Here is a 288,358-nt window from a genome sequence, read left to right as displayed (position 1 = left end):
GCATAGTTGCTTTGCGGTCTGGAGCGAACGTTGGCGAGCAAGAGTCACGAGTGAACTTTGGGTTTCCCAGGAAAGGGATTCCTGTGACAGAGTTGTTATCGCTGTGACAGATCAACCTGCGTGTCAGGTTTTGCGGTCAATTCCGAAGAGAATCGTTGGACTCCCGTTACGTCTCGAGTACGGGCCGTCGTCCATTTTGACTCGCGCGCTTTGTGCGTCGAGCGGGGTTTCTTTGCTTCGCTTCAGCCTTTGCGCGTCACTCAAGGTTTTTCTTTGCTTGACTTCAGCCGTTTTCACCGCCTTCAGACGTATCTGTTGTGTGTGTGTGCAACGCGGATTTTGAAGGTAAATCTGAGGTTCGCCGACTGTGAGCCTTGGAACGTCCATACCCGAGGGTGTGATTTCCCAGTCACCTGGAGGGCGTCTTTAGATTTCCCAGTCGCCTGGAGGGTGCCTTTGCACAGCTTTGGCAGCAGGACTGTAACTGCCAAGCCAACGGGAATCTGGTCTCGATTGGACATTAATCTGACGATCGCTGGAGCGAATCAACTTTGGTTTGAAAACGGGAAAGAGACATTGGGAATGTTCTTGTTTCACTCACTTGGAGCACACTGAGTTATATATTACGAAACTGATGGTACCATCATAGGATATATTGATTGTACTTTTGATTACTATTATTGTTGTACTGTTATTCTTCTCTGATCTTAATACAATATTTGTTTGTAAGTAACAATTGGTGTGGCTTCACCATTGATCTTTGACATACAGAATAACACATTTTTCTGCCGTGATTCCTCTCGGGGCTCGGAGGTACACCGTGACCAGGGGGTCGGGGAGGAGCACGTAACACATGTTTGGCAAAAACCAAAGACAGCATTTGACCACAAGAACCTGATAACAACTGTAAAGCATGGTGGTGGAAATATTATGGTTTGGGGCAGCTTTGCTGCATCAGGGCCTGAGCAGCTCAGCATCATAGAATCCACTATGAATTCTTCATTGTACCAGAGGGTGCTTGAGGATAATGTGAGGCCATCTGTCGGAAAGTTGAAGCTCAACCGAAGGCGGACCATGCAACATGACAATGACCCTAAACATACCAGTAAATCCACCAAGGAATGGCTGAAAAGAAAGAAATGGAGGGTTCTGGAATGGCCAAGTCAAAGTCCGGATCTAAATCCCATCGAGATGTTGTGGGGGGATTTGAAACGAGCTGTGCATGCAAGAAACCCCTCAAAGATCGCACAGCTGAAAGAATTCTGCATGGAGCAGTGGGCAAAAATTTCTCCGAGTCGATGTCAGAGACTGGTAGACAGTTATAAGAAATGCCTACTTGAGGTTTTCTACTAAAGGGGGCAATACCACCGATTAGAGCCAAGGGTGTACTTACTTTTTCCACATGCGAAATTTGCATTTATGTATATTTAAATTATACAATTGACTACAAAATGTAAATGTTTCATGATGTTTGATATATTATATCACCTTTATCTACCAATATTGTTGAAATGAAGATCAAATAGTTGTATGTTGAAATATGTGGAAAAAGTCAAAACTTTAAATGTGGTGTGCTTACTTTTTCACGTGACTGTATGTGACAAGGACGAAATGATTAGATTTTGGTGAAGATCCGGATTCGGATCCGGCTACTATAAAATTTTAAGTGATTATTCACCATTGGTAGATAGGGCCAAAAACGATACATAGCAGGATATCTCAAAAAGTTGTCGACGGACATGGACAAAACTTGGTGGACCGTTTGGGTGTCTGACAAGCACAAATAGATTCGATTATGGTGAAGATCTGAATATGGATTCGGATACGAGAATTATTTAATTTTAAGTGATTCTACACCATTGAGAGTTCGGGTGAAAAGAGATATATGACATGATATTTTAAGAAGTTACAGACGAGTTATGATTAAACTAGGTGGAGGAGTTGGTTATGTGACAAGAACAAGTCGATTTTATTTTGGTTCAGGTCCGAATCCAGATCCGGCCTTTTCAGCATGGTGGAGATCTGTGGGATACAAAGCATAAACTTTTCAGCATGGCGGAGGTACGCACTCTACCGAGTGCCGTTCTATTTAAAACAGCTTCCAAGTTAGGTATGGAAATAGTCACTCGTTTAACACGGTTTTTGGTGTAGCACAGGCCTGATGGGCCAAATGGCCTTCTGTGTCAAATTTCCTTGTTGTGGTCTCTTTATGGGCGTCCCCCAAGTCCTGCAGCCGGTGCCCCCAGGCCGACATCGTGTGTCCTCTGCCCCTAAAACCGGACCTGGGTGGGAGGGGGGTGTAGACAGCAATCAGTGATCCCGTATTTACGAAAACGATCAAATAGCATATCTGTATTTGTTACAGACAAACAGAGACAAAGTGACATAAATGCTTAGAGATGGAGGCAGACATGATAACACATGACAAAGAACGCATTTTCGTTTTAACAATATCATTGATTCACACGAGGGGCGTTTGGTAACCACTGTCACATTAGGCGAGACTGTCACATAGTTACCAAACCACTGTCACACAGTTACCAAACGGTAACCACTCTCATATTAGACGAGACTAGTTACCAAGCGGTAAACACTGTCACATAAGGCGAGACTGGTTACCAAACGGTATATTCACAATCACATTAGGCGTGTCTAGTTACCAAACGGAAACCTCTGTCACATTAGGCGAGACTGGTTATGAAACGGTAACCACTCACATTAGGCGAGACTGGTTACCATACGGTAACGACTGCCACATTATATGAGACTAGTTACCAAATGGTAACCACTGTCACATTAGGCGAGACTGGTTACCAAACGGTATAACCACTGCCACATTAGGCGAGACTGGTTACCAAACGGTATAACCACTGCCACATTAGGCGAGACTGGTTACCAAACGTTAACAACTGTCACATTAGGCGAGACTGGTTCACAAACGGTATAATTACTGCCACATTAGGCGAGACTGGTTAGCAAATGGTATAACAACTTTCACATTCGGCGAAACTTGTTACCAAACGGTAACAAATATCACATCAGGCGAGACTGGTTAACAAACGGTATAACCGCCTTCACATTATGCGAGACTGGTTACCAAACGGTAATCACTGTCACATTAGATGAGACGAGTTACCAAACGGTAACCACTATCACATTAGCCGAGACTGGTTACCAAACGGTATAATTACTGTCACATTCGGTGACACTGGTTACCAAACGGTTTAACCACTTTCACATTAGGCGAGACTCGTTACCAAACGGTAAAACCACTGCCACATTAGGCGAGACTAGTTACCAAACGGTAACTTCTGTCACATTACGCGAGACTGGTTACCAAACAGTAACCACTCACATTAGGCGAGACTGGCTACCAAACGGAATAACCACTTTCACATGAGGCGAGACTGGTTACCAAACGGTAACAACTGTCACATTAGGCAAGACTGGTTAACAAACGGTGTAACTACTTTCACATTAGGTGAGACTGGTTACCAAACGGTTTAACCACTTTCACATTAGGCTAGACTGGTTACCAAACGGAATAACCACTGCCACATTAGGCGAGACTAGTTACCAAACGGTAACCTCTGTCACATTAGGCGAGACTGGTTACGAAACGGTAACCACTCACATTAGGTGAGACTGGTTACCAAACGGTATAACCACTTTCACATTAGGCTGACTGGTTACCAAACGGTAACCACTACCTCATTAGGAGAGACTGGTTACCAAACGGTAACAACTGTCACATTAGGCAAGTCTGGTTAAAAAACAGTATAACCACTTTCACATTAGGTAAGACTGGTTACCAAACGGTAACCACGGTCACATTAGATGAGACTAGTTACCAAACGGTAACCACTATCACATTAGGTGAGACTGGTTACCAAACGGTAACCACGGTCACATTAGATGAGACTAGTTACCAAACGGTAACCACTATCACATCAGGTGAGACTGGTTACCAAACGGTATAATTACTGTCACATGAGGCAAGACTGGTTACCAAACGGTATCAACTGTCACATTAGGCGAGACTGGTTAACAAACGGTATAATTACTGCCACATTAGGTGAGACTGGTTAACAAATGGTATAATTACTGCCACATTAGGCGAGACTGGTTACCAAACGGTATAATTACTGCCACATTAGGCGAGACTGGTTACCAAACGGTATAATTACTGCCACATTAGGCGAGACTGGTTACCAAACGGTAACAACTGTCACATTAGGCAAGACTGGTTAACAAACGGTGTAACCACTTTCACATTAGGTGAGACTGGTTACCAAACGGTTTAACCACTTTCACATTAGGCTAGACTGGTTACCAAACGGAATAACCACTGCCACATTCGGCGAGACTAGTTACCAAACGGTAACCTCTGTCACATTAGGCGAGAGTGGTTACGAAACGGTAACCACTCACATTAGGTGAGACTGGTTACCAAACGGTATAACCACTTTCACATTAGGCTGACTGGTTACCAAACGGTAACCACTGCCTCATTAGGCGAGACTGGTTACCAAACGGTAACAACTGTCACATTAGGCAAGACTGGTTAAAAAATGGTATAACCACTTTCACATTCGGTGAGACTGGTTACCAAACGGTAACCACGGTCACATTAGATGAGACTAGTTACCAAACGGTATCCACTATCACATTAGGTGAGATTGGTTACCAAACGGTAACCACGGTCACATTAGATGAGACTAGTTACCAAACGGTAACCACGATCACATCAGGTGAGACTGGTTACCAAACGGTATAATTACTGTCACATTAGGCAAGACTGATTACCAAACGGTATCAACTGTCACATTAGGCGAGACTGGTTAACAAATGGTATAATTACTGCCACATTAGGCGAGACTGGTTACCAAACGGTATAATTACTGCCACATTAGGCGAGACTGGTTACCAAACGGTATAATTACTGCCACATTAGGCGAGACTGGTTACCAAACGGTATAACCACTTTCACATTAAGCGAGACTGGTTACCAAACGGTAACCACTGTCACATTAGATGAGACTAGTTACCAAACGGTAACCACTATCACATTAGGTGAGACTGGTTACCAAACGGTAACAACTGTCACATTAGGCAAGACTGGTTAAAAAATGGTATAACCACTTTCACATTCGGTGAGACTGGTTACCAAACGGTAACCACGGTCACATTAGATGAGACTAGTTACCAAACGGTATCCACTATCACATTAGGTGAGATTGGTTACCAAACGGTAACCACGGTCACATTAGATGAGACTAGTTACCAAACGGTAACCACGATCACATCAGGTGAGACTGGTTACCAAACGGTATAATTACTGTCACATTAGGCAAGACTGGTTACCAAACGGTATCAACTGTCACATTAGGCGAGACTGGTTAACAAATGGTATAATTACTGCCACATTAGGCGAGACTGGTTACCAAACGGTATAATTACTGCCACATTAGGCGAGACTGGTTACCAAACGGTATAATTACTGCCACATTAGGCGAGACTGGTTACCAAACGGTATAACCACTTTCACATTAAGCGAGACTGGTTACCAAACGGTAACCACTGTCACATTAGATGAGACTAGTTACCAAACGGTAACCACTATCACATTAGGTGAGACTGGTTACCAAACGGTAACCACTGCCACATTAGATGACTAGTTACCAAACGGTAACCACTATCACATTAGGTGAGACTGATTACCAAACGGTATAATTACTGTCACATTAGGCGAGACTGGTTACCAAATGGTATAATTACTGTCACATTAGGCGAGACTGGTTACCAAAAGGTATAATTACTGTCACATTAGGCGAGACTGGTTAACAAACGGTATCAACTGCCACATTAGACGAGACTGGTTACCAAACGGTAACGACTGCCACATTAGGTGAGACTGGTTACCAAACGGTATAATTAGTCACATTAGGCGAGACTGGTTACCAAACGGTAACGACTGCCACATTAGGTGAGACTGGTTACCAAACGGTATAATTTGTCACATTAGGCGAGACTGGTTACCAAACGGTAACAACTGCCACATTAGGTGAGACTGTTTTCCAAACGGTATAATTACTGTCACATTAGGCGAGACTGGTTACCAAACGGTAACAACTGTCACATTAGGCGAGACTGGTTACCAAACGGTAACGACTGTCACATTAGGCGAGACTGGTTACCAAACGGTAACGACTGTCACATTAGGCGAGACTGGTTAACAACGGTAACCAGCATCACAAACGCAAAGCTTTCCATTTATATATTTTTATGGAGCCTTTAAAGTCGAGGCTCATGGAGGAGCTAGAACATTCAACGAATCAGGCTGTAACAGAGGAAAAGGAACAGCAGGAGAGGCTGAAACACCAACAGCAGGATTGAGGGACAAAATAGAGGGAAACTTGGAGATATAAGGGATATGGTGAAGAAGGGTATGTGGAGGATGCCTGAGATGGAAAACATGGATAAAGAAGGAAACTCTCAGGAAGGATAAACTGGAAATTTGGAAAGAGGTAAGCCCCTTTTTGTCACACTTCATATTTTCCGTTTGTCTATATGTCCGTTGTCTTCGATGTTATCTTGTATATCTTGAGAATTGAACAGTGTATATATATATATATATATATATATATATATATATATATATATATATATATATGGCAACTGCCACCTGGGCCACCAAACTTGGCTGACATAATGTGAGCCCCATGGGCAGTGTTATGGTGGGAAGAGGAGGGAAGAGGGGGGAAATTGGGGCAAGATCCGGGGAAGAGGGAGATCTTTGTAACGGCTTACCTGATCACAACCAAATTTAGCACACATATTGGGGAGGGGGAGAGGCGGCAATATTGTGTAAAATAGGGGGATATTGTAGCGGTTACCGCTGGATATACATAATCGCCTTGCACCGGCCAGAACACGGCCAGACGCGCCTCTCCCGGGCATGCCCGGACTCACTGTTCCCGGGCACGCCCGAACCTCCCGGGCACGCCCGGTCTCGTCTTTCCCGGGCATGCCCGCTATCGCCTTGTCAGGGCTCGCCCAGAGCGTCCGGGCATGCCCGCTATCGCCTTTCCAGGGCTCGCCCAGAGCGTCCGGGCATGCCCGCTATCGCCTTTCCAGGGCTCGCCCAGAGCGTCCGGGCATGCCCGCTATCGCCTTTCCAGGGCTCGCCCAGAGCGTCCGGGCATGCCCGCTATCGCCTTTCCAGGGCTCGCCCAGAGCGTCCGGGCATGCCCGCTATCGCCTTGTCAGGGCTCGCCCAGAGCGTCCGTGCATGCCCGCTATCGCCTTTCCAGGGCTCGCCCAGAGCGTCCGGGCATGCCCGCTATCGCCTTTCCAGGGCTCGCCCAGAGCGTCCGGGCATGCCCGCTATCGCCTTTCCAGGGCTCGCCCAGAGCGTCCGGGCATGCCCGCTATCGCCTTTCCAGGGCTCGCCCAGAGCGTCCGGGCATGCCCGCTATCGCCTTTCCAGGGCTCGCCCAGAGCGTCCGGGCATGCCCGCTATCGCCTTTCCAGGGCTCGCCCAGAGCGTCCGGGCATGCCCGCTATCGCCTTTCCAGGGCTCGCCCAGAGCGTCCGGGCATGCCCGCTATCGCCTTTCCAGGGCTCGCCCAGAGCGTCCGGGCATGCCCGCTATCGCCTTTCCAGGGCTCGCCCAGAGCGTCCGGGCATGCCCGCTATCGCCTTTCCAGTGCTCGCCCAGAGCGCCCGGGCACGCCCAGCCTCGACTTGCCAGGCCGCAGCCAAACACGCCCGGGCAGGTCCAGACTCGCCTTTCCAAGGCTCGCCCTTGACACCCGGGCATGCCCGGTATAGCTTTTGCCGGGCAAACTTCCCGACATAAATGTGTATATATATTGTTGCCCGAAAAACGGGCTTGTCAGAATACCTGAGCTGTTTTGTTTCAATAAAGCAACTCGGACGAATTCCGTCTTTGGTCGCGTCAATTCTTTCGACTCGCGTTGGAGCGCAGTTCCTTCAATATCATCATTTTGGGGGGTCGTGGGGGTGGGAGAGAGGAAGGTTCTGTATATCAGTGCCGCAGTGGTACCAGACGTGGTTTGCATCATGGGGGATTTATGGTGAAAACGGTTATTGGTTTTTATAGATTTTCCAATTTATGGGGGATTCGGAATGGGGGGCGGGGGGCGGGGTTGGAGGGATTGAATGGTTTGAATCTCTGTATTGGATTGAATGATCGCCAGGAAACTTGGTGGGGTGAGTGTCGGCCCCATGGGGGGTTAATGATGAAAAATGAAGTTATTAACTTTCATAGATTTTGAGATTTAAATGGAGGATTTGGAATACTCGCAACGGTACCTGCCCTACGGGCGGGGCTTCAATTGGGAGGTGCAAATGAAAAGGTAAAATATCAGAAATTGAAGGCCTTTTGTATTTTAAACGATTCGTATTCATATTCATATTCATATTAGTAAGATATACTTCTAAAAATACTGTTTAGATTTTGATGATTTGCGTGTGATATTTAACGGATGTTTATATAAATCGCGCCTCCCAATTGAAGCCCCGCCCTTAGGGCGGGTACCGTCATATATAATGGCGATAAAACATAACTTCGCATCGCAGTGACGGTGAGCACCAATATGGCGGCTGTGAGACCCTGCTATGTATCGTTAGGGTTGGCGGCTGCTAGAATCCAAGGGTATGAGTCCTAGTGAGATACCCGTGCTACGCACGGGTGGGAGGCCAGAAGCAAACAGGCAATGCAGATACGGTGAATGCTAAAGCATGAAACCAATAAATGCCACATTCCTGTAGCACCTTCAGTCGCACGTCAGACATGCCACACGAACTATCAGAAATTGAAGGCTTTTTTTTTCTTTTAAACGATTAATATAAACATCCGTTAAATCTCGATCGGTGCAGCCGTTTGTGCGGCACCTGGGAAAATAACGTCATGCGGGAGCAAGTATCAGCAGGATGTGGCAGTGTGGGAGTCCACGTTTCTGATCCTCCTTCATGCCGAAGTAGCCCACCACTTCTCCAAGCATTCCGCTCTTCAGATCCGCCATGACAGATTTAAACTTGATACTGAAGACGCGTGCAGTTAGTACTCCCGATGTTGTATGTACTCCCGTGTCCTCTAACAACCCGTGTCCTTACAAAAGGTCTTTGTCCGAGGTCACCAAGTTCGATCGGTGCAGCTGTGCAGCGATCGGTGCAGCCGTTTGTGCAGCACCCGGGAAAACAACATCGTCACAATGAGAACAATGAACGTCATGCGAACGCGAATGTCATGCGTGAGTCCAAACCTGAGAATGCTGGAGACTAAAGCTGAAATTGGGAAAACGAAATAGCCTATTTTACTCCTGGGGATCCCAGGTTTATCCGCCCAAAATATCTTTGCGATCGGTTCAGCAGTTTTTACGGTACCTTCAAATGGACAGACAGACAGACGGACGGACAGACAGACGGACATTTGGTGAATTATCGTAAGATGGAGAAGAGTAATCTATTTATAAGTGATTTAATTGATTGTGACCAAACTTTGGGCGCCATGGGGAGTGCCATATGGAGGGAGAGAGGGTGTGGACGTTTTGAGAAGGGGTTAGTGGTGCTTGTTGTCCTTAGAACAGTGGGGGGTGAAGCAGATATCTAGTGCCCAAGGTCCGATCCTGCTTCATCCTGTCTATATGAATAGCTTATCAGGAAAGCATTCGTTTTCATTTTGCACACAACTTAGTTCTGTCATGACGTTGTTATCTTTCGGGCTGGGAGTTAACAGCACAATTGCTGCCTGGTAACCTACATGGTATACAACAACAATATACAAACAACTGCATCAACTCCACACCAACTCAATCCAATAGTTAATGAAATTAATTGAATTGTGAGTGTGAGCAAGAAATTGTGAAGGGAATAGTGGGGCAGGCACAGGGTTAACTTCACCACGTTGTTAACTTTATTTGTTACCTTCATCACCAAAGGTGGATGGCGGTTGCGTTTTCACCTCTGTCTGTGAGCAGGATATCTCAAAAAGTTGTGGACGGATTTGGATAAAACAAGGTGGACAGGTTAGGTGAGCGACAAGAACGAATTGATTCGATTTTGCCTTTGGGTGAAGATCCGGATCAGGATACCGGTATTAGATTTTTCAGTGATTCTCCACCATTGAGAGATCAAATAGGACCAAAAACGATATATAACATTATAGGCCTATGTCGAAAAAAGTTTTGGACGGACACTTTGTGGACAAGTTGTGTGTATGACAAGGAAGAATTGATTCCATTTCACTGAAGATCCGGATCATGGATACGATCATTTTTTTTAATTTCTAAAGCGATTATTCCCAATTGGGAGACAGGACCAAAACATATATATATATATATATATATATATATATTGTTTTTAGTCGAGGCTCATGGAAGAGATAGCACACTGAACGGATCCGGATGTATCAGCCAAAAATAGAACGCAAAACACGTGTGCATGGAGAAGGAAGCTCCCCGAAGGAAAAACTGGAAAATTAGGATGTTGTAGTGGTTACCTTATTCACATGTCGCGGTTACCTTATTCACTTGTCACGGTTAACTTATCCGCATGTGACGGTTACCATTACGATGGGTTTGGACTAACCCACGCACACGGGCTTTTGGTTGTGTTGTCGTGACACACGCGCGGCTGTTGGAGCCACGCCCTCCGAAGAGGGCTCTTGGTTTTATATAAGCCGTTACGACTTCCGTTCGTGAGCAGTTGCTGGAGATTTCTGTACAATAAACAACCTTTTGTACCCAACGAAATGGCCTCTTCTTATCGTCTTCGGCAACCGCTAAAATGTATTTGGGTGGGGTTCGCGAGAGTAGAAAAGATCGTGGTTTTGGATTGGGGACGATCTGAGATAGTGGTGAACAGCTGTTTTGAAGACCTGTAGGAAAGGATGAGATTGAAGAGGATGTGGAAGTTGATTTCACAGGTGGGAAAAAGAGGAACAAATGAGTGGATGTGATCAGTGATTCGGACAAAACAAGGTCGATGATTTGGGGAAGTGACAAGAACAAGCCGATTCGATTTTGGTGAAGATCCGGATGCAGATGTGGGATCAGTGGGATACAAAAGGTAATATATTCAGCCTGGTTTGTATTGTTTTTTTGGTGGGGGCAGGAAGGAATTGTAGGGTGAAGAATAAACAAACAACAACAACAACACATTCACTTTTTAATGAGACTGTGGCGGACACGAAAGCTCACTGGCGTGAGGGCATTATTCCACGCACCAAGTGGGCGGCGGCCACGCCCGAGGGGTAGGCGTGGCCGCGGGATATACACCGGGCGCGCAGCCCGGAGCGCGCCAGTGCTACAGTGAGCTCTTATAATAAAGACTCTTAAACTCACCGCGGTGTCCGCTTCCTTCTTGTTGTGCAAGCAAGCGCGCGTAGCACCGCGCTTCATTTGGTGACCCTCCAACGTTCTGGTCAGCCGTCGCTGACCACCCGAATACGCCATCGCAATGGCAAACAACGCGGTCCAAATGAAACTCCCCGAGTTCTGGGAGACGCAAGCCGAAGTCTGGTTCCTGCAGGCAGAAGCCCAGTTCCGACTTCGAGGCATCACTGTAGACGAGACCAGGTACTGCCACGTGGTCGCTTCCCTCGGGCCCGGCACGGCCGGCCGCATCGTGTCGGTCCTGAGGAACCCACCGGCCGACGGCAGGTACGAGGCGATCAAGCGTCTCCTCCTCGCCACGTTCGGCTTCCCGGTGGACGCATGGGCCGACCGCCTCCTGGACCTCCCCGAGCTCGGTGACACGTGACCGTCGGTCCGCCTGGACCATATGCTGTTGTTGTTGGGTGACGAAACCCCGAACGCTCTTTTCCGGGCGTTATTTCGACGCCAGCTGCCGGCACGAGTTTGCCTCGCCTTGGCCGGTTCTGTGACGACAGAACCCCGGGCTCTCACTGCCGAAGCCGACAGGTTCTTCGCGGCTTTGGACGCGCAGGCGAGTTTTGGTGCGGCCGCCACGCATTCCGAGGCTGACCCTGATGCTGATGCACCACACCTCGGGGATCCCGAGGCTGACGCACGCCCCGTAGTCGCCACCACGCCACGCCCACCACCACCGCAAAAACCGCGGCCTCCGCCTCTGCCGCAAACCTGGTGCCATTTCCACGCCAGGTTTGGCCACAAGGCGAGGAATTGTTGCCCGCCGTGCTCCTTCGGCAAGTCGGGAAACTACAAAGCCGGCGCTCGGTAGCGGCCCTGAGCGTCGGCCATTCCGGCAGCCTTCTTTTTATAACGGACACCTTGTCTGGGCGCCGTTTCCTATGCGATACGGGGGCACAGGTGAGCGTTATCCCTGCCTCTACGTCTGACAAGCACACCGCAGGCCGGGGCCCCGCGTTGCTTGCCGCGAATGGAACACCCATACGCACATTCGGGAAGCGCTGCCTCTCCCTGCGGTTCGGAAGGCAACGCTTCGAGTGGACGTTCGTAACCGCTGGTGTCCCCATGGCACTACTCGGTGCGGATTTCCTCTGTGCACACGGGTTGTTGGTAGATGTGAAGAACCGACGTCTCGTCCAGGCTGAAACGTTCAGCTCGCTTGCTTGCGCATTGAGCAGCTCGTTGAGCGGCTCACTGAGCGGCTCACCGAGCAGCTCACCAAGCGGCTTGCTGAGCGGTTCGGTCCCGGCGAGGTTAGTTTGTACACTTCCGGCAGCGGCCGACTTCACCCGCCTCCTCGCCCGCTTCCCGGCCCTTACGCGGCCCACCTTCTCGGCGGGGGCCGTCAAGCACGGGGTGGAACACCACATCCCCACCGCCGGGCCACCGGTCTACGCCCGGGCACGCCGCCTCGAGCCGACGAAGCTCGCGGTGGCTAAAGCAGAGTTCGCTACGCTGGAGCGGCTCGGCATCGTGCGGTGCTCCGAGAGTGCTTGGGCGTCGCCGCTTCACATCGTGCCCAAGCCCGGCGGGGGATGGCGACCGTGCGGGGACTATCGCCGTCTCAATGACGCCACGACTCCCGACCGTTACCCCGTCCCCCACATCCAGGACTTCTCCGCCCGGTTGGCGGGCATGTCCTTCTTTTCGAAGGTGGACCTCATACGCGGCTACCATCAGGTCCCCGTCAGGCCAGAGGACATCCCGAAGACGGCGGTCATCACACCGTTCGGACTGTTCGAATTTCTTCGGATGCCCTTCGGTTTGAAGAATGCGGCTCAGGCGTTCCAGCGACTCATGGACAGCATCCTGCGCGACTTGGATTTTGTGTACGTATACCTGGATGACATCCTCGTCGCCAGCGCGTCCCGCGAAGAGCACCTTCACCATCTCCGCACGCTCTTCGAACGTCTGGGCCAGCCGGCCTGATCGTGAACCCCACCAAGTGCACCGGCACCGGCACACCCAGGCCCCATTGGCCCCGTTCACGGTGCCGGAACGAAGGTTCGACCGCGTACACGTGGACCTGGTGGGACCTCTGCCCCCCTCGCGGGGTTTCACCCATGTCCTGACGATGGTGGACCGCACCACCCGGTGGCCGGAGGCCGTGCCTTTGGCAGCGAAGACGGCGGCGGACGTCGCACAGGCGTTCATCGCCACCTGGGTCGCCCGGTTCGGCGCCCCCTCGGACATATCGTCCGAGCGCGGCCCCCAGTTCACCTCGGAGCTCTGGGGGGCGGTCGCGTGGGGGTTCAGGGTCCAGCTGCACCGAACCAAGGCCTACCACCCCCAGGCCAATGGCCTGTGCGAACGGTTCCACTGCTCGTTGAAGGCCGCACTCCGGGCCACCCTCCGCGACGGCGGCTGGGTCGACAGGCTCCCCTGGGTCCTGCTGGGCCTCCGGACAGCGCCCAAGGACGACCTGCGCGCATCCACAGCGGAGTTGGTCTTCGGACAACCGCTGCGGGTGCCGGGTGAGTTCCTCCCCGACCCCACGGCACCATGGTCTGCGGTGCAGGAGCGCTCCACGCTGCAGGAGACAGCCCGGAGGTTCGCCCCGGTGCCGACGGCGCACCACGGGCACCCGCCTACCCACGTCGCCCCGGAGCTTCGCACCGCGGAGTATGTCTTCGTCCGGCACGACGCCCACCAGACACCACTGCGGCCCCCGTACGATGGGCCTTTCCGCGTGCTGGAGACCGGGGTGAAACACTTCACCTTGGACATCGGCGGTACTCCCGACCACATCTCGGTGGATCGCCTCAAACCGGCCCACCTCGACGTGGACCACCCACTGCCGGTGGCTCGGCCCCCCGCGTCGGGTCCGCCCCCCTGCGGGCAGACCCCCGGCACCGCCCAGGCCCGCCGGCACGCCACCTCCCAGTCCTGCGCCCATGCCGGGTGCAGCCAGAGGCATCCCAGCTGGCATCCCTGCACCCCGGACGCCGCCGGTCGCCAGAGGGCGCTTTGGCCGGGTCATCCGTTTGCCCCGCAAACTGGCCCTCCAGGTGCGCGGGAATTCTGGGGGGGCGCGTGTGGCGGACACGAAAGCTCACTGGCGTGAGGGCGTCATTCCACGCACCAAGTGGGCGGCGGCCACGCCCGAGGGGTAGGCGTGGCCACGGGATATACACCGGGCGCGCAGCCCGGAGAGCGCCAGTGCTACAGTGAGCTCTTTTAATAAAGACTCTTAAACTCACCGCGTTGTCCGCTTCCTTCTTGTTGTGCAAGCAAGCGCGCGTAGCACCGCGCTTCAAGACCAACAATTAAGCAAAAGCAGCACAGTCAGTACACAAACACAAATGGCTATTGTAAGGAAACAAGAGTTATCGAAATATAAAACAATTTCTACTGGGGATGGGATGTTCCATAATCCATTCCATAAAGAAGATGAATGGGTTTATCTTGGAAGGGGGTATTATAAATCTAAGAGGGATCCAGGTGTGGGTCATCAATTTAGAAATAAAGGAAGTGGGTTGTTTGATACTCCAATGGGAATACAAGAACAACAACAACAGGCATTTAAAGGCCATTTTCTCTGCTAGAGCGGGGGTCAGCCTTGCGGGCCCCATGACAATCTTCTCCATTTTGCCCTATTTTCTACATCTCCCCTTGTTAACCCCCTTGCCCGCATTTCTTCTTCCACCAACTTTAGGATATTCCAATGCGAATATGTTAAACAATTAAAACTACAACAACACTCTCTGACACGACGTCGACTGATATGCCTCCGCCCACATTATTACATCATTATAATACTTGTACCAAGTTTGATTTAAATCCATTCAGCTGTTCTCAAGTTATATTTTTTACCTGACATGACCTCTGACCATTGACCTATTGACCCAAAAAATTAATCAGTTCATGTTTACATCATTATACATACCTGTACCGAGTTTAAATTTAAATCCCTTGAGCTGTTCAAAAGTTATCACATTTTTACATGACATGACCTTTAACCTTTGGCCATTGACCTCGGGACCCCAACATCTAATCAGTTAATCTTTACATCATTATACATACTGTTACGGATTCGTCACTTCCGTTGTGGTGGCTTTCATCCACTTGAGACATTTCTGGTTCCATGTATTATTATTATTGTGGTTTGGGGGAAATAGCAATTATTATTGTCAAAAGGTAAAAGGAATGTTTTAAAATGAAACAGGAACCGGACGGCGATGAAGAGGAAGAAGAGGAGAAAAGAGGGCGGAGCGAGAGGGGTCGGACAAGAAGCATAGCGGCTGCTTGGTCTGGAGCGAACGTTGGCGAGCCAGAGTCACTAGCGAACTTTCGGGTTTCCGGGAAAGGAATTCCTACGACAGAGTTGTCATCGCTGTGCCCGGTCAACCGGCGTATCAGGTTTTGCGATCGATTCAGGAGAGAATCATCACCGTGCGGTTGCGCCACGAGACCAGGCCGTCAGCCATTTTGACTCGTGCAGGACTTGTGCTTCGCTCGCGGTTTCGTTTCTTTTCGACCATTGTCACCGCATTCAGACGTCGATCTGGGGCGTGTGTGTGACGTGGCTTTTTGAAGGTTACTTCGTCCATACCCGAGGGTGTGATCTCTTAGTCGCCTGGAGGGCACCTTTGGATTTCCCAGTCGCCTTGAGGGCGCCTTTGCGCAGTGTCGGCTGTGACTGTACTTGCCATCCGCACGGGATTCTGGTCTCGATTGGACCTCGTTCTGGCGATCACTGGAGCGAATCAACGTTGGCTTGAAGCCGGGAATAAGAGACATTGGGGAATGTTCTTGGTTCACTCACCTGGAGCACAGTGAGTTATATATATTACGAAACTGATGGTACCATCATAGGACATATTGATTGTACTTTTGATTCCTATTATTGTGCACTGTTATTCTTGTGTGATTGTAATACAATATTTGTTTGTGAGTAACCATTGGGGTGGCTTCTACATTGATCTTTGACACACAGAATAACACATATTTCTGCCGTGACTCCTCTCGGGGCTCGGAGGTACACCGTGACCAGGGGGTCGGGGAGGAGCACGTAACAGAAATTGGGGGCTCGTTCAATTGTCTCGGGGGCTCAAAATTGGGATCTTCGTCCAGGATTAAATTCCCTAATAACATTCGTCTGGGATAGAATTCCCTAACATTCCTAAAATTCGTAAATTTGGAATTTTTCTAACATTCCCAAATTTAAAAAAAATGTTTTTTTTGAAATTTCTTGTGTGAAGGTTAACAGGTGCTAACTGATAGTCACCATGGTGTTTGACGCAGAACAGTTTGCGGCGTCCCCTAGTGAGGCACAGTTCCAAGCATTAAAAAAATTGGAACTCTTGATATTGGCCAGACATTTTAACTTGGAGGACCGAGTTAATATGAAAAAAGCAGAGATGCAGACATTGGTGATAGAATCTCTGGTGGGACAGGGCACATGGACAGAGGCAGCCTTGGATTGGTTACCCGAGGAAAAAGAAAATGTGGAGCTCCGGAAAATGGAGATGCAACTGCAGAGCCAGGAAAGGTTAGAAGAGAGGAGAGCTGAGGAAAGAGCAGAGGAAAGGAGAGCTGAAAAGGAAAGAGCAAAACAGGCAAGAGAACTCGAGGAGAGAAGAGCAGAGGAAAGGAGAACTGAAAGGGAACTCGAAGAAAGAAGAGAAAAGGAGAGAGCAGAGGAGAGGAGAACCAAAAGGGAGTTAAAGGAACGTGACATGGAGTGTCAGAGGGAAATTAAACTCAAGGAACTGGAATTAATGAGAGAACGGGGAGAAGTAGCATCCATGCCGACTGGTTCGACAACTAGTCAGAACACTTGGGATGTTGGTAAACATGTGAGGCTGGTTCCACCCTTCAATGAAAAAGAGGTAGCCAAGTTTTTTTTACACTTTGAGAAAGTGGCTCAAATGCTAAAATGGCCTGTGGGGTCCTGGACTATGTTAGCGCAAAGTGTTTTGGTGGGTAAAGCTCACGATATATTTTCGGCTTTACCGAATGACAAATGTACAGATTATGAGGAAGTGAAGAAAGCCATTCTCAAAGCCTATGAATTGGTCCCTGAAGCTTACCGGCAAAAATTCCAGAATGCCAGGAAGAGGGAGAGTGAGACCCATGTGGAGTTTGCCAGAATGAAGGAAACCATGTTTGATCGGTGGTGTGATTCGAAGGGGATTGGGAAAGACTTCGAATTGTTGCGACAATTGATATTGGTGGAGGAATTCAAACAGTGTGTCCACGAGGACATTAAAGTACATCTGGAGGAAACGAAGGTACTGAAGGAACTGCGCTCCAACGCGAGTCGAAAGAATTGACGCGACCAAAGACGGAATTCGTCCGAGTTGCTTTATTGAAACAAAACAGCTCAGGTATTCTGACAAGCCCGTTTATCGGGCAGCAATATATATACACATTTATGTCGGGAAGTTTGCCCGGCAAAAGCTATACTGGGCATGCCCGGGTGTCAAGGGCGAGCCTTGGAAAGGCGAGTCTGGACCTGCCCGGGCGTGTTTGGCTGCGGCCTGGCAAGTCTAGGCTGGGCGTGCCCGGGCGCTCTGGACGAGCCCTGGAAAGGCGATAGCAGGCATGCCCGGACGCTCTGGGCGAGCCCTGGAAAGGCGATAGCGGGCATGCCCGGACGCTCTGGGCGAGCCCTGAAAAGGCGATAGCGGGCATGCCCGGACGCTCTGGGCGAGCCCTGGAAAGGCGAGATCGGGCATGCCCGGGAAAGACGAGACCGGGCGTGCCCGGTAGGTTCGGGCGTGCCCGGGAACAGTGAGTCCGGGCATGCCCGGGAGAGGCGCGTCTGGCCGTGTTCTGGCCGGTGCAAGGCGATTGTGTGCATCCAGCGTTAACCGCTACACACGCCCCTCCAGAATCGACCTGCACCGGCAGGGTCAATTTAAGGGGGGTCCGGATGACCCGGCCGAAGCGACCCCTGGAGGGTCGTGGGGAGGGGTCCGCCGTGGTGGTGGGTGGTCGAGCGGGGGGAACTGTGGACGGGGGGCGGCCTCGCCGCGGAGGAAGGGCCAACCGTGGTGGTCGGTCGACGTCCATGTGCGCCGGTTTGAGGCGGTCCACAGAAATCCTGTCCGGCCGGCCGCCAAAGTCGACGATGAAAGACTTGTCGCCCCGTCGCAGGACCCGGAAGGGCCCGTCGTACGGCGGCCGGAGTGGCCCCCGGTGCGTGTCATGACGCACAAAGATGTACTCCGCTGTGCGAAGCGCCGGGGGGACGTAGGACTGGGGGCCACCGTGGCGGGACGTCGGCACAGGGGCAAATCGTCGGGCGGCCTCCTGGAGGTCCGAGCGCTGGCGAGCGGCGGACCAGGGACTGGTAGCGTCAGGCACGAATTCGCCCGGGACGCGGAGCGGCTGGCCGTAGACGACCTCGGCGGCGGACGCCTGGAGGTCTTCCTTGGGGGCCGTGCGAAGGCCCAAAAGGACCCACGGCAGCCGGTCGGCCCAACCGTCGTCCTGAAGGCCGGCCATGAGTGCGGCCTTCATGGAGCGGTGAAACCGCTCGCACAACCCGTTGGCTTGGGGGTGGTAGACCGTGGTGCGGTGCAGCGTGACCCCCAACGAACGGGCGACCGCGCCCCAAAGCTCAGACGTGAACTGTGGGCCGCGGTCGGACGAGATGTCCGCTGGTGCGCCGAAGCGCGCGACCCAGGTGGCGATGAACGCCTGCGCCACGTCGGCGGTGGTGGTGGAGGTGAGGGGCACGGCCTCCGGCCACCTGGTGGTCCTGTCCACCATGGTGAGCAGGTGGGTGAACCCCCGCGAGGGGGGCAGGGGACCCACCAGGTCCACGTGGACGTGGTCGAAACGCCTTGCAGGCACGGCGAAAGGTGCCAGCGGGGCCTGGGTGTGGCTGTGGACCTTGACCCGCTGGCAGGCCGTGCAGGCGTTGGCCCAGTCGCGGATGTTTCGTCGAAGGCCGTGCCAGACGAAACGCGCCGACACCAGCTTCTGAGAAGCTTTCCGGCCCGGGTGAGAAAGGCCGTGGATGGAGGCGAAGATGCAGCGCTGCCAGGAAACGGGCACGATGGGGCGAGGCTGGCCCTGGGAGACGTCGCAGAGCAGGACGGTGCCCGCGAAGGGAATGTCGGCCAGGCGGAGGCCCGTGTCTGCCGCACGGAGTGCCTGCACCGAGGCGTCGGTGGTCTGGTCGGCCGCCATGAGCGCGAAGTCCACGCCGAGGTGGACCGCGTTCGCGCTGGCCCGAGAAAGACAGTCGGCCACGGCGTTGTCTTTGCCGGCGACGTGCCGGATGTCCGTGGTGAACTCCGACACGGCGGAGAGGTGGCGCTGCTGGCGGGCCGACCACGGCGCCGTGACCTTAGCCATTGTGTAGACCAACGGCTTGTGGTCGACGAAAGCCGTGAACGGGCGGCCCTCCAGGAGGGTTCGGAAATGGCGAACGGCCAGGAATAGCCCGAGCAGCTCGCGGTCGAACGTGCTGTAGTTTAACTCGTTCGGCCGGAGTTGCCGGCTGAAAAAAGCGAGTGGCTGCCAAACCCCGTCCACCCATTGCTCATGGACGGCGCCCACCGCGTAGTTGGAGGCGTCCGTAGTGAGGGCGATGGGAGCGTTGAGCACCGGGTGAGCCAGCAGCGTTGCGTCGGCGAGGGCCCGTTTGGCGCTGGCGAAGGCCGCGTCCATGGCCGCGGACCAAACAATGTCATGCTTGGCCGGCTTGCCCCGGAGGGCCTCGTAAAGGGGCCGCATGAGCTGAGCAGCGCGGGGCAGGAATCGGTGATAAAAATTCACCATGCCGAGGAACTCTTGGAGGGCCTTGATGGAACGGGGACGCGGGAACGTGGTGATGGCCTCGACCTTGGTCGGCAGCGGCACGGCCCCGGTCTTGGTGATGCGGTGGCCCAAAAAGTCAACGGTCGTCGCGCCGAAGTGGCATTTGACCGGGTTGACAATTAAGCCGTGCTCGCTGAGGCGACCGAACAGTGTTCGGAGGTGGAGGAGGTGCTCGGCGCGGGACGTGCTGGCGACGAGGATATCGTCCAGATAGACGAAAAGAAACGGCAGGTCGCGCAGCACGCCATCCATCAAGCGCTGGAACGCCTGGGCCGCGTTCTTGAGGCCAAACGGCATCCGCAAAAATTCGAACAGGCCGAACGGCGTGATGACGGCCGTCTTCGGGACGTCGGCCGCCCGGACAGGTACCTGGTGGTAGCCCTGTATCAGGTCAATTTTCGAAAAGATGACCCGTCCCGCCAAACGGGCGGAAAAGTCCTGAATATGCGGGATTGGGTACCTGTCGGGGGTGGTAGCGTCGTTGAGACGGCGGTAGTCGCCACACGGGCGCCATCCACCCCCCGGCTTTGGCACGATGTGCAGTGGCGAGGCCCACGCGCTATCGGAGCGCCGCACGATGCCGAGGTGCTCCAACGCGTCGAACTCGGCCTTCGCCACGGCGAGCTTGGCCGGGTCGAGGCAGCGGGCCCTGGCGTAGACCGGCGGGCCCGTAGTGGGTATGTGGTGCTCGATCCCGTGCCGCCCCGCGACGGCCGAAAACGTCTGCCGCGTGAGGTCCGGGAATTCCGCGAGCAGGCGAGAGAACTCGTTCGCTGCCGGGAGGGCGCACGCCAGTTCGGTCGGCGCGGAGCTGCTCATCGTGCACGCCAGGGAGCTGAAGGTCTCGGCGTTGACAAGGCGACGACGTTTGACGTTGACCAGCAGCCCGTGCGCGCAGAGGAAGTCGGCGCCCATCAAAGCCATGGGGACGCAGGCGGTCACAAAAGTCCATTGAAAACGCTGGCTGCCGAAGCAGAGGGTGACGATGCGTGGGCCGAAAGTGCGTATGGCCGAGCCATTAGCAGCGACCAAAGAGGGGCCGCAAACGGCGTCCCGCCTGTCCTGCTCGGAGGCGGGTATGACGCTCAGTTGGGCGCCGGTGTCACACAGGAAACGCCGCCCAGGCGCTTTGTCCCGAATAAACAGCAAGTTGCCCGAGTGGCCGGCGCTCATGGCTGGGAATGAACGCCGGCCCGGCCGTTTCCCGACCTGCCGAAAGTGCACGGGGGCCGGCACGTCCGAGCCTTGTGTCCGAACCTGGCATGGTAATAACACCACGCCCGGTCAGGTGGAGGCCCCGGCCATCGTGTCGGAAGCGTGCGGTGCGGCGTGGCGGCCGCCAGTTGCACCGGCAGTTCGGCCTCCAACCGCGCAGGGCGCTCGGGTGTCGTGGGCGTCGCCTCGGACGGCGGCGGGCTCCAGGTAACCGCGCCGATGTGCTGGCCCGCCGAGGAGATCTTATCGGCTTCCCTGGCGAGGGCGCGGGAATCCGTGATCAACGAGCCAGCCAGGGCGAGGCGTACAGGGTGAGGCAGCTGGCGAAGGAACAGCTCGCGGAACAGAAAATCCGGAGAGTGCTCACCGAGCAACGAGAGCATATAGTCCATGCGCTCGGACGGGCGCGTGTCGCCGAGGTCGGGCAGAGCGAGCAGGCGCCGTGCGCGTGCTGCCGGTGAGAGGGCGAAAGCGTCGAGGAGGAGTGTCTTCAGCGCGTCGTATTTGTCAGCAGCCGGCGGGTGCTCGAGGAGGCTCAAGGCGCGGGCCGCGGTGGCGGAACCGAGCGCCGCCACAACATGGTGGAAGCGGGTGTCGTCCGCGGTGATGCCTCGCAGGGCGAACTGAGAGTCCGCCTGAGCGAACCAAACAGCCGCGTGAGCCTCCCAGAAGGTAGGCAGTTTAAGCGTCACTGCCGTATCCATGTCGGTAGGTCACCAATGAAGGAACTGCGCTCCAACGCGAGTCGAAAGAATTGACGCGACCAAAGACGGAATTCGTCCGAGTTGCTTTATTGAAACAAAACAGCTCAGGTATTCTGACAAGCCCGTTTATCGGGCAGCAATATATATACACATTTATGTCGGGAAGTTTGCCCGGCAAAAGCTATACCGGGCATGCCCGGGTGTCAAGGGCGAGCCTTGGAAAGGCGAGTCTGGACCTGCCCGGGCGTGTTTGGCTGCGGCCTGGCAAGTCTAGGCTGGGCGTGCCCGTGCGCTCTGGACGAGCCCTGGAAAGGTGATAGCGGGCATGCCCGGACGCTCTGGGTGAGCCCTGGAAAGGCGATAGCGGGCATGCCCGGACGCTCTGGGCGAGCCCTGAAAAGGCGATAGCGGGCATGCCCGGACGCTCTGGGCGAGCCCTGGAAAGGCGAGATCGGGCATGCCCGGGAAAGACGAGACCGGGCATGCACGGGAGGTTCGGGCGTGCCCGGGAACAGTGAGTCCGGGCATGCCCGGGAGAGGCGCGTCTGGCCGTGTTCTGGCCGGTGCAAGGCGATTGTGTGCATCCAGCGGTAACCGCTACAGTACCAGAGTTGTATGAGGCAGCAACCGTGGCAGATGACTATGCCTTGACACACAGGATGGGGTTCCACAAACCTAACTTCCTGCCTAGAGTTCGCCAGGGGAGTTATGGTACATCCGGTGCGGAGAACGAAGTTTCATGGGGGCGGCCTAGAGTTGATTATGAGGACAGATCTGATACTGCGACTCTTAGGGATCAGACGTCTACAGTTCCAAGACAGACTTATCTTCTGGGGGCTCGAGGCAGACCACGAGTTTTCCCGCCGGGCCTACTTGCGCTTTTTGCAAGAAACCCGGACATTTTATATCCCAATGTTATGCCCTGGAAAGGAAAAATCAGGAGCGGAGTCAGACTAGTACAACTCCGAATGCATTGGCAAATGTGAGAAATCGTCCTTGGAGGACAGTGCCTTGTGAAGGTTCCCATGCCAAAGTTACGGCAGCACAGAATGACCTTGCTCAAGAGGGGTACAAACCTTTTATTTCAGAGGGGTTTGTGTCACTGGATGGAGACTTGACTAACCAGAGACCTGTTAGGATATTGAGGGACACAGGAGCACATCAATCCTAAATGCTGGAAGGTATTTTGCATTGGTCAGAGAAGACGGCAACTGGTGTGAGTGTTCTGTTACAGGGGGTTGGTGGCTGTGTTAAAGCTCCACTTCATGTCATCCATTTAAAGTCTGATTTGGTGTCAGGACCGGTCACCGTAGGTTTACAAGCCACTCTACCTGTAGAGGGGATATCTTTTGTTTTAGGGAATGATTTGGCCGGTGGTCAAGTCTCTGGTAACCCGATGTTTGTTGAAAAGCCTAGCATGGAAAATAACACTGCACAGTTAGAGCAGAAGATGCCGGGTATCTTTCCATCCTGTGCCGCGACTCGTGTTATGGGTAGGAAGCGCTCTGAAGAGAAGAGGAAGGTACTGACGTCACGCTTTGCACCGGCACGTCTTGTCAGTTACCCAAAAACTAAGTGTCAGCACACACAAGTCAGGGATGGAGGCAATGTTGGCAAGCTCTTTGTAGGTGGACTCCACTTCAAAACAAGGGAAGTTGTTCTGGACTCTGTCTTCGGCCAATATGGACCACTCTTGGAAGTGCGGCTGATAAAAGACAGGGAGACGCAAAAGTCAAGAGGGTTTGGCTTTGTCACGTTTGAAAACATAAAGGATGCCAAAGATGCAGAAAAGGATTGGAATGGCAAGGATTTGGATGGTCGGACCTTAATAGTAGAGAAGGCAGGCCATGGGCGTCGAGGGGGCTACAGAGGAGGAAAACGTGGAGGTAGTTTCAGGGGTGGCTATAGCTCCCAAAGAGATGATTATCAGGGTAGTGGCCGAGAAGGAGACCACTATTCACGTGACTACAGCGACCAGCATTCCAACCGTGATTATTATGAAAGTTAGGACGAGTTTGAAGCACTGAATGCTGCGGAGTAGCCGAGCCAAGATTCCTACACGGATTAACCGTGAACTCCACGTTCCTAAAGGCATCCATGTGGTGAATACTTCCAGGCCTCACCACCCAACCACCATGAAACCTGGCTCTCAGCTCGGCCTCTCTAAAAAAGTGCTATATATTTGCTTGACTTTGGATTTTTGATCACAACCCCTTAACCTTCATTCAAAAAATGAAAAATAAAAATCAGAGGTGGATGTGATGGAGTTTGGCTTTGCAGGAGTTCAACTTGGAAATGGAGCTTGTAAAGGGCAGGGACAATGTCGTTGCTGGTGCTTTGTCCAGAGTGAACTAACTTTGGAAATCACTGTAGGCTGTTGGAAGTTTTGTTGCTTTATTTTTGGGAATTATTGATTATCGTTGCTCACGGGAATTGATGATTTGGGTGTGAGTTTACTTTTGTTTGTTGGGAGAGTTTTGCCGACAAAGAAAGTTTTCACTATGTTCAAACTTTCTTCCATGAGGGGGGGGGGAAGTGTTACAGATTCGTCACTTCCGTTGTGGTGGCTTTCATCCACATGAGAGATTTCTGGTTCCATGTATTATTATTATTATTATTATTATTATTATTATTATTATTATTATTGTGGTTTGAGGGAAATAGCAATTATTATTGTCAAAAGGTAAAAGGAATGTTTTAAAATGAAACAGGAACCGGATGGTGATGAAGAGGAACAAGAGGAGAAAAGAGGGCGGAGCGAGAGAAGTTGGACAAGAAGCATAGCGGCTGCTTGGTCTGGAGCGAACGTTGGCGAGCCAGAGGCACTAGCGAACTTTTGGGTTTCCGGGAAAGGAATTCCTACGACAGAGTTGTCATCGCTGTGACCGGTCAACCGGTGTATCAGGTTTTGCGATCGATTCAGGAGAGAATCATCGCTGTGCGGTTGCGCCACGAGACCAGGCCGTCAGCCATTTTGACTCGCGTAGGACTTGTGCTTCGCTCGCGGTTTCGTTTCTTTTCGACCATTGTCACCGCATTCAGACGTCGATCTGGGGTGTGTGTGTGACGTGGCTTTTTGAAGGTTACTTCGTCCATACCCGAGGGTGTGATCTCTCAGTCGCCTGGAGGGCACCTTTGGATTTCCCAGTCGCCTTGAGGGCGCCTTTGTGCAGTGTCGGCTGTGACTGTACTTGCCATCCGCACGGAATTCTGGTCTCGATTGGACCTCGTTCTCGCGACCGCTGGAGCGAATCAACGTTGGCTTGAAGCCGGGAATAAGAGACATTGGGGAATGTTCTTGGTTCACTCACTTGGAGCACAGTGAGTTATATATATTACGAAACTGATGGTACCATCATAGGACATATTGATTGTACTTTTGATTCCTATTATTGTGTACTGTTATTCTCGTGTTATTGTAATACAATATTTGTTTGTGAATAACCATTGGGGTGGCTTCTCCATTGATCTTTGACACACAGAATAACACATTTTTCTGCCGTGACTCCTCTCGGGGCTCGGAGGTACACCGTGACCAGGGGGTCGGGGAGGAGCACGTAACAGAAATTGGGGGCTCGTTCAATTGTCTCGGGGGCTCAAAATTGGGATCTTCGTCCGGGATGAAATTCCCTAATAACATTCGTCCGGGATAGAATTCCCTAACATTCCTAAAATTCGTAAATTTGGAATTTTTCTAACATTCCCAAATTTAAAAAAAATGTTTTTTTGTTTTTTTTGAAATTTCTTGTGTGAAGGTTAACAGGTGCTAACTGATTCCCAATGGTGTTTCCATGGTGTTCCATGGTCCATGGTTGTAACCATGGTGTTTGACGCAGAACAGTTTGCAGCGTCCCCTAGTGAGGCACAGTTCCAAGCGTTAAAAAAATTGGAACTCTTGATATTGGCCAGACATTTTAACTTAGAGGTCCGAGTTAATATGAAAAAAGCAGAGATGCCGACATTGGTGATAGAATCTCTGGTGGGACAGGGCACATGGACAGAGGTAGCCTTGGATTGGTTACCCGAGGAAAAAGAAAATGTGGAGCTCCGGAAAATGGAGATGCAATTGCAGAGCCAGGAAAGGTTAGAAGAGAGGAGAGCTGAGGAAAGAGCAGAGGAAAGGAGAGCAGAAAAGGAAAGAGCAAAACAGGCAAGAGAACTCGAGGAGAGAAGAGCAGAGGAAAGGAGAACTGAAAGGGAACTCGAAGAAAGAAGAGAAAAGGAGAGAGCAGAGGAGAGGAGAACCGAAAGGGAGTTAAAGGAACGTGACATGGAGTGTCAGAGGGAAATTAAACTCAAGGAACTGGAATTAATGAGAGAACGGGGAGGAGTAGCATCCATGCCGACTGGTTCGACAACTAGTCAGAACACTTGGGATGTTGGTAAACATGTGAGGCTGGTTCCACCCTTCAATGAAAAAGAGGTAGCCAAGTTTTTTTTACACTTTGAGAAAGTGGCTCAAATGCTAAAATGGCCTGTGGGGTCCTGGACTATGTTAGCGCAAAGTGTTTTGGTGGGTAAAGCTCACGATATATTTTCGGCTTTACCGATTGACAAATGTACAGATTATGAGGAAGTGAAGAAAGCCATTCTCAAAGCCTATGAATTGGTCCCTGAAGCTTACCGGCAAAAATTCCGGAATGCCAGGAAGAGGGAGAGTGAGACCCATGTGGAGTTTGCCAGAATGAAGGAAACCATGTTTGATCGGTGGTGTGATTCGAAGGGGATTGGGAAAGACTTCGAACTGTTGCGACAATTGATATTTGTGGAGGAATTCAAACAGTGTGTCCACGAGGACATTAAAGTACATCTGGAGGAAAAGAAGGTACCAGAGTTGTATGAGGCAACAACCGTGGCAGATGACTATGCCTTGACACACAGGATGGGGTTCCACAAACCTAACTTCCTGCCTAGAGTTCGCCAGGGGAGTTATGGTACATCCGGTGCGGATAACGAAGTTTCATGGGGGTGGCCTAGAGTTGATTATGAGGACATATCTGATACCGCGACTCTTAGGGACCAGACGTCTACAGTTCCAAGACAGACTTATCTTCTGGGGGCTCGAGGCAGACCACGAGTTTTCCCGCCGGGCCTACTTGCGCTTTTTGCAAGAAACCTGGACATTTTGTATCCCAATGTTATGCCCTAGAAAGGAAAAATCAGGAGCGGAGTCAGACTAGTACAACTCCGAATGCATTGGCAAATGTGAGAAATCGTCCTTGGAGGACAGTGCCTTGTGAAGGTTCCCATGCCAAAGTTACGGCAGCACAGAATGACCTTGCTCAAGAGGGGTACAAACCTTTTATTTCAGAGGGGTTTGTGTCACTGGATGGAGACTTGACTAACCAGAGACTTGGTAGGATATTGAGGGACACAGGAGCACATCAATCTTTAATGCTGGAAGGTATTTTGCATTGGTCAGAGAAGACGGCAACTGGTGTGAGTGTTCTGTTACAGGGGGTTGGTGGCTGTGTTAAAGCTCCACTTCATGTCATCCATTTAAAGTCTGATTTGGTGTCAGGACCGGTCACCATAGGTTTACAAGCCACTCTACCTGTAGAGGGGATATCTTTTGTTATAGGGAATGATTTGGCCGGTGGTCAAGTCTCTGGTAACCCGATGTTTGTTGAAAAGCCTAGCATGGAAAATAACACTGCACAGTTAGAGCAGAAGATTCCGGGTATCTTTCCATCCTGTGCCGCGACTCGTGTTATGGGTAGGAAGCGCTCTGAAGAGAAGAGGAAGGTACTGACGTCACGCTTTGCACCGGCACGTCTTGTCAGTTACCCAAAAACTAAGTGTCAGCACACACAAGTCAGGGATGGAGGCAATGTTGGCAAGCTCTTTGTAGGTGGACTCCACTTCAAAACAAGGGAAGTTGTTCTGGACTCTGTCTTCGGCCAATATGGACCACTCTTGGAAGTGCGGCTGATAAAAGACAGGGAGACGCAAAAGTCAAGAGGGTTTGGCTTTGTCACGTTTGAAAACATAAAGGATGCCAAAGATGCAGAAAAGGAATGGAATGGCAAGGATTTGGATGGTCGGACCTTAATAGTACAGAAGGCAGGCCATGGGCGTCGAGGGGGCTACAGAGGAGGAAAACGTGGAGGTAGTTTCAGGGGTGGCTATAGCTCCCAAAGGGATGATTATCAGGGTAGTGGCCGAGAAGGAGACCACTATTCACGTGACTACAGCGACCAGCAATCCAACCGTGATTATTATGAAAGTTAGGACGAGTTTGAAGCACTGAATGCTGCGGAGCAGCCGAGCCAAGATTCCTACACGGATTAACCGTGAACTCCACGTTCCTAAAGGCATCCATGTAGTGAATACTTCCAGGCCTCACCACCCAACCACCATGAAACCTGGCTCTCAGCTCGGCCTCTCTAAAAAAGTGCGATAGATTTGCTTGACTTTGGATTTTTGATCACAACCCCTTAACCTTCATTCAAAAAATGAAAAATAAAAATCAGAGGTGGATGAGATTGAGTTTGGCTTTGCAGGAGTTCAACTTGGAAATGGAGCATGTAAAGGGCAGGGACAATGTCGTTGCTGGTGCTTTGTCCAGAGTGAACTAACTTTGGAAATCACTGTAGGTTGTTGGAAGCTTTATTTTTGGGAACTATTGATTATCGTTGCTCACGGGAATTGATGATTTGGGTGTGAGTTTACTTTTGTTTGTTGGGAGAGTTTTGCCGACAAAGAAAGTTTTCACTATGTTCAAACTTTCTTTCATGAGGGGGGGAAGTGTTACAGATTCGTCACTTCCGTTGTGGTGGCTTTCATCCACATGAGAGATTTCTGGTTCCATGTATTATTATTATTATTATTATTATTATTATTATTATTATTATTATTGTGGTTTGAGGGAAATAGCAATTATTATTGTCAAAAGGTAAAATGAATGTTTTAAAATGAAACAGGAACCAGATGGTGATGAAGAGGAACAAGAGGAGAAAAGAGGGCGGAGCGAGAGAAGTTGGACAAGAAGCATAGCGGCTGCTTGGTCTGGAGCGAACGTTGGCGAGCCAGAGTCACCAGCGAACTTTTGGGTTTCCGGGAAAGGAATTCCTACGACAGAGTTGTCATCGCTGTGACCGGTCAACCAGCGTATCATGTTTTGCGATCGATTCAGGAGAGAATCATCGCCGTGCGGTTGCGCCACGAGACCGAGCCGTCGGCCATTTTGACTCGCGCAGGACTTGTGCTTTGCTCGCGGTTTCGTTTCTTTACGACCATTGTCACCGCATTCAGACTTCGATCCGGGGCGTGTGTGTGACGTGGCTTTTTGAAGGTTACTTCATCCATACCCGAGGGTGTGATCTCTCAGTCGCCTGTAGGGCGCCTTTGGATTTCCCAGTCGCCTTGAGGGCGCCTTTGTGCAGCGTCGGCTGTGACTGTACTTGCCATCCGCATGGGATTCTGGTCTCGATTGGACGTCGTTCTGGCGATCGCTGGAGCGAATCAACGTTGGCTTGAAGCCGGGAATAAGAGACATTGGGGAATGTTCTTGGTTCACTCACTTGGAGCACAGTGAGTTATATATATTTCGAAACTGATGGTACCATCAATAGGACATATTGATTGTACTTTTGATTCCTATTATTGTGTACTGTTATTCTCGTGTGATTGTAATACAATATTTGTTTGTGAGTAACCATTGGGGTGGCTTCTCCATTGATCTTTGACACACAGAATAACACATTTTTCTGCCGTGACTCCTCTCGGGGCTCGGAGGTACACCGTGACCAGGGGGTCGGGGAGGAGCACGTAACCTTACCTGTACCAAGTTTGAATTAGATAACTCCAGCCGTTCTCAAGTTATGGACCTATTACAGACTTTAACCTTTGACCTCTTGACCCCAAATTCTAATCAGTTAATCTTTAAGTAATTAAACATACCTGTACCAAGTTTTAATTAGATCACTTCAGCTGTTCTCAAGTTATAGACCGATTACAGACTTTGACCTTGGACCTCTTGACCCCAAAATCTAAACAGTTAATTTTGCATCATTATACATACCTGTACCCATACGTAACCCTGGTGTTGGGCTAGTGGCTAGGGTGCCGGCTTAGGATCCTAAGGATCCTGGGTTCGAATCCCGGTCGATCGCTGAATTAACGCCAGGGGGGTTGACCCAGCCTGTCATCCTTCCGAGGTCGGCTAATTGAGTACTAGTTCACTGGTAATTCCCTGCTTGTCGTAAAAAGGCGACAAAAAGGGTTGGCGGCAGGAAGGGCATCCGGCCGCAAAACATTGCTTCAAAAAGGGGACCGAAAAACAACAACAACCACGGTCCCCGAAAAAGGCCAACCCCCGCTTTGCGGGGAAAAATGGCCTCTAAAGGTGTTTTTATTTTTATTTTTTATACATACCTGTACCAAGTTTGAATTAGATCACTTCAGCCGTTCTCAATTTATAGACTATTAAAGACTTTGACCTTTGACCTCTTGACCCCAAATTCTAATCAGTTAATCTTTACGTCATTATACATACCTGTACCAAGTTTGAATTATATACTTTCAGCCGTTCTCAAGTTATAGACCTATTACAGACCTATGCGTTATCCCTGTCGAATTATGATGCCATAATTATGGCACCAATGACGTCATCGTTAACAACACCTATTCCTCATGTGGATTTCTGTACAATGTGCCACGTTTCAATTTTTTCCATGGAGCAGTTTTGGAGATTTCGAGGTGCAACGTTTTTTGTTTTTTCCAAGATGGCGCCTGTACCACGTGACCTATAACGTCATAATCATCATTAAAATATTCTACAGGAGGAGGTGCTCCTATGGTGCAAAATTTCGTGTCAATTGGACCAACACCTGCTAAGAAAATGAATTTTAAAAATGCAGACACGTACGTACACCACACGTACCATGCACCTGATCGCTTAGCCCCACTTTCCGCTTTGCGAGCGCAGGGTAAAAAGAGTGAGAAAGACATGGCAAAGAGATTGAGAAACAACTTGATGGAAGCGATGTAATTATAGATTTTGCTCAAAAGCTTTGGCAGCACTGATGCTCTGTCCGCAGCATATATATTGTTACGGTTTTGAGAACCCTTCACGAGTAAATTTTTGTAAATGTTCCCTTATAAATAATCCCCTGTAAATACTCCCATTGTTGGTGTAAAGGTCAAAGGTCGCACCCTAGTTAGGCCATGTACAACACGTAGGACACCATAAGATCTTCTTTAGTTATTTCATTAGTCTATGTTTCAGGTAAGGATCTGTTTCCAATAGTTTGACTCTGCGTTGTATTAATCAAATAACCTAGGCCCCTTCAATTATCCCCAATCTCTCTCTCTCTCCAAAGTGCCAGTAGCCGTATTGCCATCGTCGCTGCCTTTTGGTTTGCTGGCCCCAAGCCGCCATAAGCCACGTGGCAGAATGGGAGAAAAAGGGAGGAGCGGCCAGGAACATAGGCGTGGCCCCATCAACGCGTCACGAGGGGAGGTAACAATGAACCCTCGTGACCAATCCGGGACGAGGCGTGTTCACCGGTAGGCGGAGCAAAGCGGACGCGGCTTGATACGCGAGGCAAGTAATAAAAGTGCTGCCGCGAACTACTTCAAGTCAGAGAGCAGATGCGGGGGGGATCGGCAGATGTGAGGAGAGAAGTTCGGCAAAAGATCGGCCAACGTGAGAGAACAGCGCAGAGGTGGCGAATATAAGAACATTGCATGGAGGGACGCTTGGGACGATTGGTTTTGACACGAACCGCCGTTGGTTTTGAGAGCGTTCGGCACGCTATACCTACGCGCATTCCAGCCCCTCGCATTTGTAAGGTCCGGTCGCGCGCCAACGACGCCAGCTGCCTGCCATTCTTTGCGGCGGACCCGGAGCCTGGAACCATCTGCCTGGACATTCCCCCCCTATCAGCTACCATTCCGTGTGAGTCTGTCTGTTTGTCCTGGGCGTGTTATATAAGAGTGTAGAAGGTTGCCCTATGTCCTTTTATTTCCTTTCTTCTGCATATTCCCTTCTTTCGTTTCTTCTTTTAGATAGTTAATAAACCATATTTGTTCTTCCTTTACCCTTCTTATTCTTTGGTTCCTCTCATCCGGTCGCTTTAGTCTTTTCCCTATTGAATATCGGTGGCACGATATAGGAACCGCTCAGAATCAGGTTAGTCTTTTTGCTAACGGCTCGAGCCTCGGATTGCTAAACCGCTCGGCAATCTTCCATCTTGTCCGTGGCTCGAGCAGAAGTATCGTCCTGCTTTGCGGAGAGGTTGGCGAAGGTATCTGGGACTCCATTGACCTGTCACCCTGGTCAACCTCAACCCGGCAAAGGAGCACGATATCTTCTAGGACTCGGACGGCCAGTGTAATAGACGAGGGGATTAAACCCCCCTCGGTAAGGGGAGCGCCGTAATCAGAGATCCGCAACAATATGTAAGAGAGAAGAGTGTAAATTGTTCTCTCAGCCATGGAGGTGGATTCCTGAAGCCATTAAGGGATACTGTTGCTGCTTATCTAACATCCGTACTTACCATGGCCGGTACCATGGCCCAATTCCAAATTCCTGCTCTACCCTACAGAGTGCATCGGCAGCACATCTGCACCCTCAGCCAATGATGCGTTGTCATAATGTCACCTTCCAGCCTTGCCCGACATACGAAAGAAGATCTGTTGTTTGATGTCAATCAACTTGACTTTGTGAAAGTATGTCGCTGAAAATGAGTCAAGACCTATCTAAGATAACCGCCTATACTATAAAGAAATTGAGGCTGTGTAATGCTTGTGCAGTCATCCCAATCGATCTTTGTGATACCCTTCGACATTTTCCAGCCTGTCATTGTGATTGAACATTATCCTGCCATGCCAGGGCCTGTTCACACTGAATTGCAACAAGTGAAATATTGGTCGCTTACCATTCTGATCATACCTGCAATAATATTGCGGGCGTACTTGCTGCATACATACAGTACATTATAATATGATCCTTTAACCATAGAAAATAAACACGTTCACATCATGCTGAATAAAATTGCGGAAAAGTTTATAATCATATCGTTTGCATTTTTCTCCATTAATTAGCCCATTCCTGCACAGCTGGAGACTGTTCGGGAATGGGCTCATCTTTATTGATGATGTAACTAATGATGGCAGCAGCAGAATGAATTTGGAAGTGCACAGAAACATTTTGTCTGCCTATGTACAAGAAAATGCATCCAAACTCATTGGGCGGTGCTTCACCATGCAGCAGGCCAATGACCCAAAACACACTACCAACAGCAACCAATGAGCACATCAAGGGAAAAAGTGGAAGGTTTTAGACTGGCCAAGTCAATCTCCTGATTTAAATCCCATGGAGCATACATTTCACTTGCTGAAAGGAGACTAAAGTCAGAAACCCCCCAAAATAAACAACAACTGAAAATGGCTGCAGTAAAGGCTTGGCAATGGATCTCAAAGGAAGATACCAATAATTTGGTGATGTCGATGGGTCACAGCCTCGATCCAGTTATTGTATGTAAGGGATATGTAACCAAATACTACACCTATTATACTACTTTAATTTACTTTAAATTAATCTGTTCCAATACTTATGCTTACCTAAAATAATAATAATAATAATAATAATAAAGGAGTCTGAAAAAGCCCCATCAAGCAGAGTAAACGACCCTCATGGCGCTTTACATGAAAATACATTTCATGTATTTGAAATGAAATACATGAAATGAAATACATGAAAATACATGAAAATACATTTCATTTCAAAATACATTTCAAAATACATGAATATTACATGAAAATAGGGGGACTGAACGTACAAAAGTGCTATTGTTTTGCAATGGTCATCAAAATAAAGACCAATGATTGCACTGTAGACCAAAAAAGAAGCAGGACACACGCACAAGCAAACACACAAATGCACACCCGACACATACATATACATACACACATATAATAATATACATACATACATACAAACATACGGCATCTAAATTTGTAAATTTTAAGTTGGTCCAAAAACCACATTCATCAACACACATACATACATACATACATACATACATACATACATACATACATACACATATAGTCATTATACAAGGGTCAGTCAATAAGTAACCTTAAAATGGCGATATAAATTTCAGAATGTAATGTGTGTAGTTGTAGACGACATACAGTCACGTGAAAAAGTAAGTACACCCCATGTAAAGTTTTGACTTTTTCAACATATTTCAACATACAGCTATTTGTTCTTCATTTCAACAATATTGATAGATAAAGGTGATATAATATAACAAATATCATGAAACATTTACATTTTGTAGTCCATTGTATATTTTAAATAAACATAAATGCAAATTTCGCATGTGGAAAAAGTAAGTACACCCCTACATGTATAACTACTTCAAATACCTAAAATTAGAATCAGGTGCACCAGCTCAGATGCAAATGATTAGAACATCGTTAGATAGGATCTTGGAGGAACCTGTCTTATTTAAACCTCAGACATTTAGTTTGGTTTGCTCTTTGTTGTTGAAGTGTGCGGCGTCACCATGCCGACATCAAAAGAGCTCTCTGAGGCCTTCAGAAAGAAGGTACAGATGCCTATGAGTCTGGGAAGGGATTTAAAAAGATCTCTAAACAATTTGAAATCAATCATTCGACTGTCTGGAAGATCATCTACAAGTGGAGAAGATTCCAAACAACTGCCAACTTGTTCAGGCCAGGCCGCCCCAGCAAGTTAAGCCCGAGAGCAGACTGCAAGATGCTGAAAGAAGTCTCTAAGAACCCCAGAATGTCATCACGGGACCTACAGGTAGCTCTTGCCACTGTTGATGTCAAAGTGCACGAGTCTACCATTAGAAAGAGGCTGCACAAATTTGATCTCCATGGGAGGTGTGCCAGGAGGAAACCTTTGCTGTCCAGAAAGAACATCAGGGCAAGGCTAAAGTTTGCCAATGAACACCTAGGCAAAGACCAGCACTTCTGGAACAATGTGCTCTGGACAGATGAGTGAAAGGTAGAGCTATTTGGTCACAGTACCAGAAGACATGTTTGGCGAAAACCAAAGACAGCATTTGACCACAAGAACCTGATACCAACTGTAAAGCATGGTGGTGGAAATATTATGGTTTGGGGGCAGCTTTGCTGCATCAGGGCCTGGGCAGCTCACCATCATAGAATCCACTATGAATTCTTCATTGTACCAGAGGGTGCTTGAGGATAATGTGAGGCCATCTGTCGGAAAGTTGAAGCTCAACCGAAGGTGGACCTTGCAACATGACAATGACCCTAAACATACCAGTAAATCTACCAAGGAATGGCTGAAAAGAAAGAAATGGAGGGTTCTGGAATGGCCAAGTCAAAGCCCGGATCTAAATCGCATCAAGATGTTGTGGGGGGCTTTGAAACGAGCTGTGCATGCAAGTGCTATTGTTTTGCAATGGTCATCAAAATAAAGACCAATGATTGCACCAAAGAACCAAAGACCAAATAAAGACCAAAGACCAATGATTGTAGACCAAAAAAGAAGCAGGACACACGCACAAGCAAACACACAAATGCACACCCGACACATACATATACATACACACATACATAATATACATACATACATACATACGGAGTCAAAATTTGTAAATTTTAAGTTGGTCCAAAAACCACATTCATCAACACACATACATCATTCATACATACATACATACACATGTAGTCATTATACAAGGGTCAGTCAATAAGTAACCTTAAAATGGCGATATAAATTTCAGAATGTAATGTGTGTTGTTGTAGACGACATACAGTCACGTGAAAAAGTAAGTACACCCCATGTAAAGTTTTGACTTTTTCACAAGGAGGGTTTACCGTAGGAGGGTTTCACAGAACGTAAAGGAGGGTTTACCGTGGGAGTTGTTGTATACACCTGATCTGGTGTTGATTGCGGAAAGTATGGATGGACTGAAGGAAAAGATGAACAAGTGGAAGGAATGTATGGAGACAAAAGGTCTGAAGGTGAATATAGGAAAGACGAAGGTGATGGCAAGTGGTAAAGCATGTGGTGAGGTGGAAATAACTGGGAAGTGGCCCTGTGCTGTGTGCAGGAAGGGTGTCGAAGTGAACTCCATTTAATGTACAATGTGCGCTGAGTGGGTTCATCAAAAATGTAGTGGCCTGAGAGGGTCATTAACCAGTGTGGCAGCTACATTCAAATGTAAGGTGTGCACAAAGGGAGCTGCAGATGGAGGAAATGTTGAGTTGGATCTTGGAGACGGCGTGAAGCTGGAAGGTGTGAAAACATTTTGCTACCTCGGAGGCATGCTGAATGGAGAAGGTGGATCAGACACGGCAACGGTTGCTAGAGTGAGATGTGCATGGAAGAAGTTTAGGGGAACTGAGTGGCTTGCTGATGAGGAGGGGAGTGTCGTTGAAGCTGAAGGGAAAGGTGTATGCTGCATGTGTGAGAAGTGTTATGATTTATGGGAGCGAGACATGGGTCATGAATGTAGAGCAGCAACGAAGGCTGGAAAGGGTGGAAATGCGAATGGTTCGGTGGATGTGCAGAGTATCGTTGAGAGAGAGGAAGACAAATGATGAATTGCGAAAGATGATGGGAATAGAGCCTGTGATTGCTGCTGTGAAGAGGAACAGGTTGAGATGGTGTGGTCATGTGTTGAGGAAGGATGAAAGTGACTGGTTGAGAAGAGTGATGGAAATGAATGGAGAAGGAAGTAGAGGACGGGGAAGACCGAGAAAGACTTGGCTAAAGATGGTGAAAGAAGAAATGCGGGCAATGGGGTTAACAAGGAGAGATGCAGAAAATAGGGCAAAATGGAGAAGATTGTCATGGGGACCGCAAGGCTAACCCCCGATCTAGCAGGGAAAATGGCCTTAAAATGCATGTTGTTGTTGTTGTGCATGCAAGAAACCCCTCAAACATCACACAGCTGAAAGAATTCTGCATGGAGGAGTGGGCAAAAATTTCTCCCAGTCGATGTCAGAGACTGGTAGACAGTTAGAAGAAACGCCTACTTGAGGTTATTTCTGCCAAGGGGGGCAATACCACCGTTTAGAGCCAAGGTTGAACTTACTTTTTCCACATGCGAAATTTGCATTTATGTTTATTTAAATTTTACTATGGACTACAAAATGTAAATGTTTCATGATATTTGTTATATTATATCACCTTTATCTATCAATATTGTTGAAATGAAGATCAAATAGCTGTATGTTGAAATATGTTGAAAAAATCAAAACTTTACATGGGGTGTACTTACTTTTTCACGTGACTGTATGTTATATCTAAGGGTAAGAGTCATGTTTTGCCTGTTTTAGATCTGGCAACATTGAGGGTATGACGTCAGTAGAGCAATTCTAAGATGGCGGCTCCCTTAGAAGCATGCACAAGGGAGGAGCAAAGTTCTGTCATCCGTTTCTTTGGAAGTGAGGGTGTGAATCCTAGTGGAAATCCATTGCAGAATGACGATGCAATATGGTGATGCATGTTTATTGCTGAAGCAGGTGTATGACTGGGACAGGAAGTTTAAAAGTGGAGTGTCCAGTGTAGCAGACGCTGCTCGCTTGGGCTGGCCTCACACATCCTACACACCAGAAATGGTTGCAGGAGTTGAGCGCGTGCTAAGCACAAACCGTCGTCGCATTACGCTGGATGAAGTGGTCTCCGATTTGAACATTACCCATGGTTCAGCATACCATATCATTCACAACATGCTAGGGTTCCGCAAAGTGTCTGCAAGGTGGGTGCCTAGACAACTCACACCGGAACTGAAAGAATGGTGAGTGGACACATGTGAAGAACTTCTGCGACATTATGAAACAGAAGGCGACGCTTTCTTACAGCACGTAGTGACTGGGGATGAAAACTGGGTCCACTACTTTCAGCGAGAAACGAAGAGGGCAAGCAAAGAGTAGCGCCATTCAACTTCACAGAACCCCAAAAAATTCCGCACACAGCCGTCCGCTGGAAAAGTGATGCTGACGCTCTTCTGGGATAGCCGAGGCCCACTTGTAGAGCATTACATGCCCAGAGGGACCACATTCATCAGTGCATCATACTGCGACCTCCTTAAAAATCATCTGAAACCAGCAATCAGATCAAAACATTGTGGACTACTCACTACCAGTGTTTCGTTACAGCTGCAACAATCGAGGACCTGCATTTTGAGTCTTTTCCTCATCTACCATACTCACCAGACCTCGCCCCTTCGGATTACCACATCTTTGGGCCACTTAAAGAGGCGCTTGGTGGAACCACTTTCTGATCCGACGAAGAGGTCCAAGAAGCGGTGCACGAATGGCTACACAAGCAGCCAAAATATTTTTTCTCTAGAGGAATCCAGGCCTCAGTAAAGCGCTGGAAAAAATGCATTGAACGCAATGGAGATTATGTTGAAAAATAACACAGCTGTTACACACGTACATGCAATAAACAAGTTGTGAAAAATATTTTAAGGTTACTTATTGACTGCCCCTCTTACATACGTTACGGTTTTTGGAGACCCCAGTAAGATACATCCACCACATAAGGGTTCCCTTGTGTAGTTATATCTGCAGCAATCTTGTTTAGTTAAATTACCTCTCCACTTCTATCAGTGGAATGTGAAATGTGTTGTGTTTGTGTGGCAGATTCAACCCCACATTGAAATTCTTCTCTTTCTAAATCCCTTCTCGTCTTATCTCTCTTCTTAACACCCTGGGTTACATAACCATTTGTAAGTATGTACACTACTGGTCAAAAGTTTTAGAACACCTCAATTTTTCCAGTTTTGTATTGAAATTTACGCAGTTTAGTGTCCAGTGAATAACCTGAAATGGTACAAAGGTAAGCAGTAAACTGCTCGAGGTTAAAAAAAAAGTTTAGGTGAGCAAAAACGGGAAAATAATGTAAATTGCACAGTTATATTGTAAAAAAAAAAAAAGGCCTTCTTCAGGGAATAAGTAATGGGTTAACAACTTACAGCTGTTCTGCAGCAATGTAAGTAAATTAAGCCTTGAAAGTTGATGCAAACAATTCCTACAGGTGTCCCAACCTCTGCTGATTACTTGATTACAAACCCCGTCTGTATAAAAGCAGTATTGGAACAGACTGTTATTACACCCTCTGAAGCATTATTTGGACAATATTGCACTGCAGGAAGTAGTATATTGGAAACTGGAGGAAACTCTGACAGGAAGTGGTCTGGCAGACCCAAAGCCACAACAGAATCAGAAGCCAAGTTTCTGAGAGTCAACAGCTTGCGTGATAGGCGGCTCACAGGACAACAGCTTCAAGCACAGCTTAACACTGTTCGAAGTAAGCAAGTCTCAGTTTCAACTGTGAAGAGAAGACATCGAGCTGCAGGTTTGACAGGTCGAGTGGGCCGTAAGAAAGCCATTGCTAAGATGGCAAAATAAGAAAAAGAGGCTTGCCTGGGCCATGAAGCACAGCCAGTGGACTACTGAAGACTGGAAGAAGGTCTTATGGATCGATGAATCAAAATTTGAAATCTTTGGTTCATCATGCAGGGTTTTTGTATGCCATCGAGTAGGCGAAAGGATGGTTCCTCAGTGTGTGACACCAACTGTCAAACATGGAGGAGGAAGCGTGATGGTCTGGGGCTCTTTTGCTGGATCCAGAGTCAGCGACTTGCACAGAATGACTGGCACCCTGAACCAAAAGGGCTACCACAGCATTTTTCAGCGCCATGCAATATCCTCTGGTATACGCCTTGTTGGTCAGGGGTTCATCCTGCAGCAATATAATGACCCTAAACACACCTCCAGGCTATTTCAAAACTGCCTACGAGGAAAAGAAAAAGATGGTAGGCTTCAAATCATGGAATGGCCAGCACAGTCTCAAGACTTAAACCCATCGAGCTGGTTTGGGATGAACTGGACAGAAGGGTGGAAGCAAAGCAACCTACAAGTGCAACACATTTGAGGGAACTTCTGCAACAGTGTTGTGAAGAACTTCCCAAACAATATTTGATTTCCATTGCAGAAAGAATGCCACGAGTGTGTTCGGCGGTTATATCTGCAAAAGCTGGCTACTTTGCTGAGTCAAAATATTAAATTAAATTTTGTTAAACAAAATGATTCTATGATTTCTTTTTTTTATCTCCAATTGTTTATTTGTTTTGTGCTTAATTTCAGAGTACATTGAGACATTAAACTGCGTAAATTTCAATAAAAACTGGAAAATTGAGGTGTTCTAAAACTTTTGACCGGTAGTGTATGTCTGTGTAATGTATGTCTGTATGCATGTATGTATGTATGTATGTATATATGTATGCATGTATGTACAGGTAGTGGACAAAAAAATGGAAACATCTGAGGCATGAGGGACATCAAGTATATTGAAAGGAATGGCTTCCACACAGGTGTGGCCCATGTGTTAGCAAAGAAAATAACATCCCAGCATGCTTCGGGTCATGGATAAAAATGTTGCACAGGCCTATAATTATTGTTGTTGTTATAAATGTTGCCTATAAAATGTTGCCTATAATTATTGCTAGCATGGCTGCAAGAGGAGACCTCAGTGACTTTAAAAGAGGGATGATTGTAGAAGCGTGTTTGGCAGGAGCTTCAGTGGCAAAGACAGCTCAACTTGCTGATGTTTCAATAGCAATGGTGTCTAAGGGGATACCGGTAAGGAACCCCGATGGAAAAACATCATCATCAAAGGGCAACAGTGGTTGGAAGTGCATATTCCAGGATCGTGATATGGATGCATTAATTTGAAGTACAAGGCAAAGCAGGCGAGCAACTGCAGATCAAGTGACGGAAATTTCAACCTAGGGGCGCGTGCAGCCACATTCATCAAAAACTATCTGCCGAGAACTCCACAGAGAGGAATACCATCGTCTGGCTGCAGTGCACAAACTGCTCATCACACTTGGCAATGCACGTTTGTGAGTCCAGTGGTGGAAAGAGCACAAGCAATGGACTACTGAGCAATGGAGAAATGTGATATAGTCAGATGAATCATCCATCACCATTTCCTCGACAAACGGACAAGCGCACATGTGGTGCCAACCAAAAGATCTCCACAATCCTGAGTGCTTGCTTCCAACAGTGAAGAAGTCTGGTGGCTCTGTAATGTTATAGGGCGCATTTTTCTGGCATGGTTTGGGTGCAATCATTCTCTTAGAAGGCAAGGTCAATGCCAAATTGCTACTTCATGGTACTGAGTGATCATCTTCACCCCATGTTGCAGCATTTCTTTCCTGCTGGGAGGGGAATATTCAAGGATGACAATGGCTCTATCGACAGAGCAATGTTCCAGGATGACAATGGCCCCATCCACAGAGCATGTGTTGTCACCCAATGTTTTGATGAGCATTACACTAATGTTAACCATATGTCATGGCTTTCTTAGTCACCAGATCTGAACCCAATCAAGCATTTATGGGATATTCTGAAATGACACCCGAGACAGCACGGCGCACACAGGCCGTACTGGATGCACGTGGTGGCCAACACCCTATTAAGTGACTTTACATTGGTGTTTCCATTTTTTTATCCACTCCCTGTATGTACGATATTATCCACTCCTCTGAGAGGATTTGAGCTAGGAAGCTGAAAATTTCAATGATGAATGTAGGCACCCTGAAATTGTGCATGTGAAAGTTTTGTTTGATTTCATCAAGTAAAAAAAGAAACATTTCTCCCATCTTGGCATTTTCTTCCTTTGGAAGAGGGTGGGTGGAATTGGCATTTCCCCAGCAATATAACAACAATGTATTATATATGCACATAAGCTGTACGCATGTTTTTGCTTCATATATGTAACCCAGGGTGAGCCTGGTGTTGGCTTAACGGTTAGGGATGCCACCTTGGGATACCTAGGATCGTGGGTTGGAATCCCGGTTTTTTTTTTTGTATACAAGATCGAGGCTCGTGAAGGAGCGAACATTTATCACACAGAAAGACAAACCGACAAACCGACACATAACCGACAAACCGACACGTAAAACAAAAAGCATCGGGAGCGGTAGACAAGATGGGGAGAGAGGGGGAAGGACACAAACACAACATTTGAGAGCAGGAACCGAGAGACATGGAGACATGGAGAGATCTGTGGGAGGGAGAGGGCTTTGGGGGGGAGGCATGGGAAAGGGGGTGGGAGAGGCATAAAACATATGGACACTGCCAGGACTACCAGGAAAGAAGTTGGAATTACAAACAAGGTGGATCTGGGGTGAATTAGTGGGGGTAGAAAAGATCAAGGTTTTGGATGGGGGAAGATAAGAGATGGTGGTGAACAGCTGTTTTAAAGACCTGGAGGGAGGAGTGGGATTGAAGGGAGTGTGGGAGTTTGTTCCAGAGGCAGGAGAAAAGAGGAATGAAGGAGTGAAGGTGAGCAGAGAGCCGAGATTTCGGCAGTTTAACCATCAGAGGGTTGCTGGCAGATCTTGTGCGACCTGTAGGAATATTTGGGGGACAGAGCACAGAGAGAGCTGGGGGAGCAAGGCCGGAGAGGAGTCGGTAGAAGACAGAAAGACCACCTACCTGCCTGCGGTGAGTGAGTGAAAGGCCCTCAGAGATAGCTTCATCGCGGGAGATTCCAATGATTCTGAAAGCTTTGGTTTCAACAGCGTGAAGCCGAGCTAGGTGTGAGGCAGGAGCACCAGCCCATAGGGGAGAACAGGTGGATCGCTGAATTAACGCCAGGGGGGTTGACTCAGCCCATCATCCTTCCGAGATTGGCAAATTGAGTACCAGTTCACTGGTAATTCCCTGTGCGTCGCAAGAGGCGACTAACAGTGTTGGCGACAGGAAGGGCATCCGGCCATAAAACATTGCTTCAAAATGGGGACCATGTTGCCCAAAAAAGGCCAATCCCCGCTCTGCGGGGAAAAATGGCCTCTAAACGTCGTTCTTATGTAACCTAGCGTAATTTTATTTTGCCTTTATACCATACAAAGTTTGCCTTTAATTTGCAGCGTTCTGTTGCCCATACACTGTTCAAATAAAGGGATGTGTCAGAAGATCATGCTGCACGCCTGGAACAAGATTGTAGGGTGGGTACTCTGCTATGGTATTAATCGTCATAAAGATAATAATATGACCCCCCCCTGGCGGCTCCTGTAAGGAGCGGGTGCTTCTAGCATATGTAATGAAGATTGTATCTTCGGTTTGTACCTTTATTCTTAATGTAAGCAGCTACTGTAGTGTATATCCCCCACCATGGTTAATAACACAATCCTTCCTTCTGTTTCCGTGGCGTTTTTCCAAGGCCCCTTCTAATAACAAAAGTAATAACAACATTATTGATAATAACTTAACATTAATGTTGTTATAAAACAATATCCCCCCTCCCCAAAGGGTTTTGTGACTTGCGACACCCTTACAGAAGTAAATTTTAATATAGGGAACTTCGAATGTTGAGGTACAGTCTGATCCTTCCAATGACTTGATCGAGCATATTATGGTGTAGTGCATGGTATGATCCTAAGTTAAAACAAGCCTGTGACCCAGTAGCGATGTATGGTGAGGCGAGAGTAGTGAGCAGATCAACACTGTTTTTTTTTTTTCAAGAAATCAAATCACTGCAACCTCTACGTCATAATATTTTCCACCCACCCAGACATACAACCACATACACTATCAATTTGGGACACAATGGGTCAATGCAAAGTCCAATTAACCCGCTCCATTTAAGCAACGACTGCAGACATCAGGAATTGTACAAAGGAGGAGCATCCTCACGAGATCTTGAGATCTCGCAAGATCTTTGTCGGTGACGGCACGGTTTTTCGAAGCTGTCCACGCTCTCACGCTTTCAACAACAACAACAACATGCATTTTACGGCCATTTTCCCTGCTAGAGCGGGGGTTGGCCTTGCGGTCCCCATGACAATCTTCTCCATTTTGCCCTATTTTCTGCATCTCTCCTTGTTAACCCCCTTGCCCGCATTTCTTCTTCCACCATCTTTAGCCAAGTCTTTCTCAGTCTTCCCCGTCCTCTAATTCCTTCTACATTCATTTCCATCACTCTTCTCAACCAGTCACTTTAAACCTTCCTCAACACATGACCAAACCATCTCAACCTGTTTCTCTTCACTACCTCACGCTTTCGAAGTTAAGTAATTGTTCACAATTGTATTTCTGTCGAAACTGTATTTATTTTTCGGTGTGTGTACCTATAGTGTGTCCCTAGGAAGATTGTTGGTGTTAATATTTCATACCTGTATAAAAAATCGTGGGTTATTTCGTGCCGCGTATTATGCGGCCTAGTACTTTGTTTCCTACCTTGAGGCTTTTTTTCTCTCAGTGGTCAATTGTGCTCCATTTACTTTCGTTCTCAGTTTTTCCCAGTATTTTCACCCCATACTTCCTTGTTTAAAATCTCAACAAAAAAAGACATTTCCTTCTTTGTTCTTATTCGTTGTTCGTATTTGTTTATTCATTGTTCTTATTCGTTCATTCATTCTTCAACCACGTGTTTCATCCACATTTCCCCAGATAGTTTTCACTGCTCAATTTAAAAATGTTTAAACTTTCCCCTGAAGTACTGTATTCTGTCGTATATTATAACACCTTTTTCTTCTTCTTCTTTAAAAGGGTGCTTTCGACTTGCTCACCAAATCTATTCATTACAAAAAAAAATGCTATCTCTTACAGTGCCTCTTTCATACATTCCCTAAACTCACCTGCACTCCATCCCCCCTCCAGCGTCCTTAAATGTATCTTTGACTCGAAGGTCACAAGAAACTCATTTTGCAATAAATGTTCGTTTCCATTAATCATACAAAACTTTCAAAATTCCAATCTCACCCCGCCCCTCCAAATCTTCCCCATCACCGATCCCTTTCAAATCTCCCACCTTGCCCCTCCCCTCCAAATCTTCCCCATCACCCATCCCTTTCAAATCTCTCCCCTTGACCCTCCCCTCCAAATCTTCCCCATCACCCATCCCTTTCAAAACTCCACCCTTGCCCCTTCCCTCCTAAACTCCCCCCGCACCCCTCCCCTCCGAGACTACCCCTCGCCCCTCCCCTCCTATGCTCCCCCTCCCCCCTCCCCTCCAAATCTCCCCCATCTCCCATCCCTTTCAAATCCCCCCCTTGCCCCTTCCCTCCTAAACTCCCCCCTAACCCCTACCCTCATAAACTCCCCCCTCACCCCTCCCCTTCAAATCTCCCCACCCTCATTTTTTTTCCATTTCCCCCCTCTCACCCCTCCTCCTCAAAGCGTTCTCTCCACTTCTTCCCCCTTCCAACTCTCACCTCCATCTCCCCCAACCTTCTGCCTCACTCTGCCCCCCTCAAATAACACCTCACTGTGTCTCACTCAATCACCATCAAACCTTTTGTCCGCCCCATCCTTCCCTTTGTCCGAGCTATTCTGAAATCTCTGAAACACTTTCAACAGCTCTCCCTACTTCTTCTTCCTCTTCCACATCTTACCCTACCTACCCCCCCCCCCCCCCCCACCCGTTCTGTATCCGATGCTCCTCCTTCCCCTTCATTAACGGTATGGACCTCAAACATCCGGGGCCTTCACTCAAATTTGAATGATCTCTCCATACAGGTTGCTTCTGACAAACCAGACTTGATCTGCTTAGCAGAAACTTTCCTCCTTCATGATGTCTCTAATTCCTTAATATCTCTCCCGGGTTACTTCCTCCTCCGGTATGATAGACCTGAGCCTCGTCCTGGAGGCGGGGTTGCTATCTTCATCAAAAACTCTCTTTTTCACTCGCCCTGCACTGCCCTCTCTCCACCTCACCCCCAGGAGTACCTCTGGCTACGGCTTCGCCTTCGCTCCCACCTTTTGTTCATATGTGTGTTGTACAGTCCACCAAACAGTGATGACTCCATCTACATCTCGCTGTCTGATAATATGGACCAATCTCTATCTACTCACCCCAACTCTTCCTCATATGTGGTGATTTCAATTGTCACCATGCCAGTTGGCTGGGTGTGGGTACCTCTCTCACCAGCTACGGCTCCCCAGCAAAGGACTTCTGCGACTCACTGGGACTGACACAATCTGTCAATTTCCCGACCCGGATCTCAGGCAACGGAGCATCTTCTCTTCTAGACTTGGTTATGACTAACTTCCCTGCAAATGTCTGCTGCTCTTCTTCTGCTCCAATCGGCTCATCTGATCATGTGCTTGTTAAAGTGGACATCTCTCTGACCATTCTCAGAGAGCCTCCTCAGCGTCGATGAGTATTGCATTTCACTCAGGCCAACTTCAAGCAGCCATCAATCATCTGGACTGGTCTCCCATCTCTACCGCCTCTGACATCAACTCATCCTGGGAATTCTTCCAAAGTAAATTGCTCTCTCTCTCATGCACAGATTTATCCCATCAAGCTTTCAGGTGTCATACCCTTCCTCCAGTCCATGGTACACGGAATCTTGTGGTGAGGCAGTTTCCCAGAAACAACTTGCCTTCGCCTCCTGGAAAGCAAATCCAACGGAGGAAATCTCATTTCCTTTCACAAAGCCCAAAACAAGTGTGTGTCCACCCTCAGGAGAGCCAGGAAACAATATCTCTCCACTCTCAAGACCGAACTCTCAAACCTGTCTCCCTCTTCCAAAGCCTGGTGGCGTCTGGTCAAATCTGTTTCTGGTGTTAGTTTCCCCATCCACCCCCTCGCTTACCTCAAATGGCGACACAGCTGACTCCGCACATGAAAAAGCTGAATGCCTCAACTCTGTGTTTGCCTCTAAATGTTGTGTCCCAAACCCATCCCTCTCTGTACCCACCGTACCCAGTCGTACCCAGCTGTTCCTGGACTCTGTGTCCTTTCCTCCTGACAAGGTGGAAAAGTTTCTGTCAACCCTCGACTCTGATTCTGCAACTGGACCTGACGGCATCAGCCCACGGGTCCTAAAATCCTGCTCTGCCGCTCTATCTCACCCTCTCTCTGTTCTCTTCACCCTCTCTTTTGCTCAAGGTCATCTGCCATCACCTTGTAAATCAGCCAACATCACCGCTTTGCACAAAAAAGGTGCAAAAACAGATCCTAGCAAATACAGACCAATCAGCCTTCTCCCAATTATGAGCAAAGTCATGGAATCCATCATTGCTTCGGATATCAAATCTTTCCTCTTCTCAAATGGCTTGATCTCTGATCATCAATTTGGTTTCAGACCAGGTCACTCTACTCTGGACATGCTGCTTCTGCTGTCTCAACAATGGATGGAGGTCCTCAATGCCAAACAGGAAATTAGAGCTGTCTCCCTTGACATATCACGTGCCTTCCATACGGTCTGGCACCCCACTCTGCTCACCAAACTCTCCCCCTATGTTATCCATTGAAATCTCCATGCTTGGCTTGCGGACTTCCTCTCTAGTCATAGTCAACGTGTGGCCCTGAATGGGGTTCTCTCATCTCCCCTTCCTGTTCAGGCTGGAGTTCCCCAAGGCAGTGTTCTGGGCCCTGTGCTTTTTCTGGTCTTCATCAATGATCTCTCTGACTCTCTTGAAAATCCCCTCTATCTCTTTGCTGATGACTCCACTCTCTGCCGCTCCATTCCTCATCCTCAGATCGGCAGTCTGCAGCCTCCTCACTCTCTGCAGACCTGGACAAAATCACAGACTGGTCAAACAAGTGGAACATGTCTTTCTATCCTGACAAATCTCACACTCTGACTTTGTCTCTCCGAAAAGGCCGACTGGACAACCCTCTCATCCACTTTCTGAATAATCCTCTCCAAGAAGTTCTGTCACTCAAGCTTTTGGGTCTCACTATCTGCCACGATCTTTCCCTGGAAAACCACATTTCAAATCTGGCCTCCAAACCAGTCGCCGACTGGGCATCCTCCGTCGTGCGCAGTCCTTCCTTGGCACACCTGAGCTCCTCACCACATACAAGGCTTTCATCCGCAGCTCAATGGAATACTGTTCTCCCCTCTGGGCCGGTGCTCCTGCCTCACACCTAGCTCGGCTTCACGCTGTTGAAACCAAAGCTTTCAGAATCATTGGAATATCCCGCGATGAAGCTAACTCCGAGGGCCTTTCACTTACTCACTGCAGGCAGGTTGGTGGTCTTTCCGTCTTCTACTGACTCCTCTCCGGCCTTGCTCCCCCAGCTCACTCTGGGCTCTGTCCCCCAAATATTCCTGCAGGTCGCACAAGATCTGCCTGCAACCCTCTTATGGTTAAACTGCCAAAATCAAGACTCTCTGCTCACCTTCACTCCTTCGTTCCTGTTTTCTCCTGCCTCTGAAACAAACTCCCTCACTCTCTTCAATCCCACCCCTCCCTCCAGGTCTTTAAAACAGCTGTTCACCACCATCTCTTATCTTCCCCCATCCAAAACCTTGATCTTTTCAACCCCCACTAATTTCACCCCAGATTCACTTTTTTGAAATACCAACTTCCTTCCTGGAAGTCCTTGCTGTGTCCATGTGTTAATACTTCTCCCACCCCTCCCCCCCTTCCCACGCCTCCTCCCCCCAAGCCCTCCCACAGATCTCCCGATGTCCCTGCTCTCAAATGTTGTGTTTGTGCTTCCCCTTCTCTCCCCATCTTGTCTAACTCTACCCTTATTATATGTTTTGTGTGTTTGTTTGATTTTTTTTGTGTGATAAATGTCAGCTCTTTCACGAGCCTCGATTCTGTATAAAATAAAAAAAATAAAAAAAATCCCTATTCTAACTGAGCATCATCAAAAACTCATTTCTCATTTACCATTAACCACCACCCATCTCCACTGTGGTTTTTAGTAACCAATTTACCAGTTGTCCTCCGTGTTGGTGCTCAAACCAATTTTGGGCCTTGACCACAAATTTTCTTCATCTGCCTCTGCACAGTTTCCTGGCTGGGAGGTGTGGCTCCCTTTTGCAGACTCCTCACGAGCCGCTGGGCCACCTCTGAGTTTATCCGCTATTGTCCGAATTCTGGGATCAAATGCGAAGTTGAGGTCAACCATTTGATTGAGGTCAACCAATCACAATCAACCATTTGATATAGCGTATATTGAACATACATCGACAAGCATTCAACTGAGGATATTGAAACTTTACATGTTACATGACCATTTGATTTAGTGTATATTGAATGTACATCGACAAGCATTTAATGGAAGAAAATCCGAAATTTAAACTTTACCACATGTTACATGACCATTTGATGTAGCACATATTAGGTGGATGACGCCCACCCCCTTCGAACTTACTTGGTGAAATAAACACAGCCTAATGCCCAGCGACGATGTCACTTCATCGCATTAGAAATTAGAATCATTGTAATCGCTTAAGCCTTAATTGTGCTCGGCTGGTGAAAGAGAGCGAAGAAGAAATACAGCACAATTTGCCGTTTTAACGATCTCCAGATTTATACTTCAGCAATCTATTCTGGCGTAAATATCAGGTTTGGTGGTCATGAAAACCCTGGAGAACCAGAGTAAAAGCTACTTTGTAAAGCCTTATGAATGTACTTTATAGCAGAATTTTCAAAGTATCATTTGTACACATTTACCTCAGAGGTGTAGATGGATGCAATTACAAATCCACCGCCTCAAAAAAGTGACGCTCTCCTTTGATAAAAGCGACGCCATCGGTCACGTGGTCTGGCAGCCATATTGGAGCAAAGAAAAAAAAACACTCAAAAACAGAAGAGTTGGCTCGTACGCAGTCCTGCTCAAGACTGCCCGGGGTAAGTATTCTATGAATACCATGTGGTTGTTTTAATCGGTCAGGCATTCGCTTTTGTAGTCCATTTACCTGTCGTTGTCGCTTTAGACTATATTTTGTACCAAATTCAATTTACATGTTTAATGCGAGTGTAGGATGCACCCCCCCTATCTTTGAATTGAATTTGAATTGTATTGAGCGGTCAATATGGAAGGAAATGGTGAGTCAAGCAATGAGAAACATCCGACTTTTGCGGGTTAATAATGCTTGCAGATGGGACAGCATTTTATGTCATTTGCTGCCATAAGGGATGTATATATATATATATATAACTGTAAGAAATAGTAGAAACTCCAAAGTACGAGCAGGGCGTCTCATTTGTATTGAATAAATAATCGTTAGATTAAATAAGACGCGGACGTAGCTTCAGGACGTCGATCTTTAATTGTCGACAAGCTTTCGACCAACAAAGGTCTTCTTCTGAGTCTACAAAAACAGCAGACATGTATATCAGTCAAGTATGTATGGTGATATGTGTGTGAGATGTGTGATGTGTGTAGAAAATGCATACAGAAGGAAGAGCCACGCCAAAGTTCACTCACCAGCCCCAAGTTCAACGGAAGTGACCGTTTGCGTTACAGTTAGGGTGCACGTGCATATACAAATATAGAGATATACATACATAAACACACAAGCATATATTCATATCCCATTTATATTCATATAATATATTTATATATTTATATAAATGACATATAAAGGTAGAATGAATGAATGAATGAATGCTGAATGAATGAATGAATGAATGAATGGGTTACGGTTAACAATTTGATTGGGTTGATGTTGGAACATGCTTTAGTCATCAAAATTTATGCCATGAGGGACTTTTGTCCGAAGTTTGTGTATCCAAAAGGACTCACGTTTCAGAATCGTGGTGTGTGATCGATTTGTGATTGATTCAATGGCAGAGATCTGAATGTCATTTATAGAGTGATCCGGTTGATTAAAGTGTATCGTGTAAGGTAGAGATTTGCCCTGACTGGTGTGGAAGTTATTGATTTCTGACCGGGTGTTATTAAATCGTGTGTAGAGTGTATTCTCAGTTTTTCCAACATATTGTTTGGCGCACTTTTGGCAAGTGATTAGGTATATGACCCATGTAGATTTGCAGTTCATATAGGAGGTGATGGGGAATTTTTGTCCAGTGCTAGAACTACAGAATTTGTTTCCTTCTAGTAAATGCTTGTGAATAATGCATTTGTTTGCTGTGCATTTATAGAAGCCAGGGATCCTAGTTTCTTTGTTGTGGGGCTGTGGGTGCTTTGCTTTTACCAAGAGGTCCCTGAGTGTCCGACCACGTCGAAATGATGTTAGTGGAGGTTGAGCAAATGTGGTGCCGAGTGTTTCTGATTGATGGAGGAGAGGAAGGGCCTTATTCAGAATACTTGGCAATTGGGATGAGGTAGCAGAGTAGGTGGTTACCAGTGGGACACGGTTAGTTGCAGGTTTGGGTTTGTAAGTCAGAAGGTCTGCTCTCGGTATGTGTTTTGCTCGGGTTATTGCTTCTTTCACAGAGTGAGGGTCATAGTTTCTTGCAATGAAGTGTGTTTCTAATTGGCAGAGAGAAGTTTTTTCTGCCATTTTTGTTGAGCAAATGCATCTTACTCTGAGTGCTTGACTGTATGGTATGCTTGCAATTGTATGTTTAGGATGAGATGAAGAAGGGAGAAGGTAAGAGTGAGTGTCTGTTGGTTTGGTGTATAGTTCTGTTTCGAGTCTGTTATTTTGAAGCGTGAGTGATGTGTCTAGAAAGTGAACTTCGGACTGTGAGCTGTCGAATGTGAACTTGATGGTCGGATGAATCAAATTTAATTCATTTTGGAATTGGGTGAGACTACGGGGGGATTTTGACCAGATGAACTGGATGTCATCAATATAACGTACCCAGGATTTTTCCAAGATTCCGTGATGAGGTTGTGCATTGATCTTGGCCTCTATCATTCCCATGAAGATGTTAGCGTACGATGGTGCAACAGGGGTACCCATAGCGGTACCTTGAGTTTGAATGTAATGTCGTCCGTTGAATTGGAAATTATTCAGTTTGAGTGTCAGTTCTAATAGGCGCATAAGGTCTTGAGTAGGTGGCATTGGGACTTGTCGTGTATCGAGGGCTTTGCGGCATGCAGACAGGCCTTCTGAATGTGGAATATTAGTGTAGAGGGATGTAACATCTGCTGTGACTAAAATGCTTTGGGAGTTGAAAGGTGAGTATATTCTGTTCAATCCTTGGATGTGGGTCAGAAAACTGGTTGTGTCCTTGAGGTATGAGGAGAGCTTCAACACGAGAGGACGTAAATGACAGTCAACAAATTTTGATATGAGAACAGTTGGACATGTGCAGCCAGATACGATTGGTCTACCTGGATTGTTTACCTTGTGTATTTTAGGAAGAAAATAAAGGTTAGGGCAATGAGGATCTTTCGGAACCAAGCGAGATTTGATGGTTTTATCCACCCGAATAGAATCTACTACCTTTTTAACCTCTTCAAGATGTAAAAGGGTAGGGTCGGATGGGAGCTCTTTGTAAGTATCACTATGTAGTTGACGATTACCTTCTGCAACGTAATCGGTAGTCGACATAATGACAATGCCAGTACCTTTATCTGCTGGCTTTATGACTATCTTTTCATTGTTTTGGAGATTGTGAAGTGCTCGTCGCTCTGCCTTTGTAAGATTGTCCTTATGTCTGGAACAATTATATTTTTGTGCCACCTTTTCAATTTCATTGCTCACTTGTTCCATATAGACATGTAGATATGGATTGTCAACACGTGGTGTCCAGGTGCTTTTTGGTTTAGGTAAAGTGAGTTGTGGTGTATTAGTATCGGTGTATGTGATTGTATGCGTGGTTGTTGGTGTTGTTTGTTGTGGCGTTGATGGTGCTGGGTGTACTTTAGCAAAGTGTGCCTTTAATGTCATTCGCCTACAGAAATCTTTTAAATCTTCTTTCAATTGTAATTGGTCTATTTGTGGAGCGATTGGGCAAAATTTTAAACCCTTAGAGAGCAGGTTTATTTCCGCCTCACTGAGGGAATGATTGGAAAGATTGATGATCCCGAGTTTAGGTAGATCTACAAGTTTGGTTGCAGTAGAAGTTCTATTGTTGTTGGTTTGACTATTTTCAACCTCAGCTGTGTTCATTTCCATGGAGGAACGGTTCTGCATGTAATGATGTCTGCGGTTTGTGTATTGTTTTTTACGATAATGTCGATTTTTGTGTTTATGCTTAAGTTGGTCAGAAGTGGTTTGAGAAGTGGTTGGAAGTGGTTGGAGTGGTTGGGGTGGTTGAAGATGGAGTGGTTGAATTGGTGGAGAAGTGGTTGGAAGTGGTTGTAGTGGTTGGTCAGAAGTGGTTGGAGAAAAGTCACAGCAGATGTTACATCCCTCTGCACTAATATTCCACATTCAGAAGGCCTGTCTGCATGCCGCAAAGCCCTCGATACACGACAAGTCCCAATGCCACCTACTCAAGACCTTATGCGCCTATTAGAACTGACACTCAAACTGAATAATTTCCAATTCAACGGACGACATTACATTCAAACTCAAGGTACCGCTATGGGTACCCCTGTTGCACCATCGTACGCTAACATCTTCATGGGAATGATAGAGGACAAGATCAATGCACAACCTCATCACGGAATCTTGGAAAAATCCTGGGTACGTTATATTGATGACATCCAGTTCATCTGGTCAAAATCCCCCCGTAGTCTCACCCAATTCCAAAATGAATTAAATTTGATTCATCCGACCATCAAGTTCACATTCGACAGCTCACAGTCCGAAGTTCACTTTCTAGACACATCACTCACGCTTCAAAATAACAGACTCGAAACAGAACTATAAACCAAACCAACAGACACTCACTCTTACCTTCTCCCTTCTTCATCTCATCCTAAACATACAATTGCAAGCATACCATACAGTCAAGCACTCAGAGTAAGACGCATTTGCTCAACAAAAATGGCAGAAGAAACTTCTCTCTGCCAATTAGAAACACACTTCATTGCAAGAAACTATGACCCTCACTCTGTGCAAGAAGCAATAACCCGAGCAAAACACATACCGAGAGCAGACCTTCTGACTTACAAACCCAAACCTGCAACTAACCGTGTCCCACTGGTAACCACCTACTCTGCTACCTCATCCCAATTGCCAAGTATTCTGAATTAGGCCCTTCCTCTCCTCCATCAATCAGAAACACTCGGCAGCACATTTCCTCAACCTCCACTAACATCATTTCGACGTGGTCGGACACTCAGGGACCTCTTGGTAAAAGCAAAGCACCCACAGCCCCACAACAAAGAAACTAGGATCCCTGGCTTCTATAAATGCACAGCAAACAAATGCATTATTCACAAGCATTTACTAGAAGGAAACAAATTCTGTAGTTCTAGCACTGGACTAAAATTCCCCATCACCTCCTATATGAACTGCAAATCTACATGGGTCATATACCTAATCACTTGCCAAAAGTGCGCCAAACAATTTGTTGGAAAAACTGAGAATACACTCTACACACGATTTAATAACACCCGGTCAGAAATCAATAACTTCCACACCAGTCAGGGCAAATCTCTACCTTACACGATACACTTTAATCAACCGGATCACTCTATAAATGACATTCAAATCTCTGCCATTGAATCAATCACAAATCGATCACACACCACGATTCTGAAACGTGAGTCCTTTTGGATACACAAACTTCGGACAAAAGTCCCTCATGGCATAAATTTTGATGACTAAAGCATGTTCCAACATCAACCCAATCAAATTGTTAACCGTAACCCATTCATTCATTCATTCATTCATTCAGCATTCATTCATTCATTCATTCTACCTTTATATGTCATTTATATAAATATATAAATATATTATATGAATATAAATGGGATATGAATATATGCTTGTGTGTTTATGTATGTATATCTCTATATTTGTATATGCACGTGCACCCTAACTGTAACGCAAACGGTCACTTCCGTTGAACTTGGGGCTGGTGAGTGAACTTTGGCGTGGCTCTTCCTTCTGTATGCATTTTCTACACACATCACACATCTCACACACATATCACCATACATACTTGACTGATATACATGCCTGCTGTTTTTGTAGACTCAGAAGAAGACCTTTGTTGGTCGAAAGCTTGTCGACAATTAAAGATCGACGTCCTGAAGCTACGTCCGCGTCTTATTTAATCTAACGATTATATATATATATATATATATATATATATATATATATATATATATATATATATATATATATATATATATATATATATATATACATACAGTATATGTACTTTGAATAGTTGTTGATTTGTCACCAATCAAATGCAAGGAGATTACGGATGTATTTTTTTTTTTTCCCGCAGCATCGAGAGAAACTGCCTCAAACATGCGACCGGCATATTAACCTTGTCACGTGAAAATCTATCAAAAACTTCAATGAGATATTTTGTGGAAGCGGTATTTTTTACTGTAATCGGCAATAAAATTAGTATATAGATAGGATAATCAAGTACCGGTACGCAAAAGGTGGCATTTTGGCCAGCGCCAAAATAGTCAGGTTCACTATGTTTTTTCGTTCAAATTTTTTGGAGATTAGCAAAACTATACATTTTTGGAATATTCAGAGAATTGGAATATTCTTTATTCAATATTGGAATATTGGAATATTCTTATTAGAATTTAAATTGGAATTGAAAAATTTGGAATATTCAGGAATTCAGGGTTTTCAATTACCATTGTTTGTTGCTTTTCTATAATCCTGAGCACTATTTTGAGGCCTTTATTGGATTCCTTGACCCAGAAAACATAGGATTAGCATATTTCATTAAGTTTCTAGGTTGACTAGAAGCCGAGATAGTGCAAAATATGTACGTATTTTATGGCGGCCATTTTGAAAATCCAAACTCTGTGTCTGTGCAAATGCCAACATTGATTTTCTGATTCTCCATATAGTAGACCAGCTATTTATGAAAAAGTGCTCGAAAAAAACTTTGGATGGCATTTTCTGTTAAAAGCAGGCATCCATGCTGGATCACTTGGTTGGGGTGTATGGAAAATTATGTGGGTGGATGTCACCCTGGATTTTGACCTTGAAGGTCATTTTCAAGGTCAAATGGACCTAAAACATGCAAAAATGGGTATATCGTTAGCCTATTTTTCATAGCAGTTTCTGTTGCACTTAGAAATTTATAACCTTATTAGATCAATTGCCCGTATGATGTAGAAGGATATGTGAGTCGATTCCACCCTCAATGTTGACCTTGAAGGTACTTTTCAAGGTCAAATCGACCAAAAAGTGCTAAAAATGGGTATTTTCGAGCCTATATTTTATATTACAATAACTTTCTGTTGAATGTAGAAACAGGCATCTGCATTGCATCAATTGCCTGTAGGTTGGGAACAAATAAGTGGTTGGATGCAACCCTGGTTTTTGACCTTCAAGGTCAATTTCTAGGTCAATTGACCCCCTAAAATAGAAAAAAAATGGATATTTTCTCGCCTGTTTTGACAGCATTTTCTGTTGTGTGTAGTAACAGGCATCCATGTTGAATGCTTGGGGTGTGTGGAAAGCTTGTGAAAAAGTGGTGTTCTTTGTCAGACCTGAAGATAAACACAGTGATATCATTATAAATAAATAATTATAAATAAATAATCGTGAATTTATACTTTAATTGTACAAAGGTATCACATAATTTTGTATGAAAAAATGTGAAAGAAAATATTGTCTCAAAATGTTTGTCAAATGTGTTGTGTAAAGTAATTAATATTTGCTTTGCTTCCTTTTTTCAGCATCCTGCCTTTGCAGTTGAGCCCTGGTTGACGCGATGGAGCCAGTGGCCATACTCAAGCGGAAAAGTGGACAGAGAGTCACAGAATCTGCATCATGCTTTTTCTGTGAGAACACTACGCCAGTTGCTGACCTTCGCACAGGGTCATCTCAAGGGAAAAAGAGAGCTAAAGTGGTTGCAGCGGAGCGGAGAAAACTGTGTGATAGAAGCAACGTGGACAACATAGAAAGACTCGAGGCACTATCTGAATCAGACTTTGAAGGATTAGAAGTCAAGTGGCACAAGACATGCTACAGTGTATTTACATCGGACTCCAAGCTCTCCAGACTGAGAAAACAACGTCTGCCATCTAGTACCAGTACTGATGTTCAGGCAGGCCCTTCCACCAGTACTGCATTACAACCAACATGACGCAGCTCCTTACCTGCTGTTGACTGGAAGAAATGCATCTTTTGCCAGCAGCAAAGCAAGGTACCACTTCACAGAGTGACCACGCTGGGGAAGCCAACAGAAATAACTGAATATGCCAAATCGGATCTGGTAATGAGGACACGACTGGCAGGGGTTAGTGACTTGATTGCAGCCGAGGGATGCTACCATCTACCTTGCTGGGTTGCTTTTGAGCGAAGATGCAAAAGGCAGAAAGCAACATCAACATCACAAAGAGCAGACAGAGACTGGTGCATGGGCAGGCTATGTATGGACTTAACCAGAGGATTGTCCCAGGGTCATGTATACGACATGGGGAAAGTATGGGTCCGGTATGAGAGCATCTGCAGGGAAGAGGGTGCACAGGTGCCTCTGAGGTACAAGAGACGATCAACGTTCTATGAAGAAGTCCAACAGTCAGTCGGATCGAAAGCCAGCTACGTCCGACCTCTCTCTCAAGGGCACTTGCTGATGTATCCTGGTGAGCAATCAGATGTCATCATTTCGAAACATCTCACAAAGTCATCTCAACATTCCATGTTCTTATCTGATTCGGAGTCTACAGGAGATGAAGGAGAATACAGCGAAAGAATAGGCTTCCAAGAGAACAACATCTTCCAAGACATGGTGCACGTTGCGCTCCAAATAAAGCAAGACCTTCTTGACACCCCAGGACATCCCAGCATGTGGCGAGGAATTGATGAGGAGCATGTGGCACAGGTGATCCCAGATAGCCTCTACTTGTTCCTCCGGCTCCTGTTTGGAGGCACTGATGTCGTGAATGAGGGTCTGGTGGATGATGGCGACATCAGGCGGAAAGCTTGTAGCATAGCTCAGGACATTGTGTATGCAGTGTCCAACAGTCGGAAACTGACACCAAAGCACATTGGGCTGGGGATGGCTCTTCACCAAGCTACACGATCTGAGGCTCTGCTAGATCTTTTCCATGCCGCCAACCATACCATTGGCATCGACACGGTCAGACGAATTGACACCTCCACAGCAGAGGGTATTCTCGACAAGTTTGCCATGAATGGCAATGTCTACATCCCAGATAACATTGCCATGGGGAGGATGGTCCACTATTCCTGTGACAACATTGACGTCCTTGAAGCCACACTGGATGGAAAGAATACCTTTCACTGTACACAGATGATGGTGTGGCAGAGAGGACCAGCACCATCAGATGACAGTCCAACAGAAAGGGGGATCGTGAGGTCCAGGGCAATCAAATCTGATGCTCTGAAAGCATTTCAAGCTATTGATCAGGCTCGACTACCATCTGGCCAGAGACCCTCACCTTCCTTCAGTGAAGCTAACAAGATAGACATAGATGGCTGGTTCGACAATGACAAAGAAAGGCCGGAGGCAAGGTTGAAAGACTTTGCGTGGGTGGTCTCCCGCTTTCATGATGAGGTTCATGCAGTTCCAGCATGGAGGGCCTTCAATGAGGCAACCAGTCTCACTGACCCACCCACAACTACAGCGGGTATGCTGCCAATTCTTCAGACCCAAGCTGATGACAATGATACCATGACCACTGTCATCAATCGGTTTGCCAGCATTTCAGATCACCTTGGCCTGAAGCATACAATCATCACTGCAGATCAACCATTGTACAGCCGGGGCAAGGAGCTGGTATGGGCCAACCCAGAGTTTGAAAACGTCATTATCGTGATGGGGGGCCTACACATTTGCTTCAACTTCCTGAAGGCCATTGGGCAACATATGGAGAATGCTGGTCTCGATGATTTGTGGACTGAATCCGGCGTGTATGCCACAAACACCACTGAGACCATGATGGAGGGAAAAGCATACTACCGTGCTGTCTGGGGTCACAGGCTGACCTATGAAGCACTTTGGCATATCCTGTGGCCACAGTTTGAGATGTGGTTGGTAGAAAATGGTCACGCCGATGATGCTAAATTCAAGGAACTGGCCCAGCTGGTGTCTCAGAAGTTCAGACAGAAAGACGGTAACCGGGACGATCTGAACACGGCCGTGTACAAGCTATCACAAGTTCTAGGAGGTACCAACATCCAAGACCTCCTGGAAGAATTTTCTGCGCAATATGCAGAGAACCCAAGCTACAGATTCTGGTTGACGTACATGAAGATGGTGGAGGTCTTGTTAGACTTCATCCGAGCTGAAAGGGATGGCAACTGGAACCTGCACCTGGAGGCATTCGCTGGAATGCTACGGTGGCTCACAATATATGACCACACCAACTATGCACATCATAGGATATCAAGCACATCAAATCATGCTCAAAGACACTTGTGTATTCACCTATTAGTATAGTTAGTGAGAAAATGCCTATTTTAAGCATTATTCTTTGTTCAATTTGACCTTGAAAATGACCTGCAAGGTCAAAATCCAGGGTGACATCCACCCTCATATTTTTGGCCATCCCACAGGCAATTGATTTAGTATGGATGCTTGCTTGGACATGCAACAGAAAATGCTGTAAAAAAATAACAGAGAAAATACCTGTTTTTACCCTTTTTTGGTACATTTGACCTTGAAAATGACCTTCAAGGTCAAGCATCCACCCACATTTTTTTCCACATCTCCCAAGCAATTGATCCAGCATGGATGCCTGCTTTTAACAGGAAATGCCACCCAAAGATTTTTTGTGTGACTTGGCTGGTCCACTAATAGTAATACTCTGATGATTCCAAAAATGTATAGGTTTGCTAATCTCCCAAAATTTTGAACGAAATTATATTTGTTAACATAGTGAACCTGACTAAAAGCAGTAGAGTTGGCAACTGATATATCGTGTTTTGCCCGATCTCTCAAAGGTGACAAAGTAATTAAAAATTAAACTAATTAAATCTTCACCAAAATCTAATCAATTCGTCCAAGATGTCACACACCTAACCTTTACCGTAGGCAAACTTCGTTCGAATTCGTTAATTTCGTTCGAATTCGTTCCTTACCTTTTTGAGATATTCTGCTCACAGGCAAACAAACAAACAGTAGTAATAAAGCGCGGCGTTACGCGCGCTGCTTGTGAGCAAGGAGGAAGCGGACAAGCGGTAACATATAAACGTCTTTATTGTAAGACTACACTGTAACACTGAACTCCTCCGGGCTGGTCGCCCGGTGTATATCATGAGGCCACGCCTACCCCTCGGGCGTGGCCACCGCCCACTTGGTGCGTGGAATGATGTCACCACGCCAGTGGGCTTTTGTGTCCGCCACACGCGCCCCCCCAGAATTCCCGCGCACCTGGAGGGCCAGTTTGTGGGGCAGTCGAATGACCCGGCCGAAGCGCCCCCTGGCGATCGGCGGCGTCCGGGGTGCAGGGATACCAGGTGGGATGCCCCTGGCTGCCCCTGGGATGGGTGCAGGACCGGGGGGCGCCGTGGCGGCGGGGCTGGGCGGTGCCGGGGGTCTGCCCGCAGGAGGGCGGCCCCGACGTGGGGGTCGGGCCACTGGCGGTGGATGGTCCACATCGAGGTGGGCCGGCTTGAGGCGGTCTACCGAAACGCGGTCAGGAGTACCGCCGATGTCCAGGGTGAAGTGCTTCGCCCCGGTCTCCAGCACGCGGAAAGGCCCGTCGTACGGGGGCCGCAGTGGTGTCCGATGGGCATCGTGGCGGATGAAGACGTACTCCGCCGTGCGAAGCTCCGGGGCGACGTGCGTCGGTGGGTGCCCGTGGCATGCCGTTGGCACCGGGGCGAACCTCTGGGCGGTCTCTTGCAGAGCGGAGCGCTGCTGTGCCGCGGACCATGGTGCCGTGGAGTCGGGGAGGAACTCGCCCGGCACCCGCAGCGGTTGCCCGAAGACCAACTCCGCCGCGGATGCGCGCAGGTCCTCCTTGGGCGCCGTCCGGAGGCCCAGCAGGACCCAGGGGAGCCTGTCGACCCAGCCGCTGTCGCGGAGGGTGGCCCGGAGCGCGGCCTTCAATGAGCGGTGAAATCGCTCACACAGGCCGTTAGCCTGGGGGTGGTAGGCCGTGGTTCGGTGCAGCCGGACCCCGAGCCCCTGCGCAACCGCCCCCCAGAGCTCCGAGGTGAACTGGGGGCCGCGGTCGGATGAGATGTCTGAGGGGGCGCCGAACCGGGCGACCCAGGTGGCGATGAAAGCCTGCGCGACATCGGCCGCCGTTGTCGACGCCAAGGGCACGGCCTCCGGCCACCGGGTGGTGCGGTCCACCATGGTGAGGACGTGGGTGAAACCCCGCGAGGGGGGCAGAGGTCCCACCAGGTCCACGTGGACGTGGTCAAACCGGCGTTCCGGCACCGTGAACGGGGCCAACGGGGCCTGGGTGTGCCGGTGCACCTTGGCGCGCTGGCACGCGAGGCATGTCCTGGCCCAGCCGCGGACGGCCTTCCGGAGGCCATGCCAGACGAACTTGTCGGCGATCAGCCTTTGGGAGGCCCTCGCGCCCGGGTGGGACAGGCCGTGGATGGCGTCAAACACCTGGCGCTGCCAGCCCGCAGGCACAATGGGGCGAGGACGCCCGAGGGAGACGTCGCACAAGAGGGCCGCGCCCGCGCCGTCGAACGGCACCTCGGTGACGCGGAGGCCCGTGACGGCGGTCCGCAAGGCCTGGACGTCGGGGTCAGCGGCCTGGTCCGCTGCCATCCGGGCATAGTCGATGCCGAGGTGGACTGCGTGGGCGACGGCCCGGGAAAGGCAATCCGCAACCGGGTTGTCCTTCCCCGCGACGTGCTGGATGTCCGTCGTGTACTCGGATACGGCCGAGAGGTGACGCTGCTGCCGGGCCGACCACGGCTTGGTGACCTTGCCCATCGCGAAGATCAGCGGCTTGTGGTCGACGAAGGCAGTGAACGCCCGGCCCTCGAGCAGATGGCAGAAGTGCCTGACCGCCAAGTGAAGTCCGAGCAACTCGCGGTCGAAGGTACTGTAACGGCGTTCGGGCGGGCGAAGCTGCCGGCTAAAGAACGCCAGCGGTTGCCAAGCTCCACGCACCCATTGCTCGTGCACCGCGCCCACCGCGTAGTCCGAGGCATCGGTGGTGAGGGCGATCGGTGCATCGGGCGCCGGGTGCGCGAGCATGGTGGCGTTAGCCAAGGCGAGCTTCGCGCCCGTGAACGCCGTGTCCATCTGCTCGGTCCAGGTAACGTCGCCTTTGCCCGGCTTACCTCGGAGAGCTTCGTGCAGGGGGCGCAGGAGCTGGGCGATACGGGGCAGGAACCGATGGTAAAAGTTCACCATGCCCAGGAACTCCTGCAGCCCTCTGATCGTGCGGGGGCGCGGAAACCCCTTCACCGCCTCCACCTTGGCCGGCAGGGGGACGGCTCCGTGCCTGGTGACACGGTGCCCCAGAAAATCGATTGTGGCGGCGCCGAACCGGCACTTTGCGGGGTTCACAATCAGGCCATGCTGGCCCAGGCGTTCGAAGAGCGTGCGGAGGTGGCGTAGGTGCTCTTCGCGGGACGCGCTGGCGACGAGGATATCGTCCAGGTAGACGTAGACAAAATCCAAGTCGCGCAGGACGCTGTCCATCAGTCGCTGGAACGCCTGAGCCGCATTCTTCAGACCGAAGGGCATGCGCAGGAACTCGAAGAGTCCGAATGGCGTGATGACCGCCGTCTTCGGGACGTCCTCCGGCCTGACGGGGACCTGATGGTAGCCGCGTATGAGGTCCACCTTCGAGAAGAAGGACCTGCCCGCCAAACGGGCGGAAAAGTCCTGAATGTGGGGGACGGGGTAGCGGTCGGGAGTCGTGGCGTCATTGAGACGGCGATAGTCCCCGCACGGTCGCCATCCCCCGCCGGGCTTCGGCACGATGTGCAGCGGCAACGCCCAAGCGCTCTCTGAGCGCCGAACGATGCCGAGTCGCTCCAGGGTAGCGAACTCCGCTTTTGCCACCGCCAGCTTCGTCGGCTCGAGGCGGCGTGCCCGGGCGTAGACCGGTGGCCCGACGGTGGGGATGTGATGGGCCACCCCGTGCTTGACGGCCCCCGCCGAGAAGGTGGGCCGCGTGAGGGCCGGGAAGCCGGCGAGGAGGCGGGTGAATGCGTCCGCTGCCGGAAGCGTACAGACCAACGTGGCCGGAACCGAATCGTTCGGCAAGCCGCTTGGCAAGCCGCTCGTTGAGCTGGGCAACGCACATGCGAGCGAGCTGAACGTCTCGGCCTGGACAAGCCGTCTGCGCTTGACGTCGACCAGGAGCCCATTAGCGCACAGGAAGTCCGCGCCAAGCAGTGCCATGGGCACGTCGGCGGTGACGAACGTCCATCGGAAAACCTGCCCTCCAAACCGCAGAGAGAGGCAGCGTTTTCCGTACGTACGGATGGGCGTCCCGTTCGCGGCAAGCAGCGCGGGGCCACCACCCGCGGCGTGCTTGTCTGACGTGCCGGCGGGAATGACACTCTCCTGTGCTCCCGTGTCGCACAGGTAACGGCGCCCGGAGAAGGTGTCCGTTATGAACAGCAGGCTGCTCGAACGGCCGGCGCTCATCGCCACAATTGAGCGCCGGCCCGGGCGTTTCCCGACCCGTTGAAGGAGCACGGCGGATGACACCGCCGAGCTTCGTGGCCGAACTTGGCGTGGAACCAGCACCAGGTGGTGGAGCTGGAGGAGCGCGGCTGGCTCCGCCAGGCCGGTGGAGTCGACGGGTTTCCCCGCGGTGACGGTTTTCGCCGCGGAGGTGGGCGGGGCGTGGCGGCGTTCACGAGGTGCGTATCAGCATGCTGCTGAACCACAGCGTGCTGTAGAAGATGATGCTGTGGAACATCAGCGTGCTGTAGAAGATGATGCTGTGGAACATCAGCGTGCTGTAGAAGATGATGCTGTGGAACATCAGCGTGCTGTAGAAGATGATGCTGTGGAACATCAGCGTCGAAGGCCGTGACGGCCACGCCAACGCTCGCCCGCGTGTCCGAAGCGGCGAAGTACTTGTCCGCCTCGGCCGCCAATGCTCGGGGTTCCGTTAGCCCGGTCCCGGCCAACGCGAGGCGAACCTGCGCTGGAAGTTGGCGACGGAAAAGCGCCCGGAATAGCGAACCGGGGGCTTCGTCGCCCAACAGTGACAGCATATGGTCCATTCGGACCGACGGGCGCGTCTCACCGAGCTCGGGGAGATCCAGGAGGCGATCGGCCCGTGCGTCGTCCGTGAGGCCGAACGTGGCTAGGAGTAGCCGCTTGAGTGCCTCGTACTTGTGGCCGTCCGGTGGGTGGCGAAGGACGGACACAACTCGAGCGGCCGTGCCGGGCCCGAGGGAGGCGACGACATGGCAGTAGCGCAGGTCGTCGTTGGTGAGGCGCCGAAGCTGAAATTGGGCTTCGGCTTGAACGAACCAGACTTCGGCCTGGGCCTCCCAAAATTCGGGAAGTTTAATCGCCATTGCCTTGTCGTTGTGTTCGGAAGGATCGCTACGGCAGATCCAACGTCGAGGGTCACCAGTAAAGCGCGGCGTTACGCGCGCTGCTTGTGAGCAAGGAGGAAGGAGGAAGCGGACAAGCGGTAACATATAAACGTCTTTATTGTAAGACTACACTGTAACACTGAACTCCTCCGGGCTGGTCGCCCGGTGTTTATCATGAGGCCACGCCTACCCCTCGGGCGTGGCCACCGCCCACTTGGTGCGTGGAATGATGTCACCACGCCAGTGGGCTTTTGTGTCCGCCACAGTAAAATCATAACGTCCGTCCACCTTCGGTGATGGAGGTAACTAAGTGACATACAGAATACAGTATATACTATATAGGCAGCAGTGCTATTCGAGGTGTATTAATATTCAGCGTTAGCTCAACAAATACTTTCTCCATCTTAACTCTTTGCATACTCATACAACTATAATAAAATAGCACTTAAAAAGTAAAAATTGTTATTTATCATCCATATTTGAGCACGTCTTTGAAATACCATTAAAAGTTAATCATAGGACAAAATTAAGAACTTTCAATGATAGCTCACAAGTCACAATCCTCACATAGCTTCCTGTTTCCGGTTGTTGGTGCCAGACTATTTTTTATCTATCGTGCGGCTTGTTGTGCGATCGTCTTCATTCAGGAGTTTCGGAAATCAAATGGCCGGAATGGCGAACACCGAACAGGTCTGCTTGTTGTTTACCTTAGCAAACCACTCTGTACTTTCAATGTGAAACACGAACCTTTCCCGCTCTCGATACATCGATCTCCGAAACTTTGTATTATGACTTATGTCTTATGAAAAAGAAGTGATTGTACGATTGTGTTAAAAAGAAGGAAGGGTACAACGAGCTTTTAAAATGTCGGCGTAGCGATAATGTACACATGATGTAACATAGTGCCACGCCTGTTTACATCGCGGAAGCAAATACTGTATGTGCGATGTAAAGCGGTCATTTCGCTTGTACAGTAAACGTAAAGGTATGTCCAATCACAAGGGGAGGCCGAATGGTTATGTCAAATCACCAGGGATGGCTTAATGTACATGTGAAATCACCAGGGTTGGCTTAATGTACATGTCAAATCACAAGGGATGGCTTAATGTACATGTGAAATCACAAGGGTTGGCTGAATGTACATGTGAAATCACCAGGGATGGCTTAATGTACATGTCAAATCACAAGGGTTGGCTTAATGTACATGTCAAATCACCAGGGATGGCTTAATGTACATGTCAAATCACCAGGGATGGCTTAATGTACATGTCAAATCACCAGGGATGGCTTAATGTACATGTCAAATCACAAGGGTTGGCTTAATGTACATGTCAAATCACCAGGGATGGCTTAATGTACATGTCAAATCACCAGGGATGGCTTAATGTACATGTCAAATCACAAGGGTTGGCTTAATGTACATGTCAAATCACCAGGGATGGCTTAATGTACATGTCAAATCACAAGGGTTGGCTTAATGTATATGTCAAATCACCAGGGATGGCTTAATGTACATGTGAAATCACAAGGGTTGGCTTAATGTACATGTCAAATCACAAGGGTTGGCTTAATGTACATGTCAAATCACAAGGGTTGGCTTAATGTACATGTCAAATCACAAGGGTTGGCTTAATGTACATGTCAAATCACAAGGGATGGCTTAATGTACATGTCAAATCACAAGGGTTGGCTTAATGTACATGTCAAATCACAAGAGATGGCTTAATGTACATGTCAAATCACAAGGGATGGCTTAATGTCTATGTCAAATCACAAGGGTTGGCTTAATGTATATGTTAAATCACAAGGGATGGCTTAATGTACATGTCAAATCACAAGAGATGGCTTAATGTACATGTCAAATCACCAGGGTTGGCTTAATGTACATGTCAAATCACCAGGGTTGGCTTAATGTATATGTCAAATCACAAGGGATGGCTTAATGTATATGTCAAATCACAAGGGATGGCTTAATGTATATGTCAAATCACCAGGGTTGGCTTAATGTACATGTCAAATCACAAGGGTTGGCTTAATGTATATGTCAAATCACAAGGGTTGGCCTAATGTATATGTCAAATCACAAGGGTTGGCTTAATGTATATGTCAAATCACCAGGGTTGGCTTAATGTATATGTCAAATCACAAGGGTTGGCTTAATGTATATGTCAAATCACCAGGGTTGGCTTAATGTATATGTCAAATCACCAGGGTTGGCTTAATGTACATGTCAAATCACCAGGGTTGGCTTAATGTATATGTCAAATCACCAGGGTTGGCTTAATGTACATGTCAAATCACAAGGGTTGGCTTAATGTACATGTCAAATCACAAGGGTTGGCTTAATGTATATGTCAAATCACCAGGGTTGGCTTAATGTATATGTCAAATCACCAGGGTTGGCTTAATGTACATTTCAAATCACCAGGGTTGGCTTAATGTACATGTCAAATCACAAGGGTTGGCTTAATGTATATGTCAAATCACCAGGGTTGGCTTAATGTACATGTCAAATCACAAGGGTTGGCTTAATGTACATGTCAAATCACAAGGGTTGGCTTTATGTATATGTCAAATCACCAGGGTTGGCTTAATGTACATGTCAAATCACAAGGGTTGGCTTAATGTACATGTCAAATCACAAGGGTTGGCTTAATGTATATGTCAAATCACCAGGGTTGGCTTAATGTATATGTCAAATCACCAGGGTTGGCTTAATGTACATGTCAAATCACAAGGGTTGGCTTAATGTACATGTCAAATCACAAGGGTTGGCTTAATGTATATGTCAAATCACCAGGGTTGGCTTAATGTATATGTCAAATCACCAGGGTTGGCTTAATGTACATGTCAAATCACCAGGGTTGGCTTAATGTACATGTCAAATCACAAGGGTTGGCTTCATGTAGATGTCAAATCACCAGGGTTGGCTTAATGTACATGTCAAATCACAAGGGTTGGCTTAATGTACATGTCAAATCACAAGGGTTGGCTTAATGTCTGTGTCAAATCACAAGGGATGGCTTAATGTACATGTCAAATCACAACAGGTGGCCTAATGAGCCATACACGTGTGTACACTAAAGTGGTGGAAGTATTGCCCTAATGTCCCTCTTTGTATCATGCACACGTTCTCCTTCACCTAAAAATCCAATCTGATCGCAACCTCCTCTTCTTTTTCTCTCCCCACTTCAACACCAGTGTCCTTTCCCCTTAGTTTACCCCCTTATAACTCTCCATCATTGTTCTCCATTTATTTCCCCACTTGAGCAAAATACCTGGGTTTTGAAATGAAAGGCCAATCATTCTGTGGAGCTATCTTACCAGGTGTTAATTATTTCAGACCAAATCAAATATTCATTGTTTTAAATTATCTCGGGGTCATATTCTATCCCATTTATTTGACAACTACTGATATTTATTACCTCTGTCATCAAAGGTAGATGGAGATTATGTTTTCAGCCCTGTCTGTCTATTTACTTGTCTCTGAGCAGGGTATCTCAAAAGGTTGTGGACGGATTGGGACAAAACTTGGTGGACGGGTTGGGCGTGTGACGAGGATGAATCTATTCTATTTTGATGAAGATTTAGATCCGGATCTGTATCCGAGAATTTGAAAGCGATTCATCACCATCTCACCTGGTGTTGGCTTAACGGTTAAGGTGGCTGGCTTGAGATCTCAGGGTCCTGAGTGCAAACCACTGCCATGGCGTTGAATTAACACCAGGTGGGTTGACTCAGCCTGTCATCCTTCCGAGGTGGGCAAAATGAGTACCAGCTTACTGAGATGAATGAGCCATTCGAGTTTCCTGCATCGGAGTGGCGACCCGTCCAGGATTATATCCAAGAGCCGAGGAAACTGCTCCGGCTGCCCTATGCATCTGAAGATGCACAAGGAGTGGTCTTCTTCTTCCTCCTTCTTCTTCTTCTTCCTCACCATTGAGAGATAGGGCCAAAATGATATGTAGCACAATATCTCAAAGTTCTGATCGGATTGGGATGAAACTCGGTGGATTAATTGGTTAGGTGATGAGAACAGACCAATTAGATTGTCGTTCAGGTCCGGATCCAGATCCGGCCTATCAATGCCTGGGATACAAAATGTAAACTATTCAGCCTGGTGGAGGTATATGCTCTACCGAGTGACATTCTAGTTTATGAATGGAAATGTTCCAATGCTAAATTGTAATTGGGTTTCCTCTGCATGCAATGCAGAGAGAAACCTATTGTTTCTGTTCAGATTATTTTTCATGTTGTTATTTTACTATCCGCCTCATATGATCTCAGTTCCCATACTGGTTTTGAGGTAAATGCTGATCTTTGCAACTTCCATCCACAGGAGATGTGAATTCATCATACCACCACCTTTTTCTTTTCTTCTTTGTGCCACTCCCAAACTGGGGAAAACCATTCTGATTATCATGCAAGTGTTGTTGCTGATTCTTCTTTGTCAGTTATTGTAGAGGCTGCTGTGTTTACCTTAGAAGTGGCTTGTTTTTGTTTGATTCATTTATTGTTGTCTCCCGTGGTATTGCAGGTGACGCCGCTTTGTGCTGATGTGGCACCCTTTATCCCCAGCCAAAGGGATGTGGAGGGGTCTCACTTGGGGGTTGTAACTTCTCATTCAATAAGTCCAACGCCGTTGCCCCGATACCTTACGACGTGTTTTCCATTTGTTCAAGAAGGAGAGAGGTGGGAACAAATAGTTAGTTACTTTCACAATGTTGTTTTAAGCATGCTGCATTTAATAAAAGTTATGCTGCCTATGCTTTGGTTGTTGATCCACAATACGGCAGATTGCAGTTATTATCCCCACACTTTGTGGATGAAATTTTTTTTTTTTTTACATCGGAATATTGTAACAGTGTCTGTTTGTCTGTCTGTCATGCTATCTCTTAAACGGTTGTGCAGAAATTCACCAAATTTGGTAGTTGTAATCACGACATGGCATGGATGTGCGAGAGCAGTATCGTTTTTGGCTCCGCCCCTGGAGCGGTGTCAATAGGTCAAATGCCAAAAAACGCAATTACGGGCGCATTTTAAAACTTTTTAAAATGAAACTTTCTATATGCACAATCAACATTGGAGAAGCATGAAATATGTAACGTTTTTTTGGATTTGATCCCCGGTTTATGCCCCACGGTGTTGGGGTGCCGGGACTTGAAGTCACAGGGCTCAAACTGGGGAAGAAAATTTTAACTTAAAATTTGATATTGAGTCATCCCTGGTAGAACTTTGTGTCAACTTTCGAATTTGCTTTAGGTGGGAAGCATGGGGATTTTTGATCGCATGCCATTGACTTTGCTCCAGTTTGAATGATTAAAAATCAATGGTTTGGCCTGTTTGATGTTGTTACCTGTGTACATGGCTCACAATGCTGAGATATCACTGGCTATAATCCCATTTACGATGCTGATTTCTCAATTGCTTCCTAATATCCTTGTAATTCGTATACAAGTACCGTACACCCATGTCTTAAAGTCCTTGTCCTATATGCGCCATTTATAAAAGCTCCTTAAGCTTTGGATCCCTGTTAAAAACAAAGGTTACCCAGCATTGTTCTTTGTCTTGAAATATGAAAACAGCAAATGTATGGTGAGGAAATTTAATGTTTTCTCATATAATTATTTATTTGACAGAGTATGGTGATCTAGTATTTTTGGTTCACGAGTTATCAAACAGAGTGACCACTATATTCGTCATGGGTGTCTGTCTGTCTGTCTGTCTGTCCGCAGCATAACTACCCGATGATATCATGTGATCTTGATGAAACTTGTGTGGGAGGTTGATATCATGATCTAGTTGTGTCCTGCCTAGAGTGGGCGTATTGCGCCCATTGTGGGCGGAGCGCCGCCCGAAAAAGATGTCTTTTTAGGGGGTAATCGAGTTCAAGCCACATCTTCTCCGAGGGGTTTGGTGGAATCTGACAGGGGTTTCGGTATTTGGTTAGGCCAATGTCATGCGTCTAGCCCCACGGAGCTCGATTTTTCATTTTCGCCCCAAGGTCAAGGTCACAAGGTCACGAAATTTAGAAAAGTCGATTTTTGATGGTTTTATTACATTGTTCGCTTCCTGATAGGGTGAAATGTCGTACATGATCTTATATTATCACATACATCATGAAATACAAGTTTTCCAACAAATTTCAGAATCTTTGACCGTTGAAGGTCACAAAGGTCAAATTTTCAAAGTTGTCGGAATCAAACTGAATTTTCGGTATTGTGTAGGTAACTAACCTCATAACTGATTAGACATTATTTTCTATCTCATTTCAAGGTCAGTAACCTTCGTTTTGACATTTCCGGTCCGGTCTGTTTCGGTTATAGTCCGTCCTTTGTCATTGAATACCGCTCGCTCGTGAACCATCGTCGTCTCCTGACTTGTGATCATTTCATTTAAATATTTGTGACAGAAATTCTACAATGGTCTGAGATAGAGCCACCTGTTTATTATGCATGCACAAATGTGTGAATCTTGTCATGCCCATTTCCTCATACCATGCATATGTACAGTGCACTCTGCCATAAACACTGAACACGTGAGAGGTATTGATGTAATTATCTCTGCTACTGAAGGAAGGCAGATGTTATGTTTTCACCCACGTTTGTCTGTCTGTGAGCAGGATATCTCAAAAAGTTGTGGATGGATTCGGACGAAACTTGGTGGACAGTTTGGGTGTATGACAGGGACAAATTTATTAAATTTTGGTTCAGATCCGGATACAGATATGGCCTACCAGTGGGATACAAAATGTAAACTGTTCAGTTTGGCAGTGTTTGGTGCTATACCACGTGCCATTTTAGCTAATCTAATCGGTGTGTTTTTTTTGGATGATCCACACATTGATGTCTCAAAGACTCTTTCGACTTTGCTCAGAATCTAAAAATCTCCTCTGAATACCGAAGCGTGCATGAGTTGCCCGCGCTGAAAGATTATTGCATGAGGCAATTGTGTTATATGCAAACTTGTATTCTTGTGTTCCGGATATCCCTCGTGCCAAAAAGGCATTTGGAATGAACGGTGGAATCCTTCAACATCCCTTCAACAATTACAATATAAACTAGAATGGCACATGGTAGAACACATATCTCTGCCAGCCTGAACGGTTTACATGTTTATCCACTGATAGGCCGGTTCTGCATCCAGACCTGAACCAAAATCTAATCGCTTGTTCTTGTTGCCTAACCAATTATTCCACCTAATTTTTTTCATAATCTGTCCACAACTTTTTGAAATATCGTGCTATATACCGTGTCTGGCCCTATCACTCAATGGTGAAGAATCCCTGAAGAAAATTAAAATTCATGTATCTGGATCCGGATTTGAATCTTCACCAAAATTGAATTGACTCTTTCTTCTCACACCCCCAACCTGTCCACCAAGTTTTGTCCGAATCCATCCATAACCTTTTGAGATATTGTATTATGTATTGTTTTTAGCTCTGTCACTCAATGGTGAACAATCGCTTAAAAATTCTCGGAATCCGGATCAGGATCTTCACCAAAATCTAATCGTTTTGTCTTTGTCCCACACTCAAACTGTCCACCAAATCCGTCCACAACATTTTGAGATATCCTGTTCACAGGCACACAGATTGACAGGGCGTGAAAACATAACCACCTCCCACCTTTGGTGGCAGAGGTAATTTTACTTTAAAAAAAAAAAAAAAATTTGGCTGAGAGTACCGACATATACATAACTGCGCATGTTGCATATGTGTAGCTATCAGTTGCCTATACACTGCCCAAAGAAAGGTATGTGTCAGAAGAATGTGTTTGTATGTTTTTTTTTTTTTTTTTTTTTTTTTTTTTTTTGTATACTGAATCGAGGTTCGTGAAAGAGCTAACATTTATTTCACAAATAAATCAACCAGACAGACAAAATATACAAAAAGAGGGAGCGGAAGACAAGATGGGGAGAGAAGGGGAAGCACACAACCACAACATTTGAGAGCAGGGAGAAGTGTGGGAGGGAGAGGGCTTGGGGGCAGGAGGCGTGGGAAGGGGGGGGGGGGGGTGGGAGAAGTATAAAACACAAGGCGACCGAAATTAGCGGGGGTAGAAAAGATCAAGGTTTTGGATGGGGGAGGATAAGAGATGGTGGTGAACAGCTGTTTTAAAGACCTGGAGGGTGGAGTGGGATTGAAGAGAGTGAGGGAGTTTGTTCCAGAGGCGGGAGAAAAGAGGAATGAAGGAGTGAAGGTGAGCAGAAAGTCTTGATTTTGGCAGTTTAACCATAAGAGGGTTGCAGGCAGATCTTGTGCGACCTGTAGGAATATTTGGGGGACAGAGCCCAGAGAGGGCTTGGGGGGCAAGGCCGGAGAGGAGTCGGTAGAAGACGGAAAGACCACCAACCTGCCTGCGGTGAGTGAGTGAAAGGCCCTTCGAGTTAGCTTCATCGCGGGAGATTCCAATGATTCTGAACGCTTTGGTTTCAACCGCGTGAAGACGGGCTAGGTGTGAGGCAGGAGCACCAGACCAGAGGGGAGAGCAGTATTCCATAGAGCTGCGGATGAAAGCCTTGTATGTGGTGAGGAGCTCAGGTGTGCCAAGGAAGGACTTCGCACGACGGAGGATGCCCAGTCGGCGACTGGCTTTGGAGGCCAGATTTGAAATGTGGTTTTCCCAGGAAAGATCATGGCAAATAGTGAGACCCAAAAGCTTGAGTGACAGAACTTCTTGGAGAGGATTATTCAGAAAGTGGATGGGAGGGTTTTCCAGTCGGTCTTTTCAGAGAGACATCGTAAGAGTGTGAGATTTATCAGGATTGAAAGACATGTTCCATTTGTTTGCCCAGTCTGTGATTTTGTCCAGGTCTGCAGAGAGTGAGGAGGCTGCAGACTGCCGATCTGAGGGATGAGGAATGGAGCGACAGAGAGTAGAGTCGTCAGCAAAGAGATAGAGAGGATTTTCAAGAGAGTCAGAGAGATCATTGATGAAGACCAGAAAAAGCACAGGGCGCAGAACACTACCTTGGGGAACTCCAGCCTGAACAAGTAGAGGAGATGAGAGAAACCCATTCAGGGCCACACGTTGACTACGACCAGAGAGGAAGTCCGCCAGCCATGCGTGGAGATTTCCATGGATACCAAAGGAGGAGAGTTTGGTGAGCAGAGCAGGGTGCCAGACCGTATCGAAGGCACGTGAAATGTCAAGGAAGGCGGCTCTAATTTCCTGTTTGGCGTTGAGGACCTCCATCCATTGTTGAGAAAGCAGAAGCAGCAGGTCCAGAGTAGAGTGACCAGGTCTGAAACCAAATTGATGATCAGAGATCAAGCCATTGGAGAAGAGGAAAGATTTCATATCTGAAGCAATGATGGATTCCATGACTTTGCTGATAATTGGGAGAAGGCTGATTGGTCTGTAGTTGCTGGGATCTGTTTTTGCACCTTTTTTGTGCAAAGCGGTGATGTTGGCTGATTTCCAAGCAGACGGCAGATGACCTTGAGCAAAAGAGAGGGTGAAGAGAACAGAAAGAGGGAGTGAAAGAGCGGAAGTACATGATTTTAGGACCCGTGGGCTGATGCCGTCAGGACCAGTTGCAGAATCAGAGTCGAGCGTTGACAGAAACTTTTCCACCTTGTCAGGAGGAAAGGACACAGAGTCCAGGAGCAGCTGGGTACGACTGGGTACGGTAGGTACAGAGAGGGATGGGTTTGGGACACAAGATTTAGAGGCAAACACAGAGTTGAGGCATTCAGCTTTTTCACGTGCGGAGTCAGCCGTTAAGCCGTTTGAGGTGAGGGAGGGGATGGAGGGGGAACAAACACCAGAAACAGATTTGACCAGACGCCACCAGGATTTGGAAGAGGGAGACAGATAAGAGAGTTCGGTCTTGAGAACGGTGAGATATTGTTTCCTGGCTCTCCTGAGGGTGGACACACACTTGTTTCGGGCTTTGTGAAAGGAAATGAGATTTCCTTCCGTTGGATTTGCTTTCCAGGAGACGAAAGCAAGTTGTTTCAGGGCAACAGCCTCACCACAGGAATTCCGTGTACCATGGACGGGAGGAAGGGTATGACAACTGAAGACGAGATGGGATAAATCTGTGCATGAGAGAGAGCAATTTACTTTGAAAGAATTCCCAGGATGAGTTGATGTCAGAGGCGGTAGAGATGGGAGACCAGTCCAGATGATTGATGGCTGCTTGAAGACCGTGCCAGTTGGCCTGAGTGAAATGCCAGACTTGTCGACGCTGAGGAGGCTCTCTGAGAATGGTCAGAGAGATGTCCACTTTGACAAGCACATGATCAGATGAGCCGATTGGAGCAGAAGAAGAGCAGCAGACATTTTCAGTGAAGTTTGTCATAACCAAATCCAGAAGAGAAGATGCTCCGTTGACTGAGTTCCGGGTCGGGAAATTGACAGATTGTGTCAGTCCCAGTGAGTCGCAGAAGTCCTTTGCTGAAGAGCCATGGCTGGTGAGAGAGGTACCCACACCCAGCCAACTGGCATGGTGACAATTGAAATCACCACATATGAGGAAGAGAGAGTTGGGATGGGTAGATAGAAGTTGGTCCATATTATCAGACAGCGAGATGTAGATGGAGTCATTGCTGTTTGGTGGACGGTACAACACACATATGAACAAAAGGTGGGAGTGAAGGGGAAGCCGTAGCCAAAGGTATTCCTGGGGGTGAGGTGGAGAGAGGGCAGTGGAGGGCGAGTGAGGAAGAGAGTTTTTTATAAAGATAGCAACCCCACCTCCAGGACGAGGCTCAGGTCTATCATACCGGAGGAGGGAGTAACCTGGGAGAGATACCAAGGCATCAGAGACATCATGAAGGAGGAAAGTTTCTGTTAAGCAGATCACATCTGGTTTGTCAGAAGCAACCTGTATGGAGAGATCAGTCAAGTTTGAGCGAAGGCCCCAGATGTTTGAGGTCCATACCGTTAATGAAGAGGAAGGGGGAGCATCGGGTCCAGAACAGGGGGGGGGGGGAGGGGTAGGGTAAGATGTGGAAGAGGAGGAAGAGGAAGGGAGAGCTGTTGAAGGTGTGTCAGAGATTTCAGAGATTTCAGAATAGCTTGGAGAAAGGGAAGAATGGGGTGGACAAAAGGTTTGATGGAGATTGGGTGAGGCACAGTGAGGTGTTATTTGAGGAGGGGGAAGAGCGAGGCAGAAGGTTGGGGGAGATGAAGGTGAAAGTTGGAAGGGGGAAGAAGCAGGGAGGATGCTTTGAGGAGGAGGGGTGAGAGGGGAGTCTAGGAGGGGAGGGGTGTGGGGGGAGTTTAGGAGGGAGGGGAGGGAAGGGGCAAGGGGGGAGATTTGAAAGGGATGGGTGATGGGGAGGATTTGGAGGGGAGGGGTGAGATTGGATTTTGAAAAGTGTACGATTCATGGGAAACGAACATTTTTTGCAAAATGAGTTTGAGACCTTCGAGTCAAAAATACGTTTGAGGACACTGAAGGAGGGGTGGAGTTCTGGATAGTTTAGGGAATGTAGAAAGGAGGAACTGTAAGAGATGGTATTATATATATTTTTTGGAATGAATAGATTTGGTGAGCAAGACGAAAGCATCCTTTTGTAGGAAAAGAAGAAAAGGGTGTTATAATATATGAGAGAAAATAGTTGTTCAGGGGAGAGATTATACATTTCTAACCACGTGATCGCGAACGAAGAACGAACGAACAAAAAAGAACAACAAATAAACGAATAAGACCTGGGAAGGAAAAAAATTTTTGGGGTTTTTTTTTTTTTGAGTAGAGATGTTAAACAAGGAGGTATGGGGTGAACGACTGGGACGAAACAGAGAACGAAAATAAATGCAGCGCATTCAACGAATCGCTGAGAGAAAAACAAAACCACAAGGTCGGAGACGGTACGGTAGCCAAGCCTACGAGTACTAACTAGGCCTCAGAATACTCGATACGCATTAACTGACGATTGTGTATACATGTACGAAAAATTAGCACCGAAAATTTTCCAAACGATACGCTATAGGTACATACACCGAAAGATAGATACAGTCTCGACAAAAACACAATTGAGAAGGATCACTTAGCTTCGAAAGCGTGAGCGCATGGAACAGCTTCGAAAAGACGTGACCTCGCCGTGATCTCGCGAGATCTTCCGCTTGAAACAAGATCACCCATAGGGCAGGTACTCTATAACCACCTTTAGAGGCCATTTTTCCCCGCAAGCGGGGGTTGGCCTTTTTCGGGCACCGTGGGTGTTGTTGTTTTTTTGGTCCCCTTTTTGAAGCAATGTTTTACGGCCGGATGCCCTTCCTGACGCCAACCCTTTTTGCCGCCTTTAACGACAAACAGGGAATTACCAGTGAACTGGTACTCAATTAGCCGACCTCGGAAGGATGACAGGTTGAGTCAACCCCCCTGGCGTTAATTCAGCAATCGACCGGGATTCGAACCCAGGATCCTAGGATCCTAAGCCGGCACCCTAGCCGCTAGCCCAACACCAGGGTTTCCCCAATCCTCATTCTTTCCCTAACCCTCATTCTTTCCCTCACCCTCCATCTTGCCCTATCCCTTATCCTTTCCCTAACCCTCAACCTTTCCCTCACCCTCAATCTTTCCCTATCCCTTATCCTTTCCCTAATCCTCATTCTTTCCCTAATCCTCCTTCTTTCCCTAACCTTCAATCTTTCCCTACCCCTCATCCTTTCCCTATCCCTTATCCTTTCCCTAACCCTCATCCTTTCCCTAACCCTCATCCTTTCCCTAACCCTCATCCTTCATTTGGGATGTACTCTGCTGTACTCTGCTAGTATATAAAACTGAACCCCTAAAACGGAACCCGTTTCAATGAAAATTGTCCTTTCAAATACTGTTTTTGACTGATGTAATCTGTGGCCAAAATCTTTAAAAAAATAGGAGCAATGCCCGTGGGCTCACCTGGTAGCACCAGTGAACCACTCGTAGGCGTGGTGACCCACAAAATATGTAAATTAGCTAATGATTTGAACAAACGTGTGAAAGCACCATGCAGGATGGTTCCTACTATGTTACATCTAAATCTGATTAATACTTTTTGGGAAGTCAAAAGTTTGGATCCTGGAATTGTAATGACCTTTGACCTACTTAATATGCAATTTTTTTGATGGGATTTGCAAGGCATCAGGAGGCCTTGGTACTCAAGTTCTGCAGAGTTTGGTGAAACTCGGACGATTCGTTTTTGCATCACGATTGATGAAAGTTATGGTCTTCTTTCATCAGAATCATGTTTGTAGTTTCGGAGAAGAAAGCAAATGCCTATTTTGGGGGCAAACCCCCGTAGTCTGACACAGTCCCTGTTTTTTTTTTTTGATTTTTTTTAAATGTCGTGAACAAACTTCAGTACATGCTAATATCTCACCTGAACGATGTTCCAGGAGAGCAATAAATTGATGAACATCTCATTTAGTATACCATACTGCTTAGCCTGCTTTCAAAGTAGCACTGAGTTGAGGCAAGAAATACACCTGTGGTGGGATGGGGTTGGGGTTACCTTCCCAGCATAGTTCAGATATGAATCTGCACGCAGCAGATTGCAATACAAAGACTCAGGCCAATGAGCCAACGAAGAACCTTCGTAAACAGACAGGATATTTTAAAATGAGATTTGTGCAGCGGAGAATCTATTTAGTTTTCCCCTCCTGAAATGATATTTTTGCTTTTCTGTCAATATGAAAGTGAAGCCACTGATTATTTGCCTTTGCTTGCTATTTGCACAATCTATTTTATGATTATATCTTGTGGAAAGCGGAAGGGAGTTGGTGGGGAGGATTGATTAATAATAACAAAACATGAATTTTATTCTTCTGCCATTTGAACTCTGTTTGTCCTTATTCTTGAATACAAAAATATTTACTGAAAAAGAAGCTTTGAATTCCCCTTTAATCTTGTCTTTTGTGTCTCCACCCCACCATATTTATTTTCTCTTGTCTTACCTCCCCTGTCCCCATCCAAATCATGCATTTTTTTTTTTCATAATCTATATTTACCTCAAACTGCCCATTTCCTTTTCAACTCACGATCGTAATTTAAATAAAAAAAACTATCTTCTATACATCTTCCTCACATTTCCCTCTTTATATTTATTTATCATTTTAACACCCCACCATAACATGTTTCCCCACTTGTATACGACCACCACAACCTTGAATATTTTACCACCTTGCCACATGTTCCAATATACGCTACTTACTTTTTTGCTCCATTACTTCGGGGCTTTCTAACTCTTCTTTTTGAATAATCTTTGAACTTTTAATAAACCTCAGGCCACACTTTCCTTCTGAACAACACACTTATATTCCACCAACATCGGCGTTGGCATTTCCTCCTCAACATTTGCCTCCTGCTGCTCATTCTCATCCATTTCCATTGCTTTCCTCCCCTCAATCATTGTACCCTTTTTTTGCCCCATCCTTACCTTCTTCCATCCCCATAGCTCCTCTATTTCACTATCCCTGCTTGACATTCCCTGAAGCTCAGTTTCTACCTCTGGGATTTGCCCCTACACCTCCAGTTTCCGTCGCTCCTCTTGCCCCTCTTCTTCCCTCCATATCCCCTTTCGCTGTATCCCGTGTTGCTACCCAGCCCCAACTCTCTCAAACGTTGAGAGATGCCGACTTGGGACTCGGGAGAGTGGGAGATTGTGTTGGTAGTGATGGAGATGGATGGAGAGGGGGCGATGCTATGATGAGAGGTCCTGGGAGAATGGCTGAAATGCTACACCCTCCGACCCGAACTGGGATGCCAAGTGGCAGGGTTCAACAGATGGATGCATCCATGCAAACAGGTGAGTGGGATCATGAATGAGTTAATTGTTTCCCCATTGTCAAGGTTGGTGCTTTACCTTGGCATCAAGATTGCATTTAATTTCCAATGTTGGGTAGCAAAGATCTTAAATAGGAGTAGGCGGTCAGTGAAGGGCACATTTATCGATTGCTTTAGAAAAGATTTGTGCTAAAATTGACTTCTGCGAGTAATATTTTTTTATGAATGACCAGTTGACCATACAAGCATCGAATTTTTTTTGTGTTTCTGTGCTAAAAACAAATATTTGTTTTGCCTTGCATACATCAGAAAAGGGATGCATTACATCTGATGAAAGACTTGACATCATGCACATCTTTTTTTAAAGTTTGCTTTTGCTTTCCACGTAGTTGTTGACTTGTTTTTGTTCATTAAACATTGTTTTTTATTGAAGTCTGGTTTTATGGAAATTCCATTGAGGAGTTCAATATTCTGGGACACGCGTATAAGCCAAGGAAAAATACAAATGAGTATCAGAGCAGTGTCCAATAGACTTATAATTTCATGTCGATGTAAGCAAGCAAAAACCTGAACAAAGGTGTGAATGAGAATTGAATGGTTGAAGCTTATTACTTGGTTTACTTGGTTTCTCTGTCCAACCTACATTTCGATTATGTTTAAACTGGCATGTTGGCATTTGTATAAATTGCTGTCATGCTCTTAAAACATTTTCTTTTTTACACACCCTGCATGCTCGTTTTTCATTTCAGACATTCCTGATGCGTGCGGGTGGCAGATGGATTTGAAACAGGTGCTTTGTGCTTTTTAATTTTTTTCAGGCATCGATTCTTATCATCTTTGTACTTTTTGCACTGTCCACTATGATCGAGTAGATTTTCAAAATGCATTCAAAGTATTGACCACAAAGTTTTGAACTGGCTGCTTCTGGTTGTCGTAGTAAAAATTAACATGTGGGAATTAACAACAGAATCAAATCATATATGAAACAAATGTTTATTGCATATAAATGAGAACATATTTTTGTTTTGCTAAAATTAGGCTTTTTACCCCTGCCACCAAAGGTGGCTGGAGGTTATGTTTTCACCCCTGTCTGTCTGTCTGTCTGTTTGTCTCTCCGTTTGTGAACAAGATATCTCAAAAAGTTGTGACGAATTTGGACGAAATTTGGCAGAGATGTAGCATATGTGACAAGGACGAAATTATGAGATTTTGGTGAAGATCCGGATTCGGATCTGGCTACTAGAATTTTTAAAGTTATTCTTCACTATTGGGAGATGGGGCCAAAAACGACACATAGCAGGATATCTCAAAAAGTTATGGACGAAACTTGGTGGACTGGTTGGGTGTCTGACAAGGACTATTCGATTCGATTTTGGTGAAGATCTGAATATGGATTCGGATAGGAAAATTATTTAATTTTCTCAGTGATTCTTCACCATTGGGAGATGGGGCCAAAAAAAAAGTTGTGGACTTATGATTTCGATCAAATGTGATTCTGTATTGTGATTTTTATGATCTACTCTGGGATACAAAACGTAGACTGTTCACCTGGCGGAGGTATGCTCTCTACTGAGTGCCGTTCTAGTTTACGATTTGCATTTAAAGTATTTAGAGCGATAAAGTTATTAGAGCATGGAATTAAGGTATTGGAAAAAGCATTGGAGAAGAGGATAAGGAAGAAAGTGAAGATCGACGAAATGCAGTTTGGATTTATGCCAGGAAGAGGAATGACAGATGCTCTTTTTATTGTAAGGCAGTTGCAGGAGAAGTACATGGAGAAGAGGAAGTTGTTTCTTGGGTTTATTGATCTGGAGAAAGCATTTGATAGGGTTCCACACGAAGTCGTGATATGGGCATTGAGGAAGTTAGAAGTGGAGGAATGGTTGATCAGAGTAGTGATGGCAATGTACGAGAGAGCGCGCACAGCTGTAAGGACGAAGGACAGGAACAGTGGCGAGTTTGAGGTGAAGGTGGGAGTGCATCAGGGGTCGGTACCAAGTCCACTACAATTTGTAGCTGTGATGGAGGTGCTGGCTTGGAACATAAAGGAGGGTTTACCGTGGGAGTTGTTGTATGCAGATGATCTGGTATTGATTGGGGAGAGTATGGATGGACTGAAGGAGAAGATGAACAAGTAGAAGGAATGTATGGAGGCAAAAGGTCTGAAGGTGAATATTGGAATGACAAAGGTGATGACAAGTGGTAAAGCATGTGGTGAGGTGGAAAGAACTGGGAAGTGGCCATGTGCTGTGTGCAGGAAGGGTGTCGGAGTGAACTCCATTCAATGTACAATGTGTGCTGAGTGGGTTCATAAAAAATGTCATGGTCTGAGAGGGTCATTAACCATTGTGGCAGCTACATTCAAGTGTAAGGTGTGAACAGAGGGAGCTGCAGATGGAGGAAATGTTGAGTTGGATCTTGGAGACAGAGTGAAGCTGGAAGGTGTGAAAACATTTTTCTACCTAGGAGACGTGCCGAATGGAGAAGGTGGATCAGACTCAGCAACGGTTGCTAGAGTGAGATGTGCATGGAAGAAGTTTCAGGAACTGAGTGGCGTGCTGACGAGAAGGGGAGTGTCATTAAAGCTGAAGGGAAAGGTGTATGCTGCATGTGTGAGAAGTGTTATGATTTATGGGAGCGAGACATGGGTAATGAACGTAGAGCAGCAACGAAGGCTGGAAAGGGTGGAAATGCGAATGGTTGGGTGGATGTGTGGGGTATTGTTGAGAGAGAGGAAGACAAATGATGAATTGCGAAAGATGATGGGAATGGATGGATGATGTGAAGAGAAACAGGTTGCGATGGTTTGGCCATGTGTTGAGGAAGGATGAAAGTGACTGGTTGAGAAGAGTGATGGAAATGAATGTAAAAGGAAGTAGAGGATGGGGAAGACCGAGATAGACTTGGATAAAGGTGGTGGTAGAAGAAATGCGGGCAAGGGGGTTAACAAGGGGAGATGTAGAAAATAGGGCAAAATGGAGAAGATTGTCATGGGGCCCGCAAGGTTAACCCCCGCTCTAGCAGGGAAAATGGCCTTAAAATGCCTGTTGTTGTTTGTTGTGTTTAAAGTAAAATGGCAAACGAGAGAGGACGGTAATCAAGAGCAGGAGAAAACTCGATCCCTTTGCCATTTTACTTAAACTATTAAACATGTACATAAAACACACCATATAAAATATAAACAGGAGAAGAAAAGAAGATGGAGAAAAATATTTGGCAAAAAATGTAGGCTATGTTATGGAGAATAATTAATCTGTGAAATGTGCATTCGTTTTGGAAAAGATTGTTTGTTACATTAATGGCCCAACTTGGAGTGCTCTCGCGAGATCACGGCGAGGTCACGTCTTTTCGAAGCTGTTCCATGCGCTCACGCTTTCGAAGCTAAGTGATCTTTCACATTTGTGTTTTTGGCGTATCTTTATCTTTCTTTCGGTGTATGTACCTATTGGGGTGACTTTAATAGGTTTCTCGGTGTTGGTTTTTCATACCTGTGTACAGAATCGTCGGTTTTTTTCGTATCGTGTATTCTGAGGCCTAGTGTAGTGCTAGTAGTAGTAGGCTACCGTGTCCTCAGACCTTGGCTTGAGGCTTTTGTTTTTTGTCTCAGCGGTTCTTCGATCGCGCTGCAACTACTGTCGGTCTCTGTTTTTCACGGTCTTTTCACCCATACTCCCTTGTTTTAAAATCTCAAAAAAACAACCAAAAATTTTTTTTCCTTCCCTGTTCTTATCCGCTTGTACGTTCTTATTTGTTCTTTCGCTCTTCGTTCTTTTGCTCTTTCGTTCTTCGTTATTTGTTCTTTCGTTCTTCGACCACGTTGTTCGAGATCACGTGATTAAGTTGTTAATACATGTTTCATCTGTCCCCTGAAGAACTTTATTATAATGTCATATTCTATAACACTTTTTTCTACTTCTTCTATAAAAGGATGCTTTCGACTTGCTCACCAATTCTATTCATTCAAAAAAAAAATTCCATCTCTTACAGTGCATCTTTCATTCATTCCCTAAACTCTCCAGAACTCCACCCATCCTTCAGCGTCCTCAAACGTATTTTTGACTCGAATGTCTCAAGAAACTCATTTTGCAATAAATGTTCGTTTCCCATAAATCGTACACTTTTCAAAATCCAATCTCACCCCTCCCCTCCAAATCTTCCCCATCACCCATCTCTGTCAAATCTTCCCCCTTGTCCCTCCCCCCCAAATCTTCCCAAACACCCATCCCTTTCAAATCTCCCCCCCCTGCCCCTTCCCTCCTCAACTCCCCCCACACCCCTCCCCTCCGAGACTCTCCCTCACTCCTCCCCTCCTAGACTCCCCTCTCACCCCTCCTCCTCAAAGCGTCCTCCCCGCTTCTTCCCCCTTCCAACTTTCACCTTCATCTTCCTCAACCTTCTGCCTCACTCTTCCCCCTCCTCAAATAACACCTCACTGCGCCTCACCCAAACACCATCAAACCTTTTGTCCGCCCCATTCTTCCCTTTCTCCCAGCTATTCTGTAATCTCTGACACACCTGCAACAGCTCTCCCTACCTCTTCCTCCTCTTCCACATCCTGCCCTACCGCTCCCCCCCCCCCCCCCCCTGTTCTGTATCCGATGCTCCCCCTTCCTCTTCCTTAACAGTATGGACCTCAAACATCCGGGGCCTTCGCTCAAACTTAACTGATCTCTCCATACAGGTTGCTTCTGACAAACCAGACGTGATCTGCTTAACAGAAACCTTCCTCCTTCATGATGTCTCTGATTCCTTGGTATCTCTCCCAGGTTACTCCCTCCTCCGGTATGATAGACCTGAGCCTCGTTCTGGAGGTGGGGTTGCTATCTTTATAAAAAACTCTCTTCCTCACTCGCCCTGCACTGCCCTCTCTCCACCTCACCCCCAGAAATACCTTTGGCTACGGCTTCCCCTTCGCTCCCACCTTTTGTTCATATGCGTGTTGTACCGTCCACCAAACAGTGATGACTCCATCGACATCTCGCTGTCTGATAATATGGACCAACTTCTATCTACCCATCCCAACTCTCTCTTCCTCATATGTGGTGATTTCAACTGTCACCATGCCAGTTGGCTGGGGGTGGGTACCGCTCTCACCAGCCATGGCTCTTCAGCAAAGGACTTCTGTGACTCACTGGGACTGACACAATCTGTCAATTTCCCAACCCGGATCTCAGTCAACGGAGAATCTTCTCTTCTGGACTTGGTTATGACTAACTTCCCTGAAAATGTCTGCTGCTCTTCTTCTGCTCCAATCGGCTCTTCTGATCATGTGCTTGTTAAAGTGGACATCTCTCTGACCATTTTCAGAGAGCCTCCTCAGCGTCGGCGAGTCTGGCATTTCACTCAGGCCAACTGGCACGGTCTTCAAGCAGCCATCAATCATCTGGACTGGTCTCCCATCTCTACTGCCTCTGACATCAACTCATCCTGGGAATTCTTCCAAAGTAAATTGCTCTCTCTCATGCACAGTTTTATCCCTTCTCGTCTTCAGTTGTCATACCCTTCCTCCCGTCCATGGTACACGGAATCTTGTGGTGAGGCTATTGCCCAGAAACAACTTGCTTTCGTCTCCTGGAAAGCAAATCCAACGGAAGGAAATCTCATTTCCTTTCAAAAAGCCCGAAACAAGTGTGTGTCCACCCTCAGGAGAGCCAGGAAACAATATCTCTCCGTCCTCAGGACCAAACTCTCTTATCTGTCTCCCTCTTCCAAATCCTGGTGGCGTCTGGTAAAATCTGTTTCTGGTGTTTGTTCCCCCTCCATCCCCTCCCTCACCTTAAATGGCCACACGGCTGACTCCGCACGTGAAAAAGCCGAATGCCTCAACTCTGTGTTTGCCTCTAAATCTTGTGTCCCAAACCCATCCCTCTCTGTACCCACCGTACCCAGTCGTACCCAGCTGCTCCTGGACTCTGTGTCCTTTCCTCCTGACAAGGTGGAAAAGTGTCTGTCAACCCTCGACTCTGATTCTGCAACTGGACCTGACGGCATCAGCCCACGGGTCCTAAAATCATGTTCTTCCGCTCTTTCACTCCCTCTTTCTGTTCTCTTCACCCTCTCTTTTGCTCAAGGTCATCTTCCGTCTGCTTGGAAATCTGCCAACATCACCGCTTTGCACAAAAAAGGTGCAAAAACAGATCCCAGCAACTACAGACCAATCAGCCTTCTCCCAATTATCAGCAAGGTCATGGAATCCATCATTGCTTCAGATATGAAATCTTTCCTCTTCTCCAATGGCTTGATCTCTGATCATCAATTTGGTTTCAGACCTGGACACTCCACTCTGGACATGCTGCTTCTTCTTTCTCAACAATGGATGGAGGTCCTCAATGCCAAACAGGAAATTAGAGCAGTCTCCCTTGACATATCACGTGCCTTCGATACAGTCTGGCACCCCGCTCTGCTCACCAAACTCTCCTCTTTTGGTATCCATGGAAATCTCCACGCATGGCTGGCGGACTTCCTCTCCAGTCGTAGTCAACGTGTGGCCCTGAATGGGTTTCTCTCATCTCCTCTTCCTGTTCAGGCTGGAGTTCCCCAAGGCAGTGTTCTGGGCCCTGTGTTTTTTCTGGTCTTCATCAATGATCTCTCTGACTCTCTTGAAAATCCTCTCTATCTCTTTGCCGACGACTCTACTCTCTGTCGCTCCATTCTTCATCCCTCAGATCGGCAGTCTGCAGCCTCCTCACTTTCTGCAGACCTTGACAAAATCACAGACTGGGCAAACAAGTGGAACATGTCTTTCAATCCTGACAAATCTCACACTCTTACGATGTCTCTCCAAAAAGACCGACTGGACAACCCTCCCATCCACTTTCTGAATAATCCTCTCCAAGAAGTTCTGTCACTCAAGCTTTTGGGTCTCACTATCTGCCGTGATCTTTCCTGGAAAACCACATTTCAAATCTGGCCTCCAAAGCCAGTCGCCGACTGGGCATCCTCCGTCGTGTGAAGTCCTTCCTTGGCACACCTGAGCTCCTCACCACATACAAGGCTTTCATCCGCAGCTCAATGGAATACTGCTCTCCCCTCTGGGCTGGTGCTCCTGCCTCACACCTAGCTCGCCTTCGCGCTGTTGAAACCAAAGCATTCAGAATCATTGGAATCTCCCGCGATGAAGCTAACTCCAAGGGCCTCTCACTCACTCACCGCAGGCAGGTTGGTGGTCTTTCCGTCTTCTACCGACTCCTCTCTGGCCTTGCCCCCCCAGCTCTCTCTGGGCTCTGTCCCGCAAATATTCCTACAGGTCGCACAAGATCTGCCTGCAACCCTCTTTTGGTTAAACTGCCAAAATCAAGACTCTCTGCTCACCTTCACTCCTTCATTCCTCTTTTCTCCCACCTCTGGAACAAACTCCCTCACTCTCTTCAATCCCACTCCACCCTCCAAGTCTTTAAAACAGCTGTTCACCACCATCTCTTATCTTCCCCCATCCAAAACCTTGATCTTTTCTACCCCCGCTAATTTCACCCCAATTCCCCTTTTTGAAATACCAACTTCTGTCCTGGAAGTCCTAGGTGTCCTTGTGCTTTATACTTCTCCTTCCCCCCCCCCCCCCCCCGTTCCCATGCCTCCTCCCCCCGGGCCCTCTCCCTTCCGCACATCTCCCTGCTCTCGGATGTTGTGTTTGTGTGCTTCCCCTTTTCTCCCCATCTTGTCTTCCGCTCCCTCTTTTTGTGTATTTTGTTTGTCTGGTCGATTTGTTTGTGAAGTAAATGTTAGCTCTTTCACGAGCCTCGATTCAGTCTACAAAAAAAAATAAAAATAAAAAAAAATAAAAATTTGTTGATGTGATAAAAAGTTAAACAAAAACATGAAAGGTAAACAAAAACAAATCAAACTATTAAACATGTACATAAAACACACCATATAAAATATAAACAGGAGAAGAAAAGAAGATGGAGAAAAATATTTGGCAAAAAATGTAGGCTATGTTATGGAGAATAATTAATCTGTGAAATGTGCATTCGTTTTGGAAAAGATTGTTTGTTACATTAATGGCCCAACTTGGGGACTCGTGCCATCCCTAAAAGTTTGAAGATGATACCAAATCAATGGGACGTTTCAGGACAATTCCGACATGTGACGTGTGCTGTACACATGTAAACAAAATGGTTGATTTTAATGTATTGATAAAACATGTAGTTGAAGAGCCAAACCATGGATGTACAAAAGGTAGCTAGGATCTACAATGTCGAGCAGAGTGGATTTAATGGTAAAAGTGGGTTGGGTGCTAATGTCCAAATAAAAATATGTAATGGATCTTTCAAAAAAATGGGAAAGTTCCAAAATAAGAAAATGAGTACAGTATTTTATTAAATATTAATTTACCACCCTGCAAAATGAGTTTTGCTGTTCCATGATCCTTGATTCTGTAGAAAAAGATGAGAATATAATCAATAGTGCTGTCTAGATCTAGATCTTGATGTGTGTGCATTTCCTCCCCCAGACTGGCCGGGGATATCCTCTGTCTGCTGCTGCCCCACCACGTCCTCTTTCCTTTCTCTCTCCCACTACAGGTATGACTTTAAGAGGAAAATGATTCAGGATGCATGCGTGTGCTGGTGAAGCTTCGATCTTGTCAATAAAAGCTGGCGTACTGGTGTCAGGCAGTGTTTGGTGCCTGCTGGTGTCATGCGGTGTTCGGTGCGTGCTGGTGTCATGCGGTGCTTGGTGCGTACTGGTGTCAGGCAGTGTTTGGTGCCTGCTGGTGTCATGCGGTGTTTGGTGCATGCTGGTGTCATGCGGTGCTTGGTGCGTGCTGGTGTCATGCGGTGTTTGGTGCGTGCTGGTGTCAGGCGGTGTTTGGTGCGTGCTGGTGTCAGGCGGTGTTTGGTGCGTGCTGGTGTCAGGCGGTGTTTGGTGCGTGCTGGTGTCAGGCGGTGTTTGGTGCGTGCTGGTGTCAGGCGGTGTTTGGTGCGTGCTGGTGTCAGGCGGTGTTTGGTGCGTGCTGGTGTCAGGCGGTGTTTGGTGCGTGCTGGTGTCAGGCGGTGTTTGGTGCGTGCTGTCAGGCGGTGTTTGGTGCGTGCTGGTGTCAGGCGGTGTTTGGTGCGTGCTGGTGTCAGGCGGTGTTTGGTGCGTGCTGGTGTCAGGCGGTGTTTGGTGCGTGCTGGTGTCAGGCGGTGTTTGGTGCGTGCTGGAGTCAGGCGGTGTTTGGTGCATGCTGGTGTCAGGCGGTGTTTGGTGCGTGCTGGTGTCAGGCGGTGTTTGGTGCGTGCTCGTGTCAGGCGGTGTTTGGTGCGTGCTGCTGTCGGACGGTGTTTGGTGCATGCTGCTGTCGGGCGTTGTTTGGTGCGTGCTGCTGTCGGGCGGTGTTTGGTGCGTGCTGCTGTCGGGCGGTGTTTGGTGCGTGCTGCTGTCGGGCGGTGTTTGGTGCGTGCTGCTGTCGGGCGGTGTTTGGTGCGTGCTGCTGTCGGGCGGTGTTTGGTGCGTGCTGCTGTCGGGCGGTGTTTGTAATTATTTTTAACTTTGTGCCTGATCGCTGGTGATATTTATTCTTGATGGATTTTATGCCTCTGCCGATGAAGTCGCCGGAGGCATTATGTTTTCAGGTTGTCCGTCCGGCTGTCTGTCCATCCGTCCATAATAGGTTTTCGTTACCGCGATAACTTGAGAACGGCTAAAGTGTTCTAATTCAAACTTGGTGTAGTTATGTATAATGATGTAAAGAGTAACTGATTAGAATTTGGGGCCAAGAGGTCAAAGGTCAAAGTCCTAATAGGTCTATAACATGAGAACATCTGAAGTGATCTAATTCAAACTTGGTACAGGTATGTATAATGATGTAAAGGTTAACTGATTAGAATTTGGGGCCAAGAGGTCAAAGTCTGTTATCGGTCTATAACTTGAGAAATTTTGTGGCTGAAGTGATTTAATTACCCTCGCCAGAGGAGAGGGTATTGCTTTTGAGTCCGTTTGTTATTTGGCAAAAAAAAGTATGTTGATAAAAAAGTATGTTGAAAAAGTGTTTTTTTGCAAGTATGTTGATCACTCCGGTTTGTGTGTTTGTCTGTCCGCCCACTTTACTTGCCGACAGGTCACAATTTTAAACCGATCTTCACGAAACTTCACCAAATGGTGGAGTTCGTGGTCCGACAAAATCCTATATGTATTTGAGGTCAAAAGGTCAACATAGGCCAAAGGTCAACCACTTTTTTCAAATTTTAAAAATCCTCAATTTTCATCCGATTGACTTGAAATTTGAATCGAATTTACATGTCGGCAAACTGAATTCAACCACCAACTATTTTTGAGATCAGCATTGGCCAAAAGGTCAACATAGGCCAAAGGTCAACAACAATATCAAATTTCTAAAATCCTCAATTTTCATCCGATTGACTTGAAATTTGAAGAGGATTTACATATCGGCTAACTGAATTCAACCACCAACTATTTTTGAGATCAGCATAGGCCAAAAGGTCAACATTGGCCAAAAGGTAAACAACAATTTAAATTTTTCTAAAATCCTCAATTTTCATCCGATTGACTTGAAATTTGAATGGGATTTTCATATCAGCAAACTGAATTCAACCACCAACTATTTTTGAGATCAACACAGGCCAAAAGGTCAACATAGGCCAAAGCTCAACCACTTTTTTCTTATTTCTAAAATCCTCAATTTTCACCCGATTGACTTGAAATTTTAATAGGATTTACACATCGGCTAACTGAATTAAACCACTAACTATTTTGAGATCAGCGTAGGCCAAAAGGTCAACAGAGGCCAAAGGTCAACCACTTTTTTCACATTTCTAAAATCCTCAATTTTCATCCGATTGATTTGAAATTTGAATAGGATTTTCATGTCGGCCAAGTGAATTCAACCACCAACTATTTTTGAGGTCAAAAGGATGCTCTGCTGAGTGCCATTCTACTTTGTCCTGTTTTGCCAAGTGTCGCTCTATGAGTGATTTTTCATTTGTTTGTCTGTTTGTCTGTCTGTCTGTTTGTTTGTCCACACAGAATAAATATGATTTTCTCTGCAACCGTTGGTCTGATTGATAGGAAATTTTCACCATCGGTGCAACTCCACCTGTATAATTTTTTAATGATAATTATGACGTTATTGTTTACGTGGTTCGGCCGCCATCTCGGAAAAATTGAAAAACTTTGCACCTCGATCTCGGAAAGCGCTGAATAGAAATAAATTGAGACATTGCTCAATGGAAAGAACTCTCCATGGGGAATAACATATGTTAATGATGATGTCATCGGTGCCTCCATTTTGACATAATTCGACAAGTACAAAACTTCATCCGATCAAGATGAAATTTCTTGAGCGCCATGTCGGCATAAACTGGTGGAGAAAAAAAAAAAGTGATGACGTCATCGGTCACGTGGTTCGGCCGCCATATTTGTTTTAACGCAAAAGCCTTAAAAACCACTGAAAATACATCCTGGCGAGGGTTTGCAATCTCTGATTGCTCTTTTTCTTGTTCAAACTTTGTACAGGTATGTATAATGATGTAAAGATTAATTTATTCGTTTTTGGGGGCAAAGGTCAAAGTCCTAATAGGTCTATAACTTGAGAACATCTGAAGTGATCTAATTCAAACTTGGTACACATATGTTTAATGATGTAAAGATTAAGTGATTAGATTTTGGGGTTCCGAGGTCAAAGATCAGAGGTCATGTCAGGTAAAATCGTGTAACTTGTGAACAGCTGAAGGGATTTAAATTAAAACTTGTGCAGGTATGTATAATGATGTAACCATGAACTGATTAAATTTTGGGGTCAACCGTCGAAGGTCATAGGTTGTCAGGTAAAAATGTGATAACTTTAGAAAAGCTGAATATATTTGAAGCAAACTTGGTACAAGTATAATAATGTGGGTGGGGGGGAGGGGGGTGGAGGCATATCGGTCGACGTTGTGACTTCGAAGAGTGTCGTTCTAGTTATTGTTTTGTTTGCTTGTTTTGTTTTGCATCTATTTTTATTGTATTCTGTTTCTATATTGCAAGTGAGTAATATAATTTCTATCAAAACAAAGTTCGTCATATGTATTTTTTCATTGTGTCTATCTGAAAAATAGAAAAGAAAGGATGATGATTTCAGACTAAAATAATGTTTTGGGAATGTGTGAAGGAAACGAAGGGGCATATATGGATCAGACTTGAAATGAGACATGGTGTTGCTTACTATTCTGTCACCGACAGCACTGCAACATCTATCTCCTACTTTGAGATATATTGACAGCACTGCAATTTTTAACCAAATCAAGATAAAATTTGAAATTATTTCAATCAAAATTAAAACGTGATTCATGAACACTTTATAGTGAATCATGTCCATTTGCATCAGATATGCGATATTTTTTTAAACGGTGATATTCTTGGATCTGGTTTTAGACCATATTTAATACGGGGCATTTTGGTGGATTTATGCATTATAACATCGTCTTTCTTTCTTGCGTATGACAAATTACAGCTCACAGATCAAACTTGGACAGCCAAGTCACAGCACTGTCTTTTGCATTGCCCTAAATCCTTCATCAAATTCCCAAAGGTGACACATCACAATGTGATGAATAGTTTGATATGGGTGACACAGTCACATGCTGGGCTGTCTTTGAAATCCCATTTGTGGAGGTGGTGTGATGTCCTTGCATGGTGAGTCTGGGTCCTGTTGAGTGCAGACCACTGTTTTGGGGGGAGGTCAAAACCTGGAGGCTCTTATGTCGGATCACTCACTAGTTGTTTGTTAACAATGTTATTGTCTGTCCAGAGATTGCCTACTTGACTTTTGTGTTAAACTCCACATCACTCAAAACATTTACAGAGCCCCAGAAAGGTTTATGCGACTTGAGTCGCATATTTGCTAGATTCTGCAGGTCTTCATGGATTGGAAGCTATCTATGGGTTGGCTTTGATGCAGTCGAACCTCTCAGTATTCTTGCCTTCCAATGCATATTGGACCTCCGCTTCCGGTCTTGCCGGCGAGGTTTTCGTTTTTTCGAAGCTGTCCACGCTCTCCACACTATCGAATTTAAGTAAATGTCGAAGTTAAGTAATTGTTTCCATTTGTATTTTCGTCAAAACTATTTATTTTATGGTGTGTGCACGTATAGTGTGTCCCCAGGAAGATTCTCAGTGTTAATCTTTCATACCTGTATGATATATCGTTGGTTAATTTGTGTCGTGTCTTTTGAGGCCTTGTGCCGTGTCCGACCTTGAGGTTTTGTTTTTCTCTCAGCGGTCCATCTATTGTGCTCCAACTAATTTCGTTCTCTGTTTTTCCCAGTCTTTTCACCCCATACGTCCTTGTTTAAAATCTCAACTCAAAAACAAAAAAAACAAAAAAACATTTCCTTCTCTGTTCTTATTTGTTGTTCTTATTCGTTTATTCGTTGTTCTTATTCGTTCGTTCTTCGACCACGTGTTTCACCCACATTTCCCCAGATAGTGTTCACTGTTAAACTTAAAAATGTTTAAACTTTCCCCTGAAGTACTGTATTCTGTCATGTATAATAACACCTTTTTCTTCTTCTTCTTTAAAAGGTTGCTTTCGACTTGCTCACCAAATCTATTCATTCCAAAAAAAAAATTCCATCTCTTACAGTGCCTCTTTCATACATACCCTAAACTCTCCTGCTCTCCACCCCCCCCTCCAGCGTCCTCAAACGTATTTTTGACTCGGTCACACAAAACTCATTTTGCAAGAAATGTTCGTTTCCCATTAATCGTACACTTTCCAAAATCCAATCTCACCCCTCCCCTCCAAAACTTCCCCATCACCCCTCCCCTCCAAATCTACCCCCTTGCCCCTCCCCTCCAAATCTTCCCCATCACCCATCCCTTTCAAATCTCCCCCCTTGCCCCTTCCCTCCTAAACTCCCCCCACACCCCTCCCCTCCAAGACTCTCCCTCGCTCCTCCCCTCCTAGACTCCCCTCCCACCCCTCCTCCTCAAAGCATCCTCCCCGCTTCTTCCCCCTTCCAACTTTCATTTAATCTCCCCCAACCTTCTGCCTCGCTCTTCCCCCTCCTCAAATAACACCTCACTGTGCCTCACCCAATCACCATCAAACCTTTTGTCCACCCCATTCTTCCCTTTCTCCAAGCTATTCTGAAATCTCTGACACACCTTCAACAGCTCTCCCTACCTCTTCCTCCTCTTCCACATGTTACCCTACCCCTCCCCCCCCCCCGTTCTGTATCCGATGCTCCCCCTTCCTCTTCATTAACGGTATGGACCTCAAACATCCGGGGCCTTCGCTCAAACTTGACTGATCTCTCCATACAGGTTGCTTCTAACAAACCAGACGTGATCTGCTTAACAGAAACTTTCCTCCTTCATGATGTCTCTGATTCCTTGGTATCTCTCCCAGGTTACTCCCTCCTCCGGTATGATAGACCTGAGCCTCGTCCTGGATGTGGGGTTGCTATCTTTATAAAAAACTCTCCCTCACTCGCCCTGCACTGCCCTCTCTCCACCTCACCCCCAGGAATACCTTTGGCTACGGCTTCCCCTTCGCTCCCACCTTTTGTTCATATGTGTGTTGTACCGTCCACCAAACAGTGATGACTCCATCGACATCTCGCTGTCTGATAATATGGACCAACTTCTATCTACCCATCCCAACTCTCTCTTCCTCATATGTGGTGATTTCAATTGTCACCATGCCAGTTGGCTGGGTGTGGGTACCTCTCTCACCAGCCATGGCTCTTCAGCAAAGGACTTCTGCGACTCACTGGGACTGACACAATCTGTCAATTTCCTGACCCGGATCTCAGTCTCTTCTCTTCTGGACTTGGTTATGACTAACTTCCCTGAAAATGTCTGCTGCTCTTCTTCTGCTCCAATCGGCTCATCTGATCATGTGCTTGTCAAAGTGGACATCACTCTGACCATTCTCAGAGAGCCTCCTCAGCGTCGACGAGTCTGGCATTTCACTCAGGCCAACTGGCACGGTCTTCAAGCAGCCATCAATCATCTGGACTGGACTCCCATCTCTACCGCCTCTGACATCAACTCATCCTGGGAATTCTTCCAAAGTAAATTGCTCTCTCTCATGCACAGATTTATCCCATCTCGTCTTCATTTGTCATACCCTTCCTCCCGTCCATGGTACACAGAATCTTGTGGTGAGGCTGTTGCCCAGAAACAACTTGCTTTCGTCTCCTGGAAAGCAAATCCAACGGAAGGAAATCTCATTTCTTTTCACAAAGCCCGAAACAAGTGTGTGTCCACCCTCAGGAGAGCCAGGAAACAATATCTCTCCATTCTCAAGACCGAACTCTCTTATCTGTCTCCCTCTTCCAAACCCTGGTGGCATCTGGTCAAACTGTTTCTGGTGTTTGTTTCCCCTCCATCCCCTCCCTCACCTCAAATGGCTACACGGCTGACTCCGCACGTGAAAAAGCTGAATGCCTCAACTCTGTGTTTGCCTCTAAATCTTGTGTCCCAAACCCATCCCTCTCTGTACCCACCATACCCAGTCGTACCCAGCTGCTCCTGGACTCTGTGTCCTTTCCTCCTGACAAGGTGGAAAAGTTTCTGTTAACCCTCGACTCTGATTCTGCAACTGGACCTGACGGCATCAGCCCACAGGTCCTAAAATCCTGTTCTTCCGCTCTTTCACTCCCTCTCTCTGTTCTCTTCACCCTCTCTTTTGCTCAAGGTCATCTGCCATCTGCTTGGAAATCAGCCAACATCACCGCTTTGCACAAAAAAGGTGCAAAAACAGATCCTAGCAACTACAGACCAATCAGCCTTCTCCCAATTATCAGCAAAGTCATGGAATCCATCATTGCTTCAGATATGAAATCTTTCCTCTTCTCCAATGGCTTGATCTCTGATCATCAATTTGGTTTCAGACCTGGTTACTCTACTCTGGACATGCTGCTTCTGCTTTCTCAACAATGGATGGAGGTCCTCAATGCCAAACAGGAAATTAGAGCTGTCTCCCTTGACATATCACGTGCCTTCGATACGGTCTGGCACCCCACTCTGCTCACCAAACTCTCCTCCTTTGGTATCCATGGAAATCTCCACGCATGGCTGGTGGACTACCTCTCTAGTCGTAGTCAACGTGTGGCCCTGAATGGGTTTCTCTCATCTCCTCTTCCTGTTCAGGCTGGAGTTCCCCAAGGCAGTGTTCTGGGCCCTGTGCTTTTTCTGGTCTTCATCAATGATCTCTCTGACTCTCTTGAAAATCCTCTCTCTCTCTTTGCTGGTGACTCTACTCTCTGTCGCTCCATTCCTCATCCCTCAGATTGGCAGTCTGCAGCCTCCTCAATCTCTGCAGACCTGGACAAAATCACAGACTGGGCAAACAAGTGGAACATGTCTTTCAATCCTGACAAATCTCACACTCTTACGATGTCTCTCCGAAAAGACCGACTGGACAACCCTCCCATCCACTTTCTGAATAATCCTCTCCAAGAAGTTCTGTCACTGAAGCTTTTGGGTCTCACTATCTGCCATGATCTTTCCTGGAAAACCACATTTCAAATCTGGCCTCCAAAGCCAGTCGCCGACTGGGCATCCTCCGTCGTGCGAAGTCCTTCCTTGGCACACCCGAGCTCCTCACCACATACAAGGCTTTCATCCGCAGCTCAATGGAATATTGCTCTCCCCTCTGGGCTGGTGCTCCTGCCTCACACCTAGCTCGTCTTCACGCTGTTGAAACCAAAGCGTTCAGAATCATTGGAATCTCCTGCGATGAAGCTAACTCCAAGGGCCTTTCACTCACTCACCGCAGGCAGGTTGGTGGTCTTTCCGTCTTCTACCGACTCCTCACTGGCCTTGCCCCCCCAGCTCTCTCTGGGCTCTGTCCCCCAAATATTCCTGCAGGTCGCACAAGATCTGCCTGCAACCCTCTTATGGTTAAACTGCCAAAAGCAAGACTCTCTGCTCACCTTCACTCCTTCATTCCTCTTTTCTCCCACCTCTGGAACAAACTACCTCACTCTCTTCAATCCCACTCCACCCTCCAGGTCTTTAAAACAGCTGTTCACCACCATCTCTTATCTTCCCCCATCCAAAACCTTGATCTTTTCTACCCCTGCTAATTTCACCCCAAATCCACGTTTTTGAAATACCAACTTCTGTCCTGGAAGTCCTTGGTGTCCTTGGTGTCCTTGTGTTTTATACTTCTCCCACCCCCCCCCCCCTTCCCACGCCTCCTCCCCCCAAGCCCTCTCCCTCCCACACATCTCCCTGCTCTCAAATGTTGTGTTTGTGTGCTTCCCCTTCTCTCCCCATCTTGTCTTCCGCTCCCTCTTTTGATATATTTTGTTTGTCTGGTTGATTTGTTTGTAAAATAAATGTTAGCTCTTTCCGCCTCGATTCAGTATACAAAAACAAAATAAAAATCATCGGATGGGATGGGATGGGATGTCAGACAGGACTGGGAACCACTGCATGGGTGTTAATTTCAGTGTACCGCTAATTGTCCAAGTCAGACGTTTTTCAGACAAATTCAGCACATAGAACATAGTGAAGTGAAGGAAAATTGAGGTCGCAAATGTGGGGTAATTCTCACTTTTTTGGCTCGCCTGGAACGAAGTTCAGCGGAGCTTATGCGATGGCGCGTCGTCAGTCAGTCAGTCAGTCAGTCAGTCAGTCAGTCAGTCAGTCCATCCGTCCGTAAACACTTGAATCTTCTTCTCCGAAACCACTGATGGGATTGTGACCAAATTTGGCACAAATTATATTTGTTGTGTTGTGTCTAAAGTTTGTTCACGGCATAAAAAAAATCAGGGTCTAAGGGGGTCTACTGGGGGTCAAAGTGGATCCAGGTTTGACCCCCCAAAATAGATATTTGCTTTCTTCTCTGAAACTACACACACAATTTCAATGAAACTTGACCACTTGACCACCTTAATCAGCAGTGTTGTACCAAAGTTTGTTCACAGCATTCAAAACGAGAACAATACGACTGTTGCCAATATGCCTCCGCATCGTCCCACAACGGATAGATGCCATCACTCAGCATATGTATGGGTAGGGGATCACGTTTGTGAAGTTTCGTGTTGATCGGATAAGGTTCGTTTTTCTATACAAGATGGCTGCCAAACCACGTGACCTATGCCAATCATTTTCGAACTATATGCAATAGTGCTGTTAGATGATATTTGTAAAATTTTGCATCGATAGTACGTAGTCCAGTTGCCAGGACATGAAACCTGGAAATTGTCAGTACTATCAGGTTTTTTGGTGGATTAGTAATGGTTAAGGGGTATATATGACAGAACCACCTATTGCCACTGTAGCAACTTTGGGGAATTTCCGTTATTTGCATAAATCCAAGATGGCCACCACCAAACCTTGGTTCAAATAGAAAATCAGCAATAACTTTTGATAGAATCAAGCTAGAAGAATGATTTTGGTACCTACACATAGGTTTTCACACCTGGCGGATGCAATGAAAGTGTCAAAAAAGTTTTTTGATGTTGCTAGACAACCATAATCCAAGATGGCCACTGTTTTGATGTGGCTAAATAGCTAATCGGCCATAACTTTTGATAGAATCATGCTAGAAGGTTGATTTTGGTATCTACCCATAGGTTTTTCCATATGGCAGAGGCAATGGAAGGCTCAAATTATGGTTTTCATGTTGCTAGGCCCTTGCTAGTCAACTCAAATCCAAAATGGTCGCAATTGACACTTGGTAGGAATCAGATTTAGAAACACGAAAACAATATGACAACCAAAATGTTTATTACATTTTTTAATAATAACTTTGTTGGGTCCACGAACACACATTAATTACAATAAAATAATTCACAACATCTCAATAAACCGTTTTAAACACACAACCTTGCACTCCCACTATCAACTACACTTATACATCAATCATCTTTGTACATATCAGGGTACATTTGTATCTAACAATGAGCTAATATGTAGCACACTGCACGTTTTTCTAAAACTTGCACATCATGTCATCTTGAGTATATATGTCTAGTACTCGAGAGGATCAAGGCCAGGATCCACTATCCCTATATCGTTGTCATCATTGGTGTCATCCTCTTCTTCACCATTCATCGTGGCATCTTCCTCGTGTTTCGTCATTGGGTTATGGCACTCATCTATTGAACCCTCACAATGACAGTAGGTTCTGCAGGACAGGCCTGCCCCGAAGCAGCTGCAGTTCGCTTGTGCGCAAGCATTTCCTTTGGCTTTGCACTGACAGCTTATGACTTTCATTAACTCAGGAGGTGCTGGTGGTCACTTGGCGATTACTGGAGACAGTATGCTGTTGAGAATCTCCCAACCGAAGTTAGTTATACAGAGCGATTCTTTATACACTGCTTTCCATAGTATCCTTTGATGGTGCGATCTGAGCATATGAAGGCGCAAGTTTTCATCTGTGGGAGGGAGGGATTTCACTAGGGGTGGCTTACCCTTCTTCTTTGTGTCGATGGCATGTCGGGCGGCATTCATGCTGGTGCATTTTGGCTGACCATATAGTACAGCGAAAAACTCTTGACCCGTTTTCAGCAGGTCTTCATGTGTAGCCGTCTCCTCTCCGATGCCAGAGTAGAGCCCTGGAAGGTCTCCTTGGAGTTTGCTGAGGGCGGTGATCTTTCCCTTGTTGAAGGGATACGACACTGTGTCACACCCTGTCACCGCATGCATTCCAAGGAGCTGGAGGCTCTTATCTCCGAGAGCAGTTGAAATTTGGTTGATGTGCAACACACTCCCCTCCCACTTCTCCATCTGCACCAAAGCAGTGATCCCCAGCTTCCAAACCCAGAATATCAGAATGATGAAAACGTCTGTGTCATCACTGATTATGGGAATCACCATTTTCCCTTCATGAACAGACTGAAGCATGTAGCTGACCATCAACACATCTGCCTCATCATGGCTGAACGGTCCTTCCTCCTCTCCAACCATCAGAACATCCACGCCCAGTGTGTATGTGCAAAGTAGACGTGAGAGAAGTCTTTTGTTAGCCTTGCTATTAAGGATGACTTCTCGCTTAGGAAGAGAAGACGTGAGTGTGAGGTTGTAAGTACCAGCACCAGCACCACCAGCACGGCGTGACCTTTCATGATCCTTCGTCGACATATTGCCATAGCGGTCAAAGATCACTTTCGTTGGGATTCCACTGTAGGGCTGCAGTCTGGTCCCCATGCTTGTAGCTACTGTAGATACTGTACCACCACAGGGCCAGACGATGTGGTACAGGAGCTGTCCTGCATCAACAATCACTTCTTCTGGGGGACTTGGCTCGGTCGACAGGATCACAAGTTTTTTCACAAGGTTGGCCTTATTCCCTTTGCGGAGAAGACCAAAGTCATCAAAAATCATAATTTGAACGTAATCATAATCATAATTCGTAATCGTAATCATAATTTGAGCCTTCCATTGCCTCTGCCATATGGGAAAACCTATGGGTCGATACCAAAATCAACTTTCTAGCATGATTCTATCAAAAGTTATGGCCGATTAGCTATTTCGCCAAATCAAAACGGTGGCCATCTTGGATTAGGTTTGTCTAGCAACATCAAAAACTTTTTTTGACACTTTCATTGCAACTGCCTTGTGTGAAAACCTATGTGTAGGTACCAAAATCATCATTCTAGCTTGATTCTATCAAAAGTTATTGCTGATTTTCTATTTGAACCAAGGTAGAAAATTAGCCATCTTGGATTTATGCAAATTACGTTAGTTTCCCAAAGTTGCTACAGCGGCAAGAGGTGATTCTGTCATATATACCCCCCAACCTTTACAAATCCACCAAAAAAACTTATAGTACCAACAATTTCCGGGTTCACATAGGATTTATCATAGGTGGCAACTGGACGATAGAGTGGGTGGTTTCAGAGATACAATTATTTAATATTTTCCTTCAAATCCAATATGGCTGCCAGACCATGTGACCTATGATGCCTAAATTTAATATTTCAATACAAATGGGTCAGAGATCATGTGCATGGAATTTCAGATTTTTAGGATAAGGAATTTGATTCAAACATTTTTGGCTGGTATACCACTTCACCGATGATGCCATAATTATGATGCTTTTGTTCCCCATTGGGAGTACTTGAGAATGTGCCAAGTTTCAAATTTTTCCATTCAGCGGTTTCCGATAAATAATTTTTTAATTATTTGCTTTTAATCCAAGATGGCTGCCATACCACGTGACCCATGACGTCACAATTATCATAAAAAACATTCTGCATGGGTGTCACTCCTACCCTGAAAGTTTCGTCTCAATCGGACATATGGCTGCTGAGAAAAACGAGGTTTAGCCCGTACGGACGGACAACCGGAAAACATAATGCCTCCGGCGACTTTGTTGGTGGAGGCATAAAAATCGGGCCGCGAGGGGCCTACTGGGGGTTCACCCCAAAATAGGTATTTGCTCTTTTCTCTAAAACTACATACACAATTTCAATGAAACTTCACCACAACCTCCATCACCTGTGATGTACGGTCAATGTTTGTTCAAGGCATTATAAAAATTGGGGTCTGAGGAGGGGGGTGGGAGGGGGGATAGGGGTTGCCCCCCCAAAATAGGTTTTTTGTTTGTTTGTTTAAAGTCTTATGATTATGTTGGTATGATTGTACATGCTGCCCTGTCTTCTAGAAACCATTTAAATTGGTTTAAAATACCTTTAGTCAGTGTAGTATACTGTTTATTGTCCCCCGTCGCACCGCGGAGCGAAAGGGGGACTATGGTTTTCCCCTCCATCCGTGTGTGCGTGCGGGCTTGCGTGCGTGCGTGTGTGCGTACGTGTGTGTGTTTATGCGTGCGTGCGTAAGCGAAGGACCGCATTCAAATTTGGTGTGTGGGTGCAAGCCACGTCAAAATCCAAGATGGCCACCGCCATGTATGTCTGATGCCATGTATGTCTGAACCTTGTGAGCGGAATATCTTGAAAAATAAGCGAAGTACCAACTTCTAATCTGGTGTGTGGGTGTATCTAGGCATAAGGGAGAACCCTATTGAAAATTGGGTCGCCACGTCAAAATCCAAGATGGCCACCACCATATATATGTCAACCTTGTGAGCGAAATATCTTGAAAAATAAACGAACTACTAACTTCTAATCTGGTGTGTCGGTGTATCTACGCATAAGGAAGAACACTATTGAAAATTGGGTCGCCACGTCAAAATCCAAGATGGCCGCCGCCATGTATGTCTGTATGTCGCCATGTAATCTGGTGTGTGGGTGTATCTAGGCATAAGGAAGAACCCTATTGAAAATTGGGTCGCCACGTCAAAATCCAAGATGGCCGCCGCCATGTATGTCTGAACCTTGTGAGCGGAATATCTTGAAAAATAAGCGAAGTACCAACTTCTAATCTGGCGTGTGGGTGTATCTAGGCATAAGGAAGAACCCTATTGAAAATTGGGTCGCCACGTCAAAATCCAAGATGGCCGCCTCCATGTATGTCTGAACCTTGTGAGCGAAATATCATATCATAGCATGTTTTCTGCGTCTTCCACTTTGTCAACTCGCATCACTTCCCCGACGGGGACCTAGGCATAACGCTTGTTCTACCAGGTGAGCGCCAGGGGTATTGCCCCTATGTTTATGTTGTATTTACTTACATATCCTCTTTGTCCCCACTGGGAGATAAGGCTGCTGCAAGCTTTCCCAATTTATCTCTGTCCTGAGCTACATGCTGCGCCTCACACCATGATGGACCCATATCCTCCAGATCAGCTACCATAGCCCTACACCAAGTTGTTTTTTGGCCTGCCTGGTTTCATTCTTCCTGGCGGTGTACATCCCAAAGCAACATTGGGGATTCAGTCCGGTGACATCCTTAGCACGTGGACAAGCCATTGGAGGCGGCGACACTTAATTTCAAGGGTAATACTGTGGCAACCAGTTTTTTTCATGCAAGTCTTTGTTGGATATCTTATTAGGCCAGAAGATGCGGCAGATTTTCCTAAGGCATCCATTGTGGAAAGACTCTACCTTGCTCATATCTGACTTGATTAACAGAGGTGACATTGCTATTACAAAGTCTTATCTTTGTCTTCAGGCTGAATTGTTTTGACTTCCAGATAGAGTGGAGTTGTGCGAATGTATTTCAAGCTTTGCGAAGTCTTGTCTTGATGTCTTTCTTGGCTCCGTTGTCTTTGCTGATTGGACTGCCTAGATAATTAAACTCATCTACAGTCTCTAGGGCTTCTCAGTTTGCAGTAATGGATGCAGGAGGTATGGTATCGATGTTCATCACCTTGCTCTTGGTGGTATTAATAGTATGACCTCTTCTTCTGGTGAAGCTAGCTAGCCTGTCAGTTTTTTCTTGCAAATGCGTGTTCCTTGATAACAAAATAGCTAAATCATCAGCAAAGTCCAGATCTTCAAGTTGGGTGGAAACGGTCCACTTGATGCCTCAAGGTCTATCTGATGTGGCGTTCCTCGTAATCCAGTCGACAGTAATCAGAAAGAGGATAGGTGATGTAATACAACCTGATGTTGTATTTATGGTCGGGTAACTATGAGCCCTTGTTTTGCAACCGTTTTGGGTTGTTACCTTCGCAAAAGCGGAAGGTTATGTTTTGATCGCTGTGTATTTATTTGTATGTCTGTGTGTGTGTGTGTATGTTATTCGCATAACTCAAAAAGTATTCAACCGAATTGCATGAAATTTGGTGGGATGATTGGTTATTATACGGGACACATTTGATTAGATTTTGGGAGCAATCGGGTCAAAGGTCAAGGTCAAGGTCACGAAAAGGTCAAAATCGTATTTTTTGTCATAACTCGGTCAATTCTTATCCGATTTGCATGAAATCAGCACCAAACTGTTCACTGTTCTGTTCCCTACACTCCCATGCCAAGTACAGAACAGTAGCTGCGGCGAAGGTATGCGCTCTACCGAGTGCCCGTTCTAGTTGTACCTGTTATTTCTGAAGCAAACAATGAGTTACAAGTCAATCAAGTCAATTCAGTGTCAGTAAGGAGAGCTGTGATATTGATCTTGAAAATCAGCTCTCTGTTTGGAAGACTATTGTACAAGAAATATTGGTGGGTTTAAATAGAGTGGTGTCACTTTATACATTGGTGGGACATACCCATTAACTGTTATGCAAAGCTTCTGCCGATTGGCAGATTTTCTAGTTTTCCCGTAAATTATGAATACTGTATTTCGAAGTGACAATTATCCAATTTCGTTGAATAAAAATGAATTCTTGTATTTGACAATATTGTTTATTAGCCCCTGTTGGACTTGATCTGAAACACGGGCTTTGGATTGGGGTGCGTCCGTGCGTCCGCAACCATATCTCGGAGATGTATTGACTGATTTTGTTCATACTTTGAAAAAAGACAATACACGATGGTATACATATTCACATCATTTTTTTTTCGCAATGAGATCAAATATGGCCGACTGGCGGCCATTTTAGTTGTAAAAAAACCCCGATATTGAACACATCGTCAACCATTTCTCGGACATACATTTACCGATCTTGTTCATACTTGGCACACAGATAATGAATGATGGCTTACATATTCACGTCATGTTTTTTTTTAGAGATCAGATCGAAGATGGTTGACTGGTAGCCATTTGTTACTTATATGTGTCCCCAGCCATTTCTTGAACTTGCATGATCCAATTTTGTTCAAACTTGGAACAAGCTCAGCACATGACTGCACATACGTGCACGTCACTTTATTTTGCGATCTGATCAAATATGGCCGACTGGTAGACTGACGTCCATGTTGGTAGTAAAAAAACAAGTCCAATAGCGGCATAGCCGGGCTTGTAAAATATTATAAACCACAAACACACATGATTAGCTTTTCAAATAGTCGCTAATGCTGTTTATAACATTAAACAAATACATTTGGAGGAATCCCGATATCCGTGAGGGAACTTTTACTTACAGAACTGAGCGAAGATCTATTGTAACCTATGTGCCCCACAAGGGTTGGAGGTGTGCTCACTTGCCAAGCCAGCCGTTCCTTAACGGATTTGAATGGAGTGCTTGCTCGAATGCTTAAACCACTTGGCGATCTCTTTTTTTTTTCTTCTTCTTTTTTTGTATACAAGATCGAGGCTCGTGAAAGAGCGAACATTAATCACACAGAAAGACAAACCGACACATAAAACATATACTAAGCGGAGCGGTAGACAAGATGGGGAGAGAGGGGGAAGGACACAAACACAACATTTTAGAGCAGGGACATCGAGAGATCTGTGGCAGGGAGAGGGCTTTAGGGGGGAGAGGTATAAAACATATGGACACTGCAAGGACTTCCAGGAAAGAAGTTGGAATTTCAAAAAAAGTGGATCTGGGGTGAATTAGCGGGGGTAGAAAAGATCAAGGTTTTGGATGGGGGAAGATAAGAGATGGTGGTGAACAGCTGTTTTAAAGACCTGGAGGGAGGAGTGGGATTGAAGGGATTGTGGGAGTTTGTTCCAGAGGCGGGAGAAAAGAGGAATGAAAGAGTGAAAGTGAGCAGAGAGCCCAGATTTCGGCAGTTTAACCATAAGAGGGTTGCTGGCAGATCTTGTGCGACCTGTAGGAATATTTGTGGGACAGAGCACAGATAGAGCTGGGGGAGCAAGGCCGGAGAGGAGTCGGTAGAAGACAGAAAGACCACCTACCTGCCTGTGGTGAGTGAGTGAAAGGCCCTCGGAGATAGCTTCATCGCGGGAGATTCCAATGATTCTGAAAGCTTTGGTTTCAACAGCGTGAAGCCGAGCTAGGTGTGAGGCAGGAGCACCGGCCCATAGGGGAGAACAGCATTCCATTGAGCTGCGGATGAAAGCCTTGTATGTGGTGAGGAGCTCAGGTGTGCCAAGGAAGGACTTCGCACGACGGAGGATGCCCAGTCGGCGACGGGCTTTGGAGGCCAGCTTGGAAATGTGGTTTTCCCAGGAAAGATCCTCGCAGATAGTGAGCCCCAAAAGCTTGAGCGACAGAACTTCTTGGAGAGGATTGTTGAGAAAGTAGATGGGAGGTTTCACTTGTTTGACCAGTCTGTGATTTTGTCCAGGTCTTCAGAGAGTGAGGAGCCTGCAGAGTGCCGATCTGAGGGAAGAGGAATGGAGCGGCAGAGAGTGGAGTCATCAGCAAAGAGATAGAGAGGATTTTCCACAGAGTCAGAGAGATCATTGATAAAGACCAGAAAAAGCACAGGGCCCAGAACACTGCCTTGGGGAACTCCAGCCTGAACAGGAAGGGGAGATGAGAGAAATCCATTGAGGGCCACACGTTGACTACGACCAGAGAGGAAGTCCGCTAGCCATGCATGGAGATTTACATGGATACCATAGGAGGAGAGATTGGTGAGCAGAGCTGGGTGCCAGACCATATCAAAGGCACGTGTTATGTCAAGAGAGACAGCTCTGATTTCCTGTTTGGCATTGAGGACCTCCATCCATTGTTGAGACAGCAGAAGCAGCATGTCCAGAGTAGAATGACCTGGTCTGAATCCAAATTGATGATCCGAGATCAAGCCATTGGAGAAGAGGAAGGATTTGATATCCGAAGCAATGATGGATTCCATGACTTTGCTGATAATTGAGAGCAGGCTGATTGGTCTGTCGTTGCAAGGATCTGTTTTAGCGCCTTTTTTGTGTAAAGCGGTAATGTTTGCTGATTTCCAAGATGTTGGCAGATGACCTTGAGCAAAAGAGCGGGTGAAAAGAACAGAGAGAGGGTGAGATCGAGCGGCAGAGCAGGATTTTAGTACTCGTGGGCTGATGCCGTCTGGTCCAGTTGCAGAATCAGAGTCGAGGTTTGACAAAAACATCGCCACCTTGTCAGGAGAGAAGGACACGGAGTCCAGGAGCAGTTGGGTTCGACTCGATAAGGTGGGAACAGAGAGAGATGGGTTTGGGACACAAGATTTTGAGGCAAACACAGAGTTCAGGCATTCGGCTTTGTCACGTGCAGTGTCAACTGTGTAGCCATTTGATGTAAGGGTGGGGATGGAGGGGGAACAAACACCAGAAACGGATTTGACCAGACGCCAACAGGATTTGGAGGAAGGAGACAGGTTTGAGAGTTCATTCTTGAGTGTGGAGAGATAGTGCTTCCTGGCACTCCTGAGGGCAGACACACTTGTTCTGAGCTTGGTGGAAGGAACTGAGATTGCCTTCAGTTGGATTAGCCTTCCCAAGAGGCAAAGGCAAGTTGTTTCAGGGCAACTGCCTCACCGCAAGATTCAGTGTACCATGGACAGGAGGAAGGGTAAGACAACTGAAGACGAGATGGGATAAATCTGTGCATGAGAGAGAACAGTTTGCTTTGGAAGAATTCCCAGGAAGAATTGATGTCAGAGGCAGTAGAGACGGGAGACCAGTCCAGATGATTGATGGCTGCTTGAAGACCGTGCCAGTCAGCCTGAGTGAAATTCCAGACTCGTCGATGCCGAGGAGGCTCTCTGAGAATGGCCAGAGAGATGTCCACTTTAACAAGCACATGATCAGAAGAACCGATTGGAGCAGAAGAAGAGCAGCAGACATTAGCAGGGAAGTTTGTCATAACCAAGTCTAGAAGAGAAGATACTCCATTGGCTGAGATCCGGGTCGGGAAATTGACAGATTGTGTCAATCCCAGTGAGTCACAGAAGTCCTTTGCTGAGGTGTCATGACTGGTGACAGAGGAACCCACACCCAACCAGCTGGCATGATGACAGTTGAAGTCACCACATATGAGGAAGAGAGAGTTGGGATGTGTGGATAGAAGTTGGTCCATGTTGTCAGACAGTGAAATTTAAATGGAGTCATCACTGTTTGGAGGACGATACAGAACACATATGAACAAAAGGTGGGAGCGGAGAGGAAGCGGTAGCCAGAGTTACTCCTTGGGGTGAGGTGGAGAGAGGGCAGTGCAAGGAGAGTGAGGAAGAGAGTTTTTGATAAAGATAGCAACCCCACCACCAGGACGAGGCTCAGGTCTATCATACCGGAGGAGCGAGTAACCAGGAAGAGATATTAAGGAATCAGAGACATCTTGAAGGAGGAAAGTTTCTGTTAAGCAGATCAAGTCTGGATTGTCAGAAGCAACCTGTATGGAGAGATCAGTCAGGTTTGAGCGAAGGCCCCGGATGTTTGAGGTCCATACCGTTAATGAAGAGAGAGGGTTGGGCATCGGGTGCAGGACAGGGGAGGGGCGGGGTAGGATAAGATGAAGGATGAGAGGGGGAGGTAGGGAGAGCAGTTGATAGTGTGTCAGAGATTACAGAAGAGTTACAAGGAAGGGAAGGATAAGGAGGACGAAAGGTTTGATAGTGATGGGATGAGGCACAGTGAGGGGTTGTTTGAGGGGGGGGGGGGGGGGTGCAGAGGAAAGTAGAAGGTTGGGGGCGGTGGAGGTATGAGATAGAAGGGAGACGAACAGGGGAGGAGGCGGCTTTGAGGAGGTGGTTGGAGGAGGGAGAATTGGAGAGGAATGGTATGGGAGGAGATTTGAAGGGGAGGGGTTGGGGGGGAGTTTTGAAGGGGAGGGGTTGGGGGGTAGTTTTGAAGGGGAGGGGTGAGGGGGGAGTTTATGAGGGGAGGGGCAAGGGGGGAGTTTAGGAGTGGAGGGGCAAGGGGGGGATTTGGAGGGGAGGGGCAAGGGGGGAGTTTAGAAAGTGGATTATTAATGAAAGATGAACATTGATAACAAATTGGGTTTATTGTGATTTTCAAGTTAGCGATCCGATTAAGAATGATGGGGGAGGGATGGAATGAATGTGAATTTAGAATATGTCGTGAGCGAGAAGTATAAGAGATTGAATTTTTTTTTTTTGAAGCAGAATGAGTTGGAGAGGAAATTGAAAAAAGCCTTTTAAATAGGAAGAAAAACAGTGTGTTGTAATATACCACTGAATAAAACACTGCAGGGGAAAGTTTTAACATATTTTAATAATATTTAAACAGAACCATGAAGAACAATCTTATATTCACAAAATACCAACGGGGAGAGGGCCAAGAGGGACAACCACGAGTCACGTGAACATGGCAAAAGGTGTAAGGCAAGGAGATAATGGGGTCGGGTGAGACAGCGCACATGGACAGAAGCACCCGAAACAGCACACGTGGAGAAAAGGAAATAAATGTTTTTTTGTTTTTTTTTGGTTTTGTTTTTTTGGTGGGGGGGGGGGGGGGGGGGACTTAAAACGTTAGGCAACTTAAGTTAACAACCACCGACGGGGTTAGCCTCAGGGTACAAGCACAACGGCGCACACGCGGAGCAAACAGAACATGATTAATTAATTACGAGTTACAGGAAATTCAAACCAAAACTAACTATAAACAAACAATAACGCATAGACGATAAAATAACGAGTTTAAATTTGACAAACACACGAATGGAAAAATAACTTCACTTTGGATGCCCGGAGAGAACCAAGCCTCAAGGTAGGAAGCTTCAACAACTAGGCTGCGCGGCACGAAATACTCGACTATTTTATACAGGTATGAAAGATTAACATCGAGAATATCCGAGGGGCACACTATAGGTACACACACGTAAGATAAATACAGTTTCGACAAAAATACAATTGTGAACAATTTCTTAACTTCGAGCATGCGTGAAGATCGTGGACAGCTTCGAAAATCCGTGACCGCCCCGACCCCTATCACCCCGACCCCTATTCTCCACAAGAACCTTGGTAAATGAACACACCCAATGTTCTTGAGACCCGACCATAGATCGACTGTAATATATGTACCCCAAAGAGGAATGACCTTTCGTGCCGCTCTCAAAGTGAGCGGGTGTTTACGGGTGTAGTGAGCGGCCGTAATGCCATAATATACGTAATGACGTATCATGATGGCTGGACACAAAACTGCTTCTACTTTAATATATACAGTCACGTGAAAAAGTAAGTACATCCCATGTAAAGTTTTGACTTTTTCAACATATTTCAACATACAGGTTGCTTCGCTCAAACTTGACTGACCTCTCCATACAGGTTGCTTCTGACAAACCAGATGTGATCTGCTTAACAGAAACTTTCCTCCTTCATGATGTCACTGATGCCTTGGTATCTCTCCCAGGTGACTCCCTCCTCCGGTATGATAGACCTGAGCCTCGTCCTGGAGGTGGGGTTGCTATCTTTATAAAAAACTCTCTTCCTCACTCGCCCTCCACTGCCCTCTCTCCACCTCACCCCCAGGAATACCTTTGGCTACGGCTTCCCCTTCGCTCCCACCTTTTGTTCATATGTGTGTTGTACCGTCCACCAATCAGCGATGACTCCATCTACATCTCACTGTCTGATAATATGGACCAACTTCTATCTACCCATCCCAACTCTCTCTTCCTCATATGTGGTGATTTCAATTGTCACCATGCCAGTTGGCTGGGTGTGGGTACCTCTCTCAACAGCCATGGCTCTTCAGCAAAGGACTTCTGCGACTCACTGGGACTGACACAATCTGTCAATTTCCCGACCCGGATCTCAGTCAACGGAGCATCTTCTCTTCTGGATTTGGTTATGACAAACTTCCCTGAAAATGTCTGCTGCTCTTCTTCTGCTCCAATCGGCTCATCTGATCATGTGCTTGTCAAAGTGGACATCTCTCTGACCATTCTCAGAGAGCCTCCTCAGCGTCGACGAGTCTGGCATTTCACTCAGGCCAACTGGCACGGTCTTCAAGCAGCCATCAATCATCTGGACTGGTCTCCCATCTCTACCGCCTCTGACATCAACTCATCCTGGGAATTCTTTCAAAGTACATTGCTCTCTCTCATGCACAGATTTATACCATCTCGTCTTCAGTTGTCATACCCTTCCTCCCGTCCATGGTACACGGAATCTTGTGGTGAGGCTGTTGCCCTGAAACAACTTGCTTTCGTCTCCTGGAAAGCAAATCCAACGGAAGGAAATCTCATTTCCTTTCACAAAGCCCGAAACAACTGTGTGTCCACCCTCAGGAGAGCCAGGAAACAATATCTCACCATTCTCAAGACCGAACTCTCTTATCTGTCTCCCTCTTCCAAATCCTGGTGGCGTCTCGTCAAATCTGTTTCTGGTGTTTGTTCCCCCTCCATCCCCTCCCTCACCTCAAACGGCTTAACGGCTGACTCCGCACGTGAAAAAGCTGAATGCCTCAACTCTGTGTTTGCCTCTAAATCTTGTGTCCCAAACCCATCCCTCTCTGTACCCACCGTACCCAGTCGTACCCAGCTGCTCCTGGACTCTGTGTCCTTTCCTCCTGACAAGGTGGAAAAGTTTCTATCAACCCTCGACTCTGATTCTGCAACTGGTCCTGACGGCATCAGCCCACGGGTCCTAAAATCATGTTCTTCTGCTCTTTCACTCCCTCTTTCTGTTCTCTTCACCCTCTCTTTTGCTCAAGGTCATCTGCCATCTGCTTGGAAATCAGCCAACATCACCGCTTTGCACAAAAAAGGTGCAAAAACAGATCCCAGCAACTACAGACCAATCAGCCTTCTCCCAATTATCAGCAAAGTCATGGAATCCATCATTGCTTCAGATATGAAATCTTTCCTCTTCTCCAATGGCTTGATCTCTGATCATCAATTTGGTTTCAGACCTGGTCACTCTACTCTGGACATGCTGCTTCTGCTTTCTCAACAATGGATGGAGGTCCTCAACGCCAAACAGGAAATTAGAGCTGTCTCCCTTGACATTTCACGTGCCTTCGATACGGTCTGGCACCCTGCTCTGCTCTCCAAACTCTCCTCCTTTGGTATCCATGGAAATCTCCACGCATGGCTGGCGGACTTCCTCTCTGGTCGTAGTCAACGTGTGGCCCTGAATGGGTTTCTCTCATCTCCTCTTCCTGTTCAGGCTGGAGTTCCCCAAGGTAGTGTTCTGGGCCCTGTGCTTTTTCTGGTCTTCATCAATGATCTCTCTGACTCTCTTGAAAATCCTCTCTATCTCTTTGCTGACGACTCTACTCTCTGTCGCTCCATTCCTCATCCCTCAGATCGGCAGTCTGCAGCCTCCTCACTCTCTGCAGACCTGGACAAAATCACAGACTGGTCAAACAAGTGGAACATGTCTTTCAATCCTGACAAATCTCACACTCTTACAATGTCTCTCCGAAAGGACCGACTGGACAACCCTCCCATCTACTTTCTCAACAATCCTCTCCAAGAAGTTCTGTCGCTCAAGCTTTTGGGTCTCACTATCTGCCATGATCTTTCTTGGGAAAACCACATTTCCAAGCTGGCCTCCAAAGCCAGTCGCCGACTGGGCATCCTCCATCGTGCGAAGTCCTTCTTTGGCACACCTGAGCTCCTCACCACATACAAGGCTTTCATCCGCAGCTCAATGGAATACTGTTCCCCCCTCTGGGCTGGTGCTCCTGCCTCACACCTTGCTCGGCTTCACGCTGTTGAGGCCAAAGCTTTCAGAATCATTGGAATCTCCTGCGATGTAGTCAACGCCGAGGGCCTTTCACTCGCTCACCGCAGGCAGGTTGGTGGTCTTTCTGTCTTCTACCGACTCCTCTCCGGCCTTGCTCCCCCAGCTCTCTCTGTGCTCTGTCCCCCCAATATTCCTTCAGGTCGCACAAGATCTGCCTGCAACCCTCTTCTGGTTAAACTGCCAAAGTCTAGGCTCTCTGCTCACCTTCACTCTTTCATTCCCCTTTTCTCCCGCCTCTGGAACAAACTCCCCCACTCCCTTCAATCCCACTCCTCTCTCCAGGTCTTTAAAACAGCTGTTCACCACCATCTCTTATCTTCCCCCATCGAAAACCTTGATCTTTTCTACCCCCGGTAATTCACCCCAGAGTCCTTGCAGTGTTCATATGTTTTAATCCTCTCCCACCTCCCCCCAAGTCCTCCCGATGTCCCTGCTCTCAAATGTTGTGTTTGTGTCCTTCCCCCCCTCTTTTGTGTCCTTCCCCCTCTCTCCCCATCTTGTCTACCGCTCCCCTTGTTTTTTGTGTTTTGTGTGTCGGTTTGTCTTTTTGTGTGATTAATGTTAGCTCTTTCACGAGCCTCGATTTTGTATACAAAAAAAAAAAAAAAAATAAAAAAAAAATACAGCTATTTGATCTTCATTTCAACAATATTGATAGATAAAGGTGATATAATATAACAAATATCATTAAACATTTACATTTTGTAGTCCATAGTAAAATTTAAATAAACATAAATGCAAATTTCACCTGTGGAAAAAGTAAGTGCACCCCTACATTTATCACTACTTCAAATACCTAAAATTAGAATCAGGTGCACGAGCTCAGGTGCAAATGATTAGAACATCGTTAGAGAGGATCTTGGAAGAACCTGTCTCATTTAAACCTCAGACATTTAGTTTGGTTTGCTCTTTGTTGTTGAAGTGTGCGGTGCCACCATACCTATATCAAAAGAGCTCTCTGAGGCCTTCAGAAAGAACGTTCTAGATGCCTACGAGTCTGGGAAGGGATTTAAAAAGATCTCCAAACAATTTGAAATCAATCTTTTGACTGTCCGGAAGATCATCTACAAGTGGAGAAGATTCCAAACAACTGCCAACTTGTTCAGGCCAGGCCGCCCCAGCAAGTTCAGCCCGAGAGCAGACCGCAAGATGCTGAAAGAAGTCTCTAAGAACCCCAGAATGTCATCACGGGACCTACAGGTAGCTCTTGCCACTGTTGATGTCAAAGTGCACGAGTCTACCATTAGAAAGAGGCTGCACAAATTTGATCTACATGGGAGGTGTGCCAGGAGGAAACCTTTGCTGTCCAGAAAGAACATCAGGGCAAGACTAAAGTTTGCCAATGCACACCGAGGCAAAGACCAGCACTTCTGGAACAATGTGCTCTGGACAGATGAGTCAAAGGTAGAGCTATTTGGCCACAGTACCAGAAGACATGTTTGGCGAAAACCAAAGACAGAATTTGACCACAAGAACCTGATACCAACTCTAAAGCATGGTGGTGGAAATATTATGGTTTGGGGCAGCTTTGCTGCATCAGGGCCTGGGCAGCTCACCGTCATATAATCCACTATGATTTCTTCATTGTACCAGAGGGTGCTTGAGGATAATGTGAGGCCATCTGTCGGAAAGTTGAAGCTCAACCGAAGCTGGACCTTGCAACATGACAATGACCCTAAACATACCAGTAAATCCACCAATGAATGGCTGAAAAGAAAGAAATGGAGGGTTCTGGAATGGCCAAGTCAAAGCCCGGTGTTGGGATCTAAATCGCCTCGAAGTGTTGTGGGGGGATTTGAAACGAGCTGTGCAGTGTGCATGCAAGAAACCCCTCAAACTTCGCACAGCTGAAATAATTCTGCATGGAGGAGTGGGCAAAAATTTCTCCCAGTCGATGTCAGAGACTGGTAGACAGTTATAAGAAACGCATACTTGAGGTTGTTTCTGCCAAAGGGGGAAAACCACCTATTCAAGCCAAGGGTGTACTTACTTTTTCCACATGCGAAATTTGCATTTATGTTTATTTAAATTATACAATGGACTATAAAATGTAAATGTTTCATGATATTTGTTATATTATATCACCTTTATCTATCAATATTGTTGAAATGAACATCAAAAAGCTGTATGTTGAAATATGTTGAAAAAGTCAAAACTTTACATGGGGTGTGCTTACTTTTTCACGCGACTGGATGTGACAAGGACGAAATGATTAGATTTTGTTGAAGATCTGGATTCGGATCCGGCTACTATAAATAAATAAATAAATAAATATATATATATATATATATATATATATATATATATATATATATATATATATATATATATATATATATATATATATATATATATATATACAGTATATATATATATATATATTGTAACGGTTTTGAGAAGTGTAACGGTTTTTTGAGAAGTGTAACAATTTTGGAGGAAGTGTAACGAATGTAAAAAGTATGGTTTTGTTATGTGTAACATCCTCGTAATGTAAATAATGGTCGCAGCCGTCCTCCTAGTTAATTCCATGAAACTTACACGCAGGCCACGATATATCTTTTTAAATAGTGTATTTCCTTATTCTATGTCGGCTAAATATGTGTTTCCCACTAGATTGACTTTGCATTGTATCAAACAATATAAGCGTAGGCCCTTCCAATTTCCCCAAATCATCTCCGCTCTCCAAAGTTCCTTTCAAAAGGGTGCGAGTTGTGTTCAATCCCGCAAGCCGCCATTGCCCATGTGCTAATCTCGGAGAAGAAAGGCGTGTCTCCACCTCGTCATAGAGGGGAGGAGTGAGCCAGAGGGTCGCATGGCCAATCAGCACCGCGGTGAGCGACCCGGTAGGCGTGCCCTCGCAGCCGGCGGCTTGATTCCGCCCCGAGTTATAAAAGCGACTGTAAGGGACTGCTTCACGAGATGACCTGGGAGATGAGCGAAGAGGCGACACCAAGAGGAGCGGTGAGATGCGAAACGCTCCAAGCCAAAGAGGAGAGGTACTCGGAAAGGAAACCAGCTTTGGAGAGACGCGCTGAAAGGAGGGAGACGGCTCCACCAGAAGGAGAGGAGCAGGTGTGCCCGAGCCAGCGCGTGACGTCTACAGCATCGGCAGCGGATACGCGACGAAGGGTTTTCCTGCCAAAAACCGCGAGGAATTGAGAGCTGCTGCCTCCGACCCTGCCTCCCCCTCCAGCAATCCACCTCAAGCCCTACCTGCCTGCAATATCCCCCGTGTAAGTGTGAACGTCGTCTGTCCTACTCGTTGTCTTGGGATTAAGTAAATTGAATAGAATAAGCTAACGATGCACTGTGTGACTGCTTTTTCCATCCATTGCTTGTAAATAATTTTGGTCGCTCTTCCTTTTTGCTTGTGTGTGTATAATAAATCTGTTCTTCCTCCGTACTCTGTCGTCTTCTCTTTTCCTTCTCTTTCGGTCGCTTTAGAGCAGGGGCGGGCAACCTTTTCAGAGTGAGGGCCAGATGAGACTTTTGGAAGGAGATCGCGGGCCGGAGTGAAAAACGAAATCTCAGAATTACTATATTTTGTTTACATGAATAGATTGTACAAAAATTGCATTGAACACTCTACAAATCAATGAGACTGCTGGTGCTGCTTGCCATGAAGAAGTATTTCCATGTCTGGCTCGATGGTTGAGGTAGACAACAGAAGAATGTCATTGAGGTGGCGGTCCGAGAGTTGGGAGCGAAGGTGAGACTTCGTGTACTTCATTTTCGAGAAGAGCTGTTCACAGCAGTAGGTGCTGCCGAACATGGCCACAATGCGTTGGACATGGGCAATGTATTTTTGAAAATTGTTAGAAGGGAGAACGGTGTCGCGGAAGAAGGACAATGGAGAAGAGGTGCGGAACTTCGCCTTCATTTCATCGTTGCACTGCAGCTCCACCAACTCCATCTGTAAGGAGGCAGGGGCGTCTTCCACGGGGAAGTCAAAGGGAGCAGTGAAAAGCTTGAAGTCCGCAGCCAGCACCCTGACTCCTGCAAAACGGGAAGCAAATTCCTCACGTAGAGAGTTGACGACACTAACGCAAGTGCCCAGGTCCACATCGTCAGGGGCACATGCAGCAAGGCGAGGAAAATGCACAAACTGACCAGAAGCCAATTGAGCCTCCCACAAGCGCAGTTTAACCTCGAAGGCAGTGATGTGCGCGTACATGTCTGTCACGAGAATGTCTTTGCCTTGCAGCTTTATGTTGAGGGTGTTCAGGTGCGCCGTGATGTCCGTGAGCAGGGCCAGGCGAGCTAGCCACCGCGGATCAGAGAATTGATCAGCGTGGGGAAGGTTCTTCTGACGTAGAAAGGTGGCAATCTCCTGCTGTAGGTCGCACACCCGAGACAGCATGGCCCCACGACTCAGCCAGCGTACCTCACAGAAGTAGAGCAGGTCGTTGTAGTGCACGTTCACCTCATCCATCAGTGCCTGGAACTGACGATGGTTAAGGCTGCGGGAGAGGATGGAGTTGACGACCTTCACCACGACAGACATGACACCAACGAGGTTGGCAGACTTAGCGCACAGGGACTCTTGGTGGATGATGCAGTGCATCTTGTTAATGGGCTGAGTGTATCCGGCGGCTGCACAGTGACGCACTAGCAGCGAAGCGGCGCCCTTCTTCTCACCAACCATCGCCGGGGCACCGTCGGTCGTCACACACACAAGACGGGAGAGGTCCAGGGAGTGCTGATCAACACACAGAAGCACGGCGTCGCAGATGTCTTTCCCAGTGGTGGTGTCGCGCAGCGGGACAAGCTGGAGGAATTCCTCACACACTTGAAAGTCAGCGGTGACGCCACGGATGAAAACGGACAGCTGGGCCGTGTCCTTTGTGTCGGTGCTCTCATCCAGAGCGAGGGAAAAGGCGACAAAATTTGAGCTGCGTGTTTTGAGTGAGTCGTGCACGTTTTCCGACATATCCTCGATGCGGCGACGAACGGTGCGGGACGAAAGGCTCACGTTCTCAAAGGAGGAACGCTGCTCTGGACAGACGGAGTCCACTACAGCGAGGAGGCATTCCTTGATGAAGTCCCCATCCGCGAATGGCTTCATTCGGCGAGCAAGGATGCGGGAGACTTCATAACTGGCGCGCGTCACCTTTTCGGCCTCAGTATTCTGCTTGCGGAAGAGTGAAGTTTGTTTCTCCAAGTTGCCTGATAGTCTAACCATGGCGTCCTTCCTTTCGGTGGCAGACACCGACGCGAAGTTTGACGAGCGGTGCTCTGTCTCCCAGTGGCGGCGCACGTTGTACTCTTTTAGGACAGCCAAAGTCTTCAAGCATATGAGGCACTGGGCCTGTCCAAAGCGCTCGATGAAGAAGTACTTCTCCCACTCAGGGTTGAAGATCCGACGCTCGAGGTCCACTTTCCTCTTCTTAACACGCTGGGTCGCAGACATGATGAGCTGAAAAGGAAGAAAATTAGGTATATCAGCAATGAATAAATGATGTAACAGCAAGCAATCTGGGGCACAAAAAATCTCGGAAAACGAATTGTACAGATGAATGTATTTATTTTGCGCGCACGTGGCCAACGCTGAATATGACACAGTTTCACCGTAAAACTGAAATACAGGAAATGAATCAGTCTGCATACTTTTTTTTTTAAAGAGTTCGTTTTCCTTTTAAACAAAAGTTCGTCAATTTCGTTTTCCTTTTAAACAAAAGTTCGTCAATTTCTTTTTTCTTTTACAAACAGAAAGTTCGTTATATATATTTTTTCTTTACAAATAGAAAGTTCGTTATATTTTTATTTTTACAAATAAAAAGGGAGAATAAAATTATTTAAACGCAGCAAATGAAAGATAATAACATGTTCTAACAAACAAAACAAAGCAAATTGAAAGAAAGTGAAAATTGAAATAGGTTTAGAGAACTCTGCGTCGCTTACCTCTTTGTTGCAAGTTATTTGTCCCAGACACCAACGTTTGTCGCAAGCTGACTGAATCGGAAGGACGTCCGTATCACATGCCGGCTGATTTGAAAAGACCGCCTATCAGCAAGCAGGCGGTGTCTAGGCAAGACAGTTCCCCGTGCGCATGTCTTCCGGAAGAGGACGGTGCTGAAGACAAAATGTCCCTTTCTTGAATTCAGACCGGCTAAATATAAACTCTTACATTTACAAATGATATGAGTTTTACTGGGAGGTCCGCGGGCCGGATTGCAATAATAAAGCCTAGCAGGGTGGCGGGCCGGACGCTAAGCCTTCGCGGGCCACATCCGGCCCGCGGGCCGGGGGTTGCCCGCCCCTGCTTTAGAGGTTTCCCGATTGAATATCTGCGGTGCGATCTGGTCAACGTCGGGTGGAATCGGGTTCTAATCGGGGAGTAACTGTTCGGACGCGGTAATACCAACCGCTCGGTAAAATAACATCTAAAGCCGCGTCTGTAACAATTGGTTGTCAGGAGTTGGATTCGGACCTGGGACTAAATTTGTTAGGCCCAAATTTTGGACACCAATTGTGTTAGTACTGTAACAATTGGTGTCGAGGAGTGAGATCGGACCCGAAGCGCGCTTAACGCGCTCACAATTACAAGCTGCCGAAATTTATTTTGTTTTATAAAACCCGAATTTTGAGATCGCGCCATGGACAATCAAGGCGATCGGATGTCGGTGGGGGAGATAGACGGGTTAGGGGTAACCCAGGACTTAGGGGAAGAAAGGGAGGAGGAGAGCAATGAGGAGGTGGTTGAGGGGGTATCAGGCGCACAAAATGGCGTCCTCGCGCACGTGGGTGTAGCGGCACCAAATTTTGCCGCGCCCGCGACCGCAGCAGCGCCGCTGGTGGATTCGAACCTTTTTATGTTGCAAATGGGGGCCCTTATGGAGAGGCTAGAAGCAAAAATGGGGGTAATGGGGAACCGGATGGATGCTCAGGGTGAGCGATTGGAGGGCCAAATGGGGGTAATGGGAAACCAAATGGGGGTAATGAGGGACGAAGCGAGGAGTACCGGTGAGGGGTTAGACAACGGGATAAAAGAGGTGAAAAATGGGTTAATGGGGTTAGAAAATAGGATGGAGGACAAATTGCGGGAAATAGGGGAACAATCTGCCAGGGAAATCAAACGAATGGGAGAGCAGATAGAGGAGGTAAAAATCGGGGTAGAAACCAAATTGGATGCTCAGAGGGATGAATTGGGACAGATGAGGGTGGCATCTACAAAAGAGATGAAGGAGATACGACGAGGGGTAAGTGAGGAGGTTTCGGGGCTACGCGAGGAGGTAAAGCGAGGTGAGAAGCGTATGGAGAAAGAGGTGAGAAATAATACGGCAAAGTTACAAGGGGGAATAGAAGATCTGACGGAGGAGGTGGAACAGCTGACGGAGGGACAAAAAGAACTAGTGGAGCAGGTTCAAAAGAACACTGCAGTACTCGGAGGGTTGAAGGCGACACAAAAAGAAATTAAAAACGAATTAATAGCGACACAGAAGCAATGTCAGATGGTACGTGAGGAACTGACAATGAGGGTGGACGAGGTGACAGAGATAATGGAGACAAAGGACCGGCAGGTGAGGATGCACATAGAGACGGTCACGGTAGCCTTAGAGGACGAACTTGAGGAGACGCACCGGGAAATAAAAGAGGTGAAGCAAAAATTAGAGGAAGTGGAAGAAGAGGTGAGTGAAATTAAGAAGAGACGGAGGGAAACTAAGAGGGAGATAAAGGAGGAAGTCATGGAATATGTGCAAGGTCGGTGCTCAACTCATAATGTGATGCTCACTAACCACATAAAGAGTTTGCAGGTGGCAAAGGAGGTGCGGAGACGAGGTACGGAGGTGAGTGGCAATGTATATGATGTGAGGAAAGCTTCAGTCGGCTTGGGGATTGGTTTGGATCCGGGTGTTCGTGAGAGGCCGTTGGTGAAGTGTGCGACAGGTCTGGTGTGCGAAAAAAGAGGTGTGCGAGAATGTCCGACCATGGGGTGTGTGAGGAAAAAGTGCACGCCAAGGAGTGAGTGTGCTGTCGAGAGTGAGTCGGTCGTAGCGCGTGTGCGAGGGGGTACATGGAAGCGCGGTGTGGTGAGTGTTACGGAGGAAGTAACGGAAAAGTGTGCGCAAGAGTGTGCGCGAGAAAGGTGTGTAACGGACGGGTGCATGAGGAAAGAGTGTGCTGTCGAGAGTAAGGGTGAGTGCGCGACCGAGAGTGGAGGTGAGAGTTGTGAGAGTGAAACGGAGCGTGAGTTGGTTATGACAGGTGAGCGAGGATGTACACCTGGAATGGAAGGATGCACACCTGGAATGGTAGAGCGTGTGTGGGAATGCACACTTGAGTTGGTCGTGAGGCACGTGGTTGGGTGTGCGGGTGAGAGCACCCCTGTGATGGTCACAGAGGAGGTGACCGAGGAAGGGGCGCGAAGAGGTGTGTTGGTGAGGTGTGCGAGCGACGAATGTGTGCCAAGGTGTTCGGTGGTCAGGTGTGTGACCAAGGCTGGGAGTGGAACGAGTGTACCTGGGTGTGTAAGAGAAGGTACGACGAGGAGCATGGAAACAGCTGGAGGTATGAGCAAGAAAGGGGTAGCGTATGCATGTAAGCATGCAGGTGAAGCATCGACGGTAACCGGGTTCGAGGTTAGAACGACTTATAGCCGAATCGGGCCCTCGGTGCGCGTCGGGCAGCTTCGCGTGCCGCGAGGACCAGCGGGGATCCGAACCACGGCGGTTTCGAAAGAACCGCCGTACGCGATCCACGCTGTGCCTCGCTTGGAACGGCCGCGTCCGGCTCCACTAGGCGGAGCGGGCAGCCCGATAGGAAGGGTCGCCATGGCGACCACTTTCTATTGAGACGTGCCGGCAGGTCGAGATCGGGACATTGGATGGCTCCACGCCGAGGTGGTGCGTGGGATCTCGGCCCGGGTAAGCCCCCGTCCCAGCCCCGAATGCGGGACGTATCCAGCCGCTGGCACAAAACGACCCGCGTTCATTGCTCGGCTGTACGAAGCCGGGCTGCAGACGTGAATTGGCACACCGAGAGGATGTAATAAGTAGACGGGTGAGGAGGATAGTGTTTTGGCCCCGAAATTAGAAAAAGGCAAAATTTGATGATTGGCAGTAATGATTGGCAGATGATGGGTAGAATTGGCAGTAAATGGAAAATTTTTGAATTGGTTGGAATTTGGATGAGCCAAATTTGTAGTGGGAGATGCCCGATGTGGTGGGATGGCAACTCTGTCATCCCTCACAGTGGGGGCAAATGCGCTATAGATTATGGGGTGTATGGCAGTGAAAACTAGCCCGGGTGGGTTAGGATATATCGTGTAGGGATCTAGCGAAGATGACATTAGGTAACGTTAAGTTTAGATAGTGACTGATACCTGTAGTGGGGACGCAGGTAGTTTAGTGTGGATGATAATGACGTGGGAGCGCAATAGTTTAAAGGGACGATGCGACTGGGAAGCGCAAGTTTCAGAGGGGAGTAGTTAGCTGAGATGATGCCGTGTGTTTGAAGATTGAACAGGTGTGATTGAACAGGTGTGATTGCACAGGTGTGCAACTGAACAGGTGTGTGGAGCAGTGTATGAGGGAGTAGTGGTGATTGCGTGTTGTGTTGACCAAATGGTCCAGGAAGAAAGGAGGGTGCAGGTGGCACCAGGTGTGAGGGCACAGGTGTGCAACAACAGGTGTATGTGGCTGTGTGGAATAAATGGTAGTGTGGAATATCTGGAGTATTGGAATGAATGGTCGTGGAGTGAGAATGGTGGAAATTGTGGAGTGGAGTGGATGGTGCGAAGGTGTGAATGGGGGAAGAGTGGACCCCCATCACGGATACCCGGGGCGGGTAGTGTAAGTGTTAGGTAGAGGGTACAGGTAAATTGTGGTTGGATATTGGCATCTGTGGTGCGGGTGAAAGAATGGTCTTTGGATGGGTGCATTAGTGTTGTGGAAATGGCTGGGCGTGTAGCCTGTTAGTGTGTGTAGTTGGTTGGGCGCTCCACCACTGTGAGGATGTCGGCCAGGTGAGGCCGCAGGTGGGCTCTGGGAGCCGGTAGTAGTTGTTGTGGATGGGGCCCGAGGATCCGGAGGACGGACCCGGGTAGCCCAGTGCCAGAGGGCACCAAGGGGTGACAGAGCCAGGAGAGGGCCTTCCCCAGTTAGTTAGGTTAGGGTGAGGAGCTAGGTAAGCTCGGGTGGCAACTGCAGTGGTGGAGGTGTGCAGGTGGGTAGACCTGCTGGGAGAGCTACACGTCGCAGCCCAGAAATTGTGCGAGGGCACCGGGAGATGAATCGGGGGGGGTGAGACCCCAAATTGAGAAGCACCACAGTTTGGTCAATGGGAATTGGTTATTAGAACCCATAGTGTAAGTTGGCCAATGGATTGGCAGGGAGAGACCCCGGGTAGTGTAAAGTGTGTTAAAATCATTTAGAGGATAGTTAGGATGAAGGATCTCCTCACACCATCTGCATCCACTCACCTGAGGTGACAGGTACTCCGCACCATGCCATGTTTTGATTATTTTTATGATGCAAATGTTTGGATTGTGAGACGCATCATGACGTGGGTGTGACATTGTGCGTAATTCCATCTCTCCCTCCTTATGAGGATTGATGATGAATTGGTGATGGCAAATTTTGAAGTCGAGGGATTGTGGAGACGAATTTGGTATAGGGGAAATATGGGGAAGACGTGACAGTAGTGACGAATTGGTAATGTGCAGATTTTGTACATATGGGGTAAGGGCAAGGGTAGTGTAGGTGACAGGGGGGTGACGTACGGTAGGGACGAGCTTTCTCACTTCGCCCTCCGTACGCATTTCGCCTTGCATTGCCTTATTGATGTGTACCCTTGTGACCTTACCCCTCGCTCAATTGTCTCTTTTGTCTCCCACATGACCTGTGCGCCATTGGGTGCCGAGGGGAGCGTGCGTGAGGTGGCCATTGTGCGCACGAGATTCTCAGAACCAGCATGCATTGCGTTGATGTACCACTTTATGGACCGCTGTTCTGCGGCCAAGTACCACTTGATGGACCCCAGGTTCTGGGGCAGGGCACCTCTGTTGGAGACCGGCCATAGTGGCCAGGGAATCTTGCTTGCGGACCTCGGTAAGGTGGCACCTATGCCAAACAGGTGGACCACCCTTAGTTGGCCCCTGAGGCCCTAAATAAAAAACGAACACAAGTTGTGCTTTTTTATATTTCCAAGTAGGCCGCATGAAGCCAGAAGACGTCGGGAAGAACATCGGCCCAGCAGAGAAAGAGAAGACCACCACCAGTTGTTTTGTTGTGTTTATTATGAACCATGGTGACTGCGCACCGAGTGGTGCTTTTGGTGCTTTGTGGTGCTTTTGGTGCTTTTGGGTGCTTTGGTGGTATTGGTACTGGTGCATCGATGCAATGCGTGCTGTCTCCTCCCTCCCAACAGGAATTTCTTTTTCTTGTTCCCTAAAAAAAAACAAAAAAAAAACACAGGTCCTCGGTTGCGTTGTAAATAAGAAATAACGTCATTGTAAATAATGCTCCCCACCGTAAATGTATAGTTTGAGAATAATTCCGTAATTCGGTTAGCTGTGGGCTTGAGTCTGTTAGACAGGGTGCAATGCAATAGGGGGACATACCTATTTGTGTTTTAAAATTGTCACACTCAGGGTCAGGTTAATTGTAGAGGGAATTACACCTACGTGTCACACTAAGTTAAAGTTTAGTAGGCCCGAGCACGGGCCTGAAGAAAGGAGGGTGCAGTGTAACGGTTTTGAGAAGTGTAACGGTTTTTTGAGAAGTGTAACAATTTTGGAGGAAGTGTAACGAATGTAAAAAGTATGGTTTTGTTATGTGTAACATCCTCGTAATGTAAATAATGGTCGCAGCCGTCCTCCTAGTTAATTCCATTAAACTTACACGCAGGCCACGATATATCTTTTTAAATAGTGTATTTCCTTATTCTATGTAGGCTAAATATGTGTTTCCCACTAGATTGACTTTGCATTGTATCAAACAAAATAAGCGTAGGCCCTTCCAATTTCCCCAAATCATCTCCGCTCTCCAAAGTTCCTTTCAAAAGGGTGCGAGTTGTGTTCAATCCCGCAAGCCGCCATTGCCCATGTGCTAATCTCGGAGAAGAAAGGCGTGTCTCCACCTCGTCATAGAGGGGAGGAGTGAGCCAGAGGGTCGCATGGCCAATCAGCACCGCGGTGAGCGACCCGGTAGGCGTGCCCTCGCAGCCGGCGGCTTGATTCCGCCCCGAGTTATAAAAGCGACTGTAAGGGACTGCTTCACGAGATGACCTGGGAGATGAGCGAAGAGGCGACACCAAGAGGAGCGGTGAGATGCGAAACGCTCCAAGCCAAAGAGGAGAGGTACTCGGAAAGGAAACCAGCTTTGGAGAGACGCGCTGAAAGGAGGGAGACGGCTCCACCAGAAGGAGAGGAGCAGGTGTGCCCGAGCCAGCGCGTGACGTCTACAGCATCGGCAGCGGATACGCGACGAAGGGTTTTCCTGCCAAAAACCGCGAGGAATTGAGAGCTGCTGCCTCCGACCCTGCCTCCCCCTCCAGCAATCCACCTCAAGCCCTACCTGCCTGCAATATCCCCCGTGTAAGTGTGAACGTCGTCTGTCCTACTCGTTGTCTTGGGATTAAGTAAATTGAATAGAATAAGCTAACGATGCACTGTGTGACTGCTTTTTCCATCCATTGCTTGTAAATAATTTTGGTCGCTCTTCCTTTTTGCTTGTGTGTGTATAATAAATCTGTTCTTCCTCCGTACTCTGTCGTCTTCTCTTTTCCTTCTCTTTCGGTCGCTTTAGAGGTTTCCCGATTGAATATCTGCGGTGCGATCTGGTCAACGTCGGGTGGAATCGGGTTCTAATTGGGGAGTAACTGTTCGGACGCGGTAATACCAACCGCTCGGTAAAATAACATCTAAAGCCGCGTCTGTAACAATATATATATATATATATATATATATATATATATATATATATATATAGCAGTAAAGTATGTTTGTTTGTTTGTCCTCTTATAACTCGAGAACTACTCATCGCAGAGAAAAACCAAAGGCATATTCGGAATCAGTACGTCTCAGAGCAACTACAGCACACCTTAAATTTTAAAAAACATCGGGTTTTAAAATTAGCGTATTAGCGCAGAAGCGCTGGCAGAAGAGGGAGGGAATCGAAGGGAGGGAGCGCAGCGTTCCCTCTAGCGCTTCGCAGCGCCAGCGCTTCTGTTAGCGTAATTAGCGTATTTCGGAACGTTAATTTTTTCAACTTCATTATTCGGAATCAGTACGTCCCAGAGAAACTTCGTAATGTTCTTCACTTCACTTCGGGCTTCACTTCACTTCACTTCGGGCTCACTCTCGTGGGTTGTGCCCATTGTTTGCAGCGGCGGTGGTGGCGGTTTGCCGCCGTGATCTTGATTAGCGGCGGCGGTCGTTTGCCGCTGCATTTGCCGCTTTGCCTCCTCAACCTTGGCCTCGTGCTCGTCTCTTCGCTCCTGTCTGCCATCTGCATGGTCCCGGCTCTGCTCCTGGCTTCACCTGCTCGGCTCCTTCGCTGTTTCCTCGGGCCCACTCCCGTGGGTTGTGACGATTGTTTCGCCTCCTCACCCTTGGCCTCGTGCTCGTCCCTTCGCTCCTGCTGGCATGGCTCTGCGGTACTCCGCCGCAAGGCTTCTCCTGCTTAAAACCCGCTCCACCCCATCATGCATCTCTGCAATCAAATCGAATGGACTCCTGCGTCGACCCAGGTACATTCACCGTGGCTCCGGTCGTAAGTTTGTTTATTTACAATCAGGTCACTCCATCCCCATCCTCTGGTCGGCTCAGCGCACTCCCACTCATCGTCCCAACACACCTGGTCACAACAACGCACAAAATCGCACCTCCTGTCTGCGAACCCTGGCCAAATCACCTGGATTCATACCCGCCATACAAAACAACATCAAGCTCACCCTGTTCAATACCCGGTCCCTCGACAACAAATGCCTCATCCTGAACGACTACATCCTGGAAAATAAACTGGACTTTCTCTGTCTCACTGAGACCTGGCAACAACCACTGGACTACTACACGCTCAACCTCACCACACCCAATGGATATTCTTACATCAATAAACCACGCTCGGAGGGCCGAGGTGGTGGAATTGCCGTTATTCACCGACAAGACATCAAGACCAACCTCATCTCCATATCATCTGCTCCATCATTTGAACACCTGGCTTTTAAACTCTCTGGTCACACACAGTCAGTCATGGCTGTTGTCTACCGCCCTCCCAAACCACACCCATCATTCCTGTCTGACTTCTCCTACTTTCTGACCCAGCTATGTTCCCTCTCCCCCTCAATCCTCCTCCTTGCTGATTTCAATATCCACATGGACTCCACTGACTCCACGCTAACCACTGACTTCACTGATTTACTCACCTGCTTTAACCTCACTCAACATGTCAACTTTCCTACCCATAACCGTGGTCACATTTTGGACCTTGTCTGCTCTACTGGACTAATTTTGCACCATCTCTCTGGCTCCGACCTCACTCTCTCTGACCACCTAGCCATCACTCTGACCATCAACATCCCCACCCCAGCACCAAGGCATTATCGCACTATCAACTTCCGTAAGCTAAACGCTCTTTCACCTACCTCATTCTCATCGACCCTCTCTGAAAAAATGTCCACTTCTCCCTTCGTTGACCTCCACACCCCTTCTGACCTCACTGACTACTACAACCACACGCTCTCCTCCTGCCTTGACCAACTTGCGCCTATAAAAACCAAAACAGTTTCTTTCACCCATTCTGCTCCCTGGTTTACCCCTGAACTCCGCCTGATGAAAACTCGTGCTCGCCAACTTGAAAGACTCCGCAATAAAACAGGTCTCACAGTTCACTCCCAGGCCTACAAGGACCACATACAACACTATAAAGATGCCCTCTCCCGCGCCCGCTCCGCCTACTACTCTCAAATTATCCACTCTGGCTCCGGAAACCCAAAAGCACTCTTCTCTACAATAAACAAACTCCTCAGCCCCCTGAACACCACCACCCAGTCATTCACAATAGACAACTGCATCTCCTTCCTTTCATTCTTCCAACGCAAAATTGAAAACATCTACAACAGCTTGACCACCGCCGCACCTGCTCCCCCTCAAACCACCTGCCCCCCCTTATCCTGCCATCCCCTGTCTCAATTCTCCCCAGTCTCCCCTACTTGACCTCTCTGAACTCCTCATCGGAATGAAAACTGCCACCTGCACTCTTGACCCCATCCCCTCCAGCTTTGTCAAGGCCTCCCTTCCTGCTCTCTCTCCACTTATCATTGCAACAATAAACTCCTCCCTGTCTACAGGCATCGTCCCACCATCCCTCAAAATTGCTGCTGTTACCCCCATTCTGAAAAAACCTGGACTAAACCCTGACACCCTAAATAACTTCAGACCCATCTCCAACCTACCCTTTCTGTCAAAGGTTTTGGAACGCGCTGTAGCCACTCAACTCAAACATCACCTCTCTGCCAATAACCTGTATGAAACATTCCAATCCGGATTCCGCTCCTACCACAGTACTGAAACTGCTCTCCTCAAAATCACCAACGACCTTCTCCTCTCCTCTGACGCTGGCAACCTCAACATTCTCATCCTCCTCGACCTCAGCGCCGCCTTTGACACCATCGATCACACCATCCTCCTCACCCGACTTGAAACCACCTTTAACATTACCGGCACTGCCCTCTCTTGGATTAAATCATACCTCTCTGACAGACGTCAGTTCATCTCCATCAATAACTGCAAATCCCCCACTGCTCCCCTCCCCCAAAGTGTCCCCCAAGGTTCAGTTCTTGGCCCCCTCCTCTTCATCCTTTACCTGTCCCCCCTCGGTCACTTAATCCTCCGTCATGGTCTCCAATTCCATTGCTTTGCCGATGACATCCAGCTTTTCATCTCCACCAAGTCCATCTCCACCGCCACCCACTCTATCCTGACAAACTGCATCACTGAAATAAAATCCTGGCTTCAAATCAACTTCCTCAAACTTAACTGTGATAAATCTGAAATAATCATCATTGGCCCAAAAACGCTCACCAAGTCCACCCATAACTTTGCCCTCAACATCGACGGTTTCCCAGTATCCACCTCCCCTCACATCCGGAATCTTGGCATCATCTTTGACCAAACCCTCTCCTTCGACAAATACACTAAACAGATCACAAAGACAGCCTTCTTTCACCTGAAAAACATTGCCCGTCTCCGTCCATCCCTCTCCTCCATGGCTGCAGAAACCCTCATCCACGCCTTCATCACTTCCCGTCTGGACTACTGCAATAGCCTCCTTTATGGTTCACCCTCAACAATCACCAATAAACTCCAATACATTCAGAACTCCGCTGCCCGTCGACTCACCCATTCCCGGACCCGTGACCACATCACCCCCGTCCTTTACAAGCTTCACTGGCTCCCCATCTCCCAGAGAATCCAGTACAAAATCCTCCTCTTGACCTACAAAGCCCTCCATAACCTGGCCCCATCCTACCTGGCTGACCTCCTCTCCAGACACACTCCCACCCGCAACCTCCGCTCTGCTGGTACCAACCTCCTGACCCCCCCCCATCCGGACCAAATTTAGATCCTGGGGGGACAGGGCCTGCTCCATCGCTGCTCCCACCCTCTGGAACTCGCTAGCTCACACCATCAGAGACTCCTCACTCACCACATTCAAAACATCACTCAAGACCCACCTGTTCAACACTGCATTCAACATTTAACCCACAGCATCTAACCCCTGACTATCTCCTCTCCTTCTCCCTCCTTTGTGCTTTGAATATTTCCCTATTGATTCTTCTTTTTTGCAATTGTTTTTATGTTTTGCTATGCATTATGTTTTGCACTCTGTCAAAGCTTCTTTGGGCTTCCTGAAAAGCGCTATATAAAATAAATGCATTATTATTATTATTATTATTTTTCAACTTCATCCGATCGACATGGGACCAACGGCATGTGACAGAGAGTGAAACATACATGCTACATTTATTTGACGACAATGAGTTCCGACTTCCGGGTTCGTGCCGCCAACCCTGTTCGTCTCTTGCGGCACAGAGGGAATTACCAGTGAACTGGTACTCAATTTGCCGACCTCGGTAGGATGACAGGCTGAATCAACCCCCCTGGAGTTAAGGGGGAGGAGGAGGGGAGGGGGAAGAGGAGGGGTGGGGAACGGGGGGGAGGGGTGGGGAACGGGGGGGGAGGGGGGAGGGTGGGGAGGGGGAGGGGAAGGGGGAAGGGGGAGGGGCCCTTCTTCCCCCGGGCACCCCCACACCCTCCCCTCCCCTCCTCTTCCCCCTCCCCTCTTCCTCCCCCTCCCCTCCTCCCCCTCCCCTCCTCCTCCCCCGCCCGGCAATGCCGGGTACTTCTGCTAGTATATATATATATATATGTATATATAAGCTCCAGTAACGTTGCAGTCACTACAAAGGGATTAGTGTTACTATTAGATGTACTATAATAATAACGTTACGTTATTATTACGAAAATTATATGATAAAAAAAAAAAAACCGAGGTGAATTCCTTACTTCCCCTGTTGCACTGCTTCAATCCATCAACTTTCCATTCATGACATTGGGATTAAAGTGTTATGGTTATATTTACTAGAATATTATTATTATTATGAAAATGATACTACTGAAACAAGAAACCTGGACTTAATTTGTCCGAAGCGGCAGGAGAGTCATAATGCCTAAGGCCTATACATAAGTATTGTTAGAAGAGACGTAATGCAGATGCTTTTGATATTTGATGGTCATTTTAACAATCGTTTTGTTTGTTTGTCACACTGCATGAAAAACATAAAGGTAGAGCATGGCGATTGTGATATACTAGGGCGTGCCCGTACGTGCGTGCAAAAAAACATGCGTGCAAACAACAACAACAAAAAAAAACTTTGAAACCACGTGGCAGTAACGACCACAGAACCCCCCCCTCTATTTACATGAAATGGTTTGGTCCATTCGCAAAGCCAAAGCGAACGGCTTGCGAGTACGGTAGAACCCCCCCCTCTATTTACATGAAATGGTTTGGTCCATTCGCAAAGCCAAAGCGAACGGCTTGCGAGTACGGGTAAATAAATCGCCATAGCTCGGTAACTACTTCTCCGATTAATATGAAACCTTGAAAAGGCACATCCTCAGGTCCCCAGCAATATATCTGGCAAGTTTCAATTAGATCGGACCCGTGGTTGTCGAGAAACAGCGGTCACAGACAAACACACACACACACACACACACACACACAGACACACAGAGATTACTGGAATTATAGATAGATGACAGGTTTGACGATATGTTTAGCTTGAACGACATATAACTCAAAATGGCGGTGCGTGGAGTCAGCCGCAGCACTGCCGTAATGGCATCAGACGTAATCACATCACCCTGTCATGTGACCAGATTCTCTGCTCTGATTGGTATATGTTTGAGGGGACATACATACACACACACACACACACACACACACACACACACACACACACACACACACATACACACATACATACGTACATACGTACGTACGTACATACATACATACATACATACTGACGGACAAACACTGTTCTAGACGGCTACGCCATAAAAAAATTACCTGATATTGACCATGTCCTCAACCATTTCTCGGATATGCATTTACCGATCTTGTTCAAACATGGCACACAGAAATTGTATGATGGGTTACATATGCTTGCCTTTTTTTTCGAGATCAAATCCAAGATGGCTGACTGGCGGCCTGTTTTGTTACTTGAACGTTGTCCCCCAACCATTTCTCGACATACATGGATCGATTTTGTTCAAACTTGCCAAAAAGGCAATACATGAGTTTTACATATGCAGATTTTTTTTGTAATCTGACCAAAGATTTCTGACTGATGGCCTTTAACATCTTACAGCCAAATTACTAAAGCCATGGGGGCTATGACATTTAATGTCATTTTCTTGTTTCTATCTAAAGGTAGTTTAGTATAAATGCTTATTTAAGGTATTTTTAGTCTTGCTTCGAAAGGGTGTGTGTGTGGTGTGTGTGTGTGTGGTATGTGATGTGTGGTATGTGATGTGTGGTATGTGATGTGTGGTATGTGATGTGTGGTATGTGATGTGTGGTATGTGATGTGTGGTATGTGATGTGTGGTATGTGATGTGTGGTATGTGATGTGTGGTATGTGATGTGTGGTATGTGATGTGTGGTATGTGATGTGTGGTATGTGATGTGTGGTATGTGATGTGTGGTATGTGATGTGTGGTATGTGATGTGTGGTATGTGATGTGTGGTATGTGATGTGTGGTATGTGATGTGTGGTATGTGATGTGTGGTATGTGATGTGTGGTATGTGATGTGTGGTATGTGATGTGTGGTATGTGATGTGTGGTATGTGATGTGTGGTATGTGATGTGTGGTATGTGATGTGTGGTATGTGATGTGTGGTATGTGATGTGTGGTATGTGATATGTAAAATGTGATATGTAAAATAAAAATTATTAATCCCATCCCCTCTTAGACTAACCCCCCCTCCCCACCCCCAATTCTAAACTAGTGCTTCTCTCTTTGGCTAATGCTCCTGTGCCACAAATTTGCATTTTTGTGTGTTTCTGCATTCAACCACTTGTCTGATCTATGCAAAACTTAAAAAATTGGAGTGACTCTCCATAGAGAATATTCTATTGCTAACTGACATCATAGGTCACATGGTATGGCAGCTATATTGAAGTAAAGGGAAAAAATGGACATTTTCTCCGAAACCGCTCAACGGATTTTTTTTTTTGAAACTTGGCATATATCATGAACTCTCTATGGTGTATATAGGGTGTTAACGATAATCATTGGTTCTTTGCAACTGTCAAAATATTCTGTGCATATTCATTTTCTCCAACACAGATGTTTCTCAGATAACTTTGTAATTGTTTTACTTGCTGAAAGTGAAGATCATGCTGGAAAAATGAAGTTGCACTTTCCTTTTATAATCTTGTTTGTCTTTGTCAGATGGAGCAAGGCCTGTTGGAAGAGTAAGACCGGCCATGGCTGCCAGACGAGAGGTATCATTGTCATTTTGTCACATTGCCATCATTATTGTAATCCTTTGTTTCATTCAATGTGTGTGTGTGTGTGTGTGTGTGTGTGTGTGTGTGTGTGTGTGTGTGTGTGTATGTGTGTGTGTGTGTGTGTGTGTGTGTGTGTGTGTGTGTGTTTGTGTGTGTGTGTGTCAGTGTGTGTGTGTGTGTCAGTGTCAGTGTGTGGAAAATAAACACTTTTATGAAATTACTCCAATAACGTACGTTTTGCCGATTAACCTCTCCATTGACGTAAAAACTGGCTTCATCGGCAAACAACATCCCAGATGAGAAGTTTGCGTCATCGTTCAATTTGCTTAATACCCATTCACAAAATTCCATCCGTCCATCCGGGTCATCTTCACTCAGATGCTGCGCCATATGCAATTTGTATGGATGGCATTTGTTTGCTTTCAAAATGCACCTGATACTCGATCTGCTGACACCGCTTTCTGCAGACAACCATCGTGTACTTTTTAGGGGACTCCGTGTAAGCGTTGTTAGTATTCTGCCCGTTGTATCTTCATCTGTGGCTGTACATCTGCGACCACTTTTAAAAACCCGATGTATGGTTACTTTTGGCCCACCCTGTATATATATATACAACAACAACAACAACATGCATTTTAAGGCCATTTTCCCTGCTAGAGCCGGGGTTAGCCTTGCGGTCCCCATGACAATCTTCTCCATTTTGCTCTATTTTATGCATCTCTCCTTGTTAACTCCCTTGCCCGCATTTCTTCTTCCACCATCTTTAGCCAAGTCTTTCTCAGTCTTCCCCATCCTCTACTTCCTTCTACATTCATTTCCATCACTCTTCTCAACCAGTCACTTTCATCCTTCCTCAACACATGACCAAACCATCTCAACCTGTTCCTCTTCACAGCATCAATCACAGGCTCTATTCCCATCATCTTTAGCAATTCATCATTTGTCTTCCTCTCTCTCAACGATACTCCACACATCCACCGAACCATTCGCATTTCCACCCTTCGTTGCTGCTCTACGTTCATTACCCATGTCTCGCTCGCATAAATCATAACACTTCTCACACATGCAGCATACACATTTCCCTTCAGCTTCAACGACACTCCCCTCCTCATCAGCACGCCACTCAGTTCTCGAAACCTCTTCCATGCACATCTCACTCCAGCAACCGTTGCCGAGTCTGATCCATCTTCTCCATTCAGCATGTCTCCGAGGTAGCAAAATGTTTTCACACCTTCCAGCTTCTTCGGTTGAACTTCGGTTGAACTTGGGGCCGATTCAGAAGAAGACCTTGGTTGGTCGAAAGCTTGTCAATAATTAAAGATCGAAGTCCTGAAGCTACGTCCACGTCTGATTTAATCTCCCGATTATTTATTCAATGCAAATGAGACGCCCTGCTCGTATTGTGGAGTTTCTACTATTTCTCACAGTTCTATATATTGTCGCGATCCCGTCTGGGGAATGTATCCCAGCACGGAATACGGACGTAAATGTCCGGGCTTCAAGTAATCCACGGAGTGGACAAAAGAGACGTAATCAACACAATTGTGTTTTAATCGGCCTTCTAGGGGTAAGGCACGATGCTTTATTGGCTCGATCACAAAAACCATGAAAGGTAACAAATGGAATAGGCTGCACAAGCCTGCAGGAACGGTCGGCCACAGACGCTCCCACGAGACGCAGGTAAGATCCTCGCGGCTCCAATCGACGAGCTCCGGGACTCCAAGGATACCAGGATGGAATACCACACAAGGCCGCCAGGAACGGTCGGCCAGGAGCTCCAACACGAAGCAGGCAATATAGGACTCACAGTTCCAATCTACGATCTCCGGGAATCACTCGTTCTCTTCCGGAATCACTCACTCGTACAATCCATAACTATAAACGATCAGCACAACTCGCTGTCGTGAGGCGTAACGAAAGTCCCCTCGCCTCGAGGCCTCGAACCTCCGAGCTGCGTCCGTATCATCAGATGGCGGCCGCGCTCTCTGACCCTCCACCAATCACGTGCCGACTCGCCTCCCAATCGCGTGAGGCTCCAAGGAGGTTACGTCAGTGGTGGGCGGGGCACTCATTTGGGTGAGAACAAAGGTGGTTTCACCGGGGGTTTCTCACAGTCCTCCCCCCCTAAGTAAAAACCCCGTCGAATAGACGGCGTTTTTAAAACCAGTATTTGTAGTAGGTGCAAATCACATGGCAAGATGATGGCGGGAATTGCTAACAGGCAATTAACGCCATTAACAATTACTAACACTTGTTAACAACAATAACGAAACAACGCAACGCAATGGCGCAACACAATAACGCAACAATAACGCACTTATTAACGCAACAGGCAATTAACAGGCGTTAACAGGGTAAACAATGAACCAGTTTTTTTTTTTTTTTTCACACCCAATATTAAACACCATACACCCCATTAACATCTACCCCACAAGAGTTACACTTCACCCAAAGCACAATAGAGAAACAAGGGAGCCAAACTCAAGGTGGGGAAACATTTACAGGAGGGAAACGGACCGAGACCTAGAGCGGCGGGTTCTCCTCCGGTGTCGAGAACGACAGTCATATGCGTAATGACCCTTTTCACCGCACTGGTAACATCGATCTTTCGGGTCGAACGGCCTGCGGACCAAAGGGCGTCTGAAACGAGGCCGCCGCGACATGCCATTCGACATCTCGACGCACACCCGCGATCCGCAAATTAACCTTCCATCAAGGGCTCTGACCGAATCTTCAGCATCTCGTGGATCTTCAAACTCAACAACTGCGAATCCAGGTGGGTTCCGAGCAACCCATACGTTGCGGAGTGGTCCGTAATGCCCGAAGACCCTCCCTAGCTCGGCTCTCGCTGCTCCATTGCCCAGGTTTCCCACATATACCTTAGCATTAGCGTTCCTGCTGAATCGCGACATGGCGGGAGCGGTCCCTGAGGAGCACGGCACCTGAGGTTGGCTTGACGGGAGGCTCGGGTGGACTTCAGCTGACGCAACGTCACCGTCGGAAACTGGAGTCGAGGCGCTAGGCTCCTCGGGCCAGAGTGAAGATATGTCTGACTCCGCCCCTCTCTCCGCCTGTTTACTCTGGGCTCTAGGGACCCCCCCACAGGTCAGAGTCAATGACTCCTCCCTGGCTATGGCATCATTGCCAATCAGCAAGGAGACCCCGGGTATAGGGTAGTAGGGTACTACCACACAGGTCACTGGACCCTTAAAAATGTCACTCCGGACCTCGAGGAGGGCAAGGGGGTACCGGCCAAGAACCCGGTCAATGCCCCGAAGGAGGGTATACTCGCCGGTATAACGCATCTGAGAGGCCGGAACTACCCCCACCCGGAGAACACACCGTGTCGCCCCAGTATCCCGAAGGTATTTGGTCTCAAACTTCAGCATCGAATCGGGGCCACCCACTAAGGCTGTCCCTGAATACTCCTGATGCAGTGGATGAATGGAATTAGCCCCGGTGGCAGTGACCTCGGTCACCGATGCCACCGTCGTGTGCGAGGGCCCGGCGGATGAGTTCCACTGATCTCCCTCCGACTTAACAGGAGGGTTGCCTCGGTAGGCCGGACTGGCGGGATTAGAGAAACAGCGGTTTTCACCGTGCCCCACGCGTTTGCAGAAATCGCACCAGGGCCCTGCCCTGGTCTGCGGCTCGCGAGCGCCCCCAGTGGAGGTCATCGGAGAACCCTTCCCCTCGATCCAGCCGCCGGGCAGACGGGGGGCGGTCTTGATCGCAGACTCCTCCGTCTTACGAAGCGACTGCGTGACTTGCAGCATTTTGCACGCCAAAACATGTTTATCAATAAGGTTGACGCAGTCTGCCAAGGAAACAGTGTCTTTGTCGACAAGAAACAATGCTAAGTCAGGCGGAAGCTGTTGATCGATACGGTAACGCACCAGGAGTTCCGCAACCGCTTGAGGTAACTCCACCTTGCTCCCCTTGAACCATCTCTGCAGCTGTTCCAACAAGGCCCGCGAATGTTCCTCATAGGTTTGACTGGACTCACGAGTCCAGCTGAAAAAATTTCTCCTATAAATACATGCGGACACCGCATAGGCATTCAAAATCTCGGCCTTCAATGCCCTGTATTTGTTTGCGTCCTCGGTTGCCATCCTCGCATATACCTCCCTCGCCTTCTCAGATAGATGGCTCACAAGATGGCCGACCCACAAGCTCTCATCAATGCCACCGGCAGCCAACAACTTCTCCGCCATCTCCAGATACGCTTCTGGCTTCGTGTCTCCCGTCCAGTCCGGCAAACGAACATGAACAGTTTCCGGGACTCTTGCAGCAGACCCCTCTGCCCGCAGTCGTTCAGTCAACATTCGCAACTCATGCTCTCTGACGCGTTCAGCTTCTGCTGCCGCATGCTCTCTCGCTGCTGCCGCACGCTCTCCCTCTGCTGCTGCCGCACGCTCTCTCTCTGCTGCCGCATGCTCTCTCTCTGCTGCTGCACGCTCTCCCTCTGCTGCTGCCGCACGCTCTCTCTCTCTCTCACGCTCTCTCTCTGCTGCCGCATGCTCTCTCTCTGCTGCCGCATGCTCTCTCTCTGCTGCCGCATGCTCTCTCTCTGCTGCCGCAGCACGCTCTGCCTCTGCCCTGTCATTCTCCCTGTTATACATGTCAAGTTGTTGAACCGGAGTCAGCCCGGTCCAGAAGGGCGAACGCATGCATTTAGTCATGATGGAATCGCTTCCTAACATCTCGGGTTGAGTGACCGGGTCAAGGCTGCTTGCGTCGCTCACCTCGCCACCCACGTGACTGTCAACATGATCAGGTTGAACTCTCACTTCCCTGGTCGACATAGCTTGGCTACGAGTTATCATACGACCAGGCACAAAACACAACCTCAACACAACGCTCAAACACAACGCTCTGTTGGGGAAATACGACACAACTACGCAATATCACCCGCACATCAAATTGCCAATGAGAAAAATACCACGTACAAATACTCACGTTTTTTTTCTTTTTTTCGGTTGTTTGGAGGGATCCGAGGCTATTCGCTTATTCTTTGTCGGTTGTTTGGAGGGATCCGAGGCTATTCACTTCTCTGCCCAAGACAGCGTCCTACGGCGAGAAAGTTCCTCCCAGACGGCGTCCGCTGGTGAGAAGGCGATGAACAGATGCCAGAAGATGTCGTCCACTGCAGAATTCCCGTCTCAATCGAATGGCTCTTACTTGAATGATCCTAGGACGAGCAACCCATTTGTCGCGATCCCGTCTGGGGAATGTATCCCAGCACGGAATACGGACGTAAATGTCCGGGCTTCAAGTAATCCACGGAGTGGACAAAAGAGACGTAATCAACACAATTGTGTTTTAATCGGCCTTCTAGGGGTAAGGCACGATGCTTTATTGGCTCGATCACAAAAACCATGAAAGGTAACAAATGGAATAGGCTGCACAAGCCTGCAGGAACGGTCGGCCACAGACGCTCCCACGAGACGCAGGTAAGATCCTCGCGGCTCCAATCGACGAGCTCCGGGACTCCAAGGATACCAGGATGGAATACCACACAAGGCCGCCAGGAACGGTCGGCCAGGAGCTCCAACACGAAGCAGGCAATATAGGACTCACAGTTCCAATCTACGATCTCCGGGAATCACTCGTTCTCCTCCGGAATCACTCACTCGTACAATCCATAACTATAAACGATCAGCACAACTCGCTGTCGTGAGGCGTAACGAAAGTCCCCTCGCCTCGAGGCCTCGAACCTCCGAGCTGCGTCCGTATCATCAGATGGCGGCCGCGCTCTCTGACCCTCCACCAATCACGTGCCGACTCGCCTCCCAATCGCGTGAGGCTCCAAGGAGGTTACGTCAGTGGTGGGCGGGGCACTCATTTGGGTGAGAACAAAGGTGGTTTCACCGGGGGTTTCTCACAATATATATATACAGACTTGGCATTTAATATGGATTTTTTTTTTTTCTTGACTTGGGTTTACTTTCTCAACTCAGTATATCAATCTGGTGAGTTTCTTTTACACTTTGGTGATTTATTTGTTAAAAGAACCATGTCACTGATTGTCTGTCGCAGCAAGAAGTCAACAACAGGATTATATTACAGGTGGCATGGCAAAATGTAAGGACAGATGCATTTGATGATTGGCTTCACAGTCGGGTATACAAGGGTTGTTGCGTTCTGTATTAGTGGAAAAGAACTGCTGCACGTCTCCAAAAGTTATTGCCGCTTCCTCTGGAGATGGTCCGTCAACTCGACAATGCTGTTTGTCATGGAGTGGTGGCTTTACGAAATTACGGCATGAAACAGCGTGCTATTGCTCGGCAGTATGGCATCACTCAAGGTCAGGTGTCAAAGATCCTGAAACGAACTGCTCAGAGGGGTGTCCCTACTCCAATACCGAGGCCAGGACGTCCCCGCAGAACCAGAAGGAGGGATGATCGCCAGCTGCACCGGTTAGTCTGCAATGGCCGTACCAAGTCAGATAATCGGCTTAGGGCTGAGTGGCAGCAACTGACAAATGTGCCTGTATCCAGAAGGCAGGTCAACCAATGACTGGTTCGAGCAGGCTATCGTGCCAGGCATCCCCTGAGAAAGCCACGCCTGACCAGACAACACCGCCAGCGCCGATTGCAGTGGGCCAGAGAGCACCGTCAATGGCAGACAGGACACTGGAATCACGTGATCTTCAGTGACGAGTCTAGATTTCTGGTCTATCGTCAAGATGGCCGCGTCCGAGTGTGCAGACAAGTGCATGAAGCCTACAACAAAGATTGTATAGTGCCAAGAGTCCAAGCTGGAGGTGGTGGGGTGACCGTTTGGGCTGCTTTTCATGCAGGGGGCAAAACTGACCTGGTTGTTCTGAATGGAAACCTGAACCAGTTCAAGTACAGGGCCATTCTGGAAGAAACATTGCTTCCATTTGCTCGTGCAGCCTTTCGAGGAAACTTTGTCTTCCAAGATGACAATGCACGGCCTCGTCGTGCTCGCATGATCCAACACTTTCTTGCTGACTGTGGTGTAGAGCATATGGAGTGGCCTGCCATGTCCCCGGATATGAATCCGATAGAGAACTTGTGGGCATAATTAACGCGTCAAATCGACCACTTGGACCAGCAGCCGACCTCTGTGCGTGAATTGCAGCAGGCTATTGTCACTGCATGGCAAGCGATTCCTGTCCAAACCTTGGCAAATCTCGTGAACAGCATGCCTCAACATGTACCTGCTCTCCTGAATGCTCGTGGGGGTTACATGAAGTACTGAACTGTAATTTTACTGTCCGTAATCCCAGTCGTAATTTAACTTTTGTTTTTGTTAAAAAATTTTTTGGCTAATGTGCAAAATAAAGAGATACTTCTGGAAAACGTACAGAAGTTTAACACAGTACTGTCCACGAATTGAGTTCGATATCAGTTTACATCACTTTCAAGGATCAATTTATTTGTTTCAAAATGTCAAATGTGGTTTTTGTTTCTTTTAAAGGTCACATTAACAAAATCTAGAATAATTTCAACATAATTCCAATGAACTTTTGGTTCTAAGACATCTTGAAAAGTAAGTTCACCCCCACAAAAAAAATATTCCATATTAAATGCCAAGTCTGTGATATATATATATATATATATATATATATATATATATATATATATATATATATATATCTGTGTCGTGTCGTGTTGTGTTGTGTTGTCACTGAACTACTCCCTCAAACTTTTGTGAAATCGTACCAAACTTCTGGTATGCACCTATCTCTCCCGTCGGTATGTCTTAAGGGTATTTTTTTTTTTTGAAAAAATTTCCTATTTTTAAATTTTTGGGGGAACTTTTTTGGGGAAAATATTTTTTTTTTTCAACTTCAGTTTTCAACTTCAATTGTTTATAAGATGTAATATCACGTATATTACAAATACATTTGTGCATTATGATTGTTTGAATTATGATTGGTGTAAACAATGTCAAAACAGCAACTCAGGTACAGTCATTTATCTATATATCTACATGTCTGGGCAGTGTCTGTTGTCACTGAACTACTCCCTGAAACTTTTGTTTCCATGGATGTGAAGTGTTTTTAATAACATGGTGGTGGTTTTGAATCGCATGGTGGTGAGGTATTTTGAATTATGTGGTGGTGAGGTGTTTTTAAATGATGTGGTGGTAAGGTGTTTTTAAATCATGTGGTGGTGAGGTGTTTTTTTAATTACGTGCTGGTGAGGTGTTTTGAATTACTTGGTGGTGAGGTGTTTTTAATTATGTGGTGGTGAGGTGTTTTGAATTAGTTGGTGATGAGGTGTTTTGAATTACTTGGTGGTGAGGTGTTTTGAATTACATGGTGGTAAGGTGTTTTGAATTATTGTGGTGGTGAGGTGTTTTAAATTATGTGGTGGTGAGGTGTTTTGAATTACATGGTGGTTAGGTGTTTTGAATTATGTGGTGGTGAGGTGTTTTGAATCACGTGGTGGTGAAGTGTTTTAAATTATGTGGTGGTGAGGTGTTGTGAATTACGTGGCGGTGGTGTTTTGAATTACGTGGTGGTAAGGTGTTTTAAATTTGGTGGGGGTGAGGTGTTTAAATTTGGTGGGGGTGAGGTGTTTTAAATTTGGTGGGGGTGAGGTGTTTTAAATTTGGTTGGGGTGAGGTGTTTTAAATTTGGTGGGGGTGAGGTGTTTTAAATTACGTGGGGGTGAGGTGTTTTAAATTACTTGGTGGTGAGGTGTTTTAAATTAGGTGGGGGTGAGGTGTTTTAAATTACGTGGAGGTGAGGTGTTTTAAATTAGGTGGGGTGAGGTATTTTAAATTACATGGGGGTGAGGTGTTTTAAATTACGTGGAGGTGAGGTGTTTTAAATTAGGTGGGGTGAGGTATTTTAAATTACATGGGGGTGAGGTGTTTTAAATTACGTGGAGGTGAGGTGTTTTGAATTACGTGGAGGTGAGGTGTTTTGAATTACGTGGAGGTGAGGTGTAATCGTCCCAAACCTCCAGTCTGCACCTACCCCTCCCGTATGTATGTGCTGAGGGGTTCTTTTTTCAATTATATATATTTTTTCAACCTAAATCTTCAACCTAAATTGCTTATAAAAATGTAATATCACAAACACTACAAATAGATTTGTGCAAAACAATTGTTTGTATTTTGATTGGTGTAAATCATGACAACACAGCAACTCAGGTACAGTCATTATCCTCAGCTAAAAGAAGGCCGATCCTCAGTAACGACGCATGGTGAGGCGAGCGGAGCGAGCTGAGCCAATCTAGTTTACATATATATTTATATATATAAATATACATACATACATACATACATACGGCATATGCCTGGATGTACTCTCATTCCCGATTTGTCTTCACTGACTTGTATAACCAACCAACAGAACACTCATGTGGCTCAACGGGCCTCCATTTCCTCTTTTGAGGCTGGTCAGACACCAGGTGACAGGGGTGCTCGAGCAGGACGCAAGGTTCGAGTACATCGCCGCAAAGCTGAAGCTGCAACAGCCGCTGCCCTAAAGGAATACTCGATCCTCATTGCAGAGCACAAGCGTCTCGAGGTGCCACTCACGTATGCCTTGTCACCATTTTGTTTTTCATACAGAGGTTGAAGTTCTTTAAAATTGATCACTTTCCTTTGTTTCACAACATCGTGTCCATTTGATAGTGATTGTTCTCTCTGCATCTGTAAAATGTTAGTGTGCAAACAGTAAAAAAAGGACACCCAAATTTTAAAAGGAAATATTAGGATTCATCTGTCGATTACATAAGAAACTATAGCAGAATTAGGTCCTTTGCCACCATCCTCCCCTCCTCGCCCCCTTTCCCCATATACAATTTTTTTTTTTTTTTTTTTTTGTATACTGTATCGAGGCTCGTGAAAGAGCTAAAATTTATCACAAAAAAAAATAAACCAAACAGACAAACAAAATATATAAAAAGAGGGAGCAGTAGACAAGATGGGGAGAGAAGAGGAAGTACACAAACACAACATTTGAGAGTAGGGACATCGGGAGATGTGTGGGAGGGAGAGGGCTTGGGGGGAGGAGGCGTGGGAAGAGGGAGGGGGGTGGGAGAAGTATAAAACACAAGGACACCAAGGACTTCCAGGAAAAAAGTGGATTTGGGGTGAAATTAGCAGGGGTAGAAAAGATCAAGGTTTTGGATGGGGGAAGATGAGAGATGGTGGTGAACAGCTGTTTTAAAGACCTGGAGGGAGGAGTGGGATTGAAGAGAGTGAGGGAGTTTGTTCCAGAGGTGGGAGAAAAGAGGAATGAAGGAGTGAAGGTGAGCAGAGAGTCTTGATTTTGGCAGTTTAACCATAAGAGGGTTGCAGGCAGATCTTGTGCGACCTGTAGGAATATTTGGGGGACAGAGCCCAGAGAGAGCTGGGGGAGCAAGGCCGGAGAGGAGTCGGTAGAAGACGGAAAGACCACCAACTGCCTGCGGTGAGTAAGTGAAAGGCCCTCGGAGATAGCGTCATCGCGGGAGATTCCAATGTATGTCTATATGGACATATATGTCAATATATGTCTCAATTACGTACCTTTTGAACGTCGGTTGCACCGTGACTACGTCTGTTAATTACACACTATTGAATGTACCCTTTAAAGTTTTATAGCACATTGCCCGCTATGCGGTTATTTATACACGGCTACGCAATCTACTTACCCCTTGCTGATCCTTCTCTTCCGTTCTCCTTTTCTCCACAATTTCCAACCCACCTATCTCTTTCTTCTATCATCTTCCTGTCCAGTCCTTTTTTTTCTTTAACCCCTACCTTTCTTCCTGTGCATGAATATAATAAAAAAGAAAAACAGTGAAGTCGTGAGTGAAGCCTCGGTCCATCCACGTGACAATATATGTCTCAATTACGTACCTTTTGAACGTCGGTTGCACCGTGACTACGTCTATTAATTACACACTATTGAATGTACCCTTTAAAGTTTTATAGCACATTGCCCGCTACGCAGTTATTTTGGATATCTTGTCGGCAATAGCGCAGCCTCAACCTTTGAGTACAGCAAAACTACACTGACTCCATCATTGTGTTTACATTTGTTGAAATATGAGTTAAATGTTGATTTTTGTGTTGTACTTTATTGTGGTAATTGTGCTGATGGGGGAGTATTGGTTCTCGTATCATAGACTGCCTGCAAGCAATAATGTAAAGATTTTGATATGGAGGCGTGACTTTGAGTTATGATGTCGGTCAAGAGGGATTTGGAATAAGGCTCACAGTCGTCAAAGAAACGGCAAATCATATATATATTTTAACTTTTCAAGATCTAATTATGTACAAGAGGTGGTCAGGTGTGTATTGGTTGATATCGCTATATGCGGGTATCAGGAGGAATGGAGTCCTTCCTGGTCTCGGAGCATCCATGTCCATTTCAGTAAGAGGGAGTGGAGGAGGTGGGGGTTCACAATTAAAGGACCAAGCTGTGAAGTTTTGTTCTTCACAAAGTTTTCTTCTGAGGGCTCTTTTCAATATCGTCACTGAGCCCCGGACAGCTTCCAACTGCAGTTCATTTTTATTAATATTCACGGGGATGATTAAAATATATCTGCAAGGTTCTTTCTTCTTCATCCTTCCCGTTGCTCCAGTAATCACTAGTTCAATATCGGCGCTCTTCAGATTACAGGATCTTTTACTTCATTATTGAGGTCTTGGTATTTGGTCATTTGCTTGATTTCTGTGTTGTTGAGGTCAAAATTGCTGGGAACTGAAAACCCCAAATTAACAATCCATTTTTTTTCTTCTTTTTTTTCTTTTATTCCCGAGTACAATATACAGTCGCAGTGCTTTGCTTTCTTTGCCCACGGTCGATGGGATCATCAGGTCATATGTGAGCATTACTTCTTTGTTCTCAATTATCGCTTTTGGTTCACGTTTCCACGAGCTTTCTGGAACTGGAATATCAAAGATTTTGCGGATGTACCAGTGAATTACTCCACAAAACCTGTTGACCTTTGTGGTCACAACTGACATTAGTTTACATATATATATGTATATGTATATGTATATATATATATATATATATATATATATATATATATATATATATATATATATATATATAGATATATATATATATATATATAGATATATATATATATAGATATATAGATATATATATAGATATATATATATATATATATATATATATATATATATATATGTATATATATATATATATATATTGTTGCGAATATGGAATTTGGCCTCCATATCCGCTTGTAAATATTCCCCTATTTTCTCCAATACTCCCCAACTTTCCCCGATCCCCCATTCCCTAGTCCCATTGCATGTAAATAACAATCAGTAGAGCCGACCTTCCCCTTATTCCCCCATTAAATGTCGTGCCCAGGTCCACCGCACCACACGTAGACAACTTTCGGACATCTTCCTAGTTATTCTTATTCTATGTCAGTTAAGGCCTCGTCTCCATTAATTATGACTCTTCGTTGCACCAGAATGTGATTATATGGCATCAGTAGTGAGTTTAGGACCTTTCCCATACCTCCTTCCATCTTCTTCCCCAACAATTACAACAACAACAGAGGAGATGGCGGCGGAGCGGGGGAGGATGCGTCCTCACACCGGCTCGATTAGCGCCATAGACCATGCGCTCCACGGGGTTACCACGAAGGGGCTCCTTGTCAGCTCCTCGTCAAGGGCGGAGCCTGGTAAACCCCCCCGCACGCACCCAATGAGAAGCAACGTGCCGATTCCACGAGGCGGAGCTAACGAGCCGAGGGCGTGTCACTCCCCGCCGGATATACGCGGCCCCGCGCCGGATGTGACGTCAGATGCGCACCCAGCTTGGAGAAGGAAAGCCACCTGCGAGCGCTGAGTCAGATGCGCACCCAGCTTGGAGAAGGAAAGCCACCTGCGAGCGCTGAGTCAGATGCGCCCCCAGCTTGAGCAGACAAGACGCCATCCGAGCGCTGCGACCTCCCCGCATCTCTGGACCGGACCGAGTCGATTCTGACCTTTGAGCCCAGGTGCACCTGGAGCCATCGCTACCCGCCTGTCCTTTTCATCAACCCCCGTGTGAGTCAGCCTTGTCCCGTTTGTCTGTCGTCTGTCCGGGGTTAATATAAGAGTGTGTCTAAGTGCTTGTCTTTCTATGCTGTCCCTCTTGTAGTTGTAATCTAACCTTCCGCCTTAATATAACCTCCTCCGGAGGTCTTGAGAACTGAACCCCTGGTGTCGTATTGTGTTATTGTAATCCAGCCGGGTGTCTTCTTTTTCTTATTGAGCCAGCATCGCGCGACTTCGTCAACGTCGAGTATAGTCGGGTAATTTGTGCGGACACGACGGCCATTCCGCTCGGCCCACTTTAACATCAAAGTCGTGTCTGTAACAATTGGTGTCGAGGAGTGAGATTCGGACCCGGGACTAAATTAGTTAGGCCCAAATTTTGGGAGGGAAAATCGGTTCGGAGCGCGTACTGCGCTCGACAAAATCGAGCCGGAGCGCGGTCCCGTGGTTACTGCGCTCGCCGAAATTATAACGAAAAAAAAAAAAAATTTGGATTTGTTTTACGAAACTCGAATTTTGCAAGTCGCGCTATGGCGGATCAAGACGGCTGGGGTCCGGTAGCGGAGAGTGAAGCAGGGTCGGTCCAGGACCAAAATGAGGGACATGAGGAGAGCGAAACAGCGAGGGTAGCAGGCACGCAAAATGGCGCCTCGCAAGAGCGCGCGGTAGCCGAGCCCGCTGTATCAACGGGCTTTAACATGCAGCCGATTGACATACAGGCCCTCATTGCGCAGCTACAGGCAGCTGTACAGATGAGTATGGGGAGCCAAATTGAGCGATTGGGTGAGCGAATGGAGGGCCAAATGGGGGTAATGGGAAACCAAATGGGGGTAATGAGGGACGAAGCGAGGGGTACCAGTGAGAAGTTAGACAATAATTTTGAGGGGTTAGACAACGGGATAAAAGAAGTGAAAAATGTTTTAACGGGGGTAGAAAACAGAATGGCCGCTCAAGAGAATCAAATGGAAGGGATGCAAAAGGGGTTAGAGGGGGTAGAAAACAGAATGGCCGCTCAAGAGAATCAAATGGAAGGGATGCAAAAGGGGTTAGAGGGGGTAGAAAATAGAATGGCTGCCCAGGAGAATCAGATAGAGGGAGTGAAAAATGGGTTAGAGGGGTTAGAAAACAGTATGGAAGGCAAATTGAGGGACATGAGGGACCAAGCGGAAAGGGAAGTTAAACAAATGGAGCAGCAGATAGAGGGGGTCAGAATGGGGGTAGAAACCAAACTGGATGCTCACAGGGAGGAAATGGAGCAGATGAGGGTGGCATCTGGGCAGGAGATGCAAGTGATGGGAGAGGAGATCAGAAGAGGAGTGAGTGAGGAGGTCGGAGGAGTGCGCGAGGAGGTGAGGCACTGTAAGGAGCGCATGGAGAAAGAGGTGAGAAAGGGGACTGTAAAGTTACAAGGGGGCATAGAGGTCCTGACGCAGGAGGTGGAGCAGCTAACAGAGGGACAAAAAGAACTAACGGACCAGGTAAAGAGGAACACTGCGGTATTAGGAGGTTTAAAAGCGACACAAAACGACATAAAAAACGACTTGATAGCGACGAAGAGGGAATGTCAGATGGTACGTGAGGGACTGACAACGAGGTTGGACGAGGTGATAGAGGTAATGGAGACGAAGGACCGGCAGGTGAGGACGCACCTGGAAACGGTCAAGGTAGCCTTAGAGGATGAGCTTGAGGAGACGTACCGGGGAATAAAAGAGGTGAAGCACAAATTAGAAGAAGTGGAAGAAGGGATGAGCGAAATTAAGAAGCGACGGAGAGGGGATAAGAAAGAGATAAAAGAGGAGATAAAAGAATTGGTCCAAAGTCTGTGTTTGGATCGTGATGATGTGCTCATTAACCGGATGAGGGATTCGCAGGTGATGGAGGAGAAGCGAAGAGGAAGAGGACCCGGTGTAAGTGGTGACCAATATGGTCGTGCGTATGATGCGCCAGGGGATTTAAGAAGCTTGGGGGTCGAGATGGACCCGGGTGTTCGTGAGAGGCCGTGGGTGAAGTGTGCGACAGGTCTGGTGTGCGAAAATGCAGGTGTGCAAGAAAGTCCGACTCTGGGGTGTGTGAGGAAAAAGTGTGTGCCAAGGAGTGAGGGTGTTGGCGAGAATGAGTCGGTCGTAGCGCGTGTGCGAGGGAGCACATGGAAGCGTGCTGTGGTGAGTGTTACAGAGGGTGTGACGGGAGAGTGTGCACGAGGAAGGTGTGTGACGGACAGGTGCATGGGGAAAGAGTGCGCTGTCAAAGGCAAGGAAGAATGCACACCTGTGGTGAGTGTTACAGAGGGTGTAACTGGAGAGTGTGCGCGAGAAAGGTGTGTGACGGACAGGTGCATGGGGAAAGAGTGCGCTGTCAGAAGTAAGGAAGAGTGTCCACCTGTGGTGAGTGTTACAGAGGGTGTAACGGGAGAGTGTGCGCGAGAAAGGTGTGTGACGGACAGGTGCATGAGGAAAGAGTGCGCTGTCAGAAGTAAGGAAGAGTGTCCACCTGTGGTGAGTGTTACAGAGGGTGTAACGGGAGAGTGTGCGCGAGAAAGGTGTGTGACGGACAGGTGCATGGGGAAAGAGTGTGCTGTCAAGAGTAAGGGTGAGTGCGCTGTCAGGAATGGAGGTGAAAGTAGTGAGAGTGACATGGAGCGTGAGTTAGTTGTGACAGGTGAGCGAGGATGTACACCTGGGATGGAAGGATGCACACCTGGAATGGTAGAGCGTGAGTGGGAATGCACGCTGGAGTTGGTGGTGAGGCACGTGGTTGGGTGTGCGAATGAGAGCACACCTGTGATTGTCACAGAGGAGGTGACCGAGGAGGGGGCGCGAAGAGGTGTTTTGGTGAGGTGTGCGACCAACGAATGTGTGCCAAGGTGTTCGGTGGTCAGGTGTGTGACCAAGGCTGTGAGTGGAATGGGTGTACCTGGGTGTGTAAGGAAAGGTACGAGGAGCATGGGCACAGCTGGATGTGTGAGCAAGGAACGGGCTGCGGGGTGTAAGCGTCCAGGTGAAGCATCGACGTTACACGGGTTAGAGGTTAGAGCGACTTTTAGCCGAAGCAGGCCCTCGGTGCGTGCCGGGCCTCGCTTTGAACGGCCGCGTCCAGGCTCCACTAGGCGGAGCTGGCAGCCCGATAGGAAGGGTCGTTATGGCGACCACGTTTTGTTGAGACGTGCCGGCAGGTCGAGATCGGGACATTGGATGGCTCCGCGCCGAGGTGATGCGTGGGATCTCGGCCCGGGTAAGCCCCCGTCCCTGCACCGAGTGCCGGACGCATTCAGCCGCTGGCACAAAACAACCAGCATTCATGGCTTGGCTTTACGAAGCCTGGCTTTGGACAGGAATTGGCGCACCGAGAGGTATTAGTGAGTAGACTGGGTGATGAGGTTAGTGTTTTGGACCCAAAATTAGAGAAAAGCAAAATTTGATGATTGGCAAAGGATTGGCAGAGTGATGATTGGTAATGGTACAGTGATTGGCAGATGATTGGCAAATTTTTAATTTGTTGAAATTTGATGTGCAAAATTGGTAGTGAGCGATGGGCCCGGTGGGTAAGGGGGGGGCATCCCTGCCACCTTTCCCATGTGTGGGGCAAAGGAGCAATAGCTTATGGGGTGTATGGCAGTGAAAACTAGCCCGGGTGGGTTAGGATATTGTGTGTAGGGATCTAGAGAAGATGACCTTAGGTAACGTTAAGATTAGTTAGTGACTGATACCTGTAGTGGGGACGCAGGTAGATTAGTGTGGATGATAATGACGAGGGAGCGCAATAGTTAAAGGGACGACTGGGAAGCGCAAGTTTCAGAAGGGAGTAGTTAGCTGAGATGATGCTGTGTGTGTGAGGATTGAACAGGTGTGATTGCACAGGTGTGCAACTGGACAGGTGTGTGGAGTAGTGTATGAGTAGTGAGTGTTGTGGATCAGCGCGAATGCGCTTGGGGAGAGAAGGGTGCAGGTGGCACCAGGTGTGAGAGCACAGGTGTGCAAGTACAGGTGTGTGGAGAGAGTTGGAGTAAGTGGTACGGAGTGGTGTGCATGGTGCGAAGGTGTGAACGGGGGAAGAGTGGACCCCCATCACGGATACCCGGGGCGGGTAGTGTAAGTGTTAGGTAGAGGGTACAGGTAAATTGTGGTTGGATATTGGCACTTGTGGTGCGGTTGCAGAATGGTGTTGTGAATGGGTGCATTAGTGTTGTGGAAATGGCTGGGCGTGTAGCCTGTTAGTGTGTGTAGTTGGTTGGGCACTCCACCACTGTGAGGATGTCGGCCAGGTGAGGCCGCAGGTGGGCTCTGGGAGCCGGTAGTTGTGAGTGGGTGCCTGAGGATCCCGGGTGTGGATCGGGCAGCCCAGTGCCAGAGAGGGCACCGAGTGGGGAGAGTGCCAGAGGGCCTTCCCCAGGTAGTTAGGTTAGGGCAAGGAGCAGGTAAGCTCGGAGGCAACTGCAGTGGTGGAGGTGTGCAGGTGGGTAGACCCACTGGGAGAGGTACACGCCGCAGCCCAGAAATTGTGCGAGGGCACCGGGAGATGAATCGGGGGAGTGAGACCCCAAATTGAAGCGCACCACAGTCGGGCCAATGGGAATTGGTTTTTAGAACCCATAGTGTAAGGGGGCCAATGGTTTGGCCGGAGAAAGACCCCGGGTAGTGTAAAGTTGTTAAAGTCATTTAGGAAATAGTTAGGATTGAAGAACCTGTCGCACCATACGCAGCCACTTACCTGTGGTGATGATGATGACTCCACACCTGTGTTTTCTTTGTTTTGTTGCAGGAGATGAATCGCTGTGTGGATTTGTGAGACGCATCACGACGTGGATGAGACATTGTAGTGATTCCATCTCTCCCTCCCTAGGAGGGACTGATGATGAGTTGGAGATGGCAAATTTTGATGAGAGTTGAAAATGGCAAATTTGATTGGTTAGGAGGGAGAGAAGACGAATTTGGTATATGGGAGGAACGGGGAAGACAGTAGGGATGTTTGTTGATTTGTAAAGTAGATGTTTATGGGTAGTGTTGTGTTGTGTGGATACAGTAAGGGGTAAGGGAGGGGCCATGTAGGTTACCTGGTGGGGGGGGGGGCGTACGATAGGAACGTACCTGTCTCACCTGGTTCCCATGTGCCCCCAGTGTGCATCACCTTACATTGCGTGCACTTTTGCGCCCTTACCACCTTACTCACTTGTTTCTTCTTTTGTCTCCCACCTCCGAGGATCTGGCTTTGGGGTAGAGAGAGAGGAGAGAGAGGTGCTGGCTGCGCAGTTGTGGGCCTGCACTTTCGCTGTTTGCTGCCGGGATCGATACACCATATGGACCGCAATGTTTGTGGCCACCCACAATGGACCGCAGTTCGTTTGCGGCCAAGCACCACCCGGGGATGGACCTATGGGTCAACGTGGCACCTATGCCATAAAGGTGAACCACTGTTAATTAACACCAAGTGCACCACAAGAAGAGCAAGAGACACCTGCAGGGTTAGGGGTTGTCGAATTTATTTTTATTCCAATGAACAATGGTGACTGCACCGATTGGTGGTGGGGTGGTGCTGTTGATGCTCGGGAAGGGTGCTCTGCACGTTATTAAAGGCCGTCGGCCACAGAGCACTCGTGGGTTGGTGTATCGATGTTGGCAAGCGCGCTCTCTCTCTATGCATAACATCTGCATGTGTCCCTCCAAAAACAGGTCCTGGATCGTAGTGTAAATAGCAGCGTAGTCTTGTAAATAATGCTCCCTACCGGCTGTATGTTTAGTTTGAGAATTCTTTCCGGATTCGGTTATCCTGTGGGTGTGTTTCTGTGAGGAGAAGGGTGCAACGTCGCAGGGGGACATATTTACTCATTTGTGAATATCTGTAAAACTGTCGCACTCAGGGTAGAGTTAATAGTAGAGGGAACTACATTGCGTGCCACACTAAAGTAGGTAAAAATTTATCGGGTCGGGACGCCCCGAGGGTAGAGAAGGGTGCAATGTTGCGAATATGGAATTTGGCCTCCATATCCGCTTGTAAATATTCCCCTATTTTCTCCAATACTCCCCAACTTTCCCCGATCCCCCATTCCCTAGTCCCATTGCATGTAAATAACAATCAGTAGAGCCGACCTTCCCCTTATTCCCCCATTAAATGTCGTGCCCAGGTCCACCGCACCACACGTAGACAACTTTCGGACATCTTCCTAGTTATTCTTATTCTATGTCAGTTAAGGCCTCGTCTCCATTAATTATGACTCTTCGTTGCACCAGAATGTGATTATATGGCATCAGTAGTGAGTTTAGGACCTTTCCCATACCTCCTTCCATCTTCTTCCCCAACAATTACAACAACAACAGAGGAGATGGCGGCGGAGCGGGGGAGGATGCGTCCTCACACCGGCTCGATTAGCGCCATAGACCATGCGCTCCACGGGGTACCACGAAGGGGCTCCTTGTCAGCTCCTCGTCAAGGGCGGAGCCTGGTAAACCCCCCCCGCACGCACCCAATGAGAAGCAACGTGCCGATTCCACGAGGCGGAGCTAACGAGCCGAGGGCGTGTCACTCCCCGCCGGATATACGCGGCCCCGCGCCGGATGTGACGTCAGATGCGCACCCAGCTTGGAGAAGGAAAGCCACCTGCGAGCGCTGAGTCAGATGCGCACCCAGCTTGGAGAAGGAAAGCCACCTGCGAGCGCTGAGTCAGATGCGCCCCCAGCTTGAGCAGACAAGACGCCATCCGAGCGCTGCGACCTCCCCGCATCTCTGGACCGGACCGAGTCGATTCTGACCTTTGAGCCCAGGTGCACCTGGAGCCATCGCTACCCGCCTGTCCTTTTCATCAACCCCCGTGTGAGTCAGCCTTGTCCCGTTTGTCTGTCGTCTGTCCGGGGTTAATATAAGAGTGTGTCTAAGTGCTTGTCTTTCTATGCTGTCCCTCTTGTAGTTGTAATCTAACCTTCCGCCTTAATATAACCTCCTCCGGAGGTCTTGAGAACTGAACCCCTGGTGTCGTATTGTGTTATTGTAATCCAGCCGGGTGTCTTCTTTTTCTTATTGAGCCAGCATCGCGCGACTTCGTCAACGTCGAGTATAGTCGGGTAATTTGTGCGGACACGACGGCCATTCCGCTCGGCCCACTTTAACATCAAAGTCGTGTCTGTAACAATATATATACAGTGGAACCTTGACTTACGAGTGCCCCAACTTACGAGTTTTTCGAGATACGAGCCGTCGCTCGGGCGGTTTATTGCTTTGAGATGCGAGCCGAGATCTGAGTTACGAGCTTTCGCCATCCGGTCACGTGGTTATCTTGCCGTGCAAGTACAGTATCTCTGTCGTATAGCGCTGCATTTTTGTTTTCGCATGTTGGTTATTTTGAGTTTACGCCACCAGGTGGGTTCTGGTCACGTGGTTATCTTGCCGTGCAAGTACAGTATCTCTGTCGTATAGCGCTGCATTTTTGTTTTCGCATGTTGGTTATTTTGAGTTTACGCCACCAGGTGGGTTCTGGTCACGTGGTTATCTTGCCGTGCAAGTACAGTATCTCTGTCGTATAGCGCTGCATTTTTGTTTTCGCATGTTGGTTATTTTGAATTTACGCCACCAGGTGGGTTCTGGTCACGTGGTTATCTTGCCGTGCAAGTACAGTATCTCTGTCGTATAGCGCTGCATTTTTGTTTTCGCATGTTGGTTATTTTGAGTTTACACCACCAGGTGGGTTCTGGTCACGTGGTTATCTTGCCGTGCAAGTACAGTATCTCTGTCGTATAGCGCTGCATTTTTGTTTTTGCATGTTGGTTATTTTGAGTTTACGCCACCAGGTGGGTTCTGGTCACGTGGTTATCTTGCCGTGCAAGTACAGTATCTCTGTCGTATAGTGCTGCATTTTTGTTTTCGCATGTTGGTTATTTTGAGTTTACGCCACCAGGTGGGTTCTGGTCACGTGGTTATCTTGCCGTGCAAGTACAGTATCTCTGTCGTATAGCGCTGCATTTTTGTTTTCGCATGTTGGTTATTTTGAGTTTACGCCACCAGGTGGGTTCTGGTCACGTGGTTATCTTGCCGTGCAAGTACAGTATCTCTGCCGTCAACTTGTTCAGAGTGCCGGCGATAGCTCGCCTTCTCTTTGTGGAAAACACGGTGAGATCCTTAACATCCAACAACTAATGGGACGCAAACAGGGCGCCCAGTTTAGCGGTACACACATTGATGAATCACCCTGCCTGTGATTCACCCATGACAGGTTATAGCTGGGTCGGGATTCAAACCCAGGCTGGACAGTTTAGACTTTAGAGTCAAGTGTGCGTACCTCCAGTCCAGGCCATCCTGCCAACTTGTATGCTGCATACAGGTGAAATATAAAGCGCGAGATATTTTTATATATACTGTATATTTAAAAAAAAATTGGTGTGGTTTTTGGCGGGCTGGAACGGATTAATAGCATTTCAATGCATTTTAATGGGGAAATTTGATTTGAGAAACGAGCAATTTGAGTTACGAGCTCGGTCACAGAACGAATTAAACTCGTAAGTCAAGGTTCCACTGTATATATATATATATATATATATATATATATATATATATATATATATATATATATATATATATATATATATATAAAATTGAAATCTTGCTTGTTTGTATGTAACATTCGATCGGTCCGGGGGCATGGCTTACCCCTTTGAGAGAGTAGTAATATCCACCATTTTATTAACTCGCATAGCTTTGAGGCGTTTTGTAGGCCCGTGGTGTCTTGCTCTCTCTCTCAGTTTTATTTCAAATCAAATTCGATATATCATTTCGTTTTTCACAGTCGCTAACATAGTTTTAGACTCGGTTGAAAAAAAAACGGGAAGAAAATCCGATGAAAGTTTCCGTTTATAGAACGAAATGAATTCTGAAAGGCTTGTATCTTCAAGGCCATTGAGTCTGTTTCACGCCTTTATCTTCAATCTAAGTCGCCATCTAATTTCATTTTTATCGATGGTTTTAGACTCGGTAAAAGAAATAATTGAGAACATTCACGCACACACGGGAAATTGCAGAGATATATTTCAAAAATCGCGCCACGTTGATATACGAAAATACACCGCCTAAAATAACAGGCATACAGTATATATCTTCGTCATTTCATTCAACATTATTACCCGGAAGTAAAATATGTTTCAGGAAATTACCGAGAGATATTTCTTCGATTTGTTTTATTATTTATATGCGCATACACTTTAAATAGGTTTATTTGAAATCTTTAATTTTCACAATGTAATTTATTTGTCATTTGATGATCGGCAAAACCATAGCACAAACACAATACTATTTGCAGGAATAATGTCGTATCAACCCTCCGACGGCGCTACGGACGCGGACAACGAATCACACCTCACGTCTATGGACGCGAATAGCAACATCCGCACGAATCAGTCATCAATGATTTTCATTGACGCGCCTGGAGGCACAGGGAAGACGTTTCTTATTAACCTGATTCTCTCTAAAGTGAGAGCGAGTGGAGAAGTTGCCCCCTGCGGTGGCCTCATCTGGCATGGCTGCTACCCTCATGCCTGGTGGAAGAACAGCGCACTCAAGGTTCCAAATCCCTCTGACACCGAGGGAAGATGGCGTATGCAACATCGATAAAAATTCCACTATCGCAGACCTCTTTCGAAGTACAAAACCCATCGTGTGGGATGAGTGTCCTATGATCAGGAGAGAGAGTTTCGAGGCTGTGGATCGCACGTTGCGTGATGTATGTGACAAAGACGAGCCTTTTGGAGGGATCTTGACGATATGCTGTGGTGATTTCCGTCAACGTGATCGGAGATAAGGGCCGAAATCACGTGTCACAGGTAAGTGATTTAGAACGCTGGAGAGGTGAGCCTTATGGCTTGCTGGCCCAAATAATCTCCCTGATGATGTCCAGCGTTCGCTTTAGTTCTATTCTCATATCTATTCAAACTGACATTGACCCAACGGGTCATGGGTCGTCTAGGGGTAGCATCATCATCATCATTGGCTGAGGGGTCACATCATTGGCTGAGGGGTCACATCATTGGCTGAGGGGTCACATCATTGGCTGCGGGGTGGCATCATTGGCTGCGGGGTGGCATCATTGGCTGAGGGGTCTTCTCCTCACTGCTCATTACTAAAAACTGCTCTTCTATGTGAGGATTGATAAATAAAAGCAATTAGAACCAGTAAATTTAGTTTTATATGGCATTTTGCCTCTCTATTAGAAAGTGTGAGAAAATTATATATCTTCACCATAGGTTGACCTTTGACTCCCACTGTGACCATGGTAACCCCTTAATTATATATTAAATAACATTGACCCAACGGGTCATGGGTCGTCTAGTATATATATATATATATATATATATATATATATATATATCTATCTATCTATGTATATATATATATATATGTATATATATATATATATATATATGTATATATATGTATATATATATATATGTATATATATATATATGTATATATATATATATGTATATATATATATATGTATATATATATATATATATGTATATAAATGTATATATATATATATATATGTATATATATATATATATATATATATATATATATATATATATATATATATATATGTATGTATGTATATATATATATATATGTATATATATATTGTGAGAAACCACCGGTGAAACCACCTGTTCTCACCCAGATTTGGTGCCCCGCCCACCGCGTGACGTGGCCTCCTTGGAGCCTCACGCGATCGGGAGGCGATTCGGCACGTGATTGGTGGAGAGTCCAGAGAGCGCGGTCGCCATCTTATGCAACGGACGCGACTCTCGAAGGCTCCGAGTGGGAAATAGATAAAGGGATTTCCCTTAATCTTCACGACAGCCGCGTTGGGCTGATCGTTTACCGTTCTGTATTTTACGAGTGAGTAACTCCGGAAGAGAACGAGTGATTCCCGGATCTCGTGGATTGGAACCGTGAGTCAGATATTGCCTGCGTCGTGTTGGAGCTGCTGGCCGACCGTTCCTGCAGGCCTTGTGCGGTGTATTCCACTCTGTTACCCTCCGAGTCCCGGAGATCGTCGATTGGAACCGCGAGTGATCTTGCCTGCGTCCTGTTTGGAGCTTCTGGGGCCGACAGTTCCTGCAGGCTTTGTGCAGTGTATTCCATTCTGTTACCATTTATGGTTTTTGTGATCGAGCCAATAAAGCATCGTGCCTTACCCCTAGAAGGCCGATTAAAACACAATTGTGTTTATTGAGTTCTCTCTGTCCACTCCGTGGACTACTTGAAGCCCGGACATTAACGTCCGTATTCCGTGCTGGGAACCATTTCACAGCCGGGATCGCGACAATATATATATATAGATATTTATATACATATATATTTTATATAGATATACATACATTTATATACTTTTATATACATTTATATACTTTACATATATATATATATATAGATATATATATATACATACATATACAGTCACGTGAAAAAGTAAGTACACCCCATGTAAAGTTTTGACTTTTTCAACATATTTCAACATACAGCTATTTGATCTTCATTTCAACAATATTGATAGATAAAGGTGATATAATAAAACAAATATCATGAAACATTTACATTTTGTAGTCCATTGTATAATTTAAATAAAGTTAAATGCAAATTTCGCATGTGGAAAAAGTAAGTACACCCCTACATTTATCACAACTTCAAATACCTAAAATTAGAATCAGGTGCACCAGCTCAGGTGCAAATGATTAGAACATCGTTAGAGAGGATCTTGGAGGAACCTGTCTTATTTAAACCTCAGACATTTAGTTTGGTTTGCTCTTTGTTGTTGAAGTGTGCGGTGCCACCATGCCTATATCAAAAGAGCTCTCTGAGGCCTTCAGAAAGAACGTTATAGATGCCTACGAGTCTGGGAAAGGATTTAAAAATATCTCCAAACAATTTGAAATCAATCATTCGAATGTCTGGAAGATCATCTACAAGTGGAGAAGATTCCAAACAACTGCCAACTTGTTCAGGCCAGGCCGCCCCAGCAAGTTCAGCCCGAGAGCAGACTGCAAGATGCTGAAAGAAGTCTCTAAGAACCCCAGAATGTCATCACGGGACCTACAGGTAGCTCTTGCCACTGTTGATGTCAATGTGCACGAGTCTACCATTACAAAGAGGCTGCACAAATTTGATCTACATCGGAGGTGTGCCAGGAGGAAACCTTTGCTGTCCAGAAAGAACATCAGGGCAAGACTAAAGTTTGCCAATGAACACCCAGGCAAAGACCAGCACTTCTGGCACAATGTGCTCTGGACAGATGAGTCAAAGGTAGAGCTATTTGGCCACAGTACCAGAAGACATGTTTGGCGAAAACCAAAGACAGCATTTGACCACAAGAACCTGATACCAACTCTAAAGCATGGTGGTGGAAATATTATGGTTTGGGGCAGCTTTGCTGCATCAGGGCCTGGGCAGCTCACCATCATAGAATCCACTATGAATACTTCATTGTACCAGAGGGTGCTTGAGGATAATGTGAGGCCATCTGCTGGAAAGTTGAAGCTCAACCGAAGGTGGACCTTGCAACATGACAATGCCCCTAAACATACCAGTAAATCCACCAAGGAATGGCTGAAAACAAAGAAATGGAGGGTTCTGGAATGGCCAAGTCAATGTCCGGATCTAAATCCCATCGAGATGTTGTGGGGGGATTACAAACGAGCTGTGCATGCAAGAAACCCCTCAAACATCGCACAGCTGAAATAATTCTGCATGGAGGAGTGGGCAAAAATTTCGCCCAGTCGATGTCAGAGAGTGGTAGACAGTTTTAAGAAACGCCTACTTGAGGTTGATTCTGCCAAAGGGGGCAATACCACCTATTAGAGCCAAGGGTGTACTTACTTTTTCGACATGCGAAATTTGCATTTATGTTTATTTAAATTATACAATGGACTACAAAATGTAAATGTTTCATGATATTTGTTATATTATATCACCTTTATCTATCAATATTGTTGAAATGAAGATCTTGAAAAAAAAAATAGCTGTATGTTGAAATATGTTGAAAAAGTCAAAACTTTACATGGGGTGTACTTTTTCACGTGACTGTGTGTGTGTGTGTGTGTGTGTGTGTGTGTGTGTGTGTGTGTGTGTGTGTGTGTGTGTGTGTGTGTGTGTGTGTGTGTATGTATATATATATATATATTGTCGCGTAACCGTGATTAACACCACAGAGTACGGATGACCGATTTGCGAGACTTTAACTCCCGAGGCGAACACTCAATGGCGGACTCACGTTCAACACCAACGCGCGAAATGGCGGGACGCAGCGAAGGCTCCGCAGCCTTATCTATTAAAATGAAACACCCAGGAAACTGCGTTCAAATATGTACAGAAAATAATATAAGGATTTATTATTAAAAGTAAAGCCAGTGAAAAATCACGCGCCGGTAATACTAATAACTAAATCGGGACGTCCCCACACGACTGATATCAAACACAAACGAGGGAGATTAATACGAAAATAACAAGTCACGTCGTGTACAGTGTACGCGGATTCGGGCTTATCTGTCTTTGTCGTCCTTGTGGCTGCCGTCCAACACCGCTCCTTTCGGCCCGATCGCACACCTCGCTCCAAGTTCCACGGCCCTCTGCCTCCGCCTCCAAGCGCCACCAGGCCTCGTCGGTCCAACGCAGGGCTGCACGAAGCAACCAAAAACCAAGTGCCAACTGCCAACTGCTGAGTGCCGAGTGCCAACTGCCAACTGCAACGAGCTGTGGTCACGAACTGTAGAAAATGGCACGAACCGTCAACTGCCACGAGCTCTCACTTCTCTCAACTGCCACTCCGGTACCGAACTGGGACGCTCTACTCAACTGTTCAACGAACTGGGACGACTCGAGATCAGATCGCAACTGGCGAAAATGGCGTCCGACCGTCGCATATATCTCTCCCCGATGACGTCACATTCGCGCCCTCCTCAGCCAATCATATGGTCCCAGCTCGCCGGTCACGCCCTCTACGGCATGCGACTCCTAACATCTCCCCCGTTACGCGACCCTGCGGTCCTGGCATAACACGTGCCGGCCCGGTTTGTAGGCCTTGGGAGGTGTACACGGTGGCGGCCAATTGTGGTGGTGTTTTTGGCCTGGTTTCCTGTCAATTTAATACGAAGTCCTTGTCAGGGAAAGGGGATTATTTAATGTTGCGCTAAGGACCTAACTAATGTTTATGTGGTTTGCAGTGCCATAAAGGACAAAGGTTTGATTACTAGGTGATACTCACAGGGGCGTTACCTTTAACCCCTCACTATTTAACACTCGAATCTCCAGGTAGATCCACACTCATACATCTTACCCCGACAACCGCCTAAACATCAAGAACTTATTACATGTAGAGTCCCTGTCACGACAGCCGGATACCTACCTATTCAGATCTACCTAGCTCTAGATGTTGCATTACCAAATTCATAACACAGCCCCCCCCCTGGAACCGTAGCTCCTGCAAGGTTCACCGCAGGGCTACCATTCCAGCCTTAACACTTACTGTCACACACTTAATTAACCTACGAAATAAATCAGGAAGGGCTGTGGGAAGTGAGTCGGACTACCTACCTACACTTCCTTAACATGCTGAACCCCTTAACCATCATGCAAGTATGTACATCTTCTTCGTTGTTCCTGTGGAGGGAGGAAACAACAACACACAACACTAACTTAACCACAAAACTTAACCATCTTTCCAAACTCAAAACTCTAACCTTTGTACATACCCTGGTCTACAGACCGCGTCCCCCGGTGGATGCCACAAGACTCAACCTTACCTGCGGGGCCATCCCCAATGCATCCCACTAAATTTTCACGGGCCCTGTCCAGATGTTACAGGTGAGTGACACGGCTCGGTGGATTTCGCCCACATTCATGCAACACAGACCCCTTAACCACTCATTCTCATTCCATAGGTCATCAAGGCATTTCAAAAATCAACAAAGCACTTATTTCCAATACACCCCCTGCAGGACCATGGCATTGATGTCATTCACGTGTGTGTGCATTCCTCAACTAGGCAGCGGGGAGGTACCGCACAAAAGATGGTGGGGGCGCATCAGGCTGTGGTGCCCGCAGTCCCAAAAACAAGTCAACCGACTTACAAATTCATTGCCCCCCCCCCCCCTTTACCTCTTGGCCCCATGACAGCCCAACAGCCCCTTTCCGCCGTTACCTCGCCGGTGAGGGTCTCCACACACCCCAGGCTCCTTTGCCTCCTGCTTCCGCGCAGCAACACGGGTCACCGGGGGACTTCCTCACCCCGCGGCGCCCAACCAGACCCTCCACCGACGAGCTCCAATTTCCAGTTACCACCGGCTGCCAGGGGTAATTGCCGCAGAGGGGGGCCCGCAGGCATCGCTCCTCAGAGCTTGCTCTGTACCTGCGGACACACACACCTTCCCCACCCACAAGACTCCAAAACACACTTCCTCCCCCACTGCCATTCAATTCTCCACACAACTCAGCACAATTCAGTACAATTCATAGATGTTGTAAAAGGTGTTACAAGGCTTGCCATGGCCTGCCAATGTGAAATCCCATTCACAGTTCGAATCATTGAATCCTTACACATTTCCATTAGCACATTTCCAAAAAGCACAATTATCACCCTTCATTATCTCCAATAATCATCACTCACTCTCCAGGTTCCATTCTCACAACCACATCAAAACACAGAACCACAACACAAAAACATACGCCACCCACAAGACACTGTGGCTCCCATTCCATCCCCTCACCGGCCATGTCATCACTCACACCCGCCTCCCAACTCCAATTTACATGTCCCCAATTTCCCAAAGCAAGTCCTGAAGCCTGGGACAGTACTCCTCAAAGCACTCACCTTAAGTGCAGGTAGTTGCAGGTTGGTCAGGTTCAAGAGTGTCATCCACCACACCTAATTTCCCCCTCACCCTTCCAATCCACTCCGGAGCCTCCCGACCCATGTAGGAGCCCAACCTATCCCCGTGAACTATCTGTGGAAGGGTATGTGGGCCCATCTGAATTTTGAACACCACATCAGTCACCTGCCGAAGCACCACCCCAGGGCCCTTCCAAGGTGAAGTGAGTTTTGGGCACACCCCCTTCCTTCTCCGGGGCCAGTAGAGCCAAACAAGGTCTCCGGGAAGGAAACGAGGTGTGTGAGCCCGAGCGTCATACCGCGTTTTCATCTGCGAAGAAGCCACCCCAATTTGCTTCCTCGCAAACTCATGAGCCTTTTCCATGCTCGCTTTCAAATTGGTTGCATAGCTCTCCACAGTTGGCTCACCCGGTTCCCCTGGTGACGGTCCCATCAACAAATCTGTGGGGACTCGCATCTCCCTACCGAACATCAACAAGGCGGGGGTGCACCGAGTGGTCGCATGCTGGGCGGTCCGGTATGCCATCAATATAAAGGGAAGGTGCTCGTCCCAATCCTGTTGGTTTTCAGATGTAAAGAGGGCCAATTGTGTCAACAGTGTCCGGTTGAACCTCTCTACCATCCCATCCGATTGAGGCTTAAGGGGAGTCGTCCGGGTCTTATGAATTTGGAGGAGCTCGCACACCGACCGCAGGAGAGCAGATTCAAAGTTCCGGCCCTGGTCAGTGTGTAGCTCCCTTGGGACGCCAAATCGGGAGAAGAATCCCTCAACTAGAGCTTGAGCTACCAGCCGGGCTTCCTGGTTGGGCAATGGGTAGGCCTCTGGCCACTTGGTGAAGTAATCCATTGCCACCATAATGTACCGATTCCCTCGGCGGGTGGCTGGCAGGGGCCCCACCACATCTACTGCCACCCGCTCGAGCGGTGCCCCGACATTGTACACCTGGAGCGGGGCCTTGCGCGCCCGTGGGGGTCCCTTCTTACCGCGGCAGAGGTCGCAGGATCTCACCCAATTTTGAATGTCTCTGCCCGAATTCACCCAGTAGAACCTCTGCCGTAATTTGGACAAAGTCTTGGCCACGCCCAAATGTCCCATTGTCCTAGTCCCATGCACGTGCCCCATAACCACTTCCTTCAATTTGTTGGGTACAATTATCAACCAGGAAGCTACATCACCCATTGGTGTCACCCACTTTCTGAACAAATAGCCCTCTTTCAACCCCAACATCTGCCACTGTGCCCAATAGGCCTTTACCTGGGCTCCGTGTGGAGCAATCTCCTCCCAAGAGGGTCTTTTGTCCTCCTCTAGCCAATGAAAAAGGGGCCCCAAAACAGGATCCTCCCTTTGACTCTCTTGCCAATTCACATCGCCCAATTCCTGTGGGGGTTGTGGCAAAGTTCGCCTGGTCACTTTTGCTGCATATAGGCAGGCATCAATTTGGCCCTGCCCAATTAGATCCTTGGCTTCTTGTCTATCACAAAATTTACACTGTGCCTCCCAACAGGGGCGCCGAGAGAGAGCGTCTGCATTGGCATGTGCTTTGCCAGGCCGATGTTGCACAGTGAAATTATACTGCTGCAGCCTCTCAAGCCACCTTGCAATTTGTCCCTCCGGCTCTTTGAACCGAAGGAGCCATTGCAAGGAGGCATGATCCACTCGGATCACAAACTCCCTCCCATAAAGGTAAGGGTGAAAGTGTCCAACTGCAGACAGCAAGGCCAATAGTTCTTTGCGGGTAACGCAATAATTTCGTTCGGGCCTCGAAAGTGCCCGACTGTAATACGCAATAGCCCTCTCGACTCCCTGTTGCATTTGTGACAACACAGCTCCCAATCCCTCCTGGCTCGCATCTGTGTCCAGGATGTAATTGCCATCATCCGTCGGGTATGCCAAAACTGGGGCCTCCACCAGACGTTGTTTTAAGTGACTGAATGCCTCGATGCAGCTCTCTGACCATACAAATTTGGCTCCTTTCTCTGTCAATTTGTGCAAAGGTCTTGCAATTTCCGCGAAATTTGCCACAAATCTCCTGTAGTACGAGCAGAGGCCCAAAAATCCTCGGACCTCCCTTACATTTTTAGGGGCGGGCCACTCTTGTACAGATTTTACCTTTCCTGGGTCAGTGGCCACGCCGCTCTCACTGATCACGTGACCCAGGTAAGTCACTTCCCTCCTGAAAATTTCACACTTGCTCGGATTTAATTTCAACCCGGCACCCCTTAATCTCCCAAATACGTCTGACAAATTTTCGACAGCCTGTTCAAATGTGGGAGCGTGGACCAATACATCATCCAAATAGACGAGGCAAGTCTGCCACGGTAAGCCAATTAAAACACGTTCCATCAGACGCTCAAACGTGGCAGGGGCATTGCACAATCCAAAGGGCATGACGACAAACTGCCAGAGACCCTTTCCTGTGGTGAACGCCGTTTTCTCCCTCGCCTCTTTATCCATTTCCACCTGCCAATAACCGCTCTTTAAATCCAACGTGGAGAACCACGTTGAGCCTGAAACGGCATCGAGGGTGTCATCGATCCTTGGCAGGGGATACGAGTCCTTGAGTGTCACATGATTGAGCTGGCGGTAGTCCACACAGAACCGAGTGGTCCCGTCCTTCTTCTTCACCAGCACAATGGGTGACACCCAAGGACTCACCGAGGGCTCGATAAATCCGGCTCTTTCCATTTTGCTCACCTGTTCCTCTGCCTCCTCCTTCTTAGCGAAAGGGAGCCGCCTCGGCGGTTGGCGAACAGGCCGAGCCTCGCCAGTGCTAATTTTGTGCCTGACGAGACTCGTGCGTCCAACATCCTCGGGGGAGAGAGAAAAAACACCCAAGTTCTTACCAACCAAATTGTGCAACGTCTCTACCTGCTCCGATGTTAGGCCCTCTTCAGAGCGTGTCATCATGTCCCGCACTCCCTCTGACCAATCACATTTCCCCAAATTTTGCCCTCCTTCCGGCTGTACTGGCAAGCATGTGGATCCACCTCCTCCGGTGACCTCTACTACACTACTGCATTTGGCTACGATGGCTCCGCCCCTTATAGTGCGGGGGCTGTCGGACAAGTTGAGCAGCCTGACTGCCAGCATAGGCCCACGGGTGTCTATGAGGGTGCGACCCACCATTAATTCCTCCGTCCCCTGCGAGGGCCACGACTCCACTAGCCCCAGCTGGCCAATGGGTTGAGCACCTGCTGCTAACTCTGCCATCACGACTCTCTCGGACCTGGGAGGCACGGTCACAGTGCGCGGCACCTCCAGCCACGTCCCCTGCACCTCCTCGTCATCCCCCAGTCCCATTAACTGCAGCCTCTCGGTGCCCAACCACATATGACCACGCCCAAGGTCTAATTGGCAGTCATGTTCCACCAGGAAACTCAGTCCCAACAGACACTGATCGCACACCCCCGCCACCCACACAACCACGCTGACCTCCAGGCCACCCAACTCCATCCTCACCACTCCGCGTCCCAATATTGGTGCCGTTGCCCCCGTAGCCAGTTGAAGGCTGTGTCCTTCTACCCTATCAATTTTGTCCCAGCCTCCAACACTCTGGTCTAGCACACCCGGATTGATAATGGTGTCACTGGCTCCAGTGTCCACCACAGCCTCACAAAATTCTCCCTCAATTTTGCATCTAACCCTTAGATTACCCGTGCCAATTTGTCCGCAATTCACTACTTCCACCAAAGGAGGGCGCTTCTCCACACACTTGCCAGCCGAGCATGGCCCCGTATGCTCGGCTCGTTCTAGTTTCCCGCACACTCTACCGCTATTGGCCCAGGCGGAGGTGGTGGTCCTCTGTCTGGCACTTGTGGACCTCCTCTGTCTGGCACCTGCGGACCTACTGGGGGCCCCCTCCTTTCTGGACTGCGAAGCCTGTCAGGAGGTGGGGGCCCATATGGTTGCCGACAATTCCTCTGACTGTGCCCTCTTCTCCCACATCTAAAACAAGTCCCCAAGAACGGACCCCTCTGGTAGCCAGGCGGAGCCCCCCTTTCTCCCGGCCCAGCCCGATAAAAATCAGGCCGTCCCGATGACCAACCTGGACCACCCTGTCGTGACTCGCTCCCTGCAAATTGTCCCCCCATCAAATTTGTCAGCTGGCGGCTGATCCCCCTTAACATTCGCCCGATGTCATCCTCTGGCTTTTCCTGATCCCGCACCTCGGCCCGCCGTACCGTCACAGGTGCCCTCTCCGATGCGCGGTTCGACCTTCTCAAAAAGGTCAGTCTCGCCGCGCATTCCGCTGCCCGGTGCACCGTGGGTGGGTCCTGTAACTCCACCAACGTCCGGACCTCAGGATCAGGGAGAGCCGCCATAAATTTTTCTATCGCCAGCTTGTCCCACGCCTGTGCTGGTAGGTCCCTGTATGCTATCCTCACAGATTGGTATATATCCTGGGCCAGCTCCTGCAACGTCTCATTAGGCTTTTGCCTGCGATGCAGCAGCTGTGCCCTGACCAGGTCGCACCTTGCGCCTGTCCCGTACCTGTTATTCAAGGCCTCACAAATGGCCTTGCTGGTCAATATTCCCTCTGGGACTACGTTTAACACGTCGGCGGCTGACCCCCGCAGTGTCGCCACCAGATTCCCCATGCGCTCCCGCTCTCCCCAACCATTGAGCTGAGACACGCACTCAAATTGTGTCAGGAAAGCCTCGAGGCTCCCTGATCCGTCAAAATGTACGAGGGGGATTGTTTTTCCAGAGACTCTATTCCCCGATTCCTCTCTGTTCAAATCCAGTCCGGGGCCAAAACACCCCCCCAACTGGGTATTCCGTTTCGGAGCCTCTGGTGTCCAAATGTGGCTCGTGGTGAGGGTCTCCTGGGTCACTTTAATCTGGTCCTGAAGATGTTTAACCGACCTACTCACCTCTTCCTTCAGGCTCTCTTGAACCCGACCAACCTCCTGCTTGATGGTATTGTCCCAGATCTCCAGTCGCTCCTGCATAAAATCACTCACCCTTTCATTATCCATTAGTGGCCCCCACAGGCCTTTCTCAATTAACCCTTGCTCCTGCTCTTTTATGCGGGTTTCCAACCCCCTCACCTCCTCGGCCAATTTGCCCCCTTGTCGGTTGAGCAGTCCCCATTCCTCACTCTGCTGTAGCATTCTGGCATCCACCCGGCCCCGATAGCCTTCCAGGTCCCCATTTGCTTTATCAATTCGAGCATTTGTGGCACCAATCTGACCCTCCAACTTTTCCCCCATTTGGACAGCCTGCGTCACGCCCTCCTCTATTTTTGACATTAATTCTTCCCGTTTCAATTCAATTTCCACCCCTATGGCTTTTTCCATCTCCCCCATTTGAGTTTCTACTTTACCCTCAAATTTCCCCAGTCTGTCCGTAATTTGGTTTTGCACTCTCCCTTCTATGCCATCAATTCGTTCCCCCAGCTGCTGTGCCATTTCCCCAATTTTTTCTTCCATACTGTTTTCTAACCCCTCTAACCCATTTTTCACTCCCTCTATCTGATTCTCCTGGGCAGCCATTCTATTTTCTACCCCCATTAACCCATTTTTCACCTCTTTTATCCCGTTGTCTAACCCCTCAAAATTTTTGTCTAACTTCCCAATTTTCTTGTCTAACTTCTCACCGGTACCCCTCGCTTCGTCCCTCATTACCCCCATTTGGTTCTCCAATCGCTCACTATCGGCCCTCTGAGCATTTATTAAATTTACTATGGTCTGGAGATCTATCGGGGCCGTCCCAGCGGCGGGGAAAGTTCCAACGCTATCCTCCTTATCCCCCATTTCCGGCTCACTCCCGACGCTGACGGAGGCCTCGCTGCGTACTTCCATCTCGTCAATTTCCGACATCCGCTTTCCGGAAGATTGTTTCCCGCGCGCGTATTTATTTTAATACCAAAAACACAATTTAAATTTGACGAAGACGCGATATCGCGCTCCGTATGCCCAATTGATTATTAAATTTCTCCGCCTCGCCTATACAAATTTTGCGTTCGAACGTCGGACGCAATGTACGCCCGACCGTGTCGATGTCTCGCCGCGGACAAAAAAAATTTGTCCGACGGGTTCAAATCCTACACTCCTGACACCACTTGTCGCGTAACCGTGATTAACACCACAGAGTACGGATGACCGATTTGCGAGACTTTAACTCCCGAGGCGAACACTCAATGGCGGACTCACGTTCAACACCAACGCGCGAAATGGCGGGACGCAGCGAAGGCTCCGCAGCCTTATCTATTAAAATGAAACACCCAGGAAACTGCGTTCAAATATGTACAGAAAATAATATAAGGATTTATTATTAAAAGTAAAGCCAGTGAAAAATCACGCGCCGGTAATACTAATAACTAAATCGGGACGTCCCCACACGACTGATATCAAACACAAACGAGGGAGATTAATACGAAAATAACAAGTCACGTCGTGTACAGTGTACGCGGATTCGGGCTTATCTGTCTTTGTCGTCCTTGTGGCTGCCGTCCAACACCGCTCCTTTCGGCCCGATCGCACACCTCGCTCCAAGTTCCACGGCCCTCTGCCTCCGCCTCCAAGCGCCACCAGGCCTCGTCGGTCCAACGCAGGGCTGCACGAAGCAACCAAAAACCAAGTGCCAACTGCCAACTGCTGAGTGCCGAGTGCCAACTGCCAACTGCAACGAGCTGTGGTCACGAACTGTAGAAAATGGCACGAACCGTCAACTGCCACGAGCTCTCACTTCTCTCAACTGCCACTCCGGTACCGAACTGGGACGCTCTACTCAACTGTTCAACGAACTGGGACGACTCGAGATCAGATCGCAACTGGCGAAAATGGCGTCCGACCGTCGCATATATCTCTCCCCGATGACGTCACATTCGCGCCCTCCTCAGCCAATCATATGGTCCCAGCTCGCCGGTCACGCCCTCTACGGCATGCGACTCCTAACATCTCCCCCGTTACGCGACCCTGCGGTCCTGGCATAACACGTGCCGGCCCGGTTTGTAGGCCTTGGGAGGTGTACACGGTGGCGGCCAATTGTGGTGGTGTTTTTGGCCTGGTTTCCTGTCAATTTAATACGAAGTCCTTGTCAGGGAAAGGGGATTATTTAATGTTGCGCTAAGGACCTAACTAATGTTTATGTGGTTTGCAGTGCCATAAAGGACAAAGGTTTGATTACTAGGTGATACTCACAGGGGCGTTACCTTTAACCCCTCACTATTTAACACTCGAATCTCCAGGTAGATCCACACTCATACATCTTACCCCGACAACCGCCTAAACATCAAGAACTTATTACATGTAGAGTCCCTGTCACGACAGCCGGATACCTACCTATTCAGATCTACCTAGCTCTAGATGTTGCATTACCAAATTCATAACAATATATATATATATATATATATATATATACACATACATACATACATACATACATACATACATACACACACACTTACATTCTTATAGGAGGTGGCTCTTACTTTCTGTTTCTACCTTGCAGAATCTACACCTCTCCGATTGACTCAGTCCCACCATTTTCTTAAATCCATTCATGTTGTGTCCCTGGTTTTGAGCAATTATAATAACTAGCAATGGTACCCGCCCTACGGGCCGGGCTTCAATTGGGGGGCCCAACTGAAAAGGCGTTTTGGGAAGTTTTTCTCGCATTCCCGTTGTGGAGACATGCATGGTGAACTTTGGTTTAGAGAACCGCATGGCCCATGGATGTTGTTGCGTGTGATTATATCATGTAGTTTTGGGTTGATATGAGGATCAGGAATCTCGGCTGACACAATGCGATCAATGGCCTTGTGCTCACGTGGCTTGTCTTTATCGGCAAGTATCAGCAGGATGTGGCAGTGTGGGAGTCCACGTTTCTGATCCTCCTTCATGCCGAAGTAGCCCACCACTTCTCCAAGCATTCCGCTCTTCAGATCCGCCATGAGAGATTTAAGCTTGATACTGAAGACGTGTGCAGTTAGGTCAGGCCGGTCGCAGGGCTGCTCTTCTGGAAAAAGTGAATTTGTGATCTCTGGCCACTGTGGGTTGCAGGTAACCGTCACAAACAGATCAGGTTTCCCAAGGGATCGGACAATGGCCATAGCATCTTGAAAGGCTTCAGCATACCATCGAGGAGAGCCATAGATTGATGGTGGTAGGATGATCTTTGTTCCAACCTATATCTCTTCTTGGTGATCTATAGCATCCATCAGGCCTTGGTACTTGTTTGCACGGATCGTCTTCTGGTTGTTCCTTGCCCACCGAAGTCTTGACGCTTCAGCCTTGGCATACTGATCGCATGCGTACTGCTGAGTAAGTCATCGACACCTCATGACCTGATTGAAATTTTGATCTCTGATCTGAAGGCGGAACCTTGCGAACTCACTTGGGGATATCGTGCCTCGGCCTTTTGCACGAGGGATGTCGATCTTGAATCCTTCTTCGCCATGGGGGAACAGCAGCACATAGTGAAGAGGATTGTAGCTCCGGTGCAGCTCCGTGATGGTTTGAAGTCTTCCTTCACACTTATAGAGGAAGACGTTCAAATGGTCCACATGCTCGCCAGGTATGATGACGGATACCTCGCTTGCCTGCGGGAGGTTGTAACTTCGAGCATGCTCACCTGAAGGCTGCTTTCTTGCATCCAGAACCATGGTGATGTTGTTGTCTGCTTCCATCAACTCAAGGGCTGATTTCAGAGACTGGATGTAGGAAATGTTCTGACGCAGCCAGTCTTGGAGAGTCTTCAGAATGTCAATATTACCGTTGAGCTGTTCATTAAATCACAGTCGTTTTTCCAGTTCGTCACTGTCATGGAACCATATTTGAGCAAACGTTGGATGTGATTGATCACTTTCTGGCTGGAGTGGTCCAATGCGATGGTAGACTTTACCTTGAAGCTTCACCATAGGGCTGAATCCTGGCATGAAGTGCTGCTTAATTCCGATCGATGCCATGGCCAAGGCATTGTTGAACTGCCGTATCTTCTCAATAAACTCCTTTCAGTCGAACAGAACTTTGACATCTTCAGGGTAGGTCTCAAGCAGATCGATTGCAATTTTGCCCTTCTCACAGCAGAATCCAGGTCGTTCGTCTTTCCAGCAATGGGCCTTGCAGAAGGGGCACTTACGTCCTGTATCATAAATAATTGGCAGCTTGTGATCTTGCTGCTTTGCTGGATAGTCAGCTTCTTTAAAGTGCTGGACATCAAACACTGCTCCAATCCTCCTATTTTGCGTTAGAGCCACTTTAAGCTGGACTTTCCTTGCGCTCTGGTGTGCAGCTGTGTTACGATCTTGTTCACCAGATCTGTATTCCTCGGACTGCCTCCGAGACTGGTGTGCAGCTGTGTCACGTCCTTGTTCACCAGATCTGGATTCCTCGGACTGCCTCCGAGACTGGTGTGCAGCTGTGTTACGTCCTTGTTCCTGCTTCCGATAGTCCTCGTCTAGCCTCGCCTTCTTTCTTGCAACAGCTTCCTTGGACGTTTTCGTTAATGAAGATTTCCGTTTGGGAGGCATTTTACCGGTTTATCTGAAACGGTACCCGCCCAGAAACACGTACCAGAGAAAAGAAATCGTTTGGGCAATGGCCTTTCCAATATTCGATGTGTTCACGGTTTGAATTATGCTGAGGTAATGTGATGGCGTTTATAAACGTAATTTCGTAATGTTTTTCGTTTTTATTTTCGTAATCGTTTTATGAACGTTTAATGTTTAATGAACGTTTAATGAACGTAAGAATAATGTTTAATGGTCATTAAATGAATGTGTAGGAGTTGCGGACAACGAGAGGGCGAGACACTTCGTGGCTTGATCAAAGCTCCTTTATTCCAACAGAACTAAACTCATACCGGAACTCACGCATCTTTTATAACACAAAATCACTCTTAAGGGGGCGTGGCTCTAACAACCGAGCGCACGCCACGCCCATACCATCAATAGCCCCACTGGTCCCATGCCTGTGGATTATGTCTCAATGGGGTAACCCCCACAAGCGCCCCCCCAGAATTCACTCGCATGGCAATGTCAGTTTTCGGGGGGCCTTAACCACCCAGCCGAAACGACCCCTGATGACCCGAACAGGGACTGTTAGCAGCTTGGCTGTAGGCGGGCCAACCGGGGACTTACCTGACGGGGGACGACCCTGCCGTGGGGGTTGAGCCAACCGAGGGGGCTGGTCTCGGTCCAAGTGAGCTGGCTTGAGGCGGTCCACCGAAAGGTGGTCCGGTTTGCCGCCGATGTCGACCACGAAGGACTTGTCCCCGGCCTCCAGAACATGGAAAGGCCCATCGTAAGGCACCAGGTCCACGTTAACCTGGTCAAACCGTCGCTTCGGCACTGTGAATGGCGCCAATGGGGCCTGGGTATGGCGATGCACCTTCGAGCGTTGACACTCAACGCAGGTGTTGGCCCAGTCGCGCACATCCTTCCTGAGCCCGTGCCAAACGAACTTCGCCGCCACCAACTTTTGCGAAGCCTTCCTGCCCGGGTGAGAAAGACCGTGGACGGCATCGAACACCAGCCGTCTCCAGCTGGTGGGTACGACGGGGCGAGGCTGTCCCAAAGATACGTCACACAGTAGCTTTGTGCCCATGTCCTTGAACGGCACGTCAGACAGTCGAAGCCCCGTGACCGCCGCCCGGCAGGCCTGGACATCCGGGTCGGAGATCTGATTGGCCGCCATGCGGGTGTAGTCGATGCCAAGGTAAACCGCGCCAACTATGGACCGGGAGAGACAATCGGCGACCGTATTATCCTTCCCAGCAACATGTTGGATGTCTGTCGTGGATTCGGAAACGAAGGAGAGCTGGCGTTGTTGACGGGCAGACCACGGCTCCGAGACCTTGGCCATGGCAAAAACCAGGGGCTTGTGGTCCACAAATGCCATGAACGGGCAGGCTTCCAACAGGTAACGGAAGTGTCGGACAGCTAGGTAGAGGCCTAGGAGCTCACGATCGAAGGTACTGTACTTTCGTTCGTTATGGCGGAGCTGCCGGCTAAAAAAAGCAAGCGGCTGTCAGGCCCCGTTGACCCACTGCTCGTGCACGGTGCCAACCGCGTAGTCCGAAGCATCTGTGGTAAGAGCAATCGGTGCGTCGGGCGATGGTTGCGCCAGCATGGTTGCGCTGGTAAGGGCCAGTTTAGCATCCGTGAAAGCCTTGGCCATCTCCTTGGTCCAGTCAATGGCGCATTTGGTAGGCTTGCCCTTGAGGGCCTCATAAAGGGGCCGAATCAGCTGGGCCGCATGGGGCATGAAACGATGGTAAAAGATCACCATGCCCAAAAACTCCTGCAGGGCCTTGACGGTGAGGGGGCGCGGAAAACCCTTCACAGCCTCCACTTTAGACGGCAGTGGGACGGCCCCCTCCCTCGTGATGCGGTGGCCGAGAAAGTCAATTGAGGCCACCCCGAACAAGCACTTGGCCGGGTTAATGATAAGGCCGTGCTGACTGAGGCGTTCAAAGAGCGCTCGGAGGTGAAGTATGTGCTCCGTCCTGGAAGCGCTGGCGATGAGAATATCGTCCAGGTAGACGAACAGAAACGGCAAATCCCGCAACACGCTGTCCATCAGGCGCTGGAAAGCCTGGGCCGCGTTCTTGAGCCCAAAAGGCATACGGAGGAATTTGAAAAGCCCGAACGGTGTAATCACCGCGGTCTTAGGAACGTCCTGCGGCCGGACAGGGACCTGGTGGTAACCACGAACGAGGTCCACCTTAGAAAAAAAAACTTTACCAGCCAAGCGGGCAGAAAAATCCTGGATGTGCGGGATTGGGTAGCGGTCAGGGGTAGTGGCGTCATTAAGGCGGCGATAATGCCCGCACGGGCGCCAACCACCACCCGGCTTCGGCACAATGTGGAGAGGCGAGGCCCACAGGCTGTCGGACCATCACACGATGCCAATACGCTCCAACATGTCGAACTCCACCTTTGCGATAGCGAGCTTCCCCGGGTCGAGGCGTTGAGCCCGGGCGTAGACAGGCGGGCCGGTGGTCGGAATGTGATGCTCCACACCGTGCTTGACGGCAACGGCCGAAAAGGTGGGCCGTGTAAGGGCCGGGAACTCGGTGAGGAGGCGGGCGAACTCATCAGAGTTCGAGAGAGTGCACACAAGCCTTGTCGAGGCGGACCCGCTCAGCGAGCATGGAAGAGAACTGAATGTCTCCGCATTAATGAGCCGCCAATTTTTAACATCCACCAATAGGCCGTTGGCACAGAGGAAATCAGCGCCCAGCAAGAGGGTGGACACCCTCGCCGTGACAAAATCCCATATAAACCACTGCCCGCCCAAGCACAGTGCCACGGTCCGTTTGCCAAAAGTCTGAATAGCACTGCCGTTGGCGGCTTCCAGGGCGGGGCTGTGACTCCCGGCCTCCCGGTCCGATGCCGACGCAGGTAGAACGCTCACCTGGGTCCCTGGGTTGCAGAGGAAACGACGTCTGGAGTCGGTGTCCGAAATGAACAATGAACAACGAACTGCCCGAACGGCCGACGCTCATGGCAGTTAACGAGCGCCGGCCATCCCGTTTCCCGACTCGCTGAAGCTGCAGGGTGGCCAGCATACCTTGGCCTTGGGCCCAAACCTTGCGTGGTAAAAGCGCAAGCCTGGGGCCTTCTGCCGCTGGGCCGTAATGGTGGCCGCGACGGTGGCCGCCAGCGGCGTAGGCTCGACTCGGCCGGGATCTCATGCAGCCGCACTCCATTGCTGTCTGGCGGAGAAATACTTGTCTGCTTCCCTGGCCAGGGCGTGGAAATCCTTAACAGACTAGTTGGCCAGGGCTGTCCGTACCTGACCTGGCAGCTGTTGCAGGAACAGTTCTTTGAAGAGGAAACATGGTCGGTGGCTGCCCAGGAGAGACAACATGTGGTCCATCAGCTCCGACGGCTTGGAGTCGCCCAGCCCGGGTAGAGTAAGTAGCTGGCGGGCGTGCTCGGCCTCAGTGAGCTCGAAGGGTACGAGCAGCAGCGCCTTTAGCGTCTCGTACTTGCGGCCCTTCGGAGGATCCTGGAGAAGGCTCACCACTCTGGTCGCAGTGGAGCCGCTGAGCGCAGACACGACATAATAATACTTTGTGTCGTCCGCAGAAATGCTCCGAATGGCGAATTGGGCCTCAGCTTGTGCGAACCAAACGGCAGCTTGTCGTTCCCAAAACTCCGGCAGTTTAATCGAAACTGCGCTTGTCGCCATGTTCGTTTGAAGCTCCGAAAACGTTCGAGAGCAAGATGGGGTCACCAATGTAGGAGTTGTGGACAACGAGAGGGCGAGACACTTCGTGGCTTCATCAAAGCTCCTTTATTCCAACAGAACTAATCTCATACCGGAACGCACGCATCTTTTATGACACAAAATCACTCGTAAGGGGCCGTGGCTCCAACAACCGAGCGCACGCCACGCCCATAACATCAATAGCCCCACTTATCCCGTGCCTGTGGATTATGTCTCAATGGGGTAACCCCCACAAATGAATAAATTAATGAATGTCATGAATGTAATGAATAATGCCATGGCGTCGCGTTGGCCACAGCGAAATATATAAAAATGTTTGCCAAGAACTTCAAAGAGAGAAAAGGACCTTTTAGAGAGAAAAGGAACTTTTATCAGCAATGTCGTCTATCCTGAAGTTATAAGCTGAAGAAGAGATACAAAATCATTCCATTTTTTTTCCTAAAGAAAAGCGTACAGTTGATATCACGATTTGAAACACGATGGAATAATATTTACCGATATGAACAGTGATGTGGTTTTTTAAAATTGAAATTCTAAAAATACTGTTTAGATTTTGATGATTTGCGTGTGATATGATTTAATGGATGTTTATATAAATCGTTTAAATCTGCGTTCTGCAACCTTTTTAGCCCAGGACCCAATAAAAAACCCAGTCTCTCCAAGCACTTCTCTGCACTTCGCCTTGTCGGCAGGATGAGTTGCTCTGCAATACAAGATAAATAAAATAACACATGAACATTTCTTTCACTTTATGATTAATCTTGATTTTGTTCCAAGTTCCAAGGCATTATAAAAATTCAATATGTACGATGTGATTGCCATACGTACTTTTAAAAAAGAGACAAAGTTTAAGAATGGCTGTATTGCAACAAACAATAAAACTTACGAAGTTGTGATATACCAACGTATAACATGGCACGAGTAATAGTAAGCAAGAACCCGACACATCAATATTCTAAAGACGAAATGAAAAACTAAATTGAACTTTTCTTACAGCGCCATGTATTACTTTATGAACCTACAAACCGCCAATGCAGTGAAATACTTTTACGAAAAAAAAAACAACAACTTACCCGCAATAGTGTACGGTTTCTTTTCTTTGGCTATCTTCTCCGCCACCAGGTAGCTGGCTTTGGTCAATCCCTTCGACGGAAAAACAGCCGAACTCATTACTGATTTGCTGTTGTTCATCTCGCGTTCTTTCCGGAGAAAAAACTCCCACGACTTGTTGACATGATCTCGATGTTTCTTCTCGAGGTGCCGTTTCAGCTTTTGGGGCCTGAGGGACTCGTTGGCCAACACATCAAGGCATATCACACACTGTGGTCGATGAACATTGTGCTTATCGATATTCAAGGTGAACCCATAGTTCAGGAACACAGGCTGATACTTTCTAGCCATGGCGAGTGCCTTCCACTCACAGCTCAATCTTTCAAATGAAAAGCAATGGACATTCGCATGTCGGAAACTAAACATATGATCTGACTGACCGGATGCACGCGCGGTACATCGCAGTACATCGGTACAGCGCGGTAGAAGAGGCCACACTATAAAGTTTGTGTCGGCGTTCGTTTGATCTCTGTTCTGTTCAGTCGGGAGAAGTAAATCGTCGATAAAGTTTGTTTTTTTTTCCCGCGATTTCTGAAACGATCGTGCGACCGATTGAAAATCCTTCGTGACCCAAACATTGGGTAGCGACCCATAGGTTGCGGAATGTCAGTTTAAATAATCATTTGTGCCTCCCAATTGAAGCCCCACCCTTAGGGCGGGTACCGTTGCGAGCGGGTGGGCGGGTACACTATCAATGGACTCCCCAACATTCGCTGTGTTCACATTCGCTGTGTTCATGGTTTTAATTACGCTGAGGTAATGTAAAACACGTATGATGCATTATGCCTATTTTACTGCAGGGGTTCCAGGAATACTCACAAAAAATCGTTACGATCGGTGCAGTCGCACATTTATGTGTGAAGAGTGCACGCCGAATCTGTAACACGGGAGCGGCCGCTACACCTGTTTCTCAGTCGCTTTGCGCACGCTGATGTGTTTCTTTCGTTTTTGTTTTTTGTTTTCGGAGTCGCACGTTTATATAGGAAGAGTTTGTCAGGAGTCGATCTACTCTCTCCTGGTACGTAGAATTTCAACAAAAGCCACATGACTGTTAATGTCGGTAAATATTATTCCATCGTGTTTGGAAAAACTGGAAAATTGGGAAAACTGGAAAAATTGGAAAACAGTATAGCCTATTTTATCCAAGGGGTCCCAGGAATACCCACCCAAAATATCATTGCGATAGTTTCAGCCGTTTTTGCGGTACCTTCGAACGGACAGACGGACATTTGGTGAATTATAGTAAGATTCATTTTCCATCCCATTTGAGCCTGACCTCTTTGTATCCCTTCCAATTAGCCTTCTTTGTCTATGCCCAATCTGTACAACTTTTTTATTATTATTATTATTATTATTTTATATATCTTTTTCTTTTGTCGTTCTCCCAGTTATCTCCCAGTATATCCCTGGTGTTGGCTTAGCGGTTAGGGTGCCGGCTTGGGATCCGAGGATCCTGGGTTTGAATCCCAGTTGATCGCTGAATTAACGCTAGGGGGTTGACTCAGCCTGTCATCCTTCCGAGGTCGGCAAATTGAGTACCAGCTTGCTGGGATGAATGATCACGGTGTGTACCCCGATTTAGAATAGGTACACCATATCCTTGCGCATCGTAAGAGCGTGACCAAGGGTTGGCGTCAGGAAGGGCATCCGGCCATAAAAACATTGCCTCAAACAGGGAACCATGATTGTCATGGGGCCCGCAAGGCTAACCCCCGCTGTAGCGGGGAAAATGGCCTTAAAACGATCATTCATTCATTCATTTGTTCTCCCAGTTGTCGGTGTATATCTGTTGACATTTTTTAAATTTTTTTTTTGTTTGGTCTTTTTGGCATCATTGGGGCTGTATTCGTTTTGGTCTCGGTTTCATGCGTAACATCTTCCATTTGCATCTGTCTTTGGAAATATTTTGCAAGGTGGGTTAGGGATACCTTCTCTGGCTTGCTGTCTTCCTGTTTGCATACAAATTGGATTCTGTAGTCTGTTGAATTTTTCACGTATTCAGTGAATCCGACAGTTGTCATTCTGTGCACTTGGTTGAGCTCAATCAGATCGCTGCCTCCTTGTCTTGGCAGGGTGTGTGTGTGTGTGTGTGTGTGTGTGTGTGTGTGTGTGTGTGTGTGTGTGTGTGTGTGTGTGTGTGTGTGTGTGTGTGTGTGTGTGTGTGTGTGTGTGTGTGTGTGTGTTATTTGAGAACATGGACACTAGTGCCATTTAAACCTCAACAAAGCAGGGTCAAGGCCAGACAGGACATTCTCTAACGTCTCAGGTTGTCCATATTTCACTACCTCTCTCTGCTTTTTTCACCCTGTCATTTGCGCTTGGAAATCCACCAAAACATCACTCCATTCCATAACTGGACCAGCACCCTGTAGAGTGCATACCTCCACCAGACTGACCAGTTTACGTTTTGTATCCCATTGATATGTCGGATCTGGATCCGGACCTGAACCAACATTGAGTCGGCTTGTTCTTGTCACCGAACAAAGTCATCCCCCAAGTTTTGTCATAATCTGTCCACAGCTTTTTTAAAATATCGTGCTATATATTGCTTTTGGCTCCATCTCTGAATGATGAAGAATCACTTGAAAAATTATGGTATCTGGATCCGGTTCCGGATCTTCAACCAAAATCTTCAACCGTCTGAATCCGTCCACAACTTCTTGAGACATCCTGTTCACAGACAGACAAATAGACAACGACAAACAGACATGGTAGTCCGGCAGCTAAACTAAATATAGCATAACAATTGTGCATTTTGTGAGGAAAGCACCAAATTTGGCACACAAGTAGACTATCATATTATGAAAAGATCTGGATATTGGGCCATCTCAGATTCAGAGATTTGATTTTTGCAAGATTTGCAGATTTTGCAGATTTGCAAGCTGAGATTGCAACGCCAGGGACGGCCGACTCCTTCCTGCGAGCTGCCCACGTCACCCGCACAAGAAGAGCTCATCAAATCACTGCAGCGGCACTGCACATCCTGCAACACCGTGCGTATGAACGCCACTGTATGACATATGCTGATGATGCAGAAGACCTGCCTGAGTTCGAAGACTGGTGTCACCAGAGAGGAGAAGACATTCCCAACTTTCAGTACTGGGCAACTGTGCTGGAACTAGAGATGTTGGTACTGGTCTACGTGCGTTCTCTGCGGCAGGCTTCATTCATGATGTACCTTGATGCCCTGACGGAACTGGTCCAATGGTTCCATGCCTTAGACCACACACACTATGCCAGGTGGGTCCCTGTTCACCTGAGGGACATGGTTGCTCTCCCAATGAAGCACCCAGATGTAGCCAGAGAATTCAGGGCTGGCAACTTCACTGTACAGAAGACGAAGAAGGTGTTCTCTTCGATCCCAATCGAATCGAAATCTTGCAAAAATCAAATCTCTGAATCTGAGATGGCCCAATATCCAGATCTTTTCATAATATGATAGTCTACTAGTGTGCCAAATTTGGTGCTTTCCTCACAAAATGCACAATTGTTATGCTAAGTTGCCCCACTATGGGTGAAAACATAACCTCCCTCCACCTTTCGTGGTAGTAAATCTGATCCCCATAACTACAGACCTATCAGATTTGGCTATTTCAGCCACACCCATTGCTGACAGCTATATGTTATCAAGCACACAGCCATGCAATCTCCATAGACAAACATTGGCAGTTGAACGGGCCATACTGAAGAGCTCAGTGACTTTCAACGTGGCACTGTCATAGGATGCCACCTTTCCAACAAGTCAGTTTGTCAAATTTCTGCTCTGCTAGAGATGCCCTGGTAAACTGTAAGTTCAGATATTGTGAAGTGGAAACGTCGAGGAGCAACAAAAGCTCAACCACGAAATGGTAGGCCACACAAGCTCACAGAACAGGACCGCCGAGTCGTCTATCCTCTGTTGCAACACTCACTGCCGAGTTCCAAACTGCCTCTGAAAGCAGCGTCAGCACAACAACTGTTCATCGGGAGCTTCGTGAAATGGGTTTCCATGGCTGAGCAGCCGCACACAAGCCTAAGATATTGCGCAATGCCAAGCGTCGGCTGGAGTGGTGTAAAGCTTGCCGCCATTGGACTCTGGAGCAGTGGAAACGCGTTCTCTTTATTGATGAATCACGCTTCACCATCTGGCAGTCCGACAGACGAATCTGAATTTGGCGGATGCCGGGAGAACGCTACCTGCCCAAATGCATAGTGTCAACTGTAAAGTTTGGTGGAGGAGGAATAATGGTCTGGGGCTGTTTTTCATGGTTTGGGCTAGGCCACTTAGTTCCAGTGAAGGGAAATCTTGACGCTACAGCATCCAATGACATTCTAGACGATTGTGTGCTTCCAACTTTGTGGCAACAGTTTGGGGAAGGCCCTTTCCTGTTTAAGCATAACAATTCCCCCGTGCACAAAACGAGGTCCATGGAGACATGGTTTGTCGAGATCGGTGTGGAAGAACTTGACTGGCCTGCACTGAGTCCTGACCGCAACCCCATCGAACACCTTTGGGATGAATTGGAATGCCGACTGCGAGCCAGGCCTAATCGCCCAACATCAGTGCCCGACCTCACTGATGCTCTTGTTGCTGAAAGGAAGCAAATCCCTGCAGCAATGTTCCAACATCTACTGGAAAGCCTTCCCAGAAGAGTGGAGGCTGTTAGAGCAGCAAAGGGGGGTGGGGGGGGGGGGGGGGGGGGGGGGGGGACCAACTCCTTACTAATGCCCATGATTTTGGAATGAGATGTGTCATGTTCGGGTGTCCACATACATTTGGTCATGTAGTGTATGTTTTTCAATCCTGCCAAATCTCACACTCTCACTATCTCCATCTGGCAAATCCTCCTATCTACTTTCTTTACAATTTTCTTGAGGAAGTTCAGTCTTTCAAACTCCTGGTTCTCACTATCAGCCATTATCTTTCTTGGACAAACCACATTTCAAAGTTGGCCTCCAAAGCCAGCTGCCAACTGGGCATCTTCCGTCGTACAAAGTATTCCTTGGCACACCTGGACCTGAGCTCCTATCTACCTACAAAGCCTTCATCCACAGCTTGATGGAGTGCTGCTCTCCCCTCTGGGCTGGCTGCCTTGCCTCGCATGTTGCTCAGCTCGTCACCATGAAATCCAATGTGTTTAAGATTATTGGAATCTCCCATGATGAAACTGAGTCGATGTGTCTATCACTTCACCATCGCAGACAGGTCCATGGTCTTTCTATCTTCCACCACCTCCTTTCTGGTCTTGCACCCTCTGCTATTTCTGTGCTTTGTTTCCCCCTTCCCTTTCAGGTTTCTGCAGGGCTCACACAGTCCACCATCAACTCCTTTTCCACCCCTCCCCCCCCCCCCCCCATGTGGAGCCAACTTCCAGGTCTTCTTCAATATCATTTTTCACTCCAGGTCGGCAAGACAGCTGTTCATCACCATCTCAGATTGCCCCCAATCCAAAACGTTGATATCTTCTACCCTCCTTAACCATTCCCCCACCCTACCCTAATCCCTCCTCCTTCCAAATTTCCAGTTTTCCCTCCTGAGAGTTTTATTCTGTATCCATTTTCTCCACCCCATTCATTCTCTCCTGCCCCCCCATTCCTCCTTTCCTGCCCCCCCATTCCTCCTCTCCTGCACCCCCCATTCCTCCTCTCCTGCACACCCCCATTCCTCCTCTCCTTCACTCCCCATTCCTCCTCTCCTGCCCCCCATTCCTCCCCACACCCATTGATTGTCCAAGTTTCCCTACATCTTGGCCTCTGCTGTTGGTGTTTTCCCCCTGTTTCTACTTTTCCTTTTGCATCTTGTTTTGTGTTTTGCATCCTGTTTTTGTCTGTTATGTCCTGATCAGTTAAGTGTACTCACTAGCTCTTCCACGAGCCTCGATTATGTATAAATAAATAAAATATATATATATATTTGCACCCCAGAAAGGATTTTATGGCTTAATACCATTTAAATTTAAACCCACTTTAGACCTCCAGAACCTTGAGAGCCCATTCGATAGTTTGGACTCCTTAAAGCTCCCTAGACCTTTTTTACCCTCTTTTTCCCCTTTATGTCCATTGATACCTCATACCCTTTAGACCCCATAATACCTTTACATCCTTTGGACTGCTTTGACCCCTTAACGTTTCATATCCTTCAAACACTTTATACATTTATACCCAGTCAGACACTACATACCCGGCTAGACCCCCCTACATACCCGGTTAGACCCCCTACATACCCGGTTAGACCCCCTACATACCCGGCTAGACCCCCTACATACCTGGCTAGACCCCATACATACCCGGCTAGACCCCCTACATACCCGGCTAGACCCCCTACATACTCCGCTAGACCCCATACATACCCTGCTAGACCCCCTACATACCCCACTGGACCCCCCACATACCCCGCTGGACCCCCCACATACCCCGCTGGACCCCCCACATACCCTGCTGGACCCCCCACATACCCCGCTGGACCCCTCACATACCCCGTTGGACCCCCCACATACCCCGCTGGACCCCCCACATACCCCTGTTGGACCCCCCACATACCCTGTTGGACCCCCACCCCCCCACATACCCCATTGGACCCCTCCCCCCCACATACCCCGTTGGACCCCCCCCCCCCCCGCATACCCCGTTGGACCCCTCCCCACATACCCCGTTGGACCCCCCCCCACATACCCCGTTGGACCCCTCCCAACCCCCCACATACCCCGCTGGACCCCCCACATACCCCGCTGGACCCCCCACATACCCCACTGTACCCCCCACATACCCCGCTGGACCCCCCACATACCCCACTGGACCCCCGCACATACCCCGTTGGACCCCCCCACATACCCCGTTGGACCCCCCACATACCCCGTTGGACCCCCCACATACCCCGTTGGACCCCCCACATACCCCGTTGGACCCCCCACATACCCCGTTGGACCCCCCACATACCCAGTTGGACCCCCCCACATACCCAGTTGGACCCCCCCACATACTCAGTTGGACCCCCTCCGTACCCCTTTGATCCCCTTTAGAAACCTTTGACCCCTTTATAAGACAGTGCCACTGTTACCAGTAAGCTGGTACTCATTTTCCCAACCTCGGAAGGATGACGGGCTGAGTCAACCCACGTGGTGTTATTTCAACGGCACGACAGGGGCTGAAAGTCAAGACCCTGAGATCTTAAGCTAGCCACCTTGGCCATTAAGCCAATACCAGGCTTTTAGAAACCTTAAGACCCTTATTTACCCTTTTGCCCCCCTTGACCTCTTAGAATAGGGGTGTCCAAACGATGTCCTGGGGGCCAAATGCAGACAAGCAACCATTTTAAACAGGCCCCCGAATCATTTCAGAGGAATCATTAAATGTGGCCTGCTGCTGGGAAGAATGAGAAATTCTCACCAATTGTGTCAGATAAAAAGCTGTTCGCGTTTTGACCATGACGAGGCAGCATAATGTAATGCCCAACTCTAAAAACAGATCAGCTACACAGCTTGCGCTCCCTGCTTCCGCTTCAAATTTTTTTTTTTATGCTGTGCATTAGCTATCGTCGTTGTAAAAATCTTAAACTTTCAACATAATTGAATCGAGAGCAGTCAACCACAGAGAGTTTCGGGTATTCCTACTGAAATTGATGCATAATATGGGGATGTGATCTACCACTCTGATGTGTGATGGCTCCTTGATGGCTCAGTCATTGCTCTGTTCTCAAGCAGTTCTTCTCCCTCAAATGTGAGATCGACTGATTGTTGAGAGAAAAACGTCTACTTATCGATGAACTACGTGAACCTGCTTGGTTTGCAGACCTGGGCTTTTTAGCTGACATCACCAGACAACTGAATGTGCTGAACACAAACTTGCAAGGGAAAGACACATTCGCGTCACAAATGTACTTGCACATGAAATCATTTGCCATGAAGCTCTGTCTGTTTGAGACAAGTCAGTGAACCCAATGCGGCACACTTCCCCTCTCTTCTCTGTTCTCAAGCCCCTTCTCCATTAACGTGGAGGATGCACCAGAGGACATGCAGTTGGAACTCATCGAGATGCAGTGTGATGAATGGCACGTCCCGCAGTCACGAGCAGCTCCCACTGCCAGAATTCTACAGGAGCTTGGAAAAGTCTCCATTTCCACAGACAAGGCGCCACACAAAAACAATGCTGGGTTTGTTTGGCTACACATATATTTGTGAGCAAACATTTTCTCGAATGACACTAAACAAGAGGCGTTTGAAATAAAATATAACAGACAATCACCTTTGCGATGTCCTGCGAATCACATCAACAAACCTCAAACCCGACATCACAATGATTCTTCAGTTCAAGGCACAACATCACTGTTCTCATTGGAAGTGTCAAAAAAATATATATGAATGATCGTTTTAAGGCCATTTTCCCCGCTGGAGCAGGGGTTAGCCTTGCGGGCCCCATGACAATCATGGTTCCCTGTTTGAGGTAATGTTTTTTTTATGGCCGGATGCCTTTCCTGGCGCCAACCCTTAGTCGCCTCTTACGATGCGCAGGGGTACGGTGTACCTATTCTAAACCGGGGTACACACCGGGAAGTTCTAAATGTAAGATTCTAAATTCTCATTTCAGATTCTGATTTCAGATTTCTAAATTTCAGATTTCAGATTTCAATTCAGATTCTAAATCTCATTGGAAGTGTCACTGGTGAATAAAATTAATAAAATATCTTCAAACTCCCCTTTTTAATAGGCGATAAGACTATTCGCCTCGTTTAAATTGTAAAGTAAATGATGTTGGCTGCTGTTCCCCCCCCCCCCCCCTCCTCTTATTTTATACCGAGATTTAGGTCCATAGAGAGTGGGGAACAGTTAGACAAAACACAAACCTATTACAGTATAATAAGGCGATGGCATGGAGGAAATGCGGTTTGTAGGTCAGTGAATGTCTAAGAGATCGATAATAAGTATCGCATAAACCATGAGGTCTGGGCAGCAGGGATTGATGGCAAGAGTACGACACAGCGGACATGGAGTCTGTTCAACAGATGACTGAAAAGTGGAATGAAGATGAGCACACAGTTTGTATTTGGAGAAGGTAACCATCCAGTTTTCAATTCATGGAGAGAAACTTAAGGTTCCAGATCTGAGCGTGGTGGATGTTTGGCTTCTCCCCACTTTGTGAAAGCTCATCAAAGCTGATGTTCCTGCACCAGATCTGTCCTGTCTTTCTGGTGTCATTTCAGCGTTGTTAAGCCTTCCTTACAGCATAGGGGAATGGTTATTGCTGTTGTTGTGTTTGTCTATACAATTGGCACCCCCAATTTTTAAGCGGTGAAGCCGCTTCAATATTTGGCTGCATCCTTCCTTCCATCCATCAAAAATGAAGAGGAACTTTTCTAACCCACCTTGTTTAATTCTGAAGTGTAATTCTAAAGTGTTCTTAAGGGTTTCGTTCGTTTGAACCGCTTCCTTCGGATACGGGTGCGATTTTTGTAATGGTACTACATAGTTTCTTGCAGGCCTAAGAGTACTAAACCACGATTTAGGGAATAAATTCTTCCTCAACATTTCACATTTCCCAATTGTATCAATTTCTGAGCTGTATCTCGGAGCCGGCAGGGACTTTCGGAATAACATTTTGCATCAATAATGTGAATAGGTAGTACACAGGGTTGACAATTAATTTTACTTTCACATAATTTGAAAGATCATAGGCCCAATTATAGACATTTTAAACATTTTCCACCAAACATATTTTTTCAAGCAAATGAAACATCCTTTCCAAGCAAGGAAGCAGCACATACCGTTTTTAAAGTCCTTAGTATGACTTGAACCAGTTCAAACCGGATGGGTGTTTTTTAGGAGACACCATCTCCTTACTGGATGGTCGTTGGCTCCCCACAGGAGCTCATCTGCTCTTTGCCAGGTGTTGTTTTTTTTGGTCCTGGCAGGGTGTCACAGTCACCATCCCCACTAGCAAATCCAGTGAGGGTGTCGGTTTAGTTTAGTTTAGTTTTAAGGTCATGACCAATTCAAGACATTTTACCATTTTCACCAAAATTTTACTAGGGTTTGTCCAATCAGACCGAAATTACCCTCTCCAGATAGCCTAGTGCAAGGCACATTTATGCTAAGCTTACAAGGCTTTCACTTACAAGGCTTTCATCCGCAGCTCAATGGAATACTGTTCTCCCCTATGGGCTGGTGCTCCTGCCTCACACCTGGCTCGGCTTCACGCTGTTGAATCCAAAGCTTTCAAAATCATTGGAATCTCCCGCGATGAAGCTATCTCTGAGGGCCTTTCACTCACTCACCGCAGGCAGGTAGGTGGTCTTTCTGTCTTCTACCGACTCCTCTCCGGCCTTGCTCCCCCAGCTCTCTCTGTGCTCTGTCCCCCAAATATTCCTACAGGTCGCACAAGATCTGCCAGCAACCCTCTGATGGTTAAACTGCCGAAATCTCGGCTCTCTGCTCACCTTCACTCTTTCATTCCTCTTTTCTCCCGCCTGTGGAACAAACTCCCACACTCCCTTCAATCCCTCTCCGCCCTCCAGGTCTTTAAAACAGCTGTTCACCACCATCTCTTATCTTCCCCCATCCATAACCTTGATCTTTTCTACCCCCACTAATTCACCCCAGATCCACCTTGTTTGAAATTCCAACTTATTTCCTGGAAATCCTGGCAGTGTCCATATGTTTATACCTCTCCCACCCCCCCCCCTTCACATGCCTCCCCCCCTTCACATGCCTCCCCCCCTTCACATGCCTCCCCCCCAAAGCCCTCTCCCTCCCACAGATCTCTCGATGTCTCCATGTCTCTCGGTCCCTGCTCTCAAATGTTGTGTTTGTGTCCTTCCCCCTCTCTCCCCATCTTGTCTACCGCTCCCGATGTTATTTGTTTTATGTGTCTGTTTGTCTTTCTGTGTGATTAATTTTCGCTCTTTCACGAGCCTCGATCTTGTATACAAAAAAAAAAAAAAAAAAAAAAAAAAAAAAAAAAAGCTTGCATCATATGCCTCTGGGTTAACAGTCAAGGTCAAATGGTGGTCTGAAAGGAAAAATTTTTTTTTGCCAACGTGGAATCTCAAAAGACTGCTTGGCTTTCGAAGATGCTCTTACATCATAATAGTGGACCTGCCCTGAACTTGTACACATGATATTTGATTATTGTCCTTGACCTACTTTTTTTTGGATTGTAACTAATGAACAAAAAACACCTTTTTGATCACAACTTGTATAAATTTCCTCCGATTTACATCATGTTTGGTTTTTATGGATAGATTGTAGATGTTGACACATTTTCTTCATTTACGCACTATTCCTAAATGTTAACCCTAAATACCAAGGTCGCCCGCACACAGTAGTGTTATTACTATTGTAATTAGAAGTGGCTTTGGAAAAATGCCAGGATTAGCTCTCTTGACATTATATAGTTTGACATGGTTTTTGGGCAAGACGGAAAACGCCTTTGAGGAGAGGGAGGGGTGGGGGCGGGGGAGGAGGGGGCAAGTTAAGTAGCAACAACCTCCATCATGTGACCCTTAGTTTGGTTGTGACGACTCCTGTCAGATTTGGTTGAGATTGGATAAGTAATGACAGAATGTATTGCAGACAGACAGACAGACAGATACCAAATTGTGTGTTATAGCATGATATTTAAGCAACAGGACTACAATAACTGATCATGCATTTCGATAAACAACAATGATGTGTAACCATGAAAATTATTGTAAGATTTGTAAATTACAGAAAATCAATTGTAATGTCAGTAGTTTTTAAAGAAGCATAGCACTTCTGTTTTGAGACAACAAAAATAGGGTATTTCAGATATTGACGATAATAAATCAGTAGTGAAGAAGCGAGCGGTACTGGGTGCAGAAGTGGAAGGAATAAAAGGCAACGATCGAAAGTGCTTATTTGTTGAACATTGCTGATCATGGTGATTGTTAGATGCCTTGGTTTAACAAAACAGAATACGAGGGTGCATCTAATTCGCCTGGGGAAAATTAAAAGTATTTGGCACAAATTAAGAGGTCAGGTGGCTAATCTTGTGAGCCTGGGAAATGTTCCTTGTTCTATGCTTGTGAGAACACTAATTGCTCCTTTGTTGCTTTGCTCCCATGAATTCTTTTTATCCACAACGATTACGAACTTTTTAAGAGTGGTTGCTTGTGTGTACACTTTCCACTTTAATTTTGGCTTTTGTTGCTCCCTTTTCACTCTGATCCTCATCACTACCTACTATTGCGGCCTATTTTCCTCTTTATCGAACCCCCACAGCTGTCTGTTCCCCCACTCTCCCCACTCCCATCCTGTTGTTTCTTATCATCTCTCTTGTGCCATTGCTGCAAGCAATTCCATTCTTTGCATGCCTAACACTTATGATTATTATGTGATCCAACCAGTACTATATCAATGTTATGCAATGCTTTTGGAAGTAGTTTGTCATCATGTCTGGTCAGAAATAGATTATGATTTACGATGAGCAGTGGAAAGCTTGCACCCATAGAGCTGTCAAGTGAGGGCCCCAGTGAGTTGGGTGCTTGCACCAGGCTTGAATGCTCGCTCCCAAGGGTGCGAGGTCGGTGGATGGAGGCGGTTTATGATGAATTGAAATATCTTGGGAATATGTGTGTGGATAATAACAAGGTAGATGGGTTATTTTTGTTGGTGGTTTGCTCCTAAATCGCTTATGATTTATTTATTTAACTAATGCAAGTGGTTGCATGGTAGTACTGTACAGTTAAACCTTGCTAATCCGGTCTATCTGGTGGGTGGGGGTGTCCAGATTATCAGAAAAAACTGGAAAAAAAGCATTATTTGTGTAATTTGCATTAAATAATAGATTTCACAACTTTTTTGATTGTCAAAACACATATGTTGTTCTGATTCACACTCAAAAAATGCAGTACTAGTCACTCTTCATATTAGATACTTTGTTTAGATATGCTGAACTGCATCACGATCCTTGTTCCAGCCACGCCACTTTCAAGTGTCTATTATTTATTTTTAACTTGTCTGCAACAGTTATAGGCACATGTTTCCTTTTCTCTTCACTCTTTCTTTTCTTTGGACCCAAATTTAAACACCTTATGGCGCTAAAAGTTAGATGAAGGTAAAGCAGACATTTGCTCGAAGCTCCACATCGCTCGGCAGATAAATACCAACTGACGCCACACAGTCATGCCAGGCCAGCAAGCAGCTACAGGGCGGACTAGTCTGGCTTATCTGGGGTCCGGACTAGTGAGGTTTCACAATATCATGTTTTGAGTTGTCTTGATGTGATAGTTTCAGTTCTTGATTGTCAAATTCCTCTGTGATAGTCATTGAGAGAAATGATTTGAGTATCCCAACGCCACAACTGGTTACATTCTTTGTATAACTTTATTGGCCCAATTGTTGTGGACAGAAATTGTATAACTTATTCATGAAAGACAGAAATGGGTGCGATTTGGTCATACAGTCACGTGAAAAAGTAAGTACACCCCATGTAAAGTTTTGACTTTTTCAACATATTTCAAAATACAGCTATTTGATCTTCATTTCAACAATATTGATAGATAAAGGTGATATAATATAACAAATATCATGAAACATTTACATTTTGTAGTCCATTGTATAATTTAAATAAACATAAATGCAAATTTTGCATGTGGAAAAAGTAAGTACACCCCTACCTTTATCACTACTTCAAATACCTAAAATTAGAATCAGGTGCACCAGCTCAGGTGCAAATGATTAGAACATTGTTAGAGAGGATCTTGGAGGAACCTGTCTTATTTCAACCTCAGACATTTAGTTTGGTTTGCTCTTTGTTGTTGAAGTGTGCGGCGTCACCATGCCTAGATCAAAAGAGCTCTCTGAGGCCTTCAGAAAGAAGGTTATAGATGCCTACGAGTCTGGGAAGGGATTTAAAAAGATCTCCAAATAATTTGAAATCGATCATTCGACTGTCCGGAAGATCATCTACAAGTGGAGAAGATTCCAAACAACTGCCAACTTGTTCAGGCCAGGCCGCACCAGCAAGTTCAGCCCGAGAGCAAACCACAAGATGCTGAAAGAAGTCTCTAAGAACCCCAGAATGTCATCACGGGACCTACAGGTAGCTCTTTCCACTGTTGATGTCAAAGTGCACGAGTCTAGCATTAGAAAGAGGCTGCACAAATTTGATCTACATGGGAGGTGTGCCAGGAGGAAACCTTTGCTGTCCAGAAAGAACATCAGGGCAAGAATAAAGTTTGCCAATGAACACCGAGGCAAAGACCAGCACTTCTGGAACAATGTGCTCTGGACAGATGAGTCAAAGGTAGAGCTACTTGGCCACAGTACCAGAAGACATGTTTGGCGAAAACCAAAGACAGCATTTGACCACAAGTGCCTGATACCAACTGTAAAGCATGGTGGTGGAAATATTATGGATTGGGGCAGCTTTGCTGCATCATGGCCTGCGCAGCTCACCATAATATAATCCACGATGAATTCTTCATTGTACCAGAGGGTGCTTGAGGATAATGTGAGGCCATCTGTCAGAAAGTTAAAGCTCAACCAAAGGTGGACCCCTTGCAACATGACAATGATCCTAAACATACCAGTAAAACCACCAAGGAATGGCTGAAAAGAAAGAAATGGAGGGTTCTGGAATGGCCAAGTCAAAGCCTGGATCTAAATCCCATTGAGATGTTGTGGGAGGATTTGATACGAGCCGTGCATGCAAGAAACCCCTCAAACATCGCACAGCTGAAATAATTCTGCATGGAGGAGTGGGCAAAAATTTCTCCCAGTCGATGTCAGAGACTTGTAGACAGTTATAAGAAACGCCTACTTGAGGTTGTTTCTGCCAAAGGGGCAATACCATCTACAGACTTGGCATTTAATATGGAATTTTTTTTTTGTGGGGGTGAACTTACTTTTCAAGATGTCTTAGAACCAAAAGTTCATTGGAATTATGTTGAAATTATTCTAGATTTTGTTAATGTGACCTTTAAAAGAAACAAAAACCACATTTGACATTTCAAAACAAATAAATTGATCCTTGAAAGTGATGTAAACTGATATCGAACCCAATTCACGGACAGTACTGCGTTAAACTTCTGTACGTTTTCCAGAAGTATCTCTTTATTTTGCACATTAGCCAAATTTTTTTTTAACAAAAACAAAAGTTAAATTACGACTGGGATTACGGACAGTAAAATTACAGTTCAGTACTTCGTGTACCCCCACGAGCATTCAGGAGAGCACGTACACGTTGAGGCATGCTGTTCACGAGATTTGCCAAGGTTTGGACAGGAATCGCTTGCCATGCAGTGACAATAGCCTGCTGCAATTCACGCACAGAGGTCGGCTGCTGGTCCAAGTGGTCGATTTGACGTGCTAATTCTGCCCACAAGTTCTCTATCGGATTCATATCCGGGGACATGGCAGGACACTCCATATGCTCTATACCATGGTCAGCAAGAAAGTGTTGGATCATGCGAGCACGACGAGGCCGTGCATTGTCATCTTGGAAGACAAAGTTTCCTCGAAAGGCTGCACGAGCAAATGGAAGCAATCTTTCTTCCAGAATGGCCCTGTACTTGAACTGGTTCAGGTTTCCATTCAGAACAGCCAGGTCAGTTTTGCCCCTTGCATGAAAAGCAGCCAAAACGGTCACCCCACCACCTCCAGCTTGGACCCTTGGCACTATACAATTTCGTTGTGGGCTTCATGCACTTGTCTGCGCACTCTGACGCGGCCATCTTGATGATAGACAAGAAATCTAGACTCGTCACTGAAGGTCACGTGATTCCAGTGTCCTGGCTGCCATTGACGGTGCTCTCTGGCCCACTGCAATCGGTGCTGGCGGTGTTGTCTGGTCTGGCGTGGCTTTCTCAGGGGACGCCTGGCACGATAGCCTGCTTGAACCAGTCGTTGGTTGACTAGCCTTCTGGATACAGGCACATTTGTCAGTTGCTGCCACTCAGCCCTAAGCCGATTAGCTGACTTGGTACGGCCATTGCGGACTAACCGGTGCAGCTGGCGATCATCCCTCCTTCTGGTTATGCGGGGACGTCCTGGCCTCAGTATTGGAGTAGGGACATCCCTCTGTGCATTTCGTTTCAGGATCTTTGACACCTGACCTTGAGTGATGCCATACTGCCGAGCAATAGCATGCTCTTTCATGCCGTAATTTTGTAAAGCCACCACTCCATGACAAACAGCATTGTCGAGTTGACGGACCATCTCCAGAGGAAGCGGCAATAACTTTTGGAGACGTGCAGCAGTTCTTTTCCACTAATACAGAACGCAACAACCCTTGTATACCTGACTGTGAAGCCAATCGTCAAATGCACCTGTCCGTACATTTTGCCACGCCACCTGTGATATAATCCTGTTGTTGACTTCTTGCTGCGACAGACAATCAGTGACATGGTTCTTTTAACAAATAAATCACCAAAGTGTAAAAGAAACTCACCAGATTGATATACTGAGTTAAGAAAGTAAACCCAAGTCAAGTAAAAAAAAAAATTCCATATTAAATGCCAAGTCTGTATTAGAGCCAAGGGTGTACTTACTTTTTCCACAGGCGAAATTTGCATTTATGTTTATTTAAATTATACAATGGACTACAAAATGTAAATGTTTCATGATATTTGTTATATTATATCACCTTTATCTATCAATATTGTTGAAATGAAGATCAAATAGCTGTATGTTGAAATAAGTTGATAAAGTCAAAACTTTACATTGGGTGTACTTACTTTTTCACGTGACTGTACCTGTTGCTGCATGAGCAAAATGGCAGGTAGTTTATAAGGAAGTAACGGCACCTCAGATCCTACTTTGAGTCCTGTATTTTCTATTTTCGTTGGCTTTAGAACTCCTTTTCCCTCAACCTTTTACCCCATTTTCTTTTCAATCTGCATATGTTCAACATTTTGTTTTATTACTCTTTTTCTAGGAGGCTTTGCAACGAGTAGGTATTGGAGAAGTTGTGGCAAGGGCTAACGGACCAACAATCCAGGGAACAGACTTCTCCCAAAACCGTGATGTGGCCCCTGTTTTGGCTGCAATCAAGAAACAGCAAGAAGGCGTTCGGCCTCATATTGGTGGGGATTTCATCTTGCAGTCTACTCCTTTTCTTAGAAACTTTTTTTCTTTCCAATCTCTTACTCATGTCTTTATATGCTTCTTTTTGTTTCACAATGTTGCACTTTTTTTGCCATTCCCTTTCCCCCCCCACCCGCCCTCCCCCGCCTCCACACCTACTCACCCAAAGCAATCAAATTACAAGGGAATACAAAAAACTTTGACACAAGATGAGAACATTTGTCCCATCATGCCTGCTCTTTATTAACATAGTCATTTCGATCTCTCAGTTTATTTACTTATTTTCCATGGAGGTGGACATTGGGGCAGCATTAGGAACACCACAAGGGTGTTTCTCATTAAAAAAAAAATCTGCTTGCTACCGGCCCCGGACACCCCTGTCTTTTGCCCCTGACACTCGACCCACCCCCTGCCTTTTGTTCCGGGCACTCGACCCACTCTCCATCTATATGTCAATCTAGGGCTTAGCCTTGAAAATAACTGGATGAATTTGCTTCATATTTGTTACATGTATGTCATAACATCTGGGCATTGGGTACGTCAAATTATTTTGGAATCGGAGCCAAAAGTTGTGGACGCACGCACGCACGATTCTATTTCCAAATTTTTGCTATTTAAAATTTCCTTATGGGAGAGAATAGTACAGGAATGCACAGTATATTTATTATTGGGAACCTTTATATATTTAGATACATTTTACCATCTACACTACCAACACTGAAATTATAGAATTATTTATTTAGTTATATACACTCTACCATCTGCACTTTAATGGGGGTAGAGGCACTGTTGTCTCGAAGCAGACGAACTCATCCCTCCCAGCCCTTTTTGTTCTGTGAAGAGACTACTTTCTACATTTGTCTTATTTCAATCCAAGGGGCTGGTTGTTCTGCTTTTGTTTTTTTTGGTGTAGCCCCCACCTCGAGTGGCCTAAGGCTTTGTGGCAGGCAATATCCCATTTAAAAAATAAACAAAAAAACACCATTTTGGATTATTTATTTATATACACTATACCCTTTCCCCTATCTTTGAATTTTTTTATTTTATGCATTCTACCATCACCATTACCCACCCTGAATTATTCATTAGTTTGTACACCTTTTACGTTTCTACAAGTTTTAAAAAATATATTAATTTTATCAAATGCAATGTCCACACGTCCCATTTTTCAGGTCTGGTTGGGGGCTGTCCTCTATTAAGATTTGCATCCTTGTTTGTTTCACGAACCCCTTCCCCGTTTTTTATATTCTCCTCTTTTCTTCTACCCTGTCTTTTGGCTTCCTTTACTCCAATTATTTTTTTCCTCTTTCATAACTGTTTTGTTTTATTCTGTCTTCTCATCTCTCTTTTTTCTCATCTTTTCCATGGCCCTTGCTTTTTGCATCTCATTTTTTTGTTTTTCGACATTTCCTCAAGTCCCACACACTCAAACTCACCCATGTCTTCCTTGTGTTTTATTATGCTACATAGCTTTCTTTTACTTGCATTCCTTGGTAGTATGATGCTTCTGCTGTCTGTTTTTGCACACAAACCTAAATTTCTTATTTTTGTTCTCATAGTTCTCATAGAATGAAATTTCTTATTTTTGTTCTCTGGTGTTGGGCTAGCGGCTAGGGTGCCGGCTTAGGATCCTAGGATCCTGGGTTCGAATCCCGGTCAATCGCTGAATTAACGCCAGGGGGGTTGACTCAGCCTGTCATCCTTCCGAGGTCGGCAAATTGAGTACCAGTTCACTGGTAATTCCCTGCTTGTCGTTAAAGGTGGCAAAAAGGGTTGGCGTCAGCAATACCTTTTACCCCATATCAGGAAGGGCATCCGGCCGTAAAACATTGCTTCAAAAAGGGGACCGAAAAACAACAACAACCACAGTTCCCGAAAAAGGCCAACCCCCGCTTGCGGGGAAAAATGGCCTCTAAAGGTGTTTTTTTATTATTATTTTTTATAGCTTTCTTTTACTTGCATTCCTTGGTGGTATGATGCTTCTGCTGTCTGTTTTTGCACGCTAACCTAAATTTCTTATTTTTGTTCTCATAGCTGCAGATGCCATTTTGCATCGTTCTGAGAGAACAACTATGGTGGGGCAGGAGACGAGCAATGACTTTTCGTCCTGTAATGGCATTGTTGAGAAAGATACAAGCCCCCAGCAACAGCAATTTAATGAACAAAAATCTTTGGTAAGGGATCTCGGGTTGCCGAGTCTGCCTCAGAGGTATTGTAACAATGATTTGCTACCTTATGCAAAATAATCATTTGTTCAAATTGCTGATTCTTTTGGGCTGTGCTGCAAAGTATGCAAGATTGGTGGCAATCGTTGTATTCTCAGCTTCTGTTATCTTGCTGATATGTTAAAGTTGAACTGATATGGGAATGTCCCCATGTAATGTACTGTACACAGTATATATTTTGTATAGAGCTAATATACATAATATACATGTTTTATACCTCTCCCACCTCCCCCAAGCCCTCTCCCTCCCACAGATCTCTCGATGTCCCTGCTCTCAAATGTTGTGTCCTTCCCCCTCTCTCCCCATCTTGTCTACCGCTCCCCTTATTATAAGTTTTATGTGTCGGTTTGACTTTTTGTGTGATTAATGTTAGCTCTTTCACGAGCCTCGATCTTGTATACCACGACAACAACAACAACAACAATAACAAAAAAACGCGAGTCCCTAGGCCACTACCTTGAGGTATTCCATCCTCCACCAAGCGATGAGATTAGATAAGAGGAGAGAATGCCATTAATAGCAATTAACTAATTGTGCTCATGGAAAAAGTCTGAATGCCAGGCATTAAAGTAGCCTCGTATGCCAACAGTACCAAGCTTCTATAGCACAGTAGTAGTAGTAGTAGTAGTAGTAGTCGTAGTAGTAGTAGTAGTAGTAGTAGTAGTAGTAGTAGTACAGTGGAACCTTGACTTACGAGTTTAATTCGTTCCGTGACCGAGCTCGTAACTCAAATTGCTCGTATCTCAAATCAAATTTCCCCATTGAAATGCATTGAAATGCTATTAATCCGTTCCAGCCCGCCAAAAACCACACCAATTTTTTTTTAAATATACAGTATATATAAAAATATCTCGCGCTTTATATTTCACCTGTATGCAGCATACAAGTTGGCAGGATGGCCTGGACTGGAGGTACACACACTTGACTCTAAAGTCTAAACTGTCCAGCCTGGGTTTGAATCCCGACCCAGCTATAACCTGTCATGGGTGAATCACAGGCAGGGTGATTCATCAATGTGTGTACCGCTAAACTGGGCGCCCCGTTTGCGTCCCATTAGTTGTTGGATGTTAAGGATCTCACCGTGTTTTCCACAAAGAGAAGGCGAGCTATCACCGGCATTCTGAACAAGTTGTGGCCTGGCATGCTCTTCTCCTCTGCCGTTATATACGTCCTCCTCGACACCTCGCTCATGTTTTTCGACGATTGCGTGTTTTATATCCAAGCACATCATCCTCTTCTTCTTCTCAGCACTGCACTTGCCACTCACTTTCTTAGGCCCCATGGTTAAAACTAAGAAATTTTCCGAAATAACCAAAATGCGAAAAAAAAAATGCAGCGCTGTACGACAGAGATACGTACTGTACGTGCACGGCAAGATAACCACGTGACCAGAACCCACCTGGCGGCGTGAACTCGAAATAACCAAAATGCGGAAAAAAAAATGCAGCGCTATACGACAGAGATACGTACTGTACGTGCACGGCAAGATAACCACGTGACCAGAACCCACCTGGCGGCGTGAACTCGAAATAACCAAAATGCGAAAAAAAAAATGCAGCGCTATACGACAGAGATACGTACTGTACGTGCACGGCAAGATAACCACGTGACCGGGTGGCGAAAGCTCGTAACTCGGATCTCGGCTCGCATCTCAAAGCAATAAACCGCCTGAGCGACGGCTCGTATCTCGAAAAACTCGTAAGTTGGGGCACTCGTAAGTCAAGGTTCCACTGTAGTAGTAAAATGGTTTTATTCAACCGAACGTAAACATTCAAACGCAGAAAACCAGAAATGGCAGCAAAATAGTACATTGTAATGTAATTAAAGTGCGTACTAGTTAACATGCTGAGAAAGGGCATTATAACAAAAGATAGAAGAAAAAAAAATCACAAACTTATTTGATCACTGCAAGTCAAAAAGGCTAAACCATCTACATTATACATGTGACAGTGTAAGCAATTAAAAAAAGAAAGAGCACTTGAACAGCCTGATGTCTATACATACTGCGGAATGTCTAGGAATGCAAACAAATTTAATTGTAAAACAAGAAAGAGCAATCAGATTGCAGACCCTCGCCAGGACGTGTTTCTAGTGGTTTTTAAGGCTTTTATGTTGAAACAAATATGGCGGCCGAACCACGTGACCGATGACGTAATCATTACTTTTTTTTCTCCACCAATTTATCCCTAGAAAATATGACATTGGAGGCTCAAGAAATTTCATCCTGATCGGATGAAGTTTCGTACTTGTCAAATTATGACGTCATAATGGAGGCACCTATGACTTCATCATTAATATATTTTATTCCCCATGGAGAGTTCTTTACAATGAGCCATGTCTCAATTTTTTCTATGCAGCACTTTCGGAGATATAGAGGTGCAAGATTTTTCGGTTTTTCCAAGACGGCACCCGTACCATGTGACATACATATGTGATACACACATATGTGTGTATCATTAAAGTATTCTACAGGAGGAGGTGCACCTATGGTGAAAATTTCCTATCAATCGGACTAACGGTTACAGAGAAAATCATATTTATTCTGTGCGGACAAACAAACAGACAGGCAAAGGGACTTAAATGCATTACTAAAGCAGTAATAACGTGACCATAAGGGAGTATAAACTAAAGCAGGGTAAATACAACAAAAAGCAGGGGAAGGATTAAAGAAAAGGTGTGTCAGAATCAGCAAAATGTTATTTAAAAGATATACATGTAATAATTACTTCCTACTAAAAAAAATTATTAAAAGAGCACGTGGTTAAAAAAAAAAAAGGGAATACAATCTTACTATAATTCACCAAATGTCCGTCCGTCCGTCTGTCTGTCTGTCTGTCCGTTCGAAGGTAGCGCAAAAATGGCTGAACCGATCGCAACGATATTTTGGGTGGGTAATCATATGACCCCCTGGAGTAAAATTTCTGGGACCCCTGGGAGTAAAATAGGCTATTGTAGGAGTTGCGGATGACGAGAGGACGAGGCCATTTATTTGGTGTTCAAAGCTCCTTTATTCCAACAGAACTCTTTTCGCGAACGGAACTCATACAGCTTTTATAACGCCAAAACCCTCTTCGGAGGGCGTGGCTCCAACAACCGCACGCATGCCACGCCCACACCATCAAAAGCCCCACTGGCCCGTGCCCGTGGATTATGTCCCAATAAGGTAACCGCTACATGCGCGCCCCCAGAATGCACTCGCATTCGGGCAATGTCAGTTTTCGGGGGGTCTTAACCACCCGGCTGAAACGACTGATGACCCGAGCAGGGGCTGTGAGTGGCTTGGAGGTGGGCGGGCCAACCGCGGACTTACGCAACGGGGGACGGCCCTGGGGTGTGGTTGAGCCAATCGAGGAGGCTGGTCAAGGCCTCGGGGGAGGCTGCTGAGGTTCCTCACGGGCCTCGGGGAAGGCCGCTGAGGGTCCTCACGGGCCTCGGGGGAGGCTGCTGAGGTTCCTCACGGGCCTCGGGGGAGGCTGCTGAGTAGGATTAGGAGTTGTAGTTGCGCGAGTTGTAGTTTTCTACATGCGAGTTGTAGTTGTAGTTGTAGATGTAGAGTTTTCACGAGTTGTAGTTGTAGTATGTAGGAGTTGCGTGAAGGTGACGAGCAGCAGCGCACGGCTGCAGTGCGCGTGAAGGAGACGAGCAGCAGTGCCGCCAACGTCTCGTACCTGCGTCCCTTCGGAGGATCCTGGAGAAGGCTCACCACTCTGGTCGCAGAGGAGGTGCTCGGCCGCAGTGTGCGCGAAGGTTACGAGCAGCAGTGCTTGGCCTCAGTGCGCATGAAGGTTACGAGCAGCAGTGCTCGGCCTCAGTGTGCGCGAAGGAGACGAGCAGCAGTGTCGCCAACGTCTCGTACCTGCGTCCCTTCGGGGGATCCTGGAGAACGCTCACCACTCTGGTCGCAGAGGAGGTGCTCGGCCGCAGTGCACGCGAAGGTTACGAGCAGCAGTGCTCGGCCGCAGTGCGCGCGAAGGTTACGAGTAGCAGTGCTCGGCCTCAGTGCGTGCGAAGGAGACGAGCAGCAGTGCCGCCAACGTCTCGTACCTGCGTCCTTTCAGAGGATCCTGGAGAAGGCTCACCACTCTGGTCGCAGAGGAGGTGCTCGACCGCAGTGCACGCTAAGGTTACGAGCAGCAGTGCTCGGCCGCAGTGCGCGCGATGGTTACGAGCAGCAGTGCTCGGCCTCAGTGCGCGCGAAGGAGACGAGCAGCAGTGCCGCCAACGTCTCGTACCTGCGTCCCTTCAGAGGATCCTGGAGAAGGCTCACCACTCTGGTCGCAGAGGAGGTGCTCGGCCGCAGTGCGTGTGAAGGTTATGAGCAGCAGTGCTCGGCCGTAGTGTGTGCGAAGGTTACGAGCAGCAGTGCTCGGCCTCAGTGCACGCGAAGGAGACGAGCAGCAGTGCCGCCAACGTTTCGTACTTGCATCCCTTCGGAGGATCCTGGTCGCAGTGGAGGAGCCGAGCGCAGACGCGACCCAACAATACGCCGTGTCGCCCACGGAAATGTTCCGAAGGGCGAACTGGGCCTCAGCCTGCGCGAACCAAACGGCCGCCCGTCGTTCCCAAAACGCCGGCAGTTCGATCGAAACTGCGTTTGCCATGTTCGTTTGAAGCCCCCGAAAACTTTCGGGAGCAGCCGGGGTGACCAATGTAGGAGTTGCGGATGACGAGAGGACGAGGCCATTTCTTTGGTGTTCAAAGCTCCTTTATTCCAACAGAACTCTTTTCGTGAACGGAACTCAAACAGCTTTTATTACGCCAAAACCCTCTTCGGAGGGTGTGGCTCCAACAACCGCGCGCACGCCACGCCCACACCATCAAAACCCCACTGGCCCGTGCCCGTGGATTATGTCCCAATAAGGTAACCGCTACACTATATTGTTTTCCCAATTTTTCCAATTTTTCCAATTTTCCAGTTTTTCCAAACACTAATGAATAATATTTACCGATAGGAACAGTGATGTGGCTTTTATTGAAATTCTACAAATGCTGTTTAGATTTTGATGAGAATTACCAACCTGCAGTGAATCCGGAAGTGGACAGATGAGGCAATGCGCGGGTTTGATAATATCCCAATACAACTGGCATTCAATCGTAATGTTTAATCGTTAAATGTTAATCGTGTTGATCGTTTTGTTAAAGTATCAATTGATGATTGGAATTGAGTGAATACAATTACGATTTTGAATTCGTAATTGTGTTCACCCAACCGTACGGAACTTCACATCATGATTTAAATATTTTTTATGTCACGAATGTTGTTAAAAGTTTATTACTTGCAAAATCGAAGATTTTTCAAGTATATTGGTCGGTTGCGTTTGTGGTTCTGTCTGTCTGTTTGTTACTTGCAAAATCGAAGATTTTTCAAGTATATTGGTCGGTTGCGTTTGTGGTTCTGTCTGTCTGTTTGTTTGTTTGTTTGTTTGTTTGTTTGTTACTTGCAAAATCGAAGATTTTTCAAGTATATTGGTCGGTTGCGTTTGTGGTTCTGTCTGTCTGTTTGTTTGTTTGTTTGTTTGTTACTTGCAAAATCGAAGATTTTTCAAGTATATTGGTCGGTTGCGTTTGTGGTTCTGTCTGTTTGTCTGTTTGTCTGTCTGTTTGTCTGTTTGTTTGTCTGTTTGTCACCGGCCTACAGGTCACAATTCTAAACCGATCGTCATGAAACTTTCCCAAGTTGCATAGGTCGTCCCAATTGAGAAGCCTATTGATTTTGAGGTCAAAGGTCATCTGGAGGTCAAATTTCTAAAATCGCCATTTTAAATCCGTTTGACTTGAAAATTGAATAGCATTTGTATATTGGGTCACTAAATTGGGAAATGAACTATTTTTGAGGTCAAAACGTCAAAGGTCAACTCAAGGTCAAATGATAAAAATCATCAATTTTCATCTAAGAAGCCGTAAATTCTCCACCGATTGACTTGAAAATTGAACAGCATTTGCATATCGAGTCAATAAATTGGGAAACATACTATTTTTGAGGTCAAAGGTCAACTCAAGGTCAAATTTTAAAAATCATCAATTTTCATCTAAAAAGCCGTCAATTCTCAACCGATTGAGTTGAAAATTGAACAGAATTTGCATATAGTCATTAAATTGGGAAACATACTATTTTTGAGGTCAAAAGGTCCAAGGTCAACCTTCCAAAATCATAATTTTTCATCTGAAAAATCGTCACTTTTCTTCCTATTAGCTTAGCTTTGATCTTAGCTTTGATCAAGATTGTCAATTTTAATCATGAAATGGACAATTTGCTGTATCAATGAAAAAAAAATTCTTGGGGTGGGGGTGGGGGGGGGGGGCGGATTTTGCAAGTATCGTGCTCCATATGACGTCTTCTTGTTTGTTTTTGTCACCGGCCTACAGGTCACATTTCTAAACTGATCATCACAAAACTTTAAAAAGTTGTATAGGTCGTCCCAATTGACGAGCCTATTGATTTTGAGTTCAAAGGTCATCTGGAGGTCAAATTTCTAAAATCGCCATTTAAAATCCGATTGACCTAAAAATTGAATAGCATTTGCATATCGAGTCACTAAATTGGGAAACGCACTATTTTTGAGGTCAAAAGGTCAAAGGTCAACTCAAGGTCAATTTTTAAAATACGATTTTCATCTAAAAAGCCGTCAATTCTCAACCGATTGACTTGAAAATTGAACAGCATTTGCACATCGAGTCGTTAAATTGGGAAACATACTAGTTGTGAGTTCAAAAGGTCAAAGGTCAACTCAAGGTCAACCTTCCAAAATCATTTTTCATCTGAAAAATCGTCATTTTTCTTCCTGTTGACTTGAAAATAGAACAGCATTTGTGTATTGCCTCACTGAATTGGGAAACCAACTATTTGAGGTCAAAAGGTCAAAGGTCAACTCAAGGTCAAACTTCTAAAATCATCATTTTTCATCTGAAAAGCCGTCAATTCTCAACCGATTGACTTGACTATTGAACAGCATTTGCATATCGAGTCACTAAATTGGGAAACGTACTATTTTTTGAGTTCAAAAGGTCAAAGGTCAACTCAAGGCCAACCTTCCAAAATCACCATTTTTCATCTGAAAAATAGTCACTTTTCTTCCCGGTGACTTGAAAATAGAACAGCATTTGTGTATTGCCTCACTGAATTGGGAAACCAACCATTTATGAGGTCAAAAGGTCAAAGGTCAACTCAAGGTCAAACTTCTAAAATCATCATTTTTCATCTGAAAAATGGTCACTTTTCATCCTGCTTTGATCTTTGATCAAGATCGTAAATTTTAATCTTCATGAAATGGACAATTTGCTGTATCAATGGGAAACTTATTGGGGGGGGGGGGGGGGGGATTTTGCTAGTATCGTGCTACGCATGACGTCTTCTTGTTTTTTTAAAATATTGATCTTACTATAATTCACCAAATGTCCGTCCATCTGTCTGTCTGTCTGTCTGTCCGTTCGAAGGTACCATAAAAACTGCTGAACCGATTGCAACAATATTTTGGGTGGGTAATCCTGGGATCTCCAGGAGTAAAATAGGCTATTTAGTTTTCCCAATTTCAGCTTTGGTCTCCAGCATTCTCAGGTTTGGACTCCTGCATAACATTCGCGTTCGCATAACGTTCATTGTGACAATGTTTTCATTGTGACGATGTTGTTTTCCCGGTGTCGCACAAACGGCTGCACCGATCGAACTCGGTGACCTCGGACAAAGACCTTTTATAAGGACACGGGTTAAATCCCTGCTTGAGAGAATTCCAACCCCCTCGCTCCCCGCCATCACGGCTGTCTCTCCAACTTACAATCCCACGAGATATGCGGAGAGGATGACCCAAAACCAATATAAACATCATTAAACATCATTCGTATATAAACATCATTAAAAGTAAATAATGACCTCGGCCAAAGTTCAAACGACATTTAATTTCTACATGAGAGAATTCCACATCGCTATTTGGGCGGTGAATACGTTAACGGATCACTGTCTCCATCGACCTTGCCAAGGCCGTAACAGCTATCGGCTCAAAATCCTTTTAACTGTTGATTTGGTAGTTTTTACAATGAAGGAAACATTTCAATGTTGTTAAAAGTTTATTTTGTGATTAATTGGAGTTATGTTGTTTGGAATTAAAAAAGAGATATCGAGTTCAAGTGAATGACGACATGCCATGATGGTTTCTACTTTCTGAACGTGAACTTCGCGGATCGCCATATGCAGATTCGCCACGGTCCCACGATTGATGTTTCTATACGTGAACATACCCGTTTGTTTGCGAATGGGTACGTTTTTCATGGAAGTCCTTCATGAACCTGCTGTCCGTCTGACGTGCGACTGAAGGTGCAACAGGAATGTGGAATTTATTGGTTTCATGCTTTCGCATTCGCCGTATCTGCATTGCCTGTTTGCTTCTGGCCTCCCACCCGTGCATAGCACGGGTATCTCCCTAGTGTTATTTAATTTGTGATTGGAGTTATGCTGTTTGGAATGAAAAAAGAAATATCGAGTTCAAGTGAATGACGGAATGCCGTGATGGTTTCTACTTTCTAAACGTGACATTCGCGGATCGCCATATGCAGATTCGCCATTGACTGGGTATGGAACACACGTACCTGTTTGTTTGCAAACGAGTACGTTTTTCATGGAAGTCCTTCACGAACTTGCTGTCCATGTCTGACGTACGACTGAAGGTGCTACAGGAATGTGGAATTTATTGGTTTCATGTTTTAGCATTCGCTGTTTCCGCATTGTCTGTTTGCTTCTGGCCTCCCACCCGTGCATAGCATGGGTACCTCACGTGTATATAATTAATTACGTATCTTAACAAAGTATGGTATGGCACTGTTTTTGTACACTTGGGTTTTACATTTGATTTGTGAGAGTTGAGGTGAATTTCTCAGAGAAAATTGTGTCCTATCCTGCCTGAGATCTGGAAGCCAATGTCTAAACTCCTCAGATGCTAGCAATTGGCCTGTAAATCCTTGTGGTTGATATTGGGAGTGATGTTTTCTAACTTTTAAGCAGATCAGAGGTGGCAAAATGAGAAGGGGAGGCTGGAAAGCAAAGACAGAGGAGACGCAAGTGTAGCAAAGTATGATTTGAGAACATGGGCGCATATGCTAACTGGCCCCATCACATAATCAGGGTCGAGGCTGGACAGGCTGTTCTCAACCTTTATGGATAAGGAGGACACATCGTTCCGTAGACCTGGGTATGAGCATGCAAGATAGGAACAGAAGGATGGGATTTTGAGGCTAACACTGTGTTGAGACATTCCTCTTTAACTTGAGCAGAGTCTAGGATATCATGACATTTGAGGCATTGGGAGATGATGGAAGGGGAGCATACAATAGAGACTGACTTGGCAAGGTGCCACCACGACTTTGAAGATTGAGACTTTGTGAGTTCAACCTTTAATTGCAGTATAATGCTTTAATATGGTTTGCTTAAGGATAGAAACACACTTATTGCAAGCCTTACAGAGTGACCTACATGTACTTCAAATACTTTCAGACAGGGGGTAAAAGTCCTTCCATGAACAAACTTGTGAAATAGTCGCTACATCTGCGAATCCCCCCCCCCCGCCCACCCCCCACGCGTGACTGGAGCCCGTGTTGGTCGGTCCAAAAAATGACTGGCCCTTTAATCCTGTCGCTGGGAATTTTTATAAACCTTATCCCAATCTTGGTCAGGCGGCAGAAGCTCGTCCCGTATCGCAATGAAATGGGTATTGACCTGGACCTCTCATACCCCTGCTTCCTCACCTCCCGCTCGGTCCTCCGGCCAGTTGGCAGTTAACTTCGCCTGTCGCCAAACTCCGCTTGGAAGCACGTGGTTGCGCATTATCCCTACGTCCCCGTGGTTCAGGCCATGATTCTCAAACCATTCAACTAACTTCTCCCTCGCTCGGTGTGGTTCTGTTAACAGGGGCTTCATGGTTCGTTCCATAGCTGTCAACTTGGTTTCCTTCCATGGTACATGTATAGTATGCGCAGCCCGGATCCCCTCCGCGTTTGGGGGTCTCAGCCCTATTTCACGCATTGGCATAGTTAGTAGGGGAGGGGTCCCTCCATGGGTTTTGCATTTGCCATTCCCATCTGGACCCCCGCTACTGAGGGGTACATAGTGAATGAGCTACGGAACGGGTTGGTGGGGTAGAACGGTGAAAGGGTAGGGATAGGGACAGGGAAATGGGGGTAGGCAAGGGGAGGAGGGGCCCGAACCTCGGCCATCGGAGCTGCAGCCGCCACTGCCGAGGCTACTGATTAGGGCCCTTTCCCTGGTTCCATTACTTGGGCCAGTTCTGCGATCAGTGCTCTGTAGGGATTCACAGCCACTCCCGTCCCCAGCGGGGCCGGTCTCCCTTGTGATTCTGTGGTCTCCACGGGTCTTGCTCCCCGTTTGGGAGGCCCTGCCACAACTACCTGTCGTACTGCCGGCAGCATCGTTTGTACTTCCCCTATGGGTATCCTGTGCATTTTGAAGGCTTCCCCTCAAGCTGGCCTTTGCAGAACGATCCTCTCGACAGAGACATTTGGGGGTAGGCAAGTATTTCTTCTCCTTTCGGCTCAATATTTTGTGTAAATTTTCAATGAACTCGCGCTTATACGTTCCCTCAATCGGGAACACCAATCTGTTATATTTGCTACTCCGCATCCATGCATTCCATAATTATATTGTTGTGGATCTCCCGAAGCCCGTCGACGTACAGAAGGGAGGTTAAGCTCCTTTTCCCCCTCGGGTCTTCGTGTCCACGAGGCCGAATGAATCGCCACTTCCGCAGCGAGCGTGGAAAGGGTATCGGGTTGACGCCGCACGTACCTTTGACCCACGCTGCCACGGAAACGGGGACCGGACCTCACACAAGCCACGCTAATGGAATACGCCCGAGCGGTGTGCGTATCATGTGACTCGTGCCGTTACCTTTTATTGAACCCGATTCGAGCGATTCTATTCGTACGATGCTAAGCCAATCGTGAAAGGACGGGAACGGTCAAATAAGAGGAGGAACATGGTTTATTATTTATGTACAATGATCCGAAGAGACACAGAGCATGCACTTAAGCAGTCTTAACTTAATCCCAGACAAAGGGCCCACTCACCCACGCGGGGAAAAAGAAGGAAGGACATTTCGCGCGCCAAACGCGCCTTGCCGTCGGTCGCTCCGGGACAGCTCGCCCGGCGTGGCCCTCTGGTGGTCACGGCACGTATGCAGGGAAACGCAGGCAGGAGGAGATCGCGCGTCTGTGGCCCGGAACGGGTCGTCTCCACACAGCGCGATTAATACAGCGGCAGAGCGCAGGGCACATGGCACGGGGAATGTTCGTGTACAACGAGACTATTACAAGCAGTTCAAGCAGTTACAAGCACCCCGACTCGTTCAGGAGCTGGGCGATTCTCACACGTTCTTGTCTGCTGCGGTTCTCTCTCCGACTTCTCTGATACCCCGACTGAGGCGGGGAGCCCGGGGCAGGGTTTTATGGCCCCGCCCCAGAGTCTTACTCGAATGTTCCAAGCCCCACCTCTCTTTGCCGTGGTGAGCCACTCCCCTCGAGTTCGGATTGGCGGCTCATGGCTTACCGGCCACTCCCCCTGCAGCTCCTCCCTTCGGCCTTGCCAGACTTGTTCAGGCCAAGCACATGGCATGCTCGCCCAATTGAGGCCTACTCACTGGCCTACTCAACGCAAAACTAACACAGGAAAGGAGACTACCTTACATTTACTAAGAAATAACTATACTACAGCGAGGCTACATGTTGTGGTGTGTCTACCTACGAGGGGGTCATTCTTTATTCTCAAAACCGCAACACTACACCCCTCTCTCACCAGACTCGTCGCGAGTCGACCCCAACAGTGGAACGACCGGTAGAGCCTGGCATGCAAAATTACCATTACTTTGAAATGTGACACATAGGTGTAATTCCCCCTGGCATTTACTCTGACCCATGTGTGCGACATTTTTAGCACTAGATATGTCCCTCCTATTGCATTGAGCAGCTATCTAACAGTTTCACACCCACAACTACCCGAGTAGTTCCGGAATTTTCAAACTAAACACATAGCCGGTGGGAAACATTCTTATATTTACATGCACGTATATTTACAATTCTATGACCCAGGACCTGTACTTTAGAATGAGAAGATTGGAGAGGAGAGAAACACAACACACTCATAAATGGCACTTGCTGCTTGCATCTTGCATCTTTATTCTTGCCTCTTCTGTTGCGGCTAACAAAACCGGCTGGCCCTGACCGGCATACAGGCTATTTGAAGCATCAGGGCCATCTAAACTTACACATCTTCTTCATCCCTAGCACACAATAGTAAATAATGCTTTTTATTATTTGCCAGCATGGCCACTCCCACGTGGTCCAACTGCGTGGCATCAGTGCCACTCAAACAAGTGTTCCGAAGGTGCAAGATGATTTTGCAGCAAGATGCTGCACAGCAGAGGTGCAAGGCCACAAGGCTTGTGGTCCATTAGTGTGACAAGGTGCAGCAAGGTGGTTTTGGCAGCAAAAGCGCTGCACAGGTCGGCTGCACAGATGTAATAAGGGTGCAGCAAAAGGACATGGCAGAAAGGTGCTGCACAGTTCGGCTGCACAGGTGGGACACGGGTGCAGAATGGATGCTGCACAGTTCGGCATCCAAAATGGTCCTGGGGCGGGGAGGAGAGACAAAGCACAACAAGCAAAACAGAAAGGACGCAGTGGTACACAAAAAACAAGGTGACCAGGCACCACCATGCCTGGTGCGATGTGAGGGACGCGGTAGAGCGAGCAGAGCAAACACGTCCCCAAGCCGTCCGTACCCCCCACCGTTGGCTCCACTACCCTAGCCCCCCTTGTATTCACAATCCGTCTCTACATCTTGTCTCCCATATCCCCCTCTATCTCCAAATTCGTCTCCCAACTCCCTCCCAGGAAGGAAGGGATGGAACAAACACAATGTCACTTTTACGTCGTGATGCGTCTTACCACTCAACAGTTTACAGAGCCTCGGTGTGGAGCTCATCCTCCTCGGTGAATGGCTGTGGATGGTGCGAAGGGATTTCTCATCCTAACTACACTACTGACATTTACACTTTTAAACTACCCGGGGTCGACCCTGCCAATCGGCCTCTTTAAACTATGTCGTTCTAAGAACCCGAATTCCCATTGCCCAAAATGTGGTGCCCTCAAAATTTGGGTCTCACCCAACGAATTTTCACACTGTGTCCTCGCACAATTTCGGGGCTGGGTCGTGTGGCTCCACTAGCAGGTCCAACTACCTGCGCACCTCCGCCACTGAAGCCGCCTCCCGAGCTTGCCTGCTCCTGCGACTACCTAACTGGGGAAGGCCCTCCTCTGGCTGCTTACTCCCTTTGTGCCCACCTTGGCATTGGGCAACCCGGGTCCTCTCCTGGGATCCTCGGGCCCAACTCACTCACAAACTACAATTAACCGGCTCCCAGAGCGTATCTGCGGCCTCACCTGGCCGACAAACTACCAGTGGCGGAGTGCCCCAATAACCATACGCACCAATTAAGCCATACGCCCAACCATTCCACAGTCTCAAGCACCCTACAAAGCACTTCTTGCTACTACCCGCACCACAGGTGTCAATATCTATGTAATTTACCTATGCCCTCTACCTTGCTTTACACTACCCACCCGGGCTTTCATGAATGGGTTCCCCTCCTCCCCCATTCAATCCTTCACACCATGCATTCCACACCACTTATCTCGCACACCATTTATCTCGCACACCATTTATCTCGCACACCACTTATTTCTCACACCCCTACTTTCGCACACCATTACACAATTCCATCCACACTACTACATAACTCCGTTTATTCTCAACACAATTCCTCACTCACACAGCATCATCAATCTAACTACTTTCCCCTAACACTCGTGCTTCCCCGTCGTCCCTTTACACTACGCACACCCTTTATTAACATCCACCTAAACTGTCTACGTCCCCTCTATAGTTCAGGTGTCGCTACTTAAATCTTGTGTCCCTACTGTCTGCTAAATCCCTACCAATTATCCTAGCCCTCCCTCGGTTAGCTTCGGTGCCCCATGGAGGCAGCCATTGCTGGCCCCTCCATTGGCCTAACATTGCCATCCCCCTAAACTAATGCTCATGGCCCCCCCCACCCCCCGTGTGAGGAATGGTGACACTACCATTCCCCCACGTGGGGTACACTACTCTCACCAGTCCTCTACACTCTGAGCCTCTCCATGTGGGTGTACGTTGTTACGGCTCGGTCTCGAAGGGCCGAGCGATCCATGCGGGTGGTTGGTCGCCTGTATGTGGTGTCCGTCCAGCATTTATGATCCAAGGGGGGAGGGATTGATGGGCCCAGGTTCAGGGCTCCATCCCTGCGCGGGCCTCGCGGTCCCACGCACGATGACCCAACCAGCCACGGTCAGAGCACAGCACCCGATAAGGTGCATGGCTCCTAAAACTTCTACCTCCCCTTGAACCCGGCCGATTGGCCTTGCCGCCATACGGCACCAACCATACCGTGCGGGGGCCGGAGGCCAGAATCGTGCACGCCGGTCCTCGTGAAACCGACGCCGCACCGATTCCCTCCCTGCAGCACACAACTCACCGGGGGCTCACGTCTGCTACCCATCCCGCTAGGCGCTACCCCGGTCGGTGTCGATGCTTGAGCCGCGTCCTCACACCTCGCAACCCACTCCACACTTGCATACCCAGGCGCACACGCGTCCCCCACACACTCCGTTATGCACTCTTTTTTCACACTCTGGTGTGCACTCTCGCTCACTCCGGTGCACACTCTACCCACACACACTCCGGTGTGCATTCTTCCTCACTCTCCAGTGCACACTCTTCCCGCACACACTCCGGTGTGCACTCTCGCTCACACTCCGGTGCACACTCTCCTTCCACGCACTCGGCCATTGCACACTCCTGTGCACGCTCCTCCGTTACACACTCCATAACACACTCGCGCTCCACGCACGCCCCCTCATACCTCACAATGGGCCTTTCGCAAATCGTGCCACCCTCACTCGTACACCGCACAATGGGCCCATCGCGAACGCCGGGTCTCGCCTCTCTCCCAAGCGCGCCGAACACCCGTTCGCGTCAAACACATTCCCGCCATTTGCGCTACTCACCGCGGGGCCATCCTTCTCCGCCAGCACCTGCAAACCTTTTATTGGGTTAGCAAGCCCGGCCTCACGATGCAAACACAGACTTTGTACATGTTCCATTACCTTCTCCCGTGATTTGCTCCCCGTCTCTCCCGTCTCTTCAGCCCCAATTGTTTCTTCTTTTTCTAGCTCGACGCTCGCCGGCGCCCCTAAAATTTTATTTTCCAATGCGACGATCGTCAGCCCCTCTACATTATGTGTCGCGACTCCCATAGCCCCGGTCAACTTGGCTGTCCTTCGCTCAAGCTCGCTCCCCACGCGTTCTCCGCACCGGGTCACCTCGTCGCGTACCACCGCGACCTTCCCGCTCAACCTGCACCCAATGTCCTCCCTGCCTTTTTCATGTCCTTTTTTGACTCTGCCCTCATCTTCTGTAGATCGCACCTGGATTCCTCCCTCAATTTTTCCATGTTACACCCGAATTCCTTTATTTCTTCCCCCCAATGCATCCATTTTTGCATTCATTTGGGTTAGGTATAATTCAATGTCAAACCCGGCTCGCACAGCGCGCCCGGCTGCCGCCACCACGTGCGAGGTGCCACCATTTCCTTCGCCAGCTGCCGCACCCTCATCAATTTCCTCTTCTTCTACCAACTGTCCCTGTTGGTCCTGGGCCATTAATTCTTCCTCTATTATTACTCCCACTGGCATTTGACCGCTTTGGCCAGCCGTGGTACGAATTTAATTTGGTTTTAAAACTAAATTTCGTGCGCTCGTAATTTTGAGTGAGTGAAGCGCACTCTAGGTCCAATTATCCCACTCCTAGACACCAATTTGTTGCGGATCTCCCGAAGCCCGTCGACGTACAGAGGGGGGGGGGGGGTGTTAAGCCCCTTCTCCCCCTCGGGTCTTCGTGTCCACGAGGCCGAATCGCTACTTCCGCAACGAGCGTGGAAAAGGGTATCGGGTCGACGCCGCACGTACCTTTGATCCATGCTGCCATGGAAATGGGGACCGGACCTCGCACAAGCCACGCTAATCGAATACGCCCGAGCGGTGTGCCTATCACGTGACTCGTGCCGTTACCTTTTATTGAACCCGATTTGAGCGGTTCTATTCGTACGATGCTAAGCCAATCGTGAAAGGACGGGAACGGTCAAATAAGAGGAAGAACACGGTTTATTATTTATGTACAATGATCTGAAGAGACACAGAGCAGGCACTTAAGCAGTCGTAACTTATCCCCAGACAAAGGGCCCACTCACTCACGTGGGGAAAAAGAAGGAAGGACAGTTCACACGCCAAATGCGCCTTGCCGTCGGTCGCTCCGGGACAGCTCGCCCTGCGTGGCCCTCTGGTGGTCACAGCACATATGCAGGGAAACGCAGGCAGGAGGAGATCGCGCGTCTGTGCCCGGGGTCGTCTCCACACAGCGCGATTAATACAGCGGCAGAGCGCAGGGCATAGGGCACGGGGTATGTTTGTGTACAACGAGACTATTACAAGCAGTTCAAGCAGTTACAAGCACCCCGACTCGTTCAGGAGCTGGGCGATTCTCACGCGTTCTTGTCTGCTGCGGTTCTCTCTCCGACTTCTCTAATACCCCGACTGAGGCGGGGGCCCAGGGCAGGGTTTTATGGCCCCGCCCCAGAGTCTTACTCGAATGTTCCAAGCCCCACCTCTCGTCACCGTGGTGAGCCACTCCCCATGAGCTCTGATTGGCGGCTCGTGGCTTACCGGCCACTCCCCCTGCAGCTCCTCCCTTCGGCCTTGCCAGACTTGTTCAGGCCGAGCACATGGCATGCTCGCCCAATTGAGGCCTACTCACTGGCCTACTCAACGCAAAACTAACACAGGAAAGGAGACCACCTTACATTTACTAAGAAATAACTATACTACAGCGAGGCTACATGTTGTGGTGCGTCTACCTACAAGGGGGTCACTCTTTATTCTCAAAACCGCAACAATATATCCCTCGCAGCTTTTTCCCCATGCTTTTTAAACATATTGTTACGGTACGCGGTTAAGGATGTTGTTTGCCGAGCGAAGGCTCCGCGACCGAACAGTTGTTCTCCGACGAAACCCGATTCACCCAAACGTTGGCCGTATCGCGCCACAGATACTCAATGTGGAAAAGACTAATACGACGAATGCAAAGAGGAAGAAGAAGAAGACGTACAGAAGAGTAACGGGGTTTATTATTATTTACACACACATAAGCAAAAAGAGCAGTCATGGGTATTTACAGCGGACATGAAAACGCAGGTGACACAGTGAAAATTACTAGCTTATACAGACATAGTTACTACCCAGGACAGCACGAACAAAACAAACTCACGTACGCAAATGGGGAACTTGCAGGCAGGAATGGCTGGAAAGGATGAGCAGGTGGGATCACAGGGCACAGCGAGCAGGTCCACTCCGGGCGGGAAGCGGGGAGCCGGCAGCTCCTTGTAGTCCGCTTTACAGCGCACGCCGGCAGCTCCTGGTATTCGGCTTTACAGCGCACGCCGGCAGCTCCTGGTATTCAGCTTTACAGCGCACGCCGGCAGGGTCACTCGCTGCCCCGTCAGGGCTTCATGCGGCTGGTTGAAACGGGGCTGGACTCATCTGCCGTATCTCTTTGCAACTCGTTCGTAAAAGTTCCTCTGCTTTCTCTTGGACCCTTTCTTTGTCGTGTCCCTCTCCACGCAGCTCAGCTCGTATTCCCTTCCTCTCACTTCTCTCCAGCGCGGGACTGACACGCCCCCCTCGGTTTCGGTACCACCCTCCCCCCCGTGCTCTGTTTCGTGACCTTGTCTGGTAATCCCACGGGCTTGTCTCCTTATTTGGGCATGGCGCCGACGGCACGCCCCTTGTGGCGAGCCACGGGATTGTTTCCTTATTTGGGCATGGGGCTGAACAGCCCCGCCCTTCGTGGCGCGCCCTGGGCTTGCCTCTCCCGGGCGACCCCGCCCCTCCTGTTCAAACAGAGCACGGAGCACATATTCACTATAGCAGCGAAATGAGAGGGCGTGCACCCCACGCTTGTGAACTGCTTTACCTGCAGATGGAGAGTTTGGCTGGGAAATGGAAGTATTGAAGGGGAGCTATTCTTAATTGATTCGGTGCAATGGAGTATTATTCTAATGGAAGACAAGGCCTTACTCTAAAACACATAATAAGATATAAGCTACTGAACAAGGGTTTTATCGGGTCCTTCAATGTGGTGTTTCATGGAATTAACTACCGAGACGCCCTTTTTACCTTTACACAACTCCGGAGGCAGGAGGGGCCATATCCAACCAATGTTACACAACAATTTACCACTACAATACACACAATCAAAAAAAATGCAATCCTCATATCCGCAACAATATATTCCGCGGCTGGCCCGTCCTCAGGGAGATTCGGGCCACCAGATGTTCCTTGTCCATTACCCATATTGCTGGTTTTATTTCCCTTACTCCGTGACCCGTTAGGTTAAAGGGGGCGCCCTTATCTGCCTCCCCCCCCCCCCACTGACGGGTGCATGGCAATACCTGTAGAGTGTTGCCGTCGTTCAGGTCCTCAAGGCAGAGTACCTTCTCTGGCCTCTCAGCAGGGTGTGTCCTGGGTGTGTATGCGAGTGTACAGACCGTCTTTCAAGCCTGCCTTATTGAACCACTTGCAGCGCGTTCGAGTGTTCAGTCTGTTAACCAAGCCTCCTGAAAACTCTCACAAGTGCTCGGGCCCCAAGCCACTTGAATCTTACCGCCTTATCTTTAACAAATCTCTGCACCCTGTCCGTTCTCTTCACCTTTTATTAGGATCTGCGCCGGAGATCAAGCAAAGACAGAATCCTTCACTCAATGGCGGCAAGTCACTGTTTTACCGAGAAAGTTCTCACCTCTTTATTGGATGCCCAAAAACCTTGCCGCATCTCAGCAACGACGTCCCCTCTCTCCCCTCCGGGGGAGGGGGGTGGGGGGGAGGGGGAGGTGGAAATCCCATCCTCGTCACCATCCTCTTGTCGCAGGTTTCAATCCCCTTCCCCCGGAATAAGCACCTTGTCAAACTCGGACAGTGTACAAGAGGTTTATTTTAGATAAGAATAGATGCATGGAAGATGTTGGCATGGCATATAAGCTAGTAACACTATAAGTCACATCACAGTGACATCATGGTCCTTCACAGCCGGCCCCAACATCTCAGCGAGCCACAAGCCGTAGTCGGCTTAATATACTTTCCTCCAGGACCAAGGAACTCAAAACAACATCCTTTGTTCATCCATTCCCAAAGACACAGACTGCTACCCCAAAGAGAAACTATACAGAGTTGACAGGGCAGGAGAAGCCTCATTCGGAAAGAATGTTTCCCCAAGGCCAAGCATGGGATATTGTGTCAACAGTTTCTCAGTCAGACAACCAGCCGCCAGGGAAACAGGCCAGTGTCTTCAGCCTGGAACACTGCTGCCCCTGTCAGGATAGGGACTTTATGAAATCCCCTACATATGTATGTATGTATGTATGTGTTTGTTTCTATATATATATATATATATATATATATATATATATACTAGACGACCCATGACCCGTTGGGTCAATGTTATTATATATAATTAAGGGGTTACCATGGTTACAGTGGGGGTCAAAGGTCAACCTATGGCGAAGATATATAATTTTCTCACACTTTCTAATAGAGAGGCAAAATGCCGTATAAAACAATTTACTGGTTCTAATTGCTTTTATTTATCAATCCTCACATAGAAGAGCAGTTTTTAGTAATGAGCAGTGAGGAGAAGACCCCTCAGCCAATGATGCCACCCCGCAGCCAATGATGCCACCCCTCAGCCAATGATGTCACCCCTCAGCCAATGATGTCACCCCTCAGCCAATGATGTCACCCCTCAGCCAATGATGTCGACCCTTAGCCAATGATGTCGCCCCTCAGCTAATGATGTCGCCCCTCAGCCAATGATGTCACCCCTCAGCCAATGATGTCGCCCCTCAGCCAATGATGTCGCCCCTCAGCTAATGATGTCGCCCCTCAGCTAATGATGTCGCCCCTCAGCCAATGATGTCGCCCCTCAGCCAATGATGCTACCCCTCAGCCAATGATGTCGCCCCTCAGCCAATGATGCCACCCCTCAGCTAATGATGTCGCCCCTCAGCCAATGATGCCACCCCTCAGCCAATGATGTCGCCCCTCAGCCAATGATGCCGCCCCTCAGCCAATGATGTCGCCCCTCAGCCAATGATGCCGCCCCTCAGCCAATGATGTCGCCCCTCAGCCAATGATGTCGCCCCTCAGCCAATGATGTCGCTCCTCAGCCAATGATGCCACCCCTCAGCCAATGATGCCGCCCCTCAGCCAATGATGCCACCCCTCAGCCAATGATGTCACCCCTCAGCCAATGATGGGACCCCTCAGCCAATGATGCCGCCCCTCAGCCAATGATGCCACCCCTCAGCCAATGATGTCGCCCCTCAGCCAATGATGCCGCCCCTCAGCCAATGATGCCACCCCTCAGCCAATGATGTCACCCCTCAGCCAATGATGTCACCCCTCAGCCAATGATGCCGCCCCTCAGCCAATGATGCCACCCCTCAGCCAATGATGTCGCCCCTCAGCCAATGATGCCGCCCCTCAGCCAATGATGCCACCCCTCAGCCAATGATGTCGCCCCTCAGCCAATGATGCCGCCCCTCAGCCAATGATGCCACCCCTCAGCCAATGATGTCACCCCTCAGCCAATGATGCTACCCCTCAGCCAATGATGCTACCCCTCAGCCAATGATGCTACCCCTCAGCCAATGATGTCACCCCTCAGCCAATGATGCCACCCCATCAGCCAATGATGTCACCCCTCAGCCAATGATGCTACCCCTCAGCCAATGATGCTACCCCTCAGCCAATGATGCTACCCCTCAGCCAATGATGTCACCCCTCAGCCAATGATGCTACCCCTCAGCCAATGATGCTACCCCTCAGCTAATGATGCTACCCCTCAGCCAATGATGCTACCCCTCAGCCAATGATGCTACCCCTCAGCCAATGATGCTACCCCTCAGCCAATGATGCTACCCCTCAGCCAATGATGCTACCCCTCAGCCAATGATGCCACCCCTCAGCCAATGATGCTACCCCTCAGCCAATGATGTGACCCCTCAGCCAATGATGCTACCCCTCAGCCAATGATGCTACCCCTTAGCCAATGATGCTACCCCTCAGCCAATGATGCTACCCCTTAGCCAATGATGCTACCCCTCAGCCAATGATGCTACACCTCAGCCAATGATGTCACCCCTCAGCCAATGATGCAACCCCTCAGCCAATGATGCTACCCCTCAGCCAATGATGCTACCCCTCAGCCAATGATGCTACCCCTCAGCCAATGATGCTACGCCTCAGCCAATTATGCTACCCCTCAACCAATGATGATGATGATGCTACCCCTAGACGACCCATGACCCGTTGGGTCAATGTCAGTTTGAACTTTGAATAGATATGAGAATAGAACTAAAGCGAACGCTGGACATCATCAGGGAGATTATTTGGGCCAGCAAGCCATAAGGCTCACCTCTCCAGCGTTCTAAATCACTTACCTGTGACACGTGATTTCGGCCCTTATCTCCGATCACGTTGACGGAAATCACCACAGCATATCGTCAAGATCCCTCCAAAAGGCTCGTCTTTGTCACATACATCACGCAATGTGCGATCCACAGCCTCGAAACTCTCTCTCCTGATCATAGGACACTCATCCCACACGATGAGTTTTGTACTTCGAAAGAGGTCTGCGATAGTGGAATTTTTATCGATGTTGCATACGCCATCTTCCCTCGGTGTCAGAGGGATTTGGAACCTTGAGTGCGCTGTTCTTTCACCAGGCATGAGGGTAGCAGCGATGCCAGATGAGGCCACCGCAAGGGAAACTTCTCCACTCGCTCTCACTTTAGAGAGAATCAGGTTAATAAGAAACGTCTTCCCTGTGCCTCCAGGCGCGTCAATGAAAATCATTGATGACTGATTCGTGCGGATGTTGCTATTCGCGTCCATAGACGTGAGGTGTGATTCGTTGTCCGCGTCCGTAGCGCCGTCGGAGGGTTGATACGACATTCTTCCTGCAAATAGTATTGTGTTTGTGCTATCGTTTTGCCGATCATCAAATGACAAATAAATTACATTGTGAAAATTAAAGATTTCAAATAAACCTATTTAAAGTGTATGCGCATATAAATAATAAAAAAAATCGAAGAAATATCTCTCGGTAATTTCCTGAAACATATTTTACTTCCTGGTAATAATGTTGAATGAAATGACGAAGATATATACTGTATGCCTGTTATTTTAGGCGGTGTATTTTCGTATATCAACGTGGCGCGATTTTAAAAATATATCTCTGCAATTTCCCGTGTGTGCGTGAATGTTCTCAATTATTTCTTTTACCGAGTCTAAAACCATCGATAAAAATGAAATCAGATGGCGACTTAGATTGAAGATAAAGGCGTGAAACAGACTCAATGGCCTTGAAGATACAAGCCTTTCAGAATTCATTTCGTTCTATAAACGGAAACTTTCATCGGATTTTCTTCCCGTTTTTTTTCAACCGAGTCTAAAACTATGTTAGCGACTGTGAAAAATGAAATGATATATCGAATTTGATTTGAAATAAAACTGAGAGAGAGAGCAAGACACCACGGGCCTACAAAACAGGCCTCAAAGCTATGCGAGTTAATAAAATGGTGGATATTACTACTCTCTCAAAGGGGTAAGCCACGCCCCCGGACCGATCGAATGTTACATACAAACACGCAAGATTTCAATTTTATAATTATATATATATATATATATATATATATATATATATATATATATATATATATACATACACATACACATATACATATACATACAGTGAAACCTTGACTTACGAGTTTAATTCGTTCTGTGACTGAGCTTGTAACTCAATTTGCTCGTTTCTCAAATTAAATTTCCCCATTAAAATGAATTGAAATGCTATTAATCCGTTCCAGCCCGCCAAAAACCACACCAATTTTTTTGGAAATATACAGTATATATAAAAATATCTCGCGCTTTATATTTCACCTGTATGCAGCATACAAGTTGGCAGGATGGCCTGGACTGGAGGTACGCACACTTGACTCTAAACTGTCCAGCCTGGGTTTGAATCCCGACCCAGCTATAACCTGTCATGTCTGTGTTTCACAGGCAGGGTGATTCATTAATGTGTGTACCGCTAAACTGGGCGCCCCGTTTGCGTCCCATTAGTTGTTGGATGTTAAGGATCTCACCGTGTCTTCCACAAAGAGAAGGCGAGCTATCGCCGGCACTCTGAACAAGTTGTGGCCTGGCATGCTCTTCTCCTCTGCTGTTATATACGTCCTCCTCGGCATCTTTTTCCAGAAGAGCCCTGTCTCGTCACAGTTGAAGATTTGCTGGGGGATGTATCCTTCGGCTTCTATCAGTTCGGCAAAAGTTATAATAAAATCTTCAGCTGCCTTCACATCCGAGCTTGCTGCCTCACCATGCCTGACGACGGAGTGAATGCCAGTCCTCTTCTTAAAATTATCAAACCATCCCCGACTGGCTTTGAATGACTCTTCCGATGCCTCGTCCGTTGATGTTCCCGCCGTCTGCTGCACCAAATCCCCGTAAATGTCTCGTGCCTTCTCACAGATGATGCTCTTGGTCACGGTATCTCCTGCGAGCTGCTTCTCCGTCAACCACACAAACAACAACTTCTCCATCTCTTCATGGACAGAGGTCCGGAGCTTTGAAATAATCTTAACGCCCTTGGCTGGCGTTATAGCCTTTATCGACTCCTGCTTCAAAATCGTACATATCGTAGAAGTACTACGATCGTACTGCCTCGCCAAGTCGACAACACGCACACCTCGCTCATGTTTTTCGACGATTACGTGTTTTATATCCAAGCTCGCTCGCTCGTAACTCAGATCTCGGCTCACATCACAAAGCAAAAAATCGACCGAGCGCGACGGCTCGTATCTCGGAAAACTCGTAAGTTGGTGCACTCGTAAGTCAAGGTTTCACTGTATATATATATATATATATATATATATATATATATATATGTATATATATATATATATGTATATGTATATGTATATATATATATATGTATATGTATATGTATATGTATATATATATATATGTATATGTATATGTATATATATATGTATATATATATATATATGTGTATGTATATATATATATATGTATATATATATATATATATATATACATATATATATATATATATATATATATATGTATATATATATATATATATATATATATATTATATATATATATATACAGTGGTACCTCGGCTTACGAGTTTAATCCGTTCCGTGACGGAGCTCGTAAGCCAAATCGCTCGTAAGTCAAAGCAAATTTTCCCATTCAAATGCATTGAAATGCTATTAATCCGTTCCAGCCTCAAAAAAAAAACACCAATTTTTTTTGTTAGGTGCTTTTAAATAACAAAAATGTACTTTATAAATAACAAATAATGTATAAACAAGCACGACCTCGTATATACTGTACATAATACAAGAGAATGTAAAGAAATAAACTGGTTTTATTAAGCAGAGGAGAAGAGCATGCCAGGTGAGGTGTGCGTGTTGTCGACTTGGCGAGGCAGTACGATCGTACTCCTTCTACGATATGTACGATTTTGAAGCAGAAGGAGTCCATAAAGGCTATAACGCCAGCCAAGGGCGTTACGATTATTTCAAAGCTCCGGACCTCTATCCATGAAGATATGGAGAAGTTGTTGTTTGTGTGGTTGAAGGAGAAGCAGCTCGCAGGAGATACCGTGACCGAGAGCATCATGTGTTTGAAAAGATTGAAACTCGGATATCGAGCACGGACCACGAGGTGTTTTTTCTTTTTTCTTAATCTCGGTTTCAGTGAACTTTTGCTCTGTGCTCACGTGTACTGTACCTGTACCTGTAATGGTACGTCAGAGGATGGCACCTGTTGTCATCATATTAAGTGCAAGATGTTCTGCATCGTAAGTTGGTACACCGTGGTCTTTCGGCGGTGTTTAAGCCGGCCGTCTTGGCTTCTGTCACCATTGGCATTGAGTCTTTCGATGTAGGTAGGTCGTTGTGTGCCGGTGCCTTGGCCGAATTCCTTCATTGCTGCATTGTTAGCTCACCTGGTTTTTTATACCACATCTTTGGTTATCGGACCAGCGAATGACGTCATCTCCAAAGTATGGCTTATTCTCACTTGTCTTGGACGATCTTCTACTTCTAGCCTTCCACCGTGCATTTGGTGTCCACTGTACTTACTGTACAGTGCCTGGTAAAATTGATGTAATGGGTTTTTGACCGTCAACGCCATGAACCGTCATGAACCGTCATGAACCGTCATGAACCGTCATGAACCGTCATGAACCGTCATGAACCGTCAACGCCATGAACCGCTAACACTCAAAAGCCCATTTATCGCGCCTTATAAAGCAAAACGCAAACCGAAAGCCATGCCTCTCAAGCGAGGCGTGCTTCCGTGGTCACGTGATCCACAGGTGTAGCTCATTATACCCGCACGCGCGACACGCTTTGGCGGTCACGTGACCAGCCACTCTGGAGGCGGGGATCCCCGCCGATGACGTCACCGGCTGGAGCAAGGAGATTCCTCGCTCATGTATTTCGACGATTGCGTGTTTTATATCCAAGCAGAGATGCTTTCACGGCAAGATAACCACGTGACCGGAACCGGAAGCCACAACCGGAAAATTCAAAAAAATAAATTTTTTGAGCTCGTACATCGGATCTCGGCTCGTATCCCAAAGCAACAAACCGCCCGAGCGACGGCTCGTATCCCGAAAAACTCGTACGTTGGGGCACTCGTAAGCCGAGGTACCACTGTATATATATATATATATATATATATATATAAAATATATATATATATATATTTGTGTATGTATGTATTGTTCATGTCTGGCTTCCTTCTTGTAACTACAGTGCAGTAATTTGTATTTATTTTGAATAGACAGACTAAATTGGATAAACCTGTGCAGTGTGCATTAGAGAAAGTAGGCTTTCGTGAAAGTATTCCCAAGTCTAATTCTTATCAGATGTTGTGGAGATGGCAGCCCAATCCTTGTGAGAGGGCAGATTATAATCCTTGCCAGTTATCCTGTATGATCAACCATATTTTGTGGGGTTGAACATCTTGTATGCAAGAGAGAATTGGCCTTGAGAAAAACATGTTTGGAGGAGTTAATCAAGGTAGAAGAGGTTGGATGGAAAGTTTATCATTACGAGGTACAGTGTACAGTCGGGAGGATGTACGAGTTGCAGAAATTCAGGTTGAAACGTTTAAAGACATCCCCTCAGCTAGTAAAGTGGCAGTTGAAATTACTGCAGGTTAGGAGCAGAATTTTGGGATGGATGTTTAAGTTTATCCATATTAGAGGAAATAGAGTTGTGATCATTGACAATCAGTTGATGGTAGCTGCTGTTGGTGTGGAAAACACAGTGAGAAATGGAGTCGCTCGTATAGACAGCAACTCCACTACCGTCAAATTGGGACGTGGCAAAACGAAAGAGAATAGCTGGAGAGAGTGACACAGGGAGAAATCGGAATCCGAGACATTCTGCGATAGGAGCATTCCATTAGGCATATGTTGACTGCAACATTAACTAAAATGGAAAGATCAGAAAATTAGAACTGAGACTTTGAATATTGGTGAACCACACTGTTTGGGAGGAGATTAGTTGGAAACAAACTCTTTCAAAAACTCTTCCTCACTCTCCCTGCACTGCCCTCTCTCCACCTCACCCCCAGGAGTACCTCTGGCTACGGCCTCCCCTTCGCTCCCACCTTTTGTTCATATGTGTGTTGTACCATCCACCAAACAGTGATGACTCAATCTGCATCTCACTGTCTGATAACATGGACTAACTTCTATATACTCATCCCAACTCTCTCTTCCTCATATGTGGTGATTTCAACTGTCATCATGCCAGCTGGCTGGGTGTGGGTACCTCTCTCACCAGCCATGGCACCTCAGCAAAGGACTTCTGCGACTCACTGGGACTGACACAATCTGTCAATTTCCCGACCCGGATATCAGTCAATGGAGCATCTTCTCTTCTAGACTTGGTTATGACAAACTTCCCTGCAAATGTCTGCTGCTCTTCTTCTGCTCCAATCGGTTCATCTGACCACATGCTTGTGAAAGTGGACATCTCTGTGGCCATTCTCAGAGAGCCTCCTCAGCGCCGACGAGTCTGGCATTTCACTCAGGCCAACTGGCACGGTCTTCAAGCAGCCATCAATCATCTGGACTGGTCTCCCATCTCTACTGCCTCTGACATCAACTCATCCTGGGAATTCTTCCAAAGTAAACTGCTCTCTCTCTCATGCACATATTTATCCCATCGCGTCTTCAGTTGTCATACCCTTCCTCCCATCCATGGTACACGGAATCTTGTGGTGAGGCAGTTGCCCTGAAACAACTTGCCTTCACCTCCTGGAAGGCAAATCCAACGAAAGGCAATCTCATTTCCTTTCACAAAGCTCGGAACAAGTGTGTGTCTACCCTCAGGGGATCCAGGAAACAATATCGCTCCACTCTCAAGAGTGAACTCTCAAACCTGTCTCCCTCTTACAAATCTTGGTGGCGTCTTGCCAAATCTGTTTCTGGTGTTTGTTCCCCCTCCACCCCCACCCCCCTTACCTCAAACGGCTACACAGCTGACTCCGCACGTGAAAAAGCTGAATGCCTCAACTCTGTGTTTGCCTCAAAATCTTGTGTCCCAAACCCGTTTCTTTCTGTACCCACCGTACCCAGTCGTACCCAGCTGCTCCTGGACTCTGTGTCCTTCTCTCCTGACAAGGTGGAGAAGTTTCTGTCAATCCTCCACTCTTATTCTGCAACTGGACCAGACGGCATCCGCCCACAGGTCCTAAAATCCTGCTCTGCCGCTCTTTCACGCCCTCTCTCTGTTCTCTTCACCCTCTCTTTTGCTCAAGGTCATCTGCCATCAGCTTAGAAATCAGCCAACATTACCGCTTTACATACAAAATGTGCAAAAACGGATCATTGCAACTACAGACCAATCAGCCTGCTCCCAATTATCAGCAAAGTCACGGAATCCATCATTGGTTCGGATATAAAATCCTTCATCTTCTCCAATGGCTTGATCTCTGATCATCAATTTGGATTCAGACCAGGTTACTCTACTCTGGATATGCTGCTTATGCTGTCTCAACAATGGATGGAGGTCCTCAATATCACAAAGGGAAATTAGAGCTGTCTCCCATGACATATCACGTGCCTTTGATACGGTCTGGCACCCCGCTCTGCTCACCAAAATCTCCTCCTATGGTATCCATGGAAATCTACACGCATGGCTTGCGGACTTCCTCTCTGGCCATAGTCAACGTGTGGCCCTGAATGGATTTCTCTAATCTCCCCTTCCTGTTCAGACTGGAGTTCCCCAAGGCAGTGTTCTGGGCTCTGTTCTTTTTCTGGTCTTCATCAATGATCTCTCCGACTCTCTGGAAAATCCTCTCTATCTCTTTGCTGATGACTCCACTCTCTGCCGCTCCATACCTCATCCCTCCGATTGGCAGTCTGCAGCCTTCTCACTCTATGCAGACCTGGACAAAATCGCAGACTGGTCAAACAAGTGGAACATGTCTTTCATCCTGACAAATCTCACACTCTTACTATGTCTCTCCGAAAAGACCGACTGGGCAACCCTCTCATCTACTTTCTCAACAATCCTCTCCAAGAAGTTGTCACTCAAGTTCTTGGGTCTCACAATCTGCCATTATCTGGGCAGATTCAGCAGTCGCCGACTCAGCAGTCCGTCGTTCGAAGTTCTTCCTTGGTATACCTGAGCTCCTTACCACGTACACGGCTTTCATCCGCAGTTCAATGGAATACTGCTCTCCCCTCTGGGCTGGTGCTCATGCCTCACATCTAGCTCGGCTTCGCGCTGTTGAAACCAAAGCTTTCAGAATGACTGGAATTTCCTGCGATGAAGCTAAATCTGAGGGTCTTTTACTCACTCACCACAGGAAGGTTGGTGGTCTCTCAGTCTTCTGCCGACTCCTCCCTGGCCCAGCCTCCCCTCCCCCCCCCCCCCCCCAGCCCTGTCTGTGCTCTGTGCCCCAAATACTCCGACAGGTCGCACAAGATCTGGCAGCAACCCTCTGCTGGTGAAACTGCCAAAATCAAGACTCTCTGCTCACCTTCACTCTTTCATTCCTCTTTTATCCCGCCTCTGGAACAAACTCCCTCACTCTCTTCAATGCCACTCCTCCCTCCAGTTCTTTAAAACAGCTGTTCGCAACCATCTCTTGTCTTCCCCCATCCAAAAATCTTGAGCTTTTCTACCCCCGTTAATTCATCCCAGATCCACCTTTCTGAAATACCGACTTCTTTCCTGGAAGTGCTAGCTGTGTCCATGTGGTTTTTACCTCTCCCACCCCCACCCCCCTTCCCACGCCTCCTCCCCCCAAGCCCTCTCCCTCCCACAGATCTCCCGATGTTCCTTCTCTCAAATATTGTACTTGTGTGCTTCCCCCTCTCTCCCCATCTTGTCTCCTGCTCCCTTTATTATGTCTTTTGTGTCCATTTGTTTTTTTTTGTCATTACTGTTAGCTCTTACATGAGCCTCAATCTCATATCCAAAAAAAAGAAAACAGAGTGGTCGAGGTGGCAGGACCCGTGGGAAGAAAAGTTGGAGGATACAGACTGTTAATGGCCCTGAGTTGGCACTCTGCAGACTTGATTTCTTCTGGATCCCAAGTTCTTCCAAATTAATATCGACATTGAAACCAGGTTGAAGGGAATGGTTGTTGAAAGCATGAAGGAAGTCTCATCACAACGGAGAGATGCGGTGCAGGATTTTAAGCTGGCCTGAAAGGGAACAAAAGATGTTGGAAGAAGAAGAAGCTACAAGGTGTTTGGAAAGGACAGTACATTGTTGGTTTTATTTCACAGAGAAGTCACTGTTCCTGAACCAAAGATGCCTTGGCAACCATAGATGATTTCATGTTGTGTGCAGCAAGTGGCTGCTGGTTTGCATCATTGCTGAGGGTTGTGGCTGTGCCGCTGATGCAGTGCCTCCTGTAGGTTAGAGCAGGAATTTGGGATTTGACCAGGATGCTGGTGATAGCTCACCTTTAACGCCCACCAAATAATGCTGGCAGTTGGGCCGCCCACTTTCACGTCCATCTGAGGGACAGCACACACATTGATGGTTTTCCCTGTCTGCAAGACACCAGAATGAGAGTTTATAATTCGGTCGAGATTCAAACAAACCACGAGGCCATCATGGTCTTTTAATAGGCATGGCTCAGATCTGTAGGCCATCTTGCCAGCCCCGTGCTGCATTTAATCAGTCTTATAAAATCAAATACAAAGTCGTAATTGTGATCACTAATGTATTATTCTCCAAAAAATATTTATTGCTCTTATTTGATAATTACATTGTGACATCATGCATATCAAAATATTGTCTTGGTATGTGAACAAACAACTACAAACATGGAGATGAAAGAATATGGACTTTTTTCATTTGAACAAAACTTGTATCTTATCCCGTAATCATCTTGATGCTAAGAAAACCAAACATGTACTTACATTTTCCTATTTAATGATTTTATTTGCGTTTTTCTGTCTTGTGTTTAGATGGAAGACCAACTTGTTGAGAGTGAAGCTCTTAAACAAGAAGACGGCCTAATCCTCCATAACTTGCATCCCTCTTCGTTGCTCTCCCAAGATGGTCAGTATTCGTTTTCATCCATGAAGCATTTATTTCACCGTTTGTTAGAGTTATTTAGTGATTCTAAAAAAAAGGATTTTGCAAACTATCAACCATGTTTTTTAACATCTTCTATTTAAAGCAGTCACTGCTTCCTCACATTTGGGTTCATCTGGACCATTATATAATATTTTTGGTTCCTCATTCATGTGAATGTTTTGATGTAGAAAGATAATTTAATCTGCATATTGGAAATGCGATGTATCTTTGTGGATGTTGTATGGTGTTCACGTCATTACCAAGTTATTTTTGTTTTTGACTTTTCAAAATTTATTTTAGTTCCAGCTTTTTTTCTTATTCTACAGTTCTTAGGCTCATTGAGGAGCTTGTGCATGTATCATATGCTGGACAAGGATAACAGGAGGCTGTGGATAACAGCACAGTAAAAGGGATATGAATCTCGGATCCCAATTCATGATTTTTTTTTTTTTCAGTGTTATATTCCAAGCAGGCAAAATATGTAGCCTTCATCTTAGGTTTTCACCAATGATCATTATTTATTTTTCCTGAAACGAAAAAGGTTTATAATTGAAAAAGCTGGACTTAAAAGTAGAGCTGACGTTTCGGCTGGAATCCACTCGCCTTGGTCACTGTGGATGCTGAAGTGAAGAAGCAGCTTTAAAATCGCCACATGGCATCAACCGTTGGTAGGGTGAATTGGTCTATTGACCAATCCGGGCATTCCGTGACAATTTTAGACGAGGTGGGAGAGATGTTATCGCCTTGTCCCACGTCCGTGACAGTTTAAATCGCAAACCTGTTTTGTTGAGAAGTAAATTGTATTTAAAAAAACACCTGTTTGCCGTTAATGAACTAATGCCGTTAATGTCACCTTGTAAAAGTATTTTTATGTTGGCAGAGTTCCTGGTCTAATGTGAAAACATAGAAGATAAAAACCGGCTGGCACCTAAATATATCTGTCATGTGAAAATTGTAAAGGAGAAATATTAAATCATTTCAATCAACAACAAACAATCATTAAACCATTATTCATTAATGAAGTCGTACGTCATCTGTATGTATGTATGTATGTATGTATGTATGTATATGTATGTATATATATATATATATATATATATATATATATATATATATACATACATACATACATACATACATACATACATACATACATACATACATACATATAAATATATATATATATAATTACATCCCTTTTTCTGACAGTTCATTGATGTTTCTTGTTTTATTCTGGTACTTTTTCAGAGCTATCACCAGCAAGCCAAGCATCCCTTCAAAGTGTTGGCTCGCTTTCCCCACCTTCTCCCCCATCTCCTCCTCTGGGTCACCGTCATCAACCACCACCGTCTCTGCATAGCCAAAGATATAGGGAGTAAGACAACTTGTGGCAATTGTCATAAAGTCAAGCCTTGACACAATAATTACCTCTGCCACCCAAGGTGGGCAGAGGTTATTTTTTACCCCTGTCTGTTTGTCTGTCTGTGAGCAGGATATCCAAAAAAAAATTGACGGATTTGGACAAAACTTGGTGGACAGGTTGTGTGCGCAACAAGGACAAATTGTTTCGATTTTGGTGACGATCCGGATTCGACAATTTGTTTAAATTTTAGGTGATTCTTCACCATTGAGAGATGGGGCCAAAAACGATATATATCATGACATTTCAAAGTTGTGGATGGATTATGCCAAAATTTTGTGGATGAGTTTGGGTAAGTGAAAATAAAAAGCTGATTCGAACTTGATGTGTGACAAAAACGAATAGGCTACATTTGCATCCCGACATTCTTTGGAAAATGTAAATTGTTCAGCTTGGCGGAGGTATGCGCTCTACCTAGTGCCGTTCTTGTTGGTTATTGCTTTTATTATTCTCAGACATAACTGCTCCAAAAACTTTTACAAATTAAGCAACTAAATATTGACAACTCAAAGGTTCGTTTGAATGAAATGAAAATCAAAATGTTGTGCATTCATGCTACATTCCTGGCACATTTTGGGTACATCAAAATCGGATTGAAGGACATTTTCTTGTTTAGTGGAATCTTTGTTGCATTTGGAAAGGAATGGAATTGGGTAAATATATAAGGTAATTTGGGGTGTGAGTGGAATATCGAAGAAATGAGTAAGTGGAGGAGGAGGAGGAGTAGGGAAGGTGGAAGGGTGGATAAAAGTATGAAGGCGTGTTGAAAAGCAATACCTCAGTGATTTATTAAAAATAAAACAAAGCTCGAACCATGCAAACACACTTTACCTCAGTGATTTTTGAAAAAATATAAAACGAAGTCTTTGCTTTGCTTGAAGGCACAAATCGTCATTCGCAATTAAAATAGGAAATCCCATTAAGTCCGACAATCCGACAGTCCAATAATACATTTCATTTGTATAATATCATTAAATAATGCGACATGACGACAAATGCGCCGAAATATAATGGCCGCCGTGCTCCTTCCCAATCGCTGTAACGACGCCGATTAAATAATGCGACATGACGACAAATGCGCCGAAATATAATGGCCGCCGTGCTCCTTCCCAATCGCTGTAACGACGCCGACACGAGTCTGTTATCTGAAACAATATATACTACAAAGGTGATATTTACCTGATAATCAAAAAGGCGCCTCTTGGGAAATTCCCACATAAACGTGGTGTAGTAGAATTTAAACAGACTAAAATGTCCACACCAATAACAATTTTGAAGATTTATTTCTTTGGAGGACATTCACTCAGGATACAACAAGGGTTACAACAAAATACTTTGCCGGCATACATTGAACAGGACTCAACATGAACATTCCAGGAATATCCTGTCGATTCAGCTGATTTCACTCCCTTTATAGTTTATAGTGAATGAGGACAAAGGATGAGACTTGGTCGGGTTGTCTTCAAAGTGGCAGGAAGTAGGGAGGGGGAGATCAGAGGATGGGGAGTTCTTGATAATACTGAGTCAGACATTGTCTTACCAGTTGGTCAACAAGGAACACAATTTAATCACAAAAAGTAGGAGCACCAGAAGATATTTGTTTTGTAAGACAAATCATTCACAGATCCTATCCCCAAGTTGGTATTTACACAGTACTGCAAAGAGAGAGATATGTAGATGTCTTTCCATCATATAGGCAACTCTTGGTGCCGAACAAAGTCGAAGTTATACTTTCAAATCCCTGAACTCGGTTGAAATATATGTTAAAAAAAGAAGAAAAAAAAGAATATATATATATATATATATATATAATATATATATATATATATATATATATATATATATATATATAATATAATATATATATAATATATATATAGTATATATATATATATATATATATATTTTTTTTTTTTTTTCACGTGAAAAAGTATGTACACCCCATGTAAAGTTTTGACTTTTTCAACACATTTCAACATACAGCTATTTGATCTTCATTTCAACAATATTGATAGATAAAGGTGATATAATATAACAAATATCATGAAACATTTACATTTTGTAGTCCATTGTATAATTTAAATAAACATAAATGCAAATTTCGCATGTGGAAAAAGTAAGTGCACCCCTACATTTATCATGACTTCAAATATACTCAGAGGCAAAAGTTATTGTGACATGGAATTTTTTCATTGGTAATCTTGTGAATGAATTTTTGGATTTTAACCAGAGAAAGAGTGTGTTAAAATGGTCGAAGAAACGCAACCAACCAAGCAGTTGTTTTTCGAATTGTACAAAATTTGCAAGATGCATGACATATTCGAGAAAAATGGCCAGCAATGTTCACTTTAAAAGTCCAGACAACCAGACGCTTATCATTTCCACTCAATGCAGTCTTAAGAAGTGCAGAAGTCAGAAAAACATCTCTATTCATCGTTCTGGAACAAGTTCGACATGCCACGCCTCGGGTAAATGGTTCTTAATCAGAACAATGTTAATGTGTTATCCTGGATCCTGGATGTTACCCTGCAAGATCCCCTGATTTGTCACCCATTGAACATGTCTGGGATAAAATGGAGCGACGTTTACGACGTCATCCGAATCCTCCAACAACGCTGCAGGAACTCCGCCAAATCCTTCCTCGGATATGGAATGATCTTCCCCAGGACTTTCATCGACGTGTAGTGGTCTCAATGAGGTGAAGGTGCCAGGCCTGCATCAATGCACAAGGTGGACACACTCGCTACTGACCGTGTGAACTTGCTTGTGAACCCCCTCTTGTGTTGTGGCTCATTTGCATATGCCAGGTGCGCTGTTCTTATGGACTGTTGATCGTTACCATACCTTGAAACATTTGTCTTTCCATGTAATAACATTTCATTCGCGGCAGTAAAAGTTTAACACTGATTCTGTTTGTTGTTTGTGTGTCACAATAACTTTTGCCTTTGAGTATACCTGAAATTAGAATCAGGTGCACCAGCTCAGGTGCAAATGATTAGAACATCGTTAGAGAGGATCTTGGAGGTACATGTCTTATTTAAACCTCAGACATTTAGTTTGGTTTGCTCTTTGTTGTTGAAGTGTGCGGCGTCACCATGCCTAGATCAAAAGAGGTCTCTGAGGCCTTCGGATAGAAGGTTATAGATGCCTACGAGTCTGGGAAGGGATTTAAAAAGATCTCCAAACAATTTGAAATCAATCATTCGACTGTCTGGAAGATCATCTACAAGTGGAGAAGATTCCAAACAACTGCCAACTTGTTCAGGCCAGGCCGCCCCAGCAAGTTCAGCCGGAGAGCAGACCGCAAGATGCTGAAAGAAGTCTCTAAGAACCCCAGAATGTCATCACGGGACCTACAGGTAGCTCTTGCCACTGTTGATGTCAAAGTGCACGAGTCTACCATTAGAAAGAGGCTGCACAAATTAGATCTACATGGGAGGTGTGCCAGGAGGAAACCTTTGCTGTCCAGAAAGAACATCAGGGAAAGACTAAAGTTTTCCAATGAACACCTAGGCAAAGACGAGCACTTCTGGAACAATGTGCTCTGGACAGATGAGCCAAAGGCAGAGCTATTTGGCCACAGTACCAGAAGACATGTTTGGCAAAAACCAAACACAACATTTGATCACAAGAACCTGATACCAACTGTAAAGCATGGTGGTGGAAATATTATGGTTTGGGACAGCTTTGCTGCATCAGGGCCTGGGCAGCTCACCATCATAGAATCCACTATGAATTCTTCATTGTACCAGAGGGTGCTTGAGGATAATGTGAGGCCATCTGTCGGAAAGTTGAAGCTCAACCGAAGGTGGACCTTACAACATGACAATGACCCTAAACATACCAGTAAATCCACCAAGGAATGGCTGAAAAGAAAGAAATGGAGGGTTCTGGGATGGCGAAGTCAAAGCCCGGATCTAAATCCCATCGAAATGTTGTGGGGGGATTTGAAACGAGCTGTGCATGCAAGAAACCCCTCAAACATCGCACAGCTGGAAGAATTCTGCATGGAGGAGTGGGCAAAAATTTATCCCAGTCGATGTCAGAGACTGGTAGACAGTTATAAGAAACGCCTACTTGAGGTTGTTTCTGCCAAAGGGGACAATACCACCTATTAGAGCCAAGGGTGTACTTACTTTTTCCACATGCAAAATTTGCATTTATGTTTATTTAAATTATACAATGGACTACAAAATGTAAATGTTTCATGATAGTTGTTATATTATATCACCTTTATCTATCAATATTGTTGAAATGAAGATCAAATAGCTGTATGTTGAAATATGTTGAAAAAGTCAAAACTTTACATGGGGTAAAGGGGTAAAGTCAAAACTTTACAAACTCATTACAGATTAAAATTTTAAACAAGATTGAACAATAATTTTTTGATTTGATTATACAAGATTTTATCTCTTGCACGAGCCTCGATTCTGTATACCAAAAAAAAAAAACATTTCTTTTAAACCATAATGCAGTATCGTTAAGATTCATCAAATAATTTATTACTGAAACATTTCTATCATTCCATCTAATATTAGTGTTCTTCTCATGAGCAATACATTGAAGATTGGTGCTTGCATGTGGATTTTTGATAAGAAGAGACCAGAAAGGAGATTTGTCATTATAATGCATGTTATTTAGCTATCTTGACAATTAAAAGGATGAGGGACAAATTTATATTTAGAGGCCGGCAATAATTTGCCTACTCTTGAGGATAGACATCTCACGAACACTTGGAAATTCAAAATGGGCTCCCACAGTGGAAATAGGTATTCAATCGGATTTGCAAAGATAAGCAAGAGCACAAAAAAGCGTCTTCCCCGCCAATGCAAATACAACTCAATGGGCTCAAAAGTCATCGCCCAAGTGATCACATTGCCTACCACGTGACATGAAAGACCAATGATGTGTCTCAAATTTCCCAAGGGGCGATCCGTGAATATTGACACGAAATTTCAAATATAATACATGATCGTATGTCATGATTAATGCCAACAGAAGGGACGGCCAGCTTAACGTTCAACTATGTCGACAGAAGGGAGGCCCAGCTTAACGTCCACCAACATAACGTCTTAACTTAACTTAACGTCAACCGATTTTGACCAATTAAAAGTTGTCAGTGGCTGCACAACCCCCAACATTCCATGAAAAGTGCAAATAGAATTCAAATCCGAGTTAAGACAAGCACGTACGGCCAGCCTGCACGAATCGCGCCAAGTGGATTTGAGGGATTTTCGAAGCTCCACACGGTCTCCACGTTTTTCGAAGTTAAGTCTGTTCACAATTGTATTTTGTCGAAACTGTATTTATCTTTCGGTGTGTGAAGTTATTGTGTGCAACTTTGGTTGTTTCTCGGTGTTTATCTTTCATAAATTGATCGTCTGTTTGCCGTGTCGCGAGCAAGGCCTTGTACAGTGTGCACTGTACAACCTTGAGGCTTTGTTTTTCTCTCAGTGGTCCGTCGTTTGTGATCCAATAACTTTCGTTCTCTGTATTCCCAGTCTTTTCACCCATAGCCTACTTCCTTGTGTAAATCTCAACTCAAAAAAAAAAAAAAAAAAAAAAAAAACATTTCCTTCTCTGTTCTCATTCGTTTATTCATTCTTATTCGTTCGTTCGTTCTTCGACCACGTGTTTCTCCCCCATTTCCCCAGATAGTTTTCACTCATTAACCTTCAATGTTTACACTTTCCCCTCAAGTTATGTATTCCGTCATATTTTATAACACCTTTTTCTTCTTCTTCTTTAAAAGGCTGCTTTCGACTTGCTCACCAAATCAATTCATCCCAAAAAAAATATCCATCTCCTATAGTGCCTTTGTTCTACATTCCCTAAACTCTCCTGCACTCCATCCTCCATCCAGCATCCTTAAACGTATTTTTAACTCGAAGGTCACAAGAAACTCATTTTGCAATAAATGTTCGTTTCCCATAAATCGTACACTTTCAAAAATCCAATCTCACCCCTCCCCTCCAAATCTTCCCCATAACCCCTCCCCTCCAAATCTTCCCCATCACCCCTCCCCTCCAAATCTTCCCCATCACCCATCCCTTTCAAATCTCCCCCCTTGCCCCCTCCCTCCTAAACTACTCCCTCACCCCTCCCCGCCAAGACGCCCCCTCGCCCCTCCCCTCCTAGACTCCTGCCTCACCCCTCCCCTCCAAATCTCCCCCATATCCCATCCCTTTCAAATCCCTCCCCTTGTCCCTTCCCTCCCAAACTCCCCCCTCACCCCTCCCCTTCAAATCTCCCCACCCTCATTGCTTCTCAATTTCCCCCCGCTCACTCCCCCTCCTCAAAGCGTCCTCCCCGCTTCTTCCCCCTTCAAACTCTCACCTCCATCTCCCCCAACCTTCTGCCTCGCTCTTCCCCCTCCTCAAATAACACCTCATTGTGGCTCACCCAATCACCATCAAACCTTTTGTCCGCCCCATCCTTCCCTTTCTCCGAGCTATTCTGAAATCTCTGACACACCTTCAACAGCTCTCCCTACCTCTTCCACCGCTTCCACATCTTACCCTACCCCTCCTCCCCCCTGTTCTGTATCTGATGCTCCCCCTTCCTCTTCATTAACGGTATGGACCTCAAACATCCGGGGCCTTCGTTCAAACTTAACTGATCTCTCCATACAGGTTGCTTCTGTCAAACCAGACGTGATCTGCTTAACAGAAACTTTCCTCCTTTATGATGTCTCTGATTCCATAGTATCTCTCCCGGGCTACTCCCTCCTCCGGTATGATAGACCTGAGCCTCGTCCTGGAGGCGGGGTTGCTATCTTTATCAAAAACTCTCTTCCTCACTCGCCCTGCACTGCACTCTCTCCACCTCACCCCCAGGAATACCTCTGGCTACGGCTTCCCCTTCGCTCCCACCTCTTGTTCATATGTGTGTTGTACCGTCCACCAAACAGTGATGACTCCATCTACATCTCGCTGTCTGATGATATGGACCAACTTCTATCTACTCATCCCAACTCTCTCTTCCTCATATGTGGTGATTTCAACTGTCATCATGCCAGTTGGCTGGGTGTGGGTACCTCTCTCACCAGCCATGGCTCCTCAGCAAAGGACTTCTGCGACTCACTGGGACTGACACAATCTGTCAATTTCCCGACCCGGATCTCAGTCAACGGAACATCTTCTCTTCTGGACTTGGTTATGACTAACTTCCCTGAAAATGTCTGCTGCTCTTCTTCTGCTCCGATCGGATCATCTGATCATGTCCTTGTTAAAGTGGACATCTCTCTGACCATCCTCAGGGAGCCTGCTCAGCGTCGACGAGTCTGGCATTTCACTCAGGCCAACTGGCACGGTCTTCAAGCAGCCATCAATCATCTGGACTGGTCTCCCATCTCTACCACCTCTGACATCAACTCATCCTGGGAATTCTTCCAAAGTAAATTGCTCTCTCTCATGCACAGATTTATCCCATCTCGTCTTCAGTTGTCATACCCTTCCTCCCGTCCATGGTACACGGAATCTTGTGGTGAGGCTGTTGCCCAGAAACAACTTGCCTTCGTCTCCTGGAAAGCAAATCCAACGGAAGGAAATCTCATTTCCTTTCACAAAGCCCGAAACAAGTGTGTGTCCACCCTCAGGAGAGCCAGGAAACAATATCTCTCCGTTCTCAAGACCGAACTCTCTTATCTGTCTCCCTCTTCCAAATCCTGGTGGCGTCTGGTCAAATCCGTTTCTGGTGTTTGTTCCCCCTCCATCCCCTCCCTTACCTCAAACGGCTACACAGCTGACTCCGCACGTGAAAAAGCTGAATGCCTCAACTCTGTGTTTGCCTCTAAATCTTGTGTCCCAAACCCATCCCTCTCTGTACCCACCATACCCAGTCGTACCCTGCTGCTCCTGGACTCCGTGTCCTTTCCTCCTGACAAGGTGGAAAAGTTTCTGTCAACCCTCGACTCTGATTCTGCAACTGGACCCGACGGCATCAGCCCACGGGTCCTAAAATCCTGCTCTGCTGCTCTATCTCACCCTCTCTCTGTTCTCTTCACTCTCTCTTTTGCTCAAGGTCAACTGCCATCTGCTTGGAAATCAGCCAACATCACCGCTTTGCACAAAAAAGGTGCAAAAACAGATCCTAGCAACTACAGACCAATCAGCCTTCTCCCAATTATCAGCAAAGTCATGGAATCCATCATTGCTTCTGATATGAAATCTTTCCTCTTCTCCAATGGCTTGATCTCTGATCATCAATTTGGTTTCAGACCAGGTCACTCTACTCTGGACATGCTGCTTCTGCTGTCTCAACAATGGATGGAGGTCCTCAATGCCAAACAGGAAATTAGAGCTGTCTCCCTCGACATATCACGTGCCTTCGACACGGTCTGGCACCCCGCTCTGCTCACCAAACTCTCCTCCTTTGGTATCCATGGAAATCTCCACGCATGGCTGGCGGACTTCCTCTCTAGTCGTCGTCAACGTGTGGCCCTGAATGGGTTTCTCTCATCTCCTCTTCCTGTTCAGGCTGGAGTTCCCCAAGGCAGTGTTCTGGGCCCCGTGCTTTTTCTGGTCTTCATCAATGATCTCTCTGACTCTCTCGAAAATCCTCTCTATCTCTTTGCTGATGACTCCACTCTCTGCCGCTCCATTCCTCTTCCCTCAGATCGGCAGTCTGCTGCCTCCTCACTCTCTGAAGACCTGGACAAAATCACAGACTGGTCAAACAAGTGGAACATGTCTTTCAATCCTGACAAATCTCACACTCTTACTATGTCTCTCCGAAAAGATCGACTGGACAACCCTCCCATCTACTTTCTCAACAATCCTCTCCAAGAAGTTCTGTCGCTGAAGATTTTGGGTCTCACTATCTGCCATGATCTTTCTTGGGAAAACCACATTTCCAAGCTGGCCTCCAAAGCCAGTCGCCGACTGGGCATCCTCCGTCGTGCGAAGTCCTTCCTCGGCACACCTGAGCTCCTCACCACATACAAGGCTTTCATCCGCAGCTCAATGGAATACTGTTCTCCCCTATGGGCCGGTGCTCCTGCCTCACACCTAGCTCGGCTTCACGCTGTTGAAACCAAAGCTTTCAGAATTATTGGAATCTCCCGCGATGAAGCTATCTCTGAGGGCCTTTCACTCACTCACCGCAGGCAGGTAGGTGGTCTTTCTGTCTTCTACCGACTCCTCTCCGGCCTTGCACCCCCAGCTCTCTCTGTGCTCTGTCCCCCAAATATTCCTACAGGTCGCACAAGATCTGCCAGCAACCCTCTGATGGTTAAACTGCCGAAATCTCGGCTCTCCGCTCACCTTCACTCTTTCATTCCTCTTTTCTCCCGCCTCTGGAACAAACTCCCTCACTCCCTTCAATCCCACTCCTCCCTCCAGGTCTTTAAAACAGCTGTTCACCACCATCTCTTATCTTCCCCCATCCAAAACCTTGATCTTTTCTACCCCCGCTAATTCACCCCAGATCCACCTTGTTTGAAATTCCAACTTCTTTCCTGGAAGTCCTGGCAGTGTCCATATGTTTTATACCTCTCCCACTGCCCCCTTCCCACGCCCCCCCCCCCCCCCAAAGCCCTCGCCCTCTCTCAGATCTCTCGATGTCTCCATGTCTCTCGGTCCCTGCTCTCAAATGTTGTGTTTGTGTCCTTCCCCCTCTCTCCCCATCTTGTCTACCGCTCCCTATGTTATATGTTTTATGTGTCGGTTTGTCTTTCTGTGTGATTAATGTTCGCTCTTTCACGAGCCTCGATATTGTATACAAAAAAAAAAAAAAAAAAAAAAAAAAAAAAAAAAAAAAAAAAAAAAAAAAAAAAAAAAAAAAAAAAAAAGTGAAAAATTATATAATTACCCACTCACCACCTGAGTCAAAATTTATCCGATTTGTACCAGGTTTGTGGTGGTCAGGTGTTAACACCCCCGAGCCACTACCAAATCCAAAAACCAAATTCAAATCCGAGCTGAAACGAGCCCGTATGGCCAACCTGCACGTATCGCGCCAAGTGAAAATTAAGGCGCTGCCCTCGGCAAAGGCGTGATTTCTTTATTACCTTATTATTCTAACTTAAAAACTACAAATCCCACAAATTTCCAACTTACCCTATTCTTCTCCTCTTATCTCTCGAAATCACCAAGGGTATGCGAAGCTACGATGCAGGAAACCAATCAGTCACATGGCCTGAGAAGGAAAAGTGTTGCGTTTCTTCTTCCAGCAATAACGACTTCTATCTTCCAGACCGTACAACCAATCATGTTGAAGTTTTAAACATTTCTTATTGCCCCCCTTGATGAGAGCTACATTGCATTAAAGTTTCAAGTCGATCAATGCAGCGGTTCAAGATATAGAAGCTTTTTAAGATTTTCATTCAATTATTTATTATGGCCAGGGTGCCAGCCTGGTGTTGGGCTAGCGGCGAGGGTGCCAGCTTAGGATCCTAGGATCCTGGGTTCGAATCCTGGTCGATCGCTGAATTAACGCCAGGGGGGTTGACTCAGCCTGTCATCCTTCCGAGGTTGGCTAATTGAGTACCAGTTCACTGGTAATTCCCTGCTTGTCGTAAAAGGTGACAAAAAGGGTTGGCAGCAGGAAGGGCATCCAGCTGTAAAACATTGCTTCAAAAAGGGGACCAAAAAACAACAACAACCACGGTCCTCGAAAAAGGCCAACCCCCGCTTTGCGTGGAAAAATGGCCTCTAAAGGTGGGGTTTTTTTTGGTTTTTATTTATTTATTATGGCCAACCCATGTGACTTACCGAAACTTCCCAAGTAACGTTTTAACTTCCCCACATGGGGAACATTTGTGTAAAGTTTCCATTTGATATCTTCAAAAATAAGGGAGGAGATAGGATTTAAAGTTTATGCTTAAAAATGTCATAACTCCTAAATGATGCGACGTAGGACGTCATCATGCAGGAACTTTTTGTTCGTCATGGGCATGTGATTGTGCATTCAAAGTTTGTGCTCGATCCATTGCGGAGTAAAAGGGGTTTTAGTATTACTCATGAAAAACAATATGGTGGCTGAACCATGTGACGTATGATGTCGAAATTTTTTGCATTCTGAATTTTTTTTCACTTAGGTCGTTAAAAATATATATATCATATTCGTGACATCAAGGGGGTCTATTTGTCGAATTCTAACTTCGTAACATTAGCATTTGTAATATCCTAAATAAACACGTGTTTTGGTCCCATTGCAGAGTTCTTTAGAATGAGCCATGACACTATATTTTCCATTGAGCCGTTTCAGAGATATAGAGGGGCAAAGGAGAAGGTGTTTTCCAAGATGGCGCCCATACCATGTGACCTATGACCTCATAATTAGCAGTAAAAAAAATTCCACATGTTTAGCCAATCATTTGGTGAAAAGGTCCTGTCACTCGGACCAGCGGTTACTGAGAACATTGATTTTAAATTTTCGAAAGTGAAAATCTGGCGGAAGAATAAGAAAAATAATAATAATAAAAAGTTTGAGGAAAAACAATAAGTATTCCTCTGCATCTCATGCAGAGTAAACCTAATTATACCAGGTTTGGTCAAACTCCCATCACTGGTTCACAATTTAGCATGGTAACAATTTTTACTTAACATGACCTTTGACCTCCTGACCCCAAAATCGAATCAGTTCATCCTTGCATCATTATAATACCTGTACCAAGTTTGGCTGATACCTTCAGACATTCGTAAGTTATTGTGGTAACAAAATAATTGATATTAAGCATGACCTCTTAACTTTGACCTCTTGACCCCAAAATTTAACCAGTTCATCTTTGCATCATAATATATACTTGTTTCAAGTTTAGTGAAAATCCTATCACTATTTCACAAGTTAGCTCAGTAACAGATTTTTCACTTAACGGAACCTCTGACCTTTGACATCTTGACCCCAACATCTTGTCAATTCATATTTACATCATTCGACATACTTGTACCAGGTTTGACTTTGATCCATTCAGCCGTTAGGTTCTTGTTACAGCGATAACTTATCACGGCCAGACGGAGAGCCGGACGGACAACCGATAACCATAATGCCTCTGATGACTTTGTTGGCGGAGGCGTAAAAAAATAATTTAATAACATTTAATTAACAATTAAATTATTATTTAAACAATTATTTAAATTATTATTATTTAACAATTAAACAACAATTAAAATAAATTAACAAACAAAATTAAAATTAACATTTAATTAATTAATTACCAATTAATTTAATAACAATTTAATCCCGAAAAGGGATTTAATCCATACCAAAATAAAATATATAAAATATTAAGCATTTTATTGTAAAAATCAATCGAACGTGAATGTGGAATCAACCAAAACAAGCCAGGACTGTGTGAGGGAGTGCTGGGTGAATGGACAGAACCATTCCAAAAGCGATGCATATCCAGGCACAGATCCATGATTTTAGGATAGGGGGGAGTGGGCACAAAAATGTAGATTTCATGAAAAAATGTAATTTCGATTTTAGTTTCCCAATTGAACAATCAACAACAAAAGTTGTTGTTGTTGTTGTTGTTGTTGTTGTTGTTGTTGTTGTTGTTGTTGATGATGATGATTGTTCAATTGGGAAATTAAAATGACAATAACAGAAACTACTGCGAAAATACCTCCTGCTTCTTTTTCACCAACGTTTAGTAACTAACATTGATTTTTGGCACAATGTATTAATACACTTTAAAACAAACATAATTAAACCCTTTAAGCATTTTCTTTAATTAGTAGGGTCAATATACGAAAAAAACTCACCTAACCCCCAAAAAATTGATACAAAAGGTTTTTCAATGGATTCTGGTACCATTGGGCATGCTAAATAACATACTAAAAATGTAGTACCATCTGACTTCCGGAAAGGGGTCATTTTCAAGATGGCGTCCAAGATGGCCGCCGGGAGCTTAAAATGGCCATATCTCAATTATTATTCAACCTAGAAAGGTGGTTTTTGTGTATAAACCCAGGTTTTAGGGCCCAAGGAATCCAATTGAATCAATAACATTACCATCAGTTAATTATTTATTGACAAGTCCAAGATGGCATCCCAAGGTGACATCCTGATCCACTAAAATGGCTCTGTCGAATAGTAGTCAACCTGGAGAGATTTTTTCAGTGTGTATACCTAGGTTTAAGGCACCCAGGAAATCATCAAAATTACCGTTCTTAAATAAGCACAAAGTAATCAGGTAATCCAGTAAGCCAGATTTACCAGCCCATTAGGCATTTGTTGTCTTATACAGTTAGTCGCTATTCATCGTCATCCTCCGACTCCTCTGGAAGAAACTTATGTGGATTGTCACATTCTTCAAGTTGGCACGGTCCACAGGCAGTAGTACATGGTAGTCCATATCGTCTACAAGAGCAGTGGAGTGTCTTGCAGGCAGTGGAGCAGTTACAATGAATTGTACATTGTGTACAAGTTGTGTACATTTCTTTTGGAAATGTCTAAAAAATATGGATTTTGTTTATGCATACATGTACCAAATAATATACTTATTCCTTTTGAGATGAAAATAAATTGTTTGTCAGATTTTTTAGTCCCTCCCCCCCCCCCCCCCCCCCCCTTCCCCAATATAAAATAGTCTGTTCTTTGCCATAACCTCTCAAGCTTTGTACAAACCTTTGTCTGTAATGATCACTGAATACTGTGGACTGGAGTCACAGGTGGCAGTGGTGTAGACACATTACACTCTTATCTCCAATCTGAAACACACACTTGGTTCATTAGCTGGTGAGTCGGAGGATGACGATGAATAGCGACTAACTGTATAAGACAACAAATGCCTAATGGGCTGGTAAACCTGGCTTACTGGATTACCTGATTACTTTGTGCTTATTTAAGAACGGTAATTTTGATGATTTCCTGGGTGCCTTAAACCTAGGTATACACACTGAAAATATCTCTCTAGGTTGACTACTATTCGACAGAGCCATTTTAGTGGATCAGGATGTCACCTTGGGATGCCATCTTGGACTTGTCAATAAATAATTAACTGATGGTAATTTTATTGATTCAATTGGATTCCTTGGGCCCTAAAACCTAGGGTTAGACACCAAAACCACCTTTCTAGGTTGATTAATAATTGAGATATGGCCATTTTAAGCTCCCGGCGGCCATCTTGGACGCCATCTTGAAAATGACCCCTTTCCGGAAGTCAGATGTTACTAGATTTTTAGTATGTTATTTAGCATGCCCAATGGTACCAGAATCCATTGAAAAACCTTTTGTATCAATTATTTTGGGGTTCAACCATATATTGACCCCTCTAAATGTAAATGTTGCAGATTTTACGTTTAAATTTTTGAAACTCTGTGCGATATTAGGTAGACTTGCACACCTTATTATATATTTAGTCTTTACAGTGGAATCTTAAAATAAATCTTTCCTGCACGAGGCAGTTTCCCACATTCCGTGACCACATCTTTGGTACATGTTCATTCTTCTTCTTCCTATTCCTCCTCTTCCGCTTCTTCTTCTTCTTCCTCAGTACATGTGAAACAAATCGATCACTTTTGACAGGCCTGGAGGGATTTGGGGTGGAGGGGCTCCGGGTGCACCCCCTAAGATCTGCATTCCCCCCATCCCTCAAATCGATTGAAACAAGGGGGGAAAAAAACAACAACAAAAAAACCGAGGGATGAAATCTCAAAAGAATAACCATATAAGGTCGGAATGATACCACAATACGACACCACAATCCTTTTATGGATTACCATCACGACATATAGTCAGGGCCCTGAGGGATATTTTGGTTCAAATTCTTCCAAAAGCATCAAATTTGGCGCAGATGTTGCCCATGCCATACTCTTTCGATTTTTGACGGGTGCCAAGGGCGGTATGATCCGGGGACCATACCGGTCCATCCCGCCATGTCACCTGACCTATGACGTTATAATTAGGATATGCATCCAATCACATGGCGTACTATAAGTGGTCAAAGTTCAAAATGAATCGATCGAAAAATGAAGGCAGGGATCCATTTTTAAAGTTTTCATAAATTTCAATATGGCCGCCAGGTCACATGACCTATGACGTCATAATTATGACATGTATATAATCATGTATACATGAACCCGGATCATGATCGCACAAAAATGAAACACAAGGATATGGCATACAGTTCATAAAACATTAAAATCCGTACCTTTTTAATTAGACTGATGAACTGCATATGCCTGAAAATTCGGAAATAGACATGTAAATATTTCCTCGAATTGTCAAAAATAAGGTCAGAGTTCGATTACCCAACCCAGAAACATAAAATGGTGAACCTCACGTAAATCTTGACAAAAAACTCAAAAACTGACATGTTTGACTCAAAAATGACCTTTAAGATGACCTTGAGGGTTGACCTTGACCTCGATTCATCAAAATAACATCATAATTGGATTCCTCGACCTCGAAAACCCCTGAAAAGTTATTTAACTGATTTTCCTCTAATCCGGGTGGCGGCCATTTAGTATTTCGCCAATATGGGGCCCCCCGGGGGGGGGGGGGGCGCCCGTCAAAAATCGAAAGAGTATGGCATGGGCAACATCTGGGCCAAATTTGGTGCTTTTGGAAGAATTTGAACCAAACGGCCCCAAAATATCCCTAAGGGCCCTGACTAATATTTTGACGTTGTTCCATCACAATCCCACAACAAAAGTAAAACATTAATTTATTTATTTTCCCAAAAGTAAAACATAAAACTCACTTCAGCTCGTGTTTGATTATGGCAAACCCAATTCAAGAGAGGTGTATAGTCACATCATTCCATTTGCAGAGGCATTATGCGTTTGGTTTGTCAGTCCATCTGTGATCAATTTTTACCCTGTGCTCGCGAAGCAAAAGGCAGAGTTAAGTGATCGGTTCACGTACGTATATCACATGTACATGTCTGCATAAAAAAAAAAAATGCATTAAAAAAAAAATCTTTTTCTCGGCAAGCGTTGGTCCGATGGACACAATTTTGCACCATAGGAGCAGTGCCTCCTGTACAGTTTTTTTTCTTTCTTTTTTTTTAGCTCACCTGGAACGAATTTCAGGGGAGCTTAAGCGATGGCGCGTCGTCCGTCCGTCAGTCTGTGGTGGCATCGTCCTAACCTCTGTGGGTTAGGGCAGGAATTTGGAATTTGTCTATGGTGCTGGCAATAACTCAACCTACTCTTTGCGAAGGACACCGTGGGATCTTCAATGCCTGCCAATTAATGCCGGCAGATGGGCACTCTTTTAACTTCCATCAGAGGAATGGCACACACATTGCTGAATCACCATGTCTGTGAAACACCGGGATGACAGTTTATAGTTGGTAATGACAGTTTATAGCTGCAGTCAACCCACTGTTCGAGATTTGAACCCAGGCTAGACAGCTTAGAGGTGAGTGTGCCACCCTATGAACCCACTTAACACATTTATGGACCGTAACACAGAGATTAACTGATTCAATTTTAGATTGAACAGGTTAAAGGTCATGTGCCGTTTGAAAATCATTTTGCAGTATGACTCAAGTCAAGCATATGATGTCCCTCTTCTACTTATCTTTCTTCTGTCTCTCTCGCTCTCTCTTTCTCTTTCTCTCTTTCTCTTTCTCTCTCTTTTTCTCAAGGGACCTTTAATTTTTCACATGACCCTTAATTGAGATTAAACTTGACAGTAGGTTAACCTCTAGGCATATCTATTGATGCTTTCACATCAAATTCTACTTTCTAGTTTACTCTTTTTTTATTTATTACTTCTTGTGCATTTGCAGCAACAAGCAAAATAATCCCGATGCACAAGAATGAATGGCATCAGAACAATCGATGCTAATTCCTAACCTGATAGCTCATTAATCTGAGTTTGCTCAGGTTACATTTATAAAAGAAACCAAATTCTTCATTGTTGCAAAATGCCATTGTTTAGCAGCGATGACATTTTGTCAGTGGAACACGATTCCTGATTGATAATCTTGATGAATATTTCTGTAAAAGATCACCTTCACTCGGGCTTTAATTAGCATTGTTCAATTTGTTACCAATGAAAGATCCAATAAAGTAAAAACGAATATTTTGTGGACTAGGCAGGTTTTTCTTTTCCACTTTGCAATGGCGCTCTTTTTAAAACATCTTTACAGTACTGTATATACTTCTCGCGGAGTTCCAAAGGACTTGTCAAAATGATTTTTCTTTTCTTTATAATAAGGCAAATGTGAAGCAAAATCACAAGTCTAAATTCTGACTCGATGTCAAGTTCACATCAGGTGCCCTCATTATCTCATTACGGACAGTTAACAGCAGCCGACTCCATTCATTGCAGTCTCTCCAACATCCCTGCGAGGTCTTTATTGAAACTCGGCTACTGTTTAAAAAAAACAATCCATTTTACATTCTAGAGAGCATTTTAAGGTTAATGAAGTACCACTCAGGAAGTACTACTCGTTTTTGTTGGTTCAGCTCTTGCAGAAAAGGGGACAAGAAAATGCATTTTATGGCAGCACATACCTGTCATTCAGCTGTTCAACCTAATTTCAATTTTAATGCAGTTAGATTTAGAGTCCCTGTATAGTCCCTGTATATATTTGGAGTTACGACATGACTTGTCCGGATAATTCTGGGCACGTGGGTCTGCACGCCATTTTGTTTCCATTCACCGTGAGTCGGTTGGTTCATTCTGTGAGAAAATTATGAATTGCATTGCGTTTTGGTGGCAAAACATGATAAAAACGTCAACATGGGAGAAGGACCTTTTTCTTGATTGCTAAATATAATTTAAATGCTGTAACTATTTCATTGTTATTCATTTTTCTCCTTATTGTTATTTATTTAATTATTTATTTTCCTTCACTCCTTCCTAATTTTCACTGCAAATCTATCTTTTTCTACCATTGTTTCCATCACTTTTGACTTTCATCTCTTCACCTTTTTATCTACTTGTTGCATTTCTCTGCCCAGCTTCATTTCCTTTTCTCTCCCCACCTCTAAATTTACTTTGTGGAAATGCATTATGTTGCATTAACAGAATAATGAACTAATATAAATCATGTAATCATCATCTTGGATTCAGGGAAGGTTTGATAAAGTGCAAGAGCCACAGAGCTAATCATACGCACACTGGGCCGGCATAATAGACACGCCACTGTGATTTCTACACACTATAGGCAACGATACATATACATACTGTCATGCCGATTCACAGGCAGGGTGATTCATCAGTGTGTGGGCCATCCCTCGGTTAGACATTAAGCCGGGTGTCCCGTCTACTTTCATGACTTGGTGCATGTTAAAAGATCCCACGATGTCCTTCGCTAAGAATAAGGGAGCTATCACCGGAATCCTGAACAAATTACTAATTGCTGGGAAGGCAATCGCAAACCACCTAGTATTACCTTTTCCAAGCAGCCAAGCACCTGCCTTCAAGCAGAGTACTGAAGCTCTTTCTCTTCTTTTTGCTCACAATTGTTGTCTTTTCTAATTCTCTACTCTCTTGATGGTGTGTGCATGTGGCATGCTTGGTGTGCCTTCATTTTGGTTCAAGAGTTATCAGAGTGACCACTATATTCGTCATGGGTGTGTGTCTGTCTGTCTTTCTGTCCGCAGCATAACTACCCGATGATATCATCCGATCTTGATGAAACTTGGGTGGGAGGTTGACATCATGATCTAGTTGTGTTCTGCCTAGAGTGGGTGTATTGCACCCATTGTGGGTGGGGCGACGCCCGAAAAAGATGTCTTTTTAGGGGGTAATCAAGTTCAAGCTACATCTTCTCCGAGAGGTTTGGTGGAATGTGACAGGGGTTTCGGTATTTGGTTAGGCCAATGTCATGTGTCTAGCTCCATGGAGCTCGATTTTTCATTTTCGCCTCAAGGTCAAGGTCACAAGGTTACGAAATTTAGAAAAGTCGATTTTTGATGGTTTTATTACATTGTTCGCTTCCTGATGGGGTGAAATGTCGTACATGATCTTATATTAGCACATACATCATGAAATACAAGTTTTCCAACAAATTTCAGAATCTTAGACCTTTGACCGTTGAAGGTCACAAAGGTCAAATTTTCAAAGTTGTCGGAATCGAACTGAATTTTCGGTATTGTGTAGCTAACTAAACTCATAACTGATTATACATTATTTTCTATCTCATTTCAAGGTCAGTAACCTTCGTTTTGACATTTCCGGGCCTGTCCTGTCCGGGCCTGTTTCGGTTATAGGCCGTCCTTTGTCATTGAATACCGCTCGCTCGTGAACCATCGTCGTCTCCTGACTTGTCTGTCTTTCACTTTCCTTCTTCCACTTCTTTCAAATTTCAACACTTCTAACAACTTCTAACTAACAACAACTTCTAATAACAACACTTTCTTCTAACAACTCTTCTGCTCTGTACACCTCAAGTTAGGGAATTAGGCACTCATAAATATGAACCTTTACCAGCACATTATACTTCATTTTGCCATGGTTTCTGTGATTCTTTTTAAAGTTAAATCAATCCTGTCTGATTGTATGCTTATTCAGACATGTTGGACGAACGAAAATAAATCGTTACGTAACACAATCTCCCTTTTGGGTGCAGCGAATGACAGTTTGATTGGAAAACAGACACATTACGCTTCACACTCAATGGAAACAGATATGGTATGCCACCTTCTGGAAACAAAATGCTTTTAATTGCAAGTTGTCACGACCTCTATATGCAGGGACTCCAATCAGACCTAACCAATAACTGCCATTTTGATGCAGGGAGCGCTGTATCCTGGAACATACCATTGTCTCCTTGGCATTTGAGTTATGGATTTGAGTTATGAACATCTTTCAAAAAGAAAAGGACAATGCACACTGGTACCCTTTCCAAATTTGATGCGTATGTGTAATGCGTAGTTCGTACTACCTGTGATAGGTGCGAATGCAAAAAATATCATGGATATAGTGCAAGAATGCCAAATAAACTTTATCGACTCTCAGATTATAAATTCATAATTAAAGCAAAAGTCCCCATGGTAAAATCGCTCCACAAGCCTGTTCAAACGATTGCATCTGCTTTATTACTTGCGAAATGAAAGATTCACAACTGTATTTGTTCTTGTCTTAGTCCGTCTGTCTATTGCATACAGGTCACATTTCTGCACCGACATTCATGAAACCAAACCACCTGTTAGGGCAAGGCAATAGATAGAGCCTATTGGTTGTGGTCAAAAGATCAAGGACAAAGTTGATTTTTTAACTAATTGACTTGAAATTTGTGCACTATTTCCATATTTGGTCACTGAATTGGTTCACCAATCAAACGCTAGTCACCCATTGTTTTTAAGGTCAAATGACAAGGTCACATAAGTTGTCAATTTTCATCTGATTGATTTGAAATATGAACTGGGTTTGCATATTTTTACTGAAGCCTATTGTTTGAGGTCAAAAAGGTCAAGGCCACAAAATCGTCAATTTTCAAATGATTGTCTTGAAGACTATTTGCATATCAGGTTACTGAATTCAACCACCAATAATTATATTTGAGGTCAAAAGGATGCTCTACTGAGTGCCATTCTGCTTTGTTCTCTTTTGCCAAGTGTTGCTTTATGAGTGATTTTTCGTCTGTTTGTTTGTCTGTCTGTCTCTTTATGAGAAAGATATGTCATATAAGGTTATGGATGAATTCGGACGAAACCTTGTGGACAGGTTGAATGTGCGACAAGGACTAATTGATTAGATGTTTGTGAAGATCTGGATCTGGATACTATAATTGTATAAGTAATTCTTCACCATTGAGATATAGGGCCTAAAGCTATATCTAGCACGATATATCAGAATGTTGTAGATGAGTTATAACAAAACTTGGTAGATGAGTTGGATCGGTGACGAGAACAAGCAGATTAGATTTTCGTTAAGGTCTGGATGCAGATCCGACCTATCGGTGGGCTCCAAATTCTTAACTGTTCAACCTGGCTGAGGTATGTGCTCGACCGTATGCTGTTTTCGTTTTGTTTGTGGTGTACAACCTTCCTCAAGCCTATGCTCCAGCCCCTGGCAATAATTTTATATAGAATTTGCAACTCGTTTCTGGTCATGTGCCAAAGCATGAAATGTTTAGTTGTCAGTATAATGACACTATCATTGGGATTTTGCTCTTTTATAAATGACAACTGGAGGATTATGGTATTGTATGGATGTACATAAGTGGATATGTGAACAATTCCTTGCTCACTCACTTTTGGGGGCACCATGTTTATGCTCCTCCTTTCCTTGTTCTTTGGATGGTGGATAAGGTAGAGTGTACTGGTAAAAGGGTCATGTGCTTTGTGAGTGAGCAGGCACAGTTTGTGTGTGACTGTGCGGCAGTGGTCCTACCGTGAGTGATGAAGTGGTGCGCTGCTCTGGCGTGGTAAATATTTGTCATTGTACTTGCCATGTCACGGTGTCTGCTTATGTTGCTCGTCTTATTTGCTTTACAAAACCTCGTTTTATTCCACCATCTATTCATGTATTGTATAATGTAGGGATGTCTATTGTTTCACTTGTTAGACCCACCTCCTTGGCCTTTCGCATATCAAGCCTCACGCCATAATAGTCGATGTTAATTAATGCCGTGACACCAAAAATGCGGGTTCTGCCTACGTCAAATTAGTGCCCAAATTGCATGTATATAATGCGCAATAACAACCGTCCTTCCCTACCCAACCTAATTGCCTTTTGTTCTTCCATTGTTAATTCTAAATTTCTCAAGGAGGTGCAATGCACCACACCAAATTTAATATCGATTCCACATTCCTTCCATGAGGTACAATGCACCACCCCTGATTGAAATTTGTTCACAGCATTAAAATTTTCGGGGTCTAAGGGGGTTTATCGGGTTCAAAGTGGATCCAGGTTTGACCCCTCAAAATAGGAATTTGCTTTTTCTTCTGAAACCAAACACACTATTTCGATGACACTTCGCCACAACCTTCATCACCCGTGATGTACCAAAGTTTGTTTACGGCATAAAAAAAATTAAGTCCTGTGCGGTTCTACTGGGGGAGGGGGGAGGGAGGGGTTTTCCCCCCAAAATAGGCCAGGGGTATTGCCCCTATTTTTCTTTCATTTTTGTTTATTTCCCTAGATGGGCTTCACTTGAGTCACGGAACTGCATTGAAGGGGTTGTAGGTGCAAACCTGGCACTGGGCACTATATGTTCTTCCCACACCCTTGCCTTTCTGCTAGCATTAGCTGGTGGATGATAAAGACACCACAGTAAAGTTCATACAGATTAAAGATCCAGAGTAGGTAAGATTTTGCTGGCCTGGCCAAATTACTAATTCTTGCTCGAATGAGATCCAGGCAAATCTCAGGCTTAGCCAGTCATTTCATGAAATATTTGGGTCAAATACCTTCCCTGATAAACCAACCCTAAAAGAAAGTGAAAATAATTTGGGGCCATATTATCATTATTATCGTTGTTGTTCGCAAAGGGAAAAGCAGTGTTAAGATATTGGTTCACTTCTGGCTGTGCACTCATCTGTCCATCCGTCTTCATACGTCAGTTTATGATCGAGGAACAGCATAATTTCAATTGAATGTTGTATTTTGAACTCAAATCGAAACATTAGTTGGAATACAAACCTGTAGCTTAGCAATAGTTTGGCTCTGAATTCGTCCCGATCGCACATGTGTAGAGAGGAGTGAGATTATTTACTCTGCGTGTCTAGCAGTCAAACAAAATTGAAAATCATTCCAAATTGGAAGCTTATGGTTTTTAATGCTGTCATAAAAGGACACAAACAGGCATGAAGAATGAATGTAACATGCCAAATACGGTGGTGTAAAAGACATTGCGTCAATGACAGTAAACTTCTGGAATTATTGTTTTTATTCGACCTTTGAAGTCTTTATTTTATTTAAATTGAATTATACACTTAAATACTGTCGAACACAAATCGCCTTCTTACCACTTCCACAAACCTCCAGTTTTGTAGTACTTGAACATGTTAAATGAGATTGTCTATGACATTGCATGAACAGCAATAAACTTCCGGATTTTTTATACGACTTTAAAATCATTATTTTACTTTAATTGAATTATGTGCTTAAACACTGCATGGGGTAAGGTGTTCTATGAACTTTCCAGTTGTCAAAGTAGTATTAGGAGTTCCAGTAGTATTAGTGGTAATAGTAGTATTAGGAGTTCCAGTAGTATTAGTGGTATTAGTAGTATTAAGAGTTCCAGTTGTATTAGTGGTAATAGTAGTGGGACTATTAAGAGTTCCAGTTGTATTAATGGTAATAGTAGTGGGACTATTAAGAGTTCCAGTTGTATTAGTGGTAATAGTAGTGGGACTATTAAGAGTTCCAGTTGTATTAGTGGTAATAGTAGTGGGACTATTAAGAGTTCCAGTTGTATTAATGGTAATAGTAGTGGGACTATTAAGAGTTCCAGTTGTATTAGTGGTAATAGTAGTGGGACTATTAAGAGTTCCAGTTGTATTAGTGGTAATAGTAGTGGGACTATTAAGAGTTCCAGTTGTATTAGTGGTAATAGTAGTGGGACTATTAAGAGTTCCAGTTGTATTAGTGGTAATAGTAGTGGGACTATTAAGAGTTCCAGTTGTATTAGTGGTAATAGTAGTGGGACTATTAAGAGTTCCAGTTGTATTAGTGGTAATAGTAGTAGGACTATTAAGAGTTCCAGTTGTATTAGTGGTAATAGTAGTGGGACTATTAAGAGTTCCAGTTGTATTAGTGGTAATAGTAGTTGGACTATTAAGAGTTCCAGTTGTATTAGTGGTAATAGTAGTGGGACTATTAAGAGTTCCAGTTGTATTAGTGGTAATAGTAGTGGGACTATTAAGAGTTCCAGTTGTATTAGTGGTAATAGTAGTGGGACTATTAAGAGTTCCATTAGTAGTAGTGATAATAATAGTAGTAGTAGTAGTAGTAGTAGTAGTTGTAGTAGTTGTAGTAGTTGTTGTAGTAGTTGTAGTAGTAGTTGTTGTAGTAGTTGTAGTAGTAGTTCCAGTAGTTGTAGTAGTTCCAGTAGTTGTAGTAGTTCCAGTCACAGTAGTTCAAGTTGCAGTAGATCCAGTTCCAACAGAATGGTACAAAGGTAGCACAATTACATTGAGCTGTGAAATATATTCCAAATTATCGGGCCGACTGCAAATGTTTAATTGGTGCTTCACATGCCTTGCATTGCATCAATGAGTGCTGCATCCCTCCAATGGATGTTAAGCTGCAGACCCATCTTGCTCCCATTTGGTGAATGTTTAAGATCCCACTTTTTATTGTGAAGAGTAGGCGAGATATCACCGGCATCCAAACAAATACCAAATTTCTGCCAAAATCGGCTTCACCAGTTGATTATCATGTGTGGTCAATCGGTTCATGAAAGACCTGAACCCTTTCCCCTGGTTTGACCACAGAAGAAGGTAGTCTAAGGGCCTGGAATTGTTGTTTTTTCTTTTTCTTTTCAGAATTTTTTTTTTAAGAAAAGATTTTCTTCAAATAAGAAAGGTTTTCTTGAAAACAAGTGTGGAATCGGTCTTGAAAGATCTTCCAAGAACTGCAATTACCCAGCATCATATGTGCATTTGTTCAAATCCTTTATGCAAAAGCAGCAGAGATCTCATAGAGACACTGGGATATATTCCAAGACATCATTCTGAGGATGTGAGATTTCCACAGTTGAATTTTCCTCCCACTATAGGCATCCCAGTTGGTGGTCCTCCCACAGAAAGATTCCATGGCGAGCTCACCGAACAGGGGCTGATGACCTCAGAAATCTACCAAGAAGAAATGGGTGGCACAAGCTCGGAATAATTATATAAACTCAGAGAAACGTGTTTGCACATATGATACTTGTTGCTCAGAGCTAAGAGTTTAGAAGTACCAGCGCATCCACTTGATCCTATTCCCTGGACTTTGGCGACTCCAGATGGATCTGTGCAAAAGAACTGCAAAACATCCTGGCTAAAGTGATAGTTTGGAATATTGGGGCAGCCAAAAGTCTCCCTATGCCCTTTGCTTGTATAATTGATTGGATGAGTCTGGTACAGCGACTTAAGGGAGGGAATCAAACATCAGAGGACAGCACATGGTGCATACCATGATATTCGCACTACGTGAAGGTGCTGAGTGCCAGAGAATCTATGTGGTATTTGACGTCTAATGAGGAGTCTCCATAAAGCTGGGAGATGCAAGGTGGAGCAAATGAGAGCCTGCAATTCAAAAACGTAGCCACATGTCACCAAATTCACAGTGCAAATTATGGCAGAATCCGTCAAACAAAACGAGCCTCATCAAATTTGTGGTCAACAAATGGAAGAAGCCAGAACACAAAGGCAGGCTGGGTAACAAGATTATTTATGCCACATGCGTGGGGCAGTGCTTTGAGTTTTATGAAACATGACTGGCAAGAGATCAGTGAGATAAAGTCTACCTGTGAGGAGGTGGACACGAGTGCTCTGCTACACACACAAAATGCAGCAAACGAAGGGTTCAAAAGCAGCGCATATCAATGCAGGAAATATGGAGATACCTGTTCTCGCAACCATTGCCTTTAATGATGACACTCAATGTCTGTGCTAGCAGAATATTTATGTCGATCAGGTTGCAAGCAACCTGTGTACTGGCATATGTTAAGTACTTGTTCATCGACATGTATTTACAGGATGCAATCCAATGTCTCAATTTTGCCTTTGCAGGCAAAGGAAAGATAGGAGCATTAAAGCAGATAAAGGAAAGAGGAGGCATACCAACATTGTCTCGGCGAGCCTTCACATGCCATCTAAATGTCTCCAAGGGAACACCGTTGCAAGTCAATGAATGCCAGTACCAGCTCTTGTGTGCCAAGGGAGGTGGCGTGAACTCTGCACAGCTGCCCCCATGGATGGATTGTTTATTTCTGCATGCCCAGCATGCAAACTATCAAGCCAAGATCGAGAAGGGCTCTCTCCAGTGTCGACTTGACCAGATCTGCAGCTCTCACTCCTACCAGATCTAGAGCATGTTGCTAATGATAGGATAATTACTATGCTGTTGTGTGAACACAGTACATCACGGTGTTTCCTGTGATTGGCAGTTCACGTTGAAGTTTTTAAAAGACCCAGCATGAGTATCAGTTTGTTGACCCGTTTTTGGGGAATATACGCTACAAGTAATAACCTCCGCCACCAAAGGTGGATGGAGGTTATGTTTTCACCCCTGTCTGTCTGTCTGTCTGTCTGTTTGTCCGTTTGTTTGTTTGTGAACAAGATATCTCAAAAAGTTGTGGACGGATTCGGAAGAAATTTAGCAGAGTGGTAGCGTATATGACAAGGACGAAATGATTAGATTTTGGTGAAGATCTGGATTCGGATCCGGCTACTAGAATTTTTTAGGTGATTCTTCACCATTGGGAGATCGGGCCAAAAACGATACAAAGCAGGATATCTCAAAAAGTTGTGGACGGATTTGGACTAATCTTGGTGGATCGGTTGGGTGTCTGACAAGGACAAATAGATTTGATTTTGGTGAAGATCTGAATATGGATTCAGATATGAGAATTATTTAATTTGTAAAGTGATTCTTCACCATTGAGTGATAAGGTCAAAAACTATACATTGTGGGATATCTCAAAAAGTTATGGATGGATTTGGACGAAACTTGGTGTACAGGTTGTGTGTGTGACAAGACTGAATCAATTCGATTTTGGTGAGGATCTGAATATGGATTTAGATGTGAGAATTATTTAATTTTTTACAGTGATTCTTCACCATTGAGTGATGGGGCTAAACTGATATATAGCACGATATCTCAAGAAGTTGTTGGCGGATTGGGACAAAACTTGGTGTACAGGTTGGGTATGTGACCAGGACGAATCGATTTGATTTTGGTGAAGATCTGAATCTGAATCTGAATATGGATTCGGATACGAGGTTTATTTAATTTTGTAAGTGATTCTTCACCATTGAGAGATCCGGTGAAAAGCGATATATAACATCTAAAAATATATAAATTGTGGACGTGGACTATATAAAATAAGTTGTGGACTAGTTATGACTAAACTTGATGGATGAGCTGGTTAGGTGACAAGAATAAGCCGATTCGATTTTGGTTCAGGTGCAAATCCAGATTTGACCGGCCTGTCAGTGGGATAGGAACCATAAACTGTTCAGCCTGGTGGAGGTATGCTCTCTACAGAGTGCTCTTCTAGTTTAGCTATGTATCCATGATTTACTAAATAAAAAGAATGATAAACCTGAATATTTTGCAAGTTTCACATGGTTTGCAAATGATTTAGTCTTAACCAATTGATTATTACTCTGGTTGGTCGATCGAGTCAGCAACTGAAACGTGAACATCATTTTTTGACTGCAGTATTTTCAAACTAGATGGTATTCATAGAATACTTACCCTGCGCAGTCAACTTGGTGTGAGCCAACTCTTCTATTTTTGAACTTTTCTTTTTTTTTGATCCAATATGGCTGCCAGACCACGTGAGCGATGACATCATAAATTTATATTCTCGAAATAATTGTCGCATAGATCATGCTCAATAAATTTCAAACTGATCAGACTAAGCGTTGTCCCTGTCGAATTATGATGTCGTAATTATGGCACCAATGACGTCATCGTTAACAACACCTATTCCCCATATGGAGTTATTTACAATGAGCCATGTTTCAATTTTTAAAATGCTGACACAGCACACACTTTACTTTACTGAAATGCATACACAAATGTTATATTTTCGTCAAAGATTGTCGGAATTTCGCTAAATCTGTTTTGATCATGTGTTAATATACCTCAGCGATTGACAAATCTGAAATCAGAGTTTTATTTCAGGTCAAAATGACCCCGTGAGGTCGCTCCGTACTTTGCCTGCTCGTCATTTGCAGCGTGATAAATAATTCCATGCCCACTATAGAAGACTCTTCTTCTTCACGCAATAACAACTTCTAGCTTCCAGACCGTACATCCAATCATCTTGAAATTTTGCACACATGTTACACTTAATTACCTCTACTATAATATAAAGTTTCACGTCGATCAATGAAGCGGTTCAAGAGTTATAAATTTTTAAATATATTCGTTCAATTATTTATATCTGCCAAACCACGCGACCTATCGCAAATTCCAAAAGGTGATTGTAGTAGACTGATATGCTGAACACATCTGTGAAGTTTCCCCTCGATAGGATCACAAATGAGGGAGCAGCTTGGTTTTAAAAGTTTATGCTTAAAAACGTCATAACTCTGAAACCATGTGACGCATGACATCATTCTAACTGACTTTTTTGTTTGACATGGGTATGTGATTCTGCCTGCAAAGGTTGGCCTCGATCTGTTCAGTCGTTTAGGAGAAAATTGGATTTTAGTGATTTTTCACTCAAAACAATATGGCGTCCGAACCACGTGACCTACGACGTCATTATAATTTTATTTCTGCATCAATAATTTATACCGAGAAGATGCTCAAGAAATTTCATCCTGATCGGATAAAGTTTTTTACTTGTCGAATTATGACTTCATAACGGCGGCACCTATGACGTCATCATTCACATATGTTATTCCGCATGGAGAGTTATTTGCAATGAGACCTGTTTCAATTATTTCTGTGCAGCGGTTTTTGAGATTTAGAGGTGCAAAGTTTTTTGGTTTTTCCGAGATGGCGCCCGTACCACGTGACCCGTGACGTCATAATATTCACTAAAATATTATACAGGAGGAGTCCCTCCTATAGTGAAAATTTCATGTCAATCGGACCAACGATGTACGGACGGACCCGAATGCTTAACCTTGCCTTTCGCTTTGCGAGCACAGGGTAAATATGTAACTACTTTTTTAACGAAAGTGAATCATATAAAGAGACTGTTATAATGCCATCACAACTGCATACACAGTTTCTGTGTAACTTCCTTGTCTTTCGCTTGCAGATATTGCTGCCAACTACTGAGTGTGCATATTGATGAGTGTGTGTCTCTCCTGCTGCAGCAGCTTATGCAATTGCAGGTACCACAACGTTTGAACAACACCACAAATCACAAGCATTTGATACCCCTTCAAGAATGAGACACACTGCTTTATTTTCTTCAGGAACTATTGCAACAGGATCATTCTTTGCTAAACTTATAAGTGTTAATTTGCATTGATATATCGATAATTTGATTTCGTCACAAAATCAAATCTTCTGACACGTATTTTGTTTTCAATGAGACTTGTTGGTTTTTAGTTGGTTAAAATACTTGTGATCCAAATGGTTCATCCAAGCCTTATGTTTGAGAGTTAACTTGTGCCTCGGTACTGACATAACCATGTAGCATTTCAGTCTACAACCCTTCCTTTGCAATGTCTGCTGCATTGGAGGCCTGCTTCGTGACTTCTCCCTCTGCATCCACTGATGCACGTTTTATCAACAGCAACAACAACATGCATTTTAAAGGCCATTTTCCCTGCTAGAGCGGGGTTTAGCCTTGCGGTCCCCATGACAATCTTCTCCATTTTGCCCTATTTTCTGCATCTCTCCTTGTTAACCCCCTTGCCCGCATTTCTTCTTCCACCATCTTTAGCCAAGTCTTTCTCGGTCTTCCCCGTCTTCTACTTCCTTCTACATTCATTTCCATCACTCTTCTCAACCAGTCACTTTCATCCTTCCTCAACACATGACCAAACCATCTCAACCTGTTCCTCTTCACAGCATCAATCACAGGCTCTATTCCCATCATCTTTCGCAATTCATCATTTGTCTTCCTCTCTCTCAATGATACTCCGCACATCCGTCGAACCATTCGCATTTCCACCCTTTCCAACCTTCGTTGCTGCTCTACGTTCATTACCCATGTCTCGCTCCCATAAATCATAACACTTCTCACACATGCAATACACCTTTCCCTTCAGCTTCAACGACACTCCCCTCATCATCAGCACACCACTCAATTCCCGAAACTTCTTCCATGCACATCTCACTCGAGCAACCGTTGCCGAGTCTGATCCACCTTCTCCATTCAGCATGTCTCCGAGGTAGCAAAATGTTTTCACACCTTCCAGCTTCACGCCGTCTCCAAGATCCAACTCAACATTTCCTCCATCTGCAGCTCCCTCTGTGCACACCTTACATTTGAATGTAGCTGCCACACTGGTTAATGACCCTCTCAGACCACTACATTTTTGATGAACCCACTCAGCGCACATTGTACACTGAATGGAGTTCACTCCGACACCCTTCCTACACACAGCACAGGGCCACTTCCCAGTTCTTTCCACCTCACCACATGCTTTACCACTAGCCATCACCTTCGTCTTTCCGATATTCACCTTCAGACCTTTTGTCTCCATACATTCCTTCCACATGTTCATCTTTTCCTTCAGTCCATCCATACTTTCTGCAATCAACACCAGATCATCTGCATACAACAACTCCCACGGTAAACCCTCTTTTACGTTCTGAGCCAGCACCTCCATCACAGCTACAAATAGTAGTGGACTTAGTACCGACCCCGATGCACTCCCACCTTCACCTCAAACTCACCACTGTTCCCGTCCTTCATCCTTACAGCTGTGCGCGCTCTTTTGTACATTGCCATCACTACTCTGATCAACCATTCCTCCACTCCTAACTTCCTCAATGCCCATGTCAATACTTTGCGTGGAACCCGATCGAATGCTTTCTCCAGATCAACAAACCCAAGAAACAACTTCTTCCTCTTCTCCATGTACTTCTCCTGCAACTGCCTCACAATGAAAAGCGCGTCTGTCGTTCCTCTTCCTGGCATGAATCCAAACTGCATTTCGTCGATCTTCACTTTCTTCCTTATCCTCTCCAGCACCCTTTCCAATACCTTCATTCCATGCTCCAATAACTTTATCGCTCGGTACGAGCCACACTCCAGAGGGTCACCTTTCCCCTTGTATAGAGGGACGAGGGTACTCAGTTCCCAATCCACTGGAATGCGGCCTTCTTTCACCACAAGATTACAGATCTTTGTCATTCTCTTCACACCCCAACTTCCTGCTGCCTTCAACATATCTCCCACAACTCCCGTCGGCCCTCCCGCTTTTCTACCCTTCATTGCTTTTATCGCTTCCTCAACTTCCTTCTCAGTTATCTTCTCTGCCGGTCCTAAAACTGGGTTACTCTCTATGTTGCCATCCCATTCATTGTCTGTATTCAACAGCATTTCCATATATCTTTTCCATCTTCCTTTAATTCCATCTGGGTCGACAACGATTTGTCCCACTTCATCCTTCAAGCAACTCACCCCCATCACATCACACCTCTCTTTCGCCATCTGCTTTGCAATCCTGAATACTGCTTTCTGACCCTCTTCCGAATCCAAGCGTTCTCCGAGCATTTTCCTACATGCCTCCTGCGCCTTTGCTACCTCTTTCTTTGCAGCCTTCCTGGCTGCCTTATAACTTTCATGCTCTGCTGTTTCTGCTCCCGTACCCTTCGCCTTCTGCCACTCCTTGAACTTCTGAACCTTGCACGTTTTATCAACAGAAATTAATCAACTGGCCTGACCGTTGGTAAAGACAGATATTTTGGTGCCGTTTTTGAACTTCCCAATATTTTCAACAATGCCATTTTCCTAAGTTTTAATTTATTTTGGATTGTCCACAGCATCACATGTCTCGTGTATCTGTTCATTGTGTTTTATTCTGATATGTCATACAGTACTGCTATTGTAGTTGGATTCAAACTGCTGCTTGTGCACTATGCCCCCACAAAGTCAAAGAGATACGTTTACATAATAGGTTTTATCAACTGGAAGAGGACAAAGGAATACTGAATACGTTTAAAGGGGAGGGTTGTAGAGGGGGTCAGTTATTTGAATTAAGGCCTTGTGACCATTCATGTTCATGATGAGATTTTTCCTTTGTGTATTAAGACACCTGCGTCCTTCATGCCGTGTTTATGGGCAGGGCGTTTAGGAATGTTTATGGACTTCCAATTTTCTGCAGCAATTAGTGCAACATCGATAGTTTTGTTCTCTTGATTCGATTAAAATAGTTTCTCTCTTTAAAAATAATTGTTTTACCAAACAAAGCAGAAATATTTAGGCAGGCATGAGTTACGTTGAGAATTTTTATTTACAATTTATTTTACCGTTTTATGTTTTTGTGGGGGGAACAAAACCACTCGGGGGAGCGCATACATTTAACAACCTCATTCACAGAGTCCTTTAATGTTCGACCTGTGCCAAATAGCAACAAGACAGAATTTTAAACAATACAGAGTCTCGCCTTTGGATATTTGTCTCTGTGATCCCTTTCAGACACTGGGGCAGTTATATTAAGGTAGGTCTCCTGCGGACACTAGCTGTATTAAAGTAGGTCGCTAGGGTAGCCTATTAAAGTTTATGTATGTGTGTACACATACACGCATGTGCATGTACACTTATACACAGGCAAACAAACCTATTGCAATGGCCTCTCTTTCTGGCGAGGCTAATAAACATAATGCATTGACTGTGAAACAAGCAGCAGCAGCTCAAACTAATACTAATCTCCTCTACCTGAAACAATGCACAGAACTTCACCCCATATCATGCTTTGAAGTAATTTCATGGTTTTCCCCCAATGAAATTTCAAACATGCAGTTTGCATGCACGAAAAAACAAACAAATCGCTGTGCAGTCTTTGCCATGTGGCCCGTTGGGAGAGAGTTGCGATGATTAATATCCTTTAATAATAATAATCTGCAAAATATCCCCCCCCTCCCCCCCCTCCCCCGACACCTTCTCCTTTGCCCCATCACAAATATAATTTCAAAGTTTTGTGTTGCAGTATGCAGAGATTATTATCTGTAATTCACCAAAATGTCTCTAAACTTAAGTTTTGGCAATAAGCAATTAAACTGGGTGTAAGGTCATTCTATACAACTGCTCCTCACACTCCGTGTTCATTATCCATCTATGCAGCTCCACCTTGAGTTTTGTCCACCAATTAAACAGGTTATTGTCACTCGTGCTTACTTCTAAAATGTTTTTTTTGATTGCATCCACGTGTTTGTATCGGAGATATTGGAGGTTGAGATTTCTTTTTTCCTCTAACTCTATTACACACTGAATCAACTCGTTTTGGTCGCCTTGCACTCATACATGTGTCACCATTCCCATAGTCCTAATCCCAGAGCATGAGAACTGTATTGTCTTCAGAGAGGAGGGCATTGTTAAAAAATGTTGGGCACAGCAATGAGATCATCCGTTTCTGCTGTTGTGTTGCTCATACTTGTGGAAAATCTTGAGGATCAGACTATTTCCTGTCTCGAACATCTGCCACAATGTTAGGACCACAATGTCAATGACACCTTTGTGGTGACGCAACAAAGCAAGGTGGAAATACTGTATAATGCAATCATTTTGGTGTTCCTCACTCCAAAATTGGCAGTGGAAAAAGAAAAGCACACGACGTGGATTGAATTGGTACTTTGATCATGGGGGCACCAGACAGGACGCTAGTGGTAGCTTTCGTCAGAGGAATCGGGGAGTGTGAACTCAAAATAACATGTTACGGGAACAGTGACAGTTGGCAGCTGAGGCTGCTTGAACAACCGCTGTATCGATGATGTGTCGTGGGCACAGATGAGAGAGCTCCCACTGAGTCGACAACATGCAGTCAGGGTGCAGTGATGAGAGGGCCATTACAATGCTATGGATGCAAAGCATATTGGCAACAGACTCGAAGGGAGAGAGTGAAATGGTGCAGAAGCGCAGGTCTCTTGTACTCGGGCCAAACACCGCTGATGCAGGATGAACAGTCAATTTGACCCAGCCATTGAAAGCTTCATGTACATGACCGGTCAAAAGTTTTAGAACGCCTCAATTTTTCCAGTTTTTATTGAAATTTAAGCAATTCAAGTCCAGTGAATAATCTGAAATGGTACAAAGGTAAGCAGTAAACTGCTCGAGGTTAAAAAAAAAGAAGTTTAGGTTTGCAAAAATGGGAATATAATGTAAATTGCCCAGTTATATTGTAAAAAAAAAAGGCCTTCTTCAGGGAACAAGTAATGGGTTAACAACTTACAGCTGTTCTGCAGCAATGTAAGTAAATTAAGCCTTGAAAGTTGATGCAAACAATTCCTACAGATGTCCCAACCTCTGCTGATTACTTGATTACAAACCCCCTGTCTGTATAAAAGCAGTATTGGAACAGACTGTTATTTCACCCTCTGAAGCATTATTTGGACAATATTGCACTGCAGGAAGTTGTATATTGCTGTCATAATGGTGAGAAAAAGGCAATTAACAAAGGAAGACAGACAGACCATTATAATCCTTAAAAGTGTAGGTCTTTCCTTTAGAGAAATTGCAAAGAAAGCCAAGGTGTCAGTGAGTAGTTTCCTACACCATCAAAAGGCACTTGGAAACTGGAGGATACGCTGACAGGAAGAGGTCTGGCAGACCCAAAGCCACAACTGAATCAGAAGACAAGTTTCTAAGAGTCAACAGCTTGCGTGATAGGCGTCTCACAGGACAACAGCTTCAAGCACAGCTTAACACTGGTCGAAGTAAGCAAGTCTCAGTTTCAACTGTGAAGAGAAGACTGAGCTGCAGGTTTGACAGGTCGAGTGGGCCGTAAGAAAGCCATTGCTAAGATGGCAAATAAGAAAAAGAGGCTTGCCTGGGCCATGAAGCACCGCCAGTGGACTACTGAAGACTGGAAGAAGGTCTCATGGACCGCTGCATCAAAATTTGAAATATTTGGTTCATCACGCAGGGTTTTTGTACGCCGTCGAGTAGGCGAAAAGATGGTTCCTCAGTGTGTGACACCAACTGTCAACCATGGAGGAGGAAGCGTGATGGTCTGGGGCTCTTTTGCTCGATCCAGAGTCGGCGACTTGCACAGAGTGACTGGCACCCTGAACCAAAAGGGCTACCACAGCATTTTGCAGCGCCATGCAATACCCTCTGGTATACGCCTAGTTGGTCAGGGGTTCATCCTACAGCAAGATAATGACCCTAAACACACCTCCAGGCTATGCCAAACTACCTTCGAGGAAAAGAACAAGACGGTAGGTTTCAAATCATGGAATGGCCAGCACAGTCTCCAGACTTAAACCCCATCGAGCTGGTTTGGGATGAACTGGACAGAAGGGTGAAAGCAAAGCAACCTACAAGTGCAACACATTTGTGGGAACTTCTGCAACAGTGTTGGGAAGAACTTCCCGAACAATATTTTATTTCCATTGGAGAAAGAATGCCACGAGAGTGTTCGGCGGTTATATCTGCAAAAGGTGGCTACTTTGCTGAGTCAAAAATTTAAATTAAATTTTCTTAAACAAAATGATTCTATGATTTCTTTTTTTTCTCCAATTGTTTATTTGTTCTATGCTTCATTTCAGAGTACATTGAGACATTAAACTGCGTAAATTTCAATAAAAACTGGAAAAATTGAGGTGTTCTAAAACTTTTGACCGATAGTGTATATACATGTTCCAGAGCCCTGCCCCCCCCCCCCTTCCCCCTCTCTCCAGGTCAACGCTTGGTGTGTGTTTGGGCAAAGTCTGGAATAAATTAATATCGAATTTACAAAATAAACGACCACATGTTGGCCATCCAAAACTTTCCCTGCTTTGGCTAATATAAGAAAGAGTAGTTACATCGTTCACCAAACTACATGACACAAGTTAGCCAGGATGTCACTTAAACATCTACATCCATTAAAATAACCGTTTTTGGAAGAATATTGTGTATGTGCCTCCTACCGTACTTGTCCTGCATGCGATACTGCTCAATTAGTCTTGCATCACCATCGGGAAAAAAAAAATCCTTACAAGCACAAAGTTTAGCTTCCTTAACAATATCTGTTTGTTCATGATTTCAATAAATTCGTTTCATAAATTTATATCAGTGAAGGAGGTAATTTACAAAGAATGGACATATTACATTATTGGGAATAGATGTACAGAAAAACTGATTTGGCTTGATGAAATAGGAAATTTTTAAGTTCAATGGAAAATATTATTGAAATACTTAAATTGTAGAACCGTTGTACTTTTTTTGATTTATATTCCCCAGGAAGAGGTGAGTGCAGCTGCAGGCAGAGGAGGAAGGGGTGGTCCTGCAGGAAGTGGAAGGCGTTTGGTTATGGGCCTAAGGGAGGTGACCAAGCACCTGAGGCTAGGAAGGCTTGAAGGCCTGATTATCTCGCCCAATTGTGACAGCAGTCAGGGTAAAGGTCAGTGGTTATATGCGCATAACATTTTACCCTCGTGCTTTTGCTCTTCCTTCTTGCTGTTTTTTTTTTCCATGTTTTTCTCTACCTGTAGCTCTTTCACTCAATCAAAGTTAAATTGACTTGTACTTCAATAAATCGTTTTAGCAACTTCAAGGAGTTTTATTTCTTGGTTTCCAGGGAGACTGTCAAAACGATATTAAATCGGATTAGTCTCTACCCAGCTCGGTGAACGGGGTGTCGAGCTTACTTTGTGTGTCAGATTGGCTACATAGGTCAAGGTCGTTTGATGAGATCAGCCAAACCAGAAGTCGGACACGCTTCGTCGTGGAAACAAGCTGACCACAGACAGCAATTGCCATTAAAATCAAAATGTGAAAAAATGTGAAATGTGAAAGGTGGATATGATTGTGTGTGACAAAGACAATGAGCAATCATATTTAACACGATTGACTGATGGTTAAACTTTAAATTCTCCAACGTTACCATACTCGGAGGTGTTTCATCAACAGCAGTTATTGTGTTCCTCCTCATCATCATTGTTGGTGCAAAAGGCTTTTTAAATATTGGGACACTTGAAGATGGCAATCAACAGAACTTTTCACAGTGTAAAAAAACGATACAAACAGGAAATACAGTGAAATGGCTGCCAAAGTTAGTTTTGGAAAAGCCAGGCAAAACTCATGCACATCCTGAGAAACGGATGTATTGTAAACTTTGAGAGGCTTTTTATGCCTTTGCAGCCTAAAGTACCGAAGGCATTATGTTTTCCGGTTGTCCGTCCGGCTGTGCATCCGTCCGTGATCACGTGTGTGTGTGTGTATATATGTGTGTGTGTGTGTGTGTGTGTGTGTGTGTGTGTGTGTGTGTGTGTGTGTGTGTGTGTGTGTGTGTGTGTGTGTGTGTGTGTGCGTGCGTGCGTGCGTGCGTGCGTGTGCTTTGTCATACACCTCAAGTTGGAAATTTGATGGGCTTCAATTTGTCTGTCCAGGCCATAACCATTTTTACCATTTGAGTATTTGTCATCAAATCTTCACCAAACCCTTATTATGACAATATGGAGAATACTAATGAATAAAATGTACAATTTTTTTTAACTCGTTTGGTTTGAAGTTTTTGCCATTTTCATTCATTTTTGTCAAGTTTGGTTTGAGGACAAAGCGGACACAGACGGGCTTTGCATTCTGGGATGCTTTCTAGTTTACTGATTGAAAATGTTCACACTGCAGTAGAGTGAAGAATCAGGGCAGAACTTTCCTTAAATTCACATTGCAACCATTTATTGTAATTTAGCAGGCATTTGATATTAAACCACAAAGCTTCCAGACCTGGCAATTGCCTCCCGAAAGTAAAGGCCACTGTTGGGATTGTCCAACGTAGATAGATGGATTGTCTTTAAATACTATTGTCACAACTACTAGTCACAAAGGTGAGCCCATAATGCACGTGATGAATCGGTGCAGAAGAGCAATTCGACAATCATTAGCATTAGTCTTTTATTCTTTTGAAGATATGACACTAGCCACAAAATATTACGTTTATTTATGCAGTGCATAGGTTTTGCAGCATTAATCTTAAAAGGACGGATGCAATTGTGTTTCTTTCAGTAGATGCCATTTGAAATAATGGTGTCAGTGTGACTTTAGCTTTTAAAGCTGAGACAGACTAGTTTTTTTTTAGTATAAAATTTGAGGAATACTTCAAAAGGATAAATAAAAAAAATAAAAAACCTTTCACATTTTTATAAAAAATTGTTTTATTTAACTGAAACATTGTGGATCAGCATAAAATGAGTGAGTACTTATTAACCTGATTGGTAGATTGAAAAATTATTGTGTTATTGCATCATTATTTGCCACCCTTACCTTTTCTATATAATTTAAAAAACATTTTACATTCTTTAATTCATTATGTTGTCTCGGCACCATATTTCAACATAACTCTATATTACGCTTCTTCCCTCTTCTCTCCTTCCAAATATGTGAAGCCTTTTCCTTTTCCACCCCTTCTGTCGGCCCCTCCCCTAGCCTCTTCAGTCATCCCCTCCTCTCGCCCATTCTCTCAATCCCCTCCTCCCGGTCCTTCCGTCGGCCACCCTCCTCGCGGTCCTTCCGTCGGCCACCCTCCTCCCGGTCCTTCCGTCGGCCACCCTCCTCCCGGTCCTTCCGTCGGCCACCCTCCTCGCGGTCCTTCCGTCGGCCACCCTCCCGGTCCTTCCGTCGGCCACCCTCCTCGTGGTCCTTCCATTGGCCATCCTCTTCGTGGTCCTTCCGTCGGCCATCCTCCTCCCGGGCCTTCCGTCGGCCACCCTCCTCCTGGTCCTTCCGTCGGCCACCCTCCTCCTAGTCCTTCCGTCGGCCACTCTTTCCTCCCCTATCCTTCTGGCTCTTCCATCAACCGTCTCTTTGCTTTGTTCTTGTTTTTTGTTTTTTAACCCACGCCGTGTTTTATTCATAATCTACCCAGCTCTATTGTCATTCTTTTATTACAAAAACCACTTACAACTCAAACAATCGCTGTTTTTTTCTGCTTTTTTACAGGAGGACTTGATGAGGCTTTGCAGACTGCATTGGCACTTGCAGGTGCACAGGGAATCCTTGTGTGCTTCGCTCTTGGGCGAAAAGCCCTCGGACGTTGTGTCAATAAGCTGGTGCCTGTCAGTGCTGTTGGTATCTTCAGTTATGCAGGAGCAGAGGTTGTATCCTATATTTTGCTGTTTTCCTTTGTCTTATTTTTACCCCGCGCAAGCGAAGCGAAAAGTGGGGTTAAGCAATTGAATTCTGCTCTGTTTCACTTAATTTCACCTTTGGTTTCATCTTTTACAAGAATTTTATTCTTAATCTGCCCAAACAGCTTTTGATTACATAATGTAAACTTAAAATCCTAATATCCTCCTCTCTGATCTCACCTACAAAAAATTTAAAGCTTCCTAACTCTCCTTTATCATGATTTTCCTTGTTTCTGCATATCACCATTAATTATATGTCATTGACCTCATTTCTTACGCAGGCCTTGTTCCATCGCCTCACACGCTTAACATTGGATGCACGGCAAGCGTACCAAGCTGTCGTCTCAGCTCTGCAACATGCAGATGAAGTTTCTCGACCATCTGGAGATCGTAGCCCAAGGCCATCTGAGGAGCAAGCAACAGCAGCTGGCCGATTACCTTTCATGACACATTCACGCAATGTGTCAGCAGCCAGTGCAGTGTCTTTCTGCAGTGCTTTGTCTGAACCAATTTCAGAGGTCAATGAACGAGATGTAGGTGGGTCTTCCCTGTCTTTATTTTGACTAATGTTCATACAAGCCTTTGCCAAAATGTATGGCAATTGCACACGGCTCTTGGGTGATGATCTGTGGTCCTGCCCTGTGAACTATCTTTCTCTGACGTCAAATGGCAGGGAATGTTCTGAGAGAATTGGAATAAATTAATGATCATTTGCATCATTTATGTGGCATTAACAGACACTGCTTTTCACTTGCAGGCACATGGCGCCACCTCATTGAGGTGCCTGATTTTGGGTTGGCCAGTCCCAGTGTGCCACGGACAACTCGTGATCTGCCTTCTGCCAAATCGGGAAATGTTACATCAGATGAACATGGCAGTTGCGTTGCTCATACTGTACCTGAAGAATTTGTCCCTGAGAAAATTGAAAATGAAAATGTCAATGATTATGATGCGGATGGTGATGTAGATGAAGGGTGGAAGCAGCAATGGGACAAAGAAGGAAATGAAGTAAGAGAGGGCGAAGGTAATAGAGATTGCCATAAAACATGGGATGAGGACAAGGACGATGAGGGAAAATGGCAGGAAGATGCAGATGTAGAGAAAAGAGAAGGAAAACAAGAAAAGAGGGATGGCGATGTTGGTGGGTGTGCGATCGGAAGAGTGGAATCTTGGCTCGAGGCTTTACGGCTAAGGGATGGGAGAGCAGATGGATATGGAGATGAAAGAGCCGAAGAACAAGGAAGTGCAGCACAGGGGACAAAAGGAGAAGAGTCTTGTGATAAGGAAACAAAAGCAGTGTGTTAGATAACATGGTGACGAGAAATTGAGAGCCAAGCAGGGTAGAAGCCAATTTGGGGCGAGAGAGGGGAGCTGGGGTTAAGAAATCAGTATTGATCGTGTTTTGTATATTCTGAGTCGTACATTACAGCACTTTTCAATGTTCTCTCATGGAGATGTACATTATGGAAATAGGAAAAGTGGTCTTTAGGGTGATTGTGATCGGGTAAGTTGGAGTGATAACCAGAGGGGGGAAAAAAAACCTGTTGTGAAAATGATGAATATTTTGTGATTTATTTTTAATTATACCGTCTTGTATACAAAGCAGCTTTGCAAAAAGAAGAATATGGGCAGTAAAAAAAAAACATTTTATAATTGTGGGACCTGTTTTTCTGCAAGAATTGTAGCATTATAATCCACTTTTGTATGGCAAGGTGAAATTTCTACACAAAATGTAAAATGCAAAAATAAAAAATTGTAGAATGTTATGTTGGATATAATAAAACATGATTCAACCCTGTTTCCAATCAATTGCTGAAGAACATTTGAACAATAAAGGAAATTGTCAAACATTTATCAGTAATCCTCAACTACAATAATTCACAACAGAATTCTCGCATCTCTTCTTCCAATAGATGGTGGAGTACCCCCAAGGCTGTCATGGGCTTGTTCGTGTTCCTCGTATGCATTAATGACCTCTCCAATCATCTGCAAAACCCGACAAGTCCACATCCCACCAACAGCCTGGCAGCACCAGCTTTGCTCTCTGTTAACCTCAAAAGGATCACATACTAGTCTGATCTTGGAAAGTCTTTCAATCCAGGCAAATCTTTCTCTGGAAGGATCAGTAAATGATACCTCCTCTTTTACACTTCACAAAAAACACTAAGTGGATTATCTGTTGGCTTCCCATCTTGATTTTCTCTTTCTAATCTCTGGAGACTCCATTTGCTATCATGTCAGTTTGGTAGGAGTCCTTCAAACTACTGTCCAGGGTATTGCAGCCAATGTATTGTGCAATACAGTTGCCAGTCATTCACTTTTCATACTCGCATCTTTTTTCCTACTCGTATGCTGCAAAAATCTTCAATACCCTGGAAGAACGGCCTTCAGAGAGCTGCCAAGGTGTCAATTTGTATGGCAGTTTGGTCTTAAATCTGCGATATCCTGAACAAGACTGCTTCATTTTCAATCATGACCACTTCAGGGTATCCTTTATGTTCTTCACTGATTAACCCCATCACGCCTTAATTTGTCCTTTTCCGTGGTATAATTGGGCATGTGGCAAGGCAATCGTTAAAAATCAGCTTACATTCTTCACTAAGAAAGCAAAACTAAGCAATGGGAACCCAAAGGCCCTCCATTTAGCTCACAAACAGTGGATAGCAGTCCTTTGCTGGGCCAGAAGCCAAGACTAGCTCAGCTGCAGTCTATTCTTTCCAGTGTTTCACTATCCTCAACGCCTTGTGTGAGCTGGTCCAGTCTCTCTTCAGTACCCATTTTCCTCTAGTACCTTAATTACCAAAAATATGGAGTCATGGTGGGCACTACATTAAAACTAGAACGGCACTCGGTTGAGCGCATACCTCTGCCAGGCTGAACAGTTTACGTTTTTTAAAATTATCCCATTGATAGGCCAGATCTGCATCTGGACCTGAACCAAAATTTAATAGGCTTGTTCTTGCCATCTAACCAACTCATCCATCAAAGTTAATCATAACTCGTCCACAAGCATCCACAACTTATTGATGTACCCTGCTATATATAGTTTTTGGTCCTATTTCTCAATGGTGAAGAATCACTTAAAGAATTCTCGTACCTGGAACTGGATATTCACCAAAATCTATTAAATTCGTCCTTGTCACACACTCAACCTGTCCACTAGGTTTTGTCCATATAGGCCCCTAACTTTTTGAGATATCCTGCTATGCATCGTTTTTGGCCCTTTTTTTTTTTTTTTTTGGAATACTGAATCGAGGCTCGTGAAAGAGCTAACATTTATTTCACAAACAAATCAACCAGACAAACAAAATATACAAAAAGAGGGAGTGGAAGACAAGATGGGGAGAGAAGGGGAAGCACACAACCACAACATTTGAGAGCAGGGAGAAGTGTGGGAGGGAGAGGGCTTGGGGGGAGGAGGCGTGGGAAGGGGGGGGGGGGGGGGGAGAGGTATAAAACACAAGGGGACCGAAATTAGCGGGAGTAGAAAAGATCAAGGTTTTGGACGGAATTGATAAGAGATGGTGGTGAACAGCTGTTTTAAAGACCTGGAGGGTGGAGTGGGATTGAAGAGAGTGAGGGAGTTTGTTCCAGAGGCGGGAGAAAAGAGGAATGAAGGAGTGAAGGTGAGCAGAAAGTCTTGATTTTGGCAGTTTAACCATAAGAGGGTTGCAGGCAGATCTTGTGCGACCTGTAGGAATATTTGGGGGACAGAGCCCAGAGAGAGCTGGGGGGGGCAAGGCCAGAGAGGAGTCGGTAGAAGACGGAAAGACCACCAACCTGCCTGCGGTGAGTGAGTGAAAGGCCCTTGGAGTGAGCTTCATCGCGGGAGATTCCAATGATTCTGAAAGCTTTGGTTTCAACAGCGTGAAGACGAGCGAGGTGTGAGGCAGGAGCACCAGACCAGAGGGGAGAGCAGTATTCCATAGAGCTGCGGATGAAAGCCTTGTATGTAGTGAGGAGCTCAGGTGTGCCAAGGAAGGACTTCGCACAACGGAGGATGCCCAGTCGGCGACTGGCTTTGGAGGCCAGATTTGAAATGTGGTTTTCCCAGGAAAGATCATGGCAAATAGTGAGACCCAAAAGCTTGAGTGACAGAACTTCTTGGAGAGTATTATTCAGAAAGTGGATGGGAGGGTTGTCCAGTCGGTCTTTTTGGAGAGACATCGTAAGAGTGTGAGATTTATCAGGATTGAAAGACATGTTCCATTTGTTTGCCCAGTCTGTTATTTTGTCCAGGTCTGCAGAGAGTGAGGAGGCTGCAGACTGCCGAACTGAGGGATGAGGAATGGAGCGACAGCGAGTAGAGTCGTCAGCAAAGAGATAGAGAGGATTTTCAAGAGAGTCAGAGAGATCATTGATGAAGACCAGAAAAAGCACAGGGCCCAGAACACTACCTTGGGGAACTCCAGCCTGAACAGGAAGAGGAGAAGAGAGAAACCCATTCAGGGCCACACGTTGACTACAACCAGAGAGGAAGTCCGCCAGCCATGCGTGGAGATTTCCATGGATACCAAAGGAGGAGAGTTTGGTGAGCAGAGCAGGGTGCCAGACCGTATCGAAGGCACGTGAAATGTCAAGGGAGACAGCTCTAATTTCCTGTTTGGTGTTGAGGACCTCCATCCATTGTTGAGAAAGCAGAAGCAGCATGTCCAGAGTAGAGTGACCAGGTCTGAAACCAAATTGATGATCAGAGATCAAGCCATTGGAGAAGAGGAAAGATTTCATATTATGAAGCAATGATGAATTCCATGACTTTGCTGGTAATTGGGAGAAGGCTGATTGGTCTGTCGTTGCTAGGATCTGTTTTTGCACCTTTTTTGTGCAAAGCGGTGATGTTGGCTGATTTCCAAGCAGATGGCAGATGACCTTGAGCAAAAGAGAGGGTGAAGAGAACAGAAAGAGGGAGTGAAAGAGCGGAAGAACATGATTTTAGGACCCGTGGGCTGATGCCGTCAGGACCAGTTGCAGAATCAGAGTCGAGGGTTGACAGAAACTTTTCCACCTTGTCAGGAGGAAAGGACACAGAGTCCAGGAGCAGCTGGGTACGGTGGGTACAGAGAGGGATGGGTTTGGGACACAAGATTTAGAGGCAAACACAGAGTTGAGGCATTCAGCTTTTTCACGTGCGGAGTCAGCCGTTAAGCCGTTTGAGGTGAGGGAGGGGATGGAGGGGGAACAAACACCAGAAACAGATTTGACCTAACGCCACCAGGATTTGGAAGAGGGAGACAGATAAGAGAGTTCGGTCTTGAGAACGGTGAGATATTGTTTCCTGGCTCCTGAGGGTGGACATACACTTGTTTCGGGCTTTGTGAAAGGAAATGAGATTTCCTTCCGTTGGATTTGCTTTCCTGGAGACGAAAGCAAGTTGTTTCAGGGCAACAGCCTCACTACAAGATTCCGTGTACCATGGACGGGAGGAAGGGTATGACAACTGAAGACGAGATGGGATAAATCTGTGCCACATGAGAGAGAGCAATTTACTTTGAAAGAATTCCCAGGATGAGTTGATGTCAGAGGCGGTAGAGATGGGAGACAAGTCCAAATGATTGATGGCTGCTTGAAGACCGTGCCAGTTGGCCTGAGTGAAATGCCAGACTCGTCGACGCTGAGGAGGCTCTCTGAGAATGGTCAGAGAGATGTCCACTTTGACAAGCACATGATCAGATGAGCCGATTGGAGCAGAAGAAGAGCAGCAGACATTTTCAGGGAAGTTAGTCATAACCAAGTCCAGAAGAGAAGATGCTCCCTTGACTGAGATCCGGGTTGGGAAATTGACAGATTGTGTCAGTCCCAGTGAGTCGCAGAAGTCCTTTGCTGAAGAGCCATGGCTGGTGAGAGAGGTACTGTTACGTGGTCCTCCCGGTGACTACCTGGTCTCGGTGACCCCCGGACCGTGAGAGGAACTCCGCCAGAAAGATCTATGATTTATACGCTTTCGTAACGCAATCAATATGAAAGACACAACAATTCAAGTCAATAAGAAACCCCACACCAAGGATCCGGATTCATCAATAATATATTCCCCAATCAATCAACAACCATCAATAATCAATCACCAATATTACTAAGATGGCCATCTCATGTATGTCCCCCCTTTCCCCACTCATGACCCCTCAATGGTCACTGTCCCTCACAATGTCTCTGGGCCCCTCCTGGCCAAGGTGAAGGTCGACTTTTGCGCACACGGGCGGTTGAACGGACCCCTGGCTGACGTGCTCCAAACGTGCACGTCACGTACCGGGAACAACTGCTGCAGCGCCCTCCTCCTTGCACAGCCAAGCGGGCAAAAGCAAAGCGCGGCTGGCAAAGCGCGCGAGGCCCAAGGTGCGACCCGTACGCGTCCTTGTAGACATCGAGGCGAACTGTGCCGGACGCTTGGTTCCGTGCACGAACCCACGGCACTTGACGTGTAATCGGTAATTACCCCGCGCAGGTAACTCCTTTCGCCAGACGGGCTTTCAAACGCAGCGTCCCCCTACGCTGCTCAATATCGACACCGCTCGCGTCGGAGCTGGGCGAGGAAGAGGAAGATCGCCGCTTCTCCCGGACCTCGTGTCTTTTTTCTTCTTCCGGTTCACTATCCCGTTTCCGGTCTCCTGTTATCCGGAGCCTCTCTAACCCTTTAACCACAACAACCTTTAATAGAATAAACATTAATAAGCAATGACATGAATAGTAACTCCTCTAAATCCGGGATCCGTAACACTCCCCCTCTTCAAGAAAGAAAGTTTGAACCCCACGAAAACTTTCTGTGCCGGCCACTTTGATAAACCAACCCGATACCCCAAATCATCAGTTCCCCCCGGGCACAATTATCGCATCTCAAAAATAAAGCAACAAACTTTCACCAAAACCCCCCAGAGATTCCAAGGTAATTCCCTCTAGACCAAGCGTCAACCACTTCTAGTTGCTCTTGGATGGAGGCCCAGCTGAGTACTCACTACATGGACGCCTTAAGGAATGTGGGGTTCACGGTTAGTCCAGGGAGGAAAGGTCATTACATGGACGCCTTTAAGAACGTGGAGTTCCCGGTTAGTCTGTGTAGGAACGTTCCCTACCGGGACGCCTTTTAAGAACGTGGCGTTCACGGTTCGCCCGTGTAGGAGCCCAGGCTCGGCGGCTCCGCCGTATATAGAGTGCTTCAACTTCTCCGGACTCCTAACAGTTACGGTGGGACCCCTTGTCCCAGCAGTCCCCTGACTGGCGGTCTCCTTCTCGGCCAGTCCTCTGCCAATCATTCTTTCGGGAGATGCCGTAACTCTGGGAGCCTCCATAGTAATATCGGCTGCTGCCAACACCAAAACTACCACCAAGTGGTCCTCTTCTGTAGACCTCTCGACGCCTACGAAATGCCTTCCCTACTGTTATGGTCCGACCCTCCAAATCCTTACCATTCCAAATCTTCTCTGCCTCCCTGGCGTCTTTTGTGCTTGCAAACGTGACAAAGCCGAACCCTCTTGACTGTTGCGTTTCCCTGTCTTTTACCACCCGCACTTCCACCAGCGGCCCATATCTGTTGAAGACAGAGGTCAGAACTTCTTCCTCTGTGTTGAAGTTCAGTCCCCCTACAAATAACTTGGCACTTTTGTCGCCATCCCGAGCTGGGGTGGTGTTATTTCCCCTGCGGGGCTCTTTACCCACCCTCGGGTTACCATAAATTTGCCCCCCGGCCAAATCATTCCCGATAATCACAGATACCCCCTCTACAGGAAGCGTGGCTTGTAAACCGACGGTGACCGGTCCTGACACCAAATCGGATTCCAAATGGATGACATGAAGTGGAGCACTAACACAGCCACAGATCCCTTGTAACCGAACACTATCACCAGTTGCGGTACTCTTTGACAATGGCAAAATGCCTTCAAGCATTAAGGATTGATGGGCTCCTGTGTCCCTCAATACCCTAACAGGTCTTGGGTTAGTCAAGTCTCCCTCGAGGGAGACCAACCCCTCATAAATAAATGGTTGGTAACTCTTCTGTGGGTAATTTCTTACGCTTGCCATCGCATTCGGAGTTGTAATAGTCGGACTCCGCTCTGGGTTTTCCCTTTTCATGAGGTAACAACTCGACATCAAGTGTCCAGGTTTCTTGCAAAAAGCGCAAGTAGGTCCGGAGGAGAAACTCGTGGTCTGCCTCGGGCCCCCCGAAAAATAAGTTTGTCCTGGGCCCGTCGCCCTCTGATTTCGAACAGTTCGGGTATCAGCGTTGTCCCCATAATCATCTCGAGGCCGCCGCCATGTATTGTCGTTCTCCGCACCTGCTGTTCCACAACTCCCCTGCGGAAATCTAGGCGAGGAGTTAGGTTCGTGGACCCCTATCCGGTGTGTTAAGGCATAATCATCTGCCATGGTGGCTGCGTCCCACAACTTCGGTACTTTCTTTTCCTGCAGGTACACTTTGATGTCCTCGTGGACACACTGTTGAAACTCCTCCACCAGGATCAAGTCATGCAATGCTTCGAAGTCGTTCCCGACTCCTTTTGACTCACACCACCGATCAAACATGTTTTCTTTCACTCTGGCAAACTCCACATGGGTCTCACTCTCCCTCTTCCTGGCATTCCTGAATTTTTGCCGGTAAGCTTCAGGAACCAACTCATAGGCTTTGAGGATGTGCTTCTTCAATACCTCATAATCTGCACATTGGTCCATTGGTAGCGCCGAATAAATCTCTTGAGCTTTACCCACCAGCACACTTTGCACTAGTATGGTCCAGGCCTCCTCCGGCCAGTTTAACTGTCGAGCCACTTTCTCAAAGTGTGGAAAAAATTTAGCGACTTCCTTTTCACTGAAGGGTGGAACCAGCCTCACATGTCTGCCCACATCCCAGGTGTTCTGGCTAGGTGTCGACCCCATCAGCAAGGGTGGTACCTCTCCCCGTTCTCTCATTAAATCCAGCTCGTTGAATTTAATTTCTTGCTGAAGCGCCATGTCACGTTCCTTTAATTCCCTTTCGGCTTTTCTCTCCTCTGCTTCGAGTTCCCTGGCAGCTCTCCTCTCCTCTGCTTTTCTCCCTTCTAACCTTTCCTGGAGTTCTCGTTCCACTCTCCTTTCCTCTGCTTGTTTCTCTTCTCTCCTCTCTTCTGCTTTCCTTTCTTCTTCTGCTAACCTTTCCTGGAGTTCTCGTTCCACTCTCCTTTCCTCTGCTTGTTTCTCTTCTCGCCTCTCTTCTGCTTTCCTTTCCTCTTCTTTGATCCGTTCCTGGCTCCGTAATTGCAACTCCAGTTTCCGGAGCTCAACGTCTTCTGGTTCTTCGGGTAGCCACTGCCAGGCTGACTCGTCCCATGTTCCTAATCCCACCATAGATTGTATCACCGTGGTCTGCAACTCTGCCTTCCTCAAATTAGTTCGGACCTCCAAGTTAAAATGTTTGGCCAATTTCAAGAGGTCCGCTTTTAGTAACGCTCGGAACTGTGCCTCACTGGGTGTTACCGCAAAGTTCTGTGCAACAAACGCCATGGTGACTATCGTTAACACCTGTTAACCTTCACCCAAGACTTTACCACAATTTCTCAAAAATTTACCAATTAATAATTAATTAATAAATTTTAATTACTAAAAATTATTATTTTATTATGTTATACAATTTTAGATTCCGGAATTCAATTGGACGAGCCCCCAATTCTGTTACGTGGTCCTCCCGGTGACTACCTGGTCTCGGTGACCCCCAGACCGTGAGAGGAACTCCGCCAGAAAGATCTATGATTTATACGCTTTCGTAACGCAATCAATATGAAAGACACAACAATTCAAGTCAATAAGAAACCCCACACCATGGATCCGGATTCATCAATAATATATTCCCCAATCAATCAACAACCATCAATTAATCAATCACCAATATTACTAAGATGGCCATCTCATGTATGTCCCCCCTTTCCCCACTCACGACCCCTCAAAGGTCACTGTCCCTCACAATGTCTCTGGGCCCCTCCTGGCCAAGGTGAAGGTCGACTTCTCCGCACACGGGCGGTTGAACGGACCCCTGGCTGACGTGCTCCAAACGTGCACGTCACGTACCGGGAACAACTGCTGCAGCGCCCTCCTCCTTGCACAGCCAAGCGGGCAAAAGCAAAGCGCGGCTGGCAAAGCGCGCGAGGCCCAAGGTGCGACCCGTACGCGTCCTTGTAGATGTCGAGGCAAACTGTGCCGGACGCTTGGTTCCGTGCACGAACCCACGGCACTTGACGTGTAATCGGTAATTACCCCGCGCAGGTAACTCCTTTCGCCAGACGGGCTTTCAAACGCAGCGTCCCCCTACGCTGCTCAATATCGACACCGCTCGCGTCGGAGCTGGGCGAGGAAGAGGAAGATCGCCGCTTCTCCCGGACCTCGTGTCTTTTTTCTTCTTCCGGTTCACTATACCGTTTCCGGTCTCCTGTTATCCGGAGCCTCTCTAACCCTTTAACCACAACAACCTTTAATAGAATAAACATTAATAAGCAATGACATGAATAGTAACTCCTCTAAATCCGGGATCCGTAACAGTACCCACACCCTGCCAACTGGCATGGTGACAATTGAAATCACCACATATGAGGAAGAGAGAGATGGGATGGGTAGATAGAAGTTGGTCCATATTATCAGACAGCGAGATGTAGATGGAGTCATCACTGTTTAGTGGACGGTACAACACACATATGAACAAAAGGTGGGAGCGAAGGGGTAGCCGTAGCCAAAGGTATTCCTGTGGGTGAGGTGGAGAGAGGGCAGTGGAGGGCGAGTGAGGAAGAGAGTTTTTTATAAAGATAGCAACCCCACCTCCAGGACAAGGCTCAGGTCTATCATACTGGAGGAGGGAGTAACCTGGGAGAGATACCAAGGCATCAGAGACATCATGAAGGAGGAAAGTTTCTGTTAAGCAGATCACATCTGGTTTGTCAGAAGCATCCTGTATGGAGAGATCAGTCAGGTTTGAGCGAAGGCCCCGGATGTTTGAGGTCCATACCGTTAATGAAGAGGAAGGGGGAGCATCGGGTACAGAACAGGGGGGGGGAGGGGTAGGGTAAGATGTGGAAGAGGTAGGGAGAGCTGTTGAAGGTGTGTCAGAGATTTCAGAGATTTCAGAATAGCTTGGAGAAAGGGAAGAATGGGGTGGACAAAAGGTTTGATGGAGATTGGGTGAGGCACAGTGAGGTGTTATTTGAGGAGGGGGAAGAGCGAGGCAGAAGGTTGGGGGAGATGAAGGTGAAAGTTGGAAGGGGGAAGAAGCAGGGAGGATGCTTTGAGGAGGAGGGGTGAGAGGAGAGTCTAGGAGGGGAGGAGCGAGGGAGTGTCTCGGAGGGGAGGGGTGTGGGGGGAGTTTAGGAGGGAGGGAAGGGGCAAGGGGGGAGATTTGAAAGGGATGGGTGATGGGGAGGATTTGGAGGGGAGGGGTGATGGGGAAGTTTTGGAGGGGAGGGGGGATGGGGAAGTTTTGGAGGGAAGGGGGGATGGGGAAGATTTGGAGGGGAGGGGTGAGATTGGATTTTGAAAAGTGTACGATTCATGGGAAACGAACATTTTTTGCAAAATGAGTTTGAGACCTTTGAGTCAAAAATACGTTTGAGGAAGCTAAAGGAGGGGTGGAGTTCTGGAGAGTTTAGGGAATGTAGAAAAGAGGAACTGTAAGAGATGGTATTATTTTATTTTTTTGGAATGAATAGATTTGGTGAGCAAGACGAAAGCATCCTTTTGTAGGAGAAGAAGAAAAAGGTGTTATAATATATGAGAGAAAATAGTTGTTCAGGGGAGAGATTATACATTTCTAACCGCGTGATCGCGAACAACGTGAACGAAGAACGAACGAACAAATAAAAACAACAAATAAACGAATAAGACCTGAGAAGGAAATATTTTTTGGGGGTTTTTTTTTTTTGAGTAGAGATATTAAACAAGGAGGTATGGGGTGAATGACTGGGACGAAACAGAGAACGAAAATAATTGCAGCGCATTCGACGAACCGCTGAGAGAAAACAAAACCACAAGGTCGGAGACGGTACGGTAGCCTAAGCCTACGAGTACTAGGCCTCAGAATACTCGATATGCATTAACCGACGATTGTGTATACATGTACGAAAAATTAGCACCGAAAATTTTCCTAAAGATACGCTATAGGTACACACACCGAAAGATAGATACAGTGATAGATACAGGTCCTATCTTTAAATGGAGAAGAATAACTTTAAAAATTCTCGGAGCCGGATCCGGATCTTCATCAAAATCGAATCACTTCGTCCTCGTCACATACCCAACCTCTCCGCCAAATTTCGTCTGAGTCTGTCCACAACTTTTTGATATCTTGTTCACAAACAAACAGACAGGGGTAAAAACATAAACTCTATCCACCTTTGGTGGTGGAGGTAATCAGCTGTTCCTGGAGGTTTCCTCTGCTGGATAGTACATTTCACAACAAAGACTCAAGGATGAGCATCAAGGAGCTTTCAAAATATCTCTGGGATAAAGTTATGGAAAGGGTGTTTGATAAAGTTGTAGAAAGCACCAAGGGTGTTTCATTCTACCAATTTAAAGGTCAGGAATGTTTCTTGTATTTTAAAAATGTTAATTTTTTTAAATGAAGTACCAACACTGGGATAAATATGACAACAATAGCTGGACAGATCTAGCGCTCAAAGACAGACAAATAGGAAAGGCAAGATGTGAAACCTTATCTTATGTCCAAAGGAAATACAGTCGTGGCCAAAAATATTGGCACCCTTGCGCTTTTTTCAAATAACTCACAATTTTCTCTAAAAATAAGTTGAAATTGACAAAAGTATTTGGTCTCCACAATTCTTTATTTCACTGTTAATGTTACAGAACCTTTGTTTTTGATTCAGAACTTAATATATCCTTTTAAATCAGAAAATAAAAAGAAATGGCATTGACAAAATTATTGACACCCCAGACTTGATATTTGGTAGCACGGCCTTTGGACAAAATAACTGCAGTCAAGCGCTTCCTATAGCCATGAATGAGCTTCCTACACCTCTCTACTAGCAGTTTGGCCCACTCTTCTTGTGCAAACTGCTCCAGTTCTCCCAGATTTGAAGGGTGCCTTCTTCCAACTGCTGTTTTCAGATCTCCCCGAAGGTGTTCAATGGGATATAGATCTGGACTCATTGCTGGCCACTTCAGAACAGTCCAGCGTTTTGTCTTGAACCATTACTGGGTGCTTTTTGAAGTGTGTTTGGGATCATTTTCCTACTGCAAGACCCATGACCTTCGACAGAGACCCAGCTTTCTGAGACTAGGTTTAACATTGCGCTCCAAAATGCCTTGGTAATCTGATTTCATGATGCCATGCACTCATTCAAGGTACCCAGTGCCAGAGGCAGCACAGCAACCCCAAAACGTCACTGAACCTTCTCTATGTTTGACTGTAGGGAAGGTGTTCTTTTCTTTGAAGGCTTCATTTTGTTTTCTGTAAACATAGAGATGATGTGCTTTACCAAAAAGCTCGAATTTGGTCTCATCTGTCCACAGGACATTCCCCCAGAAGGATTTTGGCTTGTTCAGGTTTGTTTTTGGCAAACTCCAGTTGGGCTTTCTTACGTCCCCCTCTCAGCAATGGGGTCCTCCTGGGTCTCCTGCTATAGAACCCCCTTTCATTGAGTTGACGACGGATGGTGTGAGTTGAAATTGTTGTATCTTGTGTCTGAAGGTGAGCTTAAATCAGTTTGGCAATTGATCATGGTGCTTTCTCCACCATTTGAACAATCCTTCGCTGCAATCTTCAATCAAGTTTTCTCTGGCGGTTACGTCCAAGGAGGTTGGCAACAGTGCGATGGGCCTTAAACTTCCTGATAACATTGCGTCAGTGGACACAGGAACTCAATGTCTCTGGAGATGGACTTGTAGCCTTGAGATTGTCCATGCTTGGCTACAATCTAGTGTCTCACCTCTTTAGACAATTCTCTGGTTTTCTTTCTTTTCTCCATGCTGATTGAGATACACAGTGACACAAAACAGCAGAATGACTTATTTTCTCTATTCAAACTGGTTGAATGAGTGATTTTTATATTGCAGGTACCTGCAACTCACCACAGGTGAGTTCAATTCCAAAGTAAAGGAGAATCACCTGCTTGAAATCTAATTATTTCTAACAACTTCTAAAAGGTGCCAATAATATTGTCTGGGCCATTTTTGTATTTCTGTGTGGAATAAGCTAAGATTTAGTCGTTTTTTCAGCTTTTTTGTTTTGTTCCACTGCAAACCAAAGCAATACATATGTGGATACCAAAATATTTTAAAATATCAACAATTTTCTGGAAGAAATGGTGCATTATTTGAAAAAAGTGAAAGGGTGCCAATATTTTTGGCCACAACTGTAAATAACGTGCTATGGTGCCAAAATACCAGATTGACACAATGAAGGCAGCAGGCCAGGATTTAAGCCAGGCACGACCTTGTCTTGGGCTGGTGTTGTGCAGGTTGGCGTGACTGAAGTGAGGCTCGGGGTGGAAGAGCGTCAACGAGGATGGATGCACCACGTTGACCCCCAGGCTACCCACCTACATCACCACAACCCCGCGTCCAAATATTGGTGCCGTCGCCCCCGAAGCCAGTTGAAATATGTGTCCTGCTAGTCTATCAATTTTCGTCCCAGCCTCCAACACTTTGGTCTAACACACCTGGATCAATAATGGTGCCACTGTGCAGTGTCCTCCATGGTCTCTTAAAATTCACCCTTAAATTTGCTTCAAACCCTCAGATTACCCATGCCAATTATTTTTCACAATTCACTAATTTCACCAAAGAAGGGTGCTTCACCATACACTTGCCAGCCAAGCATGGCCCCGTATGCTCTGCTCGCTCCAATTTCCTGATTCAATCCCATGGCTCTCTTCCCAAGCCGAGAGTCCACAAATCATAACGGAACATCTGTGGAAGATCATTCTCACACCATCACCTTCCACAGATGCTCCAATGGTTGTCCAGTGGGTTATAATCCATACCTGTCCATGCTGTTCGACCCGCGTCCACAGACCAGCACAGCATGGCAGTTCATAACATGCTGGCTGTCCCAGAGTCTCTGGGAGAGGCTGTCATGCCGCATGGCCGGCCGGTCACCACATCAGACCCTTGGTGGCCGTTCATGGTGCCACCACCAAAGCGCGGCCCACAACACCTCCCCCTAGTGGTCCTCATGATACACCTCACCAGGCCCTGTGAGAAACCACCTCAGGCCCCCAGAGGTCTTAACCCCCACCAGTGTCCGGTGACCTTGCCGGCCCAAGACACTCGCTTGGTGCGGCGCCCCGATGGACAAGGGATGCCACACTCCACCTGGAACCCCGTGGGGCCCAGGCCGTACCATGACACCCATGGTCGGACCCCACGTCCAAATTTTGCCAGCACAGCTCTCCAGCTGGATGGCATAGACCAATTTTGAAAGGGGCAAATTTTCACCGAGGCCGACACCCAATGACCTCTACTGGTCCGAGTTCCGCAGCCCGTGGACCAATTCCCTCCAAGGCTGCTCCAAATCAAATTCCCATTTAAATTTCTTTTTCCTTCAAAAATTTTTGGCCTTGTGTGCCCAACCGCAGCTGCAGGTAACAACCCCTTTCTCGGGTTCTTCTACCCCTGCCGCAACCCTCTTCCTCTATGGTACTGTCAAAGGCCTCCAGCCGCAGTGTCAAATCATTCTCATCATCCCCAATCAATCCTGATCCAACAGGTCTTTATCTATACACACTTGACCTGGTTCCATTACATGGACCTCCAATATCTTTACCCCCTGTTGCTTAGAACCACCGCCCTGGTGCTGCAAAAGTCCCAAATCCTCTCCCTGTTGTTGCATTGTGACAATGTGACATCCACACCGGCCCGACAACCTTCCAGGTCTTTTCCAGCCAAACTGTTCTGAAATCAGAGCCAGAGACCTCTCTTACGAAAGGAGGCTTTATTGCAATCGACCTGGTGCATCTAAACATAACACAATATCATAACATTAGTCTACATGATACAAGGAAAGCATCGCAATACATTTAAAATGAAGCAAACTACGAAGCAGCAAATCAATACTGTTACCTAGCTCTCAAAGAATCATAGCTGCGAGTATGGCAGTCTCCCACTCTCACAGCTGGTTACATATATATATATAAAACACAGTTTGTGTGTGTGTAATGTTACCGATAGACTCCTAAACGGAGAGGCTCACGTGCTTGATATTTGGCATAGACATGGCCATTGAGCCTGGGAAGAACATGGCCGACCTAAAAAAAAAAATTTCATAATATTTTTTTACCATATTTTTACCTCAGCACATTTCAGCGAGGAATATTATGCACGGAATCTGACCGGTAGCAGAGCAGTGCGCTGATTCACTCAGAGCGATCACGTGATGTTCCTTGCCGCCATTAACTCAGTTACGCGTTCGCACGTATTTCAGAGCGAAAAGCGATTGCGTTTTTTCACATTTCAGCGAGGAACATTGCCATTCACACCACATAGGTTTATTTTCTTTCATCTTTACGAGATCCATATTTTTTATTCATATTTACCTCAGCGCATTTCAGCGAGGAATATTATACACGGAATCTGATCAGGTGGCAGAGCAGCGCGCTGATTCGCTCAGAGCGATCACGTGATGCTCCTTGCCGCCATAAACACACAGTTACGCGTTCGCACGTAATTCACACGTTCAAAACAAACGAGATCCGCGAAGTGAGTTGGTCGAGTCGTGCTAACCAAGATGGCGACACGGCGGCTTCACTTTTCACGGAGTATGAGCGTTCTATATATTTTCAATTCAGTGCGCCCGACTCGCTCACGTACTTGATTTGTGGCATAGACATGGCCATTGGGCCTTCACGGTGTAATTTGTGCGAGGCTTTTGTCCGAGTGAGCTTGAGTCGAGAGGGCGAATGTACGGGTTGGGAATGTACGGGTCTCCCTTCCCCCGCCCGGCAACGCCGGTACTGGAGGGCGTCACAGGATCGGTGAGTCTCCAAAACCCGCTTCGTGCTGTTGCGAAGATGCAGGACGATGTCGCGATTGTTGTGCTGCTCTCCGACCATGAGAACTGCAACGTCATTGTTGACTGGCCCTCCCCTTCCCTCCCCCTTCCCCCTCCCCCCTCCGTCCTCCCCTCCCCCTCCCTTCCCCCTCCACCCTCCCCCTCCCCTCCCCTCCCCTCCCTCCCCCACCCTCCCCTCCCCCCTCCCACCCCTCTCCCCCTCCCATCCCTCCCCCTCCCCCTCCCCCTCTCTCCCCCTCCCCCTCCCCCCGCTTCTCCCCTCCCCCCCTCCTCTCCCCTCCCCCCCGTTCCCCTCCCCATCTCCTCCCCTCCCCCGCCCGGCAATGCCGGGTACTTCTGCTAGTATGCAATAATGCCCATCTCCGCAGGGACCGCCCAAGCCAGACAGTTATGTGTATCACGCCAGCAACTGGCTTTATGTCGTCTGCTTCATCACATTCCCCCTGTCTTAAGAATACCACTAATAGGAATAATCAAAACCAAAATGAGTCGGAGGTTGACACAGCCGTCCGCCGCGAGTGCTGTACACGCCATCGTCTCCACAGCCCCCGGTGCTAGGCATAGACCACTCTCCGTCACCCAGCGATTTCCTATGAGAACCTAGCGAGTCCATGGTCAGAGGCAAAGAGGACATGATTTTGTACTGCGAGGCAGCGTCACCCCCAGTAGCCACAGCAGGGCTCGAGTCAGGCAGGATGGGGTAGTCGAGTCAGCTTCTGTTTCGTCCATCTCACCACAAGGTGCTAGATGCCGAAGCGGTACCGTAGTTTGTCTGCAGTCGGCCAATCGAACGTGTGCATATTGTGGATTCGCCTCCAGTATGTCTAACCGGCCAGCAAGCGGTTCATATTTGCTTTGACGAATCATGCGTTTTAGCAGTGCAGGCCCAGGCTCAGTTAGCCACGAGGGTAAGGGATGAGCACTAGGACCGCGGCGTTGGTACCGGAAGAGTCTCTCATGAGGAGTGGCATTAGTGGAGGTGCAGAGCAGGGAGTGGATCACATGCAATGCTTCTGGAAGCACCCACTCCCACATGGTCGGGGCTAAGCCGTGGGTACGCAAGGCCATCATGACAGCCCTCCAGATAACACCGTTGTATTTTTCGATTTGCGCGTTCCTTCGGGGGTTATAGGCGGTGGTATGACTGGAGGCGATGCCACACTCAACGAGAAATTGCTTAAGCTCCCAAGACATAAAAGCAGTCCCACGGTCACTGTGTATGAAAGCAGGATACCCGAACATCAGGAACAGCTGCCTGAAGCAGCGGATCACTGTCAGGGAAGACGTGTCAGCGCATGGAAATGCGAATGGGAATCGCGAGTACTATTGTCAGCATGTACCGATTACTGGGCAAAGGCCCCTTGAAATCGACATTCAGGCACTCCCATGGTCTACCGGTGTGTATGAGGGTACCCACGCTGGCTGGTAGAAACTCGGTTTAAGTTCCGCGCAAACCCTGCAGGTCTTGCATAACTGTCATATCTCCTCCACGGAGAAAGGTAAGTTCTTACTCCTAACAAAGTGAGCCATCTGCATCACGCCAGGGTGACAGAGCACCGCGTGGATATTACGCAGGTCACCAATGGTCATCCCCGCGCAGACAGACCTTGACAGTGCATCAGCCGCGAGGTTGTGCATACCCGGCCTGTATTTCATTTCTAAGCAATAGTCAGCCAGTTCTATGCGCCAACGAGCAATCTTTTCGTTCTTTATCTTTTGAGAATGCTTCCCGTAATACATGAATGAGACGAACTGTTGATCAGTTATGACGGTGAAGGGCTGTCTTAGAAGGAGGTGTCTCCACCTGCAGATCGATTCAACCACGGCGTACGCCTCTTTTTCTATAGAGGAGTGAAATCGCTCATTATCAGTCAGGGTCCTTGAGAAAAAACCCACAGGGCGGCCACCCTGACTCAATGTCGCTATGATTGCACAATCGGACACATCTGTCTCCACCACAAAAGGAATTGTCTCGTCAATTGAAGTCACGACCGAGCTGGCGACGTCTCCTTTTAGTTTTTGAAATGCAGTCAGTGCGGCCAAGGGCAGAGGGAATGTTTTACATTCCACGAGCGGTCTTATCTTCTCTGAGAAGCGTGGGACCCACATGCTGTAATGGACGAATAGTCCCGTTGTGCGTCTTAAATTCACATGGTCAACGGGAGGTGTAAGGTCGAGTAGGGTCTGGAGGCGTGCGGGATCGGGCCTTATCTCCCCTCCAGACACCGTGTACCCCAACACATTTATGGTTCACACAAAATAGCTACATTTCAATTAATTGAAGGTCAGTCGGTATTTATGAGCCACTTCCAGAAACCGACGCAAGTTCCAGTCATGGTCCTTTTGATTCCAGCCGCAAATGGTCACGTTATCAACATAGACGAATACATCTTTCACTTGTTCCTTTGTCAAAATCTCGTCTATAGCTCTCTGGAAACACACCACTCCGTTCGTAACTCTGAACAGGATTCTACGGAATTGATACAACCACTGGCCTGACTCCAAAACCGTGTCGGGTCGGTCGGCAGCATGTATCGGAATCTGATGATACGCGCTTCTTCGGTCGAGCATGCTGAATACTCTCTACTTAGATTCCGCCCGAACCATGTCCTCCATTTGGGATAAAGGATACGCATCGAGCTGGGTGAAACGGTTTATGGTTCGGGAGTAGTCTACGACCATGCGTTTGCGATGGTTCGGGCTGTCGACAACCAGGACTTGTGCGTGCCAAGGTGAACGGCTGGGTTCGATAATGCCTTCATGCAAAAGGCGTTTAGTTTCAGCGGCTATAAAGATAGCACCCGGCTGGGAATTCCTTCTAGATTTCACGGCAACCGGATGACAATTAGCAGTCAATCTCGGGAATAGTTGAGGCGGTTCGACAGCTATCTCGACGAGGGCGCAAACCGGGCCCGGCTCTGAGCCCACATATAGAGTGTGAGTGCCACCGAACTGCATCGCTAAGCGTAACAAGCTACAGAACTACAGAACAAGCAATTTAACATTACAGTAAATAACAATGTTAGCAACCAGCTCAACCACACACACTCCGCACGCTCGCTGCCATAGGGCTCCCGAGGCCATGCACAGTGTACATGCGCTGAGTCGAGGTGGCTGGTGTCCACCCGAATCTCTCCACGAGACGAGGGCTGATGTAGCTCCGATCGCTCCCAGTGTCGATCAAAGCTTCCACCGATTGGCCGTTGATTTCGACCAGCATCAAGGCACGAGCGAGGCCGCTCGGAGCTCACAGGGTTCCCGTCAACAAGCGCCCACATGCAACCGTCGTGCGTTTGGTCTTGGGCACACGACAGACTTTGACAAAATGCCCACACTTCCTGCAATTATGGCACACCGATTCCCTGGCAGGGCAACTTGCATGAGGATGGCGACGATTGCTGCAAAAAAAACATTTGCCGGTCTGACCAGCGGGCGAGGCGGTACGGGGCTCTTCACTTCCTCATCAGAGCTCTCCTCACGTAATGCATGTTGAGCAGCCGCTCGAGCAGGCACTCACCCGGCGTCAGCTTCCGGGACGCCGCGACCGTGCGTACATGTGGTATCATGAGCAGTAGCACTAGCAGCCGTGAAGGGTCGACCATAAGTGTCTGATATGCCCTGAGCCGATTGTGGAACCCGAGCTTGGATGAAGGCTCTTTGGAAATCTAGCGTCTCTTTCTCGAGCAGACGTTGTCGGATGGCAGAAGACTGCAGACCCGTAATAAAGGCGTCACGGAGCAGATCATCTGTGTACTGCAGAGCCGTACTGTCCTGAATCGCGCAATCCTGAGCCAGCTGTTGTAAAGCCTGGCCATACTGATGCATGGACTCCGAGCTCTCCTGCCTGCGCGTTGCTAGCAGGTGCCGGGCTTAAACTGTGCTGCGCGGTTTTATGAAGAGGGCTTTTAAAGTAGCCACTGCTTCGTCTTACGTCAAGCAACGAGTGATGTATCTATAGATGACATGACAGACGTTGCTAGATAATACATCGAGTTTCTGTGCCTCCGTAATGTCCGAGACCAGTTCCGTAAAAAATCGTAGAGAGTTAAGCCAATGATTCAACTGATCAGCGGAGTCTGGTGCATTCGGATCTCCAGAGAATCGCTCCAGGTGGATCAGCTTCTCCATCCTTCAAAGGTCGTCTCAAGGAAGGAAGATTGCAATAAATTGTTGTGAAATCAGAGCCAGAGATCTCTCTCAGGAAAGGAGGCTTTATTGCAATCGACCTCGTGCATCTAAACATATCACAATATCATAATATTAGTCTACATGATACAAGGAAAGCATCGCAATACATTTAAAATGAAGCAAACTACTAAGCAGCAAATTAATACTCTTACCTAGCTCTCAAAGAATCATAGCCGCGAGTATGGCAGTCTCCCACTCTCACAGCTGGTTACATGTGCAATAACGCCCATCTCCGCAGGGACCGCCCCAGCCAGACAGTTATGTGTATCACGCCAGCAACTGGCTTGATGTCGTCTGCTTCATCACACAAACATTCCCCATTTAAATTTCAGTTTCCCCTATTTACCTTGAGACACTCCCCATTTAACTCGAAACATGCCGTCTCCTGTGCCCCAATTGTATCAGCTTGGGTTTCATACTCTTCCATTCCCAATGCCATCTCTTCCTGTTTTGAATCAAATTCTGTTGCCCATCCCTGCTGCTCCTGTGCCCCCATTTCATTCTTTTGTTCTTCCTTTAATTCACTCACCCAACCATCAATTTTGTCATTCCGGGCATTCATTTCTCCCTTCAACCCATCAATCTTGTCACTCTGGGCATTCATTTTGTTTTCCAATCCATTAATTTGGCCCCCTAATTGTTCACTCATTCCCTTCATTTGTTCACTCATTTCTGCATTCATTTGTTCACCCAATCATTCACTCCGGGCATTCATTCCCCTAATTATTTAATCATACATGGCCTGGAAATCCATCGGCCCATTCCCATTGTCCCTGACTCCCTCATAAGAAAGGATGGTGAACTAATGCTTGGAACGGGGGAAGTTCCACTCACATGTTCTAATCCCTCTATCTCCGGCTCGCTTCCATATTCTTCGGGGTCTTCCACCTGCTCGGCCATGCCATTCACGTCCGCCATTACGTGCTGACAAAGCGGTTCCCGCTCGTGCGTATTTTACCTCAGAAAAAGAAAATTTTAATGTAGCGACGCGCTATATTAAGCGTAGTTTTTTAAGTTTGCGCTCTTCCCGACACCAATCGACAATAACATTTGGACACCCCGGTACTATGATCACCGCCCCCCCCTCCCCCTCGATGAGAGAAAGACAATCATTAAATTTTTTGAATTCCGAAAGCTGAGCGCAACTTGCACCCATCGGGTGTCGATCTCGCAACTCTCAGACACCGAGTGCCCGTCGAGTCCGGATCGCAAACTCCTGACACCAGTTGTCGTGTGTCTGCCCTGTAGTGAACACCGCAGGGTGGCACAGATGACCAAACAAGCTTTAAATCCAAGTCGTTCAATTCAATGGCGGACCTTTGTCACATGCGAGGGAAAGGAGAATGACAAACTTACCTTCACGGATCCCACCGGCAGTCTTTGAACCTGCGACAATTAACTCAAGCCTGACACAGATTTCAAATGAACAAAAATACAGGCTTTATTAAAGAAATGCCGGTAACAAAATAATGCACGATAAAAACTATGATTTCTAAATGGGACGTCCCCATACAGACTCAAATGCAGACAATGGGAAAAATAACTGTGAAAATAAATGCATGTTTGTTTTGTGGCACTTAGCTCTGAGCGGCTCTTGAACCCCGTCGGGAATTATCCAGGCCCCAAGCGCGCAATCCGGACGTGGCACAGGCTCTGGCGGGAAGTAGGCCTCAGCGCACCCTCGTTCACTCAGCCACGCTCGTCCTTGTCGTCCGCCTCACCAGCACTCCTATCTATCAGCGCAAGAGTGCTATGAACTGTGACTGTTTGTCATGAAATCCCGAGGCAGAGAGCAAGCCAAGAGAGCTCGTGAACTTCGACAGTTCATTGTGAAATACCAAAGCAGAGAGAGCTTGTCGGCGACCGTTCGCTATCAAAGCCAGAAAACTGACAGAGAAACCAAGAGGTGAAAACACGAACGGTGGTCGCTTTCGATCAAATCCAATCGCGAAGCATGCAAGCCCACAAAATGTGGGGACTCAAGTCTTTTATTCCCCGGTTTTCCACCTCCTTCGTACTGAAGGCTCTGACGTCATCTGATCACGTCTGCGTGTCCGCTCCGATCAGCTACTCCCATCTCATCGCTCTTGGTGTCATGACCAATCGCTGCTCTTCGGGGCGTGGCCTCCCGGACCTGCCTGCTTGATGTGGTGATGTGGCTGCTGGCAGCATCAGCGGTATTGTTCAATGTCTTGTTCCGGTTGCTTTTATTTAGTGTTATTAATGCGCGATTTCTTGTTATGTATGTGTGCTGCTCTGTCATAAGGAAGAGAGGAAAAATAACAAAGGCCATTACATACAGGGGATTCATCACACATAATCCCTAGTTGCCTCGTGTTGGCTTAGCGGTTAGGGTGCCGGCTTGGGATCCTAGGATCCTGGGTTCGAATCACGGTTGGTCGCTAAATTAACACCAGGAGGGTTGACTCAGCCTGTCATCCTTCCGAGGTCGGCAAATTGAGTACCAGCTTGC

The 288,358-nt window shown here is 46.5% G+C and overlaps 1 protein-coding gene across 3 annotated transcripts; it reads left to right on the top strand.

Moving 5' to 3' along the window:
• Positions 1–64,878: 64,878 nt before the first annotated feature.
• Positions 64,879–266,526, top strand: LOC137424249 (uncharacterized). Of its 3 annotated transcripts, none has more exons than XM_078775971.1 (16): positions 64,879–64,998; positions 68,846–69,000; positions 78,528–79,048; positions 79,776–79,816; positions 87,476–87,545; positions 131,249–131,301; positions 140,642–140,818; positions 191,324–191,471; positions 193,507–193,646; positions 224,446–224,539; positions 225,806–225,932; positions 254,761–254,836; positions 261,844–262,003; positions 264,541–264,695; positions 265,010–265,261; positions 265,486–266,526. In XM_078775971.1, the coding sequence occupies exons 1-16, from the start codon at positions 64,972–64,974 to the stop codon at positions 265,693–265,695; spliced, it is 2,406 nt and encodes an 801-aa protein (XP_078632097.1). In that variant the 5' UTR covers positions 64,879–64,971; the 3' UTR covers positions 265,696–266,526. The 3 variants fall into 3 exon arrangements, with proteins under 3 accessions (XP_078632097.1, XP_078632095.1, XP_078632098.1); XM_078775969.1 differs by having other exon boundaries at positions 64,889–64,998; positions 140,684–140,818; positions 265,010–265,265; XM_078775972.1 differs by having other exon boundaries at positions 64,894–64,998; positions 265,010–265,265.
• The last annotated feature ends 21,832 nt before the right edge of the window (positions 266,527–288,358 follow it).

This window comes from Myxine glutinosa, chromosome 1 (assembly GCF_964187855.1).
Source record: "Myxine glutinosa chromosome 1, kmMyxGlut1.1, whole genome shotgun sequence".
Lineage (NCBI taxonomy): Eukaryota > Metazoa > Chordata > Myxini > Myxiniformes > Myxinidae > Myxine > Myxine glutinosa.
Note: the sequence above shows the minus strand (reverse complement) of the source record. Positions and strands in the feature narration are given on the sequence as shown.

Excerpts from the sequence above, each read along its gene's own strand:
- LOC137424249 (XM_078775972.1), top strand. The coding sequence starts at position 64,972 with ATGGCCGGAATGGCGAACACCGAACAG. Across the intron at positions 79,049-79,775 it reads GGATGCATCCATGCAAACAG|ACATTCCTGATGCGTGCGGG; the intron begins GTGAGTGGGATC and ends TTTTCATTTCAG. Across the intron at positions 224,540-225,805 it reads TTCGTTGCTCTCCCAAGATG|AGCTATCACCAGCAAGCCAA; the intron begins GTCAGTATTCGT and ends GTACTTTTTCAG.